Source organism: Galleria mellonella, unplaced genomic scaffold, assembly GCF_026898425.1.
Source record: "Galleria mellonella isolate WM207_F2 unplaced genomic scaffold, CSIRO_AGI_GalMel_v1 utg139, whole genome shotgun sequence".
Classification (NCBI taxonomy): Eukaryota; Metazoa; Arthropoda; class Insecta; order Lepidoptera; family Pyralidae; genus Galleria; species Galleria mellonella.
This window is the reverse complement of record NW_026441995.1, coordinates 8515654-8804011: the sequence shown is the minus strand read 5'-3', so window position 1 is coordinate 8804011 and position 288358 is coordinate 8515654. Positions and strand designations below refer to the sequence as shown.

Here is a 288358-nt window from a genome sequence, read left to right as displayed (position 1 = left end):
TATTTTTTGTCTCGGTCATTACACATATTTCCATCATGCTATTAAGATAATAAAATAGACATCCTTTCTTTAGTAATCATTATACTAGATAGAGCCTTGGCAGATATATCGTCATATGGGTACATGCACACATACATGGTAAATACGACTCGTGTTTATACAACCAAGCAACCGTGCTTGCATAGCTGTGTTTCCGTTTGAAGGGGCACATTAGTTCTCATAAATAATAACGCATGGATATCACAATATAACCATTACACTGTCACCTACAGATATGAAGAGCATTCATAACTGTAGGTGATGGTCAACACTTTCTATCAAGTGAGCCGTCGGTATAATCTATTTATAATCTAGCCGTCCTCGGCCATCCTAAGTCATATGCAGGGATCAAAAGATAAGTGCACTGAGAAATAATAAAACAGTAAGTTGAGAACGATGGCAATTACGTCCTTTACATTCAATTAATAGACAGCTTAATTGTACGTTATAAAAAAAACTAAATTCTCTAAATAAATTTATCTTTTTCTAATTACGTAGAACAGATATTATTATTACACAATAAATTAAAACTAACCTTTTAGAATTGTAGTTGTGAATGTGTCTTCCTTTCAACCAGTCCCAGTATTTCCATATCAATACAACAAATGTTATATTTTCTCTAGCGACTCCATACCTTTCGTTCTTAAATAAAATTGCACCTAATTTAGAAGTCTTCCAATTCTGAAAACAATAATTATAAATATATTGAAAAATAATAACAATTATAAATAAATTAATAAAATTAATCAAGACATTTCTTCCGTATAACATTTACTAAAACAAAATCTTTAAACCTATAAAAAACGATAATATTAAGATATCTTACGTATATATAATTCTTAAATTGGTGTCTGCAACTTAAATTATAAATTAATGAACTAATCCATGACATATCTATAGCATGAACATAATAAGTCCTGACAAACTTAACCATAAAGTGCCGAGTTGAAATTAAGTACTTTTTGATATTTAAAACTTAATAAACTACATTAATGACTTTATATTGTTAGTAAAATACATAATAGATACATATATTTAGTTAATATCTAATTACTAAAATATATATGAGAAAAATAATAATAAATTAAAAATAATATTTTAATTTTGTGTAATTTGAAATTACAAGCAGGCTAATATAAAAAATGGTAAGTATCGCCAATAGACGTAAACAACATCATGGACATCACAAAATACATTATGACGCCCATAGTATTTCTGATACGTTTTTAATACTGAGGACCTAGAAGGCGTTATGCCTGAGTGCTTTGTAATTGCATTGCAATTATCTCAGCTTCCAAACCCAAACAACTATGCAAATGCAGGTGTTTCGTATTAGAACACGAGTGACACAAAGGTAAAATAATAAACAAATTAATAAGTTGTTCAATTATTTAAAATACAATACCTTTACCTACTTATCAAGTAAATAATGAGTAACCCATTAATTAATCAGCTAAATCTGTGTCATCAACTTTAATCACAAGTCTAGAAATGTAAAATAGAATAATATTTTTTTTATTATAAAGAAAAAACTTACCGCTCTTTTTTTATAATAATTACTCACAGTCACATTATGCTTGAAAGTATGTTGACTACTTAAAAAATACTTAGCTTCTGTTTCACTTTGTAGAACATCATGAATGTTTTGTGCCGTGCTACTATGGGACACCAAATACTCGGACACAATTAAGAACATACATATAATTATACACATTAACAAAACTTTTTGAAAATATCTACTACTGAAATTGCTATAATAAGCCATAACTTTAACTGTTTCTTCTAAGTTTATTTTAATTTATATGACAAATTAATAATATAATTTCTTTGGCACTTTTATACATTGTACAATTATCTATAAAGGTAGGTACCTCATTTTTTATTTCTCACGTTCCATAACCGATAACCCGCCATATTTATACAACATAAACACACTCACATTTCTAAGCTATTAAATAAATGACGGTTTTGATAAGAACGTAAATCAAAAATAATGCAAAATGACACTTATTTTGTCCATGTTACAATTTATGTTAAATTTTTTTAAAGATCATATAATAAATTTCGACATTGAAATTAATATTTTTTGTACACTAAAAGTAACACATTAGAAAATTATTATTCTTACTGATTCGTCAAGCGTCCGTGAATATTTACAACTCGAGTATATTACTTGCTATTACTATCTGAAAGGTTTTCATCGTGAACTGGACAGTACAATACAAAAATACCTGTATTACAATGATTGTGTCCATGTGACATACACAGTGACTACATGTAGATATGTATGTAGCGATAATATCTTCATTGTTTCCGAAATATAAACCTACCTCGGTAATTACGAATGAACAATGTTCAGAATTCAATTTACTGATATGTATCAATTTTCGTCACCAGTCGTTTCGAAACTAATCTAAATACTGGAAATGCGTTATTGATATGTATTATAACGATATCTATAAATTTAGATGTAGATGTAGATACCTGGGTTACTGATAAGTCTTCAATGAGTGGTTATTTTTTTATGGTATACCTACGCGATAAGAAGCTATACGCTATCGTTTTATGTTAGCTATTTATCACCATGATGTTTATAGTGATGTAGTACTGAGATGGATTTAATAGTTTGTTGATTCTTTTAGAGAGATTGTTTATTATATATTTATAGTTTTTATTTATATTTACATTTATGACGAATTATAAGTAAGTAATTACAAAAATAGCTTAGATTATTTAGATAGTATATCGTATAGTAGATCGTACATGTATACGTGATAGGGTTATCAGATTAGTAATTATTACTTTAAATTAAGGTAAATAATACATATACACTCTTTATTAGTTTTGTATGAAATATTGTTTTGACAGTTTATGTACAAAATTAAAAATAATATTCAAATTGTCTAATATGGAAAAAAAATAACTTTTGATTAAAATGCAGATTTTTATTTAAAATAAATAAAAATACATTCACGGCATTTACAATACAAATTTTATATAATACGAATTTTCTCTTTATAACAATTCCAATTTTTCTGTAAAATTAATTGATTTAATAGATTCTACGGTCTTCTTTGGAATCACTCTTCATAATAAAACTCAATGGGGTTTTCATATTTAAAACCTTATAACTAAATTAAGTTCTGCGGCGTATGCTGTATGCAGGGTTAAACAGTACCTATACTAATTATGAGACTGCCAGATTAGTTTATTTTAGTTACTTTCATAGTATACTGTCCTATGGAATATTATTATGAGGTAAAGCAGCCGACATACAAACCATATTTGTATTACGAATACAATTTATTCTATGGAAAGTCGTGCATCATTAGGAGAAAAATTTAAAGAAGCAAATATTTTCACCGTAACTTTACAGTACATATACGTAAACATTTTGTATATACACAGGAATTTATTAATTTATTTATTCATTAGTACAAATATGTGTACATGGCGGACTTAATGCTAATAGCATTCTCTCCCAGTCAACCATAGGGAAGTGTCAGAATACTCGAATGCGGTACTACTAATTATTGATATACATACATACTAAAATTACATATATAAACGAATAAATATATATGAATAACAAATATACTTACACATATATGATATATACTATATTATACACGAATTTGGGAATAATATAAAGCAGGAATCTTCAACTTTAAAAACAGCGATCTGATTAATCTTAATACTAGATACCGGGTAAGGGATTGTTAGCAATAGTTTGACAGTCCCATTGCTAGCAATATGCCCTATCAGGTCAACCTCCACGTGATTCCCCCTGGAAACCATCGTGAACAATTCACGTTGAATTCATCACGATGAGCTAACTGACCTGTTTCATCCTCGTCTATTATACTATTAAACTCCCACGAGGCGACAAATAAATAAACAAATAACTACAAACAAGTATTTCACGTTAATAAGTGAATTCAAGTAATAACAAGTGAACGTCTAGTCATTTCAACGTTAACTAACCATTTAATGCTATATAACTTCGGCATTTCTCTGCTTCGGATGTAAAGTAATGCCCATGAGTCCCAGTTGTTATAATAAGATAATAGTCGTTAGCCAAGTTGAAGGCTTTCGAACCTCTTGAAAATTTTGTCATTGTGGTTTGCTCCTAACTATCGTCTCCTTATGGTTACTGACCTTGCGAGTATGCAAAGACAATTTATGATCATTAGATTTAAAAATATATTCTCCATACTTTATTATCCTATTTACATATTTGTTATTCAAGAACAAACGTACATTAATGTATATACTTATTATTACTTATTTTAGAGGCAGACTGTGCAAAAGTCGTCTGTTTGGGTACCTCTATCCCATTCGTATTTGCATGGCTGTGTTTAGGTTTGAAGGGTGGGATATGGCGTAAATTTACAGGGTACAGAGAAATAGCACCTGAGTCCTGAGAAATATCAACGCATGAGGAGTATCATGGGCGAAACAGCATACTCTGTTATGTCCATGACACTGCTCATGTCTATACGCGCGACGCGATGGTTACCACTTTCCATCAGGTGGGCCGTCAGCTTCTTTGCCATTCTAAGTTAAAAAAAAACTTTTTTATATATTGAAATAAAATATTAAACCAGCCTAATAAAAGTACCAAAGTTGTACTAATCTGACGGTATACTGGTAGTAAACATAATAAGGTTATGTTATAAAAACTAGTTTCAATACCTATAAAAATATATATATTAAATATTAAGAATATGTTTATACTGTATAGTACACAGTACAATTTTATCTGTTCCTATACTTGCTTTGCGGAGAATATTTTCCATAAATGTCCACTCTTATACTTTGCTGAAGCTATTTCAAATATCTTCTTCGACGCTCTACATTTGATTTAGTAAGAATTATAACAAAATAAAAAAATTGCCGTGTGGTCGCCAGCATAGAATGGGCCACCCCTTCCTTTCCCGTGTGTGCCCTAAGAGACAACTAAAGAAACTTAAGATTCAAGGGACGGGCAATAGCTTTCCTCTTAAAACATCACCAATGAACGTGTAACTGCGGAGAAGGAAAAGGAATTGTTAACAATGGAGTTGGGCAACCCCATTGCTAGCAATACGCCCTATATATTAGGTCGACCTCCACGTGGTTCCCCCTGAAAACCATCGTGAACAATTCTTGTTGAATCCATCACGATGGGCAAACTGACCTGCTTCATCCTCATCTATTATCCTTTACTGGCGCCCCGCCGGTGTATACCGATAGCACGGGTGGGGTTACCATTTTATTATCACCCATTAAAAAAAAGAACGCCTAACTGCAGTTGCGAACGCGCCTGCCCAATTTGGCAACTACTGACAAAATCTACCTTATGGGATAAGCCTATGTTCAGCAGTGGACAGTTAACAGCTGATATGATGATAATAAAATCAAAAGTTAAAACTCAGATGGACATACTCATAAGTGCTTATATCGTAGAAACATATAGGTACTATCCTCAATCTATGACCTAGATAGACTAAACAAGTTGTTTTGAATTGCAGGTTTCTTTTAGTAAAATAAAAACTGTTTTTTTACTTAAAGATTGTTGCAAAACTTTTGGCGAAATTCTAAGAACAAGGAATTACATAGAAGGAATGGTAAAATAAAAACTATGAATCATATGATTACCTTCTTTTTACTTATGCAAATATAATTAGTAAAAAGAGGACGAAAGATATAACACCAGTTGCTATTTTTGTAAATTTATAGTAGGTTACTGTATAGTAAGTACAGATGGGCAAAGCACCGGGTTTAAACCCGGTGCTTTGGTAAAAACCCAATAAACACCCATAAACTCCCATAATCACCCAAAAAAATAGGTTTTTACGTATTTTTTTGAAAATATGTAAGTAATACCAATAAATTATTTTTATAAATTGCCAGGTAACCAAAAAGTCGTATGTTTTTGTGCGAATTACGATCATAATCTTTACGATCGTACATTAAAAAATAGACAAATAATAGTATGAGTACGATTTAAATCGTATATCTGTCAACCCTGCTAGCAAGACAGCGACAAAATCACGTTGCATAACAATGTAGCCCAAGCTTATATCTTATGAAATATACGGAAGAGATACGGACTTAGAAAAAACAGAAATGTTGTTCTTTGTGGAAGTCATTGATGAAATTCTATGTATTTTAGCCCGCAAACTTTCTTCAAACAAAAACAGCGCCATCTAGTATCGAGTTCTGTAATTATCTCTTTGTTTATGGATTTGAAGTAAGACCGCCACGCATGCAATACATTATGACTGGGGATTCCCCTATTCGTCGACGCTGAATATGAGGCGACGACAATCACTGTCAAACGTGTTCACTATTACTCTGACTCTGGTAACGTGACTTCCTGGTAACGTGTTAGGTAGGAAAAGCAGTAAAAAAGTGCATATTAAGGGAGCAGATTTGAAATAATATTTATACTTAACAAGAAATAATTAAAGGTAAGTGGATTTTTGAATGATACAATTATATCATGATCACTTAACAATTTTAACTTAAAATTAGATGTAATTACAAGCTTTTATTTAGCTTGCGTTATGTAAATAAAAGTATGTAGGTATGTTCGTATGTTGATGCAATTATCCTCAATCCTCAACCGACTGGGATAAAATTTTCCATACACGTTTATTTTGGATGATAGTGCATAGTTAGCTGAGAGTCGTCATTGGATAATAATGGTGGATAGCCTAAGATGTGTACTAGATATTTATTTTTAACATAATATGCGTAAGTACCTAATCGAATTAAAGAAGTTGCTGAGAAAAATACAGAACAATACGATAATAAACTAGCGTCTGCGTTTAATCCTCCGAGGAGATGTAATTTTACAAAGGTTTTTTGTATTTATTTTATTATTTTTTTAATAAATTTATTGTAAATAACAAGAAATAATCATTGTAAAAAAATAGGCACTCTATTGTTGAATTTTCGTCAGACCAACTAATCATCGTTCATTTTTTTAGGTTCAATGGGGAGACCTAAAGATTTACGCATATGGGAGCACTACCGTACTTTACCAAACAAGTCTGTTTCTTGCAAGCTTTGTAATAAGGTCTACAAATTCAGTAATGCTGCCAAAATGCTTCAACATCTTATCACTTGTCCAAAATCTCCAGAAACATTAAAAGACTCTATGAAACTTATAAAAGATAGCTCGTCCAAAACCAAAATGTCTGGACTGTCAGAGATAGAGACAAATGATTCTTTTATAAGCCCCTCGTCGTCTGCTAACACTACAATAAATGCTGAGTTTCAAGACACCGATGATCATATAAAAACAGAATTAGCGAGAGCTATATTTGTAACAGGGACGCCATTATCGATGGTGCAACATCCTTTATGGATACAATTTTTCGAAAAATTGCAACCAAAATTTAAAATACCTTCACGTAAAGCTTTAGCGACAAAATACTTAGATAAAATATATAGAGAAATGCGTTTTGAGTTAAATGAGGAACTAAATGCTTGTAGTTACTTACACCTTCAGTGCGATGGCTGGTCTAATTTAAGAAATGAAGGAATAATAAACTTTCTTATATCAAAACCTCAACCTGCATACGTTAAAAGTTTGAATACAGAAAGTAATCCTCACACTAGTGAATACCTTAGCCAAGAAGTTGAAAAAGTAATGAAAGTGTATGGAGCAAATAAGTTTCTTGTACTTATTGACGATAACGCTAGAAATATACAAAAGGCATTCGAATTAACAAAACTCAAATATCCACATGTTGTTCCTCTCGGTTGCTGTGCACATATCCTTAACTTGTTGTGCCAAGATATTGTAAAGATACAAGAAGTAACTGTGTTTATTATGCAAGCCATAAATATAATAAAAACTGTTAAAAGGAGTCAACGATTAAGTTCCTTGTTGATAAAATCAAGGCAGGGTTAAGATTCTACACAAACACTAAAATTGCCTTGTGCTACAAGATGGGGAAGTCATGTTACTTCGTTAAAAAGTTTGAAAGCAAATAAGATAGCTTTGCAAATATTAACAGTTAGAGAAGATGTGGTAATTTCAAGAGATATTAAAGATTTAATTCTAAGTGATGATTTCTGGACGAAGACAGGGGAATGTATAAGTATTTTGGAACCAGTCACTGAAAGCATATTTTACTTAGAGAGCGACCAGAATCGTTTGCATCGCACATACATTACATTTAGAGATGTACAAGCTAAGATACGTTTTGCATTAAATGAGATTTCGACATTGAGCGAAGAAAGCAAACAGCAGATTCTAACATCAGTATCTTCAAGATGCAATATGGTAATGAGGCCAATACATTTTGCAGCATATATTCTAGACCCCAGGACTCTAGGAGTCGAACTTACTCAAGAGGAAGAACTTAAGGGTATGGAGTTTATCTACAATTTAAGCCAACACTTAAGTTTGTCAAATGTAATGGCAGATTTGGCGTGTTATAAAGCTAAAGAAAACTTTTGGGCCAGAGGATTTGTATGGAGCTCATTAGATAGCAGTGAGCCCCTAATATGGTGGAAAGGTATTTGTGGTTCCACTGAGTTAAGCAAAGTAGCGATTCGTATTCTATCAGCTCCCTGTACTTCGGCAGCCACTGAGCGTTCCTTTAGTATCCAAGGCTACATACATAATAACAAAAGAAATCGACTTACAACTGAAAGAACTGAAAAAATTTCATTCATTTGTTATAACTGGAATCTTAAACATAAAGCTGAATGCGAGGACATTCAGTTTAATGAAGAAAATACCTTAGAAGCTTTCATTGAGCAAGTAAATGAACATAACAGTTTAGACGAAATAGAGCCTATCGAACCTATACAATTCATCGCTTGTAATAACTCTGAATCTGACAGTGATTGACTGTAGTTTTACATTTTACTTTCATCTCTTTCTTAATAAACTCAAAATCAAATTAAAAGTTTTTTATTCTGTAGGCTGCATAATAATATTGTCTATGTCCAGTATAGTGGACGTCTTGCGGCTGAGATGACGATGATGAAGTACAAAATCATAAACACCCAAAAATTTGGGTGTTTATGGGGTTTAAACCCAATAAACCCAAAACACCCGGTTTTTACCCACCAGACTTTAAACCCACCCAGGTGGATTGCCCATCTCTAATAGTAAGGCGACTAAATATTTTTTGTTCAAAAAGAGTAAACTTTGCAAGTATTTCATAGATGAAAAAAAAGAAGAAAAAACGATAAAAACTTTATTTTGTTTTAAAATCATATTTTTTTCGAATTGGATTTTTTTTTTGCTAAATGAAGATTTTCATCATCTGATGATATCTATCTTTTCATACACTAACCTGCTATGAATTGACAAGAATAGCAACCGATGGTGTATGTCATCTTCTTTTATTTGCATAAGAAGAAAGGAGGCAACCATATGATTTACAGTTTTTTTTTTATCATTCCTTCTATGTAATTCCTTGTTCTTAGGCGAAATTTTTAGCAAATACATTCTGTGGCATATCGTAATGACAGCAGATAAAGAAGTCTTTCTCAAAATGATAGAATGACAGTATGACATTAAATTTTTTTTTTTTTTTTTTCTTTTTTTGTGGCGTTCACATTAAATTTGACAATGACAATGAAGTTTCTACTTGTACGGGAAAATTATATCTGTTGTTTAATTTCTAATATTTTCCATTACGCAGTAACTACAGCTTTTACATTTTTAATAAATTTAAATATATACTAAAAAATTAATTTAACCAATAAACAATAGAGAAAAAACAAACGGTACGAAAATTATTTAAAACACTGTTACCTATTTCCCAGCTGAAAGTACAGTAAGTACTAGATTAGCATCTATATAAGCACCTATATCTTCTTTTTATTCATTTTAATACTAATCAGTATTAAAATATAGATCAATCGGATTTCTATTTTCTAGTATACATACAATTATTTTAATATAATTATATATACATAATTACTTACCGTAAGTCTTATGTTTTTATTTGAATGTGATGAAAGATATAGCTACATTTCAATTAATGTAACTTGTATAAGTTAATGTAAAAATTACAAATAGCTTCAAAACAATAATGTTAAATTAGATAATCAAAGCAAAGAAATAATATTATTTAATACTACTAAGTTATTAGTAGTACATTTAGTTGTATTATGTACCAACTGTTACCAGTGACTGTGGTCATTGATCTACTTAAATATTACCTTATAACCATCTTCATCCAATATAGTATATATTTCTAACTTTCATAGTTACTGTTTAAGCCTTTAAAGCGCTAGGATGTAACAAAAAAAACAAACTTACTTTCACATTTATTAATAATGATGTATGAAAATAGATTTTTATATTATTGCATCATAAATAATTTTAAAATCCTTGTTTACTATTTTTAATGGTTGCAATATGACTCATTTACATTTAAGTAGGTATATAATATACAAAGATAATTATGAGACTATCATAATTATTTATGACTCAAGTGACTAAAGATGAGTGGTGCTGCTTAGACCTTTGAAAAGTTATTAAGTATTTAGAACTAGATTGTTTGAAATTTATAACCCTGCACTATGTGATTTGCTAACCACATCAGTTTAATGTAAAAAATGTTAAAAAAAAATATGGATTCATTTAATATAGATTGAATAAGACCAATACTTAATATATTTAGGTGAAAATGATGCATGAATTTTTCTTTTTTCATCTTGTTTATTAGAGTATTAATAGAAGTATTCTTCTTTCAATAAATTTCCAGAGAATGGAGCAAACATCTTCAGAAGTGCAACCTAGTGGCTTGCTCTTAACTCCACAAATGGCCTTTGCACCAGAAGTAAATACTGATGGGGAGCTCGTAGAAACCATGCCCAGTCTCTCACCAGTACAAATTCAACAAGAATATTATGAAAACCTGGCCGATTGTGATTGGGTCAAGTGAGTATTACCCTTTCATACTTCAGTCTTTGATAAGTTAAACAAATCTCATGACATCTTAACAGATCTAAATGTGAAATGTTTACTTTACAAAATTATATCTCTAATATTGGAAATCAATATTAATATTGTATTCCGGTTTACTAATTTTGTCATGTTATCTTGTTAACTTATTACCTGAATAATTGTCACATAATTACATTGTGTTGCATTCTTAACATTTTCAGTTATGAAAAAACAAACAGAAACTACTTGTTGCAAAATATAGCTTTTGCATTATTTGGAGGACCAAGCAGTGAAGGTGAATTGGAGGAACTACACAGCAATCAATCGGTACATCTAGAGGGATACACGTCAAGACAAAGAGAAAGAGTTATGAAAGTGTATAATAAAATATCTGAACAGAGTAAGCATTGTTGTAATATACAGAAAGTGGGAATACCCTCGCTCCTAGGATTCACTTATTGTGCACCCCTCGACTATTAAGTTCTCTTAGTAGCCTCTTATGACAGGAAAAGAAGGGTCATTGTATGCCAGGACCGCACAGCATATTAGAGAAAGATACTTTTTGTTAAATAAATTTTTATTGCTACAGGTTAGAGGTTAAAAAAATATTATGTTTAAATACATTGGCATTACCTGTTGATGCAAATTTTATTTTGACTGCATATTTATTTACTCATATACATTGTTCTTTTTTTAAATACTTTATATAAGCTTGAAACTTTTTTAACTATTCTTCTGACTCATATACATGAGTAATTGACATGAAGATCATAAGGTAATCTGTATGTCAGAAAATAATCTGTTACAATACCAACTTAAGTAAGAATATGCTTTAATTTCAGGTAAATATTCACGAAACGATGAAGATATAGTAATGTCCGTCCTGTTGATAGTGTGTGCGAAACCAAAACCACTGAAATTTTATCAGATAGAACCATCTAATTATTGGGTCGATTTGCATCAGAGGACTGATATTGACATTTGGTGTACACCCGTGTTTAGAATAAGGAAATGTATTCCTACCACAGTTGGTGGTAAGTATAAAAAATAAATTATTATTATTATTACCCTTTATTCATATTATTACAATTACATTATGATATGTCTAATAGTTATTGTACAAGCAAGAACTATTAGACATATAACTAATAATTAATTAACTGTAATTGCTAATGAGCAAGTAAATTATGAAATCTACTTGCTCCTTAGCAAAGGTCTCTTCTGATCTTTTTTTTTTAATCTTGGTTGATTCTAGTCCACTATTCTTTCTACTATTTGGATAATTTCAGCTTCCCATCTCTTTTTTAATACATTTTTCTTCTGCGCGCATTGTCTGTCCAGCCCATATAGCCTTACGCCATTTTTGCAAGTTAATGGAAAAAAAAAAAATCATTTTTTATTCAACTGCTAATGTTTTTTTATGTTTCCAAATAGATATAAAAAAATTGTGTCCTTAATTATTGTAATAATAAATTTGGGTGCATATTATTATAATATTGTTAATGATGCTTCAAGTTACAAAAATAACTTGAATTATTATTCTCCTCATGATTTACTAAAAAAGAAAATATGAGAACAACTATTGGAATTGTAAGAAGAAAAGAGACTAAATGCAAAGCGGAAGGCACTCTCACTTCTTCCACGACACATTCGGAAGTCCGGAAAGAGCATTTAGACAGAAGCAAAATACCAATTTTATTGTATGATAAAATTATATTATAATACAAGTTTCATTGTTGCAGCTAAATGTTGCAAAGTTTATATAGATGATAATGGAAGAGTATACCATGATTGGGAATCTTATCTAATAAACAATACACAACCAAAATGTGTACTTATCGTGCCCGAAAATGGTGAATACAATGGAACTATTATTGAAGTAAGTAAATTTATTTAATTGTAGCTTAACAAAGCGCCAATTAAATTTGAAAAGACATAAGTAGCTTAACTTTTACAAGAGCAATCTATCAATTAATATTTAATCTTATTAATAGCATTGTACCTCTCAAAAAAACAATGGAATACAGTAATTTCCATTGTTCATTGAAATTGCACATTTTGATTTAATAAAGCAGTAAAAGCGGGTTGGGATATGGTGTCAATATGATTTTTCTTGTTTTGTTGCGAATTTGTATTAGTAAAATGAAAGTACATGAAAAAGGGGCCGTAACATGTTTCAGTCAAACAAATGTAGAATTAGATATTGACTACAATATATGTTAAATAATCGTAAAATCGTACATAACACAATATTATAACACAAATATTTACGACAATAAATAGATAACCTCTTAATTGCAAAGGTAACAAAATGTTTGTACAATTAATAACTTTTATGTTATATGTCCTACTTAATATATTTTGTATTTAGAATAAATTAGTTATTTTTATATTGTCCTACTACAGGGGGAGAAAGCATTTGCAGTGAGACTGACAGTCGTACCTTCCCCTACACTTGGCTTGAAGGCACGAGTGCTCAGCTCAGCAGATACTGCTAGTACTGTAGCCTCGATTGGTGCCCTTGGAGTTCTGGGCGTAGCCGCATTCACTCCAGTGGGGCCTGTAGTTCTAGCGAGTGCTGCCGTGGCATCAGTCGCCACCGGTGTATACGGTCTGGTGCGATCATCCTTGCATCTAAGAGATAGAAGTGTTCACGAACAGGTAAGCAGATTTGTCTATTTAAAAAATGTATTAACCAAATAAGAATATACTGTAAAAAGCGGACATAATACTAATAGCATTCTTCCTCCTTAGTCTATCGTCTATTAGTAAAAAAGGTAGTCATGTCAGTTAACGTCGTTGCCACCAGCTAGTAAGTAATATATATAAGTAATCTATAACCTTCCCATTGGTAGGGAACCAAGACTCAAACTTGACTGCAGATCTCGCAACCTCCATAAGGGCCAAGTCTACTGTATATCTTTCCATAAATTACTAGTGAACCCTGCATGTGATGTTATGCCCCTTACTCCAACTACTGGACTAAATTGTTTATCTGGTTATTCAGTTAATCTCTTAAGATTGGCGTGAACAAATATTGTGATACGGGATTTTTATAACATATATTCATATGAATGTTCTGTATTATCAGTATTCTACTTTGTATACTGTGACAAGAAATTGAATATTCAACCAAGAGGATGCTTCACCTAACAATTGACTGGTGGGGAAAGAGAGATTGTTAGTAATGAGAAGACTAATTTTCATCACTAACAATATAGGCCGTCTGGTTGACCTCCTTACGATCCCCACTGAAACCATCGTGGTTAGTTACTACTGAATTCGTCACCATAGACCATCTGATTTAATTTCATCCTCCATTGGTGCCCCGCTATGGTATACCGTTACCATAGACGGGTGCACCATTTTATACTTTAAAAAGAAAAACAGTTGACTAACTGTTTTTACACACTCATTGTTTGTCTATTTGTTTTTTTTTTTTTTTTATGGATGAAAATGAAATTGCGCTATCGGGGAACGCTGCCGGTGTACCAGTGAGGGATGATAAGTGAAGATGAAGCAAGTCAGTTGGCCCATCGTGATGCAATGATTAAAAATTAACCACGATGATTTCTAAATAGAACCGCGTGGAAATCGGCCTGTTAGGTTATATTGCTAGTAATGGGTCTGTTCTCACTAGTAACAATTCCTGCTTCACATCTAGTTTATGTTGCCATTGTTCTTTATACATGTGTTTGTATACAGACTATCAGTCCGACGGACGCGGAGGCACGTGGCAGCTGGCTGAACATAGCGGCCTCGAGCGTAGGGCTTGCTGCCGGCGCCGCCTCCAATCTACTCTCACGCTCTGCTGCCGCCGGCACGAATCTCACCAAAGTACAGTAATTCATACATTTTTTTTTTGTGACTTAAAATGGTAAACAAACTGGTTGTTCATTTGATATTAAGTGGTCGCTGTCGCCTATAGACATGAACTAGTTGCTAACTAATTGTTACTTGCATACTAGTGTTTAACTGATTGGAATAAATAATATCCTTTGTCTTTCTTAATCTCAAACAATGGTATGTGTTTTTTTTTTTACTTTTTATTTTATAACAATTTGTTGACCGAACGACAGAAATACATGTATTCCTACCATGGTATTCATCTACGGCATAGTTTATGATAGCCACAGTGCTTTTCATGTCTTTAAGCGACAGATACCGCTATACATTAAGTGGGTTGACAATACTACAGAAGAATAACATCTAAATCCTCAGGAATGGTAACGCATGGGTGGTATCATGGGCGAAACAGTATACTCTGTTATGTCCATGGTACTGCTCATGTCTATAGGCGACGGTTACCACTTTCCATCAGGTAGGCCGTCAGCTTGTTTGCCATTCAAAGTTGTATAAAAAAAAAATATGCTCATGTTATTAAATCTCATTGCTTACTTTTATATCTTCAATTCCAGACTGGACAAGCCCTTGCGGTATCTGTGGAAGTTCTTCGACATGCGAACTTGGTCACTGGCGGTGCTGGAGTCGTTAACAGTCTCGTGTATATAATTTTGAAGGTATAGAACTAATTTTCACCGATTTAAACAAGTGCATTTTGGTCCGCAAATAAAAAACCATGTTTGTTCGGCCAAAAAAAAAATTACTTTAAAAAATATGTTGTTAACATCATTGAAGATGATGATTACATTATTATCATTAGATTATAACGATAACCCATACTTCCAAATCTGTTCAGGTGTTTAGAAGTTATGATAGAATAAAGCAACTCATCATCCTACCCTTATCCCAATTAGTATTTGGGGTCGGCGTAATATACTTTTATCCATATAACAAAAAGATTTGGCTTAGTTTTACGACCGACCGCCTGCCTGACGTCAACCGTCTTTGGGAACTCTCATATACATTAATCCTGAAAATATTACATTCCTTTTTTGAGTTTTTTTTTTTCTATACAACTTAGAATGGCAAACAAGCTGACGGCCCACCTAATGGAAAGTGGTAACCGTCGCCTATAGACATGGGCAGTACCATGGACAGTACAGAGTATACTGTTTCGCCCATGATACCCCCCATGCGTTGCCATTCCTGAGGACTCAGGTGTTATTCCTCTGTACCCAGTAAATTCACGCCATATCCCACCCTTCAAACTGAAACACAGCCATGCGAACACAACTGCTTCACGGTTGAAACACGAATAGGACAGAGGTACCCAAGCAATCAACTTTTGTACAAAGTCTCCCTCTGGTAGGTGAGTTGTGTGATAAAGAAAAAAATATTACATATTTGACAATTTATTACATAATTGCAAATTGATATGGAAATATTATTTAAATATGAAAATTATATTTAAATAATATTTACCAAGCGAGTGGAAATGTCAAGACGGAATTTGAACCCGCACCTTGTACACCGCACCAGGGCCAGCGCAATTTAATAAAAAAATCTCTCCTCCCGACTTTTAATAGATGATTCGCTTGAAACGGCTGGGCCTTTTTTGATTTTTTTATCATTTGTACAAGCCAATTAAGGCTTTTAAGAAATAAAGAAAGAAGTGGAAGTTTGACAAGACTTATCGCTTTACTTATGATATAAATTATTATATATATACTTTTTACAGTATCGAAAACATGGCGAGAAACCGACAAAATTGGAACTATTCCAATTCACTGCTGCGACCCTGTTCTTCTGTAATGCTGTAATGTCCAATCGCACTGCACAAAATATTATCGAGGAGGCTCAAGCCACTACTATTAATAACTATAGAGCCACATTGCGGAGCAATAGGCACAGGTATGATGATTAACAAACTTACCTTTTCCAATAATATTTGTTTTTTGGAATTTTTGAAACTTTTTGAATTAAAAAATCACATAAGTTATGACAAACTTCATATCTGACAAAATAATAGTAATTATACTGATAGAATAAATACTTTAAAAACAACGAAAAATTTATGTTGTGAAAAGTTTGTCCACATGACTTCATAACAATTAGTTGCGCCAATATGTTGTGAAGAGATAACAAACAAACTCACAAGAATTTTCTTTAAAAAGTTTTCTTACAAAATATGTATGTGTATATATATAATATATCTATCTATACCACACCAAGTACCTTACGGGGTAGGCAGAGATATATTTAAAATCTAAAATATATTACAGGAAAATATTCGACAAACTAAGTGCTGAATCTAGGAGAGTTCAAGGCAATATCCAAGGGAATACCGAAGTTATCAGAGGTATAAAGAACATTGTAGATAAAGATCAATATTTCGCAGACGTACTGAGAATTAACAAAGATGTTAATGAATATAAACTAAGGATTTCGATGACAGCTGATGGAAACGTAAATTTGAATTCTCAACACAAATTTCATCCCTCAGAATTAGCTAACATAGCTCCAGAGGAGAGGACTCAATTATTTAGCACTCTAGGTCCAGCTGTCGTCGATTCTGCTAATGTGCCTACACGTTTCATGTCTTCGACGACCGCTATCAGACCGTCTATTGATGGTGAAGAAGAGCGTAACATACTGGTAGGTATCCATCCAGGAGAAGTGTTACGTATCGGCTCGTTACTAGTGCGAGTTAGTGCATCCGGTGCGGAAAATGTCGCTCTGCTTCTAGAAAATCTCAGTCAAGATGTGTACGCCAATTTGATGACTGTCACATTCAATATGCTATCACAATTGCTGCCAGAAGAGATAGCAAAATTAAGATTACTTAGTCCAGATGAAGATCTGATCGTTCAAATAGTGAAATTTGTCTTTAACTATATGAAACATGAAAGACCTCTAGGAGACGCTTGTCGGGAAACTGACAATGGAATCTTTATAGTGCTAAAAGAGTTCTTCCAAGATGGAGTTGTTCGCCAAGACACCATACTAATACTGAAGAACTGCCTCATGGAATGGATTGAAGAAGAAATAGATAAAAGACGTGTACTTTATCCTAGTAAGAATCAAATTATTTGTTCCATTTGCCAAGGTGTAAGGTTTGCATAATATTATCTAATTCTCATCATAATACAAGATTCAATTAACGGCCATTAGGGGTAGAGCGAAAAATTAATACAAGCTTTGTTATTTAAAGTACTATCGATTGCTATAGGTATTTATTATAAATATTATAATACATTTAAATTCCATCAATATCTATAACATTATCGATTAGAAAGTAGAACAAGGCACTATAGATTATGCCTGCATTTTTCAAATACAAAGGCTCTATTTTATATTATTAAATTATGTGTTGATCCGTATATAATGAATCGACATACAAGCAAACTAGGTATATATGGCAGCAAAAAATAAAGATGTTAAAAAATACATTCACTTAAAAATTACTTAAAAAAAATCATAAAAAAATATATTTCTAATTAATATATCAACTCGCTACTTAACTACCAATGTAAGCGTTATAATTTATATGTGGTATTTACAATTCTATTAAATTAATTATTATCTATGAATCACATACGTCATAAATGTATTGTGCCTAATATTATAAATCAATGTCCAATAAAATATAATGCTATTATCTCACAAAAACGAAGGTATAGATAAAAATTACATTGAAATCAATACATATCAATTTCGCTAAAATATACACATTATAAATCTATACTATATTTGTATACAATAAGACACTTTAGCGTTAATACTGCCCTATTACTTAGGGGCCATCCATTCATTACATTACGGGAGAAAAGGGATCGACAATGTGATATTGTGTAATAAGGAATGAGAGGAGTCATAAATTTCGTGACCATCTGTATCTTACATTTATAAACTAATTTCGGAACTGCTATCTTAATTTAATAATTTTTAGATGTAAAGTTCCAAAATATGTGCCGTCATAGCTGTGACAAGCACGAGGGAGAGGAAATGTTAAATTCGCGTGTTGTAATTTATGGGTAGCCCCTTATCTATAATAACAAGATATAGATATGTAAATATCTACCTGTGTACCTATATTTGTCTGCGTTATCAACGTAAAAAATAGTCTATATCTTTGTCCATCCCAAACACAATAACAATAGGTTGACTTGTTGATCCGTCAAGCAACATTTTCATATTGATAATATAAATAGAGATGCTCTCACTGTATTTAGGATTGTCACATATAATTGGTTATTCTATTATAATTATTTTGTTTAATTCCACTACCATTAGTATGTGTGTCAATGCAACAACCATCCAACACGCGACGATTGACCATCATTTTCTTCTTCATCTTCTGTGGTAACAGAATTAAACAAAAAAATTCTAATCAAATAACCAGTAATATGAACTTCCACAATATAACACTTAACAGCAAAATGTTACATATAAATTGAAAAAATATATATTGACTATATTTTCTAAAAATATACAAAAGTTAATCTTTGTAGGTACTCACCAAAGAAATATCTGAGGAACTCTCTCACTAATAGTAGTAATAATGTACACTGTATAAATTCTTAGAAACTAATTTAGTGTAGTCTTGAATTTATTAACTTATTGTCTTTGTCATTACTGACAATTTTTTTCCATTTCATCCGGAAATTTGTTTCATGAGGCGTATAGCGCTTTGCATAACAGCATCTCACCTTGCATGAAAACGAGATAAGTGGCATCCTTTTAATGTTCTATAAAATGGATAAGTTAGTATGAGAAGCTCTAATTTTTGTTATTTATTGAATCATGTTTCTTTAGGCGAAATATCCAGTTTCACTGATAGAACATTATTTCAAAGGAATCCTAATTATTCCGATTTCACTCGATATATTTTATATCGATTTTCAATTTGTTCACTATATTTATTTATTTCTTTGTATTACTTAGATATTATAATTTAGTACCTAAACAAAAATTCAGTGATACAGTGAACTATACTGTGATATTTAAAAATAAAACTTTATACAAAAGATTGCAATTAGATATTTATTATTAATATTATTTGTGATATATCAACCTTTTATAGTATAACAAACGCTGTGCCTTGTTTATCTCAAAATTAATTGGTATTCCTAATTATTGTAAATACATTAAATATGTTTTATATTCATATTACATATTATAAGCACGTAAAAGTATCCTAATTATTAAAAACACAACATTAAAATGTAATGCTTTGTGAAATAAACTATCAATCATGTTTCGTTATTCATATTTCATTTTGCCTCTTGTTTACCATGTTATAAGTACCTGCCTAAATATAGATAAATATCCTATTCGATCTATCCAAATATAAGCAATTTTTTTAGTTTAAAAACATGAATCAATTTGTATTTAAGGTAAATAAATATATATCTTTGTAATCCAACAAGATGTAAATTAGGATTATTGTTGAAAATTATGTACATTTTTAACGTATATTTTAAATGCATCCGTTCCGAAAGGACTTACCGTGACACGATAAATAGTACCTACGCGGCGAGTTGCACAACGTGGTTACAGCAGGACTAAAATGAACGGCGTCTACTGGCAGCCCGCGTAGTTTCATTGTCCACCCTCACATCGTCACTATTACTGTCTATATCCACCCTTCAATAGAACAAAAGCCAGTGATTAAAACGCTCAAGACATGCTATAATTTGTTTAAACGCATTCTGGATACCGTGAGTACGTAAGTAGTAATATAAAATACATACGTCAACAACAAAATTTTATATTATTTAAAACGTAGACAGTAAATTACCGTTAATATTATATATGGTACAAGCAGTGTTGCTAAATACAATCTGCTAAAATTAGATATTATTTGTACTAGGATTTAAATTATTAAATAATACGCGCAGTGTTCTTTTTAAGGGTACATTAGAGTAATGAAAATATATCAATATATCAAAATTATCAATCAAGGACGTGATTTCACATCAAACATGGAAGACAGACAATAACGGTGTTGCTATATTTCTTTAAAAAAAATTAACTTTAGCAATTTGATCCTAATTAACCCATATTTAAAAAAGGAATGGCATATATCTAATCACACATAAATAAATGTAATTAGGTATTATATGTAAAGAGATATTATACTCTTATGTTTTAATATCGTTAAGAAAAAATTCAAATTACTCAAATGCCACTAAATGTTTCGAAAATTTGCTAGGTTCTTTACTGAAGTTCTATTAGGTCTGTTAATATTGCCAAATTATCATAATTTAATAGTATTACAAGAAACATATTCTTTCTTTACCGGTAGCTTAAAATAACCTAAAATAGTTAATGATTTTAGTAGAGATTGCTTAAATAAATTGCTACCCAGTGATAGTCAAGTTGAAATTGTAAGTTAATCGCAACTTCCTATTTAAAGAGTGTTCGAAATCACTCAATCCAAATAGGTACGACGTTATTGAAAAACTATTTAAAAATTTATATAAGTACCTACTAATAATACAAATAACTTTAGAAAATAATTATCTTATTATTTCCAAAAGTTTCATTATCGTCGTGAAATAGATTTATACTCGGCAGTTTATTCAGAAGAATTTTGAAATGAAAACCAAAATAAAAATTTAGAGGTATTCTCAACTAAAACCACAGATAATTTAGAACATTCAATACTTTAAAATGGCAACACTTTTCCTAATACTTGGTAAGTCCCGTCGTCATTCTTTGTTCACATTTATATTTATATCACAAAACAGTTCACAAGGTACCATTATGAAAGTGGTGCTGTTGCGACACAAACTATATTAACCGTGCTCAAGATAAGTTATGTATTTTATAATAAGTTTTAAAGCATCCATCTTCAGCAGGTAAGATGTATTTATATCCATATTGTTTTTTGTATCACCATTGCTATTCATAGTTACATAACCTAGATAGGTACATGAAGATAAAACCTACGACGCTATTTAAGTAAATGTCTATTTACCTAGCCATTATATATTTAGATAATTAAATAATTTTTAGATTTACATATTAAGAAAAAAGCAGGTGGCTTAGAATCATTTCTTATGACAGTGTATGAGAGAAATCTATGTTTAGCTCTGGACAGATAATGGCTGGGAGGATAATGAAAAGTCAATAAATGGCATATTATGAGTATAGAAGCAAATAAATTAGTATACTTACTACATAAATATATGCATTATACATAAGTCTCTATACAATTTTTACTTATTCTAAAATATATGAGTAGTAGTGCGTAACTCCAATATACAACGCTTCGTGCCGTAATGTAGGTACATAACGGACGTATAAACTTAAAGGACTGACGTAAGCCCCTAAATCTGTCTTATAATGTTATTATATTATGTAGAATAAATAGATTTTCCTAGTTTTAATATAATTATGAATACATATACTTACATATCTAGTGCATAAGTACTGTACACAAGTAAAATTTACAATTACGGACTATGATTTTGAAAAAAAATCCTTATATTTATCATTGAATTGTCGGTGTTCAGTGGAAATATGCAGTTTGTATAAGTGCGTACAGACTACTAGAGTTCAGACACAACACTTGATTACATTCGTATAGTAGGTAAGTGACTCGTCTGAGATTACGTCGTCGCTTTATTTTACAGCGCGAATAAGTCCACCATCTTAAAAAATATATTTATAAGCGTCTATTATTTGTAACTATATTTACGTCATCGCTTCTGAATCTACTTTTACAATTCTTTTTACAATTGTTAGGGTTTCCTTCTACATTGATTCCATACTTTAATTTTCTTACGATTGCAAATGTCATTTATCTTTGCGAAGCATAAAACTGTTCGTTGTAAAATAAAATTTAATTATATTACCTACGACAAATCTCGTCTATATGGTCTTATATATATATATATATATATATATAAGACCATATAGGTAGGTATATAGGTAGTATAATATCATATTTATATTACTATCATAAGGAAGGATTGTTTTTGTTTGTAATGGTTAAACTCAAAAACTATTCAAATTATTTCATTAAATTTTTTCACCTATAGAAAGCAACATACATAAGTATATTCTTTCAGATAAAAAAAAAATCTAAATCGCTTTAAAACTTGCTGAATTAACGTCAAAGGAAAGAAAGTAACAAGCAAAAAAAAATTCAACCGAATTGAGAACCTCCTGCTTTTTGAAGTTAGTTAAAAAGAACTAATATGGGTATATTATATATATATTCTGTGACTATACATCCATAACTATTAATATATATCATCTGTGGTTATATATATATATATATATATATATATATATATATATATATATATATATATATATATATATATATATATATATATATATATATATATATATATATATATATTTATCATATTTTTCACACCAGTAACCCGAAATTAGCAGAAAACGACTAAATAGGAAAAATTAAAATGTTTATAATCCTACACCTTTTTCTTTTCAAAATCCAAATAAAATTAATTTTGGAACCAGCAACCCCAAATTAATCAAAAACGATAGATACCCATATCGATAAAATAAATATTTTCGACACCTGCCATATTTTTTCAATGCGCAAAATCGTCAGTTTTTGCAACCCTATCCGCCTGACCTTATAGTGTATATCTAAGCGGCAGGATCTTGTGCTATTGCACGATTTATTCCACAATTATATACTAATTTTGATGATTCATTCTGGAATGTAATCTTAAGACGTTTAAATTGGTTGACAAAATTTGCAAACTTAAACCTAACTCTCTTATTCATAAAAATGTAACATAATATATATAGTAATATAATATCTATTCGGGACATTGTTGAATTATTTAATATGGAAGACTAGAATGTTTTTTGCCGTTTTTAAATATTTTTGTCCTAATATATTTATTCTATACCATCGGTAAATTCTAAGTTTTACTTACAGCTAACAAATTCTATTTCATCCTGTATACCTAAATTTCTATTTTGAATAAATAGTTATATGTCATAATAATCTATATATGCAATATGATAAGCAATAATAATGATATTATTAAAGTGGGAGAGTATGAGTATAAATGACTAACATAAGAAGTTTAGAGCCCGAATCGCAGACATGCGTTCGTTCCCGTAAGCAAACGGCAAACAAATCTGTGGATGGGTACATTTTTTCTATCCACGCATGCACGTTTTGCGAAAAAGTGTTCGTTTTGAACAAAATAGCAGCCGAAAATTGATGGTTGATATAAAAGGTTTCTAGTATTAATATGGTGGTCAATCTACGAGTGTTGGCAGTCAAATACATACTAATGGTGGCGGAAATAAACAAAATAATTCTAATAAAACAACGAGTGATACGGATTTCTGCAAAATAACACCCTAGTTCGTAAAAAAAATAAAACTGTACTTTTGAATAACTACCCTCAAAAAATAAAGCAGTGAGAATTGGTAGTGCAATAAGTTTCTTAAATATTTTTGTTATTTTATAATATTTTTATACTTTAATGTTTATAAATAATATTAAATATATACAAGAATAAACATTGATAGTGTTTTATTTATTGCTGTTTTGAGAACATGTTATCTTAGTTTTTAATGATATTTTCTTTCTTATGTTCGCCCGACAAAGGCGCTGGATTATACTCGAAAAATTTTGCTATAAAATACCTGTGAAAAAAATGAAATTGTTTTAATTTCTATTTTACATTCACAATATTATTAAACATGTTAAACGACATAAATCGGTGGCGTAATTATTATATAGATGATATTCATATATATAAAAATTATTTATATATTGTTAAAAGTTTATAAACACACATTATATTTTAATGTAATAACTAATACATATAATATAATCACAGCAGCTCATGATCAAGGATCACGAATTGACTCCAAAACTAGTCGAGCCTTCTCTGTCTAATTATACGTAAATTAAACCAGTGGTTATTACATTAAAATTATATATACGGATGTGCATTGGTGGATTTACTAATAAAATTGTATTATTTATATAGAAAATGTGTCATTTGAGAACGACTGGACTGATTTGGTTATTTTTCGATGTCATAGAATAGTTCGAATTTTAGAATTAAAAAAGAAAATTATATTTATTTTCTTTTGCGGATAGACAAAGAAACAATTTATATTGTACATAGTCTTCTATTATGAATGAAAATGTGTCGGAATTAATTCCAGTACCTACTGATTTCAATCGTGACAAACCTAATATTGTATTAATCTTAGTACTAGTGAACTCATTATACATATTTTAAAACGAATAATGCGGCTGAATGACTCATTACATCACATCGAAATGTTTAAATTTAGAAGACAGCGTCGTATGTATGTTTCATTTTGGTTATTTTTCAAAATACCCGAGCTTTATGTATAAATAATCACCAATTAATCACTTGGTTCACAACATATACAAATTATATTTTGCATGGCAACAAGTAATTTATTGCACCGCAATTATAAATGGCGAGAAAAACTTAATCGTTACAAATAGAATATGATAGTTATATAGAAGCAGAATACAAGTAAATTGAAAAGAGAATCTCCTTCTTTTGCGAATTTAGAAATCATTTAAATAATAAAAATTAATTACCAGACAAGTATCTCTATGGTTACAAGAACAGTTGCACCAGCGGTTTGTGCAGCAACTTTAGCGGGATCCGCGGAACTGCGCAAAGCAGCAGCTAACATAGCGTCACCCGCGTCTGAAGCCGCTTCCAGTGCTGCCACCAACAGTGCTGGTGCTGCTAACCAGCGGGCCCCGCGCCTCCACCACGACTGCTACGTTACCATAACAATTTTATTTAGCAAATTATTTATTAAAGGTCAGAGGAAATCCTGAAAAGCTGTGGATGAACTGTGTGGAAGAAGTTACGGCCAGAAAAGTAGTGATAGTGGAAATAACTCTAAATAAAAAAGAATGGAAGAGAAAAATATATTACCCCGACTGTAAAGAAGCAATTAGGATAACACTAGGATGATAGATGATGATGGTTTTTATATGCAACATTAAAAAATAAAAGGCTGAAAATTCACCTCATAGAAAGACGTAACTGTCGCCTATAAACTTGAAAGTATTGTAAATATCACAGAATATATATAAAATAACCGTATCGTATCATTGAGAAACAGTTTTTTCTCGTCTCGTAACATATCTCCTTTAACCGAAAACTTCGAACGTAACGTAAAAAGTACTTATTGAGCCGACGTAGTCTAATCAATTATAGAGAGAACCTTCTCTTTTTGCTTGATTGCAAAAAGACCTATTTCTAAAATTTTTATTTAATATTACAGCCAAATCTTTATTCAAAGGACTAAGTTTCTAATAGATTTAAGTCAAAATGTTTATAAATTTAGTTTATGATAATCCATAAAACAATAATTTCGCGAAATTATCTAATTAAAATATTAGATCAAGAAACAAGTTTAGAGAAGGAGCGTATCATAATCTACCCCATTGTTCCTGTGTCCCTATGTCTGTCTTACATGAGAAACTGTCTCTAATAAAGTAACAAATATAAATAATTAAATGTAATATCAAATTACAAGAACATGAATTGCTAGTATTTGCTAACTAAGTAAATATCACTGTTACATAATTTGTAAAGTTACCTTAGACATAACAGCAACCAGGAGTAGTAACGAAGTTACGGCTGTCACAAACGAACTAAGTTTACTATACCCCATAACGAGTCGAATAGTGGGCTTCGTAATTCTAAAAGAAGTTATAACGACACAGAAATAATATACTTACTAATATATCTACAACTATATATAAAATTAAAGGTCATAATATGCGTCCATTCTTTCTGCTTATCCCATTTAATTACTGGAGTGAAAGGATTCTTATAATTAGGTATATTGAAATTAATAGACTTGGACTTAGGTGTTATTCCTCTGTACCCTGTAAATTCACGCCCACCCTTCAAACCGAAACACAGCCATGCAAACACAACTACTTTACGGTTGAAACACGAATGGGACAATGGTACCCAAGCAATCGACTTTTGTACAAAGTATATTATTGTTATTGTTGTCCCTCTGGTATATTGTTGTTAGTAATAATGTTAGTAATTATGAAGCAAAATTTTTATATCAATAGATTCGATATTCGTATATTTACACACACTAATAATGATCATTCCAGTTTATAAAACGAACTTACTTTTTGAAAATTTGTTTGAATCAAACTATTTTAGGTTGTGCCTACATAACTTTTGAGTGGTTTCTGATAATACAATATCCTAATTTGAAAAAAAAAAGACAATATGATTTTGTAACACATCATTGATTATGATCATCTGATAAGATATTGGTGGTTAGTGATTTAATATTATATATATATATATATATATATATATATATATATATATATATATATATATATATATATATATATATATATATATATATATATATATATATATATATATATATATATATATATATATATATATATATATATATATATATATTCTATATTCTATATATATATATATATATATGACAGCACAAGCTCTATTTATTTCAATCTGAATAGAGCTGTTATCCAGTGTTATTTATTTATAACTTTTTATAAAGCAATAAAACAATACCTTCGTACGAAGCTAACGTTGCTAAGCTTCTGTGCCACATCATTGTCTTCTAATTCCAGTTCGACCGGCTGTGAAGCAAACGCACAAGCTGACATGGACACACCTAGGAGTGCCACCAGAAGCGCGCGGAGCTTCATGCGTACAACATCAGGAGAGTCATTATTTAAGAGCTTCGACTGCCAATGAAAGTTATTACAGTCAAATACAACCAAAAACTTGACTAGGTTTAAGTGATGACTACAAACAGTCCTATTTGTGCTAATTTTAATATAAATTTGTAGGTTAGTTCAATTTAATCTGTTAGGTTTAAACTCTCAGTCAGCATCAATTGTCGTGTTATCTTACACCTAATGAATCAGTGAGGTAGCAGTCTATACCTTGCCATTTTTGAATAGAGATAAACAGATAGAGAACATGGTGATTTATTTACTGATTATCTAACACTGTTGAAAATAGGGTGTCCTCTATCTAGATAGACTGATGATATTAAGAAGGAAGTCAAAAGTGAATTATGAAAATCGTATTGATAAGGTGAAAGGCATTGAAAAAGCATTGATGGTGATGAATATAAAAAACAACTATTCACAAACCGTATTCGCGTGATTCTCATGTTTCAGTCGAAGTTGATCCAACAAATTAATACTTTCAGCCTCCATCCTCCTTTAGAAGTTATAAGATTTCTTCATTATATTAGTTGTAGGTAAAATTCCATGAGTATCACACGAAATACCACGTTGGGTGATATAAATAATTAATATGTAAATAATAATTACGTCATCATACTAAATTAATAAGCAAATTATTATAGAGACAGGTGTCAATTCTATTTATTTTTAATTGAACCATTCCTATATCCAGCCAGTTGTTTTGTCTTCAATTGTTATTGTCGTGAATGTTTTGTGTAAATGAAACTGGAATTGTATTCTGTAACATAACCAGCTACTCTCAATATCGATAGTAGGTGTATTTTTTAATGGATAATAATGAAATTGTAACCCCGCCTGCGCTAACATTATACGCTGGCAAAGCACCAGAGAAGGATAATAGGTGAGGATGGAAACACTGGTCAGTTAGCCCGTTGTGATGAATACACAAAAAATTCAGCACAATAATTTCCAGGGGAAATCATGTACCACCACCACCACCTCATAGCGTATATTGCTAGCAATGGAACAGGTAATCCATACTACTTACAATACCGTCCCCCACCAGTAGGTATATTACGAGATATTGTCTACAGATGAAAGTTATTACTTTCGTGGGTGGATGGACCGTTGGTTTATTTACCATTGCAAATTGTTAAAAAATATATAATTTCATAAAAAAAATTAATTTATTATATATTAATTAACAAATTTAATTCCTTAAAACCAGAGGAGTTTTAGTACAAGCCTATTTTTATGTAGTGCCATTGGTACAGATACAGCTTGTACATCTTTTCGAGAATATTATTTTTATTTAGATTTTGGTAATTTTTTTTCTACAAAAAAGGAAAAATTTCTCTTTTTTTTGCAAAATGTTTAGGTACGTGATTCACTGTTCATCACAAAGCTTAACTGTTAGAGAACTAGAGTTACTAACATGAAGTCTGCCTTTTGTACCATATTTTCTTTTTGTTAATAAAATATTTAAATAAATTAAATATATAAATTATTAGTTGACAACAGACACCCCCCTTAATATATATATATATATATATATATATATATATATATATATATATATATATATATATATATATATATATATATATATATATATATATATATATATATATATATATATATAAATAAAAGTTTTTTTTTCTACTACTTAGAATGGCAAACAAGCTGACGGTCCACCTGATGAGAAGTGGTACCGTCGCCTATACCGTTTCGCCCATGATACCGCCCATGATTACGCATGGGGATGCGTTGCCATTCCTGAGGAAATTTACTGTTCTTTTTTCTGCTAGTAATTAAAGTTGATATTTACTGTTTGATGTTTACGAGGGATGGGAAGTGTGACAGAGATATTGAGAGGAGAGTAAAAGCGGGAAACAGTGTTAACGGTGCACTGCTCTCGATTATGTCAAGTAAAAATGTATCGAGCAAAGCTCGCCTTGCTATAATTCAAGGAGGGATCGTGGGTATGGCAGAAGAAGCATGAAAGTAAGATAAATGCTGTACAGATGAGAGCTGAGAAGTATGTGTGGTATTACTTTAAAAGATAGAGTAAGAAACAGTGTGATTAGAGAGAAGTGTTTCGATGTAGTGACAAAAATTGAAAAAGGAATGTTGCGTTGGTTTGGTCATTTGGAGAGGATGGATGAAAGAAGAATTACGAATGAGATTTATCGAGCAAGAATGAATGGAGATGTCGGTAGGGGCCGCCCTAGACGGACGTATGTCGACCAAATAGGCGACGTGCTGAAGAAGGGCCAAATTAAAAGTACCCGTAACCGACGAGCGTGTATGACAAGATTGATGAATGTGGAAGAAGCGAAAGAGGTTTGTTTGAATCGAAGCATTTGGCGTTCCATTGTTTCTGCCTACCCTAATGGGAGACAGGCGTGACAGATATGTATGTATGTATGTATTTACTGTAAAAGTAAATTATAGATTCATTAATAGAACTATACAGTACCGTAGTAAAAATATGAGATTTACTATATCTGGTAGATGCATACTCTAAGGGATGTAGAATATAGACTTAGTATAATGTCCCTAAGATTGAAAAGGACATAGGCTACTTTTTATCCCGATCAGAAACATATCGCGAACACGTGAACGCAATCGCCGTAAAAGCAATAAAATATATATAATAAAAAAAAATTTGAAAAGGTTATGCAGTATTAGAGAATCCAGAATATAATGGGCCACTTCTTCTTTTCCGTGTATCTCGTAAGAAGTGACCGAGGAACTTAATGATCAAGGGACGAGAAGCAGCGTCCTTCTTAAAACATCACGAAAACTTAACTGCGGTTTCCGATCCGCCTGCCAACCGTGGCAATTATTGGCAAAACCTCCCTTTTGAAAAGGCTCATAGACTTAGTAGTCCCATTAGGGAGGTCTATGTTCAACAGTAGACAGTTAATGTCTGATGTAATAATAATTCTAATGAAACTTGTTTCAAATAAAAGATTAACGAAAATATAATATTTTTATTTGAAGTTTGGAAGTCCATTAGCCATTACATATTTTGAAATCACTTATTTCTTTACTTTTTTTCTTACTCCCAGTAAAGCCGCAACCGGTGGTTTTCAGGTGAAAGTAGTGATTTGTTAAGCTATTAAGGCAATAAAAGCAGTCAAACATAAACCCTCGTGGACCTACAAAAGATATCTCTAGATTAAGTTTTCATGTACGCTCTATAAATGTTGAACATTGAGTCAATAAAGTTTTTTTTTTTTTAAATAATACAACAATTTATAATAACAATAGTATCATTACAAAGAACAACTAATGAAGCTAAAGCTACTAATAAATAACAGGCTTTTATTATTTTAATAAAATACAATACAAACAATTTCAATTGTTGTTTCAAATGGAAATTGTATTGTATTTTAAAAAACTTTAAAAAGAAAGGCAAATTTAAATAAAAACTTATAGTAAATAAATGTTATTGCAATACATATCGTTGTTAAACGTGTTAGCACATTGTGCCAATAATGTATCTTGAATTACATACTTAGGGTGCATTCTATGACATGCAGCGGAAATCAAATATCCCAAAAATGGATGGTAACGAGACGTAGCTGCTATAAATGTGCCTTCAGGATCAATAGAGAGGATACAAGTTAGTCCTTCATTACAATAGACTTTAGATTCCGAATTACTTTCCGAAGAAGATTGAGCTAAATTATGACGTATTTGCTCTGGAGGGATATTATTATATAAAGGTCCAATACTGTCCGAAAGTAATGAAATATCGTAAATGAGAACAAGTTTGGGTACTTCTGACATATTTTGTGATATTTTATGTGAGTTATTTGATCCGTTTTCATAATTTACACTCGATTTAGTAAAATTTATACGCTCCGTTTCATCTCTGAAATATTTTTTGGACTTGTTACGTATATTGTACTGTACTATAGTCGTATTGTTTAATATATTTTTCATTGTGCTAATAAAATCAGTCGATGAATACGTATTTAAACCACTTGTATTTACAATTGCTGCACTCATGTTATTACCAGTATCATTTTTAATATTATTTTTATTGTTCATAACATCACGTTTATTTCTATGTGTTCGTACAAGTGATGTATTGAGTTCAGACTCATTTTCAGTGCTGAAAGTGCTAAATGGTAGTGTTGCATTAAAAAATGCGCGAGTATCATTCAAAATTTGATTAATTAAGCCACAAAACATTGAGAAAAATTCATATTCCTCTTCTCTTTTTACGTAATTGAGAGAACTTTTATATTCTTCAGGATTAATACCATCATTGTGCTGTTGTAAAATAGCGGAAATTCTTCGATCAATTCCCTGACGCCTATTATATTTAGAATTAAACGTCGCTAAATCTAAGGCGATTCCCGAATTTTGCCAAATCGAGAAAACTCTTGCATAAAATGGTAAGTAAGAAACTGGTATGTTTCTCCATTTATGTTTCAAAGGCGTCATCGCCATATACTTACTCATAGACATAACGGTAATATTCACATTCTTATATCTTTTTTGAAAATCTCGCAATCCTTGAAGGTTTAATTTATCGAACTTGTAAGAATAGTCCGGACTTGGATAATATATTTTACTAAAAAATTTAGAACGCCTGCAAAAAGCACTTTGAAAAGAGTCATCTAATAGAAAAAATACATTAAAATGAAGAATTGGATATTGAGTCGCCATGTCAGCTAAGTATTTCGAGTACAGTAGAAATGGTACAAAGCTATTGAATTGGACAATGTGATGGTAGTACACTTGGTTACTGGGCTTCATAGTCTCATTACACTTAAGTATCACGACAGGATGTCTTCGGATTGATCCCAAACTGACAGCATACATCGCGAAGAAAGATATTCCTAATAAAATACCAGTAATCCACAAGGCCGAGACGAACTCTGTAACATATCAGATATTTTTATATAATCATAGTCATTGGAATGTAATTTAGATAAATCTAATGTTTGGGACAAGTGAAAAAATAATACGTAAAACAAAAATGAGCAGGCATCAGGGACACCACTCATTAATGGCGCGTATATGAAACACCAAAATATTACTCTGTTTAGAACAATTTTGCAATCTTCAGACAAAATATACATCAAGTCGACTATTGTAAAAGAAAGAAAATCGATGTTTTAAGATCGGTCTTGTCTTTACCTCAATCTTTACATAAATATATACACCCGAAAAAAGTAAAACTAGTCGAGTGAAAACTAATAATTAACAATATTGTCTTATGTGTAATATCTAACCGGGCCATCGATCGAGCCACTGGCGTTTGGAGGAGCGAGTGGCATTCCATCCCGGAGCAACTATAATTGGAGGCGTTTGATTTATAGTACCATCACCTCCACCGTCCACCTTCAATAAAGGAAACTGCTCGTCGTGCTTTGCCTGTGGAGCATGCTCCACCATCTTACGTGCCTATGCATAATTTCAATTAACCATTAAAAGCGAATTTTTCAGAATTGGGTCGCGCCTCCTTCGGAGATGCAGAAACTATTAAAAAGAGGTGCGAGACATACGTGATATTAATAGTTGAAATATGTAGCATTTTATTGCATAACTAATTATTTTCCGTAATTTGACTTGTATAAATCAGTATACAAAGTATCCAATGTGTTAATTGTGTTGAGGCGATTAAGGGAACTGAATGGTTCAGAGATAGGCAGCAGTGTATCTTTTAAAATATCACCATAACCCTAACTGCGATTGACCAAGTAACTATTGGCAAATCCCTCCTTATGGAGAGGCCTATGTTTAGCAGTGGATAGTTAACGGCTAATATGATGATGATGATAATAGTCTGTTAACTTAAGATACAACCTAGCCGTTTAAGTGTGATTACATAACGAAGATACAAATATCCGAACATTTTTACAAACTTTTACGTCTATATAAGTAAAAATCAATTGTCAAGACAAAGTTGAATTAAAAACCCATACGGAAAAGTGAAAATTTTTGGGTTACATCTATGCGAAACTGTTGCAGGGAGATAATCATAGTATTAAAAGTGATCTTCACATATTTATTCAAAATGAAATTAAATGCAAAATTAATAGAAATAATAAATAATATCAAAAATATGACACTAAACTGGTATGAATATATAATATGAATTTATAAAGTTTTAAGAGATTATTGTTGAGTATGAATCTCTCACTCTATTCCTTGAAATAATAATGAACTACGAATATATAGCTAATTTAAGAAGTTATAGTCTATAAACAAATTATGTATTTGATTATTTGCATAATAACTTGCGTAAAACCGTAGTTGGCAAAACCTGCGAAGTACACTTTTATCCCTGTATGGGACAAGGGATAAAAAAATTGGTTTATTCATGGTACCTGATTGCATAGAATTTTATAGTAAGCTAATCATAATAATGAACCAGACTATTACTAGTACCAAAATATAGTTTCATATACGTTATATATATATATGTACATATAGCTCTAACTCACCTTTATTATCTGTCTGATTTAATTATAATTTTCTATTATAAAAAAAATTCAATCAACGTCTCTAATATCAACAATGACAAAAATTTGGAAGAATTCTAATTTTAAATTTAATGTCTATTTTTATTTCATAACTTTATAACGTGATAAAAATAATATAAGAACTTTTTTTAAACAATTAATTAGATTAAATCTTAGGATTTCTCCTTCTTTATAGAGCTACCAACACCTGGTAGGTACTATTCTTAATCTATATCTAAAATGAGTCATGGTGTAATAAGAATTATAATAAACTGTATATTTACTAAATATATTGTAATATTATTGTATTATACAGTATCAGGGCTCTATTTTACGTTATTCGGAGAGATCCATACGGGTCACGGAGTGGTGTACTCATTAAAGCTTAGACTGCAAGCACCCCGCTCCAGGCCACTCCTCTGGGTGGCGTTCGAACGGGTGGTCGTGCAAGTCACATTGTGACATGTTATTGTTTATTATTTCCTACATCTACCTACCATACTACAGAAGACACCACATGATGGATTTGAAATGATTGTAGGATAACTTTCTTGTCTAAGATTATTAAAGAAGATAAATAATAACATGTGATTTATCAAAAGAGAAAGTTAAATTGACTTATTCAATTCCCTATAAAGCGCAGTTATTATGCAAAATATTTTTTATACAACTTAGAATGGCGAACAAGCTGACGGCCCACCTAATGGAAAGTGGTAACCGTCGCCTAGTACGGCTTCTTGAGGACGGTGTTATTCCTCTGTACCACTTACCATCAGGTTGGTCGTATGCTTGATAACCACCTCAGTGATATAAAAAACAACCTCAAGTGACATTTAAATATATAGAATTAACAGGTATAAAAATATCTACTAGTTTTTATGAGCAATACCATGGACATAACAGTACACACACATACTGTTTCGCCCATGATACCCCCCATGCGTTGCTATTCTTGAGGACTCAGATGTTATTCCTCTGTACCCTGTAAATTCACGCCATATCCCACCCTTCAAACCGAAACACAGCCATGCAAACACAGCTGCTTCACGGTTGAAACACGAACGAGACAGGGACCCAAGCAATCGACTTTTGTACAAAGTCTCCCTTTGGTAAAATATTTGTTATCTATGAGTCAGCAACGCGCGCGTAATACCCCTGGTATTGCAGACGTTCATACGGTACGGCTACGGTAACCACTTACCATCAGGTGGGCCGTATGCTTGATAACCACCTCAGTGATAAAAAAAAACCTTAAGTGACATTTAAATATATAGAATTAACAGATATAAAAATATCTACTAGTTTTTACCCGCGACTTCCTCGTGACTGGGTGATGTGACGTGATATATTTATTTATTTAACACTTTATTGCACTAAAATTATAGGACGTGTTGAAGAATTTTCGAAAAATATCGTAGTACTAATATATTTGCTGAGGGGGATATGATGTAAAAGTATGCCTGCGTTATCGGTATAAACTGACAGATTACCAACATTGACAGATTACGAATTCAACAAGAATTCATCAGAGTGGTTTCCAAAGAGAACCTCGTGGAGGTCGACCTGATAAGGTATATTGCTAGATTAGTTAGATTGACCTCTCCATTACTAATAATTCCTCTCCCCCTATCGGCATACTCTGGCGAGACAGCAATGACTGATGATGATAGATATGTAAAGATGTCTGTCCATCTAATGAGCCCACATCAACTTACTGCTGGGCATAGGACTCCTACTCATGCTACTTGTAACGGTCCATTTTTGTCTTAAATATTGTAGTTTGACAAATTCATTAGAAATTAACCATGTTGATTTCCAGGCGTTTTTTTTTTTGAAATGGATGATAATGAAATGGTAACCCCACCCGCGCTATCGGTATACACCGGCGGGGCACCAGTGAAGAATGGTAGGTGAGAATGAAGTAGGTCAGTTAGTCCATCGTGACGAACTCAACAAGAATTGTTCACGATGGTTTCCAGGGGGAACCACGTGGAGGTCGATCTAATAAGGTATATTGCTAGCAATGGGGCTGTCAAACTCCATTGCTAACAATCCTTTTCTGATTTCCAGGGGTGACCGCGTGTATGTCGACCGGAAAATCTACTCCTTAATCTAATATCGATATCAATCTAATCTATTGCTAATAACAATTTTACACTGCACTCATGAAACAATAATTAGGAATTAGGTTAGAATTGGGTCGGTCTGTAGTAGTTTACATTAGCAAGTTACACTAATATGCATCTACAAGTAGAACCATTATGTCGTTAGTATTGCAATTCAGAATTTAGTTCAAAAGTAACCAACCTGATAAGGTATATTGTGGGGGCTATTAGTTCCCATCACAAACAATTCTTTCTCATATTGTTATCATATTTATACAAATATGAATTTTAAAATTCAAAGGAATTCTATCTTGGGATCTGCTGCTCACTTCCGTAATCATTTGTATCGAAACTCACTCGACTTTTGCTGAATTGGAACAAACATAAATGACAAGGTCTTTATCACATTAACTCTAATTCAGCAATATTTAATAACAAAGGTAATAGTAAGTCGTCAATACGTGAGACGAATCAGTTGTTGAATCAACATAATTATACCGGAAAGTGTACGTGACAATTTTTCAAACGAAACACGATTTTATATCGCTTAATATCCACACTAATTCTATATTACTTTTATGAAATTAATACTTGACGTGTGCTTTATGCTAATTTTGTATTTGTGATTAAAGGACGTGCTATTAAAGGTACGGTGATTCTTTTCATATATAAAACTATAATATAATGAATATTTGTTACGCATTGTTAGATAGATAATAATAAGTGAAAGAATAAGTCATTTGTGTATATAAAATATTGTGAAGAGTTTAGGTATCGATTCAAATTCAAATTTTTAATTTTTATGTAGTAAAAACTATAGATACCACTGTTTTGTTCACAACAAATTGCACTTATTAATTATAAATCTAGTGTTAATTGGATTTTTTAATCATATATACAGTCTTACAAATTCTATTAATATTACAAATATGATAGTTTTTATAGATGTTTGGATGTTTGTAACTCAAATACACTTAAATGACTGAACTGATTTAAATGAAATGTGGTACATAGGTAAGTTATTCACGTAGCTAAGATCACTAAAAACAACTAAGAGAGAAAAAATACAGCAATTAGAAATTCGAAAATTTGCGTATGGTCCTAGTAGGTGTGGAATTTATATTATCATAATAATAATTATAAATCTTTAGTTTATGTTTGATATCAAAACCATGTAAAAAAAACTGTAAAAAGAACTAATTTTTCGTTACACGTTATATAAGAAATTACTTCTGTGATTTAGATATATGAATTGAGGATAGTACTTGCTTAGATAGTATATGTCACCATTTAATTCCATTAATTAGAGAAGCCATAAATAAAGACTATACTTTACCTAATATATAATAATTAATTATATACGCCTATACTAATTTATTACATACTTTCAATAAAATATATTTTTTAATGAAATTTTAAGGTGTTTCTATATTAAATTAAAGAGCTAGTTGAATATGAATGTTCTCTATCATACTTGTGAATTACAAATAGGTTAATTATTTAACAACATATTTTAAAACTTTGAACCGATTTCAAAAAGAAGGAAGTTGTATTTTTTTTATGTTTGTTACCTCATAATTCCATCGGTTATAAACTAACTTGGACTTTTTTTTATCTGAAAGGATGTATTTACCTATTGGCCCCATAGAAATCAAAATCAGTTCAGTAGTTTTGTTTTTAATTCAAAATAACTTATTTTATCATAATTGACGTCGGTTTTATGAGACACCATCTTTTTTTATACTCAGTCATTTATTTTAATGCCTAATTACTTAAAAAAGTTTTAATTTTTTTTTATAAAATTTCCAATCACATATGATACGAGAATTATATGATATAATTTATGAACTCCTTTATTTTATGGAAATATATTAAAATTAAGAAATAAAAATCAAATCAACATGACATTGAGTACAAAAAATATTAGACTTCAAAAAAAATCCTGAGTAGACAATAATTTTAGGTAGCTATTCAATTATTAAGTAATTTATATATTTTTAATCAGTGTAATACAAGAGTTGTGACCCATAAATAACATAATAGTATTAACTTACTATTTATTTTCTCTATAATCAGTGATTCTATGGCCAAGTATGACTGACGCTTATCGGGAACAACGTCCTTTGTTAGGCGAAACCTTTGTCGATGAAGATCACTACAGTCCACAATATCCACGACGATTTCGACCCGTGGTGCTGAAGAATCGAACTAAGAGTAAATTGAGAGGGGCAGTTTCAATCTTCAAACGGTGGCCAAGTGAGTTATTTTTAATCGAATTATCATTATCACCATATCAGCTGTTAATTGTCCACTTATGAACAGAGGTCGTCCCCTCATGAGAGATTTTGCTAATAGTTGCCACGCTTGGCAGGCGAGTTGGCAATCGCAGTTAGATTTTGGTAATGTTTAAAGAGGGACGCTGCTGCTCATTCCTTGACCATTTATTCCTTTAGTCGTCTCTTACGATACCCGCGAAAAAGAAAGGGGTGACCTGTTCTATGCCGAGACCACACGGCGAATCGAATTATAATAACTTTTATTTTCTATGACTTAGGATATAAAATATTTCATCTTTTAAACTTTTAAAGTGCTTTATAAAATCTATTATAATATATTATAATGGGCTCTTACTGATTTCTCATAATATTATCAGAATATAAAGAACTACTTATGAAGACTTCTTATATATTCTTCTTATATATAGATATTATAATGTTTTAATTTATAATGATAACAATGAACAGTTAAATTTATTTGAGTTAAATTGCAATGAAAATTGAATGAAATAATGGCACAGATAGCTTTACCTCAAAATTGACTTCGAAAAATTAAAACTTACACTGTAGTCTGATTATTGACTTAATGTAATAAAATTAATTTAAATTACATCGAATAGACGCCAAATGGATTTTAGTAAAATTTGATCCGAATTCTATTGCGCTAAACGCCTTAATTTTGTGATTTCCATAACAGTACTATTTAGACTAAAAAAAAAGACTTTTTTGCTCATTTGTGCATACGCTAGCGCTATTTTCCGCTAATGCAATTTTCTTTAGCATATATAAATAGTGTTAGCCGTGTGGTCCTGGCATAGAATGGGCTACCTCTACCCGTTACTACTATAAAAGACGACTAAGGGAAATTATATCCGAGGGATAGGCAGCAGCGTCCTTCTCGAAACATCACCAAAAGTCTAACTGCAGTTGCCAACCAAGCCGTGGCAACTACTTGTAAATACTCTCAATCCCCAAAGGCAACCACCAAAAAGAAACGGCTATGAGTTCCTGACTGCTTCGTTATTCCTTACCAAGATAGCGGTCATGGTAACGGTGCTGCCGGAGTCGCTATGAATCTCAAGCAGAGAGTCGACTACCAATAAAAACGGCTGGACCTGGCAACATATAATGTACGAACTTTAAGGACCGATGAGATAATTCCGAAGCTTAAAGAAGAAGATATTATAAGATAATCTGAAGTCGGAAAACAAGGGAAGGATACGATGATCCTTGAAACCGGTAACTAGTTCTACCACCGGGAGGGCCAACGTCTATACCATGGTGGTATCGGGTTTATCGTTCGCAAGTTCCTTGTTAATAATGTCTTCAGGATCGAGAGTGTGTCGGCAAAGGTGGTATACCTGGTACTCAGAATTATCAATAAGTATTCGCTGAAGGTTATATAGGTATATGCATCGACATACACCATCGCCCGTAGCAATAACTTCAAATTACTTAGCGGGTAATGGAGAATTTGTGCTCGGAATTTCTTTGCGTGACAGAATTCGAAATGAGGATCGCTGCAAAAAAATAAAAAGTGACCGACATAGCCCGAAGGATAAATAAGCTGAAGTGACAATGGTTTGGTCACATATCTCAAAAAACCAATAACTAACAGGAAAGAAAGATTCTTGAGTGGCGACCCCGTATGTGTAAATGCAGTGTAGAACGACTCTCCACTAGATTTAATGATGACCTCAAGTGCATTGCAGGAAGTCAGTGAATGTGGGTGGCTCAGGACCGTTCCTTATGGCAGTCTATGGGGGAGACTTATGTTCAATAGTGGGCAAATAATGGCTGAGATAATGATTAAACAATACATCCAAACTATATAATTTTAATTAATTAATTTTAAAGCATTTTTTTATTTTCAATAATCTGAGTTCCTACTATAATTAAAATTATTTTATGAAGAAATAATTAATGTTTGTTACAGGTTATTGGTCTACTGCTTTTGTATATTGGTGGATCGGATTAGGGATGATTGTGATCACTACTTTCATTATATATAACGGATTTGTGGCCTTTGCGTTACTACCACCGGAACATATTTCCAGTCTAATGCCTAAGCCCATAACAAACAACAATGTAATAAAGACAACATCTAATAAAGATTCAATATTACTTGATGTATTTATGCACGTATTAATTGATTCACATGATAATATGGACTTTAAAACATATCTACCATATATTGAGATAATATCTAATAAATATTATAAATATAATTATCATCTTGTCATAATTTTCAATGATACTAACAATAGTGTCCTTAGTGCTGAAGAAAATAATGATATGGCACTAAACTTACTTTGGGATGAGACTCTTATTAAACCTAACTTATATAGAAATAATATTTTAATTGAATATACAACTTTATCAAAATATATGAACAATTCGCCTCTAAGAAAGTATTGGAGAAATATACCATCACAATTTATTGAGTTTTTAATTAGAGCTCTATCGATTTGGGAGAAGGGAGGTATAGCTTTCAATCCAACAGTGTTGACGCCTCAAACTCCGCATTCTATTTACATTGAAAAAATATATAATATACTTATGAAATATGAGAGTAAACTCTTAAATAATAATACAACTCCATTAAAGAAATATAATGAAGGAAATAAATACCAAGAAAAAATAAAAAGTAAAGTCAACAATATTCAAGATATTATCCATATATTAGAACTTGATAATAATTCAGAGACTAATAATAAAAATAATATTGATGAAAGTAGTAAATACTCTAATATGGTACAAATAGATACAAAGAATAATACTAATGTACTGAATAACAATGACTTCAAAAATGTATCTGATAAATATGAAACTTTGACAATGGCTGAATCTAAAACTGACTTAACAAATATTAAAACATATCATAAACAAAACAGCACTGATATTACCTCAAGTCTTTTGCCACTATTTCTTAAATTCTTATTCAATGACCTACCAATTAATAATACCAAAGAAAATTATTCAGATACATCTAAGAAAGTAATAACGAGAAATCGCAAAAGTGTGTTAATGTATGATGATAAAAAACAAAATGTTATTGATAATTATATACCAATGATTATACCCACCAGAAATAAAAATAACAATGTAGTCAATATAACAGATGTCAATGAAATTCCTAAAAATAACGCAGAAGAATTAACAATTGATTTAAAAGGAAATATAATTGCAACAAAAATACCTTGTCATGCTTTCTTAGGAACTATATTTAATAACATCAGTCACCAAAACAAGGACAAAACGATTACGGATTTTTTAATACAAGAATTGATTTTGTTTTGTAAAGGACTTTTATCAAAATGTAACGGTATTGATATTATTTTACTATAATTTAGCTGGTTTCTTATATTTATTGTTATTTAATTTGATGATAGAACATTAATGATATATATTTTGTTGATTTTTATTGTAAATATCGAATTATAGGTTATGAAATTAACAACAAGTTTTAATTGTAATAATTTATTCACAATATCTACCTTAAATCTTAAAATTATAAAAGTCGTGCTCAAAATATTGTGAGTATTTTTGTACAATATTTTGTTCACAAGTTATATGGCGAATTTTTGTTGTCATACCTTTAAGTAATATTGTAGTGAAGACTAGATGTAATAGTAAATTATGTTAAGATTTAATAAATTCTAAAATATATATTTTAATGAGATTCTTTAAAATCTTTTTCTCTATTATGGGTTCTAAAATGATAAGTTTTTGTATTTTAATAAATTACCCATAATCCATTATATTAGATTATACACTAAAGAAAATACTTATAAAATTATTGTATTGACTCAAATCGAGTAAATCAAGTTTCACGGGTCAATATTGCACATGTAAAATAGCATTTTTTTTTTCTTCAAATTGCAATGTTTCTTCTCTCATATGGAATTTCCCATCTATTATTCCAATCATTTGAAGAAGACTTGCAATCCTTTAAATTGGCCTTCTTCTCACATCTTTTACTAATAGTCCAATAATAATATCCTTCAGGACACTGATGCACGTATCCTCTCAATTTACCTGTTTTCATTATTTGACATTTAAGAAAAGCTGGTGAACATTCTATGTTTTTCTCAAATGAATAATAGCCAATATTAGGACATGATAATTTTCCTCTGCTAGCTATAATCTGTAAAAAGAAAAAGTATAAAAATTACACCTTTCATTGACAAAAACATATAACATAATTAGAATAGTTTATCCTTACCGGTTCTTTATAATAAAAGTTTAAACGTTTTATTCTTCGTTGTTGAGCTATTTCTCCGTCACATTTATCATCAGTCTTATTTTCTTCGATACACTGTATTTGATTTTCGTCATAAATAGTATTGTTCGGACAAGTAAATACAGCAATTTTTAATTCATGTGTGTCGTCGTCTTCGGTGCATTGGTAAAACATATTACAGTACTTAGGATGTCTTTTGAATGATGTTGGACAAACATATAAGTACTGATCATCGTCAGTTTCGGGGCATTTATTTGGAGAACTTGAGGTTTCTTCCGTTGTTGAACTTTCATTAGTACTGCTATCTGTTTGCTCTGTAGTAGTAGATTGTTGTTCAAAAGTTGTCTGTTCTGTACTTACTGCATTATCCGTAGTAGTTGATTCTGTTGTACTAGATTGTTGTGTTGTTGTATCTTCTGTATTCATTATTTGTTGGGAAGTACTTTCTTGGATTGTGGTAAGTTCGGTAGTAGTCTGTTCGCTAGTTGTAGATTGATCAGTTGTTCCTTCATTTGTAGATGTCGTTTGTTCTGATATAGTTGTCTCTTGAGTTGTTGTATATTCTGTTGTGGTTGTTTGTTGGGACGTCATTTGGTCAGTAGTAGTAGACTGTTGAGTTGTTGTTTGTTCAGTTGTTGTTAATTGTTGGGATGTTGTTTGATCGGTAGTAGACTGCTGAGTTGTTGTTTTTTCAGTTGTTGTTTGTTCAGTTGTTTCTTGTTCAGTTGTGGTTGATTGTTTAGATGTTGTTTGATCTGTAGTAGTTGATTCCTGAGTTGTTACATCTACTGTAGTTGACTTTTGAGTTGTTATTTTTTCTGTTGTTGTAGATTGTAGAGTAGTTTGCTCACTGCTAGAAATAGAGGAGTCGCTTGTCATTTCTTCACTACTAGTAGATAATTCTGTCGTATGATCTGTTGTGAACACTTGCGTAGACTCTTCTACGTTTGTTGTAGTAACTTCTTTTTGTGTAGTTGATTCTCCACTATTTTCACTTTGTGACTGTAGTCCATTACAAATGCGTGGAGGGTATACTGATTCTTCGTAATTACATGTTTCAAGTTGAGGATCCCATATTGTACCATCACCACAATCAAAATGGTACACTGAAAAACGCTTTCCATCTCCATCCCAGTCAACACATCTATAAAACTTCTTACAATCATTGGGGTTGGCATAATATCCAGCTTTTTCACAAGTAATATTTTGATTTATAGGTGATTTAGTAGAACTTTCCTGTGTGCAGTTGGAATTATTTTGTTGTGGACTTTCCGAAGTACTTGTGCTTGTGCTTTGGGATGATAATGTAGAAGATGACATGCTATTAGATGAATCAGTTGTTGAAGTATTATTTTCTTTTTCTTTGCAAGAAGGATTTGTTACATCTTGGGGATGATTACAAGTTAATATGTCCTGATCCCATACAGTGCCTTCACCACAAGTGTAATCGTATTTCGTGTATCCACCTTTTTCATTTTCAACACATCTATAAAACTTTGAACAATCTTGAGAATCACCGAAGTAGCCATCTGTTTCACATTTGTCCTTATTACTTGGTTTAGAACTTTCTGTAGTATTATTGTAATTTGTGTTTTCTGTAGTTTGAGATGAATCTTCATCCATCATTGGTTTATCTTGAGAAGGACCTTGATTTGAATTTTTACAACTTTTAACCTCCTGTATATGATTACAAGTCTGAAGATCTGAATCCCATGCAGTACCTTCTCCACATTTAAAATCATATCTTATATAGCCACCATTTCCGTTATCAACGCATCGGTAAAAATATTTACAATCATTTTTATTTGAATAAAAGCCTTCAGATGAACAATTTCCACTATCAGATAGTGATCCATTGGAATCATTATATGAATATTCGTCGTCTTGTTTGTCTGGTTTATACGCAGAGTTAGATTTTTCCGTTGTTGTTAACTGTTGTATACCATCCACGTATGTTGTTTGCTTTGTTGTTGTGGTTTGTTTATTACTGGAGATACAATTTTCAGAATCTTCATCATGATCACAAGCTTGTATATCTTGGACCCAAACTGTACCTTCAGCACAAGAAAACTCGTATTTAGTATAGCCTCCTCTGCCATTATCTACACAACGATAAAATTTCTTACAATTTGTAGAATCTCCAAAGAAACCTTCTGACATACATTGATCATTTTGATTACCAGGGGAGGAGTCTAGTTCTATATTTTCTGTAGACTGACTATGTTCAAAAGGTCTGGAAGTAGTATCAGTATTGTAATTACTTTCTGTTGAAGGTTTGTTGCTTTGTGTCGATTCAGCGACATCCTTATTTGAACATGTGTAGTTTGATAATTCATGGTTACATGATTGTATTTTTTGATCCCACATAGTTCCTTCTCCACACGAAAAATCATATTTGTTATAACCACCTTTGCCGTCATTTACACATCGATAAAACATTTTACAGTTATTAGAATTACTGTAAAATCCTTCAGCTTTACATATATTAGTAATTGTTTCTGAAGGATAACCCTGTTGCATACTTTCGGTCATAATATTTTCTGTAGATGTAGAATTTATTATATTGTTTTCTATATTCACTTCGTTATTATTAAATATACTGGAATCGTTACCATTTGTATTACAACCACTATTTTGTGAGTCATGATTACAAGCCTGTATTTTACTATCCCAAATAGTACCATCACCACAGGTAAACTCATATTTAATATATCCTCCACTTCCATTATCTACACACCTGTAGAATATTTTACAGTTATTTTCGTCACCGATAAAACCTTCTTGAGAACACACATTAGGTGAGTTTGGCTTTATGGTAGTTGTTGTTGTTGTTTCTAATTGTGGAGAATTTAAGTCGTTTTGCATTTCTATACTTTCCGTTACTATTTTCTCCGAGGAAGTTTCTAAATTTTCAGTAGTAATATCAATTTTACAAGAACTTTTATGGTTACAATTATTTATTGCAGGATCCCATACAGTGCCTTCTCCGCAAGTAAATTCATATTTAATATATCCTCCATTATTGTTATCAACACATCTATAAAACTTTTTACAATCATTGGAATCACCAAAAAATCCTTCTTTTGAACAGGTGTCATTATTAGATTTGATGGGCTTACGAGTTGTAGTATATTGAATATTTTCTGTTGTTTTATCGGATATATTATCATTATATATAGGATAACTATTATTTATTTCTTCCTCATTTAAAGGCTTTGGCTTTGCAGTAGTATGTGGAATATTCTCAGTTTTTCCACAACTTTCTACTGCCCAAGCATGATTACATGCTTCTATATTAGAATCCCATACAGTACCCTCCCCACATGTAAAATCATAACGTATATAATTTCCATTGCCATCATCTACACATCTATAGAACTTTTTACAGTCATTTTTGTCGCTCATAAATCCATTAGATGAACATTCATTTCCGTTAGTCGTAGGTTGTTCTGAAGTTATAATTGTAGTAATAGACGTTGAAGATATAGGTTTGTTGTTTTGAGATTCATAACCTACATCGTAGTAATCAGTATTATGTTGATTAGGTGAAGTTGAATGAATATGTGATATAGATGTTATAGAATCCATTGCTGTTGTTGTTTCTACTTTATTTATGTTATTTATATCACTTCCACCACATTTCTCAACTGCCCAACCATGATTGCATGCTTCGATTTTCGAATCCCATACAGTACCTTGTCCGCAAGAGAACTCATAACGTATATATCCTCCTTGGCCATTATCTACACATCTATAGAACTTTTTGCAATCATTTTCATCTCCAATAAATCCACTAGCTATACAATTATTACCTATATTATTGTTAGTTGTTGTAGATGTCGACGTAAAATATGTAAAATTATTCGTCTCCGATGAACTAGGGTAAAGATGCTGACTACCATATCCTATATTTTCAACTTCATTTGTTATTAATTCTGTAGGTGAAATAGAAGTCTGTGAAAATTTTGTAGTGCGTTCAGTAGTGGTACTTTCTTTCAGTGTACTTTTTGTGTTTTCAAATATTGTTGTATAATTTACATTATTTTCTGTACTCATGTTTTCTAAAGAAACTTTACTTCCACATTCTTCAACTGCCCATGCATGATTACAACCTTCTATCTTAGGATCCCATACAGTTCCTTCACCACACGAAAACTCGTGTTTTGAATAACTCCCTTTTCCATTATCAATGCATCTATAAAATTTTGTACAATCATTACGATCTCCTATAAATCCGGTTTTAGTACATTCCTGGGAAGTGGATATGCTAGTGACTTTAGTTTTCATTGTTGCATAATCCTGATAACCATTTTGCAGGAAAGATAAAGTAGTATGTTTGGATTGATTTGTGTCGACTTTTTGGATAGTCTTTTTTGCTTTACTTATTACAGGTGTTACAGGAGTTGATTTTACTGGTTGAAATTTGCTTATATTTGAATTAACTGTTTCTGTCACTCTTAAACCAAAATTGTTACTATTATTTTTTTCTATAATATTTTGTTCATTTTTTATCTTTTCATATGGCGTATTAAATATGTAATTTATATCGTTGAAATTTTTATCAGAATTTCCACGTCCACATCGTCGCCTCTTAACAGCCCATGCATGATTACAAGCTTGTATATCATCATCCCAAATAGTAGACTCACTACATAAAAATTCATATTTTATAAATCCGCCTCTTAAATTATTTACACATCTATAAAATTTTCGACAGTTTTCACTATCACCAATAAATCCAGTAGAATTGCATATCTGATTATTTTGTAATTTTGGCGGTTGAGTTATTAATGTAGGTCTATGATTTTTAGTACTAAAATGAGGATATAGTGTAGATATTTCCATATAATGCTTGGTTGAATTCCTTCTATTTGTTAGTATCTTTTGACTTTTTGTAGTATAAATCTTTGAGGCTGCGGTAGTATGTGAATATAAATTATTATGCTTTGTCGATACTATTGATGGATATTTTGTAGTAGATAATTTTATAGGTACAAAGTTTTTGGTAGTCAATAAAACAGAAATGGTATCATCTTTAATTCTCTCTGTATATATAGGTTGTTTAGTACTAATCGGGGAAGGGACTTCCTGATGTATATCATCAATTTCATTTTCAAATGTCGGTGCAGTTGTTAAAATGGCTTTACCTCCACATTGACTTCGCTTTGTATTTTGAGGATGATTACATATTTCTGTATCTGGATCATATACAGTTCCCGGTGCACATTGAAACTGAAACGTAAAATTGATCATCCTCAATAACTAATAATTTAATATTACAACGAAATACAATATTAATGTCCTTAATACATGTTAACCGTCTGTTTTTATCTATTGCTATGTAAATCTACTTAATGATACAAATAAACGAATATGTATCCATGGTACTGCTCATGTCTATAGGCGACGGTTACCACTTTCCATAAGGTGGGCCGTCAGCTTGTTTGCCATTCTAATTTGTATTAAAAAAAACTAAGTTGAAAATGAATTGAAAGTTTCTATATCAATACTTAGATTTTCTTTTCCATATGTTTTCTAAAGGTTATATTAAGTGAAATAAGTTAAAAAGATACATCTCTACCATTTTTGTATTCTTATACTTGTATTATTTTGGTATTTGCTCTTGCAAATAATAGGTAAGTAACATTATAAAAACCACTTCACACGATAAAATTTCTGGTAGTAATGGACCCAGCATGGGAGTAAATCCTATGAATTATCAGAATAACATACACAATTGTCAAAATTGCAACAGAATTGACGACATAATGTCAAATACTCTTGAACTAAAAACCTCTTTTTTTAAAAGTTATTTAAAAAGCTGTATTTTACTTCTCGTACGAGAGTGGCACCCTCTAGTGCCAAAAGTTTCAAGCGGTCTTCGATATATGTAAAAATCTCTAACGTGACTTGTAACACGATGGCTTTATGTATTTTCCGTTTTTGTTTCCGTCCGAAGAAAAAACCAGTGGCTGCCATTTTTTAAATGATCCAAATTTAAATTAAAAATTTAGAGTTTTGTGCTAGTATTCGATTTTGAAACCCTCAAACAATAAACAAGCGTTATTTGGTTGGATTTTGATCAATATAATAAATACAACGGTTATCTGTAGTTTTATTAATCGAAATACAAAATGCTGAATTTTTCTGCAAGCTATTAACTTATTTTAAAGGTCATCAAGGTCACATTCCTGTCATATTCAGTATAAGTATCATGATAAATAATCATCAGTAACCTGTACAGTTCATAGAACTTGAGAATTAAAAATACTAGGTAAATATATTTAAATTAATTTTAGAAAGAAAATTAATTCCTCTTGTCATTTTTGCTATATTAGTTAAACATTATTACATACTCGTATTTAAATATCTTTTGCTACTCACCCGAAATACTGTATATTTGCCCCTTCCAGCTTCCAAGCAACGGTAAAAAACTGTGCAATCGGACGGGTCAGCCTGAAAACCCTCTTTATGACACGCTACTAACTCGGGTTTTATCCTAGGATAGAGCTTCACCACTCGTCTATTAGATCGTGGTTCACGAAACTCTTCAGTTACTGAAATATACAAATATAAACATGATTTAATATAAAAAAAAATGCATATGAAACCGTCTTGTACTATAGTTATAGGATACTGGTACCTTTTTTATAAATTCTTTTGAATTATTTACATCATATTACTAATATAATATAATATACTATTCAAAACAAAATACAGACCACTTGTTTATTTTGCTATCTGAGCTGATTTATTAATTTTGAAGCATAGTAAAGTAGCTAATTCCTTAATGTCGTATTACTTTATATGTTTTTAAATATTTTTAAGAGTAGCTGGCATAATTGTTAAAGCAGATAGCATTTGTTTGTTTTATAATTACTTCCACACATTTCGAGATACAATTTATTTTATTAATCCTAAAGGTTCTGTGGTAAATATTTAAACTATTGTGTGAATTAACATTTCGAAAAAAAATCGAGGATTTGGAGACGAATTCCATATGAATTATAAACAGCAACTTAGACCGTTAACATTAGTCTAAAAAGGCTATTCGTAACGTTTTGTAGCTCTGATAAGTAATCTAGAAAAATAAAAAAATAGAGAGTATACAGAAGACGGAAATCAGGCAAAGTTGGCAACCAGTGTACAAGAAGCGATTAATGCTTTACAAATCGCAAATCCGGCCCCATATGGAGTATTGCTGTCACTTATGGGCGGGAGCACCTAGATACCAGCTTGAACCCTTCGACTCAGTGCAACGACGAGCTATGAGAATTGTCGATGATCCCATGCTTGCAAACGGTATTGAACCCTTAAGTCTTAGGAGAGATTTTGCCTCACTCTGCGTGTTCTACCGCTTATACAACGGATTGTGCTCAGAGGAATTATTCAATATGATGCCTACGGCCACTTTCTATCATCGTACGGCTCGCCATCGACAGGGAGTTCACCCTCATACCTTACAGCCTAAATGGTCGCGTACAACGCAGTTTCAGAGATGCTTTCTCCCACGAACGCTCTGGTTATGGAATGAGCTCCCTGTCGAGGTTTTCCCGAGAGACTACAGCATGGGGTTCTTCAAAAGGGGGTAAAGAGGTTTCTTCAGGGTCGGCAACGCGCGCGTAATACCTCTGGTATTGCAGGCGTTCATAGGCTACGGTAACCGCTTACCATCAGGTGGGCCGTATGCTTGTTTGCCACCTCAGTGGTATAAAAAAAAAAAAAAGAAGACTGCTATCTACGCTTAATTGCGCGCAAAAAGTGCCTCATCGTCGCCGGATTTTTACAAAGTCAGATTACGGAAACTCGCATTAGTAACCAAGCTGTCAGGTACCAGTTATCCAAAGATCAATCCTCCAGAAGACGCATAGTATAGACTCTCTAGACAAGTGGTCGTCATGCAAAACTATTGCTCCAAATCTTTGATGCCTCAACAGCAAAAAAAGTCATCAGAGCCTAGTTCGTCCGACGCCGGTACCTCCCTTGAACCTCAGCAACTCTAGACACTAGAGTCTATTCTAAATGGAGAGTCACCAGTATTTTAAGAAGTTCTGTTAGGAGTAAAGATAACTAGTTTCTTACAGATAAACCACAGAAAATGAATAGAAGTAGGTATCAATAATCTTAAATAAATAAATATGTCAAACTTACCATTATTATTGTCTTTGCTTCCTTCGGTAGCCAATAAAATAAACAAAAAGAGCAAACAATGGCTTATAGTATGCAATTCCATATTTAATAAACTCTATTTCTGATTTAGAAATACTTCTATAATATACACATTGTTCCGCCCTCGCTCCCTGTACCTGTAACAAATTTATTTAATGAAGTAAACTGGTTTATGTAATCTATAAATAATATGTAACATTTTAATTAGTACCTCTACATATGTTTTATTTGGATCGACATAAAAATGTATATATTTTTATACTACTATGGTGGCAAACAAGCATACAGCCCGTCTGATGGTAAACGGAGTTACTGTAGCCTTAAGGTGCCTGTGTAACATCAGGGATATCCCTGATGTTACACAGGCACCACGCACGCGTTGCCGACCCTTAAAAACCTTAACACGCCCTTTTGAAGAACCCGATGTACTATATATGTACATAATAGTGTGGTAAATGAGGTCAAGATCGTGTAAGCAAACAAAATAAGCCTATTTGGAAACTACGATCTTGGCAAAGATAGACAACAAAGCTGTACAATGCGACGTGATAAGATTATCTAGATAACGCTCAATACAGGCAAAGCAAATTCATTAGGCAAAAGTAACACTTCGTGTAGTGACTGAGTAAGAATGCAGATATGACCACTCCCAGGTTGTCATAAAAGAAGAATACTCGTAGAATCAATACAATATATGTACGTATATAGTCGTATGCAGAAGATCAGGTAGACCTCCATGTGGTGCCCATGAAAACCATCGTGCTGAATTCCAGGTATATTCATCACGATGGGCTAACTGACCTGTCATTTTGTTCTCACCTATCATCCCTCACTAGTTCCACGCAAGCGTATACTGTTAGCGCAGGCGAGGTTACCATTTCATTATCATCTTTAAAAAAAATATATCATCACCGCTTTTGGTTTTTTACCAATTAATGCTTACCGTCCTAACGATAGCCGTTTGTACAGAAAATTACTTTTGTATATAGTGCAGCACAATACATTAAACAATAAATTAATTTAATGCCATGAATGTAGTGTAGGTCAAGAGCAGCTTTGGTCAATGTTATTGGCCTCAATTGGCCTTCATAATTACGTAAGTGAAAACGTTTTTGTTCACGTTTATCGTAATACTAGCAAGTATTACTGACTTCACACGGGTAAATTGGTAAGTTCTCTATTTTTTTAACAATATATAGCCTATGTTACTCACTACTAACGTAGCTTTTTATCAGTGAAAGAATTTTTAAAATATATCAGGTACTTTTAAGTTTATCCATCACAAACAAAAAAATATTTCTTATAATAATTTTATTATAATAATAAGTTTATATTTATATGATATAGCAACCATAATTATTATGTTCCTCCTTACATTTTAATACTGCTATGGATACTTCGAAAAATATAGGTTCATATTCAAGAACTATTTTACCATAAGTTATGGAACTAAAAATATAGTTACGAGGCAGATGCACCGATGATATCGGGCTGCTTACTTTATTTATAGGTCTGTCTTAACACCATTTTTAAAACCATTGCATGCTGCTATATAACTCAAATGGGTACTGGTCTGAGCTTGTTATTTTGTTACTAAGAATAGACTTCCATAAATAATGGGAACAGAAAATTCTCTTTGCTTGTTATTCGTTCCACTTACTATATAGGTACGTACATTCTTTTTAATTTAAATTAGTCTATATTATGAAATATGACAAATATTTTAAAAGTGTGTAAGCAACTGTTGTTTCTGTTGTACAAGCAAAACTTGTATCTAAAAATAAAAGCCGTTATAATCGATTCTGTTATTTGTAGTCTCAGTTAAATTATTAGTATACTGTACCAAGCGTTGCTTCTGCTGGTTAAGCATTACTACAAGCAAAACTGGGAGAAAGGGATTGTTAGTAATGGTGTCTAACAGCCAGATCATTAGCAATATACCCTTTCAGGTTAACCATCGGAATCGGAATCTTTCAGGAAACCATCGTGGTTAATACTAATAGAATTCATCACAATGGGTTAACTGACCTATTTTCTTCCTCACCTCTCTTATCTCACCTTTCATCTCTCACTGGTACCCCGCCAACATATACCGATAGCGCAGGCGTGGTTACCACTCCATTTTCTTCCATGAAAAAAAAAAACTGGCAGAACTCCCCTTATAGGGAAAGCCTATGTTCAGCAGTGAACAGTTAATGGCCGATATAATAATAAAACATTGATTTTTTACTTCTTCATAATTAGGTATCATCTTAGTATACAGAGTATAATAAAATTGCGACTAGACGATATTTGCACATGGCAAATTTTTGAGAAAAATTAATATACACAATAGGGCTCTTAATAAGAGCAACAGAAACCAAAACAATATTTTTTATAAATTTTGTCTATCTGTCTGTATGTTGTTCCGGAATCACACAAAGTCTACGACACCAAATCGAATGTATTTTCACATTTCTATTCACCATTAAATTAGACATTTAAAATCTAGTATATATTTTTTCGTGATACGTTATTTAGAAGTGGTATATTTATTTGATTTCCCTGCTTCTGAAATACACAAGTGCAAAGTTAACAATATATAGCCTATGTCTATATATGACCTATATATAGTTAGAAACCTAGTAAACATATATTCCCATATGAATAGAATAGAAAAAATAAAGATGTAAACACTATGCAAATCTCAACGTACCTACGTTATATTTCTATAAGTAACAAACTCAAGACCCTAAAACTTACTACTGATATATACATTCTAATAATGTCTTTGGATTGGTATTTTAAATTAGGTTATTATTGCATATTGTGTTATTTATGCCTTAATATGCCTTTATTGAACTACTTTTAAAAATTATTATTTCATTAAAAGAATACTGAATTATATTGTAGACCACTAAACAATTACTGTATAAATTAGTACATGATTTATAAATGAATAAGTATACTCTATAATTTCTATTTTATATTTAATATATAACTGTTTGATGTACTCATAATTCAGAGACAGTTATATATTTACATTTTACTAGCTTTTACCCACTACTTACCATCATGATTTTAGAAGTAGGAAATCCAATAAAATAAACTAGTTCTAGATAGAATATCAAGAGATAATATACACCAGATCAGAGATAAGTTAAATTCTCAGGAACATATCTGTGAAAACTGTGATGCCAGAATAAACATACAAATAGACAGACGGACGTACAAAATTTCTCAAAATTATCAGACCCCACATATAAATTTTTCTTAAATATCTCCCGTGTCACATAAAAACATATCAACTACGGCTTTTTAGGTACAAAATAGGCAGAATATTTTGTCTATGAACCGAGAAACAAATTGTTTTCGAGAGACAATCACATAATTATTCTGACCCTTCGTTGTTCGCGTGACAATGTAGTTAGTGGGTATTATTATGTATGGCCTGGCAAAAACTCACAGATGATATCTAAACCAATGGTTATGTACTTACCTACTTGAAACTATAATAATGGAAAATACCTATATATACTTGCCTACGTATGTTATCTGGTTTATTTTAAAATTAACTACAAGACTTAAAAATTGTATTGTAGATTATATATTTGTACCGATTTGTAAATTTATTTTAAAACAAACCAATTTTTGTGAAGCATTGAATTATAAATGTGCTCGGTTATTTAATTGAGATGACTTTCAATTGTAATTTGTGGAACAATGTTTCTACACACCAGGCCGTATTCAGAAGCTTATTGCTCAAAGAGCTATGGAGAAAACTATGCTCGGAGTTTTTTGCGTGATGAGGAGTGAAAATATTCACAAAAAAACCAATGTAACTGACATAGTACCAAAGATACTGGTAAGTATGCTGAAGTGACAATGGGCTGATCACATAATTAAAAGAACTGACAACCGATGGGGAAGAAAGGTTCCTGAGTGGTGACCCCATACAGGCAACACACAGTGTAGGGCGATCCCCCACTAGATAAAGCGACAACCTCAAATGCATTGCAGGAAGTCAGTGGATGTAAGTGGCTGGGATCATTCTTTATGGCAGTCTATGGGAAAGACCTATGTTCATCAGTGGACAGTTAACGGCTAATAAAATAATGATGGCTTGTAATTTTGTATACTTTTGTGTGCTATAAAGTCAATTTATTCACATAATTGTGTTTACGTGTATCTTAACTGCTACGTGACTAAATCCGCTTTACTAATCGGACTCCGTAACAATGATTATAAGCAATTTCTATATAAAATACTTAATCCACAACATTTACACACAATTAATTGTTATTAGAAACGTTATAACACAAATAAATATTGATCCATAAAAAAAGAATAAATTTAAAAACATCGACATCAATCGTATCAAACCTTTAATTATTTAGTTTAGTTAAAAATAAAAGTTATAATTATTTTCAAAATCAAACTACTGAATAGATTTTAATGTATTTTCTTTGGAACTAATCTGAAATTATTGTGAAAAATGTTTTCAAATAGAAAACAAATCAAAGTGGTTCATAAATGATAAAAGTTCATAAAAAATACAACTAAATTGGGAACCTCTTCTTTTTATTAAAGTCAGTTAATAATTAATTATATATATATATATATATATATATATATATATATATATATATATATATATATATAATTATATAAGGCATAACATACTAATCAAACTTATCATTCTTAAGTCACCTTACGTAGTATAGTTAATAACTATACTCACTTTATAAATGAGTGTGCTTACTAACTAGTTTACCAAAAGCTATAAATAATAATGGGTAAGTTAACTGCAACAGTCATCAAGGTTCATCATAACATTCACGGTGAAGGCATCCCAACAAATTCAATGAAACCTCGAGCATTTTACTAAAGGTCACAAGTGAATAACCAGGCAACCTCGAAGAAAAAAATCAACACCCTGTGGTTCATCGACACTAATAATTACATATCCAAGTTACAAATAAGATATAACAAGCGTGCTGAACGAGTTTACGTGTATTATCTTGAATATATCGTCCTTGCTACTACAAACCATTTTGTAGTACATATTATATGAAAAAATAAACCGGTACATCCAATGAAAATATCCTTCAAAGACCACACGAGGGTGAATATATTATTATAATGAAATATATAGAATATGTTAAAGCTTAGGTCTATATATTTTTCTTTACAACATATAATTTTATTAATATATTTATATGTATATTTTTATATATTTATAAAATTATTCCATATGATATTTATTATTATATCAATTTATATAACCAATAAACTTGTCTAATGTATGTTTTATTATACAATAAAGATATAAATAAATTTATCATTCTTATATATATATATATATATATATATATATATATATATATATATATATATATATATATCGATATATCCAAGTTACAAATAAGCTCACGATAATATATTATATATATAATATTATCCCTGATGGGGTAGTCGAGAGGTATTGCTTAACTGTTGCCGTTGTGGTGAACATAACAATAAACATGCTCACGTTTCCCCAAACATATTTTTGTAATCCCCAATCATACTTATGTATTAGGGATAACTCTACCACCGTAATTCCGATTATTTTATTTGTCAACGATGTGTTGTCTCTCACAAAAAACTAGTCGAAAACATAAATTTATAAACGAAGTTTTTAATGTTAACCAAATTCGAACTCAGGAACTTAACCTTAATCTTCATATTTTATAATTACTTATTCACCGTGTAACAAACGTCACAAACAATTAATACAATTATTATTTTTAAATGATAAGAAATTGCTAAATACTTTCATTTAATAAGAAAAGTGTATAGGGAGCATTTTAGTACTACCAAACAGCACTCTCGTTTTCTTATTAGAAATATCAGTACACGAAGTCCTTTTACTTTTCACTCGTAGAGAGTAAAATTGGTAATACATTCAGTATAAACCTTGATGGTGAGATAATGTCCTTACCACTTATTCAGAAGGCTTTACAAAACTGGTTCGAAGATTCCCTTTCCAGCTGCTGTGGTCAGAACTGCATTCTTGTGGCTACCCATCTGATGAATCCTAATATGTACGCTATGAATAAATTGATACTACAAACCACTGATGCATAGGATATTGATAAAAAAAATTATAGAATATCTTTGCATTATTTCCTTTCTAGCTCTTAGTATCTATATTTATTATTTTTTGGTAAGTAACAGGTTCTAGTATAATATATAAATTTATACCTGTTTAATATCTAAAAACTTCTATTATTTGGAATATTTTTAACTTAACATATTTTTATTAACCTGTTTTTTTTTACCTGTAAAATCGTATTTTCTTTAATATATGCTACTTATATTATTTTTTACTTATCTATATTTTAAGCTAGCTGTTACATTGTTGTATAGGATTATATTATCTGTGTTTGAAGCATATATGACTCATAGGTAGAATAACTTACATTATAAAATGTAACAAAATATATTTATTACAATCTTATACCTGGTATTTCATATACGTAATGTATACTTCTAATTGTATATTAATGATTAAGCATTGGCAATGCATATACACTCGTATAAACATGACAAGAACGAACAAATAGGACAAAATAGCATCAAATCTTTAAAATGCTAATAATGTTTTACAAACATGTTACAATGCAAATTTTTATTAAGTGTAAAAAGTATCTTATCTAAATAGTCATGTTGTAAGTTACATTGAGATAATTTGCGGTGGTCCTGTTGATAACTTGCGGTGTATACCTGCACGCATCATCGCCTACTGGTACTCGTATAGTTCCTTCGCTTTTTTTATCTATTTTAAGCATTCATTTTTTATAGACTGTAGAATAGTAATGTTCATATTATGAAAATTTTTGACTAATGAAATCCATACAATGTAATTTTATATGCAGGTAATAAGGGTGAGTAATATATAGCAATATCTATATATTTTGGTTACAATATCTATATATTTCATTTACAATGTCTATATACTGGCTAACGAATATTAAAAGTCTGCTATCCAAAAAATAATATTGAATAACAGACTTATAACATATTCGAAAATAGATATTCGATTGATATGGGCGATATGGAAATGCGTGAGAATCTTTTTCCTGCCATCAATGTCTAGAGGAATTTAATATATAAATATCGGACCTGTATCCGTATTTTTTTTAATCAGTGATAATGAATGCTTACGCTATCAGTATACTCAGTATACGCTGGCGGGGTACCGGTGATATACGATAGGTGAAGACGAAGGCAGGTTAGTTAGCCCATCGTGAAAAAATCATAAAGTATTGACTACAATGGTTTCTAAAAAAGGTCGACCTGACAAGGTGTATTGTTAGCAATGGGCTGTTAGAATCCATTACTAACAATCCCTAATCCCTATCCCCCGGTATCCATATTATCCATGCCTAGCAAGTGATATTTAATTGTTATATTTTTACATGTTTTTGTTAGACTTGCTTACTAGCCGTGTATTCCCGGCATAAAATGGGCAATTTTCTTTCACGTAAAAGTTCTTTCGTAAGAGACGACTAAGGGAATTTAATAGTCGAGAGATGGACAACAGCTTCTGTCTTTAAATATCACAAAAGCCTAACTGTGATTAGCAACCCGCCTGCCAAGCGTTGCAACTATTGGCAAAGTCCCTTTAAGGAGGAGGCTTATATTCTGCAGTAGACAGTTACCGGCTGTTATGATGATGATGATGATGATGATTAAACTTGCTTCAGTATGTAAATTTTTCCATTCAAATCACATGCTGGTGTCTGATTGTGATGAAAATTGGCATACATATTTACATATGTATGCCAATGTATGATATGAACTTACGTGCTATCGCTGGTCTGTTGATAAAGGCGGAAAGTGGCTATAGGAATTCGTGAAACTATCCGTGGCAACGCATAGGGGGTATCATGGACGTAACAGTATACTCTTTTAAGTCCATGGTACTGTTCATGACTATAGGCGGTAGTTACTACTTTCCATCAGATGGACCGTCAGCTTGTTTGCCATTCTAAGTTGGATAAAAAAACTAAACTAAGCATGATAAGTTTATGATTGTGCTCGTTTGATTTATATATTTATTTATTTAAACTTTAATGCACAGTAAAATTCTATGTACATTTGGCGAACTTAACAACTTAAGACCTTAACGGTGTTCTCTACCAGTCAACCATTGGGCAAACCGAGAAATATGTAGGCGGTGTATTATTGAATACAGGAAAAATAAAGCAATACTTGATATATTCATATATCAAGTATTGCTTTATATATAAATATTACTATATATACATATATATGGTATGATATTTTTATAAAGGCTATAAAAGCTAATTTTGATAAATGTATTAAAACTTAATTTTTTAATCCCAAACAGCTCAATTAATCTACGAGTTTTAAAAAAAGAATACTAATTGCCCCTACGCTGACATTCTTAAGGAGTCTTTATTGCCCTCACATCCTGTGATTTCACTGCCATATTCCATGCAAACACAGCTATTTGGTAGCAGAAACTTATCAACTCCAACATACCATATTATTTATCAAATATTTTTCTTTTTATAGCCTACTTACACCTGTAAATTCTTATAGCTTTAAGACTTTTCAAATTTAAGTCCATGTAAAATATTTATAATATTTTTCTATCAAATTTCATGAACGAAGAATTAACATTTTGTTAATTTGTCTCTTATATTTACACTTAGATAATAGGTTTATTACTTGCTATTAATATCATTCCACAAATGAACTTCTCACTTAATACTAGCTATGCTCCGCAGCCTTGCCCGTGGTTGTATCATGATATTGAATAGCTTATAACATCTCCTCTATAAAATAACCTGTCAAATGCAAAAATAAATTTTCGAATTCGACTGATACTTCCGAAGATTAGTGCGTTCAAATAAACAAACTTTTCCGTTTTATATATTAATACTGATTCGGTCAAGAGACAACAAGGTATACTCAACGAAACTAATAACAAGTTCATAGCCAAGGTTAACATTGTAGTTAACATTACATCTTGTTAATAATATTTAATTGTAATAATACCTAGGCAATTATCATAACAGAGCCTACTGACACATGACGCATCTGTATATGTATAATTATATTATTATTGTATAAGTATCTATGAATATTCATTTACAATTGATTTAACCTATGTATTCGTAATAGTAATTACCAAGGTATAAATGAAATAGTAAGTGTTGTATATCAGCACAGTCTTACTATTTTTATCATCATCATCATCATTTCAGCCATTGTCCGTCCACTGCTGGACATACGCATCGACTGCCATAAAGAACGATTCTGAACTACCTACATCCACTAACTCGCTGCTATGCATGGGTCGTCACTCCATCTAGTGGGGGGTCGACTTACACTGTGTTTGCCCGTACGGGGACGCCTCTTAAAAAACTTTCTTCCCATCGGTTGTCGGTTCTTCGAACTATGTGACCAGCCCATTGCCACTTAAGCTTGCTTATCCTTCAGGCTATGTGGGTTACTTTAGTTCTTTTGTGGATATCCTCGTTTCAGATTCTATCACGCAAGAAACTCCAAGCATAGCCTTATCCATCCTTACTATTTTATAACACAATATTATTAACGTGCGAATATTTTTGTTTATAATCTATATTTTATTCTAAGGACTGAGGTATTATGCCTCCGTACCCTGTAATTTCACTCTCATACTTCAAAATGAATGCTATCAAAACTAAGACATCTCTCGGTATCCTGAGAGAGAATTTTTTTTATATCATCGTTTTTTTCATTATTTCCATATCATTAGTTACCTATTAATCCCTCGCCCTGACCCACAATTCTATCAGTTAGGTACTAGGATAACATAATTGAAGTGTTACTTAATTTTCCCATATAATCACGATCTTTATGTACGCTTGACGTTGGCGTGAGCAAAGTATTACCTGATGACGTCACAGAGGTATATAAAAAATATTCGTACAGTAGAAGATTCTACTGCATGATAGCTACCTACGTTCACTTGTTCTTTAATCAAAATACTTTGTGGATACGTGGATAATTCGTTCTTACCCGGCCAGAAGCCAGTAAATTTAAACAACTGTAAGTTCGTGACTCTAAGTTTGTTTTTTTAGTACACAATTAAGCGCATATAAGTAAAAAAAAAATGGATATTCAAGTCAATATGATGTACCTGTATGTAATTTGTAACTTCATTACAAAGTTATTTCCATACATAAATGATAATAGCGATGTCATTCGTATATTCGTATATATATAGACTATATAGTCTAAAGCAGTTCAAGGGAGTCAGAAGATCATAGCTAAAAATTATCTACCTATCTCTATCTCAATCGTATAGTAAAATAACCCTTGTGTTCATTTGTGCAAGCGTAAGGTAACCTAATGAAATACCTAAATACTGCAGCATGCATTGATACCTTGCTTACACAAATATAGTACAACTATGCGGTTGCTATCAAAATGTATGTTTTTGGATTTATTGTAAAATTTAACAAAACTAAATATATTTTTCGTAGGATGGAGGAATTTGAAATACTATAGGTTATATTATTAATTATGTTAATAATGCTATTACCTAATCTAGGTTAATATAAAAGATCTTATAGCGTCTCCAAAAAGGTAAAAGTTCTCCAATGTTCTATCATTGTATATGTTACACTATATCCCTATCAATTATTAAATGATTTCTCATGTATCTTCATTCTTTTAGTAGATAAGAATAATTCTAATGCTTCAGACTAAGTACTTAGCCATTAACTTATCTATAAATATAACTTAGAATGAAAATTAAAAACTGTTTTCAAGCTTGAATTGTTGCTTAGAAAAATTTAAATTAAACCCATCCTTTGCGTTAGATCGACCTTTATGCAGGTTAGAAACAATCGTGATTAATTCCTGTTGAATTTATCATGATTCATCCTAAACTGTTACGTTCACTGCTCCACCAGCGTATACCGATAACGCAGATAGGATTACCATATCATTATCATTCTATTAAAAACTTATTTCATTCCATTTTATTTTGTCTATATGTTGCGTCGTGAACAATTTACTATAATGGTTTGTGCACAATAAATCAATCCGACACAAATCGTTTAGTTTAGCAACGCGTCACGGGCTACAGCTTTTGCAGATTTTATCTATGCCATCCGGTGATTCTGTGGCTTATCATTGCGCAAGTGATATCTTCACTAGTCGACTTTCTTATTGTTCCGTTTTAATTACATGGAGCTAGCTATTTACGAATTTGGTTCAATGGCAACATGTGATTAAGATAGGTCAACCTTTGAATACTACGTGCTTATTATACTATCAAGTAGATAAATAGAATCATATGCAGATCAACGAATCAATTTACGTAGTTATTTACACAATTGTACTATCAATAAAAGTTTTATTATGAATGTCCAAGATATTACATTGATTGTATTATGTATATATTTTAGCATTATTTGACGTGAATATATAAAAATAATATCTTGCGATATTACTTTTCATTACACAAATAATAATGAAGGATTTATCGAAATTCGGCCTTTAAGGGTAAAAAATTAGGGATGAAAGTTTTTATAAAAAATATTATCTGATTTACTTGAAATTTATCATAAATCTCTAACATTTCAGTATTTCTCAAAATTTATGCCCTAATTTTGTTAAATAAGAGATGATGCCATCTTTCAATCTACGTTTCTTTGCTGAAATAGTTCAATTTCGACAATATAATACTCCCTTCGTAGGTTTCTAACGATTTAGATTTCAGTCCGTACATAAAAAATAAAAAGACAACACTACAATAGTTAAAACAGATTTATTAGACGTTTAAAGTTATATTAATAAAGGGGTTAAATAATTGTGTTCTACTTTCTACTTCGTATACGAATACTATTATTAAAAAGGCAAAAGTTTATGGAGATGTGTATTTGTTACTCAATCCTACTAACCGGCTGAACGGATTTCAATGAAATTTCTCACACGAGTAGATTATGTCTTAAGATATAGAATAATTTATATGTTGATTTACGTTGGTAAACCCGTGAAAAACAGCTATTATACAATTACAATTTGTACATGTATTGTGCACGTAACGAACCAACAACTATAAGAAAATGAGACAATGTATCTAACCGCTACAACACTACAGCAGACAACTAAAATCATTTATACATATTATAGATATATTTAATAGTAATAAACGCAAATAGCAGAGTACCAATTGTATAATGTTAGATCATAATACAATAGACTGGAAGATATCAAGACCACCCATCGAAAACCTGCTGCAATTATTTAAAACTATATAGATTAAAAAAGTCTCAAGGTTGGCATTCCCTTAAAAACGTAACACAGTGCATGGTTGTAATTACATATCGTAAATTTTAATAACTTTATATTTCCACAAAATTGGTTAGTAATTAATACACAATGAAATTAAATGCACTCTGATTTTCTTTTCATTTTTTAGTCTCCAATTATGCATTTTTATAACATATTTTAATACGAGTATATCACATTTTCATTTAAATGCAGTAGCAGTTATTTTTATAAAAAAAAGAACCGTTTCATAACTAACGCTTTAACAAGTTAATAAGCGAGTAATTAAATAGCAATATCACTATATTTCTTTTCACTAATTGCCAGTCACAAAATAATATTACGGGCATGCCACTATGACTGTAATTATGTTGTAACTACATCTATGTGAAATGTAAAATTAAGCTACATCGTAAATTTTATAATAGCAAATTTATTTTAATTGGTTAACTAAAAAATCTTACGGTAAAAAGCCATTGACCCATGGAACTTCGCACATTTGAGCAATAAAATCATAATGACGAACTATTATGAAATTATCTAAACATAAACAAATTAAACCTAGTAGACAATACGAATTGTAACTTTAACCTATATAATTAAATATATTTGCTCACTATTAGAATCTTTGTTCAAACTATTACCGTTGTAGTAAATGTAACATTTACATTTAACTAACCAAATGAGGAAAAATAGAAAGAAAGAGGAACGGGCATTTTTTAAAATCCGATACTAAGCAATCTGAATCTGATTATTATTATTTCACTGTTATATTATTATTTTTTCATAAATAATGTATTTTAAAATTCTTATTATAAGTGCGTTTCTAGCTTAAAATTGATCTAACATGATCCTGTATATGATACCATAATAATCTATTTACACGTTACTTCATCATGTTCTAAAAAAGACGTATACATACTCATGATCCTCTGATATAGACATAGCACGCTCGTACCAATTGTCAGACAAAGAGCTGCTTGATAGCTGTTATATTACCTAATTAAGCCAAAGACAAAAAACGGTTATTGTTGCAGTGTTGCCATATAAACAAAACATCCTCATTCAGTGTTTTATATCGATAGTAATCTAAGTATAATTACGCTTTTGGGATTACAAGCATGGGTTCACTGACCGTGTCCTGGAGCAAACAAAGAGTACCTACTCGTATTATATCATACAATGACGCGCAGTAATTGGTCTGTATGTACTTGCTTCGCAGACTTTAATGTCCCGAGGAGTCGCTTCTCAAGTAGTATTACTGGTAATTAGGGGATTCAGCCCGCATAGTAGGGACCTTTTTTCACATAACCAGACTCGTTTTACTTGTTCAAGTTGCTTACCCATATTGGATAAATTGTAAGAACACAAAATAAAGAAGACAAAAACAAATAAAGAAACTCAAGTAACACTAGTGTAATCTGACTATGTAATCTAGATAATAAGTAGCAGTCATTCGTAACACGCAAATTGAGTAACGACTGAATGTAAAAAGAAACCAGTAAATTATAATTTTATTTAAAGAATTTTGCATTATGTATATTAAAATATGTCTCTCATTATAAAACAGCAAAACTACGATAGAAAGACATAATATAAGGATTCGGAAAAATTGTATTTTGTATAATAATATATATAACAACAGATAGATATTGGAATTCGATGAATATTATAAATGTGAAAGCATGTAAAAATTTTGTATGTTTGGACGTTTGTTACTCAATCACGCTTAAGTGGCTGGACAGATTTGAATGAAATATGATACAAGAATAATTTATATCCTAAATACTTTACCGTGCGGTCTTGGTATAGAATAAGCCACCCCTTCCTTTCCCGTAGGTGTTGTACTATTACAACTATTAAAATTACTATTGCCTGTGCAACGAAGAGAACTTAATAGTCGAGGGATGGACAGCAGCATGCCTCTTAGAATATTCTAACTAAGCTTAACTGTGGTTGCCAATCCACCTGCCAAGCATGGCAACTACTGACAAAACCCCCCTTTTGGGAGAGGCGTTTGTTCAGCAGTGGACAACAAACAGCTGATATGATGAACATAATAATGATGTTTCGTATAAGTACAAAAAAAAAATTACTAGCTATTATCGTTGCCGGGTGATTCTTGAATAACAATATCCTATCAACTAATAATCCAATATGTTCTTATGGCGTGATACTGACCATTTGTACACGATATATCGATATCAATCTTGATGACATGCGACGAATTTGGCAACGAACGGACACGATTTTAAACGGCATTCGTATTTTGGCGTCAACAAACACGGTTTATTTATTGGTTTAGATTAAGATAAAAACTTATATACATTTATGCACAACGAAGGCCTTAAACTTTCGATATCAGAAAGCGCCATCCTTACAGGAGGAACAAACGATCCAGGATAATTATGGCCTATGTCCCAAATTTTATTCCACTAAATCCATTCAACAGTTTAGACATCCAAACATCAAAGGTGTTTTACAACCTTCCACATTTGTAATAATTGTAAGGAATACTACATACATAAAAATTTGTCGTGTGGTCTCAGCATATTATGAGGCACATCTTCCTACACCATGGGTGTCATAAGAAGCGGCTAGGAAACTTCGTGATCAAGAAATGATCAGCAGCGTTCCCCTTAAAACATCACTAAAGCCTAACTGTAGTTACCTACACACTTGCCAAGTATGGCAAAACCCTTTTTTATAGCAGTGGACATTTAAGGGTTGATATGATGATAATAATGACATGGCCTTTTGTAGTTAAGTTTTGTCTTAGAGGTCTTACTTTATTAAGATATACCAACCCTGTCGTATCCGAATTTACAAATAAAACGTTAGAAAATCCTGTACACAAAAAATAATCTAGTTCTAATAAACACGATTCGGTTTTTAAACGCATAATGGACAGAATTCGGTTACGGAAACTGAATTTTTATGCTTATGTGGGTTAAAATTGTTATGCGGAACGGTTTTTGCGAGTAGAGCACATGTTGAGCTTGATCTTTGAATCAATAATTGCATGTAGCATTGTTGTATTATAGATAACCTTAATAACTTAATTAAATATTTTTATCTATGTCAAGTTTATCTATTTATATATTCTCCAGAAAAAAACTACAGAGACAAATAGATACCTACATATATAATCAGTATGAAGTAAACTCCGCTCTTACTATTAAAAAAATGCCATTTTTTTTTATTTTACAGTTATGTTATGTTCATTGACAGAAATAAAAAGCAGCCCATATTCTTCTTCACCTCTTGTAGTACGTTCTCGTTACCAAGAGGTAACGAGAACGATAGGAGGCCTATGTTCATCAGTGGATAGTTACGTACTGATATGATGTTTTATTTTATTAGTATCACCTAATGTGTGTAAAATAGATTCCGAACAACAGTACTATGTAGTAAAACGTAGACAATGTTTACGTATAAAATAAGAGAAATGCTAATATTGCTACGTGTGATCTGAATAACACTATTACTTATTGACTATCATCAAATACTAAGAAAATATTGTAGATGCTGATGCTCCAACCATTGCCCATTCCCAATGATATAATTAAATATTGCTAGAGTTCTGCTTTTATTGAATACATATTACTATCTAAACTATATATATTATAAACATAAAATATTTTACTGAACTAGATGTCATTTTGCGAAACTCCATATTACTTGTTAGTTGATTAAAATTATTTTTATTAATAGTACCAGAAATAAACAAAATAGTTCTAATCAACTAACCAATAGAAAATATCTTATGTTTGTGATAGATAAACTCAAAAAATACTTAGCCGTTTGATTATGGGATTAATTAATAAGTACTTATTATAAATTGTATATGTTACTAATTATACCCCACGGTTTCCCCCGTGATTGTGTCGTGATGTTAAGCCAAGTTAATTCAAGATATGAATCATCAAAAACAAAATTATTTTTTCAAATTCTATAAAATCATTTTGCTTTATTATATTAACATATATTTAAAGGAAACCCTATATTATAACAGACTTCTTAATTTTTTACAAGTTTTAGACGAGTATCCATATAAAAGACATAAACGAGCTTTACTAGCTTGTAATTTAAATTTGTTTTTATTCAATTTAAAATAAAATTTGTCTTAGCACCGAATTCAATAATTTCATAACTTTTTCTTCTAGTCTTGTAATTAAGGTGTTTTTAATTATATCCAGTAGTTCGAAATTTCTGTTTGCACTTTCAGAAACACTTAATTTGTTTTAACCGGTATAAAAAAAAAAGTATTTATTGAAATTTCGTTATCATATCGCCATTATGTCTGTAGTATTTTGCTTACAGATACACATTGAAAGGCCTAAAATAAAACGGTACATTGTTGGCATTGAACTTGTAAACTGAACCTACTTGGCTTACCCGCCAAATATGCCACACCTTACCTTTCTCATGTTGTGTCATCGTGACTGTAGGCTCTTTTGTTTCAGAGGATTATAAAAAACTATAATTTTTAATACCTTAGACGGAAACATGTTACAAACTAAATATACAGGAAATATGTGGACTAAAAAAATATATCACGCATTATGCGCTTATTATTTCTGATTTATTAATAGCTCATATTATAACAGAGTATATCTCTATATAATGTCCTGACTGACTCATCACTGAAACTGTTAATGATATAAAAACAAAATTTGCATAGTAAATTCTTTATATTGGAGAACTTTATATATCGCAAATCTCTAAAGAAACAAAAAGAGATTTTGGTATTTATTAAAAATAATTTAACATAGTAAGATTGATTAGTTGAATTTCTATATATTTGTGACAATGTTAATATTTTAATAATTAAACTAAAGTTTTAAATGAAATAATGTTTTGATATGTTATTAATGAAATTTATAATTTTGTTCAACAATATGAACAATAAAAGTAATAAAGGAATCAATAAATTATTTACAAATATCGATTTGGAATTTCAAATGATGATGAAAAAATGATCCATCAAATGTGTCATAGTATATTTTGTGGTATTCATGATGCTGTTCATGTCCGTAGACATCGTTTACTACTTTCCATCAGTTGGGCCGTTAGCTTGTTTGTTATTTTAAGTTTCACAAAAAAATACATCACGTTATATACAAAATATACGAAAAACTGAAAATTAAACTGATAGTCAACCTCTTCCTTTTGAAGTCGGTTAAAATTTTAATAAATATCAATGTCAGTAGTTGCCGTGTAAGTCCCGGCATAGAATAGGCCTTTCCTTTCCCATGGGTGTCGTGAGAGGCGATTAAGGAAGTTTATAGTGGAGAGATGGGCAGCAACATCCCTCTTAAACCATCACCAAAAGTAAAACTGCAGTTGCCACCCCGCCTGCCAAGCATAGCAACTACAGGCCAAACCGCCCTTATGGAGGAGGCTATGTTCAGCAGTCGACAATTAACGATTAATACAACAATTATAAGTAGACATATTATGCAGCAGCATCTAGTCCCAAAAGAAGCAACGGGTACTAAACAACTAATAGAGACGTACTTCTTTTTAAATATATACATATTACAAGCCCAATACTTTATTAATATTATGTATCGTGCAAGAATCGAATCCGTGACCATCAAAAGTTGAAGCAATGTATTATTAAACCACTACACTATCAAGCATGTCAAAATTTGTATACATAAGTATACATTTTTCCATTATTCGGCGTACAAATATTATCATCATAACAATAACATACTCGCAAGAATGATTGATATAACCATTCGACCCGATCAACAATTTTAGACACTACAATTGTATACAGCTCTACTTCTAACGGACAAGCAAGTAACATGGAATATCTTCATAGTGATACACCCACCGTGTTGTAGATTAACCGATAACAACTAAGGTGTAATTTAAATCATCGTAGCAATGAATAGCAACCAATTTGCATAAGCTAGGTGCGTCACAAAACGCTGACTTGTGGTCAGATAAATTCGCTTTGGATAGATAACTTGGGATCTTGTAAAAAAAACAATATAGATGAGTATTACGTCTTGTTGTACTATAATAAATGATCGGTAAAACATCAAATTAGTATGTAATTTTTTTTTTTTTTAACTTTTGTTGTTTAATATTCAAATACTATTCTTATATATAATAAACGAAAATATCTACATAAGGATTATTAACAAGCATAATTAAAATCACTTTACGTCCGTATTAACGCCGTAATAATTATTATACTTACATTACTACTGCGTGCTAAATGCAATAAAATAAAACATTTAAAAAGTATGTGCTTCCCAAAATGCAGCCTAATCGTAAAAAGCAATCTCTTACAGGCAACCATATTAATTAAATCCCAATTGAAGTAAGTTCTTTTCGGGACAAAATCTTGATTAAATTTAAATTAAAGGTTTCTGTTGTAATTAATATCTAACGACTAGATAGGAATTTTAGGAAAAAATATCTATCATTAGGTATGACATATAAAAAAATGTCTACAATAAATCACAAAATTTTATTGTTATTTTGATAGATTGTAATCTATTGAGTGCAAAGTTATTAAATTCCAGTACAGCGATTCCTAATGTGGGTTCCGCGGAACCTAGGAGTACGAAAAAAAGTAAGCAAGGTTCCGTGAAATTATTTATACGGTTTAAAAATTTCATTCTTCACGTTAACAATTAAAAGTGTGCTATACTTGTGTCTATACTTTTAAAATATTTGTAATAAAAGTTTTTATTTTTTTTTTAATTAAAGTGTTTTTGACTTGTAATCATTTAATATGGAGTTCCATAAAATAAAAGGTGTTTGGTGGGCGTTCGGTTATCTTTAAAGTTTAGGAATCCCTGTTCTAATAAGTAAAGAATCAATAATAAATAGAACCAAAGGTACTCTAATTGTAATCTGTTATAAACAAACACAATGTAGTTCTGTTCTCATAAGGTTTAACATAATCTTAAATTCGTTGCAAGGAGTGGATATTCAGATGAATTAGGACTGTATTTTATGACAATGTAATACAAATACAAGAGAGTTGTCAACCGACCAACGAGTAGGTAAAATTGATGACAAATACTCCTGAAATAAATTTTAAGTATGTTCAACTCTGTATCAACTAGACACCATATTGATAATTGATTAAGTGCCATACCAATTTCTGGTTTGTAAATAAATTGTTCAGTGTCTATGTTTATTTAGTCAACTTATATAAAATGCTTTTTTTTAGATAGACAACAATAATGCAATTTACACTCCCTAAATATATATTTACAAGGCTAAATAGAAGTAGTGTTGATGAACTTATTGTATTATGTCATTGCCCTCATACATTACTCATAGTATATTATGTCAATCGTATTTTTCATAAAGATTAGACAGAAATTTGTATCATATACCTACTATATAGTAACTTAGAGCAATCCCATAATACAAATCCAACGACAACCTATTTATTAAAATCCATAAAGCCATTTTATGCTTGATGCGTTATAACATGATGTGAATAAATAACATATGAATTTTCAATAAGACATTTGACTGTGACTTACTTCTTTTATAGTAAAAACTGCCAAAGACATAACTTCCCTTTCTTAAATAGTAGAATAAAATCTATATAGATATCTAATTAGTTCCTTCAATTATTTTTAAAATAAATAATTTTTTTATAAAAAAATCTACAATGTTTTTTTCTAAGATATATAGTTCTTCATAAAGATAAAGCCACCTTTATTTTTGACATTAAAGGATGACACCTGTTTACATTACAAGTAGTATATGGTATACCATATACTACTTGTAATTGTAAAGCAACATACATATTAATGGACTGTGTAAAAGATGATACGGCCAGAATGGGAGTGAATGCAAAAATGACTGCAAAAAGAAGAGAATGAAATAATAAACCCTTAGAGTAAAACATATTACGCTGACCCCAAATAACAATTGTGATAAGCATAGGAAGATAACGATGATACAATGAAAACATTTAAAATCTCCTTCTTTTTAAGTCACTTAACGAGTGTTTAAGTTATTTTAATTTATAAAATCCAGGCGGACAATGTTCACCAATGCAAGCTAGAAATATATCCACCATTAATTATAAACAGATATGGTGTTATATTTCTTATGGTACTATTGCCTCTCAATAGGTTGTAAGTTTTAAATATATGTAAGGCTCAAGCATTGCGAATGGGAATTCGAACAGGTTTGCCGATAATATCAGGGTTGTTAAATTTGATTGTTAAAAATTATATATATATATATATAGTCTCTAAATATAATAATAATATTTCTACTGTGCTATAAGTTTTAATATAAAATTACTATCAATATAAAATTATTTTACACATACATCTATTTACAACTTGAAAAATAAACTTTACTAGCTGCGGTATAAATAATCAACTAATTTGTATTAAACCAAAAGTTATTTGGTAAGGAGTAACAAATTTTTTATAAAATTCAGCCAGTTATGTACTATCGCAGAATAAAAATATATAAAAAGATTATTATTTTCTAATTAATTATCTTTATTATTCACAAATACAAATATATTTTAGATTAATAAAAATTTTAAACTATACAAGCAGTATAAAAACCAATCTTTATTATGAAGGTGCATAATAAAAATGAATTTTAAAAAGCATTAAGACAACCCTGTTTGCAATAATGTTTCTTGCGTAGTTGACGATATGCAATAATATTTATAATAGTCTTGAAGTAAGAATACCATAAGTTAAAAAATACAAAACTTTACTCGATTATATTTTCCATCGCATCAATAAAATAGTACATGAGAAGCATATCTACTTGAAACAGTCTCTATAAATATAAAGCTTAGACGAAAGTAATTTAATTTTGCCTTTTTTATTATATTTATTTATTTCTTATTTATTTAATTTCTATATAAAAACAAATACCATTTTTGAACAATTTTGAAACTCGTTCAACTCTATTATCTACACCTATCTGTTAATAAAACTCACCAAAGGGTAGTTAGATACATTTTAAAAGTACGTAGTTTTGGTTAACTTATTCATATCCTTATTTAAATGAAAAATTTTGTTCACGACAATAATCGACAAGTGATTACACATTAACAGAGTTCGTAAACTCAAACTTTGATTGCAATTTATAGTATCACCCTTTCCGTGTTACTCGTTAAATTTATTATTGCCAGTGACTTTAATATTGATTGGTAAATATCAAAGTAAATATAGTCAACATGAGGATGCATACATAATTATTAAATTAACATACATACTGATTTTGAACTTTTAAGATGTTAATCCAGTTTTGACGTTAATCTTTTGAGCGTTGCAAAAATCTAGATATATTCATTATTTTTATATGCACTCAGTCCCTATTATGTTTTATGTGAATATAGTATGTTTCATATGAATTTGATAGTCATGTAATAAATAATTAAATAAAGACATTCACATTATTTTAAGAATTAATCATGCGTGTTCTCCTGTATTATGTCATTAATTGATATAAAAACAAATATGTTTATTAGTACGATGTTTAATAATACTATTAGTTCTATTAGACATCAGATTGGTACGTCATAAATGACTTAGAAATTTCAATAAAGCGGTTTTTTTTTTATTAGTTAATAAATAATCGCTTATCATCATGCGCAATGTATTAAGTATATATACATTGCGCATGATGATAAGCCGGCGTCGGCGTAAATATAAGAAAAGAGAACCGGATCCTTATTATAAGTTACAGATTACAGTAAATTAAGCGACGCATATCAGAATGTTCATTAAGAAAAAAATTAAGTACTTAAATTTCGTTATTTCTAGAATTTAATATATTTTTACATTTCGTCTGCTCCTGCTGGATATTGTAGAGCTCCGACTATCTCTTACTAGCATCTTTATAATAATATTAGCAAACCCTCTATTATTTTGAACATTACTACCACCTACTGGGTTTATTTTTTCTTATCGGAATACACATTATATTATTATAAGTTGAGTGATTTCGGATAATAATAAAAAATAATATATATAATATAATATATACTTATATATAATAAAATATTGGCATGAAATTGTAAATCAACGTACTTTTTATTTTGATATTTGTATCGGTTAAAAACAAAATAATAATGTAACGACAAATCCTATAAGATGCTTAAGTCACCCAACTCAGAAAAATCCAAAAAGACCATCAAAATATACAAGTATATACTCGTATAGGTTCAAGCACGTACCTGCGTAGGATTATATGTAAGTAATTCAAATCTTGATTTCTCATCTTATTTCGTTTTGCCAGATGACTATAAAACAATTAACTAATATCATAGATTATTAAATTTGATGTCTATTCTTAGACTTGGGTGTGTTATAAAAATTCCATGTATAAGTTTTAATCCCCGCAATTAAGTTTTTAAATAAACGATATACTCGTATTTACAAACAACCACATACAGTTACGATTATTTAAGATCTGGATTTCCGCTTTATTTTCTTTAAAACATTTTATCGTTTGAAATGAGATTTTTTTTTATACCACGATGATAAATAAATTCATAATTTACTTTTATATTACTGGAAATAACAAACAAGGTAGCAGCACACCATTTCCTATAAAGGCTAATGCCTAACATATCTTACAGAATATACCGTAGTGAACCAATACATGAAGGATACCATGGTACCCAAGGTATCCTTCATACTATATACACTAACTACTTAGAGTGACTATTACTGATTTTACGTACACATTTTACCCCCATAGCAATCGGTAACACTGTAGAACCTATACCTAACTCTGCCAATAGTTTTAAAGACTAAACATGGAAATTAATTAAGAACTGATACCTAATAACACGAATAGCCAATATTTTTAAGGTATTTTTTATTACTTAGCACGAAAGAAAAATAATAATTCTATCTGCAATACGAAGACATTAGAAGATGAATATATTATATAATATAAAAACGTACACTCCATGTTTTTCTTATCTATAGGTATGTTTAATAAAAATTAAAAATCTATTATCTTCTACAGTCTTCGTATTGTAAGATTCATTCGAAATAAACACATATATATTTCGAATGAATGTTTCAAAGTATACTTTGTATTATTGGTTGCTTAGCTAATTTATAAGTAGTTTTTGTATATTTTTTATTATAATACTTTACTAAAAAAAATATATTTAATGATTGATGATACCGTGCCTATAGTTGTTATATTTGATATTACCTTGATACTTAAATGTAGAAGATACACGTTAATTTAACCGCTACGCTACAATTAGCGTATAAATTATTACGTTCATTGAGACAAATGCAAAAAATATTTAATAGCTCCAAACACATAGTTAGACTTAAATAAAAAATAAAATGAAGGCTATCATTCAGCGCATCAATATTATCCAACCCAATGGAGTATAATTTATCCTAATTTACCATACAGTAGCTTACATGCCAGTGAAAAAGCCCAGCAAAATTCACATAAAAATAACTATAGATATAAATATATAATGATATTTAAATAATTATTTTAAACTCATAGCCCTCCTCTTCGTACAGTTTTTTTAATAAAATATAATGTTTGATTCTCGCTGATAATGTAACTTTTTCCGGCGAAAGAATATTTAAAATCGCTTAAATAGTTTTTAAAACTATCCATTAAAAACAAACATACAAAATAAAAAAACACCGTTTTTATAATCAAAATTTTATAATCTAAACTATTTTCTTTATAATCTTAAATAGTTCAAATAATTCAAATTTAGAAAACTGAATAATTTACATCATCACATTAGTGCCAAGCAGCAAGCACATAATATAGGTCATGACTCAATTGAATAAAATAAGATTCTATTCACAATTTAAATTGAAAACCTGGTTACTAAAAACAATATTTTAACTCCTACTTTATTAAAGGTGGCATAATTTATTTATGTTCATGTATTAACTAAATGTTTATAAATGTCTAGATTACATAATTATCTAATGGCATGAAAACACAACTTGTAAATCATGAAAAATTATGAATTACAAGTTCATCAACATCATTTTTAAGTACTTCTGTACTTCGAAAAATGAGTTCGTTCAATTTTAATGTATGTGGGTGGTAGTATTTTGGGAAGTTGGAATAATAATTGAAATCCTTTCCTCACGTTTGAATAAATGAATACTGATCATGAAACAGTTTTTATTTTTTTATTTCATTTATGATTGTAATTTAAGTGTTCGAAAATTGCATGTGAAACTTAAATATAAATTTCTTATATGTATATGTTATCATAAATTTATATGTTTCATTACCACTTTAATCGTTATGTTATTAACATTAAGTATAACTTATATATGTAGGTTTAAAAATATTTTTTTAATAACTAAGCCTAAGAAATACAGATACTTAAATTTTATTAAATCAAAAGACACAGGTACCTATTTTCTATAATTTTATCGTATGTAATATATAAATAAAATTATTAATAAAATTTTTATATATTTATTTTAATATTAGCTAAGTAGGTACGTAAGGCATTATGTTTAACTTGTTACTTTAAATTTTATATGCGTAAAAAACATGATTTCAGACTATAAGTAATAAACCCACAATAAGTAATATATTTTATTTATATTTTCATTTAAAAATATAAAACGTAAAATTGACGTTATACTTCACTTACCTACAATAATGAAAAATAAATCAAAATTTCCAGATCACTTCCACTTTTTTTTTTATTCAAATTAATATTCCAAATACAGATTAAGTAATTTTAGGACCAATCTATGGAAGCAAAGTTCCTCGCGGTCGCGCTCGTTCGAAAATGGCGGGAGATTTTTCGCATAGGGGCTGCGATGCGTATGTCCTTGCGAGGTGGACAAGGTCTCAGCGTGCTTACTTATGGACGCGCAACGCGACTCCTTCGCCTCTTATAGCCTCTTGTGAGTAGAAACATTTTCGCTGTAACGGATTCAATACAGTATTTATCGTCCTGATTGCAGGATATTTCTGAGAGAGTATTCTATAATCTTTGAATTTTATAACTTTTTTAATTTTTCATTCGCTTGATAACATGATGATTTTCAAATAACATATATAGATATTAAGTACTAATTTAATTCCATGTGCACGTGATGCATATTGTCAACGAAACCTAATTATTATAATATTATAAAATTAAATAAACTATGTCCCTATACCCAGAAAATAGTAAAAACTTTTATATAAAGAGTTCCAATTATAAGCTCAATCTATAAGAAAATTATAACACAACTCGTTTACTTATCACATTGTTAATATTAAAGATATTACAACTATTGCATGTATTTTCTCATCGGATAAGCATTTTTTTTTAAGTTCGTCATTTATGTTCCCCCAAATGCCGCCCCCTTAATATTAATTTAAATTTAAATTAAGTTTTAACAGTAAACTGTTGACAAATAATATTAAAAAAGATACTTATTAATTTTTTCGCATTTGAAATAAATAACGGTGTTCGGTCACCGTTTTAATGGAATTATTCTCAAAATGACAACAAGAGAGGTGATGGGCAGGGGCTTTTATAAATAAGTATATTCAAAAGCAACATTTAATGTATATTAACATGGACGAAAGTAAGATTTTCGTGCCAAACGAGCTATCAAGCAATTGAAAATCACATCGTTATGAAAAAATAGACATTTTTTATCAACAAGTCTGGCCTGATGGATATATATATATATATATATATATATATATATATATATATATATATATATATATATATATATATATATATATATATATATATATATATATGTGTGTGTGTATATATGAATATACGAAAACAGATGTCTATCCACTCTTTGCTTTGGGATTTTACAGTTCTGAGATCGGCAAAAATTTCACGAAGCCATTCTTGCCGAGTTTTACGAGAGAAACTTTAGATTTTTCCTCGACGCGCTGCTCTTCAACGGAAGCGGTTATGTTTGTGGGGGTTTTTCGTTAAGAAGGGTAACTTCACAGATGGCGTGACAAGCCAGTTCGCACCGCACGACGGTCAGACCAGAACTGAAGCATTGTTAGGGACATAAGGAAGGGGTCCATGCGCTTACCTGGCCTCCCCACTCCTCTTTCTCGCATTCCAGAACACTTTTATTACGAACTTTCCGGACAGACCTCGTATATAGGTATTAATAACTAATTTAATTCAATGTGCACGTGATGCATATTATCAACGAAACCTAATTATTATATATATTATAAAATTACCTATATATATATATATATATATATATATATATATATATATATATAGATATATATATATATACCCAGAACATAGTAGAAACTTTTATTATTTTATTATATATTATATTATAAGCTCAATCTATAAGAAAATTATAACACAACTCGTTTACTTATCACATTGTTTATATTAAAGATTTTACAACTATTGCATGTATTTTATCGGATAAGCATTTTTATTAAGTTCGTACAACACCTTAAGTATTTTCTTAGGTCTCACATCTGCCCTCTTAATATTAAATTAAATGTTAACAGTAAACTGTTGGCAAATAATAATAAAAAAGATATTTATTAATTTTTTCGCATTTGAAATAAATAACTGTCTCCCACGGTCTCCGTTTTAGCGCGCAATTATTCTCATGATGACAAAGTTTGAGTTGATACTCTGCGTTGCTTTTATAAATAAGTATATTCAAAAGCAACATTTAATGTATATTAACATGTAATAAAGGTAAGATTTAGAGGAATAAACTACTATCAAGCAATTGAAAATCACGACTCCTTATGAAAAATAGCACAATGGAAAATACTTGAACAGCACCATAAATAAATATATATATATATATATATATATATATATTAAAAGCAAGTAAACACAAATTCAAACTATTATTACCTGTAATATTTTAGAACCAATTTAATTGTAACCTTCTTTTCTCATATTATCAAAAAACAGAGACACATTTACATTTACTTATTTTTTTTTTAAATAATAAGTAAATGTAAAATATATGTAACATTTCATTTCTCTGGTTTTTGATAATACGAGAAAAAACAGGTTTCAATTAAATTGGTTCTAAAATATTATATTATTACCATAATAGTTTGATTATATATACACACACATATATATATATATATATATATATATATATATATATATATATATATATATATATATATATATATATATATATATTTACTCATTCTTTCCAATAAAAATAAAAAAAACTGTAGAGCATTTAATTAAAAACCAGTCAAGTGTGTGTTGTAATAGTCGGCAGAAGAGATTGTGTGGTAATTAGCATGCCAGTTAACATTTGTGGAACGTTTTTTAATTAGTATATCCAATAGAAATAAATGTCTCTCATGTTAACATACTTAAGCTTTTAATATGATAGCTGATAATAAAAACGATTCTATACTTCATTTAATATTAAAAATAATAACTACTAATAAAATGGCTTTGTGATTTAATTTATGTTTTAAATAATGTAATAAATATAATTAACTCATGCCATATTGCAAAGAATCTCAGGCAAAAAATATATTTTTTTGCATTCAAGAAAGTAATATTTATGACATAATTTGTAAAAATATAATATAAATCTTGTACGAAAAAAAGATGTGATGAATAGAAAATTAAGTATATAACAGAGTGAGCTGAGTTAATTAATATCTTTATCCACAGGTTTGAGTTCGATTCTAACCGATAATAGAAAATTCGTTTCACATTAAAAAAAAAACAAAACTGCTAATTACTTGGATGGGTTGTAAATAAGTGTAAAATCACTATGTAATAAACTATTATTTATCTAGCCGTTTCCTATATGAATCAAATACAATATATCCCATGTATTATACCAGTATATCAAATTTGATTCGAATTTAGTAGTCTGAATGTAATTGAGTAACAAACATACAAACATCTAGTCGTATTGGAAACATTATATCCCATAAAAAAGGGCGTAAATTATGTATACTTGCATTTCTAATAAATGTAATACAAGCATATTTCTTCAGAATTTCAATATAGGTAATGTATTTTTTTTTTATGTTTGTTAAAGGTTTAGAAACAGATTTGATGGAACTTTGATACAAATCTATTTTGAGCCAAATTAAATAAAAAAGTATAAAAAAAATACAAAAACAAGATGTGGATAATTTTACCATCGCAAATATATTCTGTCACACCGTAAGATAAAGATACACTCAAATAAAAATAAGTTGTATTAATTCGGCTTTAACTTGACACGAACTTCACGAAAAGATTTAACGTTTATCGAAAGAACCGTTAAGTACCGAACCGATATTTTGGTTCCCAAAATGCATTTGTTATAAAAAAAAAGTGACATTATTTCCCTTAATTGTGGGTGATTTGTTATTCATACACGACTCTTGTGTTATCTTGTATCAAATGTTTATCATTTTTATATCCCCCGGGAGTGGCCTAACTGTTTAAAGATATATATACTAACTGTCGAATTCGTATATTATTTGTGAGTCGTATATCTACCGACAAGCCCTTTCTTGGCATCTTGAAACATAAACTACGTCTTTTTACTTTAAAATTTATAAAATTTAAATTTTTTTTTTTTTTTATTTGTATTAAAGCACAATCAATAGTTGTTCTAAAAAATAATTTTAATTCACTTAGTACCTATTGCTGTCTTTTTTTATGCAACCTAGAAACTGATAAGAAGCGGTAACCGTCTCCTATAGACATGAACAGTACCATGGACATAACAGAGGATAGGTACTGTTTCACCCATGATACCCTTCATGCGTTGCCATTCTTGAGGAGTAAGGTTTTATGTCTCTGTACCCTGTAAAATCATTGCCATATCCCACCCTTCAAACCGAAACACAGCCCCACAAACATAACCGCTTTACGATACAAACACGAATGGGACAGAGGAAAAATACTAAAGAATTGCGCTTAATAAAGTAAAAGTCGCAATAATTTGAACTTCATTTAAAGGTTTTTTAGGAACTTCTTTTTGCTTTCCACTTACTCGAACCTGCAATATCCCCAGCTATCCAAGCTCTTAAATTAAGTATATTCTATTCTGCATCTAACAATCAAATGGTGCATAAGTAGGTATAGAGCACACAAGTAATTTTTGCAGACAGATCAGTGTTAAGTCTGCATGTACTAGATACATCATTATTTATCTGCATTCCAAACTTTTGTTCGCTAACAATTTAAGAATATAACTAAAAAGAAACTTTGTGAGAGATCCATCGATTTTTTCTTTTTTAAAATAAATGTCAGTAGTCCAAAGAATAGTCATCGTTTACATTAAAAGTGAATATCGTGACTTATTTAGGTAACAATTCGTCAAAAGTCAAAAACACATTGTTTGTGTTTCCGTGTCGCGAATGTGTTGCACATAGTAAGCAAGTCAGCAACCTTGACTTAGTGTAATAAATACCTAACATTCGATTTAGAGGTGAATGATCTGAATTTAATTACATTTCGTTGATTTTGTTTAACATTATCATCTTACCAATGCGCTGGCTTGGTACAGTATTATATTAAACTCTTGTAATATTCCTTGCTAATGTTAATAATTCGCGAAGTGAGTTTGATTGTTAATTTGTTTGTTGGGTCTCGGCGCCTTAAGCCGTGGTTAACTGCTCAACCAATTCTCGTAAAATTTTGCATACCTGACAAATATAGACTTTTATCCCCAACACACATAACCCGATTACGCGGCCGAAATCGCAATTATAACCTGGTTTTATTACATTAATTCATAACTGACATAATATTAAAAAAATTAATAATACAAATACACTGTATATTAAATCTTTTGATGTATTCTGTATAAATTATCTACAATAAAGATTTTGCAATACAAATACAATACACTGCATATTAGTGCAAATAGTTTCAAGAACTTCTAATTTATAACCTTTTAATTCCATAAGCGCTGTTAGGTAAGTTTTACTGCACTTACAAGATAAAATACAACATAGATACCGATATTGTCCACTAAGCTATTTTATAGTTGGCAATTTTATAGGAACCTCTCCTGCATTGTGGAGCGTGACCTTCTGATACAGGTGATAACACTTACTAGAAGTTCACAACAACGATCTTAGTATTGTATCAATTTTGTTACGAAATAAATATTTTTTCATTTTCATTTCATTGTAGCTCTAAGCTGGCGGAGATCCCTAGGGGAATGATTGATGATATGAACTTCACCTCATCTAGTCAACCAGCCAGTCGACCTATAGGGGTAGTTTGGATATTATCCTAAAGGCATATTGCTAGCAATGAGATCTCTAACCCCCATTACAAACAATTCCCCCTCCCCTTAAATAATTTGAAATAAAACTTGAAGACGCCTATGTTTCCGTGTTATTTAGTATCAAATATGTCACAGTAAATGAAAGGGGAGACTTATGTTCAGCAGAGGACAGTGATGATGAAGATGGCGTCAACATATTTATTTTCATTCTAAGTTGCATAAAAAATATCAGTAATTTACTAATGGAGTCATTATGACTAAGGTGAAGAGATCCGTCATGAAGCTTTTACATTTCGATTATTCACGTTTCCGTGCAAATGGTCGTTTATGGCTTGTCAAACTGATGACCGATGTGTGTCTGTCTCACGACTCTTCATTCCGTTATCCTGGACTACCTATACCTACTGCAGATGACTTAATTTATACGTAGAAATTAAAACGTAGATATTGTACATCTTTATAGCTATGTCTAATTATGATTAATTAATAATTAAGTTATTTAGCTGTATTTAGTCATATGGTATATAGTTGTCTACTTAAAAATCTATAAACGTTTCATAAATATATTATATATAAGTAGTAAAATCAAAATCATTTAAGATTATATCCCACAAAAGAACCGACTTTAATTATAGCAAATTAATTTGTTTGTTTTAAAAACTAAACTTCGGAACTGTTGATAAAATTTCTATGGGACTGATCTGTTAATATAAAGATCCCTCGGGTAAGAAAAGAATTTTCCAAATCAGCTTAAAACTGACGGAGTTATGAGGTAACAAACATTAAAAAAAATACAACCGAATTAAGAACCTTCTTCTTTTTTAAGTCAGTTAAAAAGGAAAAAAACCATTTTTATTATATCTATCATAGATAGATATCATTACAAAACCCATTAATTAAGTCCTATCGGGCACCACTTCTCTCCCTAAGGAGAATATTAGCTAGCCACTTACTACTCGTATTACCACGATGGTCACGTACGTCTTAGTGTGCATAATGTAAACTCTGAGGCGAAGGGATTGTTAGTAATACGGACAACCAGTCTCGGAGTAAGCACTCGGTACGTACATATCCATTATCAAATGCTTAGGATGTTGTGCTTTGTCCTCTTAGTTAATACATCTTAGAGATACTCATATAGATACTTACACAGATATATATAATTTTATTTATTTATTTATTTCAGACAACTTGAGTCCATTCTTTGTTGGTAAGTGTACCAAAAAACTATGTATAATACTTAATTGCTAATAAAGATCTAGTCTTCTCGGCAAGAATTCTAACGAGAGGACTATTTAAATTATTTTCAAACATGTTCAGAATACTGTTGCCACCTTGGCGTATTCTATGTATTTAAGAACGAAGCTGTCTTTTTACGATATATGTTAGGATATTAAGGAGTAAAAGGATGTTACAAAGAACTCATTCATTTAAATATTTTTTTCATTCATTTTCATTTAAGAGTTTCCTCTTGTCGGTGCAACTAATTCATGCATCTTCCTCCAGCCAGCTCTATCCCAGGCCATATCCTTTATATCCCTATACGACATGACGCTTAGTGTTTCCTTTATCTGTCCCATGTAGTTAATCCTCGGTCTTCCTCTTCCTCTTTTGCCCTCTATCTTTCCTTCTATTATTCTCTTAAAAAAATCGTCATGTCGTATAAGGTGGCCCAGCATTTTGCCTCAATATTTTTTATACAACTAAAAATGGCAAACAAACTGACGGCATTCCTGATAGAATAGAATAACGGTCGCCTTAATGTATACAGCACTACGAATATCACAGTATATCCGTGGTACCTCAAGTGTAATTTCTCAACTCTGTAATTTCCCTATCAGATTATCTTACCTACAAAAAGTACATATAACTACCTAAATATGAAAAATATGTAATGAAAATTACATTGAAACTGATACACATCCATAGAACCTGAATTTTATTTGTTCCAATTTACCGCAATAATGTAAAAGAAATCATGACTGTGTGCCTATCAGTGGGATTAAAAAATGTCACGCAATGACAAAGTTCTTGTAAGTCATGAGCTAAGTTATTAAACCCATTTACTGTGACAGGTATTAAAGCATACACGCTTCTTTACTTACACTTATTTTCTATTTATTGAAATTTTATTTGAGCTATTTTTCTCTGTTCCCTGTCTAAATAATTTACTTAATTTTACCTGAGTATTATTTCGTGAATTAATATTTTTTTTATAAAGGATGCAACTTAGATACTAAGACAACATTCAATCATGACCTGGCGGTATTTTAACTAATTCGATTAACAAGACGTCGGTAATTGTGAATTTGGATTTGGAAGTCCTTAAATATATAACTTTGTGCATAGTTACTATTTAAATTGTCAACTATGAGCAACTCTCCTTTGATATAAAATACCTACAAACCTAAAAACTGAATGACCGAAACTTTAATATTTCTACGCCAAGAAATAAACGCAACTGTTATGATACGTATAACCACTATATTAGTAAGAACATTTTGGACAAATAATTTATATTAAAATATTCTAGCATTTTATATTTAGCAAAAACTTCCAGATCTATTGTTAATTGTCAAAATTAATAATATTACATCGTACATCGTGTACGTGTTTTTTTTTTCTTTATTAAACAACGTAATTAACGATCTAGTCACTATATCGTTACATTAGATTCTAGCTAATCTAATAAATACAACTAAACATAATATAACGGTACATTTAGTTTCTAAATCGATCTACAGACACAGCATCAATACTTGCTGATCGCTCACAATTTTTTATTAGATAAAACATATATATCAAAAATTAAGATTATTAACATTTGCATATTTAAAGGGGCTCAGTTGAGCCTTATTCACCCCAAAATCGTTTAGTACCCACCCCACGATATAAGCTGAGCTTTTAACGATGTACAAAACATGTCTAGTAGATATGCACCTTTTTTAATGGGCTAGCCCAGAATTTATATAATAATGAATTAATTACGCAACAATAGTATTGCTTTTTCTATAAAGATTTTGGTTATATTAGTCCTTGTTCTCAGGTATTCTAAAACAAAAAATATCTATAAATACAGAATACAACTGCGCCACCTATCAGACGATGGTTGATACTTATTTGATGCGGACCGTCTACAGATTCACAATAAATTATATGATCCTAATCAAATAATATTGGCAACACTGTGAAATATCATTAAAAATAAAAGACAATTCCGTTTCCGTTTAAACGTCAACGCCAAATTTGTCAATTTTTGTTATAATTTACTGATTTTGTTACCGATAGAAAATAAATACGAACGATTAAAATTCTAAAATTTAGTATTTATCGTAGACTACACCTATTTCAAGATGCCACGAGGTAAATTCTTTGTTCACATGTTATAATTTTTTTCTCAATGTCGTCCAATGTTATGGGAATGTGCTTTGTAATACATTATATTTACAATTTATATCATAATCATAGTGACGTGTAAAATACCAAACTATTTATAGTCCAATATTAAATCTTAAAAATTACCAGTACTAAATTATCGATAATTTTACTTTATGTCCCCCGCCCCTATTCATAACCTGTTGAAATAACGTTTGTGTTTGTATTATAGGTAAATACACTAACCACAAAGGACGCAACCGAAAGTTCACCAGTCCAGAAGAGTTAGAAGAACAACGGAAACAAGAAGAACTGAAAAAAAAGTACGACATTTAAATATAATTAAATAAAATGACCAACTGAAAAAATACCCCTTACACTCCAGTCGTAAAATAAATTTTACTACATGAATTATAAATTCTATTTTCAGTATTGTGATAAGAATAATATTTCTTATATAAATGCACCTGTTTCGAACCTTTGTAATAATTGTATGTAATTACTCTACTTGTTACACTAGGAAATGTTTCAAGGTTTTTGTATTGAAAATCTTTCAGATGGAGAAAAGAACATGGAGGTGATAGTTCAAGTGAAGAAGAATCAGCTGAAGAAAAGTCTGGGTCTGGTAGTGAAGAGAGTGACTCAGAGGATGATGTAAGTTTCATTATTAGCATATTAAATATTTTTAATCCCAGTTGTAAAGTAAAAAGTGATTTATAATAGAATTTCAAGACAATTTGTATTTGCAGTTACATAAATGTTAATGAACATATGACTTTTTTTTTTTTTCAATACTTTTAATGTAATGTAAATTGGACTCTGTTCCGAGCTTAGCCTCTCATTTGACCGTTGTGTGTATGAGTCGTAGCTAGTGAAGCCAGCTCAGCTCCACCCAGAAACACAGAAGCTTCCTGGGATCTTCACAGGCCTCATGGAACGACCTCATTGTTCTGAGGATTTCAAAACATTGAAAAACCACAGCTTCACATTCCAGAATTACATGAACAGCTATTTCTTCACTGTTAAAAGAGTCTTGACACAGAGAGCTGTCATTTACCCCATAGATCGAGATGCATTAGTTGGATAGCAGCTAGGGCTACTTCCAGCCATATGTGCAGATGTAAGGGTGTTATGTTGAGAGCCAACCCCTGTTGCTGTTGTAGTTATTTTCATACAGCCACTAACAGAAGAACAAGCCAGTGTCTAGAAACTTTTTAGAAAGCTACATTGAAAACACAATTTTACATTGTGCTGTCGATAATGTTTTTCTTCAAAAATACTTTTATCATCTTTCAATATCATAATATTATATTTGTCCAGAGGCATTAAACCTTTTTGCAAAGTTTAATTACTAATTTCATCTTCTACATAAATAGACTAATTTTTTCTTGTGTTTGTTAAAGTGGATGCAGTAGAAGATAGTGAGCTTGATTGGGTATTTATATTATCAGTTCTGGGCATTTTGCATCAGTAGGTTTAACGTTTTCATCAGTCATTGTATTGTTAAATCTTAGAATAGGAACATTCACACAGACTAGGTTGTACTTCACCTTACAAAAAAAAAAGCAAATTGATAATTCCCTTTTCAGAAGTATTTGGTTTAAAGCATATATTTGCTATTCCATAATTCAAACTGTACATTTTGTTATGATCATATTTGCTTGTCCACACTGTAATAATATCACTTAAAAACTTCTCCAGTTAAGATAAGAACTAATGACCTTAAATGGCTAACAATAATTTTATTTTCAACTTACAGTTCACCCAAACTCAATATACAGGTGATTTGTTTCTTCCAAAATAATAACAGAATCTCAACAATCGAAATGATTTTGTACATAAACATTTCTTATTGTACTTTTATATAAATCCAAAGTATATAAATTTTATTACAATGTTTTTATATTCAAATACAGATATACTAGTAAATATATTTTTTATTATTATAAAAAAATGCTTGATAGCTACCTTCTAGTGTCTACTTCTCTTTATATCAACATTGTTTTACATGATAATTTTAATTTTGTGTTTTTTTTACTGCTTTATGTTAAATTTGTTGAATAGACACAGTTTAATAATTAAAAGTATTATTAACTTATATTACTAACTAAATAATTTTTGTTGTTTTCAGGCACCTGTAAAAGCAAAGGGTGTTTCAGGCCTCATCGAAGTAGAAAATCCTAACCGTGTAGTAAAGAAAAATAAAAAATTATCTAATCTGGATAATTTAGGAGAAGGCGAGAAACCTCAGTTATCAAGGTTAGATCTTTTTAATATTAAAATAATGTATTCAAATATGGCACAATCTATATCTTTTACACAGATGACATTGGTACACATGAAAATGTATGTCTAGTACTCGTGTCAGTAGTATCATAGTAGTGTGTAGCATTTTTTTTGTTTGTATTCTAAGCATGGAGAGGGAATTCACTCCATTCACATAGATCTGCTAAGAAAGGAAAGTAGATTTTGATTTAAAATAAAGTCCGAAGCTCATTTAAATGAGATTTATTTTTACATCTCACTTCTTTTGTTATATGAGAATGCTGGATAGTTGAGAAAAAAAGTAATGAAAAGACACCTACTTATGCTTACACATTATCCATACTAATTTCTGCCTACATATAGGCAATGTATATCATTTCATATCATATATATCATATCATTTCATATCAGAATATCATTTCATATATATAATTTCTATATTCAATATTCCCTGTAACAAAAAAAGATAGTTGTGTGAGCACAGATAATATAATCCAATATATGAGAGAGGGCAACACCCTTTGTTGTCCAGAGTTTACAAAAACTTACAAGTTCATCTTACTATATTATTCCTTATATACATACTATATGCACATTTATATTTTTTTCATTTATTTAAAAAAAGTTTCAAAGCGGTTTTTATGTCTTTTCATGTAAAGCTTCTTTATTTGATTTTATATGTATTTCTGTTTAGAGTTTATCTAATTGGACTAAGCATATTATAACTATATCAACAGACGTGAGCGTGAAGAAATAGAACGTCAGCGGGCCGCTGCTGCGTATCAGAAAGCACACGCGGAAGGCAAAACAGAGCAGGCGCGAGCAGACTTGGCGCGATTAGCTATCATCCGACAACAACGGGAAGAAGCCGCGAAGCGTCGAGAAGCCGAGAAAAAAGCCAAGGAGGAAACTCCTAAAAAACGGTTTGTATTTATAAATATTTTTTCTAGTTTCATTGTAACGGATATTTAACCTCCCTATTGGGGGCACTCATGCCCAAAACTCACAAAGCGTTTATTTTTAGCAAATACTAACTTTTTGTCTACCTCTAGATTGCATATGTAGATAAAACATACGCCAATTAGACCTTTAAGAACACAACAGTGGAAACTGCATTCCATTTAGTTCAGCAGTTTTTTGTGATGCGGAAATAAATATACTATTATTAAGACCCTTTACATAATTTTTTTCTAAAATATCTCTCAATGACAGATATCGTCATATTCGGACTTTTAATTCGATGCAGTTCCAGTGTTGCAGGTTATTGCTGTATTATTATTTTTTTATTTATAGGCATAAATAAAAAAAATATCGAAATAGGTAGATTTTTTCTTATTTTGTTTTTGTTGTAATAAAATAGTAATAGTTATATATTACTTATTGAATTATAACTTAATATGTTTACGCTAGTAAAAAATATTGGTTTTTAAATAAATGAAGCCATCACTACTAAGTGTGGTAACATTATTTTTGAAAGTGACATTAGCTTATGTCAGTTTACTGTATCAAATTAAAAGTCTGACAATCGTTACCATTTTATTCATCATAACCTTTAACTGTACTGCTGAACATAAGCTTCCCCGTGGAGAGTTTTACCAGTAATTGCCACGCTTGGCAGGCGGATTGGCAACTGCAGTCAGACTTAGAGACACTCACGGGAAAGGAAGGCGTGGACTATTCTCTGCTGAGACCACACGACCCAACAATTTTATTAAATAAGTAAAATTCTTAATAATTAATTTATCTTTATTTGCAGGTAAACAATGTCCTGTTAATAGACTGCAAGCATATTGTTTTTGCTGTTAACATGCTCATACTCAGGCTAGGTCAAGCTTTCAAAATCACAGTTAGAATTAAGAATTCTCGTTTTCTTTAAATTCATGCATAAGGAATTGTCAGTTGATATTGTCGCATAATAAACTTAATAAATATTTAAAATAAAATCAGTTTTGAAATGCTTTCCTGGCGGTGATTATACATGTGTGAAATTCGATGTAAAAGTTTTTTTTTTTTTATTTTAAATCTTTTTTCGTTCAATCAAATACATGCATTAAACTGTCTTAATGGTATCGACTTATATTTTAAAAGATTGCAATTTATATTGTATGTTTTAAATAATCAACATAAATTTAGATAGAAGGTTAAATTGCCATAACTTGAAGATTATTGAATTCTGAGTGGTTGAATGTTCTAAAATGGTATTAAAGTAAGTATTCTTTTGCATTGAAGTGAGCGAGTAACAGAGAGTCAATTTGTTTAAAAAGTAGACTTTTATATATTCTTTTTAATCATATGTAGACAATTAATTAAAATGCACGAGATTCTGTTATAGATTAATCATCTGGGGGAATTGTACTATAATTCTCACGATCTAACATTTACCGATAATTTGCCATAGGTAGTAACCAAAAATTTTATAAATATCTCTGGTTTATTTTTTTAATAATAATTCACTTATCTGTGGCAATTGTCAATGTGTACATGTGAATTTAATTGATTTTTTTAATGTCAACATCTTTGTTTTATTATTAACACTTATTTCTCATAATTAGAAAGTTCATTTATATGTTGTAATGAAATTAAATAATTATACTATATATATAATATAAGTATTTATTTAACAAATATAAAAAGGGTATATTGAATTTATATTTTCAATTCCACCAGAATGTACCTAAGTAAATGAATTTTATGTATGTATTTTGCTTAGGTCTAATTGTTAGATAGTCTCACTAGGCAATTTTTATATGCAAACATGTATCTGTAAAAATAAAAGTTGAAAATGATATTTTATTTTATTCATCTCATTAATTTAATTTTAATTATGCATATCCTGTAATTATATTTGTATATATGTATGTGTATTACTACTTCTACGTCGATAATCTTCCGAAAACTTCATCCGAACTTTTGGTAATAACACATGCTGCTAAGTAACAGTGAAGGGTGATCAATGAAACGAGGGCCCATTTTTAGCAAATAAACAGTAGTTTTTTTTTTTTTATAAAATGTAATGGATTGGTAAGCCTGCCTGCGCTAACGGTATACGCTGGCGAGATACCAGTGAGGACTGATAAGTGAGAATGAAAAAGCAAGTTAGCTCATCGTTATGAATATACCAGAATTTCAACACGATGATTTCCAGCGGAGACCGTGTGGAGAACGACCTGACAGGATATATTGCTAGCAATGGTACTGGTAGCACGCTCAGTTCTGAGTTGTGGTGTGACAATTCAACAAAATGGTATTGTGATAATTATTGGTGAATATTGTGCTAAATAATGACGTGGAAATTTTCACGCACGACTTAACTTTTTGACCTGACAAATTTAAATGAGTAGTTAATTTATTAAAAAAAAATATTAATTTACTTTTTAATTATTGAAATATGATTAGGTTCCAACAAAAAATAATACTTTTATTTTAATATAATCCAAAGTATAATTCCTAATCATTTCGATACAACTCTGTCACTCCAAAATTTTAAAGATTATACAAGATGATAATAATACGCCCTATTCTGATATCTTCGTCATAAACCAAGTTCGCCTTATTTTAGGCATCCCTGAAATGGGGAAAATAATATAGAACATAGAAAAATTTTAAACCCCTGGTCTGTAGGTAGGTTACCTATATTAAAATCATAAATTCTGTGCTCTTTAGTCGCTGTCAACGAACAAAATTTTGTGTCGTGCATAAGGCGAATGTGCCGGGTGATGACCTATAGTATTATAATATAATAGTGTAATATTTGCAAAATTATTTTCCGTGGATATAGTTGATTTAAAAAAAACACTAATAACAAAGAACAAACACATAGTCATAAATCTCGTTCATTTGTTTTTTTTGTTTCTATTTCTCTAAAAGTATGAGGTTTTTAGTTCTCAAACATTTTTTTTATTCATTTTCGTCAGATTAATATATTTTTTTATATATTTAATATTAATATTTTTTTTTTCATGGTTAAAAACTTTAGTTCTCAACCAATAAATAACCTTCAAGAGAAAAAAACCCTTAAGAATTTTGAGGAAGTCTATTTAGTACCTACAAAATCTGGTACTTATAGACTTCCTCAAGATGTGTGTGATAATAATGTACAGATATATATATATATATATTTTTAAAGTATTATATTAGTTCGATTTCCATCGTTAGTAGGTATTGTTTGTTATTTTACGAATTCATTTGGTACTCTTCATTTGCATCCATCGAATAATTGCTTTTGCTGAATTGGGACTGTGTATTGGTTGACATATAGTAATAGTTAACATATATATTGTGGTTATCTTATTGATATTAATCCATTTTGTTTTACTGTACTGTTATGAACTCCACTACTATTTTACATAACGGCATACAATATAATTGAATATATAAATTAATTACCTAATGTTCAATGAATTTTATTCATAAGATGCGACGTCGAGGTTAAGGTTGTGCTACGATAGTCTCCACAAATTCTCACTTAGCCGTTTTTATCATATAATCATTGCTTATTTGACAGTTTTTATGTTATGATCAACTTCAGTTAATATTCCTATATTCATGAGGCAGTTCAATTTTGTTTCCTTATTCTTCATCATCGAGAACTTTATAGCTCACGGAGAAAGACATTAAATTTACTCCATAACATCTTTGTACTGAGCGTTTAATGTACATTTACAATTTACGGTCATCATATTTTAAATATTGATACTTTGAATTGCTATGGTTCATTTATTGCATATATTTATGCATTCCTTAGTTTCTTCAGTCGTAAGTATAATCTGCTGATCTTCATATAACAGCTGTTAAAATATTATTTGTACTTAACTGCAATCTCTGCAAATGTTATGTTTAGCTGAATATGAATGTATCTAATCAATGTTTCTCCAATTTTGTAAAATGGCGACATTCATCAGGGCTTATATGTTTTTAATTATGACGATCACATTTATTTGGTTTAACCTTGTAAGCAAGGGGGAAGGGATTGTTAATAATGGAGAGGGTAGTCCTCGTTGCTATCAATATATCCTATCAGATCAACCTCCATGCGGTTCCTCTCGAAAACTCATAATTTATCGTTGAATTCGTCACGGTGGGCTAACTGACCTAGTTCTTTATCATTACTCATCCTTTTTCATCCTCACTGGTCCCCCGCCAGTGTATACCGATAGCGTAGGCTGGACTACCATTTCATTACCATCCATTAAAAAAATATCGTAAGCACTACTTGCCCTAATTTCCTCACTCTGAGCTAGCTCATGTGATTAGTCGACTACAAACATTTAAATAAAGGTTATTTAGTGATACCATTACAATGACTTCCTATGAGGTTCAGCTATTTTTGCTTTAGGTCGATAAAAAATCAATAAAGGATATTGCTAAGCGAGCTTATAGTTGCCGCTCTAATAATGTCTCGTTATAGACGTAGTTGTTACTTAACCCCTTTAATCTATTTGCATAGCGCTCCATTAATTCACTGTCCTGTCCATACAATTCCAGAACTCGGAGAATGCACGGTACCGGGTTCTGTTTGTGCGATACAGGTCCAATAGTTCTAATTTGAAAATATCGTATCTGATCCAAAATTAGGTACAAATAATTTTTTTTATTTGACGAAAGACTTCCAGTGGTAATCCTATAAGCAAGTCTTTTTAACGTCTATTTTTGTCTTCATTCAAAATTTGGTACTTGATTTTGTGGTTGAAGGGTTAAATTTATCGCATTTGTAATTACTGAATTATTATTATCATTCGGTGATTAATTACCGATAAATTTATAAATTTGTTGATACTTGATGTAATGGAAACGGGTGTATAAGGCGTACACACCCATCCAGGACTGGCCACGTACATGTTACGTTGGTGTTGCAAATAGTTATATTATATGCGTTAAGCGTTCAAAGCGTCAGGCATTGCAACTACAGTAACTGTTGAAATTATTCTGTGTCCATTTTATTTACTTTGATCGCCACATTATAATAAAAATTAAATATTTTTGACAACGAAATTATGGTCGCTATGTTAGTCTTTGATAGATACGCCATTTAATAAGTGCTTTAGTGTGGTCTTACATCTAAAAAAAAAAACAGGTTTCTTGACATTATTTTTTATCGACCAAGTTAATAAAACTACTGCAAATATACTAGTCAAATATATGATTTTTTATCCATAAACTTTAGGATCTGTCAAGTGCTTGTGTCTTAGGCATATATCAATAAGGGTTTACTACCTTTGCATTATTTGTCTATGATATCATTTATCTAATAACATGAAACGTCTTACGAAAATATTCTGGTATGGAACACATTCCATAACCTGAGCATACGCTAGAAAAAACTTAAGTCACTTGTAATTTGTAATCTATTTTCAATTTTACAATTTTTATAAAATAAATATAATATATCTAACTAAATATATTATAATTTATTTTGTAAAAGTTAGGAACCCTAATTGCATTAAAAATTGGCGTTCATTCAACCATAAATGTTGACGGCAAGATAGCGGTAAGCATGATAACATCTCAGTTACTGCGTTTACCGACGTCAACCTACGTCCAGCGGCTATCTACCCCTCCTACCCTTATCAGTCACCAATTTCGCTTCACCCTTGTAAGGACGAAGGTATAATAAAATTTCGAAGCGTAGGTACTTATTTTAGTTCGAATATTTCCATAGAAAAATTATGACGATCTGGAACCCAGGAAGAATTAGTTCTTCTAAAAATTTATATATGTATTTTATATTTAATTAACAAAATAAAATTATTTCATAATAATAAAAACTATCCTACCTAAATATTATTGCTCCATAAAAAAAATTTTACTCATGATAAAATTGCGTACGTATAGACAACATCGCTTGACGATGAGATGTTTTATCGTTACGATTAAAGTATTTTAATTAACCAGACATAATCATATATCCAAATGCAGATATTTTTGCTCCATAACAAACAAGATATTGCTCCAACAAAACATAAAAAGCAAAATTGATATAAAAGCAACACGATAACGAAAAAATTCAAAATCTGATGATGAGCAATATAACTAGTTTGGCCATAAGTACTGTTACATAAAAGCTTTTTTTTTTTTACTTTTTAATTATTTTGAAGTTGGAAAACGTTTATTATTTTAAAAACTTCTTTTAATTTCACACCACTCACATATTTTTTCGTGTTCATTATCAAATTACAATATAGAATGGGGTGTTAAAGAAATTAGGATTTTAGAACTACAAAGGTTGTTAATGCTGTTAAAGCCAGAAAAAAAAAATCACGATTGAAGAATACCTACTACAATAAGCAAAATGATAAAGCGTACACTCACAGTTCTAAAGAAGCTGTTCAAGTAGTCAGAAATATACAACGTTGTCATCATCCTGCGTCAGTGATGGTTTGGTGGGGCGTGTCTTATTAAGGAGTCACAAAACTACATTTGTGTGAAAAAAGAGTGAAAACTTCAGCCAGAGTGTATCAAGATACAGTCTTGGATCCTGTTATAAAACCTCTCAGCAATACACTTTTTAAAAATATACCACGGACTTTCCAGCAGGACTCTGCACCTGGTCACAATTCACGTACTACCCAAGCCTGGCTTGAAACCAACGTTCCGGATTTTATAAGAGCTGAAGACTGGCACCCGTCTAGCCTAGACCTCAACCCTTTAGACTTCAAATTATGGTTAAATTTAGAGGGTATGGCCTGCTCTAAACGACACGGTGACATTAAGTCTCTTAAAAAACTTTTAAGCAAGCAGTGGCGAAATTTCCCTTGGAAACAGTGCATTACTCCATAGATTCAAGGCCAGACAGATTAAAGACCAGGCAGATAAAACCCAAAGGTAGCCATTTCGAATAGAATATTTTTCTATTTTTTGCTGAGACTTTAATAGATATGTAGGTATACATTTTAATAATATTACATTAGTTCATAAAAAAATGCATTTTCGTTTGTAACAGAACTTATGACTAAACTATGTAGAATAAAAAATCCAGACAAAAGAAGAACTTTTTGGAAATCTTTCCAAACACTTACCCATCACTCATGTTATGTAACTGTAGACATATGTTTAATCTTATCTAGTTTGAATTAAGTAGATATCTCTAGTGAATATTCAAATGCGCGGCTAACCCAGCGCAATTTACTTATCGTCCGGTAGACGCGATTTAGATAGTCGGTGCCTACATACCTACCCATCGGCAGTGCTTTGTTATTGCTGGAAATCAGAACACATCCCCAAGGATACGAGCTTGGGAAATTGCTGTTTACCGTGTCGAAAAATATTTCCATAATCGAGTAAATTTCTTTGTCTTCAAGCTTTGTTAGATAATTCTATTTTTATGAAGTGAAAATGAAATAGTAATCCCGCCTGCGCTATTAATATATGCCGGTATAAAATCTGTGAATTATGAAAGGTCAGGATAAAATTAGGTTAATTAGCTTATCGCATCGTTACGAATTTACTAGGAATTAATCACAGTATTTTAAATCACAGTATTGTAAATCGACCTGAGATTGGCATGGGTTGTTAGTCCCCATTACAAACTATGTCATTGTTTCATTGGTTATTAATTTTTACCAGTTATTATTGTCATATTATTAATACCAAGAAAGTTACTACGTAAAATTTCAAGCTATACTGCAGTTAGGCTTAAATTTACATAATAGCATAGGTATCTAGTTAAAAATTCCACAATTTTCTAGATAATTTTTTCATAATCATTTAATATTAACTTGCGGTGTGACTACGTGGCCGAAAATCAGAATTGCGTCGGAGGCTACCGTAAAGGCAGTAAATTCTCATTACCGCTCGCCCTCTGTTCGCGGCGTTCCGAGCACCGTCAAACTATGCTAATTTAACATACACCTCCCTCGCCGACTGGACTCCGATGATGTTATTAAATACCTGATATCTACATGCTGAAGAATACTTATAATAATTTAAAAAAATATTCTTATATTTTTAAGGTGTTTTGACAATGAATATCTACCATTTATCTGCTATGTGTCGTGAATATTTAAGCTTGCATTTAGAACCTTTTCTACCTATAACTTGGAATGCCAAATTAAAGGCATATTTTATAAAAAGTAATAGGATTCAGTCATATTGGCACCTAAACAGTCCTCTTGGAAACCATTATGGTTAATTCGTAAAAGCGGATTCGCCACCATGAAAGAAATGACTTTATCCTCGTCATTTTATCATCCAGTAGTGCCCCGTCACTGTACATCATTAGTATAGGCGGGTGTACCATTACATATTTACCATCTTCATCCATAATAACAAAAAAGTATAAAAGTATAGATACCTACATATTTATCCATATTCACTATAAACAAATTTATTTTAATTTGTATGCATTTTGAATCATTTGAATAGTAAACATTATTCTTTTCTTTAGGTTATAAATAGAGCATTGAGCCTCAAAAACAGGTCACTTTTTTGACAATCAGCTGACTCGTTTTTTTATGAATGTTGTATATACTTACGCACACAATGTATATTGATGCATCTATATTTATTTAATAAATAAAATGAGTTTTTGCACATTAAAAAGGTGCAGAATATATAAGACAAAATAAATATAGAAATTATAAAGAAAAGAATCACTCATAACCATTTATCACACAAAATTGTATAAAAAGTTCTCTATCTATATAATCTAAGTTTTTTTTCTTACTAACACTTGTATTTGTAAATATTTATATTTTCTCGTGTAAATGAATTGTAGTTTTTTTTTTTTATAGAACATAAATATTAAAAAAAATATAAATAGTTACAAATTGTATATTCAACAATTTACAAAATATCGAAAAAGAAAATCATTAAATAGCACTTGACTTAGGTACTTATTTATAATTGTACTTTTGAATAAATAATAAAGTTTAGATAGGATCTAAGTTTCTCGTCTTACAATAAATAATAGATAAATTAAATGGCGGAGAGAGCGCAGCCAAATGAAATTAAAACTTTCCGGTGGGTTCCACCTAAATCACACCAAACTGATTTATATTTCACGCACCATCCGCCGGTATCCTGCTATCTGAGCAAAATTCAGCCATCTTCAACCTCAGTTCGTTAACTGCACACGACAGTACCTAAGTAAATATTTATAAAAAAAATTAAACATAATAAATATTATTATCCAATATACCTACTACCTACATATAAATCAAATTGGCAAAATGGACTCATAAATGTTAATATCTATCAGGTAAGCATAATAATTACCACAAACCGGCCGTGTGTCCCGGCATATAATAACCCACCCTTTCCTTTCCAGTGGGTGTCGTAAGAGGTAACTAAGGGACGGCAAAGGATGAACAACAGCGTCTCTCTTAAAACATCTCTAAAACCTAACTGTGGCAAATGTGGCAACTACTAGAAAATCTCTCCAAGGAGAAGGCGTATATTTAGCAGTGGACGGTTAAGGGATGATATGATGAAGCATAATAATTACCCAAAAAGAACCTACATTTGCTACTTATGGAATTCAATAATAGATTTGTTCCATCTAGATTTCAATAGAATTGCAATTTCACGTTTCAATCCCATGATGAGGTAATTGAATCTCAATCTATTTTCGTAACGTTTCGGTTAATTTGATAGCAGCTTACTATCTTAATAGAAGTCAAACTCACTTTGAATGTGTACAAATACACAAAAGCATGTTTGTTCCTCACAAACTACATGTAGAACAACTACAACTCATTGAAGTTAGGAACTTCGTACCATAGACTTAGTATAACGTACTATTACTATTGGCACAGATAATATAATACTATCTATTAGTATTACGAACTATTTGGAAATATTTACTTGCTAACATTCTTCATTAATTTTTATTGAAATATAGTTTATATAGTTACTTAATATAGTTTTAGATGAATGGTTACCTATCGCATAAAATCGAAATTAATTCACACATTCAATAATGAATAAATCTCATTAATTATTTTCTTGTCTAAAGAACAACAAAATATTTAAATTTAATACAAGTAGGTATAAGACTAATGTGGGACTAGGTACGTACCCCCATATTAATCTCATAATTAAAAGAATTGCAACATACATACTTTGCAATTCTTTTAATTAAGAAAATAATCAGAGAAACTGTTTCCCAAAGTAATAGTAAGTAATATACTCTAATGTGGAATCTTCTCGTTTTTGAGATCAGTTGAAAACTATTTGACCTACTTACCAAGCTAAAATTTGGTAGATCCCAACATTCCTACGGAAGTGGTTTAACGGGTTTCACGCGAGCAAAACAGCGAGAAATAGCTAGTTATTATCCTTACTATTATTATCATCAATTATCAAAGTTGGTTTGTTTGTTTGTTTGATTCATTCTTTGTTTGTTACATCTTGGCGCCTTAACACTTAACCAATCGTAATGAAATTTGATATACAAGTAATATTTATATAAGTAAAAATCTATTGCTGATTGTATGTAAGCGCTTCACTTTAGAATAGTTGCATCAATTATTTTTAGCTAATAATTTTTTTGTTTTTGTTATTGTAACAATAAGGTTTGTATCCAAAAATAAAATATATTTAAATAAAAAAACGTCGGATGGCAAAGTAAAAATTTGGGCTCATTTTCTTCATTAATACATTCGTGTGAAACTGGGGCGGGAGCTAGTTTGGAATAAAGAAAAATATAGGCTATTTTTTATTCCAGTTACTCAATATTATTTAATCACGTGGACAAAGTTGCAACAAAACAACAAAGTTGCAAGTAAAAACTAATAATAAGATTTTTTTTTATACAAGTAAACTTAATAGAAGCATTTTTGAATAGTAATTTTATATAATTCTACCGCTAATTTAGAATGCAATTTCGGCTAAGAAGAACGAACACAAAACTCAACTGTTGCTTTTTTCAACAAATTTATTTTAACAATTATAAATTTGTATCAATAAAGACTAGCAAATAGCACAATAATTATTCAAATTATAATTATTAATCAAGTCCGTTAGTGTAAATATTATACTGAATTACATGCCAAACAAAATATATTCAGATATGATGTCAAAATTAATTCGTAATATAAATAGTATTTATTATCTCCTGCTTGACCATTTAGATCCAGGCACGTTGTTTTGTAAGTAATCGTTTAATGTGAAATAGGTCTTATACGTTATTTTTATCGTAATAAAACTTTTTGAACAATAGGCTATAATAATCTGATAAATATTAGAAATATAGATATTATACTAATATATGATTATGTGTTTTAATTTTTTTTTTTTTTTTTTAATAATAATAATAATAATAATTTATTTCAAAATAAATGTTACATTTTAAATATAGGTAAAACTCTGCTCCCTAAATAGGTAAATCCTGTACTTTAGGATAAGCAGTGCTCTTCCCTATATGGCACAATGACATAAAATTATACAAATAAAGAAACAATACAAGTTAAGGTACTAATACGGTAATAATTTAATTTGCCCAAAATAATATTTTGTAAATGAAATCTTGACTGTGTAATATATGTATGGAATGGATGAGTTATTTTAAAATGGCAGTCATAACCTAACATACTACTAATAACAAATCCTCAGTTTCATCATATGTCTTACTTAATAGCCTTTTTTAATTATATCATGACAGAAGATATCGCCTTCTGGAATAGTATTATTTATTGTCTCAACGTGTTTGTTTAGTAGACACAATATTTGTAAGTGGATAAAGCAATTCAAGTAAAATCTGAAAGGTTTGAATATAAAGAGAAGGTTAAGTCACTTATGTAAATGTGAAAACTTTCCAACTCCAACTCGCATTGCCCTTCAGCTATAAGTAGGTACCTAGAAGACGTTATGGCAGAGACTGCGGGTAATATTAATGTGATTTATTGTGTTTTAATATGTAGATCACTGGTTATAAAACTTTTTATTTATAACTGATAAAAGCCCTAGTGTTCACTTGGCTGGAAGACCTGGATCTGTTTGACATCATTTAGAAGGTTTAGTATTCGGATGTAGAACATTAATATGCACAATAATATTATGTATGTACCATGTTTAGGTACCATATATCTATATAAATATCTCCAGACCTTTAGTGCAAGGAACAGCCTATAATAAGCCTAAAAAAGTTTGATAATTTTAATGAGGAGTCGTTAAATTCTGCGCAGGCAATGAACAAAATTTCTTTTTGTATAAATCATACTTGTACATTTCCTATATTTTATAACATTAAATGTTTTATTAAGATCCAACTAAAAGCTATGCTAAGAATTATCTCTTATCAGACAAAAGCGGAATTTTTTTGAGGTCCTAGACACTAAGGCGTTTCTTAAACAACTGTCATAATCTATCGGGTGGGGAGTCTAATTTCAGTAGTTCGCTAAGAGCTCTCCACGAGTGTTTTCAGCACTCAAAACCGATGAAGTTGTAAAAGCGGCTAACAATATTACAATAGTTTGAAAAAAAAATTATAATACTTTATTCTTCGTAATTGTCTTGCAAATAATAAAATATCAAACTCATCACAACTTCAATTTGTTTTTAATCCAAGTTCTATTTTCAAATTCTCATCACATAATTTGTTTTATTTGTATTCGTTCGTCGGAAACAAACAGTGCCAGCTCGCTTATACAACGGCCATTAGCGGTGCCGTGGCGGGAGTCAATAAATCATTTCTCGGCATCTCTTGTCGATTCCATTCAATAGCGATTTATTCACGTTGGTAAGCTCTTCAAGTATGAGTAGGCAATAATATAATGCGCCTTGAAAAACTGCCAGTAATTTTCCCTTGTGGATGAAGATATTATCAGTCGTATTTGATTGTGTATTTAACTATCTCCCACTATTCATTTCTTCACGCTTTATATGAACTAATCGGGTTTATATGGGAAAATTCCTAATAATATTTTTATTATAGAGTTAGACTATCAGTAACATTATTTAAATTAGGAAGTATTTTTTAATAACGCTTGCGGTTTCGGCTCGACCATGATTAGCCAGTCTGTCGGAAAACGCTACACATGTCCGGCATACGATGATACACTGGATTTTATTTTACTTCCATATGCATAATTTGAATATTCATAGCCATTAAAATAAATGTTTACCTTCATATAGTAACGGTAAATCAAGCATTTTATTCTAATCAATTTATGAATGTATGACTTTTAAAAATTGTCTGTTATTTTAAGCAAATTGGTAAATTAGGTGATATCCAAGTGGAAAGATTACTGTACTGAAAGATTATCCCCAAACGTTAAGTTTATTACAGATTTCTTATTATCCTTAGTAGAATATTAATAGAATTGGAAAAAAAGGATTGTTAGTAACGGGGTCAAAAAGCCCTTTTGCTAGCACAATACACTATAAGGTCTAACTCCATGCGATTTCCCCTGAAAATCATCACGGTTATTTCTTATTGAATTCGTCAGATTGGACCAACTAACTCACTTTCATCGGGGAGAAAAGATTATTAGTAATGGGGAGGTTAGTCCCTATTGCTATCAACATACCCTATTAAATCGACCTCCACGTGGTCCCCCTAAAACGAAAAACTATCGTAATTAATTCCAAATGTATTCATTACAATTGGCTAACTGACCTGCCCTTCATTCCTCATTTATCACCCCTCACTGGTGCCCTGCCAGCGCATACCGTTAGCACAGGTGGGGTTGCCATTCCATTATCATTCACTGAAAAAAAAATTATCAATGCTCCCTGCTGATGAAAACATAATTATTAAAAAAAAACCTCAACAAATCCATGACATATTATAAAATATACAATAAAAAATAAGTATTCATTTTAGAATTAGAATCCGGAAATAAATTTAACCTCATTAAGTAAGCCCATTTTTTTTTTGTTGAAAAATAAAACTGTTTACGTGAAATGTTCTGAAAATGCGATTGTACAAATCCGTCCCGTTCTAAATGTAAATCGAAGTCCTCGTGGATTCCGTAACAATGGTTCTCTGTAATTATATTGTAAAGCAATTCATTCCCAACGCTCCACAATGTTGCAAAATTGAAAATCGGACTGTAATAAAGAGTCTGGCGTATTGGTCATACTGAAAACGTGCTTACATATATAATTAACATTATGTGGAACAGATGTTTTTTTTATATATTTAGTAATATAATAAGTAAAAAAGTATTTTTTTTTTTGTTCTTTGTCATTTAGCGCTTTTTCGTGCGTATGGCCCCGGCATAAAATACGCCACCCCTTTCTTTTCTTACGTGTTGTAAGAGGCGACTAAAGAAACTTAATTGCCGAGGGATGGGCAGTAGCGTCCCTCTTAAAACATCTCCGAAGCCTAACTGCGGTTGCCAAACCGCCTGCTAAGGGTGGCAGCTACTAGTAAAACTCTCCTTATGGGGAAAGCAATGGACAGTCAACGGTGTCAGCCGTTAATGATGACTACTTACAGGAGGAGACGCTTAATTAGTATTGTAAGTTAATTTGTATATTCAATAGGGTTAATATTTTAATTTGATAGTTTTGCTAAATGACTGTTTTATGGACTATTGTAAAGTAAATGTATAATATTTTTTTTTTTAGAAATTTAGTTCATATTGGTCCTTAGAGTAAAGACTTCGTTGTGATATCAAATTGAAATTTCAATTTTAAAATTAGGTTGTGAGTAGTGCTACAGAATTGACCTCATTGTTTATAATAATATTATTATATTCTTTATTGCACTTATAAATTACATCGACATGAAAGTTACAAATACTGTAAGCAAGGGTAGACTTATCTCTGAAAGAAATCTCTTCCAGCCAACCCAATACAATGAAAAAGGATGTAGTTAACGGCCAGCTAAATGCACGGATGCTGTAAGAACGACTTAGATAATGAATACATATAATACATACAAGTAATAAATAAATAAATGAATAATAACTATACATTATAATAATATTATTAATGATCTATATTCTAAACTGCTTTCTCATAAATGACCATTCGAAGATAATAAAACTCACCTAAGAACTTTGTCTTGGTATTTACAATTTCAATATTATTATTTTAATTTTTTTTTTTATTAAATTACAATAAAATTATAATATATTATGTTTCTATAGACGAAAAATGTGTATAATGTTTCAGCATTATTTCTTCCAGAGAAATCGTTGGTATACTAGAACACAATTCAATTAATTCCTTACAAGGGAGGCCGGATCCACTAAAGTTTATTTTAGTTAACGTACCTATCGAAACGTCTAAGCCCGATTATTGATACGGGTGATTGATGTACGGCCTATACCCATCTATTTTCAACTCAACCTTTCACACAACCTCAGTATGTTATTGTGTATGTATGTATATAGTATGTGTACTATACAGAATATTGTTCACAAAAGTCATTTGTGATATCTTGCTTGCATTTTAATTTAATCCATTCTAATATAACCTATGAAAATGAGTTATTTGTTTTTATCTCTTGTTGCATACTTACTCGTATATGGTTCGATACATTGTGATGAAATTTGGTATACCTCTAGTATATATAATGAAAAAGAATATGCTACTTTTTTTTATAATATACGACTGCCCAAAACAGAAGTGTAATATTTTCAATGTTCATGTATATATGTTAGGTTCTTTATTCTATAGAACAGAGTTGGATCGTTAAAATCCTTACATCGTTCCGAGTGACACTGACTATAAACTTTGACAGGGAAGTTGTATTTTTGTTTTAATTATTGTCCAGATCAAACAATGTATTCTGCTATCGCGTGAATAAAACCTGATAATTTTATAAAGAGTTCGATTATTGTACTTGGTAAATGTCCTATCAATTTATAGTGAAAAATTTAGGAAATAAAAGAACTTTCCTGAATGTTATAACTTAAAATAAATTATGTTTTTAACCTTTCTTACTAAATCGATCATCTGACCGAATTATTTGTATGGAGAATTAAAATAATACCTATAATTATTAATATATGAGCTGAATGGTTGCAAAAGTTATTCGATTTTACGAATATCTACTAACGCCAGATTTCGCCAAAGATCTAAAAACTTGCACATTGTGCATTTAAAATAACTAAACTTCTTCTTCTTCTTCTTCTTTTAAACGATTGCAAAAATTCTTACCATTTAAGACAAGGCTTACTTTGGCACAAGCTCTACTGTTATCTCTTCTTGATTATGCCGACATATCCTACCTTGATGCAACTGAAGAGCTTTTAAACAAATTAGAGAGATTATTTGTGTATACGTTTCATATATGGTCTGCGTAAATATGATCATGTCTCCGCTTATAGAACAAAATTGAATTGGCTGCCAATTCGAAGGCGTCGAGACTTTCATATAATGTCGTTTTTATATTCCGTTCTATATAACCCTACTTTTCCCTCCTATCTTCGTGAACGTTTTGATTTTCTAGTTCCCCATGACGTGTCCTCCCGTTCGACGAAATCTCTTATCCTCAAACTCCCTTCACACTCATCTACGCGCTATAGTGGATCTTTTACCGTCCATGCTGCTAGATTGTGGAATTCTCTTCCCATATCTATCCGTGAGAGTCAATCCCTAAATATTTTTAAGAGTAGACTTAAAGAGCATCTTCTATCTCTATGAACATATATTTATTTATCTATATATGTAGGTATATTGTATGTATATGTGTATGTATATGTAGGTTTATGTATATGTATGTGTATGATGTAGGTATATATTTATGTATATGTATGTGTGTATTTGTACTATATAATATAATCTAATTAATTTAATTTTGGCTATTTAAAAATTGTACACTGCTGTATCCGCTGACATTGATGCTCCTTTCCACTTGGGTTTGCTGGAAGAAAACTATCAGAGTTAAGCTCGCCTTTGTACTTTTGTTTACCTCTGTCATATTTTTATAACTAATGTGTACAATAAAGTATTAAATAAATAAATAAATAAATAAATGTAAAAAAGTGAAATAGGATTATAATAATTATGAAGTAATGTATTGATATTAGTAGATTTTAGAATTATCTCATTTATACTAGGAATAAAATTTAAGTAAGATAATTATATGAAAGAACCATCTAAAAATAAAAAGTGTCTAATGTTTATAACACATTGAGAATATTTGTAAATAGCGAAAGTTTTAAAATACCTTTAAAATAATATTTTCGTATATTTATGCAAATTAAAATGATTACCATAGGCATTTTAAATACGAAAGAAAATAATACCTACTTCACAAAATCTCAGTAGAAACTGATAATTGTGCATGTTACAACCACAAAAACAACAAAATGGTTTCACTAATTTCTTTATTTATCTTATATTACAAATAACGTTATGTACAGCATATAATATTACACTATTGTTACAATCTATTAACAGTGACGTTATGTTACAATTATTTAGGACACAATAACATAATGTTCATGAGTAACGTGACATTTTTTCAAATTGTTCTTCACTTGTTCTTCAAATAACAACTGAATATAAAACTTCAGTAATTATTAGTGTTAATATTTAAGTAATGTTTAATACAGATTCGTTAAGAGTGCACTAAGTAGATAGGATATTTACAAGCAATTTATCTAAGTATAAGTTAAAAATGTTACTAACTTAAATATTTGCTTGAACCCATAAATAACAATAAAACAGTTAACAAAACTAAACAAAAAAAATGTGATGTATTAAACAAGTCGTACCTACTTATCTACTGAAATTATAATGAGAAATCATTAAAGCAAAAAAGTAGGTAATATTGGAAGTTCACTTAAGTATTCAAAAATTATAACTTATAAGAAGCAAAACATGAAATAAACAGTTTGAAACTTTTAAATCTGAAACTACTTATATACAGAATTATTAAACAATCATTGGCACTATCCATATAAATTAATAGTAACATAATATTATGTGTATATTGTAGGTACATACATTACGGCCAAGGTTTTGGTTTAAATAATAAATCGTTCGTTGCTCGCATTTCTCATAAACTCGTATTTATTGCTAAATTTGTATTAACGTATATACACGGCACATATTTTGTTAATTTAATACTAAAGCAAATGTAACTCATGCGTCAGTGCTTTATAATATTTACACAAAACTTATCTACAATAAAATAAGGTACTTGAAATGATTATATTTTTAGAAAATATAAATATACAAGAAGCAAGTTAAATATTTACAAAATTTCTATTTGTTATGAACATTTTTTTATTTCAATTATTCATTTTGGATGTCTAAAAGAATTGGGGTTGATTTGTTAAACTGTCGCTTTGCTACTAATTTTTTATTTATAATTAACAAATAAGTGTTTATTTAGAACATAAAATTTAGGATTATACATTTGAATCAGTTTTCAACCGTTTAATTGTAACGAACGCACATTTATAATATTAATATCTGTGTTTAAGTAATTTTAAAGTTTGTTATCTTTTACTAATACTTCTTGCTTCTTGTATATTAAACTTCTCTAATTACATTTAAATGAGAATTATTACTTCAGAGTACAACTAGGTACCTCTACAATCACTTTTCATTTTTAATTCACACCTAGAAACATCGTTCCTGGTTGTTGCACGAATCACAGGGCTTTACCGTTATACGATCGAACTTATTATACTAGTGAAAACTTAATTCGTTATAAGTGCGCCAGTATATCGATTTCGGAGGGTGGTTGTATGTGAGTGTCGTTGAGAGCGGTAGATCCTGACACTGTAACTATTACTGGCTGCGCGTCAGTGTGGACAATTGTCACTAAATGTTCGTCCGGATCTTTCTCTTGTTCTGAAGGTTTCGGTAATGATTGTATGCTGTCATCAGCATACTTTAGGTCGAGGGGAGCGATGGAGGGTAGCGTGTTAGTGACGGCGGCAGGCGGATCAGCGCGAGGGGCTCGGTAGGACGGCGGACCGCTGTATTCGGAGCCACACCAGGTAATACCCGATGCTCCTCTGTGGAGAATAAAAACAGAAATTATTAGTTCAACCATTTTTAAATATTTTGTAAAAAACTTATTTATAAATCCGATATACTTCCATTTAAAAAAGTAAGATTATTGATCATCATTTTTAATAATTTTCTACTACTTACTAAATATAGGTAAAATCTCATATAATATTACAAAAACTGCATCTGAATCAAAAATTTTAGGAAATATATAATTTGACTTTCTCTATTACCTGACTAGACTGGCTGCATTTGATCTATATGTTGGGGGTGGGGAGATCGCTGGCGCACTTCTGTCTAAAAGAAGTAACCTGAAAATGAAATAAATTGATTAATGAAAATAATTCACAAATGGTAAATAAAATAATTACAAAATGTTAATTTTACTAAAAGTAAGAGACACGAAATGAAAGACTGGCTCAATTTTTTATATTCGTTTCTACCTGATATGTAATGTATAATTTCCATAAATTAAATATATAATATAGGTGAAAACGTTTCATTTCTCGTGCTTCTTAAATGAGGGCGCAAAGTTTTAGCGACCACTTTTTAAAATGTCGACCGACATAGGTTATTACTTATTCTATAATACACTAGATATCATTCTTATTCTTTATAATCTTAGTTTCTAATGTTATAAATATTTGAGTTCATCTTTTTATTTGTTACGTCATTTTTATCTACAATATATTTATTATTCAGAGCCAATACTCTCCAAAGTCAAGATAGTAAGATATATCTCTAATTTCGTTTATTCACTTTTCCAACAACTTTTCCATCATAATCCACGTCATGTCCGTATTTCCCGTCTTTGTTGTGTATTTATTTCTTTCAAAGGTACACTTTTTTTAATAATCTTTTTTTTTTCTTTCACTTTTAAACTAGCATGCTAGACTCGTGAGTCTTAGTATGCTGACTATAACTTATATTCATTTTTTATACTACCGGATATTACAAACAAGCTCAGAGTAACTGTCGCCTATAGACAGGAATAACATCATAAATATCACAGAACATACAGCCCATTATAGCACCCTTCGCGCGTTGCCGTCCCTGAGGAATATTATAGTATTATGCCTCTTATACAGAGATTGCATTAGATTGAAACAACAACACGCGATTTGCTGATTCACGGCAGAAATAAACCTAGTCAGTCGAATCACATGCTGTATCACCAATACTCTGCCCTAATATTAGTAATCTATGCTACTTTTTAAGCGTGTTCCGAAAAGAAGATTCATCTGCCTATTTTTATGACTTTATTACACGATTACATTAGGGGAAGAAGGGATTGTTAGTAATGGAAACTAATGGCCCTATTGCTAGCAATATATCCTATCAAGTCGACCTCAACGCGCCTTCCCCCTATAAACCATACTGGGTAATTCTTGTGAAAATTATCACGATGGTCTAACTAACATATTTTTCCTCACCTATTATCATCACCCTCATTGGTGCCCCGTTAGCGTATACCGACAGCGCAGACGGGGTGACCATTCTTATTATCATCGATTAAAAAAAATCACAATTACATCACCATTTATTAATCGATTTTTTATAAATAGCTTTTGCAATCTATAAACTCTTATATTGATCTCGTGTTAATTTTGTGATGATTGAAACCGCCAGTTTACTGAACAAAATCCTGTTTCTCGAGCAAAATTTATTACTAGAACCTCGATTCCGCGTTCTACATTCAAATATTGTCAGTCTAGCCTTTAGACACGCGCTTGCGCGTTCTAAATTCAAATAATGTCATTCTAATATCACAACTAAATCGTTATTTTTTTCAGAGCAAAATTAATATTTTTATTTTGTAGTATTTAGTTAAAAATTCATTACACAACCAAAAACTATTAACATATTAGTTACGTAAATTTAGTTCCTATTTTTAATGTAAAATCAAATATTCACTAAATAAATCTGTTTAAAAAGACGACCTCGATAACTTTGTTCATATTACTGGTTGTGGATTCAATCCCTGCATAATATAAAAATGTATATACATGAGTGTATCATACATGTATTTAAAAAAAAAACATGTTTATCAATTCCTAGTAGTTATAGTACAAACTGTGCTCAGTTTGAGACTAGATAGAGTTGTGTGTGTCCTAGGATATTTATTGAATAGATATACCTGAGCCTATACTCTTGCATAGAAGCTTGGTAAGTAGGCGGAGGTGGCCTGTAATGAAACTCCGGATACAGCATAGCCGCATATGGATGGTGGGGTCTGGCGTAGCTGGGGGGCAGTCGCGGCACCAGGCGGCGACACGAGGCTCGCCTTAACCCGAGCAATGCGCAAGGAGCGTCACGTGCACCCAATCGCCATGCTAGACCTGCCGCTGTTACCAGCACCACACCTATACCTGAAAAATAAAAATTATAAGATTTTCAATAATATTTAAAATAAATTACTTAAATAAATAACTTTTAGTTCCAACATTCACCATTAATATCCCATCGTCATCATCATCATCATCATATCAGCCCTTAAGTGTCCACAGCTGAACATAAGTCTCCCCCTTGGGGAGTTATGCCAGTAGTTGCCACGCTTGGCAGGCGGATTGGCCACCGCAGTCAGGCTTTGAAGATGTTTTAAGAGGAACGCTGATGCCCAACCCTCACCTTCCCTTAGTCGCCTCTTACGACACCAACTGGAAAGGAAGGGATGGTCCATTCTATGCCGGGACCACACGGCAACCCAATGAATATATCTTATATTATCAAACAAAAAAAAATCATAGACGTATCAAATTTGTTAATATACGAAACTATTTATGCAGTTTTCTCTACAACTTAGAAAGGTTAACAAGTCGGTAACCGTCGCCTATAGACATGAACGTTACTATGGACATAATTGCGTCGTCCATGATACCCTTTATGCCTTGCCATTGCTGAGAACTAAGATGCTATGCCCCATTTTTCTGTAATTTCGCTGCCATATCCTATCCTTCAAACTGAAAGAAAACCATGCAAACACAATAGCTTCATTGAAAAAACACGAATGGGACAGAGTTACTCAAGCAGACTACTTTTGTACACAACTGTAAAATTATATTTTGTATAAAAAAATATAATTTTACAGTTTTAGATACAGAGAGAAAGTGCAATTATTAGCACCCTTTTAAGATTTTTAAAATAAATAAATAAATGAAAGATCGAGTATAATAAATATTTTGAATTTTTCATGTCAATATAGAAGACTATAAAATTATAATTGAGTTAAGGACTAAATCATCTAATTTAGTTTTTTAATCATGTAAAATTGTTATTTAGTAAATAAATTAGTTTTTTAAAGACTCTTGTCTCTTGTGTCTAATAAGTTTTTCAACCCATATTTCTTTGTAAATAATGTTTAATAATACTGGTAGAATTTTATATTTTAAACATTATATATGTAATTGACACTATTAAATACACCTTTATTTATTTATTTATTTATTTACACTTTATTGCACCAAGTAAAAGGAGAAATAACAAATACAGTAAATATTAATGAGAAGTATACAAAAGGCGGCCTTTCGCTAAGCAATCTCTTCCAGACAACCTTTGGGTAGAGGACATTGAGAAAAAGACAAAGAGTAGGTGGCGCACTATTATATAAATATTATCATATACAAACAAATATAGATACATACATACATATATACACATACATATATAATATATACACAATTAAATATATACATAACATACATACATACACACACATACATATATAATATATACACAATTAAATATATACATAACATACACATACTTAACAGTATACATACAACAGAAAAAAATGACGAAGGAAAACGAAGAGAGAACACAGGAAAATAGTACTAAAGTGAGAGGTAGTAAGATTTAACAGAGGTTTTGAAGCTAGTAAGTGTTTGAGCGCACCGAATATTATGATATCCATAGTGCCTGATAAAGAATAAAAGGGAGAAGAATGAGTAGGAAATTTAAGTCGGAGGTTATTGACACTGCGTAAAGTATGATCATTAGCCTCACTGAGAAACAAGAATCGGTCTTTTAGATAATCAGGAGCAGCAGGATTAAAAAGGATTGTGTAAAGCGAAAACGGATAGAGAGCCACTTGAGTTGAGTACGATTGAGAAATGTGATCATATTTGCGAAGACCAAATATGAAGCGGATACATAAATTTTGGAGACGCTGCTTGTTTAATTGCTCTTCGGTGAGGTCTAAATAACATGAGTCGGCATAATCAAGAATGGGTAGGAGTAAGGTGTGTGCGAGCGCAATTTTGGTGTTAACTGGGAGGAAATTACGTAGTCTATTTAAGGCAAAAGTTGCAGCAAACATTTTTTTACTGACCTCCGAGATTTGTGGAGACCATGACAAAGTGTTATCAAAAATAATGCCAAGATTTTTTACTTTTTTCTGGTAATCTATCATAACCCCATCAAAAACCACAGGCGGAAGACTGGTCGAGGAAATTTTGGCAATACGTATGGTACTCCCAATAATAATGGCTTGTGTCTTCAAGGGGTTTATAACAAGACCATGAGATTTACTGAGATATACGTTCCAGATCGGCAACAGTAGATATTGCTAAAGAGATATCAACTAGAGGGGCTAAAGAGTAAATCTTAAATCATCTGCAGAGAGATTGAAGTTTCTTGTCTGCAACAACATTATTTGTCCCTAACGCTAATGAAAATCCAATTAATTCTGCTCCAAAACTCATTTGAAGTTTAATTGAAAACTTCGAGGGCGGACTCGACTTTGTGAATGATGTAATGAAATTTTGGACAGACTTGTTATTGTCATATGCATAGCGAATACCCAATGAGCTACCCCGCAGTTTCACGGTTAATTACGGCCATCTGTTACGTCCAACAAAGCTATTTCAGCTGGGTTTATGAATATTAGAACGCAGATATATTTTTTTTTATATATATAATAGCGCGATTTAGAGGTCGCAACGGTCGCCTACTTCGTTTCGTAGTGTTCACTAAATCCGATAACGTTAATCAACTATAAAAACCGGTCAGTTTCGAGTCGACTTCACATGTCGATCATTCCATACATAAATATATATGACATAAAATGATCCTTATTGCATTATGTAAAGTGTACTTCAATTAATAATTATTATTGTTATTACAATTCGTAATTTCTTATTTTAAACCATAATTGTGGTTTAAAACTGGACCGCTTTACTTTATATTTGGAGGTATTTTAATAATTTCTCAAAAACAGTAGTGGTTAGAAACATTATTTTATTTTTCCTGTAATATTCACATATATCTTTATAAACTGTGATTATTTCAGATTTTTTGCTTCAGAAACATCGGAGATGAGTTTTCGTCTTTTTTTTTCACATTTTTGACCATAACTAAAAAACTACGCAGCATAAAAATATATAAAAATTTACTAATAAAGCCCGTTCATATGATATCCCAATTTTGATACATTAGTTTTGAAATTTGGATTATCCATTTTGGACTCCATAACAAAGAAAACAAAAATGTTTTTTTCAATTATATTTATTGCAATATATGCGGGCCAATAATATATAAAACTATTCCAAATTTTAAAACTACAGCATTAATATTTGTTCAGATATATCGCTATGACATACGGACGAAGTCATACTATAAGGGTTTCTTTGTACCTTTTTGATACGGAACCTTAAAAAATGATTAAACATGAAATGATTTGCGAAGTGTTGTGGTCAAAATCCTTCTTTGAGAGGTTTGATATTCAATGAGCAGCATACAAAAGGAATATTGTTTTAAAGTACCCAATCTATTCTAAAATATTTCTCAGTAAAGTTTCTTTTTTTTTGCAATCACTCAATAATTACTTACCGAATATATTTCATATTTTAATATTTTTAAAATTTTACTTAGTTGCAGTGTAATTTGATTGCTATATTATATATTAATTATAATAGTAAAATTATCCAAAATATTTTCATCTTCTTCAAAACAATACCCACATATACATAATCATTTATTAAAAATACAATGCAGACACATCAAAAAACGACAAACACAAAATTATATGGTACATCGTAAGTGTTCAGTAATTACTACGCATATGTTTTCAATATAAGTCGACTCTATTCTAAGAACAATAGGCAATAACTCACCTATCATAAGGAGTAACAACGTGAGCGGTGCTCTCGGGTGTGGTCTGAGGGCCCCGAGTACAGCACCAGCGGCGACCAGGCACGCTCCAACGACTCCCAGGAAGAGCACACACAGCCTGAGGGGTGGTCGGCCGCAGCATGACTTGGGGGCGTTCCCTTCGCCCTCCGAACATGCGTAGGCTGCCCCTCGACCCGATCTGTAACAAACATAAAGGTCATATTATAAAATTTATTTCATAAATACTTTTCTTCCTATCATTTTACTTTACATAAATACCACTCATTTTAATCGTTCTATTAGTATGGAACAAACGGAGAAAATTCCATCGGTTACAAAAAAAATCAGCTAATTTAGAACTAGTGAAGATATCGTATTATTCAAAATAGAAAAAAATAATCATATTAATATGAAAAGTTAAATTGTGAAGATATGTTTTTAAAGATTTAGTTTCTTAATTAAAAATATAAAGAAATCTAAAGTACTCGTATAATTTATATGGCCTACATGTTAATAACTTTTTAATCAGATTTAATCTGAAATATGAGTTTTAGAGATAATTTACAAAGGAACAAAGCAAACGTTAATGAAATAAGTAAATAGTTGTTATGAATCGCATCTTGTATTAATGCTATGAACACATAGAATGAATATTCTTAATTGATGCCGTCAAAGCAGCCAGTTACCACTAATAAGCTATTAAACTAATAATACAACTTATAAGCCAATTATGACTGCCAGTAACCATTTACCAAAAATCGATCGAGGATTATTTATATCACATAGGAATGGAACGAAAATTGAACCCTATTATATTTTTACAATATTATTTAAAAGTATAATGTTATTATCGCTCTAAGGGGAACAAGTCTAACCCAATTCAGAATTAACGTCGTACAGGCTATAGCGGACTCTATTTGAAAATTTTATGATGCTACTTTCTTCGCAGTTTGAGTTTAGAAAAACATTTATGAACGAAAGCAATTGAGCATAACGTTCTACTTGTAATAATGTAATACTTGGTCGTGTCGTTTGCTTCCGCGACGCTTTAGGCATATACCTAATAATCTTAACAACCTCCGTCGAGCTTATTCAAAACGTATCTATATATTTTACGCCATTGCGTCAAGATTTCTGTAGTATATCGTGATGATTTAAATAAAAAATTGAATTTATAAAATCGTACATAATTGTATTCTTACAATAAAACCTAGAGTAAAATAAATTTGCCTAGCTACATAGCGTAATTGGTTGAATAGCCCGGCAATGCTCTGAATCGCAGGCGGCTATCTCATTGCATTATGCATGCCGCTAACACAACTGTGTTTCCACATGATATGAAGCTTACTCCGTCTCTAAATCGTATTATGAGAATGACAAATCATATACTAGGGGTATCATGTAGTTTGCTTAGATTAAAGTTATGATTTAGGCTATATAATTTATACATTATTTTAAATTTCCTGTATTGTCCACAATTTAGTGCTCATTATTTTCCCTTTATTTCTTTACAAATATCCAATCCATTATGGTTATCATCATCTTTAAGTTTACGACTCACAATTAGTCAATTTTGTACAAATATATCATAAAAAAATTGTTATCGAATTTATATATTTATAAATATAATACAACTACTTAATACATAAATCAAGTACTACAAATCGAACTAAAAATTGGCAAAGAAGCAAACTGTAAAAAAGAATAATATAAAATTTCTTAAAAAACAGAAGGTATATCATAGGTACATTTTCCATATATGATTATTCTATTGTTTTCGAAGTTAAACAAAATTAATTGTTTTATGTATGTGAATCTGCATCTAAATAACTTGTAAATATATGCAATGAATTAACAAATCAATGAAAAATTTAATGGCCTTAATTGATATTGTCCCCTCAAAGAAATATTAGAAGAAAGTGTAACAGGCAAGAAAGTGTAGATTATTTGATCGTAGTAAATGCCTATAAATTGAAATGATGCATGTGGGGACCACATAGCATATTACCTTGTTGCCCGCATTGCTTCCCTGCTAATGCTGTTTCTGTGTTCACCCACATATGAACTCGTCTACCTACTTTTTTATTTGCTAGCCGTCTGCTGTGGCATTTTTAATTAATTCTGCTTGAACTAGCTTTTTGTAGCCACCTCTGTGTTCTTCTGTAGTTATCCATATATTACCAACCGAGTATTTTCATTTTCTAAGTAGGTAATTTATTACAAAACAATCTTTTTAATATTTCATACTATATTGACAGAATAGCAAAATTATTTAATAATATTCTTAATACACATTAGAATTATTTAAAATGAAAAAAAGATTTAGTCTTAAAATCGATTCTATTGCAAATAAACATTTACGAAGATATATTTATTAAAATAATACCTCTAATTGAGAAACTCTTTCTTTTAAAAATCTATTAAAGAACTCCAGGAAAACTTTGTCCCCTTTCTAGTTGAAAGAAATATTGTAATACTGGTGGATTAGATAAGTTCCCAGATATCTGAAGAAAAACAATTGAAGCAAATTCATGAAGGTTTCATTTTAACAATCCTCCATGTTGCTCTGGTTTTTAATACTTGTAACACAAAAAGACTGTTTATAGTAAATAAGTAAAAAATAAAACCCAACTACGTAAGTATTCTTCATGCCTTTTAAAAAAAAACTCGTACGTAATATTAACTACATAATAAAGTTAGAGTTGCTAGATCTAATAACCAGACAGTCGGATTAACTAGCCAATTTAGCTGGACATTTGAGTGACAAGGGTGGGCGCCGTTATTAAGTACCTAAGTATTTTTAATAATATTTTGATATAAAATTAAATTAATATTTTTCTGTTCGCAGTATAATAATAAATAGTGCAAATGGATATAATAAGATAAAAGGCTTACAAATGCATAGCGTATATTGAGACAAAAACCTATCAATAACTAAACAAGTAGTGTCTTATTTTTGTATTTAAAAAAAAAGATTATTTCCATTGCGATAAAGTAATAATCGGATCGACACAATACGACAGGAAAGCCAATTACCATATCAAGTGCAAAAATAATTATCAATTGGCCCAGAATTTGCAAAAATATCATGTAGAGTATATACAAAAAATATAAACCAATTAAGAACATTCTCTTTTTTTGAAGTCGTTTAATAATCACTGATTTATACGTGTGTATACGTATCGACAGGATAGGAAATGTGCCTGAATGCACTCCAGTTTGTCGACCCCATATCAACTGACCCCCAACCCAAAGGAAGAGGGTTCTTATGATGTTAATAGCTAATGGCCGACATCGCACACACGGCCACACAAAACGTACACGCTTTTATCTCTGTCACGCTCCACGATCTTTTTGAACCATTCATTTTGTACATTACCGTTCTCATGTAGGTAATTTTGTACTGAGGGCTCTAAGAAAAACACATTAGATAAGTCGTTATTACTATTCAACAGACGTGATTTAATCATAGCGGGCCTTATTACAAAACCTTGTGTTGTTATTGAATAAAGACAGATTACTCCAGCCGCCTCTAATAGACGTATAGAAGTTTTTACACCTAAGATATATTATATAATTATACACTTGAATGTTTCTTGCATAGCCGTATTTAAACCAAAACAAATCTGACACCGAGCAGATAATAGTCACTATTTTTTAGTTACATTGATTAATGCCTCCGTAATTTTGTGTATTTCAGATTCAAAAACGGAATATAGTAATGAAATTACTATAGATACTTTGTACCTTGAGTAAAATTGTTTATACAATATTGGATTTGGGTTTATTAAACTTTTCCATTACGTATCTTGTTTAAAAACAATATTATAATAATATTCTTTCTCATCAGATAAGTTCCATTCTACGTATAATGGAACCGCGCATGATAGCCGTCAGAATGAACGGACACTTTGATAAATTATTATAGGTACAATAACATTTCATCTACTCGGTTCTTTAGTGTTAAAAACACTACAGAAATTTGACGAGTCATCGCCGACCTCGCTTTGGGTTTGAAGAAAAACACGATTTTCGTTTCTACTTCACTGGAGACCTTTCATGAAGTTTTTATCATTCAATGGCCTTTTAAACTTGTAATTTGAACACGACGGCTAATGAATTAAAATTCCATGTATTAAAAATTATTAAAATTTTAGGATACTTTAATAAATATAAAATATATATATCTTTATTTTTTGCTAGAATTCTATGTAAAATTCAATATCGTATGTTATGTATTATGACTAGTCCGTTATGGTTTAATAAAATCTGATACATCAGAACAATCAAGAGAAGGAAAAAATCTTTCCTCTTCTTTGGTCACAAAATATTTAGATTTAAATAAGAAAAATTATTACGTTTACACTGATGGGAAAATTGTTTACAGTAGATATGGTACCTACATTTTAAGCAGGGATAATACTGATTAAAAATATTGTAAAAGTGGTAAAGGATAAATCCGGTCTTGACCTCATAATATAAAAGCAGAGAAAATTTATTTTAATATTTTTGCGATTGAAAAAAATTATGCAACAGGAAAATTTTACCCGCACCTCTTTGCCATACCTGGGTTTACGTTTTTACTAATATCTTTATTATTAACTTTTCTATAAATATTTGTTTCGATTTTGGTTGATAAAATTAATTTAATTACTACTTTTCATGTAGCACACAAAAACAACAGTCGTGTTTTTTGCCCATTCTTCGCAGCTGAAATTACATTCCGAACTGGATAGTATTTTCTATAAAAAATACTATTTAAAAGTACTTATTTTCACTTCAATAAAATTTGTTATTATTATAATATTATCATATTATTACTCTAAATGATATATGTATATATAAATAAATTATATCAATATGTTAATAAAGAAATAGTGTAGTTATTGTTACGAAGCTATACAAATAACTGTAGCACTCAAAACTAATATTCCGGTCATGGGAAAAAACTGAATATTTCTTGTTGACAAATTCAATATAATGAAGAAATAGGTATGTGTACGTTTTTGCCTATATCAATATACTTGTATCTAATATATAATGATATCGCAGCAATAAAATGCAGTGAGAGCAATACAACGTAAAAGCGATGCCATCTGGTCTGGTGATCGCGCGATAAGCTGGGGATGGGATGCTATGAGTCACACGTTATGCCTCGATAATGATACGAGGCACGCGATACGAAGCTGTTTCCACGACATTTAGCTTGATATTATTAGCACTTCGGTACATCCGTGTCCAATCGCATAACAAAATGCATTCTAGGAACGTTCTACGGTAGAATTAGATCAAATGAGATAGAGCTTGTTCTTATACATACATATACCTCCATAAATTTGGAGGAATTTAATATGAAACGCGTTAAAAGTGTCTAATAATGTTTATTTCCCTAAACATTGTTTTATTAAGCCAATAACAGTTATTAAACAATTGTATTTATTAAAATATAATATAGTTCATATTAAATATATTATATAATTAAAGGTACTTATTATCGTTTAATGTAAAGAGGGCCTTATTCCTAATTTAGACCTAACATACTGAGACCGGATAACATAGATTAACATCGTCTTGTCGTCACCACAATATCATCTCTCGACCCACACAGAAGCTTTTACCCGAGTATCAACTGAGTACGTGCATATTAAACCTACATCACATCTCAAAAGCCTCCAAGCGTGAAATTTATGTCATTAATAAGAGCTGCGAGGGTTAATTAGCTGATTTATGTGGGCCATATTGCGCACTCCGGCGCACGCGTTATTATGATCCTGCCATTGACAATTTAATAGGCCATCGGTAGGGTTGTCATAAACTATACCTAGTCGGTCATATACAGGGTCATTGATAGCACCATTTCACATTATGAGGTTGGATATGTTAAACCATCGGCGTAGAGGGAGAACTTAATAATTTTTTTTTTTTTTGTAATATCGAGATAATCGCGAATTTTTCTTACAGTTAGTTATTAATCACAAATTAAAATAGGAAATATACAATAAATCGTGATTGTCTAAAAATTATAAAAATAAAACTACTTAGTTCTCGATTTAAATTGAAGCACTTAGATAATATGTTTTTGTTTTGATTTCATTCATGATGCATTTTTTTACATTTATAGTACATATTATAAATGTAAAAATTAGTAACTGTTTGGATAATTTTAATCAATCAATTAATGTGAAAAATTTACACATGAACTGTATCCGGAATTAACTCACATTTTGTTAGAACATTAAAACAAATACATTCAAATGTCCCGCGCCCTCCCTTTCCATTCAACCTGTCAGCGAACGCGACCAATCAGGGATGCCCAAAATGACAACATTCGAGAAATAAAACAAAAATCATCGATGGCGTCCGTTTCGCGCGTTCAGAATAAAATAATCATAATTAATGTGCTTCAGTGAGGCATTCATCTAAGTTTGTGGTAAAAGTGAATCTAGGACGATCGACAACCCGTACACTTGTGGGCAACTCCAGGCAGATTACAACAAGAATATTCCGTAAGTCCTTACCTTTCTACATCTTGTCTGTACTTGTTCACTTGTGCCGGTATTTTACAGCAGTAATAAAGCCCTATTATAAGTTTCTACAGTCCACTTAAATCAATTTTCATACCACATTTTATCCTAATTCACCTGAGAATAATCAATCAATAATATTTTTTAAAGAAGTGTTCTACTAGTAAAAGAGGAGGCACTTTCTATTATTTTTCCACCTACTCGTATGTTTCTTAGGGAAACATGGTCCCTGTCACTGGTAGAACGCCCCCTTAAAAGGATGATCATGATTTTAATTTCACCATTTATTTATTTATCCATTGATAGAGAAATAGAAAAATCTATGATTGATATTTATTTATGTGTCTCTCTGTAACGAAAATGTCTAAATATAACAATTTATATTAATTTACTACACATTTGGACGAAATATAAAAATTTTAGGATATAATCACCATTGTATTATTGAAATTTCTGTCATATCATTTCGTTTATATACCCACTTGTAACTTTGTTCGTATAAGTGTCAAAAAGAAAAGTTATATGCTAAGTTCCATTGTTTTATTATCCACTTAAATCAACTTTTTGTAATAAAATGTACGAGTATGAACTTCATTTTATAGTCATATCATACCATTAACTGTCCACTTCTGAACATAAGCCTTCATTTCCCATAAGGGGAGCTTTGCCAGTAGTTGTCACGCTTGACAGCCGAGTTAGCAACCGTAATTATATTTTGGTGATATTTTGAAAGGGACGCTGCTGCCCATACCTTTACCATAAGTTCATTTTATCGTGTAACATATATAAATTTTAATTCATGAGTCTTAAGAATATATATTTTTTGTACAATTTATAATGGCAAGTATTCTGACGGCCTACCTAACGAAAAGTGTTAATGTATGTGGGAAGCCTACGTTTATATCTGACATGATGAGAATACCTTGAGAGATACGAAGTTAGTTATATATATTTCGTAGGCGGCCCTTCCTGTGCTTAATCTACAAAATGCATAGTTAATATGAACTAAGTGATGCCATATCGTTTTAGTCAGCCAGCCAGTCTGTAACCTAACTTCCGGTCTCGGTGGGCGCGGCTTTGCAGTTTGTAGTCGACAGTGAGAAGTTCTACGTAGTTCTGTTATTTACGATAGCCTAGATAGATAGAATGAGATTATAATAACTGAGTAAATAGTTTTAGGCAAGTAGACAATTTTTTCTAGAAGGAAAATACTCACCACAAATTACAACGCGTGTTAATGAAATGCATGTTGTTTACATAACATGAATTACCCAATTCTGAGCACAGATGTATCCTCTTAAGGACACTCCTTACCAATATTATAAATTTGAAAATAGGTTTATTTACTTAAATGTTATCTCTTGGGGTATTTACAGTGCAAAGAGTTGTCATGAAATTGGGTAAACAAATCCCGGTTAATCAATACATCCGGGCCATACAGACGAAATCGTGGGTGTAAACTAGTATCTATTATTATTATCCAATATAGTAGCTAGGTAGTAGCAATAATGGTTTATTTAGTTTTTTTTTTTTTTTTTTGGGATGATTACCTTCATCGTTGCATTCTTTCCACCACATAAATATAAATGAAAAAAAAATAAATATTTATTATAATCAAATTTTTTCATTACACCAATAAAAAGATTGGTTTATAATATAAATCTGATAAAATGAACGCCAAATTGTCGTTAAATAACAAAATGAGCATCGATTTTTAGTGACTAGTAATACGTGCTCAACTCCAAGTCCATTAAGCCCTATTCGATAAGTCCTTTTATGTGGGAGACGACACACGCCAAATGGTTTAATTCCTCTTAACAATATCTACATAGAACACTTGATGTCGAATATCTGATGAAACTTGGTTTGGAATTAAGCTAGAGGGCTTTTCATTAACACTTCCAGGAAGCTAAATGTCAATCAAACTTCTTTGATAACACGCGAAGGAACAGGTTTGAATATTTTATTAAGTTTCGAGTAATTCTATGACAGAGATCTACAGAAATATGAATGAGAATATGTATGTGAGCCAACGACTCGCACTTAGTACTAGTATTCTATACTTAGTGTTAGTGTTTTTCTAGCATAAGCCTTTTTTCTTATATAGGTAATTTTATCGCTCAAAATGAAACAAAATAATAAAGATTTATACAGTTCGCCCAATACTTGACAAACTCTCTTAGTTTTGCAATATTTTAAATACACTATTGAGACTTAACACGATGAAAAATTACATACAAATAGTACATAAATGAAAATCAGGGGATTTTCATTGCTGACGTTTCAAATTGAAAATTAACTATTTGCAATATTTTTAAATATTTCAAACACTAGATTAAAATTAGTATTACACAGTGTCATTGTTGACTATGGATAATTTGAATAAGCTAGACTTATTTTTACCAAACAGAAATTTTATGAGAAAATATATTGTTAATATAAACGTTCAGAAATTACATGCGAATAATTCTTAGGGAAAAAAACAGTACACTTATAATTAAAACACTGAAAGCTAACTTGGCATTGCTACTAACTACTAACAGTAATAGATAACACAACATCACGATTGTCATACTGATTTTCACACGGTTAGGCCTTCAATAATGAAGGGCACTTTTTGTTCTGTAAACGCATACGCAGTATGGTAAATGTCAATACACATTCATTGAACTAGGAAGGGGAAGTAGAAGATCACGATTCCAGAGCAACAGACTTTCAGTTCGCACGCGTGTTCGCACTATTAGTGATAAGTGACAAGACATTGTTCGCTGTCATATAATTTGTAGAAGATGCTAATTTAACAGGCGTCACTAAGGTGGCTACATTATGAAGCCTATATACGTACCCATAAGTATGGAATAATTACATAGGATTTTAAACTAGCAGAACCAATGTCTATATCAGAAATATATTCTTCTTTCTTTTCTTTATTGATAAGTTTAAATTCTTTTGTCTTTAAAATATATAAATCTCGTTTCCAGTCAGTATTTTTGTCTCTAAAAAGTCATATTCATGAAGGTCCTTGATAACAAAAGATGGATCGTGGTGTTATTGTATCAATTTTTATACAGAAAAATGGATTGAAATAGAAGTAAAATGGAATTATCGATTTCAATTGATTGAAGTAAATCACGTCGTATATAATATTAATGCATATTAAGTATTTTGTAAGAAATTTGGATATGTTATAATTCTTACTGTTTTTGTGTGTACTATGCACAGAAAGATTTAAAATTTCCTTTATATAATTATGCTCTATGTAAGGTTAGTTGAATATTATTTAACGTAGAAACAAAAAATTATATTATTTAATTCTATTTTAGTTTTTCGGATATCTTTTTCTATATCTAATGATGAAAATACTAATGAAATGGTTACTTAATAAATAAATATTGCTTATTCAATGTCAATAAACTACCCGGTAAGTTTTATCACGACCTCATTTAAATCCCAAGCTGAGACTGAAGTTTAATTAAAACTGTTTGACAAATACAAATAAGCATTTAAAACATCTTTACGAATATACCTACTAATAATAATTTTAAAATAATGTTATAACTTTAATATCCGTCAGTATTTCTTAAGTCACAAAAATAAAAATAAACATTTATTTAACCAATCAACAGTGACTGTTGCTCATATACACAATTATTGGTACACATTCATATTCATTTTCATACAAGTAAATGCTAATGATGCTAACACAAATACTAATTACTTTACAGATAATAAATGTTAATTGCTGTTTTAAGTACTGATTTGCCGGAAACGGTTCAGGTATTAAAAATTTTTAACTGGTTTTTACCATAATTTCTCTCATGTGAATTTCAATCATAAATTATACTATGGGGGTATATTACCGCATGGATTAAAACATTATTGTCAGATTAGAACAATTATTCACAACCAACTTCCAATTTTCATGTCAGTATATAAAAATGCCACTCCTTCCTTCCTGTGGGTGTCGTAAAAGGCGACTAAGGGGATTCAGTGGTCAAGGGATGGACAACAGCATCCCTCTTAGAACGTCATTAAACCCTAAATGCAGTTGCCAACCCGCCTGCCAAGCATGGCAACTGCTAGCAAAACTCCTCAAGGGAGAGGCTTATGTTCAATAGTGAACAGTTAACGGCTGTTATGATGATGATGATGTAAAAAAAGAATTACTGAGTTGCATGATTTTAAGTCAAATCATTTTTATATATTTTCTCGTTGGAATAAAACTTTTACTCGCAATGACAAGTATTTCGTCTAAATGTTAATTCAAATATTTAATTAAAATGGTTGAATACATAAAAGATGAAAACTCAAGCGTTTCTCAAGCAAATAATCAATAAAAATGTTTATACTCGCGATACAGTGAAATTAAATAAACTCAAGATATTGATATTCCGGCAAAGTTTTCCCTTTTGGTGGATCTGTAAATAAAATACAGTACATAATAGGAACCAATATTTTTGAAACATAATACGGTACCTATGTATATATATGTATAGGTGAATGAATCCCAATTTGTGTAGAAAATCTTGCAATACCTATACAAAATATTGTCGTAATTTTTATGCTACTAGCGATTATTTCGGCGTTTCATATAACGAATAATTTTTATCGTAACATAGTATGAGTAATAAAATAGTATGAATAACTATTTAAACATCATATAACAATAATTATATTATTCTCAGTAGATTCTTATATCACAGATTAAATAAATAGGTATTATCATTTTTATCAATGTGGTAATTTCTTGTAATTGTGTGTACCTATAATAAGTTTACTACTGTAATCTTTTGGAAGAAACAATAAAGAGTATCTATCTATCTATCATCTTATCGTTAACATTGGATAAATATTCACAAAAACTCTTAAACAATCATAACCAACAATTACTCACACTTAAGAACGTTACTCACAATTTGTTGTAATAAAAGTTAATATATTAGTAACAACAGGTGGATTTTTCAGTAATTTGATACGATATTAGACTGTGATAATTATTATTTACAAAACCGTTTATATCCGTTAAATATTTTATTTCTTTACTGCTGAAATATAAAAAGATATGACTTTTTTAAGAACCCGTGTCTTTATGCACATATACTTACCTAAATTCCAAATAGCTGGAATAAAGCCGCAATTTCCTTGTTTATTGATGCGTATACCTATAATTTGTCCGGGAAACGTCGGTTGTGTGGCGGTGTAATGACACGTCTATGACAATGTCACGTGAAAATCCCGTGAAAATAAATTGGGAGAAGCGATAAGCGCCCCTTTGACGAGCCCTGTCTTCGGATTAGGGCGTGAAAAATGATAGCCTACACGGTCGCTGAAGGGTGCCGTGCGTTTTGTAAAATGGGATAATAAGACCATACAAGGGTATCTTTTAAAATTCACATTGTCTATACTGTAACAAAATCGCAAAGATCAAAAATCTTTACTTTCTTAAATCAATCATTATTAAAATTGGCTGATTAAAAATAACTGAATAGATTTAAATACAATTTTATAATGTGTTAATTTAACCTAGAAACTGTTGTTTTAATGGAATTAGCGAAACGAATTGTGATTTGCATCCATTCTTTAAAAATGTGTAGAACATAGAAATCTTTGTTTAATTAATAATCGTGCTAACAAAAAAATTGTCCTAAACGTAATATGGTTTATGTATCTAAAAATCACGTTATGTAACTTCATCAAATCGTATTTAAGTACATATGTAACTAAAATTATATTCACTTAAAATTGTGAAAATGTGTAACACATTTATACTTTGCTCCATGTTTTTCTAAAAACAACAGACAGTCCGCGATAGAACAACAATAAAATGTACGGGACGCATCGTAGGTATAGTACACATTTTTTATTTTGCTTTTTGCGTCGGCCCGGACGGCCTAAATAAAAATACAAAGCTTACTAAATCAAATCGTACCGTGAATTTTGGACGAAATCCCACATAACCAATGAGAATATATAGAGCTCGTGACACATGTCAAAATTTGAACCCACGTTTTTAGACCTTAAATGAAGTGCGATAAATCTTTCTTTATTTGTGTATAATTACAATCTTTTTAATTTGTTTTGTTCGTATTATAATTTTGTCATTCCATCCGTGCCATCTATTAGATTTATTCTGAAAAGATTTGTTAGGATTTGACTGAGTTAAAAACTAGCATATCCCTAACTTCTTTCATAATTCGACAATATGGTACATATCATGTTATATGATATTTTATAATGAAGCTGAGAGGTGATTGTAAAAAGTTTGTAGTAAAAAAAATAACTTCTCATAAATAAATAATCTTAAACTTAACATCTTTTTGTCTAGGTATTAAATTTTAGAAGGGTTTCTTTAAATTCCCATGGTAGTAAGAGATAATGGCCTGTATCAATAGTAGTAAAGCGACAACACAAATCACAAAATCTGAAACATAGTTACTTACATATAGCGTACTTTTCTTGGTATAAATGTTGACTTCAAATAACAGTTACGTAATTTAATGATCTTTAGTGTACGACGTAATCTGATTTTGGTATTTAACATTTAAGGATAGAAGCAGAGCACCGTCTATAATAATCATTAATACGCTTCGAAGTAAACAATCACATGTAAACATCCTGCGACTAATACAACTAGAACTTACATTACAACACTGAAGGAAACCAGATGTGCTACTTTATCTATTGTTTACAAGATATTTTAACCAACAAGAATGTTTCGAATTCGTTGGTCAAACTTAGTGGAAAACTATGTGGCCCGGTTAGGTTGGTCGATTGATCGATTACCTCTGTCACTCCCTTGTAAATTTGATTTATTTTGTAACACATATATTATTCTATACGTTGTAATTGATAAGAGATCTACGAAATGCCTGTACAGATATTTCATAGTTGGAAACATTATTTATCATAAATAAACTACTTATTAAACTTATAAATAACAATAATTTATTATTATAGTGATTTATTATTTTCACTTGAGTAGCTAACGTATACATTAGCTCTTTATAAAAAGAAAAAATAGATATTATTTTAACCAAACCGAGTCACGGAAATGTTAACAATGTAATGTTAAGTGTTACATTTACCACACCAACAATTAAAAAATGCTTCGAAGATTATAGACTACAATTGTGACGATATTTTAATTTGTCATCATTTTACATAAATTAATAAAAACTATACTTCTAAAACATAAAAGTCAACATTTGCATAATATAACATAATGTAAATATTAAATTTAATAAAATAATTTCAGAAATCCAGTTGTGTGTAGGTTCCTACTTACTCTAAAGACAAAATATCATCGCCATCCATATAAATACATTAAATGTGAAAATTATCTGCCTTATATTACTCGTATAGAAATGAAAAGAGTGAAAAATTGTAGAAGGGTAAGGAAAAACCCAAGAATAGATAAATCCCTGTAACCAATATGACCACAACATAAATGTCACAAGGTCAAATTGGGTAAGAGCCAGTCTCTTGTCTACATATAGAATGTAGTGGAAAGGGTACAGCAATCCAAAACCTAGCGATTCGTGAAACTGAACGACTTTCTACAAGACTTTTTTATCCGGGCAAAATATTTTTTGAATTTATGCATGTATACCCGGATTATTGACACGTAGTGTTAACGTGTATACATATATATGTAGTTTTTAGGTATAACTGTTATATATAATGTAGTAATAAAGATGTTGTTAAATTCTTTATAACTATGATAGTATTCTAGACTAGAAGACAAAAATATAAAATTCAAAATTATGATTCGCAAAAAATTAGCAATTTCAATACTAACAAGTTGGTTAGGAATTAGCGAATGTTATACGTAACGAATAAAAAAATATGGACAAAATTTAATTTCGCAAAATTTTTACAAACATATTTAACTATCAGAATTTTGTGATTTTGTCAAGTTCTATTTTATCGTCATTGTCATCATTTCAGCCGTTATCTGTCCATTGCTGAACATAGGCCTCCTCCAAAGACTACCTTAAGGACCGGTCCTGAGCTACCTGCATTGAGTGACTTTCTACTCCGTTTACTCGTATGGGACTGTCACTCAAAACCTTTCTTGCTCATTGGTTGTAAAAAAATATTAAAAAAAATATTTATATATATATATATATCAAATTATATATATATATATATATATATATATATATATATATATATATATATATATATATATATAATACTTTTTTTCATCATCGTCATGGTACAAAAAAAAAAAAGATAACAACATTACTAAATTACTTACAAATATATACCTAGACATTTCATTGTCCGCCTTAATAACTAACCATTAACCATTTTAAATACTGAAATCTATTTTGAAATCTATTTTCTGTATTAATTAGTTCTTAATTTAATATCGGTATCGATTAAGTAAACGCTTATTGATTATGCGTAATTTACGACGCGCCGCTACAAAATTGTTCCCCAAATGTTTATGTAAATTAAATATTCAAAGTTCTGTTAACAGAAAGCCGATAAAGCTTCATTCCTTATAGGAAACTTTACATGGATAAAGTCTGATTCTTTATTCATTCATAGCGATTTCCATAGGAAACAGGGTGAAACGCATTTGAATTTCTTATGGGAAATATTCTCTATTGATACGAATATTTGTTTTCTGCTCAATTCAGCGCTCTCAAATCACTGGGGATACATTTACAAACAAGTGTTTGGTTTACGAGTTCACCTTATTTTTAGTAAAATGTACCGTCACGAATAAAAATATTACGAGATTTTTTTATGTTTTTATTATGTTTATTTTTTTATACAATTTGGCATGGCAAACAAACTGATGACCCGTTTTATAGTACACAGAATAAAATGTGATGCTCGTGGTATCTCTCATATGTTAATAATCCTGTGAACCAAGGTGATATGTTTTCGTACCCTGTACTCGTAATTTCAAACACAGTCATGCAAGCACAGATATTAGATGGAAGAGGCACTACTGAAACAAATATACCCAAGCAGACAAATTTGCCTACCTCTGCTCTTTATTTTTAATACTTTATTATTACGCCCTTATTTATAAAAACTAAAACGTCCTACAAACCTATTTCAATTATTAAAGTTATTTGTCACTATTTTTTAAATAAAAAAATTAGCGCAATAGAAAAAGACACTTCAGTAGCTACGAGTAAAATAGGTTTACAAGAGGTTTGACTTTTTTATAAATAAAGAAGTATTTGATATGGAGAAAGATCATCATTATCATCATAACCGCAATTAACTGTCTACTGTTCAACATAGACGTCCCCCATCAAACGGGGTCTTGCCAGTAGTTGCCATGCTTGGCAGGCGGGTTGGCAACCGCAGAAACGTTGATGCCCATGTCTCAACTATTAAGACCCCTTACTCGCCTCTTACGACATTTACGGGAAAGGAAGGGGTGGCCCATTTTAAACCGGGACCACGGCAATAGAGAAGAATATCTAAGTTCAATCAATATATCGACTTTATCACGTGGAAAAGCCGTGAATTAAAACTAGTCTTTAACACATTAAGCAAACTGAAGTTTGTTTTTTCTATACAAAAAAATTGTTTATAATCCAACGTCCAGTACGAAAATGAACGATACTTTTATGCTGATCCATAATATTTTTAATGAGAGCTGCCTACGATTTACTTGAAAGCAAAGCGGGATAAAATATTATTTGAAACAGATAATAAAAAGGTCTTGACCTACTTTTCATTTCCATTTCAGAAGGCATAACTACCTATAAGGCGAAATTAAATACATACCAGTCAAAATCTTAACCCTCCTTTTTGCTCGGCTGTAGTCTTATAAAAATACTGATTTTCTTTGCTCGATATAAATTTATAAATTTTACTTTGGATAATAACCAAATGTAAGATGTATATATTAGTATAAGCGTAACATCTATACAAATATCGTTGACTAAACTAAAATTATGGCTACATTCTGCAGCTCCAAATAGAAGCTCGATATGTGAACATTTATCTTGTTCAGGTAAATTATCTATAGCGTGCTTTCCTTTGTAAATTTAGATATGTCGTACCCGAGGGTTATCTATTCAGCTTTACAATTTGATGTTTTTGTTAACACACAGCTGCCATAGAAGTAAACCAGATGTCCCACGCACTTACAAAAACGCTGGCACGTATTGTTTACCCTCCCTCTATATGTAACGCCAGCTAATACTGTAAGGTGAAACATTCAATTACACGTATTACGTCACAGTTTTTTTTTTTATTTCTGTTGCAATTATTTATTTTAAATTAATTAAATTAAATTTGACATTTTCTTATAAACCGTGGTCTAAAATTTTAACTCAATAATAATGTAAAATCAGACCAACCACTATTTTATAATAATAATTGATTATATAATAGATCGGAAAATATCACTAATAAAAAAAATAACTTTTTTAACTGTTCACTCATGAATCAGGGTGAAACGGAAGAATTCAAGATACCTATTTTACGTTATTAAGATATTTCGATAATTTTATATCGTTGCGAAGAAAACTCGTTTTTACCCGAAAAGATGTAGTTGGAAAAACAAAAAAAAAACTTAGAGGATACATCGTGTTCGAGGATCAAAATGTATTGATATTTTTGACTCGTGTTTTGTGGGAAAATCGTTTACTTTCCCTAGTAGAACACTGAATACCATCCTATAAACACATAAAGTTACACAGTCGTATTAAGAACATGAATACAAATGATTGTATTGTGCGAAGATCGAACCCTCCAACCATTGTAAGATGAGGCAATGTGTTAATTAAACCACTACATCACCAAGGTCGTTATGAAGTCATAGATTACCTTAATATCTTTTACTTGTGGTGCCTGTCCAGACAACTCGTACGAGGTAATCCTTAAATATTCACCTCCATATATTAATTTCTCATCTTATAAATCAAACATTAACGACAATAATTATACCAAATTAGTATATAAATAATATAGTATAATATAGCAATGAAGCAAAAAAAATATGCACTGTATCAAATGTACTAGCAAAGTTGTAGATAGTTATACTTCAAATAATTGCGTAATATTTTTATTTATAATATTTTTGTAAATAAAAAAAAACTAAACGAGCGTACAGAAAAATAAATACACATACTTAGCTATATAAAAATTAATTTAACAAGTCTCACAGCAAACCGTTGGATAAGACAATAAATCCATTTGAATCTCGAATTTCGACGTCTTCGAATTTCTCACCTGAAACGAATTTATTTGAGAAAACATCGCCCCAAGTAATTTCAGTAGAACGCAAGCGTCGTCGACTGTCCGGATATTCGTGGCTCTCAATTCAATTTGGCATAACGCTTGGGGTGATGAAAAATTTCCCTTTCAAATTATGAAGTTGATACCGTTGTCACGTGCCTCATCAATTTAATTACGTTGACATTTATATATTTTACTGTCTTTGTAATTTATAATTCTAGTGATGTAATGTATATTAATGAAGGAGTTACGCTTTATTGATTTAATATTTATTTTTCTTTTTCGTGTTAATCGTTCAGGGATCAAATTTTATTACACTGCAATCTCACTACGCTATTAAATTATACAAATATTTTAAATACTAAATCATCATAAATACTCAATTTAAAGACAAAGAACATATATTTATGAACAATGTGTGTTAAGTTAAAACAGTTGCATTTAACTGTATATACCATGTATGTAGTGTCAAATGACAATTCAAATTCATCATCATTATATTAGTCTTTATGTAACTTTCCATTTCTGAACACAGACCTATCCTATAGGGAGGGATTTTGTCAGTAGTTACCACGTTTGACAGGCAGGTTGGTAACTACAGTTACGCTTTAGTGATGTTTTAAGAGGCGCTGCTGCCCATCCCCCAGCATTTAATACGCTTAGTCGCCTCCTATTACAACCACGAGAAAGGAAGGAATGGTCCATTCTATGCTGAGACCATACGACATTGCAAGGAATTCCAATTTCATTGCAATAATTTGTACCCTGAACTATCGACATAAAGGAGATCAAAAAGAATCAACATACATGTAGGTACTTATACAGAAGTCGAGATGAAAGAAATAATGTAATTTTAATAATAATATCTCAATTATTTCGCCGTTCAGAGAACCGGGAATAATCTGTGACAGATTAATGTTGAATCGCAGACTGTGTGAATGGATATAGAATCTGGAATTCCACAGAGCTTCGATGACGAGACTAATTGGCACGATACAATTCAATGATCATTGTAGCAAATGATCTTGATTGAAGCACAAAAGAATATTTTTCTAGTTCTGTTGTTAAGTAAACTCTATATATATATATATATATATATATATATATATATATATATATATATATATATATATATATATATATATATATATATATATATATATATATATATATATTATGGTTATACGTATATTATTATGGTTTGTTGAAAAATGGTCGAGTAAAGAATTCTAGCGAATTATTACTATAATATACAGGTACTTGAGTCTGGAATTTTATACCCAGTTTTCCTTCTTTTACGCTGTTACATTGTACTTGGTTTCCGTGCGACATAAATAAAATGTGCAAAAGCTTATTTAAAATATTGTGAAATATTTAAAATTATACAAATAATTATACATAATTTAAGTTCGTTTAAAATGAAAATTAAATATTAAGTTTAATTAATTATAGTTTTAATATTAAAATACACAATTATAAGGAAATAAAACGTAAAATATAAATATAGATATTATATAAATAATAAATGCAAATATTATCTGATAATAAATACTTCTTATCTTTTTAATAAATCTATAATGTATATAAGTTGTCTATGATGATATAAAGATAAATCTAAAATTTATTATTTAACTATTTGCTACATGCTTATCGGTTTCATGTATCTACAGCAAGAAACCATGATTGATATTTTCCTGTCGATAAATCGGTCTGCTTCATAACTATTACTAAGTTAATTCTATTTTGGTGAAATCTAAAAGCACTAAGACAATAAAATAATGGAAAATACTGTTGAGAAGGAATGTCTTACTAATGATTTTACATAAATGGGATTGTCTTAATAGAGAAAGACATTTAATAATGCATTGCTTGAAAGTTCGTTAAAGTGTCAAATTGAGAAAAAGGCGTATAATTTTCAATTAAACATTTTAACTTTTTAACAATTTATATTTAATACACAAATAGACTATATCTAATATGCAGGATTAATAAATCATGCAAAATAAATATTATTAATTCAATGACAAAAGTGCCAGCAAAGTAATGTTCTTAATAATACAAAAACTATTAAAACAGATTACTTAAATTTCTTTTTTTTTTATTTCTAGAAATAAAAAAAAACATTATAAAAAGAAACAAGTATACAAATTTCTAGCAGGTAGTAAATCTAAAATTTACAATAATTATAATCATTATTTAACTTCAAATAAACTCAGCCAAATCGAAGTCAATCATAAGGCCGTATGGCTGAGTACAATTACACATGCAGCTGCGTAGCTGAACCGATCACAATAAATCTATCATCTCTAACAAACCTATATCAACCGCCTCTTTTTAGAACTCCATTTAAAATACGAGCTCCGAGTGGAGAGCCTCAACAAAACGAAAACGGCGAACTGGGGATTATCGGTATGCTATTAATCATCCACTAGGTATCGACGTCTCGTGCGGCTTCGATCCTGTTATAGCGGGGATTACACGCCTACACCCGTCTTCTAATTATTTTGAGAATCACCCCGATATTTTTCTTCCTAAAAAACATTACCTACGACAGTACGAATATTTATGGCTTCTGCAACTTATTTGGTACAATATATTATTGTTTGATTGTAAAACTTTGTGGCAAAAAGATGTTTTGGCATAAAAAAAGTATTCAGTTATAAATATTTTTAAGTTGAAATTATTTAAAGCTATCTGTGCCCGCAACTTAGTCGGTAGAACTTAGGTAAAGTTCCTAAGTAAGTCCTTTATCAATCAAAGTATAGTTAATGCATAAACTATTATGTAATTTATATAACATACAAAGCGTCATCATCATCATCATATCAAGCTTCAACTGTCCACTGCTAAAACATAAGCCTTCCCCTTCGGGATTGCCAGTAGTTTCCACGCTTGGTAGGCATGTTGGAAAACGGCAATTAGGCTTTGGAGATGTTTTAAGAGGAACACTGCTGCCCATCCCTCGCCTTCCCTTAGTTGCCTCTTACGACAGCTTCGGATTAGAAAGATAATAGAAGGCCTATTCGACGCCGGGACCACACGGCCATGCAAAGTGTAAATTTATCAAATTATCTATTAAAGAACACGAAATCTTAACTTTAAAAATTTATGTATGTTAATATTATTACATCATTAAGAGCGTAACGAGTACGCGTGATAAAGAGGAATTAATTAATAATGTACATAAGCATTTGGCCAGTAAACAGAACATTAGGAGTTATATAGCGCTCGGAACGAAACAAAACTCATATAAAAGTGAGCCACCATTAGGGTCTATTAAGGTTGTCACTTTACAAAACTTGTGTATATTCATTTAATATTTTAGAAAAAAAAAATATTGTATTAATTACCGGGGTATTATTATTGATTAAATCAAAATTTATACATAAATACGGTGGCACTTATGTATTAATTTCCAGCATCAAAAGATGGAATTTTCCACTAAATCATTTCCCTACTACATTAATATCACAAGAAATGTCAATAATGTAGGGAATAACTACGTTCAGAAACATACAATAAATACTATCCTAAGCATTCAAAAAAATATGTGAATTTATTAAAAAATAATAAAAATTTTCCCCCAAATAATAGATCAACGATATATTCTAGCATTTGTACGTATATATTCTTACTATAGATACACGGACACTAAAGATTACTAAATAATTTAAAGTAACACATCAACGTAAACGTAGTATAAAATGACAAATGTAATCTCTGCTTTTAAAGAAAACTTAAAATCCGATTTTTGTACAGTTTGTCGAATAATGTATTTAATGAAGATCGAAAGGTAAAATGAGTTTTTTTCTTTTTTTTATAATAAATTCAGTATATCTAGCTACATACTTAAACAATTGAGCGTGTATAACTTACGTCTTTAAAATAATGTTTCAGAAATTTCAAGTAGGCAACCCTTAAACATTAGTAACGTGCCGCAATACTTCCATGGCTCCATTAGTAAACCGCATTAGATTTAGAATGGTGGTAAATGGAGTCAAAATTTTACACTCACCTGAGCTTCACGACTTCTATGAAATTTTCTCCTATTTTGGTTATTAAAAATTTAAATGTTATCCATATACCATTTAATTTTTGTAAACTAAAAATTATAAATTATTTACTGTAATGGCAACGTTGTTTTGACTAAGACGACTAAGAAACCAAAGCACAATACAATTCATAGAAAGTAAATCTATACTTATAATAAATCTGTAGAGAGGTCAATTCTGTACATGAAAATAACTATCAGAGAGTGATGAGTGATCGATACTGATGTCAAAAATGCAATCAGTAAAATTTTTGTCTGTCTGTCTGTATGTTCGTTATAGAAACAAAAACTACTCGACGGATTTTAACGAAACTTGGTACAATTATTCTTAATACTCCTGAACAGGTTATAGTATACTTTTCATCACGTTACGGTCAATAGAAGCAGAGCAGTGAAGGGAAATGTTGGGAAAACGGTAGAAGTCACTCCATTTTTAAGCTTCCGTCCCATATGCAGTCTTAATGGCCACTTTTTAAAATGTAAAAATGTCCACCCGTGCGAAGCCGGGACTGACCGCTAGTTCACAATAAAATCCTGGAAGCCATCTTACCAACGTGATAACAGTAGGTCAATAACCGTTCTGTTATTCTTTCTTTAGTTCTGCTATTGGGAAAAACCCCCGTCCAGAAGTAAGATGTTAATATATATACATAAAAACATTTTTTCAATCTATGCAAAAGACTATTGTAAATGTAAACAAATGCATTCCAGAAATAATACTACAAACAATCTTTATTTTCTTAACTAATATTATAAATGTAAAAGTGAGTTTGTTTGTTTTTTTTTTTTTTTTTTTGACGCATTGACAGAACCAGTTATCATGAGATTTAATATGCACTTAGTATTTGGAATGGAGAAGAACATAAGACTTCTTTTGATCCCAATCAATTAATATCAGTCAATAAGGTCACGTAAACAAAGTCATGAGTAAAAACTAGTACTACATAAAAGTACAAAGAATGTATAAACATAATAAAGTAGGCTGCCCATCAAACCCTCGAGGTCGATAGAACATCCTGTAGACTAACCAACGAGGGCAGCACTTCCCGACACCTGGTCACGGATGTCCCCTCACCACCCAATAATCACTCGAAAGGTGTGTTTAATTTAATAGTAGAATGTACCATCCAAAATAGGTCAGTATTGTCAAGATACACGTAAACTCATAGTCATTAATACGAATTTAGTGATTATCTAAAACTTTGTATAAAGAGGATTTTTTTTAATTAATTTTATAAATTTATTTTTAAAATCAATTTTAAAACTTCTTTCATCTACGACTACATTGTCAGCGAATAAAAAATACTAAATAATCTTCTACCTATCTTGTCGTATGAACCCAGAGAGCCAAAAAATTCAAAGATATATTTTCTAAAATTTTACGTAAAATTAAGATTATAAGATATTTATTTAAAAAAAACCGACTTCAATCTTGGCAATATTTAGTATGAAGCCAACTGAGAATGACAAAACTAATTGTTTCATTTAATATAATCATCAAAATGAATTCACAAATTAACGAAGATATCATGGCATGACATAACAATAGAATTGAGTAGTGTTCAATATTCAAACTCGTATAATAATATGACTTGTTTCTCATTCAATATTATTATAAACAGGTGATTCTATTCAGATTAGAGTAAACAAAGATGTCTTTTACATGTGCCATATGTTTGACACTTGGCCCAGCGTGGTCCTCACAAAGACAAAAGTAGCCTTCGCTGCACGCTGGGACGCTGACGGAGGTGACGCTCTTGACACCGATATGCTATTATTGTTCATGTAATATTAGTAACATTGTCCACCATCGATTTATGGAAGGAACACAGGCGTCACGCTGCCGGCCCGTCTCGGTTTAATGGACAACGCGGGAAGCTCTTTACAATGATCTTGATAAATTGTGCACGTTTGTTAAACTCCTTTGTTACGTTCGACATATTGTGTTCTTTTTGACACTTCGAATATTTGTGTGATCTGTGCCCATCATACATTATGGAATACTCGGTATCTACTCTCTGAATATATAGCCGTGTATAATATTTCCAAAGTTTTGATATAATATTATGATATATATATATATATATATATATATATATATATATATATATATATATATATATATATATATATATATATATATATATATATATATATTTCAAGAGTAAAAATAATTTTAATTTGTAATCCCTTGTCCCTCGTACGTATTTGGTATACGCTGACGGGATACCAGTGATGGACGTTGGATTAGTTGGCTCATCATGGCGAATTAACTAGGAATTAACCTTGATGTTTTCCAAAAGAATTGCGTAAAGATCGACCTAAATATATAGATAAAATATTAAGGCGTCGAGAAAGATAATGTTGCTATTTTTCGTACCTAGACTATAATAATTTTGTAGACTCTATAATTATGTCTTGTTAAGAGAAAATGCTTATTTCGATAAATTTTATGCCAATATTTCAAATACCATTAAAACATCTACTAAATTAAGTTAATAATTATTAAGATGTTTATCTTGATTTTATGTTAAAGCGCCAATCATTCAAATGGCTAGTAACATAAAAAAGGTTCCTAATATTATAAATGTGAAAGTTGGTTTGATTATTTATTTTACATAGATTCTCGGCCGTAAAGCCGTTAAACTGCTTTAAAAATTTAGTATATACATAGTAATTGGGATCATGAAGGACATAGGTTACTTTTTATCTCGGTCAATCAACATATATATACCACTCACGCGGAAGAGGTGTATGATAATTAAGATACTTATTTTTTTATAAACTTTAAGCATCAAAAATTAATAAATACAATCAAATACTTGCACACTATATTAAATATTGTCATTATTTATTATATATTTTAGGCAGTATTATCTTATTATATGAAATATATTATTATCTAAAATTATTAAATTACCTAATACGAGTAACAACGTGACCGTTTACCATCATACGAGCTATATGCTTATTTGTAACCTTTGTGGTATAAAAAGGTTCATAGGTTATAATATTCAACTGTCAAACATATAAAAAAGTCCACAAATTATACAATAATTTTTTTCTGCAGATTCCAATTCCATTTTTAAAAGTTTATATAGCAATTTTTCTCGCCTGTAACTTTTATGAAGGCCACAGATTCCACGCGCGCCATTGACAATGATCTTGATATTTTTTCTAAGACTTTTTGTTATACATTTTATCAGACTATGTTTTTGTTCTAACAAAAACGTAAATTCATTTCTTACAAATACATATAATAATGTTATTAGGACTGATTTATCTACTCGTATTTACACACACCTATATACTTTTTAAATTTTGTCTATTTGCCGACTAAGCAATAAGCACTCCGCAATCACACGATTTTTACTATTATCTCTTTAAATATCGAACTTCAAATCTGATATTTGTTTTATTTTAATACGCTATCTAGAAGTATTTTATTAAAGGCTTTTCTCACTTTCAGACTCACGTGCCCGAAGTCGCTGATAAAATCTAGTTGCAAATAAACTTATTATCTAAGCTTTTTATAATTATTATAATAGTTATATATAATTGTTATGATATTTCTATAAATTCAAAAGTTATAAATAACTTGTAAAACTTCTTGTTATTTAATTAAAATTTAAAAACATACTTAGAGTATGTGTTAACAATCATTAAAGTTACGAGTACGTGTACCTAAACGGTAATTTTAAAATAAAATGTATTTTCCCTGTTTATAGTTCAAACAATAACAGTACTACAGTGTTATAATAATGTGACTTTATAAATATACAATTAATCATTAACGTAATTAACGGAATAAATAATTAGGTTATACATATTATGTAGATTTTACCGCATTATATGTATTTATTTTCCTTTTACTAAAAAGTAGAACGTTCTGGATTAACTTAAATTGTATACTTATGAATTCTGAATATATTTTAATAATTCTGATGATAATGATTATTTAAATATTGTTCACGAAAAAAGATTACTTTGATCGTGACGATATTAATTACTTAGGATCGATACGAGAGCAATCCTATCAACTTCAAAAACTATTATTAAAATCGATTCTAAATTCATAAACCTATAAACACATAACATACAAAATATATACCACCTAATTAAGAATCTCAGGGGGAAGGATTGTTAGTAACGGGGACACTAATCTCCATTGCTGGCAATATAGGTCAGGTTGACCTCCGCCCAATTCCCCTGGAAACCAACATGGTTAATTCCTAACGAATTCACTATGACGGGTCAAAAACCTGATTCATTCTCATCATTTTATCTTCCACTAGTGCCTGCCCTGTCAGCGGTTACCTATAGCGCAGGCAAAGATACCATTCCATCTTCATAAAAAAAAAATTACAAGCTTCCTTCTTTAGCATGAATAAAAAAAAATTATGCTAAATTACGAGTACTTTTGTACTCATGATGATAAATATATAACAAATAATTTACTTGACCACGCACGATTCTGTTGTATACGTTATTGGTCTAAATGGTATTTTTTGTTTCATATAAAAACATGCTCATAAATAATTATGCCTATACAAACACTCAGCTACAGGATAATAATAGAACATTATGTACCTACTTACAATCAGTATTATGATTTATATATTTAGATAATGTATTGTTTAAGTTAAAATTTATATTGAAATAATTATAAAGCTTACCATAATACCTACAACTAGGAATTAGGGAAACAATGTTGTTATTAACAATAATTGTTATCATAAAAGCGTTTCTGTTTATACAATATTTCTAATACTTAAATATAGCATACAATATATTGGTTTGTATTACGAAATTAATTATAATTTCTATATAAATCATTGTTAACAATCAAAGATAATTAGATAGAAGCAAACTGTCGAGAGACTACAGCATGGGGTTCTTCAAAAAAGGGGTAAAGAGGTTTCTGCAGGGTCGGTAATGCCCCTGATATTGCAAGCGTTTATAGGCTACGGATAGTATTATATTATCTGTGACTACAGTAACTGCTTACCATCAGACGGGCCATATGCTTTTTTGCCACCTCAGCGATATAGAAAAAAAGAAAAGAGCATTAATTTAAATTGTGTTTTTTTATTGTATTTTTTTTTTTATTTATGTATCCTTACGTTATTATAAATAGTTAAACAAATCCTTATCTAATATCATTCATACTCATATTTTTTAATATATGTTTTTATTTTTTTAATATAAGCTTAATAGGTCTTCTAATGTCATAAGAGCGTGTGACTCAGTATACAGGTTCAGTTTTCTCAAATCATAATTATGGCCAGTCAACAGTGAGTAGACAACTTGTTACAACTTAAGCCGTGCGAACGACGCGACCTTGCTTTTATGATCCAAGTCGAGGACTTTTTGTACTGTTTTTCCTTGTAATCCCTTGTACTCTACATTTATAATAACTGCACGTGATAATTATTTTATTAGACATTGTTGATTAGTCTTTTTATGCGACTCCAAACAAAAGGTTCTCAATTTGACGGTAATTATTGTATGCTACTCGATATCTTTGCAAACTCTAAATCATTTTTTAATTTATTTTTTTGAAGTGAGAAGGTCTATTTCCTTGTTAGTCACATATTAATTTTACCATATTTAAGGGAAACAAAGGTTGATTGAAAGGAAGGTCTTTTTTCCGCGATATTTAAAATTCTTGTACATCTCATGTAGTGACTATATGAAGTCGATGCCAAGCCAAATAGATATACGATTAGGCTACTCCCTACAATCGAACATATAACCTCCTCCTTTCTAAAAGTTAGTTTCAAATCGCTCCAAATAGCTTTCACCCCAATATATAAATATAATGTCTGGACACTGAGGTAATATTTTTTTTATGAAACTTAAAACAGCAAAAAAATAACGCCCCATCTTATGAAAAATGATAACCGTCGCCTATAGATATGAACAGAGCATTATGAGCAACATTGATGCCTATGTTATTTATAAAACTGATATCCTTACATACGTACTTAGTAGTTAAATTAATGTTCTCGATGACATGCCCTTATGTAGTCTCAGTCAGCTGGTCATTTAATTGCAATATCAATTAAAACTATTTAACACGCATGTTGTGCAGTTTTAACTTTGACCTAGCAAAGTCCGAATCCGGCTAATGAATTCACACACGCACCCAAATTGACCTTGTCCTGGGATCTATTAGCACGCAATAAACATAACGTACTCAGACCACGATACATGATTTAAATGCCTATAAATATCGCTAAACATACTCCACAATGTCTGGAAAATCTCAAATTAATATTATGTTCTCCTAATAGTTTACTACATGAGGAGTTACTCTCAATATCTAAAGGTTATGCAATTCTGTCTAGATCTGTCTAGACTCTAGACCAACGACTCTCAACTATTTTTGGCGACAGACCTCTTTCGAAATATTAATTAAATTAATCCGTTTTCAATCGACTTCAAAAAAAGGAGGAGGTTTTCAATTCGGTTGTTTTTTTTTTATGTTTGTTACTTTAGAACTCCATCACTTGTTAATAAATTTTTGAAAGTTCTTTATCTGAAAAAAAAAAAGATATGCTTTCAAATTGGTCCCATAGATATATTATCTAAATCGATTTCGTAATTTAGTTTTTATATAAAAAATAATTTTGCCATGATTAAAGTCGCTGTTATTTTTTGTGGAACAGAGTAGTAGTGATTTATACAGAAAAAGTATTGTTTATACTTCACTACATAGAAAAAGTGTAAGCGATTTGAATTAAGAGCAAGACCATAGTATATAAAGAAAAACCTTTTGATTTGTGTAAAAAAATTACTTCAAACTAATACATTGTTCAAAATCGTTAAATTCTTCATAATATGTACGTATATTTATAATCTAATTTATGATTTTAAACATCCAAATGACTTTACAAAGTTTCATATTTATAAGTAAAATTCACTAATGAATATTAATCGAGTAAAATTTTATGTTTAAGCGCTCAATGGATTGAAAGCACAATTTCTCTCAGATCATAAACACGGGTATCTCGAATATCAGTGAATGTAAGTTTGATAAGGACATTGCTAAAAATCTACATTTATCGGCTATTCAGAAAAGCGGTCAGTTTGTATCCCCAAACGCCATTAAATGTCAGTCCGAAATCTCATAAAATTTATGTTCGCACATGACATCGTAAATGCAGTTGGTAGGTAGGTATAGAGAAATAAACCAACTCTATAAAATTCGGGTGAAAGGAAATTTCTCTGGCGCAATTTTATACGAAGCTGTAGAGTGTTCTCCGTGAATCTCCTTTATTCACTTTGATTCGAAAAATCTGGGAAATATAAATGATAATAAAATATATTTTACTCTTTCATTTCAAAATTTTAAACAAAACAGTCGGTAACCTTTGGGATCATAATCGCTACTTGTATCTACGAATTGTGAAATGTATAAGGATTTTTAATAGTTATTTCTTCATATTACGATATGATCTAGTATATTACAAATAATATTTTCCTTCATGTTTTATAATATTACTTAATGTGTATTAAGTAAAAAAAGTTTAAAAAATAACGGTTAATACATATATAATAGTTATTGCCATTTTTCAATATAAACAATCTACATTTTAATTTATTTGTTATGTACTACTTCAAACAATAATAAAAGGAAAAAATACCAATGCAGATATGAAATAAATAAATCATTACTCATTTTCATAAAGGCCTATAAAATGTATGAACATCCCATCTAAAAATATTATATTTAGTGTGTTGTGTAGTTGACAAAATAGATTTTATGGGTTTTTTTTTAGTTTGCGTTACGAAAGATTAGCCTCATTGGACGTGACTTCATATAAAATTAAAGAAGCAATAGCTAAATGAGGCGATCTTATTAGATTACTCAATCCGAGTATATGGTACAAAGGTAAACGTATCCGAACGTGGTTTAGTATTATTACGAGAGTATCCAAATGTTGCGACAGGATCGTGACTCGAACGCGTGCGCCAATGGCGACGTTGCTACACTGATAGACCTAGGCTTTGTGCCTAGATACTTTGGTTTCATTTAAATGTTTCGTGTACAGTTACAAAATTAATCCATGCGTAAATATACCTATCAGGTGATGAATACATTAATGTTAATGCCAGTGTAAATGTCAAAAAGAACTTTGTAACTTTCAAAGACAGGACAGTGAAAGATTAAAAATGAAAATGGAACAAAAATAAATTTAAAATTTCTTTAAAACCTGTCAAATTAAGGACTTTCGTTTCATAGCAGCTATTTAACGAGTCGAATCCAACCAAATGATGCATATTTGTAAACACCACAGACACCAATTGTGATTTCACACTCAATCATTGCATCATGTATGTACTAGCAATTGACAAATACGACATATGCTTATGTGGCCCTAATTATAGGTTACGATTACACTAGTGACAATAATTCCATTGATTACAGGAAGTTATTAAACTGTAATTGCTTTGAATTTAACCACATGGTAAATTAATAATTTTCTAAAGTTTTTAAATTATATTGATTATACGAGACATGGCATGGCATGTATTATGGCAGTAAAAAAAAATCATTCTATAAATAAATTTATAAACAAATGAAACGATGTTAAATATGTATTTTTATATTTCGTGAAGAGGGTCAGAAATGATACAAAGTTTATGCTTCGACGAAGTGATATATGTAACACGTAATAAATTTGATCCTTACATATTTATTTACAAATTTTAATTTTTTATAGGCATAAACGGCATAAAATACAATATATTATATCTATTAAATATAAATACGAAAATGCTCATTAAATTTTAATCTACGAGTAATACAATAATTTAACATATTATAAAATCAGTAATTATAAAATACGGGATGATTAATAAGATGATAGGACAAAATTTTGTAGATATTATACATAGATAATGTATGACACGCATAAAAACAAAATTATTTTTTTTTACTTGATAAAATATATTTTCACCTAAAGTGTATTTTTAATGGAAACTGAATGATTTTAGAAAAAAATAAATTGTAGTGTTGTCTAATTAACTGCAAAGTCATCTAGATCAAAACCTGTTCGCTTTCTAAATTCCTTATTTCAATATATTTACGTATATAAAATAAACGATCGATATATCGATTTAAATCTGTATGTGTTTGTGTGTGTGTTGCGATTCCACTGTATTTTTTTTTTTAGGGAAATTATCTGTTGAGATAAAACTACAAGAAACTCAACAGTAATTACCTTTACTAATCTCAATGTAATATAATCAATCTTATATGTATTAATTTGAATCAGTTATATCCAAAATAAAATGACCATTTCATTGTATATATAAAAGGTCCTGCATGATCAACTAAGACCAAGCACGTTTGTCGTTAAATAATCGTTTTTTGTGTGTAAATATCCGATATACAATATTGGCAAAGGTATTCTATACTTGTGAAGTAGACTGTAACTCGTGGACAACTGCTTACGTAACTGACAGACGGATCAAATCGGAGTTAATGTTTCTTACACGCTCTTCTAATAATCTTACAAACGTCCAAAGATGAAAAGAAATAGTCGTTTATAATGTCGATGTGTGTTAATGTGCTGCGATACAAAACACAAATGCCAGCTTCAGTTATCCAAAGCAATTTAATTCTGGAAACGTGGGCGTCATGAATTATATACGACCATGAAACATTTCTATGATAAAATCTTCAACCAGTACGGTACGTAATATATATTATTTAACATAGGTTATGGAACAACAATATGAATACAAGAATTTAAAATAAATTCATTTTGAAACAATCTTTCAGCGCATTGCTAAAATTAATCAAAATTGTATTTACAATGAACATGTAGGTAATTACAATCAACGTGATACTTGCATAATGTTCTTTATTGATATTGTTTCTTTAATAGATTCATCAGTAAACACCATTGAATATAGTTGACAATTGACACGTTTCATTCAAGAATATAAACACAGGCCACTCCGTCGACCTTAACCTATTACTAACATAGTTGTACACATCCACATCGGGATAGGAACATCAGTAGAATTCTAATGAGATTGCAATTACAAATGCAGGGCAAGGTTCGTATTCATATGCATTATACCTGAAAATCGTTAATAGATTCCAAGTATTAATTATTGCTTAATAACAATGGCAATTGGAATGTTTCGTGTCACATTTACGTGTTGACATTGATTTACAATCACAAGGTGGGGTGCAACGACCCTTTAATAGAATTAATTGAAATTCAATAATAAATAAATGTATATATAAATTTATGTATTATGTCTGATGACGAAATATTTCACCAATCCTGTATATTCCTATAATATCGAATCTACAATACACCAAGCCAAGTTAAGGAAAAATTTAAAATAAAACCATAGACTAATAAACCACTTGGCTAGTATGATAAAAGTAAACTACTTAATGACGTCCTCTTATAATGAGGTTTATGCCCAATAGTTAGAGAACATTTATAAGTATACCTATACATATAATAACATTATATAGATTTGTACTTACAAACATAAATAATATTATGAACTTAACGTTAGTGTTATCGTTGAAGTATATATTTATTTTCGTAAATTTATGTACCTAGCGATTAAAAGAGTAAAATTAAAGTTCATTTTCATTGCAAATAAGATTAACAATAATGGTTCATATCAAATAAATGAACACGTTTGTCTATATATTTGATATGAACCAAAATCAACAACCTATGAATGTGTGAAATTTTGTTATAAACACGAAAACTAACATTAATGTACTTGGATACAGTTTATTTTAGACTTTAATTAAGTTTACTTTATTTATGTTCCACTCAATGTTTGCTTAAGGATCGTGCCTTCGAACGTGTGACGTCGACATGGCAACCTTCAAAATATAATAAGCTTGAAACAACAAGACGAAGTTAACGCTTAGGTATGTAACTTAGGAATCGAAATTGACATCATTATATATACAATTTTAGGAATATTATATAAACTATATACTATGTAGTATCTACCTTTCTGTATATATACTAATTACATTTTCTCATATTAATTATTTCAGACGTCTAGTACTAATCTCATCTGCTTTTAAACAAGTATAAAGAACGGGCCAGTCCATCAGTTTGATCTTAGACGCAATTGAATTGGTATAAAATCAAAATCCCATTGAATAGTAGTTAAATTTAAAAAAAAAGGTATATAAAATGTACTCACAACTGTATTTCCTAATAGGTAATCAAATCAGGTACCTACTATGTTGTCATATGTAAATAAGTCAATATTTATTTACTTACAGAACTCCAAACTTATATACATAGAACAACACCAATCTATAGTATATGTGGTACTATATGTGGTGTGTCAATCGCTTTACCTGTAACAAATATAACACATTTGTTATTATACATCGTATAAAAAGTATACAAAATAACACGCAATAACATACGTACATATATTTAATTTATTCATAGCATAACCATAATAAATTTAATTTAATACAACTACTACCACTCTATATTAGGAGTAATGATGAATTAGGTAACATTACACTCAGCTTTTATAGCAAGTAAAATATTATTATTAAAAATTGATAAACATTTTATTTATTTAAACAACTTTATTGCCAAAATAATATATGGTACAAAAGGTGAACTTAATGCTAGTAGCATTCTCTACCGGTCAACCTTTAGGACGAACAGTGAATCACGATATGCAATACTTCATTATTGGGATAGGTAAAGAAAATAACAACTAATAATGTATACCTATACAAAATAAATCACATTTACATAAATAACATTATATTATAATACTTCTTATATGCAAATTCTAAGATACAGGTGACATGTCATATTTATTATATGCAAATATTGTTAATTTTTAATTATAATAAGTGTGCTTATATATATTTATTCAAAATAGCCAAATATAAAAATTGAAAGGTGAACGAAAGATGTCAGAGTATCAAGATATAACAAACAAATTTAATCACTATTATAATGTCATGTCATTTAAAAAAATCCAAGTTAAAACCGTTTTAAAAAGCACAATGAAATTTATTCATATTATATAAAAAATTTAATCTAAAAATATATTAATATTATCTACATATGTCTATCGTAAATTCGTGATAACATAAAACGTATTTCCAATTTTTCTAAAATAACGATATTATATTGTATATATTAGGTATATTATTGATATAAATCTAATAAAATTCTGTCGCTTAACATAGTTGTTTAAAATAATCTATAAATATTAAAGAATAGTGTTATACCCATACCCAGCTGTAAGATGTTAATATGCTGCTATATAAAATATTATAAAGGGGGAAGATTAGATTTTTTAATTTGTAATGCATAAAATAAAAAATATTTAATCATTTTTAAAAAATTCTTTCATCTATGGAAATCTACATTATCAACGATGGGCGACGATCAACGATAATAAGATGGGCTATATATATATGATAAATATTAAAAAAAAATTCTAGCTATCTAACAAAGCCGATCGCTAGTATCAAATAATTAAAGATTTCATAATGCTAGTAAATATAATATAGATGAAAATCGATCGGATTGTAATTAATTGGATCTACTAGTTAATTCAATACAACTGATGGTATGTACCAGAATCGTACCATTACAAACATAGTACAATTTTAATTAAGTTCCGGGTTTGTAGCACACGCATTCTTAAACCCAACCTACTGTGCCTATCAGTTTTTTAACCAATTACATTAATAATTAAAGGTTGTGTCTCACAAAATAAACCAATCTCAATTGTAACAAAACCAGTTATTTTCGTCTAAAAGCTAAACTACTGAACAATTTTTTAAAAAATTTCTATAAAACCAATCTGTAAGTATATACTTTCAGATAAAAAAATATTTTCCAAATCGGTTTAAAACTGACGGAGTTACGAGGTAACAATCATAAAAAAATACAACCGAATTCAGGACATTCTTCTTTTTGAAGATCATATTAGAGTTCCTTATCCTTATATACATAAAGAAAAAATACGGATATGTTGTGTATATGCTATACACATATACTATTGTATATAAAAGAGCTATTTCATGTTTTTAGAGATCTGTTTTTTATATAAATATGTATCAAATATATTATATGTATACGTTATCCAATATCTTTGTCAATACTGAACGTATCATATAATTCTTTCACAATCGATAGTGTTACAATTATACAATATTAATAAAATTAAGACCTGATATTATATATAATACATAAATAATTATAACCATATATTTCTAATAGTGCCAGCGTCTTCGTCTGTGTGATTCAGTCGTTATATTATAGACCGAGATAAAAAACCTTCTTCATAGCAAATACTACAATACGCAAATTCACTTTCACATAGTAATATTAGTAAAAAATATAGTCAGAATTAATTCTGGAACTGTGTACTCTATATATCCTTTGTGTGTATAAATTATATGTGTATTTTTTAAACTAATTTTATATATTATTATGCACAGCACGTGCATGCTCAATGTGTTAGGCACTACAACGAAGCGATTTGAATGATAAATCGACGTATTTAATTTGTGCGGGCTTGATTGACTTCGATACGTAGGTTACATGTAAAACATTACATATACTTGTAAATGTAAATAGAGCCTATTAATTATCTTTGAATGACTCCTAAAAAGAGGTTCTTTGGTCAACAGACTTAATTTTTATGACTATATTATGCGATAAAGTTGCCCTTTTGGAATCGATTTTCATAGTTCTTTTTAAGATCGGTAGGGTTTGCTGTCGTATTAGTTCCATTTTCATTTTGAAACATTTGTAACTGCTGTTTTTCTTTGCGGAGCAAAATTTGTGCTTGTTGCGAAGTAAAATCTACTTATAGACAACCAATTACACTTCCTAAAGTATGTATTTTCAGTGTACAAATAATATTTTTAAAGAATTTTACACATGTAATAGTCAAAAACAAAATATTTAAATTAAGAACTATTACCTAGTAAAACAGGCAATAATTTAAATAAAGAATTCTGATATCTGATTCAACGTTTTTATCAGCGTGCAAGTATTTACGACCGAAGCGGTTTTAGCAGAACATAATATAATACTTGTTAATTACTATTTAGTTACCTATTAGAGAATATCATGATGTAGTGATTCAATATCCCGGCTCAAAATATCACAATATCCTGTATTTAAATCTAGCCAATTACCCCCTTTACAAACCGAATTTATCCAAGAGACGTTTACCGCCTGCTATATTGGTTTGGCAAAATCGGTACTTTGTTAATGCAAATTCCTCTATCCTGTATTCCTAATACAAGATTATAGTTGTTAAACAGATTCATTATTTTATGTAGTTATTATGCTAAGTAATTTCTTTTCTTAGAAATATATTTATATTTATAAAATTATGTAAAATCAAAAACACATAATTTATTATTTTTAATAACTCGAAAAATTCTGTTTGTATGATAAAATAGATTTTTTTTTTATGATATGACAGAAGTTACAAAATATAAATTAACAAGGAATCTCATCCAAAAATAAACATAGCTTTAATTGTTTTAGTAACTAGAGCAAACATTCAGTAAGCAACTTGTATTAAAAAGTATGCAGCGAGATTTAATTAAAAACACACGAAAACGCTAGTTCAAGGACTCATACCGAAACCACCGCACACAGTTACATACTACATCTAAATTAAACTCTACGTGAAGTGTGTTAAAAAAGATTCCAGGGAACGGTCAGTCAACTGCTGGCTGCTGTGTTGTTTTTATGCAATACAATAGTTTGAACAAATATAAAAAAAAATACGTAAATACAAATATAGTTTCAAAAGTTACTTAAAAAAATTTTTTTTATATGTACTTTACTAATAGCACGCCACTTAAAAATAGCTCATTTTGTCGAAGTATTTCAATGGAAACATTATCTAGACTAGGTGTCTTAATAAATAAATACCTTTAGCGCATCATAACATTTCATTTTAGGATTCAGGTCAAGTATGAGTCAAATAAAGAGTAAACAGAAAGCAATTAATTATTAGAACAAGTCTCTAGTATACTTTGAATTATGACTCGAGCTGTTTTCATAATACCTAATATTACTACAAGATTTAATAATTAAAAGTATTGCAATTTAAAATATAATTAATATAGTAAAAAATAATTCATTCACCACAAAATAAATAAAAAACTAACATGGGAGTAAACCCTAAGGATTACAAAATAAATTATCAAAATCGACACAAAAGTCAAGATCTTGCAAACGAAAAACGACTATCTAATTGTTAACTTGTCCCGTTTTCCAGTCGCATAAAACTATGATAGTTTAATAACAAAAAAAAAACTACAGCTAGTTTTAAGGTACAACAATAAACGTGAGCAAATGATTAAGAGTTTGTTACCTTTTCTGAGTTTTTAGAAATCGACCTAGTCTAATAAATGGCCTTTATAAAATATAATAGAATTGTAACAAGCTTGCGCATTTGAGGAAAGCAAAAGAAACCTCGAAGTCGTGATAATAAATCATACGCATATTGGTACATCTATTATTATAGATAGTATACAGATTAACCATTGAATATAGACCTAAACAATACTATAAAACTATGACGATATCTATAATACATTTCTTGTATAGACCAATCCAGAGAACTAATGTATAATGCCTCTTACGATATAATGCAAACTCCTTAGTTATTTTGTAGATTTTATTTATATTGTATTTTTTACTATATATACTTTTTGTTTTTACATTGTCACTTTGCTCTTCATCGCTTTCATAATCTGTCTTTCGTAGTTTTCTTTATTATAGTTATTTTCCTATAAACACATTGTTTAATTACACAAAATACATCAATATACCATAATATCGCCCACACGATATATGAAGTACACACGTATTGTTGCTTCATAGAATATATAAATTTATTGATAAAAACTAAAACCTTAGTAGGTTGAAAATGGAGTTTGTAGTCAAACTCCATTTTAGGTATTGAACTGTTTTGTCCCTTTTTTTTAAAAGTAAGAGGTAAAAATTTTAAAAACCTTATTATGATAGCGAGATACTTATCCAGGTTCCGAGCTTGGGCTCTAGAGTAATCTTCAATCTTTCGTTTCGTGTAGTTTAATCAATTACTGGTAGATATAGATACCTAAGTCATTACCATTACACAATGAAGTCGAGGCCTTCTCAAGGGAAATCTTATGCCTCCTTACAAACCGCAAAGGCATAAATGAAAACTTAGTGAGCCAGTAGGTGCAAAAACTTACGAATTTTCATAGTATCTCTCCAACCAGTCTACTAAAAAATTTATTGCTACAATAATTCCATATAAATTTGAAGTTTTATACATATACCATGTACATATATAGCATATCTATATTTCTTTACTGGTTTACTATATACACTAATTACAGATAAACACGGTTGCTAGTACTAAAGAATAATATTAAAGACACAATACTTATTAAAATAGGTTTTTTTTTTTTTTAAATTATCAAAAAATCGTAGGTAATACTAGTATTTTATATATTTTAAAAACAACTTATTGTGAAATGTTACTTCCAGGTACGTTGCCACTTTGAACACAAAAGCATAGCACACACAATTTCATACAGTAATCCTTATGTAGATCCCGTACAAGTTTACGTAAATCAAATCAACGATGCCACTAGAATCGTAATAGGCTGTAAAACTAGGTCGTGTTTCGCATTCGTGGCGAATCCACTTCGCTCCGGAGTGTAGGTACTGTCTCAATGTTTCGTGACCATCCAGGTCCTTCCGCTTGCATGAACTATTGCTCACTTTTGTTCCGTTTATACTGAACCAGTAATTTCATATCTTCATATATAAAAATCCCATGTCAATATATTCGTTTAAGCTTATTTCTAAAACCGCTGAATAGAAATTTAAGAAATTTTATGAATTTGTAGGTATTGTTGATAAGAAAAATGGAATTGTAGGTGGTAATAAGAAGTAAATAAACGTTTGCTAGGTTAGCGAGTATATCTATAATTAAATTATAAAAAATAATAATACAAAACCATTATATTTAATATAGGTGTTGTTACATAGTTAGTAGTAATATGTATAATAAGATGAAACCCAGTGATTCATCAAACTGAAAAACCTGTCCCAAGAAATCTTATCGAAGACTAAGTTTAACTTTATACTACATCCTATATATTTTTTATCTACTACACGTAGTACACGTATGTAAATAAATACACGAGTATGATAGGGGGAAAAGGGATTGTTAATAATGGGTTCTAACAGCCCCATTGCTAGCAATATACCCTATCAGGTCGACCTCCACGCGGTTCCCTTTGGAAAACATAGTGGTTAATTCTTGTTGAATTCTTCACGATGGGGTGACTGACCTGCCTTTATCCTCACCTGTTATCACTCACTGATGCCCCGCCAGTGAAATTAAAAAAAATATAAAACCAATAAACACCATATAAAATACCTAAGAGATCTCTTATGTATATTTAAATATCGAAGGTTAAGAATTTGTTGTATCGATACATTTCTTGTAAGCATGAAAAAAACACTTTAAAACCTTTAACAAACAATAGATAGCGTTGTTGGTATTAATATTCAGTCAACAGAATATTATTAAAGTTTATCTACATTTTCCTATTTTAAATATTTACTTGTCACAGTATCAACTAACTAAACAATTTCAAAAGGACTATCGGTTCTAGATTACATTGACCAATGTTTACTTAGGACGTGTCAAAGTTGCCACATCTGGGTCAGGCCAGTCACAAAAGGCACGAAAGTGTCGGATAAACCTTACATTGTCAAAGAACACCAAAGAAAATACTGTCCCTTTCATTTATTGTTAACTAAACAACTGTAAGAAGTAAATGTAGCACTGATGTTTTACAAAGTAATGTATCTATAATGTACGTCGTATCTATTATTTATAGCCTCCTCTAGCTGTTTTGTGCAAAAAAATTTAAAAAGAATGAATGGAGTAATTAATTAATTAATTTTATAATTAGAAAGTATGTGAAAAATTTCATTAAATTCTATTCAGCTGTTTAAACCCAATGAAGCACCAAACATCTAATTATCTTTATAAACTCTTACTTTTTCAAATATTAATAGAACGACCATCATCATCATTATTTCAATCTTCTATTACCCTTCCCCATAGAGACATTGTCGCTCAAATACCTAGCAATTGAGATACTGATTGATAATAATATCTAATAATAAATTTCAATTCCACAACAATTTTACATTACGTACAAAGTTATGAAATACGAAATCGAAAACTAACCTCAAAGTTCGGACGAATCTGACACAATCGGTACGATGCATTACCGTTAGCGATATTGATAGTTAAACCGATTTTTATCGATTACTTGCAGTTGCGCTTGCATCAATAAAGTTGATCGATTATAGCTTTCGAAATAGTATAAATGTTATTATTCTATACAAATTTCAAGGTGAAAATGTTAAATAAATCACTCGTAGACGCATCTGTAAGGTATAATTTTATATGTATAGAAAGCATCGTGTGAAAACCAGCATGATTGTGTGACAATTGCATGCTGTTTGAAACATCAAAGCACAAAATTTAACGGAAGTGTCAAATAAAATAATATCTTCAATGCTTGCATTATTTGAATTTATCTTGATATGATTATATTAATTATAAGAACTTGCATTATAGGAAAAACATGTTTTTGGAAACAGATATTTTGATTTTGAAGATAACAAATTATTTATTTATTATATTCAGATTAAAGATACGATAAAATATGACCTGTCCTCATAATAAAATATCTTCCGCGATCGTGATTCATTGTTCATTCCTTGTTGACTTTGTTGTCAAAAGTTGACTGGTACAAATTATTCTGTGCCAATTATTTATTAAAATACTTTTGTACATTCTCTTTTATTACAGATATCAGGTTGCTACGAAAATGAGAAGATATCATACACAGGCAGACTTCTCCCATGAAAAACTGTCTTCTTATCAATCATAAGATTCCATATTTCTATATGGTTAATAAAGTTATTTAAATAAATAAAAGGAAAAAATAAATAAATTTTACAGTACAAACTTACACTTACTTACAGTAGTAAATACTGCAGTAACTGAACGAAAATAATAAATTTGAATAGTGAAATGAAATCTCAGCTCTTTAAAACATTTCCATAGCACATTCGAGTCGAACCAGTTAGTACAACTAAGACAAGGAAGAGTAGATACAGCACGACAAAACAATACACGCTCCATTGTACTGCAATGTATTGCATGACTTGTAGATGGGGTACTTATTGTACAGCTGTTCCATAGTTGCGCCGACGTTCTCTTGTCCACGATAATAATTGAGAGTTGCAAATAAGTCCTGGACTTTTGTTTGCCCTTGTTATTGTAAATTATAAAATATGGAAAGTACATATTAATAACTTCAAAGAAAAAATGTATAATATGTAAGATAATGTATGTAGAAATGTATCTGGAACAAATGCTATTAAATGCAACTATTTCTTTCTTGCATCCTTTTTAGTCTTCGAAAATTTTATTTTATCTTTGAAGTCCTAAAATGAATGTCAAGAACTTAGTCTGCATCCCTCAAAACGTTGAATAAACAACCTTCTTTATACTGTGGTCAAATCAAAGTGAAAACAAAATTGAACATAAATTTTATAATTAATTTTAAATTGAAATCCTTACCTACAGCTGCAAATGTCCGGTTGCCCACCAATAGAAAATAAACTCATTCGAAAACTTGTTAAACATATAAAAAAATATATGTAAAAACAGTTACTTCCGGTATAGATCCTACAAATCCCAGCATAGAATGCGTCATCATTCCCTTCCTGTGGGTGTCGTAAGAGACGACTAAGGGAACCTAATGGTTGAGAAATGGACAGCAGCTTACCTCTAAAAACATCATTAAAACCAAACTCTGGTTGCCAACACTCCTGCCAAGCGTGGTAATTTTTTTTTTTCTAGGTAATACAGTTTCCCTAAATATTAAGAGCCAATTACACTTCTCCATCGAGATACCAAGTGTAATGGTGAATTTACAATTTATTTATTTGGTTTTAAGTTTTAATTTTTCTGTTTTTATGTGGATAAATATTATAATTTTATGATATGCGGAGTGAATTATATTGATAACCTTAAATGACACATAGGGTTTAACCTGATGCATAATTATACTATTATATTCATTATTGACAAATACGGGCATAAGCTCCCCCCTCCCCTCCCAATTGTAAACTGCCATAAGGAACGGCCCCTTTCCTTATGAGTCTATGGGGGTGGCCTATATTCAGTAGTGAACAAATAACGGCTGATGTGATTATCATATCAGCCGTTAATCATCGTCATCCACATCATCAGATGATAATATCTAGAAGTAACTACGTATGTTTTTAGTCTACAGCAATGTTGTAGGCAAATCCTATTATAAAACTACAATTATTTTCCTACTCAGTGTGGCTTTGTTATATATACCTGTACCATTTAACGTCAAAACAAGCAATGTGAACAACAACTTTGGATGTGGTTTGGTCCAACCACCATTGCCATAATCTAAGCAAATCGACTGACATATTTACCATATCACAATGTAAAAGTTGACAAATGTCAGACTAGACGTGCGTGTGATATGACCTAGATGTGGTCAAGGATGTTACACGTCTAAATATTGCATAAAAGATAAATAGTTGAATGTATTACATTTTAACGCAAGCGTCTGCAATAAACCGCATAAATATGTGCATAAAATAAAGACTGTCTCACGAACTAAGATTAACTACGGACTGAATATAAGGAAGTACCAAAGAGCTTAGCCGGTATAACGGGTACCAAAGTAAGAAAGTCAGCGAACCGACATTGATTTGATGCTTGCAGGTGCATACTAAAGACTTGACCTGGATTCACTTGTCTGCACATTATTAAGCTCAAATCAGTCTATATATAGTAGATATTTTAACTTACAACGTTATTAATGAACTCATATGAATAAGAATGTATCAAACGGCTAAAAATCAGTACAAAAGTAAAAGCTCGAATGAGCCCCGGGCTTAAGACAACAGTGGATTTGAAAGTTAGGAATTATGCCAAATTAAAAGGAGCTAAGGGAGGTATGTTTGAATTGTATCAAAAGATGTTTTGTTAACAATTATTGTTTGATATCATCGATTATCTGCTGTATATTTTGAAACACCATTTATATGGTATTTTTAAAGTAATATGAACCTATCCGAATCAATCTGTATATCGCATTAATCTATAGAGACCACGTCAATATATAATCTGTTACAAAATTAAACATTAGTTGCTGAACTCCCGATCCTACGAACCAATAATTCCTAATATTGGAATAAATATAATCCTAACATTATTCCTTACTCATATAGATAATAATAATTATTCTTCTTAATAAGATCATACTTAGATATTAATTTAAGCCTTTATATTATAATGTGAACAACTGGATCACGGAAACTTAAAGTAATTTATGCAATAAATTGAAAGTTACCTATTAATAGCACTGCTGAAGAATATTTAGCACATCGGCATAACATTATATCATCTATCATTATATTATTACCATTATTTCTACTTTTAAAATTACAAATAATACATTGAAGTTGCGTATTTGAATTCATTTGCTTTATAAGCTTAAAAAATCCTTATTAAATTAAATACATATATACATAGTAAATGGGATGTAGAAGGACATAGGCCACTTATTATTCCTCATGATTAATCAACATTATGCAGCCTCAAAGACGAAGTCGCAAGAAAAAAAAATGTAATAATATATAGCCTTAATAACAGTTAGGCTTCTGAGCTGGAATAATATAACAGAAAAAAAATCAAAAACATGTTTATTTGGTACCTATTCATTTCTTCTCCTTATTTATTTATACTTTATTGTACACAAAGATTACATTGTTATAATTTATTTTAAATAAAGTTGTACAACAGGCGAGCTTGACTCTTTCTCCTTTTTATTTTTAAACACAAAATTAACATAGACTTAATTATGTATTATATACTCAATGTGTTAACCTCGAAGCATCGCCATGACACATTTTCCGAGTAGGGGCAAAGACTAGATTGATCACGATTTGCTGGTACAACGACTATATAAAGAAAATTGATTCTGATAATGTTAAATCACGTTGCACTTATTAGGTATCCATATGTTTTAGATATTAAGGTTTTAAATACCAATGAAAGCGATACATACCTACATATATTCATATGTAAAACTTACAATAAAGAATTAAGTATGAATACATTAGGTGTATAGAATTCAAACCTGATAACACACTGGCAATAATATTTATAATCTACGCCATTACTACCAACTTAACTAATTTATTTATTTGTTACAAGTTACTATAACAGTTTGCAAACAGAATATCCTTACTAATCCATATCTAATTATTATTATTTTAAAATAATAAATATGGAAGTTTGTTTGTTTTCCGTAACTTCTTACCGCCTTAACAGTGTAATTAATCCCTATGAAATTTGATACACACGTACCATCACATCATACGGGAGGAGCTAAATGTAACTTTTAGTCCTGGCTAGTAAACATATCCCGGTCACGAAGGCGAAGTATCGAGTGTAAGCTAGTTATAAATAAATTCTCAGCGGTTACATAGAATTATTGAGCGTTAATTTTTTTTTTTATTAATTTTCTAATAAATTGTTATTTGGTTCATTTTCTTAATTACAATTAATTGTAAAATATGATTGTAGCAAAATAAAATAAAATAATTTATCTAATATGCATAACACATATGTAATTGAGTATAAGAAAAGGCTTTTAACAAAATTAAATTGTTTTTGTCCTTGCAAAAGAATAAGAGTTATAAATTTCTCCAAGGAGATTTTAGGGCAACTTCGGACTGTTGAATGAAGCCGAGCTCCCTGTTAATTACTTTGTATCCAGTTAACGAAGTGCTAACTCGTAATATGTATGCAAGTCGTTCCAGTTCGTTTAATAAATTGACTTATAATATCTTCATCCTTATTTTACGTGTTCTTACAAGGAAATCGAAGGAAACGAGATTTTTGAAAAACGAATACATTATTTTTAAAGCATTATTTTGTCTTGTTTCTTTTCGAATTCAAATTTAAATCATCTTTATTAAAATAGACTTATTTACATGCTATTTTAAGTCGTCATTTTTTATAAATGCTTTGTTTATACGTATCTTTAATTGAATTACTAATGTATACAAGAACTCCACTCACTATTAGCACTAATAAGTAAATTATTTAAAAATTGTTAATAAAAAAATCTAAGTACAAATCAATTGCCGACTATTGTACATTAGTCCATTAGATCAATACAAAATAATACAAAAGTAAAATATTATTTAGGTATATCGTCACATTTTCTCGTCGTTTTATCTACTCTTAAAAATCTATGATATGCAAGCCTTTACTATGGCTACATTCATACCTACTGCATAACAAAATTAAGATCATTAATAATAAATAAAGTAGGAAATAAAAATATATTCAAAGATCCTTTTTTTCAATTTCTTGTTGTTGCTTATAACTTACTGTAATATTTATTATTTCTTCGAAATGTTTTTAATCGGTACAGTATATTACAAAAGAGCGATTAAGTTAAGTTAAACGTGGCACTTACCCTGATTATTCTATTAGCCAAAATGGTCGGTGTCAAAAGTATGTAGGGCTGTCACTTGCGTGTTCAATTAAACTTCACGAGGAGTTGAAATTTTCCCATTGTTCAAACGGGTAGCAATTTATCATACACGTTGGTTACAAAGTTTGTACACATCATACCCTATTGGGAATGTAAATAAAACAATAGTCCAGGCGTCCGGGGCATCTGCGGTAGATGATGTTTTACTATTTTCTATTATACGTGTTGTATCTATACTAATATAATAAATGTGGTATGGTAAAGTAATTATATCTGTCTGTGTTTCTGTTACCTTTTCACACCTAAACCAATTAACCAATTTTAATTAATTTTTATACGAGTAGAGGTACATAAATTGGACCTTGGAGAAAAGATAAGCTACTTTTTGTCCAATAAAATAAAATTAAACTTAGTATAGGAATCGAATAATTTCTCGAATGTTTTATTATAGTTGTACTTTTGCTAACAAATAAGGAATATATTGATATGGTATATGATTATTAGGAAAATAGTTGTATTCTTTCACAGAAAAGATGTTATAATAAATACCTAACCAGTTTCGAAATTTAGGACATTTTCAACGATTAATTTTACACTAATTTTCCCTCATGCGATTAATTGAAGACTTTAATTAATTTCCAGTCATCCTTTCCCACTTTATCGTACAAATGTTTTTTTAATAAAATAATGTGCATAGAAAGTTCCACCAAGTGACGACAATTAAAATAGTAAAGAATATTTATGCATTTTTTAATAGATAACTCGAAGTTCCTACTAATTCTATACAGGCGATGTCGCGGGCATCAACTAATTATACTATATACATTTTTAATCAACTATATATAAACAAAAATTTTTTCTAAGTCTTTTTTGTTTATATATTACATGTTATACACCGTACTATGATACGCAAACGATGGACACTTGTCTGTTAAAGAGAAAAAGTCGGATTTGGTATAGATACCGGAATCATGGATACGGAATCAGCACATAAAGATCTATTTTCATTTGTTCTCCGACAAACTACATAACAAAATATATAACCTGATATTTTATGCATTAAAATAAACTCAGAATTTTTTTTCTAAAAATCAAACTCTCCATTTATTAAATCGGTCAAAACATGTCATTCTAACAGCTGTCATGCGCTGTCACAGAACAAACATGTTATTTTAATAAAGTATTGCGAAATACTATTCATATTTGTGTCAAAGAAGAAATTTGTTTACATAAGTAAATTTCTATTGAGGAACCCTGTGCAATGGACAACGGGGGTTGATCTGTATATGTTATGATGCACCATTAGTTCTGCGGTTCAGACCGTCAATATCGTAATCCAGTCGGGCTGGTACATTGTACTTTTTGCCTCTCATATGTATTATAGCATACGTTTCTATAATTTATTATTGATGAGAAAAACCGTTCTTCGAGGATTGTCCACCGTAAATAGAATTCCATTTCTAGTCAAATTAATAAAGGAACTTTTCCAAAGTGGTTTGCATTAAATGTTCTATTTATGTCTTTAAACAGTATAATATACAGTAGTCTCTTAATATTATAGCTACTACACATAATCCTACTAATTCGGATTTTTTTAATTAACTAAAAGGAATTGGCAGATTTCTAGCCTAAAGAATAGAAAATTCATGATGGCCACGATTCAATACCGTAAACGCTTAGTTATTTATATAAGTGATTGAAAGTGCACCTAAGACGAACTATTTAATTCCGTGTAATCCGAATGCTTATAACTGGCCAATAAGTATTGTAAAGTCGTAACTAGTGTTATATTTACCTACTTAAGCTGTAGGGAAATAAAACGGTTGTACACATACTGAAGTAACAACTAATCCGCCTAACAAAATATTAATCATAAAAGTAACAACGTACGTAATTAACACATTTCAGGAATTAATGTTCCAGTATATTACGTAAATCCATAAAACTCTTTCCTAATGACCAATAAAAGTGCGTGATATTCTTAACGAAATCAGAACGTTTAGGAGCATTTACTTTAGTAATTTTATTTTGTTTACTAATTGGCCTTATATGGACTTTGTACTTGAAGAAAATACCTGTCTCATATGTACTCGTATTATCTACTGCTATAACTTCTTCATTCAAATCTATTTAGTCGTTTAAAAGTGATTAATAATCATCCAAATCATATGTAATCTCCTTATTTGTCAGAAGAAGAAAAATGCCTACTTTTATAAACTTTCACAAATTACATTATTATTAAACGATTTTGTAAAATATTACACGATATTTTCGTAAAATCTTAACCAATTATGATTTTTTTGCAGCCAATAATGAAAATATAATTTACTAAAACTTAAAATATAGAAAAACATAATAATTATATGAAGTCAATTAAGTATATACGAATATAAAACAATATACGAGTAGGATGTGACTACAACTTTTATTGAGTAAAGGAAAGCAAAGCAACACATGTGCTACCAACATTCAATTACTTAACACTATACGCGTGCTCTTTATTCATTCAAAAATAGGATTTAATTTGGAACAACATAATTTACGAGTACGGACCTGATAAAGTACAGTATCCATAAATTAAGAGAGTGGTGCGGACACGCTTACTGTATCTTTTTAGATGGCGCCATAATGGCGTCATCTATAAATATTCGGTTGTTAGTCCGCACGTTTTTAGATTATAATTTAGTAACAGTTTGTATTCAGTAACAACTTCCTGAACAAGCTTCACGTCACAGGTCAAAAGTTTGGTGCACATCCATTAGGATCCCAAAATCTAAAGTTATTAAATTGAAACTTTACATTATCCATATGGTAAACAACGAACTCGTTAGACGTAGGCTTTAGTGATTTATATTAATAGTATATATAATAATATATAACAATAGTTAATACATTTTAGCTTATCTCTACCTCCAGCTAGCAGATGTAGCTTTTTTAAATATTACTGTTAGCGCATTTCATTCTTTGTTTTAAAATGAAAAAGATAACTTGAAAAAAAAAGGATAATTTAATAACTAAAAAATAAACGTTTTAGAGACTTTTATGAATAAAAAGGTTAAAGTAATAACCGTTTTTAATTTATTATGAAATTGTGGCGACGATGATTTCTCGTTTTTTCTCGTTCAAATATAAGTAGATTAAAAACTTATTTCATACCGTAATCACCGTTTAACTGTACACAAATGTATTCCTCTTACTTAATCTTTTACCACGAACTTATTCAGATGTAATCAAAGAATTATCAAATCTACCGTAACCGTGGACAATGGGCCGCATTGTAAATGGGCAATCGGACTTGTCATTACCTTCCTATTACAAACGTTTAACGATGCAAGGAAGGCAATGAACCGTGTACTAAGATAAGTATTACAGTAATGACTACCACAATTATAATCCGCTATATATCTGTCCAGCTATATAGTACTTAATCTTAGCCCGTGCCTCTCACAATAGACATTATTTAAATTATAGTTATATTTATGTGTTTGTTTTAAAGTTATATTTTTAAGGTTCCATATCAAAAAGGTGCAAAGTAACACTTATAGTTCGAATTTGTTTGCCCGTCCATACGTCTGTCTGTCAAAAAAATGTATTTCAGCATCTACGAGTACAAATGTCGTCGATTTAAAATTTTAAATTGTTTTAATTATCGTTGTAATGTATCGTTACCTACAAATATCACAAAATGAATAATTGAAAAAATATTTTTATCTATACCTATAATCTCTACTATAAAATTCGTTCATGTTAATCTCCGAAAGTACTCAATTAATATTGATGAAACTTTGTAAATTAGAATTAAGATGGTTATATTCCAATAAGATGCTTAAAATGGGCCCGGTAAGTTATGGTATAGGACAGTACAACGTTTGCTGAATCATCTATTTGTAATATAATAATAACAGTATATGTAAATAATATATAACTCGCAGCAACACGGAACCCTTATGACAGAAATTTTATTTACCCTTTTGTACTAACTAGCATATGACCCAGTTAATTGTAAGCAATTATTACCGTAATCTACAACCAGAGCCGCGTCACTTCGAACATAATTTTTTGTTTTTAAAACTTATGCAACCAATCTATTTGAAAGTTTTATACTATAAAGTAGCTATATCTGTTATTATTCCTACTGACATCGATATTTTGGATGGAAACATATTAAAAATAGTTGTACAACTTTTAAATATTCATTTATTTTATTACACTGATACTCAACATAAAGGCAATGCCGTCTCTTAAAATATAACATAGTAATTACTTACTCTATGTCTGTAATATCAATCATTTACCATTTCAAACTCAAACTTTATCGTTATATTAACATTTACATGTTAACACTGGGTGCATAAAGAATAATCAACATATTATGTTAAATGTAATTGTGATATTAAAAATAGAAACATAAAATGTGGAACGCGTGAGATAGTACTCAGTAGCGAAGCGAAATGTTTAGATAATAATTAAATTGCTTTTAATTAGGTACCTGTGTTTGTTTATGAATTTATATTTTATTGTTACACTGTATAAAGATATTTTTTATTATTTTTTTTTATACGAAACAAAATGTTTTAAAATGACGGTAACTTTAATACCAAAATAATTATTTTATGTAAATAATTTTATAAAAGTACTTTTAAGGTATATACAATGTGTTAATAAAAGTATTATGTATGAACATGGACGGTTTTCAGTGTAGAAAAAGTTTCAGAAAGAGATAGTTGGATTATATATAAGATAACATGGCCAAAATGGAGTGAATAGCGAGATGACCGCAAATAGAGATGTTGAAGAAGACAACATAATATTATGTCGACTCCAGAAAGTCCTCCGAAAGGGGCAGGAAGAAAGAGACTTTATCAAACACATTATCTTCCGTCAAACTATGACAGAATTGAATTTCAAATATATATTTATCTCTATATACATCTGCATTAACATAGTTATGAATCTAATATAGATAAGACATACTAATTCTATACATTTGTTAATGTAATAGTCCCCAGCCACGAAGTAAGTAAAAAGTTTACGGTAAAAAAATCTATAAGAATGTCTGATTACAATACGTCTCTAGCAGGGTCGTGGGACTAGATTAGTTTCGGCGGTACGTCTTTTTTTTCTGTTTTACACTCGCGCTAATCGAGTTTAGTATAGTATGGTGCATTCTTTAGTGCTGACAGGTTGAAGCGAGAAAACATCTTTACAAAAAGGTATCTATCAACATTAGAGCACGAGATATATTTGTACTTACTTTTTATACAACTTGAAATAGCTGACGGCCCACTTAATGGAAAGTGATAACCATCGCCTGTATAAAATTAACAGCACCATGGACACCATAGAATATACTGTGACGCCCATGCCCCTTTAAAATCGAAAAAGAATCACACAAGCATAGCTGCATGAATAAAGATACCAATAATTAATATTTAATTAAAAAATAATACTAATCAGTTTTAATAATGGGGATAAACATATTCACGTTGGAACCGTGTTAAATTTTAATTAAAACGAGTATCAATGATTTTATAATTATAATTAATTGTCATTATGGAATAGTGACAAATAATCCAAAAATACTCGCACGTGATGTTATTAATATCTGTGCTTCTTTAAAATTGTATTTCAAACAAAAAGAAACTTTCTAATAGGCGACATAAGAGTTGATGGGCTTAAATGACAGACCTCCATTTCAGTTCCCAAGGTACTTAGCTCAAAGGTGGTGCGAGGGAAATAGAGCATCCCTGCATTAGAGTGCACTCCATTAAAACCACATGTGCTAGACATCACCGTCAGCCAGTGGTTCTCAAAATAGTAATTAGCTAAGATTTATTATTAGCAATGTATTCTTTTAAAAGCTTACAGCTTTTATTGACACATTGACTAATCTCAAACAACAAGGTTAATCTGTATTGGACAAGTGATTGTAAATTGATATTAAGGTTTTTGTTCTTCAAAGGCTCTTTCAAAGTTCAATTACCAAAATAAAAAAATAAAAATAACAGTATTAATATATGGTACATAAGTACTGAATTATCTATAGCTACCTCAAAAATATATTTAATAAATAAACTCACGAATGGTAAATTGTTATATATACTATGTAAATTAATTTATTACTATTGTGAAAATATAGATGTTATTGCACAATTATATTAATTTTGAATTACAATAATGTTTTGAATCCAAAAATAAATTAAATTAATAATTAGTCAAAGTAATATTTATGATCCATACCCGACCCAAAGGTTCTCATAACGCATAATAATAGTAAACTAACAAATTCCTTAAATAAACATTATATAGACAGCAAGTTAATAATAAATAAAAATTGTTCACTTAACTCATAATCTGACGCTTACAAATTTTAGTAATGTCTCCGTATATATTTCCCGGCGGGTTGACATTATAAAAATCTCAGTCATTTTGATTAAAAATGTTGTGGACAGACTGGTTATTTCATTAGAGAGAAGGGATGCGATATTTCACTCCGTCTTAATGAATTCAGCTTGCGACCCGATTATGTCACAATAAAGAATTAACCATCATACGTCATCTCTCGTTAAAATCAAAATAAAACATTGTAATATTATTTTTTAATTCAGTGATTTTGTGGGGAAATAATTATTTATTAATTAACTATTTAGAACAAACGAGACACGAATAAAACCGTCATTGCCTTATTATGGACATAAGAAATTACTATTTTAGTATATCTTTAGTAATCTGGAATGTTTTAGGTCCATTAATAATTTTTAACCAATTATCATTATCGGTCAACTTTTACTAGTTTGAAAAACAACAGTAGCCTGCCTTCGTTCAAGGTGTAACCAACACGAATACTTAGCAGAATGCCCAAATTGAGTATTATGTCTATTACAATGTCAACAATAGACAAAACTTCTCTGAAGGGATTACGATAATTTTTTTATACATGTCGGTATTGAAAAAGGTATTCACCTCGGTCATTACATTCATTGTCGACTGCTGAAAATAACTATAGACTTAGTTGCTTATTAGTATGAATGCAAAAGAGAGTCTATCTGATTACACGTTCCCACGGTTAAATTACTAAGCCGCTTTGTTAGTTTGACTTGTCTACGAGACAGTATAAAATCCAAAGATGATCATAGAATACTTAACTCATTGAACATTCAAACATGGGTCAAATATCTTCTATATGCTCTTTTATTTTGTACATTAATAATTTAATTAATACAAAAAATATAGGTGGACGTGTAGGCCCTACTGTAAAGTAAATATACTTCTATCTATTTTATGTATAATAAATAAAAGGCATATAAATATTCGAGAGATGAAGATGGGCATCAACGTATTTTATCAAGAGAGATAAGCACAATAAATGGCAAAAGTTCAATACAAAACGAAAATATATGGGAGGTATATACTGAATTATTAAGCAAAAACATAGACTGAAAAAAACGTCTATATCAACACATCTGATTAATGCACAACCATATTTTTTGGGTGCAAATAAAAAAGTTTACACACATGTTCTTTATACAACTTAAATGTATACTAAGAACATAATTCTCAAAATGACCAAGGAAATAGCTGAAAACTGCTGGTTCATCAACTAATATATATCAAATACATATTTATGATAGTTTTGATTCAATACATTAACATATTTATAATAATTTCAATTTCATAATGATAAAAACAAATTTCATCTATAATAGGTACACTTAACATAATATTTGCAATAAATTCACCTTCACTTCATAGTGCGTTGGCGGATCTATAAGCACTAGAGCTACGCAACTGCTGGCATACTTGTGCGTTCCTCTGCTAGTCGAATTAGAAATGTTTAAGGCAAACACGTTTTAGACAAACATGCGATCAGAACTTTGAGATGCCGTGGCAGTGATAATTTGTTTGCGCTGTAGAACCGCTCTTGTTTATACGACGTTCCATAATATTTATACTTGAAGATCAACTCACGATTTATCTCACAGCTATATGCTGCTCAAAATGTCATTAGTATAAATCTGAATTGAGTTTAACAGTTGTGCCAACTGATAAATAACTATATGAGTTTAAAAAAAATAATTATATTTTCGGATGAAGTGCTGTAAATCATAATTACATAAATACTTGTATATAGATCTAAACAAGTTAACAATTTGTTTTTACGTATAAAATTACAGTTATTTTTTTTTTGTATTTTGTATAAAATCGTTTCTATTTATTTTTAGTGTATAAATAATTTGCTATAAATAAAAATCAAGTCATTATTTTCTACTACTATATATAAATCATAAACACGAGAAAACTGCTTTCGGGAGACATCAAAGGATCTCAATAAAACTCACTTATTTGTACAGTTGCTTAGGCGGGACACATCTGTTTGTAATAAAATACTCAAAAACAAACATGATTTGTCGTCATCTATCATTTTGTGAGTTAGAGTCCTTTTTTGAATGGCACACCCTCTTATTAATTAATATATGAGGATGAGACACAAATAGTATAACTAAAATATAAATAATAATAATACGTATATAAATAAAACAAATAAAAGTAGCAACTCTTCGAATATTGTAAGGTGTTCTTATAAGGCATAAACCTCGTTAATAGACAACTTGTTTATGTCTAATAAGTATAATAAACAATAAAGACATTGTAATTTAACAGAAAAAAAAACAAAACCATTTCTTTGTTTGTTTTGTTTGTAAAATCATAAATTATAAGATACAGAGTTCTTAATAAAAGATTCTTAATAAATATAATTTCGAATTAATCCCATAAAAATATATTCTTTCGGTCAATGTGTTAATGTTTGATAAATTGGCGGAGACAAAAAATAATTAATCAATCAATCAATTACTTTATTTGCTGAATATAAATTTTACAAAGATACAATATCAGAATGATGCACAACATATCTAGATATCCTGTGTCACTCTATTAGGTAAAGAATTCACTAAAAAATAACAATAATTTCTATAGAGATCTATATCATCTTGATTATAAATCTCCATACTTATATAAGAATATAAAGTCAAGCGAATGGAATCCTTGTTACCTTATTAGATATAAACCCCTTTATTCATTAAAACGTCAAACCTCTTATAAACCTACTTTAGCTATTGAAATGTTTTGTCTTTCTTTTTTGCGCTAATTTCTCAAATTGAAAGACAATGATAAAATACTCTAATACTTAAAATAAGTTTGTATGACGTTTTAGTTTCTTCCACTGAGGAGGTAGAACTACAGTTATAAACAACATTTTTTTTTGTTTCACGACTTAAATGAAATCCATAATTCTTCCTTCATAAAACAAAATTATAAATATTCAAATGACACGTGTTTATTATCTATTCTAATATTAAAATGATGAAAAATTTAATATTTTTTTTAATTCTTTCACCTTTAGAAAGCTATATTATCAGCCAGCAATATAGGCTATATATCATATCCCTACGAAAATTACAATAATTATATTATTGTAATTTTCGTATCAATTCCAAAGTATCAAGAATTTGCCTATTAAAGCTGCCTATTTAATTGAATTCTAATATACTTCACGATATGTGGGCATATCAAGTGTTATTAAATTCTTTACGATATGTAATAGTCGATAAAAATTCCATTGACTATTCAATTATTTTACATATTAGAGAGTAAGTTTAAAATAGCAATTATATTTTCTGTCACTGGTATACTGTTTAACTTACAAACAATGCCAATGCTGTAGCAATAAAATTATAAACTGCCACAGTGTAATTATAATGGTAAGTGTTGACTATGTAGCAATATACTCATATTTATTATTACATTATTACATACCTTACATTTCTTTTTCAAATAGCGAATGAAAGATGATGTGGCAGTCATTTGAACAACTTGCGACTTACGGTTACTTAACAAGACTTCGCTAAAATTATAATATAAATACTAGATGATGCTAGAATTGAGACTTGTAGTTTTTGTTGATTATTTTGTAATTAAAGATAATTTGAGGCAAAATTTTCAAATTAGCGATTGGTTTTATTAATTTTTTACCGATATAGTAATAATTTATCATGATTTTTGTCTTTATTCTCTTGCACAGAACACCTTTGTAAAAAAACAAATACTAGAAAACATAGCGATTACGTGGATTATAATTTATTCAGGAAAAGATCGCATATTATCTATCACTTCACATTCATATATAATAATAAAAGCCATTTGCCAGTTTAGGAATTTAATTTTAAATTATCTTTAATTACAAAATGATCATCAAAAACCACAAGTCTCAATTCCAGCGCCATCTAATATTTCTTATCTAATTTTGTTTAGTGACCAACAATCAGTAATATGACAGTAGCATTGACAGAAAATTCAATTACTCTCCTCTTATTACGTACGCTGGCACAGTACTAATTACTAATAATATATGAAAATGAAGCTGACTTCATTCTAAATAGTAAATTGACCGCTATAGTTTGCAGGAAGGACCAGGTGGAGATCGACCTGACACAATTAGACTAACGCTGAAAAACAAAGGATGAAAGATGATGTATGTTACAAGTACTTTAAAATATTAAACATTGAATAACCTTTAGCAGCAGGCTAATCATCAAGTGAAATTACAAAAGGTATGATTATCTTACGTTTATAATCACTTCTTACTTCTGTTTAATGATATAGAACTGTTAGTTGTTAGTGATTGCAGTAAATGAACCAAGACCCAATTCTCTGTCATCCCGTCAGCAAGTACCTATATCATCTGTTTACTTACAACAAAGTGGTAAAGTTTTGTGTAATTTACTTGGAAAAGTGCCTTTGTATTTGCCTAGTTCTATTGTGTATATATTCTATTATGAAAGAGCATGTATATGTGTGGCTGTATTTCTAGTATTGCTAGCGCCGTTATATGTTTGGCTGTATCGAACTAACTGCGTATGTTTCTCTGTGCATTTTCTACCGTTTATCATGGGGAGTCTCTGAAGAATTGTTCGGATTGATACCTGCTGCAGATTTTCACCATCGTACAACGTTAAAATTTCATCCCAACCATCTGGACAAGTCCTAGTATTTCAAATAATAATCGGCGATTTTTATAGATCATTCATATCCGAGAACAACATGATCCACTTATTGTCAAGTAAATCGCTACCTTATTTGTCAAATTGAAAAAAAAATTCCAATATTCACGTTGTGTTTAATACCTGAGACCATTCAGATCTTTCAAAGCTGTAAAGAGAAAGCCGATGTCGTAAGCAGTTCCATTGTTGGAACATGAGCTCTTTGAACTTTAGACGTTTGTTATGTTCATTAATCTACCACGCAAGCTTACTATACGGAATAGAAATGGGTGTGATTGATACATTCGAACATTCGAGCCGCCGTCTTAACTATTTTTGTTTAACAACAACAACCATGACTAACTGCTTATTGCTCTTTAATGTACAAAAATACGAGTATCTTTCATATGGATTAGCAAATGCAGGTCCACTCTCCAAATTGCTTAACCTTGAACAACATGAAGCGGCAAAGCAGTAAGAAATTAATTTCTCATAATGCTCATAATATCTTTAGAGCTATGCGGAAACTTGTATTGTATTGTATTGTAAAAATCTTTAAAAAAATTAAATACTAGTAAATGATTTATATACAATGGTGTTTAATACCATGAGATCTCATTCAGTCATCCTTTCAAAGAAAACTGTAGAATGTATAAGGGTAATAACCAATGTTAAAGATAAACTAAATAATCCATTGATATATAACACAATAAAAACAGCTCTATATGAACTTTAAATAATAAAAGTAAATTAATAATAATATAACATTAATAAATAAACTTATACACATACACATACATATATACTATACACACATAGATAATGGGTATGATATATATATATACATACATACACAACATATATACACTCCTACATACACATATTTTAAATACATATATTCACAATTGGCTCAATGAAGAATTTTCAAAATAAAATTTTATGATACAAAAATACGACTGTATCTTTCATATGGATTACAGTAAATGACATGGCATAGCTTTGACTCTCCACAAGGCAAATCTTGAACAACATGATTACTGCATCTCAGGCGAACATCAATTTCGAAATTTGAATTTCTCATAATGCTCATTAAAATCTATTGAAAAGAGCTATACGAAAATTTCTTATAAAGATAATATATATTTTTTCCTTTTATTATTCCATTCTTTGTGAATCAGTTGATTTATTCAGATGGTCGATGTGCTGAGAACTCGAATTCGAGGCGGCTTGGTAAAATATTAACGAGCCACTTGAACCTCACAGGCAGCGGCCTAACTGCCGATAAAAGATTTAACAGGTTCTCCGGTAAAGACATCAAAAACGAACCCGCCACTCATCAATTTAGGTTAAGAACCCTACCATTATGACTACTTCTACATAGAAGAAATTACCTAAATAAATTATATCAGAAAAATTGGACATTGTGAATATTTAATGATCACGGTAGAAATATATCAGATAAAGTTCCTCTTAGATGAAAGTGTTCGAAAATACATAAGAAACACATTACCAGTAGAAAAACCAGATAGTTTTTTCATAGTTCGTATTCTACTTGATACTTATCGAGGCCACAAAAAGAAAAACGCTTTTACCGCAAGTAGCTTTTTTCCTATACAGTTTTTGTATTGTAGAGGCAAAAATTTATCTTGAACAAACGGCCAAGAGCCCGGATAAAACATCTAATAAACAAAGAGAATCGAGTCCTTAAAAGCAAAATTCCAAAAAGCACTCTCTGAGAAAAATAAGTTCGAACGGCACCCTTCTATTGCATAAATCTAAAAGCAGTCTCTAATTGAATATTCTCTTTGCGTAATGCCATCTTATTTCACCCTTTAAAATAAAATAAAGCCTGAAAGCGAAACATGTAAATTTTGCCGTGTCTGGGCACGAGACCGCCCGGCGGGACTAGCACAGATTTTTTTACCAGTCAAGGTAAAGGAGGAAAGTTGGCTCGTATTTTCCGCTAAAAGTTCCCTATTGCAATGCTCGTCGGAAAATACTTTTGTGACTTACAGAGCGAGTTATAAAAGAATGGCGTATTGTGTGGACTCGGCCCGGCACCAACAAATCATTACAATTGCTGCCCGAACAATTGGGTCGGCAAATGTTATACAGTGTAATGGACTGTATTAATATCACGATAATTCCTTGAACGTGAAAAGTACATACGTACAAAACAGATGTTTAGATATTTTCACGGACACGAACGCAATATTAAAACAAAAAATATTCACACTGAAATTCGTTCCATTACAGTGTCGAGACAGTTATCCAAAAGGCCTGGGACATTTTTCTTCGTTTTAATTCAACTTGCGACTTCTAAAATTACAATTTCACGGTTTCTAGCCAACAAATTGTTTCGCGTGATCGACCCCCGATTAGATGACGACTATGAGAGCTATCGGTTTAAACTTATATCACTACAAAATACCGTAATTAGAAATTAGTAACAGATGTTCGCGCTATTCATTCAGATTAAATAAAATTATGAAGAGTTTTACGCAAAAAGCCAATCAAAATTATATTGTCAATAATAATTAGTTAATAAATAAAATGCATTCTTGAGTTATATATGATATACAAAATATATACCTATTATATATGCGGATTAGGTGGTATTTTAATATTTTTAATTAAACATATATTATTACCTTTTGCATATGTTATTCAATATGACCTGAGCAACAATGAGTTGTTCTGCTCCAAACAGCCGAAACTACTGCACTGTACAAAGCACACGATCATAAAATAAGTATAGACTATTAATCTGATACCGTTACAATAATAATAACTATGATACCACGGGCATTAAATGTTTGCTCATGTAATGGACTCGAGCTATCAAACACAGCCGGAAACATTATAGCAGCTTATTGAATAGAATCTGTTGGCAAATATTGCTTCACTTACGTAAACATATGAGTACAGTATGTACGAGATTTATCTATAATTGTAAAGCAAAATGCCAGATTTATATATAACGACGCCAAAATAAGGACATCCAAAATGTCTTATGCTTACACACTTTCACATTTATAAAACTAATAGGATTACACAAAAAGAGAATGTTACGTGGTTCGATGATTCGATCTCGATAAATAATATCAACTACACAGACGCAAGTAATCAATGCCAATTTTATTTTTAACCTACTACCTACACTTTAGATGTAATAAAATAATATCAGTGTAACAATCAAACAGGAAAAACGCTCGTTGCTCAACAAAATCATAGAGGCTTAGATTTCAATCATCACAGAGCCAACATAACACAGTAATTTGATACAGTTGCAACAATGAAGTTGGCTTCCGATGTTATTTAAACAGCTGTTGATTTTAAAACATTGTATCCAACAAACACATAGAATTTAACCGCTGTTTGCTTTATTGAAACTGGATCAGAGATACAATATAATTCGATTACATTTAATAATAGAAATGCATAGAATTATGTAAGTGGTTTGATACTGTACATTCTCGAGTAAAATAGAGTTTCGAGTAAATAACACAATTTTCTTTATAACATCTAACAAATCTGTCAGAAGTCAGAACACTTCGAAATACGACATGACGAAACTTTTCACGCACCGATTTCGCACGCAATCTGTTGAACTTTCTCGTATCGATCTAAAGTAGAAGTAAACCACAACTCTTTGATAAATTGCGTACGGTTGCGTGTCATCAAAGACTTTTCATCGCTTTTCCTTCATCGTTTTCAAAGTAAGCTGTGAAGGTATAAAACATGTGGTGTACAAGCGTGGTGAAGGTAGGCGAACCATTTACAAGTCGGCGGGGCAAATTGGATCCCCAGGGATTTACTAACGCCTTAACGCGAACGTTTCGTGCACTGAGCCGTTCATGTTGGCGTATAAAATATTCAATATCTGCGCTGAATGTATTTATAAGATAGTAGGATAGTTATATCAAGAGAATGTTTGTCATTACGAAGAAACTTCACGTAATGTTGGCGTTTATTTATTTATATATTTTATTTATATTTTACTTTATAAATTATAATTAGTAACTCATAAAATTATGGCATTTTTTATAACTCTATTACGGACTTATATTGTTTTATAAATAATCTAAACAGATTACTATGGAAGATGTAAAGTTTTAAACATTTGTATAAAATATTTTTACCCTATTTTCTCGATATAAGTGTCATCAAATTGGACGGCCTTTTCAATTCCGCTCAGATATCAACTTTCGTTAGCACTTCTTTTATCTAGGTATTGTAATACCATGCAAACAGTTGGATTGCCAAATATCACGCAAAACCAACAGTAGGAACGCTAACGCCAACATAGATTAAAGTGATAACTATCTAAAACAGTTACCAACAGGAACTGTTGCAATTTTAAGCGTAATTACTCTCCTAACATTTTCTATTTTAGAACACAAAATTAAAACTTTAGAACTGTCCGAGGCACAGTACAATTGGTCGAAATACAAATATAACTGAAAATTTAAATTAAAACTACGGATAGCATGCTCTAAAGTATTCCTCGGGATTTCATGTACACCGTGACTAAGTGTAAAGTTTATTTAAACAAATTTACATTTCTTTGGATAATGGAATGTCACATCATTTATATACTTACAGAGTAAGTGAAAAATTGTTAAATTTTAACAGTTTTTCACTTACTCTACTGTATTGCATTACTATACTGTATTGCATCATTTATAATTAAACCTATAATTTGATTAAAAAAAATGATAATGAAATGAATGAAAATGTGACCAAGTAGATAATAAATTCAATCATAAGACAGTCTGCTGATATGTAATAACAAATCAAAAATAGTTTTTATTAATTAAATGTTTCAATTTGTTACCATTTTTTTTAAGAGAGTGTTTGTATATAATTTTAACATAACTTGATTCTTTTTTATATATAAAAGTTCTATTAAAATTCAAAAGAGTTGAACGTTCTTATATACGAGTATATAATATCTAATAATGCACATGTCACTACATCACGCAGGTCTAAAGTAGTTATTATAAAGACGTACATATACTTGCAAACAAATTCTTCTCCCACACAATCACAGATTCTATTGGTACGTATAGTACTATTAAAATATTATAATAATTGCGATTGTTTTTTTGTTTTTGGTTGTCGAAAACTTAATAAAGCATATTCAATAAACAAATAAGCTATTATGATCGATCACCTTATCTAATAAATGAAAAATATTTCTAAGTTATCTGATATGTATTTAAACAATCCTTTGTTAGAGACCTTTGTCTCAGTTCAGTTGTGCGTATCGCAGGTATACGGGCAAGTAATTGGTCCCGCCTCCCGCAGGGCACGCATTTCGAATCCCTAACGCGAGTCCGGATTGCTTTAATGACGCACATGTGGGAAGCTTTTTGTGCCATCCTCAGCTCCTAACTGATTAGGTACCGTAAAAAAATAAAGGGACTCACAGTTTTAACGGTTTTTATCGATAAACTCTCAGCGGGGAGCAAAACTTTTCTATCGTATGAAAAGTATTCTTTACCAGAGAGCCCGCATTTCCAAACGATTTGCCCGTGACACGAATCTGCGGAGAGTCAGCAAAATGGAACGCATCTTGTGCTATGTAAAGGCGAAATGCTTTGTTATTTATTATTCACTCGATGAAAACTGGAAAGTGGAATAAACCATCACCTTGTACGTGACTCGACTAGTACGCGCTACATATATCTCTTTATGGAAATGACTTATGCTTTTTTTTTGTACTGATAACTGTTTTTGGCGTTTCGTTTTACGTACGATTGCACATGTAGCGCCATACTATTTATTCTATGAAAGTTGTGTACATCTTTGATTAACCTAAAATTTTTATACCTTGGTGTGTGTGAACAGAAATCTCGTCATTCGTCGATGGTGTGTGCGATTGAAGTTATAAATTTGTTTCCGCCGAGTAAAATGTACTTTTACTACATAACATAAATATTATTATTTTATAAAAAACTATTTTTATAGCAATTATATTAGTAGACCAGACCATATTAGCGTGTACTTTCTAACCATTCATGACTTTAAAACTCAGTAAATATATAAGATGGTCAATATAACAAAAATATAAAGGTTGTCGCATTAAAATATAGCGACAGAAGCAATTGCTAAAATTTAAAAAAAAACCATCATGTGTCACTTTATTGTAATATATTTTTTAGAACAAATTATATCAACGTAAAATATCCCGTAATAATATAGACAGTATTACCGAAAGTTAAAAAATATTAGATAAAATACGAAACCCTCAAACGAATTGTGAGTGGTCGGTATGCCTTTACTTTTATCTTTAAGGATCAGGCCAATTGACCTATTCTTTTAATCTCCTTCGTATTTGTAATGGATTACTCGATTAATTTAGATAACACCTTCTTGCGCGTATTTTTCCTTAGGTTTGCCTAACGTAAACCCCACAAATTAACAATTGTTAATTAACATTTACTATCACATTTGGTATTATTATTGGGTATCTATTAGGCAAATTAATGGGTACATTAACCGTTAAATACTAATAAATATGTTTACACAGATGGGCATTCCAATTACATGAAACTGGTTAGTTTATTGTATATGTGTTTAATAAAATTTCTCGCTAATCTCGCAGTTTTCTTTTTCTAAATTATAATTAAATGTATTTACCTATATTTTATATTTTATTCTGTTGATCTGTTTGTGTGATTAAATAACAGACACACAAACATCTAATCTTACACATTTATGATATTAAAAGTCTTATGACATCTAACATTATTAAAAGAAATTAAATATAAAACATGAAATGCCAAACATAAAGATTGCAATAAAATTTATTAAAGCTCTTTCATGAGCTTGAATAAGATACACAACAAGGGTATCATGGGCGAAACAGAGTATACTGTTTCGCCCATGATACTCTCATAATCTTTTTAAATATTATTTATATTATAATATACATATTTATATTATAAATTTATTTAAAACGATTCAATGCCTATGAACTAACATTTCATATACTTTCCAATAGTGTTTATTCATTTATACATTATATATAGTATATACACTACCTATAAAATATGTCACAATCTCATAAAACATATATAAAACAATGCTATAAAGAATATTTTACAAAATACTTTATTATTTAAATTGCAATATTAATTTACAAGTCATGAACGATATTTTTGAGTCGGTTGGGTGGATTTAATATTTAAAAACACGACATACCGTATAATTTACCCTATGAATTATTAAAAGGAATAAATTAAAAATAAAGCTAATAAAAAATGTCAGTTACATACCTTTTACAGATATGCAAGAAATATATAGTATATTTTATTTCTTATCTATGATTGTATACCTACACAAAATTTATTTAATTAAAATGCATATACTTACATAATTATCTAAAAAACTGTATGATGGATACATACCTGAAACAAAAAAGAAACTTTAAATTTTTCGCAGCCATAATAATGTAATCTACATACACAATATAAAATATCGTATTTATTGTAAACTAAACACGATTTCCTCTAACTGTAAATGTGCGTATAGCTAAGAGGTTTGTTATAGGATTTTAACTTTGTCGCTTCTTACGACATTTCAAAAATTAAAAGAAGCTGCGACTTTATAAAAAATTAACACAACAGTATCAAATGAAAAGTTGAAACAAATATATAATTCGACGTAGAAATATACAAGTATTGGGAGAAATAGAGGCTTAGACTGGCCTATAAGCAAATAAATATGAGACCGCATAACGTCTAAAAAATTAACACAACAGTATCAAATGAAAAGTTGAAACAAATATATAATTCGACGTAGAAATATATATAATAATAAATCATTTTACTATAATATAAATATGCAACACTCACTTTATGATTATATTGTAAAAAATATTCTTATCATTCTACCCTCATATACACGAAACTTTACTGTACTTACATTTAGTTTACCGTATCGATTATTTAGATAGTACTTTTTAGTTTTCTCACGGTTCAAAACGAACCGTATCTCACGCCATGGCCGATGATAGACTTTAAAACCGCTGCATTGATATTAAAAAGGTAATACTCTACACAGCAAAGGTCAATAAATTAGTAAAATAACAAAAAAATATACATAAAAGGTGACTATGACTTAATTTAATAATATATTATTTCTCTAAACAATTATTATCAATGTAGCAAACATTATCCCGTTTTTCCGAAGAGATTATATTGATAATATGTTTTCTTTATCCTTTGAAACTTTAGAAGTACTTACATTTCTTATATACAATCGATTATTAAAACTAGAAATGAATGTACATTTTTTTTCTCACTCTTCAAATACGTAAACCGTATCTTCCACCAACATGCCACCGATGATAGACTTTAAAACCATCTTTGAAATTAAAAAACGTAATTAATAATAATAATAATAATAAAGCTCTATAAATATATATACAACAAAAAATATATTTTTTCTTAATAACTAATTGTTAGTGACTATTTCTTCGATTTAATAATAATTATTTCTTGGGTAAATAATTATTATCAACTCTCTGTTTCTGCCTATCATTAACCAGTTTTTCCTGTATATTCTTTATTATATCATCAGTCCACCGTCTTATTGGTCTAAATCTTATTCTTTTCTTATATACTAATCAGTTTGTGAGTATTAATTTTAACTAAGCAAATGAATGTTACATTTTTTGTCTGATTTTTTCATTTTTGATTTTAGTTTTTTCTTAATCCTAATATTCCACCATAGCAATTTTTTGTTAATTCTATCTAAAAATTCTATCTTTTATTTATATTTTATTTTATTCTATCTTCTATTTTTATTTTTAATCTAAATTCTATCTTTTATTCTATTATGATTCTTGTTTCTTAACGTTGGTCATATAAAACTAAATTAACCTTTTCATACGTCGTCTTATATCCACCTTATTTATCCATCTTAAAGACCCATATATTGATATTTATATTCGATATCTCTGTAATAATAAACTAAGCATTTTCTCTCTTTCATTAAATTGTATTGAAACAGAATTTTAACAAACCTTAGTTTTGTTGAAATTATAATAGACAATTGAATCAAATTAGTGACAAATTTATTAATCGATTTTGATTTTTACGATTCGATTCTATTCGACATCAGCAGACTATTTAACGATCGGATCGATTATTCGCTTGTTAATTTTATTTAATAAGTTCTATTGAAACAGACAATAAATACCTACCAATTTTTACTGGTTATAAAATTATCCCAGCTCCAATTTCTTTTTTTTTTTACCCCATAATCGCTCTAGTGAACAAGTGCGACATCTGGTTGGTGTACAACGACCTCAGTACCGGTTCGGTTGAGTCTCAATGCAGCCCATGCGTCCGCGCATTATCTTCCCGACCCGCAATGTAATGTTATGCACGCTCTGATTCTATTGTTTACGTGAGTAATGCAGAATTCGCTATAGCGGTAAATAAGTCATTTCAGACCGTTTAATATTAAAATTCTTTAATATCGAAAATTAATATGTCACGAACTACGCTAATAATATTATTGTCTGTTATATATATTACATATATCTAATTATAAGGTATTAAAGGAGATATTGACTGACTATAATATGGTTATATGTTACTATTCTGAATTTTAAATATGTAGGTAACGCGTTTTCTTACTAAGAAAGAATTTATGAAAATTCTCACTGACAGCAATTATTGATTTCCGAACGAGTGAAACCGAGAGATATAACTAGTAATATTTAAATTAAAAACTAAATTAATTGCAATGCTTTAATATACATAACAACAAATATATTATTAGTATATTTTAATAAAAAGGAATAGAGTTTTTTTTTTATTATCATCTAACAAAAAAATATATTTATTGCATTTTTTTTAACAAAATACACTAACTATATCATTCGGTTTTGTACACTTGAATTATTATATGGACCACTCTTTGGCTCTATCTGAGTAGAAAATTTAATTCAAATCATTTTCTCCATAAATTCTTATGCAAAGATACAATCATGGAAATTTTCATATCTATAATAAGTATTACTAGGGAGGAAGGGATAGTTAGTAATGCGGACTATCACTCTCATTGCTAGTAATATACCCTGTCAGGTTGAACTTCCTGTGGTACCCCTGAAAATCGGAATGCAGAATTCCAGGTATATTCATCACGGTAGCTAACTGACCTGCCTTTCCATTCTCATCTCCCACTGGTGCCCTGCCAGCGTATACCGTTAGCGCTGGCGAGGATACCATTCCATTGTCATCAATTAAAAAAATAGGTATTAGTAGAATAAAAAGTCCTATGGAGATAAAGCCAGGTAAAATAAATGTAAGCGCTAATAGTAAGTACCGGTGTATTCGAAATGGTCTGTCTAGCGACGCGTGATCGTTCCAAAGACTTGGTCCATGCTATTCACCAGTATTACGAAATCAGCTGAGAAAAGTATTTACATAATATTACAAATACATTTCTTGTTATATCACATAATTGCGAATGAATATAATATACTATTCATTTACATGTACACAATACATGATTTTAGTTCTAGTCAGGCCCAGCCCATGAAGTTGTTATAGAAATGTTAATTTCTGCTCGATTAAGTATTAAGATTTGTAATAAGTAATTATTTTTTTAATACTATAACTATATAAATATTAATAATAAAAATCTGTTACGGAAAATAATTTGTGTATGTTAGAAATACAAATAACTTTAAATTATTTGTTTAACATTAGATGAAGAATATTTTATAAATCGATGGTCCAAGATACATTTAGGTATATAAAGTAAGGTCGTCTTTGGCATAAAAATTACACCTACGTGTTATTATTGACTCCTTGAGTAAAGTAATAAAAGCAAAAACATACGCATCAGTTACGAACAAAGGCCAATCATTTAGGTAGGCATTATTAAAATGAAAGGAACGCCAGAAACCTTGTTTTCATCGGTTTCTCACGACACATTGAACAGAGTTTAAAATTTTCTGTCTTTTTCGCACGCTGAATTCTTAAGTAATGGTGTGAAAAAGAAAGATGTATGATGTTAAGATATTATTATGCAGGATTGTGTAGGTCATACATATTCGAACAGGTTAAAACTGTAGAATTGAGTTCAAGATATCTCAATCAAAAACAACTATGCAGAAAAACTAAGGAGTCTAAAAACCCTCACTTACAGTAACTATTTTAGATATTATTTGACAAAATAAATCGACTTTATTCATGACAACTAACACGGGAGTAAACCTAAAATATATATGTAATGAGAATCTCTTCCTAATTACTTAAAAGATGAAAAAGTTTAAAGTCTAAAGCATTCTGTTATGACTATGACCCCAAATATTGTTGTCCTTAAGCAGTTACATCTAACAATAAGACTTTAAAACTTCACAAAACAGTTATTGACGATAAGTAATTTCGCCTTGTCCTCAAAAGAGCCTTGAGTGGACTATAATACAACTCGAGTACTTACATTCTCAGTAACGATGGGAATCCAACCATCCGTAAGCTATGCGGAGGCTGTAAAATCATTTGAACATTGCTTGTGTCAGGTAGAGGAACATTGTGTGGACACAATAACTTTCGAGGGTTAGCTGGGATACAATAATGCATATCGACAGAACTGATACAAATCGAATTTTGTGGAAGGTTCGACCGGCCCAAATATTATTGACATTGTAGATACTTTGCTAGTGTGGAATAAAAGATACTCAATTAATAAATGTACCTAGTCCTTTATGGAAAAATAATAATCTATCAAAATAGATACTGTTATATACAAAAATAAACCTAATTACTACCAAGAATAAAAATATTCACTTTTATATTGTATTATCATAAAAGTACTTAAGTACAAAGACAAAGCACAACCAGAATAATAATTGTAACATACGTAAATAGTTATTAGTCATACCTATTCTAATCAATTGAAATAACGACATCAATGTATATTATTATCTAGGTCAGTAACCTGAACACGACAAACTGATAGATACTAATAGTGAAATGAAATTGTGTACAACTAATCGAATATATGTGCAACAATGTAATTCGATACAAAATTTTCCCTTGAATAACGTTTTTGTTACGACGTGTATTCAAAGCTAGTGACAAGACGCATTTCAAAAGCAGGTAGAGACTAGAGACCCGAACGTCTAACCACACACGTGTTCGTAAAAGCGATAAATCAGAGCTGCAGACATACAATGTCACTCACTATGTAGGTAGTGTACGTATTTATATTACCTACCGTACAATAGAATAGAAAGCCTACATAAATAAGTATGGAATCAAGGTATTAACATTATTTTATAGTGCTAATATGTATATATGTATATATTGAGGAAACAAAATCAATAATGTGATTAATATTTACTGGAATGGAACACAAGTATTTTTTTATACCACTGTGGTGGCAAACAAGCATACGGCCCATCTGACTGTAAGCAGTTTAATGTAATCTATGAAGACCTGCAATACCTGGGGCATTACGTGCACGTTGCCAACCCTGAAAAAACCTCTTTTTCCCTGTTTTGAAAAACCCAATGCTATAATCTCTTGGAAAAATCTCGACAAAAGCACAGTCCATAACCTAAGTATAGGTGGTCGCATACAGCTCGGCTTCAAAGACGAGACATCCGAGCTGTAGCGACCATCTAGACCCTAAGGTATGAGGATGAACTCATTAGCCGTGGGCATCATCATCATCATCATATAAACAAGGTTTGAATGAGTATGAAAGATTGTGTGCATGAGAGATGTACGACGACACAGTATTCTTTAATCCCACACACACATATATATATATAATTTTATTTGAAGTGCATATTTTATTTAATAAGACCATTAAGGATACAGAAGGTCCTTCGAGTCGGATATAAACCAGCGACCAATGAGTCCACGAACCCACGCTCTTATAAAATAAAATAATGTTTCTTCCTAATTTAAATTATTATTTATTGTTCTGCATCTTAAAGGGTAATACCATTTATATGATAAGACCATTTTATTGACCGTCGATTCTCGAGCAACATTTATATCAAGTACTAATATTCCCGATATCATAGATATGCTTAGCTATGACTTAACGTGACTTATAATTGATGAAAAATTAAAAACATCTTACATTTGTTTATATTTTGCTTTACTATAATATTATAAGCAAAAAATTTAGTGTTCCCCTAAATTTTGTAAATTAGAAAGATTCTTATATAAATGTCAATTCTTCTAATCGTATCATTAGTCGGAAATTATTTTCTGGCAAAAATATAACATTAGCAACGTCTAATCATAGTCATTATTACGGAATAAAGTTAATACTTACTATCGATAGAAAAATAGGAATTATTTTAATATTAAGGAACATTCAAACATCGATAGAGCGGTATATTAATAGCAATAATGCATAGACAAGTAAGAATGGGTAAGGGTGAGAAGTATGTTAAAATCATCTATTTATATATATGATTACTTTACCATATATATACATGAGGAAGAAAGAGATAGCAAGTCAGACGTCTCATTGTTGATGTATGAAAATAGTACGTAAACTGTTTCTATATATTCTCTAGCCACAACGATCACCAATAACTACATATAAAATCTAAAAAAAATAATACCGCATGTTGACTAACATGTAACAAGAGCAAACATATTTTGATAGTAATAATATACAAGAAAGATGTTAAGCAAGAGAGCGCTTAGCTAAGTGAGAATTTTAATAATGTTTTAGTAAAAATAATTTTTGAGACACTGACTATAGATGGGAAATCTAATTATCAATTAAAATCTAGTTAATCTACAAAAGAGCTTATAATATATATATTCGAGGGGGAAAGGGATTGTTAGCAATGGAGTTTGACAGCCCCATTGCTAGCAATATGCCTTATTAGGTCGATCTCCACGTGGTTCCCCCTGGAAACCATCGTGAAACATTCTTGTTGAATTCGTCACGATGGGCTAACTGACCTGCTTCATCCTCACCTATCATCCTTCACTGGTGCCCCGCCGGTGTATACCGATAGCGCGGGTGGGGTTACCATTTTATTATTACCTATTAAGAAATATATATATACTCGTATATGCGTATTTTCATACAGTATATACGTACATATATACTTTACTATTACCGAAGCTCTTTTTATTCAAAAATTAAAAGTATTAAATAGGTTTAACTTTAAAGTTAATAAAGGATAACTTGTAGTACCATTTAATCTTCACCTAACATCAATACTGAGTCATCGTTAAGGCCCTTTGTTATCGTTTCACAAACCAGTTCTACTCAAAAAAATGATGCGCCAAGCTGACCTGCGCTGGCGCAAGTTCACATAGACGTATTACGATACATTAGTGTGAGTGAACGCTTTGCTTGTGTTCGTTATTTTGTAGTTTATAGGCTACATCGTACTTTTGCGTGTGTGTGTGTACGAACCTGTATGTGAAACGAGTATTAACCTGTTCTATGTAGTTGAATGAAGAGTGGCTCAAGAGGTAAACTACTTTCTACCAGTCGATCCACAAGAGACACATGATTTTACTATATTTACAGAACACTACTATAAAACTTTTAATTTTGGCGTCATCAATAAGGATAAAAATTACATTAGTACAGTCGCGATGATAAAATGTTATATTGTACCATAATAGCTTTTATCCACAACTATTTGGGCGCATAGAAGTTATATCTTGTAACAATATTTAATCATTTTATATGATGCCTATGTTCAGCAATGAACAAAATTATGACCAAAATGATGTTAAATAAAATAATTGTTTTCCATAGACCCTCCGTTCATTGTGTAAAATATCCAAATATAAATTTCATCAAAGTCAGTTTGCCATCGAAGCATGCTCTTTCACATAATTAATTAATCCTATCTATATATACATGATATTTGTTTTCTATTCCTCAAATTAAGTAAAAACTTTATTACCTTATTTTGACTAACTCTATTAATAAATTGTTTAACCATCATTCGGTTCTCTTATCTATATTTACCCTTAATTTGACCACATATGAACATCATCGCTGTATAATATTATAGGAAATAATAGTTCTACAAGTCTATCTATACATATAAAATTTGTTCCTCACAAAATCCAAGTTTGTTGAAGGGATAAATATACCTACTAACGTATTTCCTGTCCCGGAAATTTGTCCCTTGGATCGTAACAAGGTTTGATCACATTCAACCTGGAAAAATGACGGTGCGCGAACCCTATCCGACGAAGACACAATTCGTACTTGCCTCTTTTTAATGGACCTTTTTAGTTCCCTGAGGATTACATTATCCAATTTACTGTAAAAAAGTTAAACAAAACCTAATTAATATAAATTATTACAAACCAAGATATTATCAAACACAAAACAATGGGTTATGTATGTAATATCATTTATACAAGAACTTAATATGTTGATACTCATGATCATCTCAGCCGTTAACTTAACGTTAACTAGTTGCCACACTTCACAAGCGGATGGGCAACCCCAGTTAGGCTTTAGGGATGTTTTAAAAGGGATACTTCTGCTGCCCATCCTTCGATCATTAAGTCCCCTTAGTCCCTCGAGAAAGAAAAGAGTGACTATTTCTATGCCTCCACCACACAGCATTCTATACCTACACATATACATATATTTATTTTTAGAATCTTTTTTATAAAAAAAGATGCACCGAGATTGATTCCTAAATATTAAAAAAATAGATTATTTATTTATAAAAGAGTTAAGATTTGTGGCCATCTGTGAAAAAATACAATTCGACGAAATTTTATGAACTTTTTATTAATTGAATTATGTGTTTAAACTTCTACAATTGCATTACCATGCAAAACAGATTATACTAGATTAATTTTTTATATATACCAATCACGAGACCTTGATATTCAATGATTTCATCAAAATAACCTCGCTGCAATTTTTCGAATGTACATAACTTCTTTGTGTCACCTAAAAACAATTTTATTATTCTTATGTTCACAATAGTATCATCTAATCCGAACTTTGGTTCATTAGTCTCTTAAAGATCCTGTTTAATACCGAATAGAATTATATTAGATATACATATGTAGTTATGTAAATATTCATTGAAGGTGGATGGGTTATTATCATTATTAACGGAACACTGAGAAGTAGGTATCTTTAATGTTTTGTATATATTTTTAGGTAGTATTTCAAATTATGTTGCAGACTAGTTAGTATCCACAATAGAATTTAGATCATGAAATTTATATAAGACAATTAATTACCTATGTATTTGTACATAATAAATAAATCCTAATGAATTTTAAGTAATTTATCATTACAACATTGAAACAAACAACAAGAAACAACAACTGAACTGAATATTTCCAAATTTCAGTCCAAATCTACATTAATTACGTTATCAGTATAAATGTACAATTTTCCTATAAGGTTAATAAAATACAACAGTCAATCCGTTGTAGATATATAAATCGAACTCTGTCCAGATTAATGTTTTGCAAGAGTTATATTTAATTAGGATTTGATTAATTTGGACATTGATGTTTCGGATTGGATGGAGGGTAGCAACACAACAGAGGCAGTCCGCACCATTAAGATCTATTGAAACGTAATAATAGCACGGCATTACATAGGGGATATTGACTGTTGAGCGTCTGTACTATACAAAGTCAAATAATAGATTTAAGAGTAGGTATATAAATTATTTGAGATAGATCGATTTATTTCTTTGTCTAAATGACATAATAACATAATTGTCTCTATTAATAAAAAAGATAATATTTTAATATAAAACACCATATCTATCATCACGCTATGTTTCTTGCGAGGTAGGTAGGCAGGGATAACCCAGTATGAAAGGTCTTTATACTTCCATATATCTCGTGCTTAATTCACTATGACATTTATATTTTTTTTTCATGCAACATAGAATGGCAAACAAGCTGTCAGCCCACCAGATAGAAAACGTTAACCGTTGCCTATAGTATAAATACTACTATGAACATAATAGAGTATACTGTTTTGCTCACGATACCCCCATGCGTTGCCAATCCTGAGGACTAAGGTGTTATGCTTCTGTAACCTGTAAATTCACTGCCATATCTCTTCAAACCGAAACACAGGCGTGCAATCACAACTGCTTTACGGTTGAAACACGAATGGAACAGAGGTACCAAAGCAAATAACTTGTACAACGTCTCCCTCTAAACATACATATATGCCAGTTCCGAACCCTGATTCCTCCATCAGATATTAATCTCATTCCTATTTGATCACTATGGTTAGTCTATAACTCCCCCCGCTATAAAATACAGAAAGCATTATCTTATTGTAATCATAAACTTAACTGTTACTTTTCTCAAATTTTGACAGTTTATTACTGCCATATTTTGTTTTATATAGCCTATAATAATTTAGTAGGTATGTCAATGCAATTAAGACGAAACTAATGGAAATCCATAAAGCCGTTAGTTATGTTGCACCAAAGATCAATTGATCAATAGAATAATACATATATACGTATATAGACGTACTCGTGTATTTATCGTATGCGTATATATATAATACATACGAGTATATATATAATACATATACCTAAAAATATTTCTTTATAACTTTTGTTTCTAAAATAAACCTTTTCCTTGCATGTCGTCATATTAGCCATCGTATCGCTATTGAACATGGGCCTCCTCCAAAAGGGGGGTTTTGCCAGTAATTACCACGCTTGGCAGGTGAATTGACAACCGCAATTACGATTTGGTGACATTGTAAGGGGGACTCTACTGCTCATCTCTACCATAAGCTCCTTTAATCGCCTCTTACGACACCCACGGGAAAGGAAAGCGTGGTCTATTCTATGCTGGGACCACACGGAAATTCGCATGTATTACTTATTAAACACCGCATAACTATTACAGTATCTACTATACAACATTATAACATCACATTTGCATGCACACGAATGATGTGAATCATTTTGAATAAAAATTGCTTATTTTTTATTGCGTGAAAAGAAACAATCGAAAGTTAAGTAACGGTGCTTACATGGTGCATGTGCAGTACTCATTAACATCAAATAATTATTCAGTGTCAAAGCCATCGTACACAAAATATTACCGGTCAAGTGCGAGTTGGACTTACCACTGAAGGTTTTGTACATAAATAAATTTATTAATAAGTTTTTCTCTCTTAGATGAATTTATATATTTATTATAAATATTTAGAATCTTTTCTCCTTATTGTGGAGGAAGCAAAAGAGGCTTGTTTGAATCGAGGTATTTGGTGTTTCATTGTTTCTGCCTACCTTAATAGAAAACAGGCGTGACAGATATGTATGTCTATATAAATCTATTTTTCCTGTAATATTTATAAACTTTGGAGATAAGGGTAGGGGTGTTATTTTTAAATAAAAAGGAGGGGGGAAGGAGGATAAATCTAAATTCGATTGCGGAACTAGGTATCAGTTAAACAGACTTATTAAAGCTGTTCATTAAATTCTAAATTTAAATACACGTGACCTTATTTGAGGTCAACAAAAATTAATTAATTCGTAACGTAATGTATTTGATGAACTGAACAACATTAAATTGACTTCTCTATACATATATATAAGACATGATTAATAGGTATTGTTGTTGATCTACGTTTACAATTAATAAATTTAATTACAAATATCAGAAAAAATATTTATTATATTGCCGGTAAATCCTTTTCCTTATTTGTCCTTACAAAGGTACCCTTTGGTATCTTTTTAAAAAGGAATTTATCCTTCCTTAAGATCGAAGGTATAAGGCCACCCACACACTAAACCATTGTGATTAATTCCTTATGAATTCATCGCACCTGTCTGTCACCAACTGGCGGGGTACCAATGAGTGATCACTAATACCACGTCAGTATATACCAATAGCATAAGCGGAGTTACCATTCCATTTTCATCATTAATAAATTCCATCATAATTAGTTTATTAATTTACCTATGTCATGAAAACTAAGCAGATATATTGTATCATTTCTACAAAACACTACAAAAATCTTTAGAAACCTAATCTATCCTCTAAATACATATTTTAATTATTGTCGTTAACTAGCTGTCCGCCCCAGATTTGCACGGGTGTATTAATAAAAAAAACTGAAACTAAATACTTATTAAATTTTTCATACGGCTTTTCAAACATTTTCTTTTATATAGACTTTGAAGTGACAATATAAAACAAAACAAGAAAATAATTTGCCAAATACCGTTATGAAGTGATGCCCTTATATACATTCCGCAACTGATAATATAAAGATTACTGTTACCCGCAACTTGGTCCGTGAAACCGGGGTATGTACTTACCAGGATAAAAAGTAGCCTAAATCCTTCTCCACACAAACTCAGTGTCACATTTATAACATTAGTAAGGATTTGCTTAAAATTCAATTAATATCTCATTATCTATATACACACAAAACAAAAATAATTGTTAAAATCTGTCCACAATTGATGGAGAAATCGGTGAGCATACATAACAAAAATTCGATAGAAAATAAAACCTCCTCCTTCTTTTAAATCGGTTAAAAATATTGGCACATCGCAACAATATCATTGATAGTATTATGTACTAACACTCAACAATATTGTGAAATTCTCTTCGCAACAAAAGTCTATAGTAACTACTGTTTAAATAATAATGGTCATGTAGACAATAGACGTAATTTAGAATCCACGAACATCCCCTATAATAATACAGTCCTTACAATTAATATGGATGTATATCACACAACATACAATACCATATTTTATAAGGGTGGTATTGTTTAGTGTGCGGTATTGTAGTCACCATCGGTTCGAAATCCCACGGTATATTTATAAGTATTTTATATCAACCATTAGCTATACCGTAATAACCTGTAACGTTCTAGTACTGGGTATAAATCTCTCCCAAGGAGAGAATGGATTCCAACCTTCTATTATCATATTGATCAGATGGTTATGCAGGATGTCGTGTAGTTTTTCCTCTTTTGTACTATTGTTTTGTATTTTACTCCATTAGTTCGCAATTATCTTAGTTATTATAATTTAGCTTAGTTATTATAGGTAATGACTAATTGTGTTCCTAATCCATCACTACATAGAAGATTATGGTTATAGTTATATGATAAAAAGATCCCATATTTACTTATAATGATTTGAGTTACTGTATTCATAACTGGCTGTGAATTCTAAACAGAGGATTAACTATAAAATCTATTGATCCGTATGAATGGCAACAACCTTTGTTCTTATACGAGTACTTCTCTTGTTTCGATGGTTAAGATGGGTATAACAATAGCTAGCTCATTCGTCATACTCGTGAACGAGTACTACTATAGGCACTAATCTGTTCGAGAATACTAAGATAACTATATTGAGTTATTATAACCATTCAAATTTAATGATAAAATTTAAAAGTGTATAACTATTGTTTATTGGTATGGAGTTCTCAACAAATAACAACATTCCGAACTCAGCGATAAAATCATAAAAGAATGACAATTTAAAGTACATATAATCATGTTTATTTGAATAAAAATCACTTATATAGATATACTATTTCTATTTTATAATCCACTAATTTAAACCCCCATCAACATTCACAATTGAATTAAATTAGATTTATGATAACTGTCACCGCACACCCCCTTTATTATCTGTATACGGAGGGTTGACACACAATATGATTCAGATGGGCTCGGTCACAATCCCTGAGGATTGTCAATAATCACGTACCTAGACCTAATCATCACGCAGCATTCCCACACTATTACATTGCATATTGAAATCATATGTACGAGTATACTTGTATGTTAGAGTCATAAATACTAATACAGGGTATATTTTTTGCCACCTTTTCGCAACTTGAATTTAAAATATTTAAGATATAATATAATATAATAAATAGTATAAACTTTACAAAGATTTTAATAATCTTTGATGTTGAGATACTGACAGCTTTAGAAATAAATTTATTTGTGATACTGTATTTAAAATATAAATGTGCAAGTTTGTGTATTTATTACTCAATATGTAATAAATATACAAACTTTGCAATACTCTCGGTATATAGCAAGTAATATATTCACTTATTGATAATTCTATTAAGCATAAACAATATCACATAGCGAATGAACAATAATATTATAATATATATTTGTAATTAATCTTTTTAAATAATACTCACTCGTATATATAAATGCCAAAATTAAGAAAAATTTCTCAAGTAGTGATGATGAAAAAACTAATTTTTAGCTATGAAAAGTGAAAGAAATTATGTTAAAAATACTTACAATCCTAAAAACAAACAATATTACAGGTATTATAGTAGTGCGCCGCACCTAAAACTGTGCCTAGAGGCTAGACTGTAGCTAGTGGATTATGTCGGGGTCACCGACGTAAATGGATACAACTGTAAGCTGTTGTGATATTGTGAAATAAGACATAACCGCATTACATGTATAGATTCTTCGACGATAAGTACGAAACAGACTCATAATTTTGAATTATTATTGTGCTATACTATTTATACTTAAAAGTTTTTATATTCTTTAATTTCAGTTATTGCAGTTGTAATATTTCGTTATGATGCATGCCAATATAAACCTGCAGAGTCGAATTATTAATTTTTAATATTATTAGATTCTCTTCTTCTCTTTTACTCTTTCCACTCGTTCCACTTAATGTCTCTTTTCTAAATTTATATTATTGTTTAATGTTAATTTCATAAATATACTACTGCATATTTTTACATGTGTTTGTATGTTATTATGTTGCACATAATAACAGACATTAACTGTCCACTGCTAAACGTAAGCCCACCCGTAAGGGGGGTTTTTCCAGTAGTTGCTACATTTGGCGGGCGAGCTGATAACCACAGTTAGACTTTGACGATGCTTTAGGAGGAACACTGCTGCCTGTCGTTCAACCATTAGGTTTCCTTAGTCGCCTCTTATGACACCCACGTGAAAGGAAAGGGTGGCCTATACGCATGTGATATTCACCTGTAATTCTTAGTACAATATTGTAAGACACCAATATTTTTCTAAAGAGTTTGAATTTACCATTCTATACAATAAATTAAAACAATTATAAAACAACATTACTAGCCACATAACAATTAGATATTATATTACTATAACTATAATATTTCATCATAGAAACAAATTGCAAAAGTTGAGTGGTGACTGGACAAGCACAAGCTATTAAAGAGATATATAGTTACAGAAATTTAAACTTAATTATAATAGACGCAAGTGCTATATTAATAGAAAAAGTAGAAGTGATTTCAAAGTGCCTTTATTCGTACACGCGCGCAAGTTAGCCCCCGCTAGGTCACTACAAAATGTCAGCAAGCCGGATTCGTTTCATTATCGTATTGTTTGAAGTGCCTTTAAAGTTTTCAAAGATATCAAATACATAGTTTTGTATTCAATCGATACTCACACAATGCAGTTTATAGTTCTTGCTGGTTTTATTTGAATCATTTATATATCTACATATTAATAACACAGTGTAAAATGTTGATATTATTCAGACTATTTATTTTTATAGTCCTACTACTTCTAGTATCACCTTGAATCACCATATTTATCTTATATGTCACTTTTCTTAATATTCCAAAATATATACACATATTTATCGATAGTAATTTTCAAACAGAAACAATGGTTGAAAAAAATGTAACCAAAAAATCTTTTTACTATATATTACATGTGTGTTCTATAATGTACAAAATCTTTTAGGCATTAACGTACTGCTATGTCGGGTGAAATATTTGTTTTAAGTTGTACTAATTAAGTTTAATCATAACTTATCTCACGAACCACATCGGACAGATTCAGATAACGACGCCAACAATCTGTATGATGCTGGTGCTGTACCGGTTTTTATTCTATGTAAATAATTAACAACAAAAGCGGTATTAATTAGGTACAATGCAACAAAGAAATATATATTTTCTCATATATAGATGATGACCCTGTTTTAATTTATTGTAAGTTTTAACATATTATAATACGAGTATGTATTATTGTATGTTTTTAAGCGCCTTACAAAAAAAGTAGGTCCTCCGTTTATTTAAATTTTGGTTCGTGGACATGTTTCGCGATTACCTCGTCCATTCTGAATGAATTTTCACAATTAATTAATTACAAAATTTTCACAATTTTGTAATTACTTATTAGGTTTATATCCATAAATTTCGAAACAAAATATTTATACCTGTTCTTTATATCCTTGAGGACTGTAGGGTATTTGCTAAAACTCTAGAAATAAAAATATAAAAACTCACCTAACTCACTCATTTTATAGTGGCCGTAAAAATTCAGAGCTCTCGTGTCCATTAGAGCAGGACAGTTTTGTACGATGGCGATGGTGTGTGATTTTATGTGACCCATCATTACCGTCAGTTTACATAATGACCTTAGCGAATGACGACCAAAGATATATAGTTTTGTCGCATCATGAAACATTAAGAGAACTTAGAACGGTAGCATTTCTTGTCTTTTCATAATGGTTTGACCACTTTGTTTGTTAAGTGCTAAATATATGTATGCTGATTGATGCTTCTTTTGAAATCCGTGTCACGGACCCTTTAAGTTTTGTTAACTTAAATAACATTAAGGAAAGTGTTTTAATGTATTATTGTGTAATGTAAAACGGATCAGTTGCCATTATAAAAATAAATGATACTAAAAGCAATCATTAGGTACCTGTTACGTATATCTAGCATCACTATTCAGATCAGCTCTCTGCTTGTATAACCGGTACGTCTTTGTTCGTTACAATGACCATAAAAATTGAACTGCAAAATTGTATAAGCACAAATTTAAGTAAAGATTATTATTAATTGCAATCATTATTTGAATAACAGATCGAAAGATAGAGTTATGACATAATATATTTTAAAGGCTAAAGAAATCAGTATAAACGTGGAGATTACAGTTCGCCCGTATTCAGTGTATGGTAAAAACTAAAGAAATTTTAAATTACTTATAAATACAGAATTTTGTTTGGAAATTATTGCAATTAATGAATAATTAAAGCTTTTATTAAAATTACATGACTGGAATAGTTGACTTTAAATCATATGTTTCCTAAAATCTCAGTAAGCGGTAATGACTTCTAAGTATTATATTAATAAAAACAAATATTGTGTCGTTCGAGGAGGCTTTATATTCAAATCTATTATGGTTTATAGGTATAATACTTAATAATGTATTTAAAAATAATAATACCATCCCAAATGATACACAATCGAAATTAAAAATAGTAATTACTATCATATATGTATTATTATTTTAGCTAAGTTAACTTTCATTCATTGTATAATAATAATAATGAGCATTCCATACAGGTCACAAACAAAATTTACAAACTATTCCATTAGTAAAATCGATTTATAGTCACAAAGCAGTGACTAAGCACAGTAACTCGCCTTGGCCATTGAAGGCAGTATAGCCACATTTCGACACCTGACACTTTCACCGCTCTGCTAGATCACGACAGCTGGCACTTACCTACATAATATACCTATATAATATTGAATCCTAACCATATACATACCTAGGAGTAAATTTTACAATTGCTATTTTCATCCAACTTTAAAAAGGTGTATAACCGGCTTAATTTTTTTATATTTACGTTTTACATTCATTTATATTTGTAACATGTAATGTTACGAAATATCTTAATCTGAATCTGTTTTGTTTGCTAATACTTTTTTCAATAATATTTTTCTGCAGATCTGCTACTAATTTTATCAATTTTAAGTCGATCTTTTTTGCGTAACAAAATCTTAATTTTTAAGTACTATTTTTTTATGCGCGATTTCGTCCGCATAAAAAATTTCATAGTGATTACTTAAATTGTAGATGCGCTAAAAGAAAACAAACACAGTTACTTTCACATTTATAACACCTAAATTATGCTTATTTACGAGAGCTCATATAGATAAATCGATGTCTACTGCTCTTTTTAGATCATTTTTACTACCTCTAGGCAAAAAGGACACCGGGAGCATTTTAAATATCTCATACATACGAGTACTTATAAAGAAATATAATACTTATACTACTTATATAATACTTATATAATAAATATACTGTCTTTTGTTATGCCGTGTGGTCCCGACGTAGAATAAGCCACTCCTTTTCTTCCTGTGGTTGTCGTGGGAGCCGTGTAAGGGAACTTAATGGTGGAAAGATAGTCAGCAGCATCTCTTTTAAAACATCACCAAAGCCCAAACCAACTGCGGTTGCCAACTTACTTGCCAAATGCGACAACTACCGGCAAAACTTATTTATTACTTATTACTTATGGGGAAGGCCGCAGTGGATAATTAACGACTAATATAATAATAGTTCTTTGTTACTTTAACATTAATAGCTACTAACAATTCCTAAGATTTTTGTAACCTGCACGATACTAAATCTTTATACTTTCAAACTTTATACTTTCAAGATTTGTAACAAACTGTTTTTACTTTTAAAGCAAGAGCTTTTGAACACAACACATTCAAAGGAGCGCATTCGTCTTTCATTGCTTTAAAATTGGGGTTATTCTAGGAGGACGGAATTTTTTACGTTTTATTAAAAGTAAATATACAGTATATTTCAATATTAGATTTAAATATGCTTAAGTTCTTAAAATAATCTGTCTATAAATTACTCGTATTATAGGTTTGTTAATTAACTAATGAGTGCCATATAATCACATCAATCAACCAAACCAAATCTGGTTCTCAAACTAGGATAGATACATCTTCAAATTAATTAAACAAATATTTATTATAGCTACAACTATTAATAACATAAAGGACGCTAAAAAGATCACAAGGTATATTTTTAATCCGATATTTATTTTGAGACTCATGAAGAGAGACCAATTTTTTCAATAATCATTAAGCTACTTCCAAGGCATCTGTTATTTTGTTAACAAATAAATAAATAAAAATACCTACTAAGCATATGCAATTTTAAATTCAATTATAAATGATAACATATAAAAATCACGTAACATATTACAACTAACATAAAATATGGAAATATTTAATATGTAATAGATATAGGAGAAACCCTATATGAATATACAGAAATACACCGTGTGTTGAATACTTTGCTTCTCCAACATTAAAATTTCAAGCAACGGTATATTATTACATACGAGGCTTATACATTTTTTATCAGTAGGACCTTTGTGATTGGCTACGCTCACCGCATTTATATAACATTGCAGCGTTGTATACCATTAAAAAATATTTTAGAATACATCTAAATCCAGATTTTGCTACTATATCTAATAGTTCTTATTAATAATAGTAAATTATTTTTTACGGAATTACTTTAGCAAAAAATATTTTACTCTAATTTTTTTTCATTTTTTATCTGTGATTTCGTTTTTGTATTTTTGATGCATAGTTTATTATACCTATTTGGTGATTTCCATGATTAAAGAACCTATTTCAAGATTTAATTAAAATTAATCTGTCAAGTTTATTAATTTTGTTGCAAACATTCGGTCTCCATTATGAAACTCTTGTCCGTACCCTTTATACCTTACAACCAACTACATATATGCCCCAAGAAATACCCTTTAGGGTACGTGAAATCCACTTTCCATTCCTTTTCTTTTCAGAAACCCTAACCTTAATAATTCAGAATTTATGTTAACATTTCATAAAGAATACCTACATAAATACGATGGCTACAAAATCACCATAAAATGCAATATTACGTCCCATTTTCACACAACTTTACCCCGATCAGGTATAATTGAACGTATATTTTCTATTAACAAGCTGCAGCTATTATTAGTTTTAAATTGCCTGATATAATCTCAACAAAAAAATTCTTCTTAACTGACAATAATTTATTGATATACCCGTATAACAAATTTAAATAAATTCAGTATAATGACTATTAAGTGAGTATAAGTAGTACCTAACGCGTAAATGCAGAGTATGTATTTAATATATGTGCATGTAGAAGTGTAATGTACTTCACGCGACTATTTGTGGTCACGTTTATGATTTTTGTAATAGAGTCACTTTTTAATCTATGTTGACATTCTGTGGACAGCGTTTGTACATCTGTTAATTAATGATGCTGTTTTTAAATGAATGTATTATGTAAAATATTTTTCATGAATGTGATCTATATTCATATTGACTAAAAGAACGTTTTAGTAATGTTTGCTTATTTAAAGTTTCTTATCACAATACAAAACGAACCTTGTATATCGGAAATATTTAAATATTTTAAAATAGGTTTACCGCACTAACCTTCTAATATCTTCTTAATATTTAAATTTATTAAAGCAAATTCTAATTGCTATAATATTTGAGCAACATAGACTCAAACAGTGTAAAAATGGCTTACTTCAGCTAACAGTAAATACTGCACTAGCAAATTGGATTGCTTTAGTTCTAAACCTGGCCTAAGTCAAAACGACTACTCTTTATTTACGATAGATAATATATAATTAATTCGTATTACTTACAGCACACAAACATCATAAAATATAGATACATACGCAAAAGAAGAAATACCAGTCAAGTATCTTAAAAACATTCTTTTAAAATTTTAATAAAATTCTAAACAATAAATAAAAAAAATCTCTCCACGCCAAGTCATTTACGAGATAGACAGAGAAAACCGAGTGCCAGCTCCTATACTTACAAACATTTCTTGGTCCCTACACATTCATAATTTCTTAAATAGATTTTTTATTTTTATTTAGACGGAAAATTGTTTATAATCAGTTTATAAGTTCAGTTAAATATAACAAAGCTTATTTATTATAAACTCACTATAGATAGAGAGATAACAGTGCACTTATGGTAATATGTAAACAAATTTTATTGAAAACGTTCACAGCGTAGCGAAGTCTAAGTCAATCCACTTCCAGATACGAGTTTAGTTTCCAATATAGAAGATTTTCTGGCGGCTTTGGCGCTAGTCCCGAGCCATTAGGATGTTGGCACAGTGCCAACAACGATCGAGGTGCAGGTATTTGTAAGCAACATTCAAGGAAGTGTGGAATCTGGGAATAGAACTGAATGAGCGCTCTTTATAATTAATGATAGTGATTATCTCTTATGAAAATATACGGTTATAAACTAGCATCAAATTCCGCGGCTTTGCCCGCGCTATCTTCGTCCACGTAGGGAGTTTAAAAACTTACTATATTTATATCTATGCGCAAAATTTGACATTTTTAGTCTCTAGTAGTTTCTATGCATTGATAATTACACTATTTCTCTTTTAAGATATCTGTAAATACCTATTATAAATTTAGCATCTACTTCCAAATTCAAATTACAATTTTATGATTTGTTCACAAAATAGTGAAAGTCGCAAAATTTTATCGTTAAATTTTCTATCAAACCAGTCTGGTAGAATTCGGTGTTTACTATCCGTATAAGTAAATTTCCCTAGCGCTAACAAATGTATAATGCACGCTAATAAATTGTTTCGCAAAATATTTACAGTCGTGCTTATAACCAAAACATGTTTTTGGCAACTAATTTATTTGAAAATAATGTCTTAAAATACACGATTAACTATGTTACTAGTTGGCATATTGTATATTATGTAGTTGAGAATGCTATATCTATACATAATATTAGCTTGTTCATTTAGAACACTAGAGCATAAGCACAATGTATACGGATGCGCGGCGACGTCAGAGGCATAGTTCTCACTGTGGGTGCGCGTACGCTGATTTCGCAAACCAGTGATATTGACCGACAAACCACCTTTGGAGGACACCACTGTTTACTGCTCAACAGTGAATGTCTCTTGCGCCATTATAATAGTTATTGTAAAATTTGAATTAGCTGCAGTAATGTCAAAAAACTATTATGTTAGCATTAGCATCTTTACAATTACAAAACTTTTGCGAATGTTAAGTACAGCCATTCGTTGCAATAACGAAGTAGGCAATATTTCTATTAGCAATATTCTAATCGAAATTAGAATATTACGTATGTATCGACTGTTTCTTTAGAATGGTGTCGTATACTTCAATAATGTAATTTAAAAGTAATCTTATCAAAATCAACCTTACTACATTGACATAAGACTTGCTTTAATAGATTACCACATGAATAGCAGTTGTTGCTTTCACCATAAGTGAGGCCTTTATTTGTCTCCTCCTTTTCAGTTTCCTTGTCGTAAACCGCGTCCTACTAATTTATTTGAATCGTTGTAATAACCCATTAACGTTTCACCATGTTAGCTACCATGTACGCACGACCATGCCAGCAAATGCGTTAAGTACTACGAGTATAAAGTTTTATTTCAAGTAGTTCTTCTCTTATAGTGATCTCCATCCGACACATGAAGGTAATGTTATTCATAGGTATGAATTTAATAATATATTTGAATTAATAATGGGGATTAGCGACTCTATTACTAGCAATATACCCTATCAGAACGACCTCCTCGCGATTCCTCTTGGAAACCATCTTGATTAATTCATTAGTGAATTTGTCACGATGGGTTAAATGACCTGCTTCATCTTCACCTATCATCCTTCACTGGTGCCCCGCCAGTGTATACCGATAGCGTAGTCGGGGTAACCGTTCCACTATCATACATTAAAAAAAAAAACACTTAGAACCAATCTTTCTTTTTCTAAAACTATAATAGTAGTAATTCTATAAGAAAATATATCTACAGACATTGTTCGATATACTCGAACAACACAGATGAATGTTCTCAAAGAAGGTCTAAATTTGTTTTGTAAATACCATTTCCTGTCCATTCCACGATACATTCAATAACATACCACTTCAAAGCGGAGGTTTACGATGAGAGAGAATGCCTTGATGCTAAATAAAAAAAATCCAAAACACGTCTAAACCTATGAATGTGTCTCGGATTTTTTTTTCTTACATTAAATGTTTGTAAGTAATAGCATACTTGCTATGCTACTAACACTTTACTGTAAACCCGTTGTGAGGCCTTTAGGAAAACTAATTAATTTTTTTATTTACAGTTTTAATTCTTGATTTACGTATCAATAAATTAGATTTCGAAAGATATTAAAAAAGACACTTTTAGTGTGTTTTTCGTTTACGAAAGGAATTTCTCGTAATACGTACTTTACAGAATTTTCTCAAAACTCATGAAATATCCATTTACTAATAATAACGACACCAAAATAAACCAAACTAATTCGCGCTGGCACCCAACATATGACAGATTGCGTATTTATTTTGGTAAAAACTATAAATCTGTCCCATTCGTATTTCTACCGTGAAGCAGTTGTGTTTGCATGGCTGTGTTTCGGTTTGAAGGGTGGGATATGGCGTGAATTTACAGGGTACAGAGGAACAACACCTGAGTCCTCAGGAATGGCAACGCATGGGGGTATCATGGGCGAAACAGTATACTCTGTTATGTCCATAGTACTGCTCATATCTATAGGCGACGGTTACCACTTTGGCCGTCAGCTTGTTTGCTGACATAGTTTAGTTTCAGAAAAAAACCCATACCTACAAATAAGTAGGTATTGAAATTTAAATCGATTTTTTATTAAAGATATTAACATGTAAAGTTATTGTAGGGTCTCACAAGATGGTTAGCCATATGGTCACATGGTCAAATCGCTTCTGCGACAACGTACTACTATCGACCTACACGGATCTTGTTTTTATGTAGGACACGGCAGTGCGGAACACTGTTCATGTAGAAAAGCGATTTCATTATCAATTCTTTATGATACAGTAGATGTAGTATTAATTTTTTTTTATAATTATTTCAATTATTTTAGAATTGTATCAAGATAGTTTTACTCATCCCAAAATCAGTGTGTCACATAACTCCTAAGGAATCTAGAATAATAAAACAAGAACTTAAAAGCTTCATATTATGCAAATAGATTCTAAATAGACTTTTCTAGTTGGTAAGTTTCAATTCAATTTATTCATATGCACTGTTAATAAAAATATTCAATACGGTGTAATACACCATGTTGAATATTTTTTATGTTATAATTTGTATAACACAAAAACATCATAAAGGAATTTTTCAATACACAAAAAAAGAAAGAAGGAATGAAATAATAAATAATAATTGTCTAAAAATAATAAAATTAACAAATATCATTGGTATAGTATATACAATATATCCATGTAAAAATATAAAAAATTAGAGAAAGCGACACTTCACTTAGTGACAGAATTAATGAACTTTTAATTACTTGAAAAGTATTAAATAAGTACAATATTAGTAAATAATCATACGACCAACCTGATAGTAATTCTACGTAAATAACAGCTTATGTTTCGACAGTGCGTTTCTACATAATTAAAGATTGTGTCCCATAAAAAACGGATTTCAAATGTGGCAAAACCAATTATTTTGGTCTAAAATTTGAACAACTGAACCGATTTTAATAAACTTTCATCGAGACCAATTTGTAAGTATTTCCTTTCGAATAAAAAAAAATCTAAACCAGTTTAGAACTGATGAAGTTATGAGGTAACAAATATAAAAAGCGCAACCGAATTGCGAACCTCGCTTCTTTTTGAAGTGGGTTGAAAAATAAAGCCCCCCACCCCCCTTCTTTTCGAACTCACTTAAACAAACTTTCATGTTTGATCAAAAGACATTGGATTTTACTTTCATATGTAACCCACACTCCAATAATCTTTAGTAATCTTAGTGAAGAATGAATATAACTAGCAAATACAAACCTTAGCGAAACATAAATTTAATACTACCCACATACAATTTAACGGATCGTAAGAAATTCAATATTGTAAACCGTGAGTACTGTAGTTAAAACAGGTTTCTAGTTACCACATGGTGGAAAGTGGTCAGTGGGCTGTACAACTTAGTTACACGTAAAAAACCTCTATAACTAGTTTGTTTCTCTTCTAGTACCACATTATAGCATGTGCAATCCCAAATCAACTGTATTTAGCAAAAAAATACACTAAACAGACATCTATCAGAGCACTCTTACCTACCATGCTGTCTATCTGTTTGATTGAAAGCCTCGAAAGTTCATGTTAATATCATGATATTATCATCAGCTGTTGCTTGCGGTTTCTCCTGCGAGTAACCTGTTTTCTTGTATTTCCTTGGTAATTTCGAAAACCAAAACAAATTACCAATTCCATATATATCCAGCATCAACAGAATTTCCAATGTACTTATATAATTGATGATTTTATAAACCAAGTCTTAATTGTCGTAACGATTCATGTTTACGGAATTTAAATTCAATTATATATATTATGGTTTTCCTAATTATATAACATATAATAAACAATAATAAAAATTCGTACCTATGAATTCACGATATGGAAAAAAAACTATTTGTAAATACAAATACATAAATTCGCCGTTAATTGTTACTGTCTGTTTATCTACACTCAAAATACTGAAGTATAATTACAAAGAACTAATAATACAAGCACATTTTGTTCAATATAATGAACTTCTAATTCAATACATAACATAAAATACGTAGCTATGGGATGTACAAACGTTCTTCATTAATATAAGACATTTCCAGAAAATTCGAGCTTAGAAATTAATCAATGTATAAGAGCCACCAATGAATGCGGGATATTTAATTAATTAATTAATGTTTACCAGTAATAGGAATATCAAAGCTAAAATTGGTTTTCATACAATGCGTAATATTGATTATAAATTAATATCACATGTCTAAATATATAAATAACGGGAACAAATACCCGTAGTAATTGATTATTATTAATAAGAAAAAATAGTTACCTTTTTCAATCTTACTAATTTATAATCTTATACAAAAAAAATGTAATACCTTCTCATTCATAATTTAATTAATTTTCTTTCTCATTATTAAAATTATTTTTAATAAAAAAAAGGTGCAACTTTATCATCGGGAGCTGAGGTGGTCAAATTAATTATTTTTTTCTATTTATGAAGCGGCATCGTTGCGTTACACGACCTTGCCGTATAAATATGTAAGACAATCAGCTTATATAACGAGGCCATCCGATGTACAACGTAACTGTAGCGTGACCAAAATCATTTCAATTACATCTGATATGTTACACTTCTATTATATATAATATTATAGAAGAGCAACCCAGGAGAACTTCTCCGGATATAATTTTTTGCTTTTACTGCTTTTCTTTATCGTTAAGACACAAATTTAGCCTAATAATTTGTTGTTAAATTTTTTTTTTTATTTTTTATACAACTTAGAATAGTAAACAAGCTGACGGCCCACCTGATGGGAAATGGACATAACAGAGTATACTGTTTCGCCCATGATACTCCTCATGCGTTGCCATTGCTGAGGACTCAGGTGTTATTCCTCTGTACCTCGTAAATTCACTGCCATGCCCCACCCTTCACACCGAAACACAATCATGCAAACACAACTGTTTCACTGTAGAAACACGAACGGGACAGCGGTACCGAAACAAACAACATTATTGATAACAATTACAAAATGGAATTTCTAAAATTAAATATTCCTTTTATTCTTTTAAATATGAATATTATGAAAATATCATTGCAAATTTTATATAGCCCACCGATTATATCAAAAGTGTGTATTAGCTAATTAATAACGATACTGTTCATCTCAATTTAATCTTTAACTGTTAGGTAATCCAGACTAAAAACATTAAAAAAAGATTAGATACAATTTAAATATACCTTATAGAAGATAGCCTAGGTTCTTCGTATACAACTGACGTAGCAAACAAGCATACGACTCACCTGAAGGTAAGCGGTTATCGCAACCTATGAACGTCTACAATACCAGAGACATTACGCGCGCGTTACTGACTCTGAAGATTTAACCTCTTTATCCCTTTTTTAAAGAACCTCATGCTGTAGTATCTTGGAAAAACCTTAACAAGAAGCTGAGTAGGTACTGTATATAGACTTATACCAGTTGAAATAACGATTCATAAGTGAAAAGTTACTTAAAATTCAGATAAGCCTTAGTATTTACTTGTAACAAAACATCGTCCAATAAGTTACAGTTACAACTGGATATAATTGATCGATAGTTACGGGATTGAGGATAAAATTAATATTACTAAATCAAATTGCAAAGTATATTAATGATATTCAATGGTAGATACGTATCAAAGATCCGAGTAACGAACATTAGAAAAAACCTAATTATGGCCGTAAAGCATAGCGGAATTACAAACAAGATAAAAAACTTGTTACAAAATACCATAGTGAACATTATCCATTTTCAAATGACAACAACAACTGAAATAATGCATAAAGGTAAAACTATTAGTAATTCTAAAAACATGTCAATCTCTTTGGCGAACGTATGTTAAGACATGTTAAAAATCTTCTCTTTTGTTATTTTTTTCTTCTATATTCAAACCTGATAGTCGCGTGTTCTGCATTTAAACTTATTAGCTATATTTGAGTTGAATAACAATTTATTTTAAATTTTTATTGATTCGGTAGAACATTTCTATTCGACGAAATGCCTAAATCGTACAAGCATTTACTAATAATTATGTACTTAGTGATTTAGTACTAGTAGTGTCAGTGCCTTTAGTACAGTACAACACAGTTAATTCTAGGTCTAATAAAGTCATGCTTCTTTGTTATCATTCGTAAACAAAATTCCTATGAACAATGATTTTAATCTGATGAAAGAAGATTTTTAATCTTTCTTATACCTATTTTCATTGTTTATTACTTTGTCTGCGATTAAAAGTATCTCTCTAATCAATCCATTCAAGTTTTGGAAGTTACCTAACTCAATTTATGTTGTAGGGCCATTACAGCATGAGAATATTACTACTGCTATATGAACGTCAAGTATAATTGTCTAAATTGAATAATTAAGTACCAGCCCACAAAAGACTTCAACGAATACGAAGCACTTGAAAAAATACCTTACGAACCTATTAGAAGATGTTTCTTTGTGCTTGTATGTTATGAAATATGTACAACACAATACCGTTTGTGTTACTCTATGTTGGCGAATAGACATCTTATTAACTGTGGCGCGAGACGCCTTTCTCCTAATTCGCGAATGCTGGTATGACCGACTAACAGCACAGCGCAACCGTTTAAACGTCAATCGGTGCATAAACTGTAAGTATGACGGTATTATAATTATGTTAAATTGTTTGAGTTTTATATATATGTTTGTGACAAATGCGCACCTGAGTGGAATCGGCTGAAAAGGGAAACGGTGAGTAGGCGGATGTGGTGCTATGATGGGCCCTGGAGGCGGATGCACTGGTACCGGCAAGGGCACTGGCACCGGGTGCGCCTGCGGTGGCAACGTGCTGTACGGCGGCGGCGGTATACTCTCCAGCAGCTCGGGCACTCGCGGCGCCCGCGCACGCCGAGTCCGCCGCCGCCGCGTCGGCTCTTCTGTCTGGCACTCTGCGGTAGCTACACTCCTTTCTCTCTCCGTCTGCACGGCACTGTTCACATTACAACCGGATGAGGCATCCTGCACCTGCACTATGTTGACGTTCACACTGGACACATTTTGTCGGCTCGGCTCGCCCGGAACGCGCACAGAGACCGAGTCCGATTTACGCAGCGGGGCGGGCGCCGGCACTGGCAGCCGCATCTCGTGGCGGAGAGTAATCGCGCGATACGACGCGCGCGCATGACGACCGCCGCTTGGCGACTGGGGCGCGCATGATGCCGCGGCCCCCGCGCCGAAACCGTCGCTCGCCAGGGCTCCATCGGTGCGAGAGCGCGAGAGGGGCGGCGAGCGGCACTCGTACGGCTGCCACAAAAGCGAAGAGAGGGCCTCGGCAGCGGACAGCGGCGGCGGTGGCGCACTCAGCCAACCTGCACCGCTCATCTCGTGACCACGCTCCGCTGTCGAGCCAGCGCCGTCACCCGCCACCCGCCACCGCTTGCGCCTGCAAAGTCCACAAACAAAAATTTTATCAAAAATCAAAACTAACTTTGGTTTCTTAATACTTAATATTGTTAGTTAATTTCCTCAAGTACAGATTTTAAAAATTTCGAAATATTCCCGCTTTAGACAATAAACATACGTGTTAATTATTCATATCAAATTGTTTGAAGAACTTCATTAAGGCTTAGAAGACTCAAGGATATATCATATAATACAAAATTCCAACAAATACCTGACACTGACAATAACTCAAAATTTCATCTCTTACAAAAAATGTTCTACAAAATATCAGCCCCATCAATATTATTTCACCAATTTCTTTCAATCCTCTCAACTACTCGTATAATATTAATAGGATAACCAAATCAATCTGCTATTCTATTTTCCATAACACTATCGAAATTCTATATATTAGTATACTTCGACATATTTATCTGTTTACAATTACCGTCATAAGTACTTTCAGTACATTCATGCTAGGAAAGTATTACGGAACAATGCAAAAGAACAATTATCTTGGAAATTTCATCATTCCGTGTGCTTTTTCGTTGCGTAAGTTTGGATTCACTGTAATTACAACGACTACATATTTATTTCGTATTTTTTCTTTCACAGTCATGTTAATACCACAATACTTAGACACATTGGTAACATAACTTATACCTTATAAACTGTTATGTAAACTTGACTACTATTACTTCCTAACCACTATTATTTTTAGTAATACTTTAGATGTTATATCATCGAATGTTATATAGTTTTTAATACTGCTTATAAACTTGTGAACAAATGTGTTATGGTCAATGACCGGAAACTCCTTTTCACCTAGATTTGGTTAGCCAATTCTTTGGACTATCAAAAATTATTCAATTTCAATACATAACATGATTTTTCTTAATTTCATTCTAAGTTGTATAAAAAAAGTTTCATCATATATGTTTGCCATTGATCTATTGTTCATATTATATATTTATATATATATATATATATATATATATATATATATATATATATATATATATATATATATATATATATATATATATATATATATATATATATATATATATACTTTTTAGAGAGAATTTAAATCTTTTTCAAGCAGATCTGTCTAGTACAAACTTGAACAGTGTATTACGCGTTTCCAAAAACGAATTCCTATCATAATCTTACAACACGAGTAAACAAGCTACAGCGAAGCTACAAATAATACTGAAACGCTCTGAATATGTGTTAAAAACAGGGAACACTACCAATTTACCATATATTTAATTATTTTTATTAAAACCAAAAACCACCAAAAACATAAACTGACATGGTTTAAATAACGCTGTACACCGTCACTATACTGAACTATCCATTTGTTATTTTTTACACTTCATAGAAATAAAGCAATGATAATAATAAATAATAAAGCAATTTCTTAGTCATTAACTTCGCCATGGCTAAATATTAAAAGTTAAAACAGCAATTTTACAGGCCTATTTGACTAATCTTCTCGTTGATGTCACGTTAGTTATTTGAGTTTACCAATGCGTTAAAAGCGAACACAGTTCAGTTGCTTCATCGGTCGATGTTAATCAACAAGTTTAATGAACATTGAGCCTACCTGTAAAGATCCTATTAAATTCGATCCATTTGTTTCTTTACGTGATGATTTCACACGCCAATGGTTTGGTACATAAAACGACATGTAAATAGGTTTTTGTTTACAAACTTTTATTTAATTTATAATATTTTAAATTGGTTCACGCCAACTCTTACAAGCTAAATAACAACCAATTCCTCCTAACCTTTTTTTTTAATTTTGCATACACCTTTAGTTCTGTTGACAATACATATCGTAACATTTTCAAAATGGCCGCCACCACAAATTGACGAATAATTCGTCAATCCTATGTATACAAAATGAAAAATTCTAAGAGTAAGTAATGATAGAATAATTAAGATTATTTAAAATGGGAACAGCCTCAAGACGACTTATTACGTTATAAAATTAATAGAAGAATAAAATTAATAGGTAAAAGTTAGCTTTTAAAAATGTTTTTAAAATAAATAGAATTAATTATTAATAATAATTAGATTTAAAGTAGATAAATATTTATTTAACTAGTTCAAAAATTATAATCTCTCTATATGAATATAATATTTCAATTACTTAAAGAAATCACTGAACTGCACTGACGAGTAATTATTTTCAACTTTAAATATTATTTTCTATTGTAACTACCAGTACAGTATTATATTATCTATAGTTAGAACTAAGTTAGTCAAAGCATGTAACATTATTTGTTAATTTGTGTTTTTCCTGTCAGTGATTTTAAAATCTTCTGAGGATATAAATATCTTAAACCGTAAACCCATTTTGAAATTTTGAGTACCCTTTTTGAGATCCCTTATCAAAGATAATAAAACAAAATACCACACCATAAGGATCTCTTTGTATTATTAACTCTAAAAAAACAAACATTGTTGATTATATATATTATACATAGCTTGCACCACCGATAACATGGAGTTAAAATAATAAGACATTCTTAATTTTTTAACCTCGATATACTTTTTAATTACTATTTAAAATTGTAGTACCTGAGTAAGACACGCTCTCTTTTAATTAATAAAGGGCGGTGTCTATTAAGGGAAATCTGCCAAGAAGAACATTTATTGCAAAGTTTGTGTAGAACTTTTAACTTCAACGTATTTAACTTACAGCTGTTTTTCTAAATTAAACAATTAATTATTTAATCAAGAGCAACATAGAGCTGTTCTCAGCAGCGCAACTTTCTCCATTTATCAGGACCTAAAGCATTTACATAAGGCTCTATTATCTTTCTTTCTTTACCCCTTTTGTAAAATACAATACTGATCTATATTATTAATTTTTCCGTAACATTTACAATATAAATAATAAAATAAATATACATTTCATAACTACAAATATGTAATTATACATTACTTTTGTAAATACCATATATATACTATACTTCCTCTATATTTCTTCGCTCATAAACAATTTTTAAAGATTATATGGTATGTTTATATTGAATATTTTTCTGTTCTTGAAAAATTCTACGATCGAATAATTACCAAAGTGTATTTGTAAATTTTTTTAAATAGTCTATTCAATTTGATCTTAACTGCTTATACCCAAAATGTGTTTTGAAAACCGTATTTATTTTTATTTGCCATCATCAGATCATCATAACAGCCGTTAACTATCCACTGTTGAACATAGGTCTCTCCCTTGGGGATTTTGATAATAGTAGCCACGCTTGGCAGGCAGATTGGCAACCGCAGTTAGGCTCCCTTGACCATTAAGTTTACTTAGTTGCCTCTTACGACCCACGGAGAAGAAAGGGGTGGCCTATTCTATGCTGACACCACATAATTCACGACACGCAATTGCCATATTCAACAATATATATAATACTAGCTTTTACTCGCGACTTCGTTCCTGTCACCGGTATATGTTTAGTAACTGGAATAAGTCCATATCCTTTTCCATCCCATAAAGTATATGAATACAAAATTTCACAGTGATTGGTTAAGTTGTTAAAGTGATAAAAGGTAACAAACAAACAAATGCACTTTTCCATTTATAATATTAAAAAGGATTCCTTTCAATTTATTAAAAGTTTTTTTCTGGATTAACAGGCTTCGATAAACGTGAATATTCACCCACCAAACTTAATATTCTGTAAAGCCCCATAGCGGTAAGCTTTAGAAAGCATGAAAACTTTATGAAATTTTAATAAAGGCGTCGTTACAAGTTGAGTTGGTAATCCTTAATGTTGGTCAGATGTAGTATCCAACCCATTATTTTATTTGAATAGTCAACTTTATATCTCTTAGGATGAGGAAATTTTTTGTTAAGTCTAAAACAACCTGGAAAGAATATGACTGTGTATTTTAAACATTAATATAGTTGACTGACAGTATCGTATACCATTAATAATTATAAAGGGAAAATTTATTGTTTATAAAGAACTTCTTTTTTACTTAAAAATGGTAATTTATACAGCATACCTGATATTGATTAGATAGAGATATCCAGCAAATATTGCTATATAACTAAATATTTCTGACTCGGCAGTTATACTTGGCACGAATAATGCAATCGGGTTCGCGTCCTGTTAGAACCAACAAAAAGTTATATTTTTCAGGCTAATATGTAATTAAAATGTTTTTGGATATTGACTTAGAATCATCTATAGTTCATTTTAGAGTCAAAATAACTCTTTTATTTTACATTATCACCACAACAAGATAAATAGACAAAGGTTTGGTTCCTCTATTCTTGCTATTTAAAACTAGCTTATGGCTATCTTTAAAACAATTTACCCAAATTCATCGTCATATCAGCCCTTAACTGTCCACTGCTGAACCCCCCTTTGGGGGGTTTGCCAGTAGTTGCCACACTTGGCAGATTTGGCACACTTGGCAGCAGACTGGCAACGGCATCAATACTTTAGAGATGTTTTAAGAGGGACCCTGCTGCCCAAACCTCGCCTTCGCTTAGTCGCCTCTTACGACACTACGGTAAAATAAGGAATGGTCTATTCTTTGTCAGGACCACAGGGCTATTACCCAAATTACTTCCCATAAAAAAAAAGATTATTTATTTTATATAGTCAAAGTGAATAAAAATATTTGTAAACATTAATTTATTATACCATAAATTTGCATTTTAAATACAGTTATAAAACACTTATTAAAGTTAAATTTTAGGTTTTTTAAGCTTTATATAAAGCTTCAAATTAATCACAGATTACAATTAGTTAAAATTTTATTATACAAAAAATATAATAAAAACATTAAGCGAGTGGTCTCAACTTTAAATTCATTTCGATAAATCTCAAAGTTTTCAAAAACAATAGCATCGCGAATATTGCTTGTACCTACATTATTTACATGAACAAATTCAACAGTAATCGAAATATAAACATTGTAAGTCCAACCTCGAAACTCATAAAAGGAGATATCGTGGTTACGTCAGCCAATATCTCAGGGAGATCAGCCGCTAGGAGGCGCCAACGACTGATCTACGGTGAAACCGTTCTCAAGCGTCAAGACACTTTCTCCAAGGCCGCGCCGGCGCCGCGGCTTCCACCGCCGACCTCACAGTATAATGATACGCAAACAAACACGGATATTGTTATATCATGTTCTATTATGATGTGCCTTAATAATCATAACTTTCATTGTGAGTGACACTTAAAATTGCGCTAGTAAATCATTCTTCATAATATTATTCTGACGGCAACTCGTTGCATTAGCCACTATAATATATTTTATACAAGATTATTAATAATGCTTACAACACTTTTATAAGAATACATTTATTATATTCTCTCATTAACTAGATATGATACTATTATATTTAATTTAAACTTATTACATAGTAGGTTCTTTATTCCTCTTATATTTATTTTCACAGTTAGTACTACCTGTTCAGGCTCAATTAATAATTTAACCAATTAACATTCGTAGTAATTAATTTCTAGAATAATAAGAATACATTGCTATAATTATTTTTTATTTACACTCTACTATCGTACGGCTCGCCATTGACAGAGAGTTCAACCTCATACCCTAGAGTCTAGCTGGTCGCGTGCAACGCGGTTTCGGAGATGTTTTCTCTCACAAATACTCAGGTTATGGAATGAGCTCCCTGCCGAGGTTTTCCCAAAGGACGAACGCATGGGGTTCTTCAAAATAAAGTGTTATATACGGGATAAAGTGGTTTCTTCAGGGTCGGCAACGCGCGCGTAATACACCTAGTATCGCCGACGTTAATAGGCTACGGTAACCACTTACTATCAGATGGGCCGTATGCATGTTTGCCACCTTAGTGGTATAAAAAAAAATCAAAATGATTAGAGAATTATTGAAAGATCTAGAACTGTCATACTCTAAAATAGTAGAATTTTATAGAAGCAAATTGTGTGGTTTGTCATAACTATATCGCGATTTCGTTTTACACACAATGATTCGGTACAGTACAAGTTTCTAAAATATCGCCACAAAGTACCAACCAATGACCACGATTCGGTTAGATGCTACGCTTTCTCTGAAGGTCGAACGGCCTCTGTGACCGTAAACCGCTAACGCTGCCCTGTGACTCGCTATAATAAATATCAGACGCATTTCACTTTGATTCAAAACTTTGACACGGCGTCAGATTATATCTGCTGACACAAAAAAAATATATACATTACCTACATTATATCAAACTAAACTTTGTTTAGACAAACTTAAAAAAAAACTAACAAAAAAATCCTAAAAATAATACTAAAAAAGAAAATTGTCTTTTGAAATTAACAAAAAAGTGAAATTGACTTTGTTACCTGTTCGCGCTTTAATGGCTTAACCAATAACTACGTAATTTAGTATATAAGTACTGTATGGGATAAAAAAGGACATAGGCTAATATTTATCCTAGTACATCAATAAATGTATCCTGCAAGTAGTAGATAAAAAATTAACGGTATCTCGAATCTAGTTAATTTCTATTTTATTTCTTTCTCGACTTTATTATAACAAAATACATGACTGTAATATTTTACATACAATTTATACGCTCACTCATCTAACAGATAATCGCATTTGATGTTGTCAATTTTCAATCATCAGATTCTGTTTTTAATCCTCTTCCTGTCTGAATTGTAAATCGAAATTCAAACTCTGTTATTAATTAATTAAATTATCAGTTAACCAAGAGATGGGTTCATTTGCAATTAATTTTGTTTGGTCACCGATGCAACATAGTCCACGTTAACGAATTATCGAGCGATTTATCAAGCGACCGCGACTGTCGTTTGTGCAATCCATTTTCATATGTGACTTTTAAGATCACCATTCAACACTTTAACCCCAACGATTTTTCACAAACTTCCTACTATTACATAAGCGAGAGCCTTTCAAACCCAGCTGGATAGCAAACATGAGAAGCAATATTATTAAAAGGTTTGACCGATATAAATTTAGAAATTACGTCCAAAATATACCAACTTCTATACATACTAAACTATTCATGCTATAGAATGACACACTTTATTTGCATGTTTCTTTTTTATTGCTTTTACGTTCCGTGTTTCGAATTACCTTTATTATCATCATTATTTCATCCATTGCTTTTAGACTGCTAATCTTAAGGCTCATAGATTGCCATAAAAAATGATCTTGAAGTGTTGTATCCTTTGGTTCTCTCCTACATATCTAATATTGTTGATCCAAGAATAAAAATCATGGGTAGCTAATATAAATAATGACCTTTAAAGGTCAATATACTCAGAACTCAAAATAGATACTCATGAAAATAACTTGCCTACGGAAGACGTTTAAAATTAGTTTTATAAAAGAATTGGTTATCTACATATTCAAAAGTAAAATACTGATCTTTTTCATTAAAAATCAAAGGCGAACCTTATACCAGCCGTAATTTACAAACAATCTGGTAAATTACTTTGACCTGTTTGCCATAGAGCTTGTATAAAGCAGTCCATCATCAAGTTAACGTAAACGCATTTTGGACGACATAGAAAATGCGCTCCCTTTGTGATACAAAATAACAATGGCAATGCGGCGGAACTCGAAATAAAAATGAAAGTGGATTCGCTTGTTATTTTTATAAACCCGACAATCTTGTTTCATTCTGTTCCGTTCTCATTAGCATACGGTGTCAAGCTCGTAGTGGCCAAGAGTCACTCCACGATTCTACGACGGAATTACTACGGAACTCTTAACGCGATTTACGAGAATAAGCCGTCGTGAAAGATCTCGTAAAGCTTCTGAAAACTAAATTAAGTTATACTTCTTCGATCCTTAACTTTTGTCGAGTTTATTACTCAATATCATTTCCTCCGCTTGGAGTTAACGTTTAGTTTGCAATGATCTTTATAGGTACATTGTAATAGATTTCAAATTTTATATTTTTAATTAAACAAATATACATATTATGATAATAATCATATTCTAACATATAATAATAACAATATTTTATATTATATTATTATTAGATATTTTATTTCTATAATAGGGATTCCTGTCGCCATCTTATCTTCACTTCAGCCGTCAATTAAGACGACTCCGTGCCGTTTACCTACTATTAAACCTAAGTTCAATAGACAGCTATAAAGAACAGTCCTAAACATAAACCACCCGCTTCCACTGAAGTCCTGCAACACACTTAAAATCATTCCTCTCTCTTATAAGGGGCTATGCTACACTACATTTACTTATACGGAATCGTGACACTAGAACGTTTCTTTCAAATCAATTATCGAATATTCAAGATATATAAACGACCTATTGTCATTTCAGCTTTTTTAATAGGCACTATACTAAACTTTTAAAATAGTATTGGCCTTGAACTATATTAAAATAAATATTAAGGCGAAACTAGTATAAAATCATAAAGTAACCAAATGTTGTTCATTGATCTTTATATTGTTTATATATTTTATGTAACTACAGCAAAATCTATTTGGAGCGTGATGTGATATTATATAAGTACCTATATGTAGACAGACAAATACTCTTCATTGTTCCATCCAAAAGATTACATTAAATAGCAGAAACAAAAGTAACATGAGAAAAATCACACAGCGTACATATGTATCCTCTATCCTATAATACACTTATTTAAGAATTACCCAAGCATCCCGGTCTAAGGTAAGAGTATTATGCTACTAAATCTGTTTTATTTTTACGAAATAATCTACACGATCAAAACGATAGTTCAATCAAACCACAACACGTTTCGGAACATCTCTGTAATGAGTAAGAAAACAGTGAAATGACCGCGAGCGGATTACATGATCCAATGGACCGTTCGATATATTATGTTTTTCTACTTTCTGCCGCCTAACGAGCCCTTATTCAAGATAAAAGATAAATCCATGGAGCTAAGATAAATCAATGTGCCAACGTACAACTTCGACCGTAGTTGTATTTAATATCTAACTAAAATAATCTTTATATCACTTTATACAGCATTTGGATTTATTTTCAACATTTCACTTAATTTTTTTTTTAATTAACATAAAGTTGTTGAATTAATATAAATAGCATTTTAATTTTGTAATAATAATATTTTTTTAATACTGATTATCACTTTCAATTTGATATCGATCGATATTTTGATAAATTGCATATCAGCTCCCTATAATATGGTTGAACATAACGATGGCTGGCTTATTTGTCATACTCGTGAACGGGTGCTTCTAGTAGGAATTGATCTGTTCAAGAATACTGTGATTGTTTGCAGTTTTTTATTTTCTTTCTTTTTATCAATACGAAGTTTATGATAGTCATTTTAACCATTCATATTTTTTGTTGTAAACTAATTTTTATTTGAAAAAAAAAAGCAACAGCTGTGTTTCTCGCTTTTTCTTCTCAGCTGAAATTACTTTTCGATCTAAGCGGCGCCATAAAAAAAATATTATTAAAAATGCTTATTATTAAGTTTCTTTGAATAAATTTTTTTTATTATGAATGTTACAACATGGTCGAAATAATATGCTATTAATAATTGTTATTAACCATTAGGGTCGCTATACTAAATTCAATTTAAATGAAACAACTACTTAAATTAACATATTCTGTATAACATACATAACAATCAGAAATCGATTTAATATTAAGTTATAATTTGTTACTATTTATAGGTAATAAAGTGTGTTCTTTCCATTCTTATCAAATCACATATCAGATGTATGTAGGTAACCAAAGCCGTAGCTTTCTACTCTTGACATTACTGCGTTCAATTATGTATGACCCTCATATTTCACGTATAGTGATGCCGCAGATTTAGTTATACTCACATATGTATGTGTAAACAATCATATATGGGCGAACATTATTTCATTAGCACAAGTAAGCTTTGCCGTCTGGATTTAGGATGATGCATGTTCGCGTGACCAGATTCAATTACTGTAAATTGATTATCATCTGTCTGAGCCGTGAACTAATCTGGTAGCGCTGATAAGAGGTCCAGTGATTAATAACACACATAGGTATGTAATATTATGTGCAGATCGATTCTGCAGCTTACACATTTGATACTGAAGGAAGAACATGATATAAATTTATATATACATATATATCCACCTATTTCGTCTGTGTGGTGTTAGGATGGAGTATGAATACAGAATGCCATGACTCCTTTTCATCCCCAGAGTCTCGTAAAAAGCGATTAAGGAAACGAAACATATTACAGCAGTGTAAGAGAAAGGAAACTCAGAACCCTATACTAATCAGTTTGACCATCTGTTTTAGGGAGAAATCCTTGTCCAGCAGTGAGGTTTTAAATGCTTATTAAGGTAAGATATATATTTATCTACAGACGTATCGTTCGAAATACGTATCTCGCTCTCACGTGAATATTTTAAGAAATCAATTTTTGGGAGTTTTCTAAGAAGGTACTCAATATTTCATTTTTGTAAACCCATCTATATCAGTCATTTACAGACAAGTATTTTTTTATATATTTATATAACATACATTCAATAATCTCTAAAATATCATGTAATGTAAATAAATAAAAGATGTTAATCGAATTCAGTATGCACGTTTCGTGCATTATTAATATTCATAGACAAATATTTTATAAAATGTAAATTTAACCTAAATAAACTTCTATGTTAAAAACATTTAACATCCTGCACGTATGTTATTTGTTCTAATTCAGACATATATTATGAATGTACCGCATTATTACTACTAAAGAATGAATGTTTTTTACCCAACAGACGCTGATAAAGTGTGTTTAATGGAATAATATGGTTGGTGTAGGTAACTATGTAATAGGAGAAGTAAATTTTTCCCTTCATCTTATCACAGCTAAATTACACCAAACAAAGTTTATTTTCGCACGTTACCTACGCAGGTTTATTTCCTGCAAACCCGGATTGGCGGTAGACTTTGGTTACATGATTTATTCGTGGCTTTGTGAAAAAAATCTGTATTACCTGTCCACCTAAAGCTCGAGGGTTCAATAAAACCCCAGTCGCCAACAAGTGAAGCCATCAACCACAGGCCGGGGTGCATAAATAATTTAGCCGGGCAATCCGCCGCTTGTTTGCATGCGGATTATCATATTAAAAGGATATCAGGGTCGACGAACAACGCCGATAGCAATGCAAACAATATCATGCAACATTTATAAAGACAAACAATAGCCCAAGTGACTGAAACGGTTGTCGGTTGCGCTCTAACCGTTTAATACAAATTTATGAGCATAATAATATTATTTAATTTTCGTCCATTACATTCTTCTTCACTGTAAATACGAAATCTATTTCACAGATGTACAAAACACTAACTAAAATATAAATACGGTGTGTACTTATAGATTTTTTATTGTAATTATCAAATAATAAGACTTAAATATTATGTTGTTGGTGCTTTAGGTAATTTCCTTTCTTTTATAAGTAATCTACATATATCCGTTAATTAAAAAATAAAAATTTTAGGTACTAAATATTTACTTATAGACATTACCTAGATACTAGGATTTAACCAGTAGATATACCTCAGAGTTTCAAAGGGTTTTGAAATAAAATAGACCTGTTTAATAAAATTTTAACTTTATTTAGATTTACTTTATGATTATGATAAAAAAAGTACGTAAATATAAAATTTAAACACATTACGTAAACTTTGTAATTCACATTAACAAAAATATATGGTTTCAACGTCGAATGTAATGCGAAAATGGAAGCGCTTTCCTTCATACTAATGAAGAGTTCAAGCTCGCTCACGAAATTTATTTGTTTTTGAAGTCAAAACAAAGTTCGCACACAGAATTCTGAAATAACTGTCAGTCATGTAAACAATTCCATTCTCCTTTCTAAAATACAATCCCATTTATTACGAAATTTATAATAATTTAATGTAAATATTTAGTCTTTGACATCAATCGTTCTTAAAAACTGAATACTATTAAAAATCATCTAAAGTAGTCACTATAGTAAAGTTAACTCTATATAACTATTGACTATAGCGTATATGCCTAGAACGAAATTCCATAGGGATTTACGACTCCATCCCTGATCAGTAGCCTTTCCTACAAAAACTACTGAAACTCGAGTTACGTATGATGTGGATAAAAAGAATTTATACGAATCCAAACCAACAACGTCACATTATTAGATTTCAGATGGTTTCTTGCAAAATAATTATTATTATAAAACATGCATGTTAAATTTTATAAATAAGTATAGATACGTTTATTTTTAGAAGAGTTACTTTTTCATCATAAGAAATATGTTTTCAACAGATCTGAGCACATGAATGGATATTACTTTAACATTACCTAGTATTACTTATTACTAATACTAGATAATGTTTATGTCTTATTTTTATGGCTATGACTTGGTTATGGAGGAGCGTGACCTTCTGATACAGGTGATAACACTTACTAGGTCACAAAAACTATCTTAGTATTGTATTAATTTTGTTACGAAATAAATATTTTTTCATTTTTACTTTTAATTTTCATCTGAGCGCATATATATATATATATATATATATATATATATATATATATATATATATATATATATATATATATATATATATATATATATATATATATATATATATATATATATATATATATATATATCTAAATAGTTGCCTGCATGTAAGAACATCGTGTGCCAGATTATTTGACTATGAGTATCAGGCTTTTCTTTCCTACATAAATGAAATATTGAAAAAAGTTCACAGGATTGGCAAAAATAACATTACTAATAGAATAATATTTTTAAATTTATTTGGTATCCAAGATTTGTTATTAATAAACAGCTTTTTGTTACATCAAGTAGTTTACTTATTTATGACACGCTTAGCTTTAATATTACAAACTGACTTATATACGTCTATATTTAATTTACTAAAATTTTAATATATTCCTAATAAAAATCCATATATCCTTTACCATTTTACTAGATTTAAAGTGATATCACTGAATAAGGAATATTATTACCATATTGTTATATCACTAAATTTTCTTAGGAAACAGACTAACCTAGTAGATTGGAATATCGTTACCTTCTGTAATTTCGTGGTTTCCCAATTTTCCAATGGTAAATTTCTGGAAATCCATAATAACCTCATTTTCCTGAGTCGTGTATATATAAATATACAACGTGAAGATCAACGATGATGAAAAGAGGTCTCAAACGCTTCAGTGACATCAATCTTTTCTAAATGAATATCTCAAACGGTTGCCGATCTGATAGCTGGCTCGTGATTTTATCCATAGCCTTTGTAATAAACGATACTGATCATTCTCTTTGGCGACCTAAATTTAAAGATTTTTTTTTATATATATATTGTACGTATATTATCTACCTATCTGCAGTGCATATTGATAGTTCTACCTATGTAATTTAAGATTTGATTCCTAGAAAACAAAATTAATTACAACGAAATTTTTATAGAACAAACAAGGTAAAAACAGTTTTCGGAATTAACTCTATAACAAAATTATGAAGAGTATCTGTTTACTGTATTTAAGAAAAGTATATTATTAAACATTTTATCCTACTAACAAAAGGACCGATAACAAAACTTGTGTTTTATTATAATATAGGAATAATTTATACATAATATTAATATAATTACTTATAAATCTAAACTATATAAATATAATATTTTCAAGACTAAATCCAAAATATATATAAGGCACTTAAAGCAACGTTAATGTAATATAGGTACCAAATTGTACTAGTACATTACTTAAATATCATAATAAAAACGTTATAATTATTTTTATTGAAGTAAACTAAAAACTGTAATATACCTTTATAATACATTAGTAACTGAGTGCCTAATAAATATTATATTTCGTAAATATATGACTGTAATAAAATGTTAAAAACGAGTGCCTTGTATATGAGGCGGCAAAAAATTGCTTACAGTAATATTCTAGGCGTTACTATAAAACACAACAGAACATAAAGTGAATATATACGTATACATTGTTATTGTCATTAAGTTTTAGATACTTTTAAAAGACATATACATAAATAATAATTTACAAGAAATAAATTATTAAAAAGAATAGCCTACTTGTTTAATTAATATTAATTATAAAAATTTATTTATTTCTAAAAATTTTATCTATTCAAGCAAATAAACAGAAATTACAAATTTCATAATTACAATTTGAAATACGAGTAAGAATGGATAGGAATATAACTAAATGTCCAAGATAAATAGTCTATTCCTAATTAGTCTAAGAGACGGACACGCCTCCAGAACAATCATGACACACATTATCCCCACTGTAACCAAAGTTTGTACAACACAGTTCATTGTATCATTGCGTTTACTGCTGTAAACCATGTTGATTGACAAGGAAGAACCTCATATGCCTAAGCCTTAATTTTATCTACTCAGGTTTTGCTGTGGCTTTAAGTAAAATCTATCCTGAGACCTCTCTTTAAAAGTTGATACAAAGTCATGTCATATATTTTTTTTAATGGATGATAATGGAATGGTGCTCTTGCCTGCGCTAACGGTATATGCGGACAGGGCACCAGTGAGGGATGATAGGTGAGAATGAAAAAGTAGGTCAGTTAGCTAATCGTGATGAATATATCTGGAATTCAACACGATGCTTTTCCAGGGAAAACCGTGTCGAGATCAACTTGACAGGATATATTGGAATGGGACTGGTAATTCGCATTTCTAGTAATCCCTTCCCCCCGTCGTGTCATATTATCGGGATAAACACGAGCAGCATGAACGACGATGACGAGAGAATTTCAATCGGAAACTGTCTGTCGAGATACTGGCCTTCAGCAGCATTTAGTAAATATAAAATCACTTCATAAACAGATGTTATTCATACATCTATTCGTCTATTCTTAAATAAGCTCTTTTATAAAGATAATGTATTCTATTTGATGGAATTGATGTTGCATGCTATTCAGTGGGCACAGAACGGGCATGATGCAGCTTTATATATCGGTATAGAACAGTGTTCGACCGATTATCCTAAGCCAACGAAGGAAAACTTTTTTTAATCTTATAATTAATATAACAAGGAAGAAAAGGATAGAAGTATCTCGTTCGTTGACTGCAAAATAAATTTAAAACATTAATAAAGCCGTAGAAAAGACTTATTAAGTGTAACAGACTACCTTACTGCAATGGTCCACTTTAGACTTGCTCCTACCAAGCTCGGTATAATATGAGCGGGTTATTATACCTAATATTGTCGTAGCAGGTATCAGATTAAAAGAAAATTCAATTTAACAGGAGCAATGTAATAATTTTCCCAACACAACATTTATTATATATACTCCAACGTTATCTCTCCCGACCATCTTTTCTATCCTAGACATTGATATGTGAAGTCAAGATATATTGCTTTTTATTATACTGTCAACAATACAGTCGGTACAAGTTTTTAACAGTCGTCAATAATAGGCTCACCTATTAATCTAACTGGCTTTACCGAATAAAATCCACCTTCGTGCTAATAAACTACCTAGATGTAAGGATGTTTGCAGAGCAAACTCAGCAAACTGTGATCAAGTGGTCCGCAGTCCATACGTAGTGAGAACGAAGCTCCCTGCATTCTCAATTGCTTCTACAAGTTCCGAACTATCGACATTTCGTAGAGGTATATTGTTCAAGAATGAATCGACTAGACCAGTCAATTAAAATTCTACTTATTAATTCTACAAATATTACAAACATGAATGTTTGTAAATATGATTGGATGAACTCAATTATACTTAGAAGGTTGAACTGATTTTAATAGAATCTCATACATGGGTATTTGTATCCTAACCTAATACAAAGTATACATACAATTACGCAAGCAATGTCGCGGGATCCTGTTAATATATTATAAATGTGAAAGTACGTAAAAATATTTGTATTAAGTATTTTTTATTTAATTATAATTAAACTAATATTAAAGTAAGGATTTTCATATCTATTCCTTTATTATTTTAGGAATGGTAACCTTGCCTGCGCTGTCGGTAAACGCTGGCAAGGCACCATTGAGAGATGATGGGTGAGGATGAAAGCAGATCAATTAGCCCATCGCATGAATTTCACAACAATTCATAGTAATGAAGCTATTAAACGCTATTACTAATAATACCGCTCCCCTCTTCCATTATTTGGTCAACCACTCATTTAGTTTGGAGAAGGTTATTGGCTAATTTTTATCCCAATCATTAAACATATCCCGGTCACGCGGAGGAAGTCACGGGTAAAAGCTAGTTATATTAAAATTGTCAAAGACATAATCTTTTCTAAAACCAAAACTTCACAATTAAATAAATAACTTCACAAGTCAGCTCTATTACATCTCTGTTAGCACTTCCTCCTATTACCCTCATTTTAAGTCACCCTCATTCGGAATGAACACGCTCCAACTAGACTTTAACCGAGTTAGTGGACCAAACTATTGTTTTATAGTTACATATATTCAAGAACTACGTTCTGATTGAATTTCTATTCTAATTGATTAATCTAATTTGAAAATGTTGAATTTTTAACTTACTTTCTAAAGAAGGAGTTTCTCACTTCCTCTGCAAGATTTGTGATGTTACATGTTATATGTTGTATATGTTACATGATTACTTCGCCAATTCTGAATCGAAGTCTGTGTATTTTATTTATACTTTTCTTATATCACGTCTGTCTAGTAATATCAAGTTCAAAAATGATTTAATTACCTTCTCCTAGATATATGATAATGTACAATCTAAACATCAAGATAACCCAGGTATCAAAATTTACCTAAATGATCGTATAAATTCCCGTCTCTTATAAACCATAAACGCTGCAACGTAAAAGTTGATAATGTATGTACATTACCAATTCTTTCTTTTAAGGATCAGGTATTAAAATACATGGGCTCGTAGTCATACATCTCTTAAGATATTATATTCAAATATTCTTCAGTGTAACGGTAAGCAAATCCCGATCCCAGCTTCCTGTATCACCGGAATATGATTATTTCAAGGCCAATTTTATAAGCCGAAATATTTCTTTGTTCTCAGTGAATACTGTAGGATTTGAGATTTTATAGTACCAACTACACACAGTTACTACTCGACAGAAAGATTGGCAACTTCGATGCATCCTGTATTCATCTGAGCCACTTCTCTTTAATTTAATTACAAACTGCTTCCCTTATGTTTGATTCCTAGAGTGCTATAAACATACAAAAAGTAGTCAGTTATACATATACGTAGTATAATTGACTACCTTACTGATATAGCGATTTAACACACTACTAATATTAGCCAGTTCGATTCCCGTTCTTACAATAGGTATAGTAGTATATATACTTATGTCCTGTAGATACGATACAAATATTTATCTTATATCAAATATGTATCGTATTGCTTTGATTTGATCTGCATATTTTCTACTGCAAGGATGACCTATACCAAATTTTAGGATGATAGAAAAAACAATATACAAAGTTACATTCGTAGTTATAATACTATAAAAGCGAGATAATTATGAAAAAAAATCACTGCATTATTGGCTGAACAGTCTGCTGTTGAGTAGGTAGTCAGCACAGTACAATTTAGCTAATTTATTCCCGTGTACTTGGGGCACAAAAAGTTTCCCTCGTTAAGCGAAGAGACAACTGTACTAAATCACGAAGGAACTTCACTCGTATCTGCAACGCGATTACCATCTCCAAATTACAGGCAAGGGTACTTCGAAATGGTAGCATATCTTCACAGTAAGCATATTTACTCATATATCACTGAACTAAAACATGTTCAAAACAAAACTATATCTTCCATGTGTATTGTGTTTTTTACGCTATTTTGATGGCCCTTCTATTCCGTCGTATATATATAGATATGAATACCACCAAATATACACAGAATACTTCATAATATCCATATCTCATGCATCGCCATTCTTTAGGACTCTATCCAATGTTATCCCTGTAATGTAATATAATTTCATATCCCTTCAAACTGAAATACAGATATGCTACTACAGCTACTTCATGACCGAAGCATGGACGATACAGAGGTTCCCATATAGACGACATAAATAAAAAAAGAACTTTATAATTGTATATATATCAATTGTATATACATTATATACATATCACATTTTTTTTATATCAATGCCAGAATCTTTCACTGACATTCAATGACAAAGCCAAGATGCAATCTAAGACTACCCATTAAAAACACCACAAAAAATAGAATATATTTAGCCAATTTATGCTCTAATTTCTAATCATTCAGTGATTTTTGACTCTCCACGTAAGCCGAAAAATTAATTTGAAAAAACATATGTAATTTGTTCAAACACAAAATATCATAAGAAACGACTAAGAGAAATAAGATACTCGTACCAATAATATAATAGAATAAAAACACAGCCCTCATGACGAATTGGTTGAACAGATAAAACACCATGAAATATCAAATGTACTGACATTTATAATATTGTTAGGGATACAAGTGTAGTTGAAGGTTTGCTATCGAAAAACATGAAGACGCCTTAGTAATTACGCTTTATTTTTGTGTAAATCGAGGAACCTACATACATCGTCCATCTATGACTGTAGATAGTTCCTTAATACAAAATTATAAGAAATTCATAAACGGACCTATATTTCATAATATCTAATTATTAGATAAATTTCATTGTGTGTTTTATTTCAGAAATGTAAAAAACATAGATATTTTGTGTTTTTTAAATAGAAGGTTTTTATCCTAAGCGAAGTAAGTACTTCCAATATTCCGATCCAAAAGGAACTTTGCAGGTACAACTCAAATTATCCGTCGAATCAAATTTATTTGGAGTAAGACTTCAATACAATAAACCGTAAACATAATTCAATCAAACTGTATATATACTATACTAATCAACTTAATCCAATAAATTTCATAGTAGAAAACATTCAAACTTACGGCTGAAACTTCATAGTAGACCCTCTGAAGTCACAATAGATTAAAAGCAGGTAAAATTGATATTTATTTTGATAAACAATGGAAGGAATATTTTTATCTCAGCATGACTAAATGGATTACTCTGAATTTCCTGAACTTCCATCTGAATATGTAGATATAACAAATGTGTCACCTAATAAAAAGTAATATAATCTAAAGGGTTTTGCTAAACTACCCCGTTTCTTTCTAAATCTAACCTACCCCAATTGAGTTTCGGGAACTTCGACTTTTATGTACATAAAATACTAACTTTTACCTTATACTTCGTTTACCCCATTTCACTTTCTTATGTAACTTGTAATGACAAATAAACTGAGGGCTAACTAAGAGAAATAAGCTAACTAAAACAGTACCTTACGTATACCTACTGTGAAAATTCGCAGAATACACTGTGAAGCTCATGATACCTCTCTTAGGTTGCCATCATTCACATGAATTTCGGAGTTCTGAATGATAACAGTTGTTGTGAAAGTAATCTAAATAAGACAGTAAATATAGTGCAATAATAAATATGTGCTTATTTTTATAATAATAAAATTCTTGATTTTCACGATCGGCTATTGCTTTAAAGTCTCTTTTGAGCTTGTAATGTGGGGGCTATAATAAGCTGACTATATTTAAAATGTTTTTCACTATACTCCACTATTTGAATCCCTTAAAGGTATAACAATAGGTATTCGGTATTCCAATAAGATCCCCTAGCTGAATACCTTTACACTTTACACAATAGAGTGATCCTTTGGGATTCTTAGTCAATTTTGAAATACCATCTGTTTATCCTTGTTTGCTCAGTTATATATAGGCACTTCTTACAAGAAACGCCACATTACCAGCTTCTTCCGTTAGACCGCATTCAAAGTCGGGTGGCTCAAATTATTGATAGTCAGCGCCTTACTGTCCGACTCGACTCACTGAAACTGCGCAGAGATGTTGCATCTCTGTGCATCTTCTACTGAATTTATCATGGGGAGGGTTCTGAGGAATTGTTCGGATTGATACCTGCTGCTGATTTTCACCACCGTACAACCCGCCATAAACTCTAGTTTCATCCCAACCATCTGGACGAGTGGCGGTCTTCCACTGTGCGTTTTTCAAGGCACTTTCTTCCACCCATAACCACTCTTTGTAATCAACTTCCAGCAGCAGTATTTCCGAACCGATACGACATCATAGCCTTCAAGAAAAGAGCGTATTCCTTTTTAAAAGGCCGACAGCACACCTGCAATGCCGTTGGTGTTGTGGGTGATCATGGGTGGCGGTAGTCACTTACCATCAGATGAGCCGCATGCTCGTTTGCCCCCTGTGTTGTAAAAAAAAACGATATAGAAACTCTGCTCTCAACAGAACAGTAAACATATCAACCGCCAACTGTCCACTGCTGAATATGCTTCAATAAAGACCATTTTGTAACATATATTTTTGTGTAAGGGACCCCCGGAATTAGGGTTCAAGTCGCACCTGACCGGTTTTTCAAGAAACATATATACTTTTATGAACCGAAACAAATAACTATTATCATTAAACAACTAAACTTATCTTTATAAAAAGGTTCAAAAGATCTTATGACATCAAGCTTTGAATATACATGATTAAATATAGGTAACCATACCTATATCTTTTTAATAATTCGATTCAATTTTATCTCAAACTAGTATTTTGTATTCACTTTGCGTTGCTGTATCATATTAAAAATACGATCATCTGCTATAACAAAGTTATATTTAAACAAATTATTTTGAAAAAATAATAATTTCCATAAAACAAAACTATAACAAAGTGCTTTCACTTCAACTGCAAGGAATTCACAATGCAGATACGTGGTTTGTGAAAAAGACGAATAATGAATGAACAGTAAATTGTAACAGACGTTGGCCACTGATTAATTCTACGACACGAACAGCCTTCATTTCTGTTTCCTCTCCCAATGACCAGTTAAATATATTTAATATATAACCGCATTGAATTATAATATACATACACTTTTATTAGTCCATACAAATATTAATATATGTGAAGGTTAGTCTGTTTGTTTCTTCTTGATGTTTAATTTTCAAAGCATTCTTATGAAATTTGACATTAGTACACACTTTTATACTATACTATATATATACTATACTTTTATACTATATATTATATACTACTATTTACTTTTAGCTATATTGGCTACATTTATCCTGGTAATGCGGAGAACTCTCGAGGGCAGCTAGTCATCATATCAGATACAAATAGACGCATACGTAGCAACACTGACAGTTCGAAACATAACCATAAAACGGCATTGTTAGTCTAAAAACTTTTAATTTTATAGAACCAAATATTTATTTTGTGTATTTCATCGCAATTAAAATCACTATTTTTTGCGGTGTAAGAGTTATTTGTTTACAAAACCAATGTTAATTTATGTCATATATATAATTAATGTAGTCGGCCAGAAGAAATATTAGAACTTTAACAATCATCAAATTTAAATCTGTAAATATGTTGGGCCTTATTTTAACTAAGCCTGAAGTTAACACAAACAAGCACGCACTCAATAACTATGTTATATTTATGCTACATCGCTATATGTAATTTTATTCAATCGTACCATTATAAATGCTGTAATTTTGATTTATTATTTTGTAATTTTATTCAGTAGTGCCATTAAATAAGTAAAATCTTTATTAATAAATACAGGGTTGCACTGTTACATATTTTCCCCCATTATAACCTTCTGTCCTGGTATGGACACGTGATGTGTAGGGATGAGGATGATATTTTTAGAAAGGTATTAAGAAGGCCAGAGCAAAACCTAAAAATACAGGGGTGTACTATGTAAAAGAATATATAGCCAGAATGGGAGTGAATAATAATTGGGGTAAAGGTAGGGAGATGATGCCATTATAAATGTTATTTAGTATTCTTAGACCAAACAAATATAATCCATTCATGCATTTCAAATGGCAAGAAATGAAATTATTTATTTAAAAACTTTAAAAATACCTAATGCATTTGTTTCTACTACGCGTATATTTACTTCTTGTACTTTTTTGTTGTTTATTAAAACTTTAAAGTGAATGTTTCATTCTCTTTTTACCAGCATAAATCAAAACAGCATTCTTGATAGCTATGAATGAAGAAGTCTCACCATCGTATTTCCGTCAAATACTGTTCTTTGTGCAGCATCTCTATTTTTATAGCTCTTGAAAGCTATAGTCCAAAGTCGTAAAATTACGTTCTATTGTTATGACTGGCTGCTGCACTTTATTATGTCTACATTTTTTATATACATATATTTTGACTAGTTTATTGAAGCACAAAAAGTACTGTATATTGAAATAAAAAATTTCTTCAGTAGATTTCATTTATGTAATTAACGAAGTAACATCACAAGTTACGACACAAAGTAATAAATAATAGTTATTACACAGAATAAAAAATTGAAAAATGTTAACCAGGCTCAACATAGTAATAATTATTAATAAATTATCACTCCGCCCTCTTTCTCAATATACAACTTGTACTTCATATATGTATATGTATATTCTGTAACACACTGCAAAACAATATTAACCATTGTAATAATAATTTTGTTTACTGGAAAAAAAGTGTTTAAAGACCATTGTAACATGATTCTATTATCTATTTTTCCAGACCAATTCTCTCAAATAAGAAACCGAATAAGCAACGAAATACAATACAATTAATTGGATTTGGGAACAGAGGACGGTCAGACTACTAGTAGCTTGATGAATGATCACAGTTGATAAATTAAAGGAGAATATTCTCTTTGTATTCAATCCGACTTTGTTTAAAGATTTCTCTAAATAGAAGACAAAAAACTACACTTTTTTTAACTACATTTTCACGTCGATTTGTTCTATTTTTGGGCTTCAGCGTATAAAGCAAAGGGAAAAAACATAAATATGCATTGAATTCTTACTAGTTATCTCCTGGATCTTCGTCCACGCTTAATCTGTTGTCTCTCATCCTCGTATTTCTAAAACCCTTTTTAAAATCGTTTAAATAGGCTTTACTTAAATATTTAACTTAAAACTTGACCGACTAGATCCTTTCTTAATTTGTAGACTCTACAAAAATTCTAATTTCCGCTACATATGTTAGTATTTAAATGAAACAACAAATATCCCTTGACTACGTATTGATCTACTGAGGAATAAACAATTTTATCATGTTTGATACCAATTTATCCTATTTCTAAATTATGACTACCTATTTCATTAAAACGAGAAAAAGTAACCATATATAAATAATATACACTTACATAATACTAGCTAATCCAAAAAATATTGTTTTGCATCCTACCACCATCTACCGGGTCTATTTTTTGTAAAGTTGCAGTAAATAACACATATTCATTAAAACTGAAAGGGCGGTCACGGGATTTTTATATATTACGATAATAAAACTTTTTTGAGGATATAATTATTTTGTCCACTAATCTGAGTTATTTCAAGATCCATGCCAATGCCATAATACCGAATAAGAACAAACTTTCCCACTTTTCGGCTAGCTATAAATCTAATCTATCTACATCTTCATCTCATCCGTTTCCGCTCGTTCCCGTGAGAATTTCCTACGTCACATAAGGAACATATGTGCGAAATTTCAAATTTATAGGCCTCATTGTTCTCGAGATTTGTGATTACTTAAATAGATTAATAAGTTGAATTAATATTACTTTTCATATATTATATTCCAGAGAATGAATAAAAAAAAAATGTAAATATTCAATTTTAAAGTAGTCTATTTTCGTTCTTACCCATTTTATTTTTACCGTTTCCATACCGACGGTTACGTATCTTAAATGTAGTACCTTGGTAGTGCTAATAATTTAAATTGATTGCACGTGATTTAAACTCATGATAAACCGCAATTGTAATATATAAAAAATAAGTGATTTACGATGTTCTTTTACAATTTTAGAAAAAATTGAAATTGCAAACTGACTATAAGTATACTTAAGTGGATACCTATTTCACATTTAATATTTACATTACTTGATAAAATATTTTACTAAATTGTTATCAAAGGGAACTGGTTTCTACGCTCTAATTCGCTTGGGTTCCTATAACAAACGGAAGTCAAAGGTAATTAAAGCATATAAAATTTGAACCATTATGAAAATACGAAGACTGCTTACAAAAGACCTTCATATTTTTATATTATGATAAATAATTATTCTGCTTCCCCAACAATATAATGTTTTAGATGCATTATAATTTGTAAACAGAATAATTGTTTTTTTATTTCTAAATTTTTAACTTAATAAAATATTTATTTTATATTTTAAAATATCCATATTCTTACCCAAATGTATTTTTTAATCGTAAATAAAGGAATTGACTTTTTTACTGATAATAAATAATAATCTAATAATGTTTTGTGATCATATATAAAATATTTTATCTACTTAATTCCACTGTTTCTATCATAAAATATATTTATATCTTATGATAATGTTCATATTTTAAAACTAGTCATGTATATAGATCATAAAAATATTTCACAATAAGGAACTGTGAACTGAATTTCTTTTAAATAGGACTCTACAATCATTATTCTTCATCAGTCACAACACAAACATTGAATTATATTGATGCCTACTTAATTTTATTTCAGTACGAAGATTCTTAACAAGTTGGTCGTTAAACTAAACAACTTAATAAAAATCACAAACTTTGCTACGATATCAATAAAATTACACTTTGAAAAAGAAAAGGTAGAGACAGTAGCTAACAATCAAGTCTAAATTAGAGACTGCTAACGTTTGAATCCAAGCGCGCCTACAAATCCCTACAAATGCGGCTTTATTTCGTCCCGTCGCACCAATCAGAGCAATTAAAGAACAATAAAAAGAAAAAAACGTTCCCCATCCCCAACCACGTGAGGGGAGAAAGGGAGGCGACCGAGGGAACAGTAATTGTTCGTCAATAGAAGAATTCCATAAAATCCATAGACACTTCTCGATTGAGTTAATAAAGAAAATTTTGTGCATTAACCATGTTTTCTTCTTTTAAAACTAACTGTATCGCAGTATTAAAATACTTAACTTATTTACTTATGATATTAAATCATATTATTAAAACCAAACGTGGCTTGAATGTGCTCCCCGTATATTCTAATATATGGCATAAAATTTTTGATTACAGGTTACTTTTTTTTCAACGCAATTCTTATATGATTACGTATATCTTATAGTTTTATCAGAACTATTTTTTTTTAATTAAATTAAAATTAAATAGTATCAAATGATAACACTTTGAAGTAAGTTTTAAAATACGCAATAAAAACTACTATTAGGAATCTGACGAAATTATCTGACGACTCACAGAAACATATAATACCATCCATATTATTCCATCTGTCATATTGCCGAAAAAATAACTTTCCAAAAAATGTATTACGAGCTATTAGATAATTCTTTATATATTATTTGCACTATCCCGGTTATATTCAAGTAAAAGTAATCTTCTGTATTATATAAACAGAAGACTGCTTTTCTAATGTTCAAACAATTTCAGTAGGTATCTATCCGAAGAGTATATAAACATTGCCGCTAATTATGCAAATGATTGTGGACAAAACGTTCAAGCAAAGAACAACAAAAAATAAACATTTTCCGTATTAGTCTACTTCGTATTTGTTTATTGAATGTGTGTACATTAGAATTATTGGGAGATTCTCCAACCTCTTTACTTTCAAAATACTTTTGTTTACACAAAAAATACGTCTACATACTCGTAATGATTTGCATTTTGTTTTCTATACAAATGTACGAATAAGATATATTAAATAAGCGCTATTTATGTATAAAGGTATGTTGACATCATCCATGCAGTATTATATTATCTGTATCCATGCTAAACTTCAGTATTAGTACATTACGAATATAAAATGACAATAAACTGTAGGGAAATACGGTGTAAATTGTAAATAAACATTGGTATAGTACATTGATAACATCTGGTTTCGAACGTGCCCCTGAATAAAAAAGAACGACTAATCGAGCGTAGAATGGTGCTCCGAAAAAAACAAAGCATTTCTCCTTTGCCTGAGCAGTCGGAGAGAAAATAAACTCCGGCCCCAAGACACTTTAACCCCGGCTTGCTTTTTGGTACAAATGAAGTGGAGCCTCTGAATTACGCCGAAAATGTTGCTGCAGGATTAAATAGCTACAAAATGTCGGGTTCGCCGCGCTCTTTTGATATATCTACAGAGATAGTACTGGCAATACCAAACTTAGTGTTTACTAAATCAACACTAAGCAAGTATTAAAATATCAACGATTGCAGCACAGATTTTTTTTTATACAACTTAGAATAGCAAACAAGCTTTTGGCCCACCTGATAGAAACTGATAACCATCGCCTATAGACATGAGCAGTACCATGGACATAACAGAGCATACTGTTTCGCCCATGATACCTTCCATGCGTTGCCATTCCTGAGGACTCATTTGTTATTCCTCTGTACCCTGTAAATTCACGCCATATCCCACCTTTCAAACCGAAACACAGTCATGCAAACACAACTGCTTTACGGTTGAAACACGAATGGGTCAGAGGTACCCAAGCAAACGACTTTTGTACAAAGTCTCCCTCTGGTAATTTATATTTTATTTTAAATTATATGTAAATAATTCTACGATCAAATGCAGATTAGATAATTTATTTTTATTTTAATTATAATAATACCACACAAATGCACAAATTTTTTAAAGCTATTTTTGCCAACTACATATATAAAAAATGAAATTAGGACATGTCTTCCAATAATGTGTTCCAGTATATATACACATATATATATAAATGTATACGTATAGCAAAATACGTATCTACAAGTAAGTATATGATTATTTATATTTGGTTATTAAATATGCAAACAACTAAATAGCTATTAAGTACATGTAAAGTACGAAAATAATATAATAGAGATAAATAAAAGCAGTGTCACACCAGGATAAGAAAACAAGATAACATTTTCTATACAAAAAGGCATAATACCTATACGTATTGGTTGTACAAATTACAAGGAGATTTATCAGCGTCCAATCTAAAGGCAATTCAACGCACAAGACAAAACGTCCTGATGTATATGGCTGTCAGGGTAGTAACGGATTGTGCTGATAGTGACGTGAAGGGCTGCATGGTTAGGGCGGAACTACTGTTGGTGAATGTCAGTATAGATCTTTATCCAAAATCCACGTTACTGAAAATCTTTCCAAATAGAATATATTATATACAAATTTTTCATTACTTAAAAACAAATTTTATTTTTTCATACAATTATATAATTTGGTAATAGTTTTTATATGTACAAATGCGCAGATAATTAATCTAGATCAGTAATACTAAAACTTTGTTTTATACTACTATTAATTTACATAATAACATTACTAAATCCTCTTTTAAATAGTTTGTAAAAGTAGTTTCTTATTCTTCGCAGCAAAATGGTAGCTTCAATCATCACAAATTAATATGGAACCAAAACCAAAACGAAAACAAATCCTCCAGATTGCAAAAATTATTGTAAACATTATTTCGAAAATTGATAATAAAATCGCGTAATGTAGACACAACAACAAGTAAAAAAACTTGCCTCTAATCATTTTAAATCGTTTGAAAAGTTAATCGTGTTTCCTTGTCTTACAAGTGTTTGAATTAATCAGTTTAAGTAACTCCGAAAAAAAGTTTTCCTAGTTCCTGAGAAAATGTAATTTCTATATTTTAATTACTTTACGTAAATAAAAATCTTTATAATCATTAAATCATTTAAATTTCGTTAGCTAGTTCCTGAGAAAATGTAATTTCTATATTTTAATTACTTTACGTAAATAAAAATCTTTATAATCATTAAATCATTTAAATTTCGTTTCATTAGCATTTAATTATATTTTGCCTTCTATAACTTCTTTCAACAACATTTTATCAAGCAAAATATTTGGCAAACAAGTAAACAAATGTGGTTTATTAATTAATACAGGGAATGGTTCCATTTTACAAACGCTTCTATAGTAATCAACTTGAGAACAAAGTCGAGTGAAAGACTTTCAAATTAAGCTCTGCTTCATATCCTGGTATTGAGTGGAATACGTTGTTATTGACAGTTAATAAATCAATTCAAATAAGATTGATAATCCCAAAAAACCAATGCCACCTTTTACAATAAGTACTCATATGTGACAATTTGAATTTAAATCGAGATATCCTTATATCCAACTAGAACTCATAATACTGAATAATATTTAACATCTGAGAAGTTAATTTTAATATTTATCAACATATATATATACATATATACATACGAGTAATATCTCCAATTTCTGTATAATTAATATTTCGCTTCTAATCTCGTGACAATACTTATTTTTAATGGATTGGTAAAAAAAATAGAAAAATACTGGCAGTGTACATTGTTGCAAAGGCGAGCCAAGCCTTCCTCGCCTACTCTGCATACCGCATCGCTTTCAAGATGTTAATCGTCGCCTTTCAAACATACGCAGACAAATTTAATTAAACACGCTTTTACACTGTATAGAATGTTCCATTATTAATTAGACGAGCGCTTCACGTAGAATAAGTATAAAAGCCTGCAATAGCTTTTATTAAACAAAATATAATATCACACAGCAGAAAACCTACTGGTATTGAATGAATATATATATATACATACAAATAAAAGATATCAGCAATATTATGATTAGGCTATATTAAGTAGGATTATGATTGTTATATAAAGTCTTTATGTATTTTTTAATGAGCCGCTTTCCCATTTTACTAACATGTAAATAAAATTTGAAAGTTAATATTTCAGGATTAATAAAATAAATTCTATTTAGACTAAAAAATATGTTACTATGCTACTTGTAACCACAATCTCAAAAAAAATAATTAATAGTAGCAATAAAATCAGTCAGAGTTTAGAAACAAAAATCAAAATATTTATATATTTATAAATTTTTAAAATAAAAATAAGTTAGACTTAATTGGAGACTAAAATCTTAATTAAGACATCCTTGTTCTATAACTCCACACACTGTCTCTTTCTTACTATCACCTCTTTCATAAACAACATATGTTCAAACTTAGAAACAGAAATTTCTATCACGCCTATTCTATGACGTCCCCTCTGCCCGAAGTTCGGATCAGAAGTCTGATTACTTGGGGCGCAAAAACATTAAAAATATCTTTAAGCAGGTAATTGAAATGTCACTCGTGTATTACGAGAGGCAGAGAAACCCTTAGAGTATATGAGATCTGCAAAACGTCAAACTGTCGGAAACGTTGTTTTTGGTGAGTGGCGACTACGCACTGGGAATCGATATTCGCTATAGTCCAGCTAATGGTTTTGTACAAATAATTTTGTTCGTTTCGTCAAAGAAATTCTATTTATTTTATGTTCTTGATTGCAACAGGAAAAAACATTTTGTATTTTTATTTGTCTTTACTGTTGACTTAAATATTTATACAAAAAATAACAACTATTAGTACCAACATAACGGTTACCTATTAATAAAACTAATATAATTCCAAATATTTTTTATAGCTTTGAACGAAAAGAAAATAAAATTCCAATGCAGAAATTTTCAAGGCTCATTTAACAGACCCCGTGCACAGGACAGAGATTAACGTGCTCTCTGCTTCGTTAATAAATTTTCGACTTATCAAATCCAAAGCCTGACATCGCACTCAATCGCTTTCAAAATAGAGCCTTACTAAGAGTAAATCATACTTATCATTGGGAATGTAAACAACGTCTTATGTACCTTTTTAATTTTTAAGTAAGTTTCAAAGAATAAAGATTAATTTTTTCGCAATGACTCATATTCCATCACCAATTCAGAAACGATTTTTACAATTCTTTTTACAACAATATACTTTATTCCCATTAGGGTGTAAATTGAAAGTGCTGTTTTTCTTCACCGAATAGAAAACTTCTTGTTTCGAATCGAAATATATATACAAATATATATTTCGATTCGAAATAAGAAGTTTTCTATTACGGCATAGGCAATGTTTACAATATAATTTAACTACATCTCAACATTAATCTCTGCGTTCATGATTGAAGCCGCTATTATTTATTATTATTATTTTATGACGCAATATATGTAATAGAACTAAAACTCAATTATTTTGTTTAAAATTTCTAGCAAAGTCACACCAAACAATTCACTGCTCCATTATGAGCAAACAAAAAATATTTTACGAAATTCTAAATGCAAAGAAAGGCATTATAAGACCGATGGAAACTTGTTTTGGTGCGGCAATAAGCCGTAGCTCCGATTGTTCCGCTTGACTCGGACGCCGAACAGAAAAAACCAATTATAAGAAAATCTTACGACAATATCAAAGTATAACTTGTCAAAAGTTCCCACAATAGGGTCGCCTCGTCTCAAATGTTTGATCATTGTTGCTACAGCAGAACACAACAATTAAATTTATCCTTATTGATTCAAAATTTTGTTCACTGTCATTATTATCATTTACATTTGTCTCGAAGAATGCTGTGGTGGATTTGTATATTTATTATTAGAGATGCAAACCTACTATTATTATAAATGTAAAAAAGTAGTAAAGATGATTTGAGGTTTGTTACTTTGTTACATTTAAATGCTTATACAGATTTCAATAAAATTTTATATACGAATAGATCCCCTATTCCTTCACACTAATCTCTTTCCTCTAGTAGCAAGTTACAAGAAAGTAAAAAGTCTAAAATCAGTTATCATGAAAATGTACCTAATAGTCAAGATTGATTGATCAATAAATGAATAGCATTTTCTACTTAAAAATTACATATATTTATTTTTACGACAAACACGACAACAATTATTTTATGGAGTAAACTGAGATATTCTTAGATTCTATATCTTTCGATAACAAGAATTCATAATGATAAATTTAAAATAAAAAGTGATATAAAAAAAATTCCGATATTTAAAAATACTTTTCTACCTTGAAATATCAATAATTATCTTTTTGAAAAGAATTTAATATGTTATACTAAAAAGGGATTGAAACCTGTCACACAAAGCACTTCCCTGCTTACAACCTTAAACGAATTACTTACCTTCCGCACTCGCTGCGTATCTACATTACTCCGCGTAAAATTCCGATGAGATTCAAAAGTCCAATTTATTTGAAGAAGCAATTAACTGTACGCAATATTATTAAATACTGCACGGGACTGTAACCTGTCGCACTTTCCTGCCTACACTCTTAAACGAATTACACATCTACAGCCCTCGCCTCATGATATAAGGACATATTGGAGAAAAAAGAAAAACGATTTCTTTGTTCAGCTGAATCGTGTGTCTTTTGAATTTTCGCCGACTTGGTATCCCTTGATCATTAAGTGTGCTTGTTATATGGCGTTTTCGTATCCTTTGTGACGTAGATTGACACACGTATAATTTAGTGCGATCGATATATGTCCCTATATAGGTAAATGTTATCTTACTTTAATTTTTTTCTATTTTTAACTAGCTCTAATCATCGGCTTTGTCCGATAGGTATGTGTTAATCCAACATAATATAATATGTGCGAGGGGAGACACTGCGACGTTAGCAACATACGCACTCTAAAGAAGGCTTCCGGATGAAGTCAAAACAATTGTCGGAAACAATAAACATAGTACGTTCATAAAATTTCCATATAACATAATACTTTTTAAAAATAACAATGGAATATATAAAAATTTCATTAAAGTCATTCAGTCAATTAAACGCGATTGAGGAAAAAACGTCTACAAACTTTATTAAACTGTTATAATATTAATATGCAATATTACAATGTAATATCTATTATTACAATGTAATGTACGGTAAATAAGTAAAATTAACAAATAAAATATAGAAAATGTTAATTTATAAATATAAAATACTAGTGATTATTGACATTTGCTGGAACTCTGAACATACATTGATATTATAATAAGAAGACTTGTACTCTTCCGCCATTTCCTTTCCTTGAATTAATTGGATGCAATTGATGAAAAAAAAAGAAAATAAACCCTTCAAAATTCCTTGTAAGGCACAACCGATCAGATATTTATTGTAACAAATTGTAGAAAGGTACAAATGTTTATGTAATAATACCAATTTCCTAGTAACTTTACACATTCTGGGTAGAAACTGTTATGCTGTCATCAACTTTGAAATATGCTGTATTGTCAATAACATTTTGAGAGTTAAACAGCAACGCGTTGATACAACTTTGTTTATAAAGTTTAAACAAAAGTTCACCTTGAATACGTGACTGTGGACTAATCCTCAGGAGTAACAACGTATGAGGGTTGGTTACGCCAACTCATTATGTAATTTTGTTATGCCTATTTTATATATCTATATGTGATGAATACTACAGTCCAGTAATAGAACACGAATGTAATCGTTTTTATCCCCAAGATATAAAGAAAGCAAACTAAGCGAACAAAGTACAATACACCAGTACAAGTGAAGGAAAACTCGAAATAATAGTCTTTTCCAAACGTTTTGTCCCGAGTAGTCGCTAATAGTAGGCTTTATCCTTTTCTTATAGCTGTTAATGGGTTGTGAAACCAACCCTATCAGCTTTTTACAACTGTCGGTAAGTAATCATGCACACAGATACACCTTTCGCACATTTTAATTCTTATCAATATTAAATCGCTTATGGATATAAACCAACAGCAATTAAATAGACCAGAGGGAGACTTTGTACATAAGTCGTTTGCTTAAACGTTTTGTTTTGTTGGCTTAGTTTTGTTTTGGTTTCAAGGATGGGATATGGCAGTCATTTTACAGGGTACACAGGAATAATACCTGAGTCCTCAGGAATGGCAACGCATGGGGAGTATAATGGGCAAAATAGTATACCCTGTTATGTCCATGATGATTACCACTTTCAATCAGGTGAGCCGTCAGCTTGTATGCCATTCTAAGTTGCATAAAAAAATATATATTGGACTATTTTCCGTGCATTTCCCGTTACATATGTGAATGATAGCGACACATCTGTTGTATGTATACATTACGAGAAGTTCACGCGTCAATAAAGGAGCTATTTTACTCACTCATATGGAGTCAATCTCCATCAAATAGCAATATACCAAAACAATTTTTTTGGCTTTTATAGTATATAGCTCGCAATCACTGATCTTTATTTGTGTTTATCTGATGCAATAAACTTTACATAATTAATATACAGACTTTTGACCCTTACAACAGTAAGTAGCCTATAGATATTATCTGACATTCTTAACTGTAAATGTAACGAAGAACAATACGTAATCAGTACAAAATTTGGGATCAAAGTGATATTAAGTAATAAATTCGGTGCGGCGAACGCTCTAAACGCTTTCGAATTACCAAGCGTCGTAATGGGCAAACTTAATATTCAGGAAGGGACCGCCCGCCCTGGCCGCGTTCATGCGGGCACGCGGATACGCAAGCCAGCTTCGCTACATTTTATCCTTCTGTCACAAACTGTTTCCGTTTTTAACTATTAGCGTTGTAATCCCAAATGACATGATTTATGAGAAACAAGTTCTAAATTGTTTCTCTTCAAAATACTTTATGCTGATATTTTAATACTCAAACCAAGGGGGAAAGGATTGTTAGTAATGGGGACTAATGCCCTCATTCCTAACAAGCCCTGTCAGGTCGACCCACACGCGGTTCCCCCTGGAAACCATCGTGAACAATTTTTGTTGAATTCGTCACAGTGGGCTATCTGACCTACTTCATCCTCACCTATCAACTCTCACTGGCGCCCCGCCAATGTATACCGATAATGCGTTCGGGGTTACCATTCCATTATAAACCATTAAAAAATATACTCAAACCACTGAGGCCCAATATATGTAATTTTGACTAAGGTTTAAGTTATATTTCCAACGTCTATTGTACTGTCACGCATAACATTTCTTTCTTCTTTATTTCTTGTCTCTTTAACTGATGTGTATACAGTTTTTGCAGTAATAATATTATAAATGAAGTAAATAGAGGACCACCATGTTTTATATCTTTTTTAACTAATTTATTCATATAGAACATCTTTTTTTAGATATGATAGTACAGCAATGTGGCTTTTATTTATCTACATTCCCTTTTTCTAGATATGCCAAATTAAAAAAAACTTAAAAGATTTTAAAAAGTTTGTCTCGTCGAACATCATTATAAATATTGTACTTGTAAACAAATTCCCTTATATAATAATCCGATAAGCAAGATGAAAAGATATTCTCTACAATTAACATTAAATGTTTTAGCTGAGTTAAATTTCTAAGTAAGATTGAATTTATGAGATCTAGATACCGGTTAATGATTTTGTACAGATTCAAATATTAATTGATGTCTGAGTCTTTAATACTTAAATAGAAACAAAGAGTTATATGACGATAAATGCGTAAATTTTCCTATTTTAAGAATATCGCTGTGGCAAATTGATATTATTTAAATTCCTGAACTCTTAACAATGCCCGGGGTTTGACTCATGTGGTGTCATATTTTTCCAATAACTTGAAATTTTCGAAATTTTTTTTATAGCAAATGCTTATGTTATAAAATAATGCAAAGAATATTCTTTTAAGACATTTTACAAACTATATATGCATTGAACAATATAAATAAATTTATGTTTCTAATTTCAGATTTCTGCTTAGTAGTTTTGATAGTGCTAATATCAAACAAACACTTTTATAAGCATAGATGACTTCCATCGTAAATATCTATGAATTATTAAAATTTTCTTATTTACGTGCAGAAAGATTGTAATGATGATCATTTAATTTTTTCCATATAAAATTATAATCCAAAATTTAATAAATTACAAATACAAGAATCGTTCTTTGTGGTGTAGATAAGCTATAAGAACATAGATTATTATATACTAATGATCTGGCCTAACTTCGCACGGGAGATAGATTTTTTTAAAATAATATATAGCCTATATTACTCGCTAATAATATAGCATTCTATAGGTGAAAAAAGTTTTAAAATTAGTTAGGTAGCTTTTTAATTTATCCATTACAAAGCAATAATCAAATCTTTTTTTTTTATAATGTTAGCATAGATTAGCTAACTAGTTATATCCCGTGGCATTTTCTACATGAATTATTATAGAAGCTATCTATGTATATAAATTAAAGATATGGTCTATCTGTAAATCAAATTCGTATACCCATTTGAGCTTGTATTTGTGACAAAAATCCAAAATACTTTGCAAACTTTCACATTTATAATATGAGTATAATATTCTCTGTTATACTTAAGATGAACGAAATTTAACATGCCTACATTTCGCCGAATATATGAAAACACAACTTAGCAAAGGGCGAACTTACCGTCATCATTCGGATTAATTGGATTTTTTAATCGTCGGATAGTCAAATATATTTAAATTCATAGTGTTTTAAAGTTATAAATCGTGGTAATACATCACCGGGTCAAATAAAATCGGTCAATAATATTAAATTAAAAAGTATTAAAATAAAAAGTGAAATCAATCAAATCATCTTAAAATTTATAATAAATGCAATTCCTCTCTAAATTTTGTGAAGAATTGATAAAATACCACTATCTAACAATAAAACAGAATACCGTAACCAGTGCTACGCCATGCGCCACTACGTACAGCTACGATCATCAAACGAACGATATTTCCATTGCATTCGTATTATTCGCCTATAGAACCATTCTCTTTTCCAATTCTCCGCTATTTTACATTATTTCCCTTTTCTGACTAACGAATCGAATGGTTTGTCGTATTTCTGTTGTTCGATCAATCAATACGAGGCATTGTATGCTAAGTAAATAGTAATGCACAGGTAATAATATAAGTAGGTACTATATGGAGTAATACTTTTTCATTTTAATTATATGACTACTAGGATTCGTTTGTTACTTCTTAATTGAATAATAAATTATCAAAATTAAGAAATGAATAGTTTATTATTGTCAGTACATTTTCGAAAGGTCCTATATTCAATTATTATAACAATATACATTTAAACAATTATTTTATTCATTTTTATATTTTATTTAACTGTTATTAAAACTTTCATATTACGAAAATCATACGATGGAAAATAATGAAATATATTGTCTACAAAAAAAAATATTTTTAATGCTTTAAAATTAAAGTCATAAAAAAAAACATTAAACAAAAACTTTCTAAAAAATGTGTAAGGTGCACATGCTACCTACTTAATATATCAATGAAATATACAGGTCGCTTTCGCATCTGCGTCTCCGTTTAATTTCGCACAAGTTCACAATATTAATGTTAATTATTAATTACAACGCAAACAATTATCCCACCCCTTAATTTGGAGACCACGAGGCGGCAGTCTCAAATTATTGCGCTAAATACGCGGCCCAATTTATCTTGAATCTCGTCAGGATCGGAGAATTTAAATTTAAATGTAAATGTTGTTGGAGGGCGCCCTCTCTAATTGCGATTTGCGTCCGTCCGTTGTCAAACTTGTCCTATTTGAAGTCCGATGCGGGATTTGCACATCACAGTACATTTCCGTGTTTTTTTTTTTTTTATAATATAGGTAGCAAAATGTTATAAGTATCTTTTATAATTGACTTCAGTTTTGTTTGTGTTATTTTTTAAACTACATAAGTATGTCCGTTAAACATATCTTTTACATCTTTATTTACATAAAGAACCTTTACAGGTACTTGGCGTTTTTTACCACACACAACTTTAGAATACATACAACTAAATATAATAATAGTAATTTGTGACATCATCAAACCACTGCGCTCTAGAGCATCTGGAAAGTGTAATTTTGTATAAGAATTTCGGAAATTTCCACGGTAAACTATACATGTGAAAATATCGCGTATTTCCATTAAGTATATTAATAACTGATATGCGTATACTTTGCATTCATGAAGAAGAGATATAGCATCTGCTTCTACCTGCTTTTAATTTATTTAAATAAGAGGAGGTTGAGAACCTTCCTCTTTATCAAGCGTATTTTTTTATATTGTTTTCTCAGAACTCTATCATTTGTAAACTAATTTTAAAAATCTTTTTTTGTTTGATTTTTTTGTTGATTCTTTGAATTCGTGTAGTAGAATTTAATCTAAATCGACACAATAATTTGATTTTTAAATCGAAATAAATGATTTTGTCACGACTGAAGTGCTATTTTTTTTAAGTCAAGTAAAGTGCACTCAATAATGATTACTGAAATAACGCGTATACGCAGCAATATCCAAATGTGTCTCATATGTTTAACATGTATTTTATAACTCAATTTCATAATGAACAATATTACATAAATAAGTGGGTTCAAGATGTAACTGTCTCTGTTTTCTTTTCCAAAAGACAATTGTATCTAACTCCCCGTACTAGTTATAAAGCTTACTTCTAGTTAAAATTCGTTGCAAACTTCGAAGCGAAGCAATCCAAGCGGCAAATCTGCTTAATTGCTACCGGAACTCTGTGGACCCTTGTAACTGACACTGCAGAATTTGGATCATCTTATATTCAAGGTAAATATACCTATATAGAGAGAAGAATCTAAAACTGAGCCTATAGATACAGGTTTCATTTTCGACTAATTTATTTATTAATTTGTATGTACACCAACACATAAAGCATACGTTCAACATTTTTAATCTTATTAACAAAGGGTAAAGTCGACAGCGAAAATTTCTATTTTTGTTTTGTTTTTTAACCACTTACCGTATATTTTTTTATGAACTGTCAAAATGAAATGGGCCAAAAATATGGCCATTTTCTAGTATCTACAAAAGGTATAGTGTACTGAAGCTCTTAATGAATCTGAATAACAGTTTCAGCTAAAGCAAATTTATTTTATTATAAATTAAACGTATTCTGTATTTTCAATTTCCCTATCGAAACTCACAAGAGTAATTTACAGTTCGTTAAAAATAATCTAATATTCAAAACTCCAATTCTTGTATACGAAGTATTTAAAAAAAAAACTTTTAACGAACCCCCTAAATTGAATCAGAACGCCTCTAGGTATCTAATTAAAAAGTCTACCAGATTATTTGGTTCATTTATCATTCTTCCCTCTTACCTCTAGTTATATGAATTAGGTATATATACTTACTTATTTCAGTCATTCCAAATTTCAGCAAACCATAGTTTTCCATTCAAGTTTGACGTTAATTATTAACGAACTTTTGCTACTTCACTTATAACTCAGTGGCCGCAATAATAGCCGTCACGTTTCATTTATTTTTTCATAAATATTCCCACCCGCGTTTTTGCTCAATGAACTATGTAAGCAGGCTTGACATTTCCCGATCGTACTTCGATTAAGCTCACGTAACGCGGCTCACCCTCGCGACGTTCAGACCCAAACTGCCTGCTTTTCCAGTAAGCAACACATGATTTTCTGAAACAACCCCCTCGCATATCTCGGTCGAGAGTGCAAAACCTTCACACAGTGACACAGGGCGCAACATAATAGCAGTTCGTTAGCATAACTCAACTTGAGGCATCCGGTTTACCGTAAGTAAATAATTGGGGTTATTAAATATTTTCTGTCATTTACATGAAATATGAGATATTAAAATCTTTTGTTTATGGACATAGGAATGCGATATTCTATAATAAGTATACGCAATGTATTTAATCTTAAAACAGGAAAGGTATGTCTTTTGTAAATATTACCAACATATTCATATATAACGTGTACTAAAACACCTTTTCATGTTCATAACTTTCATTAAAAATTGCCTATATTATTTAAATTGTAACCCACGTAGTTAGTTTTATCTATTTTATATATACCTATGAATATAATCCCAGACGGGGTGGTCCAAATCTCATTCCAAGATTCTATAGAAACTATTTTAAGCTGACCTAGTTTCTTTTAAAGATCTCCCAAGTTAAATTTTTAATGATATTTCAACTACTTTTAAAGCCAGTTGAATAATAATATTCAACGTAATCGTATAATTAAGTAAATTTTGAAATTATGAGGTAGTTTTAAGTAAGAACCTTAACGGAGTGGTAAAAACAACTTTTTAATTAACATCTTTTCCAAAGCAAGCATTTTTTACAATGTAGTAGGTCTGTGGAATCGCTAATTATAAAACCAGGGAATCGTATGCCCCATATTCCATAGACCTAATAATCTACCTTTATATTGCATTAATGGTTCACACAATAAAAACTTCCTCTTTGTAAGCGAATGAACAACTTGCAATTTATTCTCATCTTGTTAAAGTTCCAAGAAAAATTTAAATTGGCACTGTAATATTTTTTAATATAAATTTTTGTAGAGTGTAACGACAATTTTAGTTAAAACTAGCTATTCAAAGTATCCTATGCGTTAAATTAGGATATAACTTACCGATGTACTAAATTCATTTTGTTCAGTAGTTTTTGCGTCAAAGAGTGACAAACATCTATCCATAATAGAAGTAGAACTAGCTGTTCGCCCCAACCACGCAAGGATGGATATACTATTTTTTTTTTACTTTTCCGTACTATTTTTTTAACATTTTCTTTCATACAAACCCTATCCTAACAAAAATGTAGCCATTCTGAAGTGATAGGCTTAGGTACATACGGTCGACAATTGATCTTTATTTAGATAGATACATATTATGATATTTTGAAAAAACTTACTTTTAATCGTGACTTAATTAATGTCAAACTAACACAAGAATAAACATTACTGATTACAAAAAAAATCATGCAACATGAAGTTAAACGATCACATATACAGACCACTTGACAGAAAGTGGGAACCGTCACCTATAAACATGAACAGCATTATGGACATCTAGAGAACTATTCATATATATAAACATGAAAATTATTAAAGATGTTTGAGTGTTTGTTACTCAATCACTCTTAAACGGTAAAACCGATTTGATTGGATTTGATACATAGATAGTTTATAAATTTACATACGAGTATGATATTTTATATAATGAATCACGCCGGCGAAATCGTGAGAAAGAGATTTTATAGAGTAATTACACAAGCTTTACATCTTCAGAACACACTGAGTAAATAAATTTACTAATTTGTATTTGGAATTATAGAATGTATTCAAATCACGCGGTAGATAGTACCACGGCTAAGTAAATTGTGTACGTGCTTGGCCCAGAGCCGAATGGGTCGACCACAAACTATGCATACCACAGTATAACCTCTCCTACAGCTAACATTATACAAATGCTAAATGAATTTTTCATGATGGTATGAAAAACTATTATCCTACACCTAATTCGAAAAATACACATATTTGTTCACAAGAGCGAATTAATTTTTGTCTTTTCATTAAAGAACATCGCAACTTGTGATTCCCAGTAGTAGAAAAACGAGGAAATCGACCTGACCCTACATTGCCAGTATGGGTCGCTAATCTCCATTACTAAAAATCTCTTTTCCCGATTCCCAACAGTATATTATAATTCTGTATCTCCGACTTTTCCTAGAAATTATAAAATAAATTAAATTATAAAACTATAAATTAGAGTATAAAATATCAATATCAACATCAACAAAGTAAACAAAATAACTAATAACAGGAAGCATTGTATTTAAAATAGGAGGCTCAAAATGTTTTGTTGTTTTTTAATTCTAATTATTAAATATATTTAGTTTCAATAAATTTCACTGGTGAAGTAATAAACCCTATATAGTAATAGCTATACAATACAGTGATTCTTCATAACCAGCCCCTAGGAATTATATAAGTATCAAGGTCGAATAGAATACTTAAGCTTATACGAAACAAATAACAGAATGATACATCAAAATTATCTCGCAACTTTTACTACATACCCGGGGCGAACTTGTACGAGGTGTACATGAACATGACAAAAGTTCAGTAAAGTTTAGCACCAAATAGGTAGCTGTACGCTAACGAGCGCAGTTTACTAAACTGTAGTTTCCTTTATGACTCACTGTCAGCAGCCTTCTTGCGACAGTGAGCCTTCGCAAATAAGAGTTGTCTACCTCTTATGGTATTTACATCTCGTTTTGAAGTTTATAGAGCAACTTATGGTCATTGTAACAAAACTATCGATATATGTGTTATAAGTATTTGACGTTTATATCTATTAAAAATTATAATAGAAACTAAATAGTTTAATTTATTTGCAGCGGCACGAAAACATCACTACACTATTTATTTCATTCAGAATTAATTGACCTCTTCATTTTATTTATTTCATAAACACTAAAAATACTCAATAAAACACTAAAAATAACAATAAAAACTATATAAAGGGGCACCCCTTTGTATAGTTTTTATTTATGCAATCCTAAAACTTATTTGTTGCAAAAGAGCCTCTTAGTAAAAAAAAAGTCCGATTGGGTTTCAAAATATTATAAATATAGTTAAACTTGTTTTTACAAACAGATTTTTAAAATTGTTGTTAATGGATCATTGAACTTAATCTTAACATATTTAAAGCAAAAAAATATAAGTTAATTTCTTATAAAATGATATTTATTTTATAATAAACTGACATACCATAAATAACCAAGCCCATAAAAAATTTTATTAAAATAAATGAATTTATTTTCATTTAAGCAAAAACCATCAAAATTCAATCTAATGTTTGAAGTAATCAAATCAGTTTACTGCTTCTTCATATAAAATTAAAAATATCGAATCTTAACTAAAAAAATATTTCAGTAATTCTATTGATATAATAGAAGAAAACTCATTAATGAAAACACTCAGAATGAGTGCTCGAGTGACGTTATTAACGCAGACAATAATGGTTGCAAAGCTTTGGGTATGAAAATAAAGTTTTCAGTTTTGTCGTGGCGATGTTCCATTTTATTATAAGAAAACGCGGAGAGACAACGTTTCTCTTTATTGCGAGACATTTCATCAAGATTATATTTTTCTTTCGAACAATGTCCCTTGATGTCCCAGCACTTCAATGAACGCTATCAATTCTAAAGACAAGAAGACACGACATCGCAGCGGACTGAAATCTTTAATATATTTTCTTCTTTAATGGATTCATTTATTTATATATTCAATTTAAAGTGCCACAATTGCCACCTAAATTACAAATATTAAGTGCATTTTATAAACAAGTAGATTTAATTAAATAATACACTAAAACACATAACCATCGGGCATATTTTATTTATATAATTTAATATGGATAATATAAATATTATTGCAATAATATTAGTTTACATTGTAGTTATATCAGTCGTTAACTGTCTGTTGCTGAACATAGGTTTTCCCTATAAGGGGAGTTTTATCAGTAGTTGCCACACTCGGCAAGCGGGTTGACGATCGGTTTGGTGATGTTTTAAGAGGGACGCTGCTGCCCATTCCTCGACCATTGACTTCTCTTAGTCGCATCTTACGATACCCAAGGAAAAGGAAGGGGTAGCCCATTTTATGCCAAGACTACAAGGGGGGGATTTTTAATAATGCGGACTACCAATCTCATTGCTAGCAATATACCCTGTTAGGTTGACCTCCATGTGGTCCCTTCTAGAAACCATCGTGCTGAATCCCAGGTGTAATAATCACGACGGACTAACTGACCTGCGTTTTCATTCTCACCTGTCATGCCTCACTGGTGCTCCGCCAGTGTTATATTATAGTATTAGCGCGAGCAAGGTTGCCATTCTATTATCATCCTTTGTATATATTATTATTTATAATATCAACAATATCAGAAGTTCACTTTGTAATCACGTATAATTGTGTGTTTTGGTATCTTTGCGGGAAAGTAAGAGGTGACCCATTCTATGCCGTGTGGACCCGGCATAGAATGATCTGTGTGTATGTGTGTGTATTAATCAAGGTGAAATAGTTTATTGAACTACTATACAATATCTTCTATCATATTATTATAGCATACTATACGATGCATTTATATGTGTATATTTATAATACTATCTACTTAAATTTATTATTTCAATAATTTGTTTAGCAAATATACTTAATGAATTAAAAGGCCACTGAAAGCTCTACTTCACAAGCTGTGTGGAAGCTATAAACAACGAAAACAAGTTTTAGACAAGTTTGAATATATTGTGGGTACGATTTTGTCAACAGGAAAATGGCGGACCCCGCTGTCGCTTTTGGATATTTATGACTGCGACTCCACTAATTTTTGCATCCTTTCGTGCCAGCGCCGGACTAACAGATACTGAAGTTTAAATATTATATATATATATATATATATATATATATATATATATATATATATATATATATATATATATATATATATATATTATATTATCTTATCTTTATGTAAGTAAAATTAAGTTATACTTATATTTATACGAGAAAAAATTCATAAATCAATATTAGCTTAACGTTTAGAGTAAACTTCTTAAGGTAAGTTTCCTCTCACGAATACTGTCACTAAATCTCTTAATAGTATGTGCTGTTGTGTGTTTTAGGTTTATACACCCTTTTACTTATATAGAAACCAAAACCATTATTTTAAATATCATATTTTTTAAGTTATAATAACTTAAAAAATATGTGTGATAAGTATGACAAATGACTTCGTAAATTGTATACTTAATATTTTTTATCGAAAGTCACGTATTATATTAGAAAAGTTACTGAAAACAAAAGTTACTTGTAGTACTAAAGTCTAAAACTCAATAAGCAGATATTAATTTATGGGGTGTATGTACATTATGTTTGTTTGAGTCTGCATCTCATTCTCGCCATCACAGTTTCAGCTCGTAATATAAATAATTTAAATCATTTACTACAACAAAGTCACGGGCCCGGGATATATTGATTGAGATAAAAATGGGGAGAAAGGGATTCTTAGTAGTGGGGTCTAACTGCCCCATTACTAGCAATAAACCCTATCAGGTCGAACTCCACGTGGTTCCCCCCTGGAAACCATCGTGGTTACCTGCTTTCATTGTCACCTATCATCCCTCACTGACTGACCTGCTTTCATCGTCACCTATTATCCACCACTGGTGCCCTGCCAACGTATACGTTAAGCGCAGGCAGAGTGACCATTTCATTATCACTCATTAAAAAAATCTATTAAAATAGAGGAGAAAGATATTATATCATATATGCTAAATTTCATAACAATTGGTTGAGTCGCTCAAATGCCAAAAGGTAACAAACACTTTAAAATTTACCTTCAATATTAAAAGGGGCTTAATACTTTTATGCAACTTGTTAGCTTGTTTCCTATTTGAAAACAAGCTAATGGAGTAGTTCGTTTTAAACTTTCGTGTTATTTACGCATATTTATATTTTAAATAAAATCTGGTAGAAATTGGTAACCATTACCTCTAAGCATTACCTATACACAAGATTTTTTTCTAAATTGCACTTTAATGAAGTGCCAACAGAAAAACCGAAAAACACTATTGTGTACTGTGTTTTTCTTATCTATAATCTAATACCTCTAAAATATCAATTTCGCTAAATATATACGTAATATCACGAGTAAATTATACAGACCCGAAATAAAGTCTTCACAGTACCTATTTCCAAGTTCATAGCTAGAACCTCAGGCATTTATTTTATATTGTCTTCTGTTTTCTTTCGTCTCGGCAAAATTGAATTCTTCAACATCTCTCAATTGTTAATAAAAAGTATATTAAAATCTGTAAACTTACGTAGACAAAAAGAAACACAAGCGTCTGCATAATCTTATAAAGTAAATTCCCTGCTATTTATTTTTGAAAATATGGAAGCCTTCCGTATATTGTAGATTCATCTCCCACACAAAACAAATGTATTTATTAATTAGTTTTTTATCTGTATAATATATAAGTATTTAAAAAAAATATTCACTGTTTACAAGTTTATTGAGTGAACCCATAACACCAATGTACATATTATGTTAAACAGAAAAAAAAAATATAAAACACAATAAATATATAAGATAGTCAGTATAATAAAGATATGAAGGTTGTCGCTTTAAAACATAGTGACAAAAATAAGAGATCAAATTAAAAAATAATAACACTTACAACCTCCATTTAGTTTAAAATCAAATGACGCTATATTGACGCCAAACATACCTAATATTTTATATCCATTTAATCAATTAAAAATAAAAAAATCTTTGGTACTACATCTAACAACATAGTACACGTGACCTTTTCATTTTCAAAATGACGCTAACGACTATAAGGGATCAAAGCAAGAAAAGTTAAACTGGAATCTACATTTTCTTCTTATAAAAAAACACCCATGTCCAGCAATTGATTAGTAAGATAAAATTAATTAACTGATTTTATATAAAGTTCTTAGATTCCAATAACCGTCAACTATTGCTAACTTATGCTACAGCTAGCACAAGTTAGCAATTTATAGTGATAGAAGCATCGTTCAAAAACAATCACACGGTCGAATACACGTTAATAACCTTCCTCCTGTACAGTTCAATTCCCAAATGTAACCAAGCTGAAATAGCTTACCACCTGGACTTTCTAACTACTCTTAACTGCAGCTTGAGTTTAATCGAGCTTGAATGTTACAGTTGGATGTGGCATTCAAAATATGATCATTGGAGAATGTGATTGAATTGATATTTTGAGATTTTATAATGTACAGTTTAAAAAAAAAAACTTTATTTTTTATACATGCGTATATCAAATTAACAAAAACAACTAGATATTCACTTCAACTAGATAAAACAAATTTATTGCTTGCTTGCTTAATTTATGCTTTACTAGTGTTTACTTACAATATAAATATTAATATATAGGTAAAATTTTAAACAACTTCAGCCTATTGATAATTTTTTATATTAATGAAAATATACCCCATTACAAACTATGTAAATTCATACATACTCGTACCAACAGGAACGCGTTTGTACTATTTCCAAGCATTTTACACAAAGACCAATTACGACGTTAGATTTAGTACGTGGCTTGGTACTCGGTTCAGTGGTAAATTTACGCCAGCTGCGATACGAGAAGTAATGGATAGAGCCACCGCACGTGCATTTTGAATATTTGCCTCTTGCTCGGTCATAGTTTTACAACAAAATAGTAGGTACTTTTCTTGCCAAACTTTAGACATTATATACAAACAAATCGGCCCAGGTATATTAGAAAACTTTAGAATTTTTTTTAAACTGAATGTTACTTACAGTCAGTTAAAAGTATACTTTATTTGTAAATTAGTAATTTTATTGTTATATCCATAGTACCATCGCTTCATTTCAATAATTGCACCAATTTTTCAAACATGGAAGTTTATAGGATTATTTTTTACCTCTTATCACAAGTAAATGGGTGAATGGTTTTTTTTATGTAACTTGAAATGGAAATGAAGCTAACGAGCGTTTGATGGTAAACTATTACCGAAGCCTTTGGATGCCTATAATACCAAGGGTATCATGTGCGTGTTGCCAATTCTGTAAAAAACTTAATTCAACCATTTTAAAGACCCTCGTATTCTAGTCTTTAATGAAATTTGATATACAGATGGATAGAGTCGTAAATTAACACACATCCTTACTAATATCATAAATGTGAAAGTGATGTTGTTCATTTGTTACCTCTTAGTATTTTAATGGCTTAATCGACCTCTATAAAATTATTTATACACGTACTATAAGAGTTAACTTTATCATATGGTCGTGGCAACTACTGGCAAAACCCCCCAATAGCAAACACCATACATTGCAAGGAATCAGTGGATGCAGGTAGCTCAGGACCGTTCCTTCTAGCGATCTATGGAGGAGGCCTATGTCCAGCAGCGGCAAGACAATGGCTGAAATGGTAATGATGATATAAGAGTTAACGAAGGACATAGGCTACTTTTATCACACATACCTCTATCACGCAGACAAAGTCGCGGGTAAAAGCTAGTAAGATAATATATTTTTAATAAGGATGGTAAATGTACAAGTTACAGCTAATAAATAGCTAATATTTTTATTTATAACGACGATGAGATTAGGAAATACAAAATATTACAATTAACTCATACAGAAACAAATTTACCTTTTGTTACATAATTATTTATTAGTAGTCTCGAGGCTCCCAACTTGTTTTTTCGTTACGTTTGTACAAAACGTAGTAGGAGTTATTATATTTTGTTCTAATATTAAGTTTAAAAGGTATTCCTACGCCTAAGTAAGGGCAAAGTTCAGTGAACCTTGCACTGAAGGCCTTTTGTTCGTGAATTCATGAAAGGCAGAATAGTCAGCCTGCCTACTTAGACTACCTTTTGCTTTTTATGGCCTCGTAGAATGTTATTGTTATACTTTTACCATAGTCTGTATTCTTTATACAATTGAACCATAATTACAGACATAAATCTATAACAATCCCGAATTGTAACAATATTTGCCAATCTAATTTATAACAATATGCAGCCATTACTATTATACGGTAGAAGTATAACACGACAGGTGTTATACTTGTATAATATAATAATTGTTATAATTTGTTATAATGTGTCATCATCTTCTTGGCGTTATCCGAGTTATTTGGGATAGGCGTAATATGATTTTTTTCCTATTACCCGAGATTATAGCTTTTGGTTTTATGATTAAATGCCTGTCTGATATCAATTCTTCTTGTTCTTGCTTTTGTTGGTGGTATATGTCACCTATGAAGGAAAAGATTGAGAATCAAGAGAAAAGGTGGACACTGCAGTTGTGGAGGCGATACTAGCCACATAACTTGCAACGAATCGGAAGACTAGGGTCTCATACCCGTGTGCCCTTACTTTTTTATTTCTAATTTATTTATTTATATATAATTATTATGTCTCCTTAGTCATTATAATACATATTCTGCATGATTTTAAATAAAAAGTATTTTGTGTGTTAATCTACGATATCCTATATTTGTGTATATTTGTACATTTCATTTAAATCTTTTCAGTTGTTTATGCATCTTTGAATAACGAGTAACTAAAAATTCAAATATAATTATTGTTCTCCTTTATAATCTTAGTAGGATAATAAAAAGCGAGAATTGAAAATTATCATTTTGATGTACAAAATTCGACCTGCCAAGCTAATTTGCGCCGATACCCGCCAACAACATCGCGTGCGCTACATGATGGATATATTTATCCCACATAGGTAATGTATTATTCATATAAGCGTAATAAATCACATTTGTACACCCCCAGTAGCTTTGAGATTATCCCCTCCTCAAAACTCAGAGTTCATTATACAAAATTTAGGTGCATAATTTTGTCCCCCTCCTCGCAATCGTACAATTTGAAACCTACGTAGGTACGTTTTGGTAACCATCTTTTTATTAAATATTTTATTGTTATTCAAAATAACTTATGACATGATTCTCTCCAAATTAACAAATAAAATGGAAACTTCAGTATTTAGTGATTATTTTGTTATATTTACCTAAATATATGTGACTAGCTGAATCCCGTAGCTTTTCTGCTTAAATCAGGAACATAAATGACCACAATATATACCGATTAGTCCCACTTTATACTTAATTTCATAATTTATTCAACTATTAAAATTATTTCGCATTATTGTACATATGTATACTTGTACTAATATCGAAGTTTTTTGCAGTAGAAGTTACAACCGTTGGATTAATATAAAGTTAACAAGTGCGGCGACATGAACGTGTGAACACAAAACTTTGAACAAATTCTTACAAGGGAAAACAATAAAATCACGGAACGGTACGCTGGCAACGGGCGAAATTGTCTGTGCTCTCGTGTGCAATAAATCTGATGGTAAGCCGACCAGAGCTAGATACTTCCGATAGTTCCACTTTGATCTTATATGGCGATATTTTTCAACCACAGAGAATGAAATCCTTTTTTTGATAAATTTAATTTTGAACATTTTTAAGTACCTACTATTTTTATTCTACCACCCAATTCAATTCCAATTGAAAAGTATGAACAATAAACTTAGTTGTTGCTTCTTTTTATACAAAAGTTCAGAAATTATTATTTTATATGAATCTTAACTAATTAACGCTAACAGTAAAATAATAAATAAAAACCTTTTAAAAGTATTAAATTCAAAAATCCTTAAAGGGGAACAATAAAATTTTGAGTTTTCAAAATAGTTTAGTTTAGACTTATTCAAAATGTAGCAAATGTTCTTTATTCATATCACACGTATTACAATAATGAGATTGTAAGTAATGAACAATGTAATGTTCGCCCTCACGCGTCCACCCATCGCTGAAACCATCGCTGTTAATTCCTAATATATTTATCAAAATGCACCAACTGACCTGATTTTATCCTCACCTTATTCACTGATATCCTCCTATCGAATACTAATAATGTAAGTGGGGTTGTGATTAAATTTTCATGCATTAAAACAAATCACTGGTACATAAAGCCAACGCACGCTCATGAATTGTAAAAACTCTATGTATGCTACATAATTAAGAATTAAGCCATTTATTTGTATTATTAATATAATAACTGGCCGTATTTATTTTACGCCGGCCTAAAATCCCAGCAGTAATGTATTTCAATTCCCGCTTCATTTTACCAAAACCAATTTCCTACCACACTCAATTTAACTGACGCTATATAACAAAATATAATACAATATTGCAGTCATCCTGTTAGTGTACCCAAACGGCCTATGTTTATGCAAATATTGGCGAGAGATCTTTAAAGGACAGCTTACGTCGCCGCGTCGTAATGAAAATATATCTGAAATGCGTGCCGTCATTTCCTTCCAGTAAATTGCGGGAGAAGAAAACCAAACAAATGCCCTTGCCGCGAAAATGGGTCGCTTTCCAATTGACAACGCATGATTAATGGTTTCCTAACTTCGCATAAATCACGCCGATGTTGTGGTATCAAATCTAAAGATACCTATTAGGGGATGAGGAGAGTATCTGTATCACGTAATACATAGTACCAATAACATAGAGAGTATTCGATGCTAATAAAACTGACAGCCTAAATAATAGTACATATAAGTCTTATAGCTACTTATTGGGTATGCAATGCAAAGTGTTTTTTATGGATGAAAATTTAATGATAACTGCGCCTGCTTTATTAGTTTACGCTGGCCGGAGTACTAATGAAAGACAATAGATGAAGATAAAGCCAGATCAGTTGACCCATCGTAATTAATTCTCTAGAAATTAATGGAGATAGTTTTTTGGAGAGCACTGCGTATAGGTTGATCTGACATGTTTTGCCCACACTTAACAATGGAGCCACTCAATAGCTTATATTAACATTTTTTAACAATCTCTCACTATTAACAAACCTTATTATGTCCTCATCTGAGATAACAGGCCTCCCCCATAAAGGGGTTTTGCCAGAAGTTGCCACGTTTGGCACGAGAGTTAGCAACTACACTTAAGCCTTGATGATGTTTTAAGAGAGATGCTACTCCCCATTCTTCGACCATTAAGTTTCCTTAGTCACCTCTTACGACGCATATGGAAAAAAGGGGTGGCCTATTTTATGCTGGAACCACACGGTATATGTATCTTGGAGCATAATACAGGTGAATATCAATTTTTCCGCATTTTCTACACCAAGTATATCTAAATTCAGGGTCACAGAAGCCTAATCTACCATCGTTTTTCAGAAATGTTTATCATATTTGAATTTAATCTAAATTTTAAATTAACGCAAATTCATTCAAAATCGAATACAATAACTGACTTCTTTCTAAATCTGTATAATAAATCATGATGCTTTCGTAATTAAATTGGATATATCTTAGAAATAAGTATTTGGAAACTACAAAAAATAAAACTAACATATTTTATTTCAAATAGAGCAGCCCCTATTATGTTAGTACGCACTCACCAACTATGTTCATAAATTATATTATTTCTAACTTAATACTTTACTTCCTTAAAACATTCCTCATGCTGATAATTAACAAGCAGTTAGCAAAAATTATCTCTCTTCTAATCATTTTTAGGATACTGTTCAGACTTCCAATCAATTATTATGTCTTTTTAGGTATAAAAATATAAAAAGCAAAAAAATGAAAAGTATAAAGCACAAAAATCATCTGTACTGATATATCAAACCTATCAAACGTACTATAGTAGCTGAAGAACCTAACTTAGACCCTGATTGTGTCATTATTTTGAACTCATATCATAGACCTATTGGGCAAAGTTACTTATTATCGTCATATCATCATATTAGCCGTTAACTGTCCACTGCTGAACATAGACCCCCACCATAAGGGTTTTTTTTATTATGTTTATGATTAATAAAGGACTGTAGCTACTTAGCCAATAAAGACCCATCATTACCTAATTTCTATTCTTGTTGCCATACTAACTGCATCCCAGTCTTTTAAAATTAAACAAATGAAAAATTAAATTAGGTATTTTCTTAATTTAATATATAACGCAGGTGCGTTATATGTATATCAAATAAGTATTACTCTCCGTCTATTGTTCAGCTAAAAGGCATATATTATATTCAGATTTCAATATACCGTCATGGTTAAAATGGGACACAGGAACATAAAATCGTTACCTCTGTCTTGTTATTGGATTGATGCGAGCTACAAAGGCCCAATTACGAGGGGATGGCACGAACTACAAGGTCAATTGACAATGTGCCCAGTTGAATGACTCATGAGGATTTATATTATATACCTATATTTATTTTAAAAACGATAATTTAATTATATAGGACTTTTCTACCGTTTATTCACGTCAAACTGTTACCCGCTTCGTGTTCGTTCGTGCGTGATCTATGTTTTAGCTGAATAGTTAATGAATTAAGCTTTACAACCCGACACAAACATACTCGTAGGTATACCTAACTATATATATATATATATATATATATATAACAAAAATCAAATGCCGAATGTATGTAAGCACATCACATGAGAACGGCTACACCTATTTAGCTATTTTTTTTTGTTGTGTTTGTAATGAATACAACAAAAAAGTTCGAAAACGTCTGAAAATCATATGAAAAAGTGAAAATTTTGAGTTAAAAATGTATAGATTAAGTAATCAGTGAGTAAAAGGGAAGATTTGGTCTAATTTTCTTCATTAGTATACCCTTGAGAAGCCAAGACGGGCAATTAAAAAATTATACTCGTATTAATATAGCTTTCAATGGCCACCACATTCAGCATATAATATATAGTTCGAAATCGACCTCTACTAAACTAAAAGTAAATTGTGAGCAAAATAAAACTGCTAGCATAACCAACTCATGTATATAATCAACTATCTAAGTAGATCTCCAGAGACACGAGGGTTCGCTGATTATCTTGAAGGGTTTCTACTCAAGGACAACCTTGGCGAATATATCTTTAAGAAACCGAAGAATATTCTTTGCAATGTGGCACACCTAGACATGTTCTAAATATCTATCCCCTTATTTATAAAAAACTGTAAGAATAGAATAGAATAGAAAATCATTTATTCAAATAAACTTACATTCAAGCACTTTTGAAAAGTCATTACATTTTTTTAATTTACGATTTGTAACGTATTACAAACCCATTTCAATTATTAGAGTGCGTTGTCTGTCTTTCAAATAAGGAAATTAGCGCAAAAGAAAAAAATAAAAGTAAAATAATTTTATGAAAGCTTTGATCATAAAAATATAGAAAACGATACAATTGAAACTATCCAATCTTTAATAAATACACTCGTTATATTTTATTTTATTATAAAAGTTATGTTCATTTTTAACGATATGCAGACATTAATATAATATATGTACAACGGGAATTTTATGAAGTTACTGTTTTTTTTTACTTCTCGTTATACATATATATAGAAATACACTTGTATTTCTATATTCATATCGGATAACAGGAATAGTATAGGTGAATTTTCCCAGGAGAAAAATGGCTTGATTAAAGCGAAAATCTATGGAATACCTAATGCTACTATGATTGACTGTTTGTAATATATACTACTAGTGCATAATAATACTACTAGTATATAATTTATTTAATAAATTACATATTAGATATAGTAAAGTGACATAGGTAAATTATAGGTAGATACTAAATGTTACAATCTATACGAAATATACATTATATTGTAAGAAAATATAATGAAGATACAGAATAGCAGTTTACATTTAGTACAAATATAATTGCTACTAAATCCAATTTAGTACACAAGCAGACCATATCAAAGATTAACATAATTTGTATCAGTATATATTAAAATATATATTAAATTAGGTAAATGTAATACTAGCTTTTGTCCACTATTTTCTACGCGTGGACTTTATAAATAGGATAACCAATAAAATAGAACACATCTAGTGGGGTAAAAAAACATACTAGATTTTAATTAGACCTTCAGAACTCAACTATAAAAACCGCATTCAATTTCATGCAATAGTTTTTACATGATGACGGAACAAACATGCAGACAAACAGACAAAATTCCTTAAAAAATATTATTTTCACTTCTATTAGCCTTATATTATTAAACCCCTCATATCAATTTATTTATTTACTATATATATTAGTAAAGTTTTTCAACTCCACATTCAAAATGGTTTATGTAACTGACCATTTTTAATATAATCTCATTAAAATATTTATACATATAACTTATAAACTAACTATGAGTATAACTACATAGAGACATTGCATCTCTATGCATCTTTAATCGAATGGCTTATAGAGAATATTCTAAGAAATTATTCGGATTGATACCTGCTACTGAATGTCACCATTGTATAACCAACTACAAACTAAAATTCCATCCTAACCATCCGAATGAGTAGCGATCTACTACCGTGCGTTTTTGAAATCACTTTCTTTCATGCAAAACCACGCTTTGAAATGAACTTTTAGCAGCAGTATTTCTGAACCGACTTGACGTTGTAGCTAACCTTCAAGAAAAAAGCATATTTCTTTTTAAAAAACTAACAGCACACCTGCAACTTCTTCAATGTTGCGGGTGCTCATGATCGGCGGTAATCATGATGACGGCATCAGATGAGCCTGCTCCTTTGTCTCCTGTCTTTTTAAAAATAAATATAATTCTACAAGTAAATTTTATCGACTCTCCGATATAATATTAATATGTATCATCATATCAGCGGTTAATTGTTCACTGCTGAACATAGACCTCCCCCAAAAAGAGGAGTTTTCTTAGTGGTTTTCACGCTTGTCAGACGAGTTGGTAACCGCAGTTAAACTTCAGTGCTGTTTTAAGAGGGACGCTGCTACCCATACTTTGACCAATAAGTTCCCTTAGTCGCCTCTTAGGACACTCACGAGAAAGAAAGGGGTAATCCATTCTATGCCCGGATCACACGGCAATATAATATATAATAGCATATTAATATGTACATATGAGACGAAATACGCAAACAGGTAATTGCGAAAACAATAACGAAAAATAATTCAGAATTGGCAACAGAGGTGAAAGACTTTTATTCTATCGTTCTATCCAAATATAGGAAATGTTAATAAATAAATAACTCTACATAGTTCGCGACCTGCTATGTACAATCGCTGTTTTTATGATCATTTACTCCACAAGACCCGACTATAACAGCGTTACGGCTCACCTCCATTGTCCATTGTGCCATCAAAGAATTCATTCATTTGTGCGAAATGAAGACGATTCTATATATACATGTATATTATACGCTTATTGTTTGTTTGATGAAACATTAAATATAATACAATGTTGATTTTATATAAGTATCAAGCATTATCGAGATGGCAATATGAATTGTTTCACTGAAGATCTTCAATTCGTGACAGTGTGGCAACAAACTTGTCATTTAGAGACTTTATTACAAAGTCTACTAGAATGAGACTTTGTACAAAAGTCGTTTGTTGGGCACCTCTGTTCCATTCGTGTTTCAACCGTGAAGCAGTTACATCGCATTGTGTTTCGATTTGAAGGATGAGATATGATAGTGAATTTATAGGGTACAGAGGAATAACATCTGAGTCCCCAGGAATGGCAACGCATAGGGTGTATCATGGGCGAAACAGTATATTCTGTTATGTCCATAATACTGCTCATGTCTGTAAGCGATCACTTTCCATCTGATGGGCCGTCAGTTTGTTTGCCATTCTAAGTTGTTTAAAAAAATCTATAAAATCTATGTATATCTATCTATATCTATAAAATTTAAATTACTATAAAAGTTACTTTTTAGAATTATATTTTAGAATCGGTTTTTTTATAAAAAAATGTATATAGTGATTTTATCAAAGTCTAAATCAATCTGACAATTACACTCACGTCTCGTTGTCTCACGATCAAATGGTTGTTGAAAGTATTGCCCCTTAATGGGTTAGGTTTTAACATTTTTTCTATGGTTTTATTCACGTATTACAAACTGTACTATTACGCACGAAGTATAAAATATAATTATTGAAATGAAATTTTGTGTTGTACCTACTGACTTTCTCTTAACAATAATTCAATCATACTGAAACTAGTTGATTGAATTAATATAAACAAAATTAGGAGGGAGACCACACCTGATGGTGAGAGGCAACGAATACTACTCAGATTAATGTTAAAATTTTGTTTATGATCTTAAACGAGTAACTATTGAGGTTATTAAATAAACAGTAAAGGAGAAATAAAAAACATTTAGATGGAACATTGAGCGTTATCCGACCATTGACTGATGTATTTTTTTTTATTCTGCATGGAATTCTAAATATTTAATAATATAATAAATTTAAATAAATACAAGAATGGTTTATATAATAAATGACACTAATTATAAGATTAATATAATTTTATACCTTTCAAAATTTACGTCATTTCCAAAAAAATATTTTTATCGAAGCATTTCTTATAAAAGACTCCCTAGACGTTAATAATATAAATCAATATGTAAGTAGGTTTGTTTGTCAAACATGCTCCCATGTGGAAATAATTTTATTTTCGGGGACAAAAATCTATCCTCTAAAATCAAATTATTCCCACGGATAACAAAAAATCTTTATCTCTGTAACGGTATATCAGATCAACATGAAAAAACGGCTACCTTATAATCAATATTTATACACATATTGCAGTAATATTTATATACCAATACAATAACAATATTGTGCAAGCTATAGCCTAACAAATGGTACGTGACTAATAACAACCACGGCCTCTTTCAATTATGCATCAGATAACGTGATTAATCTTATCCTATAATTGAACTCGCAGTGGTTACTATGAGTGAAACTAACTACACACATTAGTTGCATAGATACACCACTTTCTGTTTTCTATAAATCAGCAGTAATAACTAGAATAACATAATAATAATAGAATAAAATTATTGATAGTAACGCTTAAAAATTCTCCTGTCATAATTTTCACAATAAATTATAAATATAAGTTAGATATTAATTTATTGGTTATTATTATTTTAATTGTATTATTTAAATGTAGTTGTGTTTAAGTAATACAATTCGTCTATATAATTGTAACTCCAATTTAATATGGGTAAAACTGAACCCAAAATCATAATTTTTAAAATATTTGTACCTATATAGTGTTTATTTGTTATCATGTCAAGTGAAACTGTAAATATTTACTTATCGTTAAAAGTAATGTCAGTAGGTTACCTATTCTTCTGTTTTGCACAAATACCCATATCTGATAGTGGTGACCGCGGGCACAAGGCCAGACCGGGTCAATTACTAATCAACTCAGAGACAACCGATCTTTCCAAGCGACTAATGACCAATTACTTCAATTAACTCATGACTATCTTGCTCACAAAATTTTTATTCGCCGGTATTGCAATTAATTATTTATAAAAACTTTAGTTAATTAAAAATATTGACAACAAAAAGATCCATTACTTGTTTCTTTGTATTCTTAATTAAAAAATATGTATTAATCTGAAATAGATTGCAATATGACAGCTCTTTGAAAGGAAAATAGTAATCATCATATTGATCATCAAGCATGATGAATTAAATATCACAGAAGACATTGTGACCTATAGTACTCCATTCGCAGTCCTATACTTGAGACTGATTTAATAATAACTTATTTAGGCTTAACATAAACTTTATTTTAAGTATTATTTCTTTCGCACTCGAGTATTATGCTTAGTACCTTAATCGCTTCTAGCAAGATTCTCTAGATGAAAACCAAAACACAGTAGATAGAAACCGGCCTAGAGCACATCAATGAATGTCATATCGGAGTATCATGATATAAGAAGGGTGGCTGTTTCCTGTTTGATTTACCTACTGTCAATGAAATCAATTCAACTACAAGCACGTAGAAACCAGCTAACCTTCTATTCATCCTTAGTGATAGCACAGAGTTTGTCTACAGCTATTTTTTATTTTTGTTTTTGTTATTTTGTCTTTTGAAGATACTCTCATATGAGTAGGCTTCTCGTAATACTATTTGAATTTAGAAATTCTATTTTGATTTCTAACTGCAATCGTACTTGAAAATTATTTTAAATTACTTTGTATTATGAAATTATTATTTAAACACTGCAGAGTCTCAGTAACTAACATGTGCATTGTTAGCAGTACTTATTATCACCTCTCTTTGAGTGCTCAACTCTGTATGTTGTGGCTTGGCCATTACGTGCCCCACATTGTTAAGTTCACTTTGTCCCTTGCAGTGCGAAATGTGTATTATTTAGGTTACCCACTATATTTCACTTCTCTCCATATTAAATATCATTAATACATAGTAAAAATAACTTATATAACAATAATAATTCATATAGGTACAACTAAGTACTCTAAACTTTTTAATCATCAATCACCACATCAGTTGCGAAGGAACCCGCACAAACCAAACCAGTCGTAATCGTCATAAACCTGAGCCCCACTATACTCTTTAGACAGCACGCGCCAGTCACCGTCAGAACGCCTCTGCATACGATCGTGCGACGCGCGCGCAACTCATCACCTTTCAAATTCGAACGAATTCAGTGACGTGACGTAAAGTGTTGTGACGAATCGGGACGGAATACTGATATCATTCATGTTACAAATTAATACACAATAACCTATCACGGTTACGTGCAGTGAAGTCATGTGAACACAGTGCGTTACTGGTGCGCTGCACGGCGTTTACCTTTTTATGGTAAGGTAGTAGTGGTACTACATTATTTTATGGGTTCTTCGACATTACATACAATAAAGCATACAAATGTTTTACGCAATTACTTTTTTTTATGTACTTATATTTCTCTACATATATTAAATAAGCTTTACAATCTTAATAGAATAAAGTTAAAGTAATCAATTATTATATACTGTTACTTCCGCAATTATATCTATATTCATAAAGTAACGAACGAAAACAGCACAAACGTTAAGCAAATATCGTTCCGTACGCAATGCATATTGATGCAGACCACATAACAGCTCCTTACAAAGCTAAGGCGTAACAATATGTTGCGACACTTCCTGTTACAAGAAACAACATCACTAAAATGCTTTCTAAGAATTATTTTCACGATTTTCCTCGGACAATACGATAAACACTTACAATGTACTTTGCTAATCTTTATCAAATCGATTTAATTATTGCATAGATCAATCCATCGTTATGATTCCACTTGGGATCAAATTAATATTCTTAGTTATGCATTGCGGTATTGCCTATAGAAACAAGGGCACATATGTTTTCAAGCAATTGTAATACGTCAAGTAAATATGTTATATGTGAGCCATGACCTTGTTGATTAACGTTTACTTTTGACATAATTCTCAGTGAAAAAAATATCTAGATACAACTGTTTAATTGTATCATTAAACATCTGTAAAATGCCAAGTTATATAAAATCAGTTTACGAATATACAAAATTACGTAGAAATTTTGGCAGACAACCTTTATTTCAGGATGTTTCTGCACAAATGATAGACTCTATTAACCCGAATATAGCTTACCAAAAAGATTACATACTCAGGAATCCAGTGAATCGTGAAGTGCAAGCTACATTGCCACAATCACAAAATGAGATAAATACAAAAACACTGGTAATTCGTGAGCAAGGTATAAATCATACAGAAGGTGGCTGGCCACGCGAAGTTCACCTGTATAATGAAGAACATTTGATTCGACACCGACGTCGAGTTATGCACGAAGATAACTATATACACGCGATTAAGAAACTTGCTCCGATGATGGAACACTACGTTGATCAAAATAATGCTATCAATATATATGAAACATACTTTGATGACATGCAATCACAAGTTGCTGTCGAAAAGTATAATGTTCGCGTCGCTAATGTGTTTCGAGATTCTTACAAGCGGCCTATTTCATGCTTATCTTGGACAAATGAAAAGATACCTAAACTAGCAGTATCTTATTCCGATAAAACATGTACCTTAAATTCAGAAATTTATAGGAATAATGACTGTTACTTATGGGATATTTGCAAACAAACTGAACCATTCTCTAAATTGCAACCAGATGGACCCTGTTGGCAATTGGCGTGTTCCCCTATTCATCCGGAATTACTTATAGGTGGTCTGGCAAATGGAGTCGTAAATGTATTTGATATTAGAGAAAGTGCTAATGCTATATCCAGAAGCACAATATATAACTCTCATCGGGGACCTATTACAGCATTACTTTTTACGCACTCTCGTACCAATACAGAATTTTTTACCGGATCCCCCGATGGTCAATGTTTATGGTGGGATTTTAGAAATCTATCAAAACCATTGGATCACTTACCAATGTCTGTTAAAATCCCAGTTGGACAAGAACCTAACTTGAGCAATGCTGAAGGTGTAAGTTCTTTAGAATTTGATCACGCCCTACCAACTAAATTTCTCTGTGGGACAGAATCAGGGCTAGTAATTAACGTCAATCGCATGGGTAGAAGTCACTCTGAAATCTTAACATCATATTGGAATACACATTCTGGTCCTGTCCGTGCAGTACATCGTAGTCCATGTACAATTAGAATGTTTTTAACTTGTGGTGATTGGACCGTGCGTGTATGGAGTGAAGAAGTTCGCACTGCACCGATAATTGTAACTAAACCATATAATAATCAAGTTACTGATGCTTCTTGGACACCCTTGAGGTTTTCGAGTTATATGGCTATTTGTGAAGGTGGCAATTTTTACTACTGGGATTTCCTTCGTAAGTATCGAGAGCCTGTGGCTACTCTTAAAGTCTCCAAGTATCAACTTACAAGACTTACCTGTCATAGTGAGGGTAAATCAGTAGCAATTGGAGATATAAATGGATCAGTATTCTTGGTACAGTTATCGGAAAATATGGTTATACCTGGTAATCACGATAAGCAACTTATGTCTCAGACATATGAACGTGAAACTCGACGCGAACATATTCTTGACGCGCGTTTAAAAGAAATTCGTTTAAAAATTCGCGCAGAAGAAGAAACTCCCACTACTATGACAATGCCCGATGAGAGTTCTAATGAAGAAAATTTAATACAAATTACAGAACAACAATATTTTAAAATTGTAAAAGATGAGCTACATCAATTGGTAACAAAAACAACACCAAGTAATGAATCTATTTCACAATTTTAGTTTCAACAATTCTATCTTATTATTTTAATTAATTAAAATTTATGCAAACATAGTGAAGTATTTATTATTAGGAATAACCAACTTCAAACTTCACAAAATTTGCATAAGCACAAAACATAAAATGTGTAACATACAAACTAAAAATGAATGAATTAATTAAATATATATAAATTTTTAAACTAAATAAGTACCTTTTGAACTCATATATTTCTAATCATTATACTGCCACTGACATTTTTGAGCACAAATAATATAATTCTATCTTAGGACCACTACAATGGTTAAAAATCTTTTAAATATTTTATTTTATTTTTATATTTAACTGAAGCACATCTGTCTTCCACATTTGTATCTACAATTATGAGTAAATAAGGATATACACTTCAATAATGTTAATCGTGTAAATTCACATTCATCACTTTATAGTAGGTTCAACTGTTCTAAACATTTGAAGGTACAAACCGGATGTTTTGTGTAGTCGAAACACCCGCATCTTTTCCCTAAGATCCGACTAGTCAGCAGGAGTCGTACCCGACGATTTATCTAACAAAACGACAAGTATATTGTGACCTCTCTTTTTAAACTTCATTACTTCTCTATAATATATTCGACGTACTTATAAGAAGGGCGAAGAGGGTCTTATTAGAGTGGCTACGTAAATTACTAGTGCCCATGAGTTGCGTGAATACAAAAGTGCGTCACTAGCAACTTTCACCGCGAGTTGCTACGACCAGAGTCGTGAGCGCATAGACCGTCATGCGACAGCCTCGTTTTCATTCCTGGTTTCAAATTACTATTTCCATGTACTTAAATACAAAGTAACACTTTGTTAATATGTACATAGAATACTTGCAACTTCGTCTACATAAACTTTGTAAATATCCCACGTTAACACACTAAGATAAACAGTACCTACTACATGTTAGTCCAAAATATTTTGCACAATGGGTATGCTGAATATTCAAATCACGTTCATCCTTTTTCCGTAATAGGTACCGATGTTAAATAATTTATAAAATAGATGTATAACTTTAGTTATGTATTTTATGCTATTGGTAGATCATGACAATAAAATCTAAAAGAAATAAGATCAATAGAGTCTGGAGCAACTCAATTTCCAAACTGAGTTGCATATGACACTTCTGATTTATTGGCAACGCAGGAGTACTACTTCTGACTAAAAACATCTTGGAGATTACACTAACGATTTATTCTTTATACAAAACTATAATCACATTATAAAAGTAAGAGTGCAGCTCTGTATAACTTATTTAGTAACTACTATTACTTGGACTGTGGTATAACTCTACCACTCTCTCCCCTTCTCCAGTACCGACTTACCCTTTCTTCGTAATTTAAACATAGGCGATCGAAAAAGGAATGCATTTCCACTTGCGCGCATAAAAATATCATCTATTTATATAATAATAGCTTTAGACAGTGTATAGTGTTTATTATAAATTATCCATTCATTCATCACAACCTATCCATTGTCCACTACGGAGTATAACTCTCTCTCATCATGCGCCACAAAGTAAGATACAACATAACTTGCATCCAGCAAATCTTTATAACACTCTTGAGATCATCACTCCATTTCGTTATGGTGTAATTAAACCAGACAGTAATATAAGAAGGCAACAAACCTATTACTAATATGAAATTGTACCTTAGAAACATAAACTGTGATGAAGAAGAACTGTGCATGTGAAAATCGATGACATTAATTAAAATTTATTTTGTTGTTTTAAATATCAATCACTGTAAAAATGAAAATAATAACATAATTACAACGTACATATGAAAATGAAAATAATTATCCTAATTAACTAGCATATGTACTTTGTACAATGAAATGCACTGATTAATTTGTAGAACGAAATTGTAGTAAGAATAATTCAAATACGTAAAACAATACAAAAAGATTCATCAAGGCAGAAAATTACGAGTAGATAGCCTAAAATTTCACTGAATTCTGCAGGTATAAGATTTTTAATGTATTTATTGAAATGTGATCGAAAATATAATACAAAGCACCTCAATTGTCTGTTAGTAAAATTTTCAATTATGAGTATATTATACTTAAGATAAAAATTATTAAAAATAATAAAATGTTATGTACCTAGGTATAATTTGCTTAATATCTTAATGTATAGCAAGTGACAATTGATGACCAAGTATCAAAATTACCAAAGATGAATATCACAATTAGTATTTTTATAGGCTTTTATTTTGTACCTACCTAGAAGAAAGAGAAAGTTGTAACTGTGTAACTGGTTCCTAACAGAGCGCCCGAGCCATACAGAACCCTATTCATAAATTATTTTATCAAATTTGGTATATATATATAAGAAATTATTTTGTTTTTTTTTTCATCCTAATGATATAAACAGGCTCTAGTGAAAGTACTACTATTTTCATAGTTATTTATCGTTCTTCACATTCTATTAATCGCTCATCCATTACTCATTTATAAAAATTTCATAGAAATTTTTAATGTTTATTTAATTATTTATTTTTTTAAATATGGCAAACATCTTTTCTGCGCTAAAATATAGAAAAATTTAAAGACTTTAGAGACTTATTATTTATGCTTTATAAGAAACGGGAATTAACGCCATCATTAGGTAAATTATGATAATTAACCTGAATTACCTCGTTTTGGCTAGGTTATGGCCGTCTCTTGTAAAACATAGAATATGCAGCGCGAAAGTTTAGGTTTATTATATGATTGCAAAATAACGCCTAAACCAATTCGAATATAATTTAATATGTATACGAGAAGAAGAACATAATATAGAATAATCCTAATTTATATTGACGAAGCCGCAGAATATAAATATAATATACATACTTTTAAATAGGTATCTCGGTTAACAACATTCATTATACTTTCTTTTTATCATAATTTAACTTTCAATGTCAATTACTATGATGAAATAATGTATATTTCTACATTTGCAATCAACAATAAAGTGCATACGATGTCCATATACAGTTATGCACTTATCATTCACATATTATCAGGTTAATGAGTTTACAAAGCAAACATATGAAACCAGAACGGTACGTGAGAAAAATTAACACACGTATTGGTACTTATCGTATAATTTTAGTTAGATAATTATAAATTGATTAAAAGATTTCATATTTGCCTTTACATAATAATACTAAATAATTTTTTTTCAAATATGGGCAAGATTGGTCTAGTTTTCTCAAATGTAATAATTTATCATAAACATTATTTAACGAATCTTCTGGGTAATTAAAATATATGTCAAATTTTCATTAAATAATAATTTATGTTTCATAAAAAAAATTCGATAGGTAATTTTTTTTCGTCTTCATCAGAAATTTATCCATTACACTTATTCAAATTAAAAAAATCTTGAAATCGAAAATATCGTGTAACATAGTTACACTAACCTCTATTTTTTTCTGTACCACCTCTGGTTTCAATATTTTTTAAATATAATACAGCCCATATTACAAACGAAAAAAACAAATCATTTTCTCTTTAATATACTTAATTAGTTTATAAAATTTTAACAGTAATTATCATGAAAATTGAATATCAATACAGTGTACATATATACACGTACATATATATATATATATATATATATATATATATATATATATATATATATATATATATATATATATATATATATACATACATACGTGAGAGTAGTTTTAACCTATTCATTTTAAGGTAAGTAGTTTATTTATACTATACTAATGGTAAAGTTATGATAATTTAATTTGACGTTCCGTATGTTAGAGAAGGTATTTGTGGCGCAGCAAGTATTCCGAACTTCACAAGTCACAAACTTTGTTCTTACAACCTCAGTTTTGCTACTACTTTATTCCCAAGCTTTCCAACACAATAACTTTAAAAAGACTACGATAACGTCCTGGGAAAAGTTAGAGTAGATGTTTAACACACGAATATGTCAAATAAGACTTAAGAGGACTTTCCTCCATGTCGTTTCAGAACGATCATTGTTTAAAAAATAAATATTTCGATATCTTATATACAGACCATGGGTACCTATCACAGAGTACTTTGTAAATTGCACAATACCGTTCATACTTATGGGCGACTGTTAACAGTTTTCATCAAGCCTTTAAGTTTTTTGCTATGCTTATTAACATAAAAAATCCGAAGCAAGAAACATCTGGGTATGTGATTAGTCAATTTCCCTATAAATAACTTAAATTTAAACTAACACAAAGGTACATACCTCAAGTAGATGTATTTTTATTAATTATAATTATACATTAATTATAATTATACCTTTTCAATATTTCATGATCGAACATTCGTCCCGATTAAAGATGAAACTCTCAACATGCAATTCATGTATCTACTTGATTTTTCAAATATCTGCTTTCCTAAGTATTATTAAATTCCTATATTTTTTATTCATACATGTAAGAACCTACTTACATGTATGAATTCAAAATAATCTCTTTATAGTTACTTCAGTTATTAGTTAATTATTTATTATTCAAAAATATAATAAACTTATTTTTTTTACAAAAAATATCAAATAATTTGTGCTTAGTACCTAATTTGTACTTGCCATAGAGTAATATATCGTATGTAACAAATTAATTACCATAAATTTACTAAAGCCGACATAAACTAATAAAATCATTCCTCATTAAAATGCCTGACATTAATTTCAGAATTACAACAACAGGTGTCACCATTTTATTAATAATCAATGAGTTGTTTTCTATATATAACTAAGCACCAAGTCATAGTCAGTCAGTATGTCACTCTAATTAAAAGAAACTCAAACACGAGCATTGTTCGTTCAACAAACATGCGTGTATATGTGGGTGTAAAAACCTCGGCGGTTATCGAATGCCAATGTCAACTAATTTGCAAACCCGTCAATACTGTTATGTCGGACTTGAGACCGCTGGACGAGACAATTTGACCCACATCAGCAGTAAACGTGTAAATTGTTCTGATAAAAGGTTTGCAATTTTAAAATTTAATAAACTGGCCTACCGCCCTGATTTCGTCTGGGTTTTTAACTATTGTCATGATAGTTAAGTTTAAAAGTACATAACTCCTTAAGGCATTAGAAAATCATTCTTTTTTAAACGCTTTGATGACAGAATGTTAACTTTTTTCTACTATTAATTTTATTCAAAAGTTTTTATAATAATAATAAAATCTGTATCAAAATTAATTGTATACAGTTTTTAAAAACTACCTACACGACAAACAGCCAGAACAACTTGGTTATAATCTGTCTAGTGATATGAATGCAAAACGAAAAAACAAAAGTTTCGCTTCGCTGATTTTGTGACGCAACTATGATGTTTATAATGTAGGTTATGGACGTAAACTAAAATTATAATTATTTTATTTCATATGTTGATAATCCCTAATTTGCATAGTTGCATATATTAATGTTTCTTCAGATTAATTTCTTGGTTATATTTTATTTTCGAAATAATACAGTAGCCGGTTTTCGCTACGCCATTCGTATATGCTTAAACACTGACTTCAGTCCTAATGAAATTAGTATAAATTTAAAATTAATAAAGAATATTCAAAAACAATTCTCAAACTAAAACAATTATAACAAATTAATTCGCATTGTGAAACTCTTTTTGAATTATTACCAGTAACTATTATAAAAACATAAAGTTCACTTAGAATGAGATACATATATATAATTATTACGTATTCGACTATCCAACACGATCTCAGTACATGTTTTTATTACATTTTATATTTAATGTTTAATTATTCATCTTGCACATTGAGTTATACGTCTGCCTACGTATGTTTACCATCAAACTATACTTTAACGGAACATATATTATTATAACTACTAAAGATTTATCTATATCATCATTCATATTATGTATTATATAATAACGATAGAAACAAAAATAAATTTTAATTGAAACTAGCTATCCGCCCCGACTTCGCACGAGTGTACTAAATTTTTAACTTTTCGATACAATTTTCCAAACATTTTCTTTCATTCCAACAATATCCTGACAATTACAAATACAACAAAAACAGAATTAGCCAATTAGACGCAGCTGTAATCAATAATCAGCAATCGTTTACATACGTAAACGTATTGCTTCAGAACAGGAGATAATAATAATCGATTTTTATTTTATATAGAGTAATTATAAATCTTTACTTATATTATATATAAAAATAAAAACTTCAATTTTAACATAATTAATATGTTCTATTGTATTACATCCTAAAAGAACAGTTTACAATTGGCGAAGTATATACAAAAGAGATAGAATCGTTAGACTCTATCTGTTACATGTCGATCGGATCGAAAACCCCTATGAAATATATTAATTACATACCTACTCGTGTGCATATTGCGTGTTTTATTAAGTGTTATTAAGTCACGGTATTTTGCTATCACTGCCTATCAATCGCTGTTTCTACCTTATAGTTAGCTGCTAGAAAATGCCATAAGGCATTGAACTCGCCAAATGTATACGTATTACAGTAGTTAAGCTATGTAATAGTAAAATAGAAGATTTTTATTAATATTATAAATGTGAAAGTGACTTTATTTGTTGGTTATCTCTTGGCGCCTTAACGATTCAACCAATTATTATGCAATTTATTATGCACACTATTGAGATAGAGATGCTCATAAGCCATTTTATTCCAGCCAGTCAATATATCTTTGTTACGTGAAAGTCGCGGATAAAAACTAGTAAATAAATGAAACATGAAAAACATATTCCAATAATTATTGAGTGATTGAAAAATTTCAAAGCAGGCAGAACTCGAACGTGCAAATTCTACACTAAGCTGGAGCAGTGCTCTTACCAGCTCAGCTACCTATTCATCGGATACCTAATTGATGATCAGCGCCTTACTATCCGACTTGGTCCAATGAAACTGCGAAAAGATGTTGCATCATAGGTTCTAAGGAATTGTCCGGATTAATACCTACTATTCAATTTCACTATTACACAACCAGCCAGCAAACTAAATTTCCATCCCAACCATCTGGATGAGTGGCGATCTTCCGCAGTGTATTTTTCAAAGCATTTTTTCACACATAACCACTCTTTAGAATCAATTTCCCGCAGCAGTATTTCCAAACTGATACGGCATCGTAACCTTCAACAAAAAAGTATATTCCTTTTTAAAAGACCAGCAGAACTCCTGCAATTCTTACAGTGTGCGGGTCATAGGCGATAGTAATCATATACCATCAGGTGAGCATGCGGCTCGTTTACTACTTATTATAAAAAAACCTGTCCGAAATCAATTCATAAGCAGTAAATAAGCGATAATTATTGGAAAATTATTTTCGTATTTCTGTATCAATTTGCAATTATGTAATAAAATGCCAAATATCTTATTATAAATAAAAATGTATAAATAAATAAATTTTTAAACAGTGACACAATGGGCACCACTGTGCGATGAGCCGCTTGCCATTGGTGACGCTCGCTCTGCTGGTGACAGCATGCACGGCGGCTGCGCAGCTCCGACCAGCCGACGCATCCACAGCTGATAACGACACACGTGAGTGAGTCCAGTGATCTTTATAACTTTTGCTTTTTTATGCTTACGATAATAGAAAGACAAACAAGATAACGTTCAGCTGGTGAAAAATGCTAATTGTCTTTTTTTTTACACGATTAAAATTGAAATATACACGACTCCGGCACTCCTCATTGGTACCCCACCAGCGAATACCAATAGCGAGATTACCATTTCATTATAATCTATTAAAAAAATCCGTTAGCACTACCTACAAATGCAAGCGGGGTATCAGTGTATGAATATGATAGATTAGGATACAGTCAGATCAGTTGGTATTATATATATTGCTAGCAAAGCAAACCCTTTTACTATTCCTTGCATGGAATGCAAGAATGTTAACCGTAACCTATATGGAGGAAAAGGGATTGTTAGTAATGGAGACTGAGAATCTCATTGTTAGCAATATACCCAACCAGGTCGACCTCCTTGTGGTTCTCCCTGGAAACTATCATGGTTAATTCCTGATGAATTCATCATGATGGGCTAACTGACCTGTTTTCATTCTCATCTATCACCCTTCACTGGTGCTCCGCCAGCGTATCCCGTTAGCGCAGGTCACCGTCACCTATAAACAACACTACCAATTCACAAAATATACTACGACGCTCATAGATTAACTTTGATTATTCCTGAGCACTAAAGTAATGACTCCGTATCCGTATTTCGTAATTTCACTTCACCTAGTAGAGACACTTGGCAACAGAGACATGTAAAAATTAGTTATTAGTCATAATATTTTATCTGGCAAAGTGTTCTGTAATGTAAGCTTTAATATGATTTTACGCCTCTTAAATTGCTTAGTTTTATTCCTAACAAATTACATTATTTACGGCCTCGACAGTAATGTACAATTATTGCCAAGTCTTACGATAGCTAAGAAAAACATATGTACTAGTATTAAAAGCGTTCATACTGTTAGTGTCTATATTTCGAAGTTTATTTCCACAAAAAGAAAATCAAATCCCTTTCAATTAATAGCTAAAGTTATCAAAATGAGTTCAAAATTAGCGAATATAATTATTATAAAGTAACATAGACACAAAAAATAAAAACGAATTAAAGACCTAATCTCTAACAAATTTTCGTGGAAAAGTTTCTCTAATTTATTTTTGTTTCTTCAAAAACTACTTAATTTTTATTATTTTATATGAAACATGTTATAATAATACTTCAATTAATTAATAACTATGTTTACTGTCAAACCAACTATCTCTTATTTCACATTTTTTACATTTCGAGTATAAGAGAGACAAAGTTAAAGAGGAGGCCTATATCTGAAGACGGACGCAATAAAGACTGCTATAAATAGATACGCGAATAATCTATTCACCAAAAGAAATACATTCAGAATTATTAAATATTTTAACTCAAAAATGTTATGTTATGTTAAACTGTTATGTTATAATTAAAATTATAAACAAAGATATTTCAATACTGTGTATTTATACACTACGTAAGTATAATGTTAAACAATCTGACGCCATTCTCACTCGATGCAGACTGCTGACCTATGCATAAATGTTCATGCCTCGTGATACTCATAAAGGTCAAATAATGAATACCATACCTACATAAATAATACTAAATATTATTTCGTAACTAGTAACAAATTAAGTAGACATTATAGATTAACTTACTTTCAAAAATAAAGCATAGCATTTTTTTGTACTATATAAGGCTCTAAGTATACAATACGTGTACATTGTTTAAATGTCTAAAATATAAAGTACACTATAGTCATGGTTTAAGCACATTGAAGCTATGTTGTTTAGAACTAGGTTATTTTATTATTGATTACTATTATTATTTCGTTTAAATATAAAATTCAAATAACCACATTGAGATTAAGCAAGTACCTACAAGTACATAGGTAAGTGCTGAGTTTTTTGTTTCTTCAGATTTATGAGCGACCATCTTAAAATGTTATAATATAGCTATCAGAACCTTGCAGTAACATTATTAGATCGTATATCATCTACCTGAAGATGACGTCAAGAGTCTCTATAACCAACGTTACATTTATTCATTAAAATGGACGAAACGCGGGAAATATCCAAGTGTGTAGGTTCACACAAAAGCGTATTTTAGGAGAAGGGAGGGGGATGGGCCATACCCGCCCCAGAATTTTCCAGGGGCCCATGTCTAAGACTACATATACGCCTTTTTTTAAAAGGTCTACGCCCCTCTCCCCCCCATCCTCCCTCTCTGGAAATTAATCTTAAATATGGCAACGTATAGTATGTACTTCATATGAAACCTCACATGATAATACATAAAATCTCTTATTTGCTATCGGACTAAGACCACGATTGACATTTCAAATACATATAATTTCATGTGTAAATATAGTAGATATGATATGCCACCTTTTTATAAAAGAATGTTTTGACTTATTCCAGTAATATAAAAACAATGATAAACTTTTGCTCAACAATTACACGATAAACAGGCCATTACTTATTAACGTATATTATCATCATAAAGCGAGTATTAGTTATAATGTTGCAATTAGTCCACAAAGTATACTGGTTTCATAATAACTGAACCATTTCTTACATTATATGTTTATGCAAGTGCCAACATTTACTATTATAATACGTACGTAAATTTACTACTTGCAAAGTGTCACAGATTTATTATGTAAATATATTTTTTTATTTAATACTAGCTATTTCCCGCGGCGATGCCCGCATGAATCAGTGTATAAAGTATCCTATGAGTTAAAATATAATATAACCTACCTTCATAAAGTTTCAGCCAATTCAACTGATCTGTTATTTTATAACATTCTATATGTGATTCTTTAGATTGGTATAACTTTTTTTATTTATGAACCAATTGAAATAAAACAAACACTGAATGTTAAGTGGAGCAAACCGCAAAGCATTAGTGAAAACCGCATTCATATGGGTTAAGTCGTTTTTAAGATTAGCGCGCACAAACGTACTAAGAAATGGTTTTACCAAAAATTCTAAAAATCTTTTGGGTTCTATTGCGTTCATAAAGCCCTCTTATAATATTTTTTCTTATATATCTTCCATGTACAGACAGCGACCAGTTACGGTTTTATTATATATATTGATTGATTGACTAGATACCATTTTTTTTTTAAATTCATATAACCAATATTTAGATGATGCTGAATAGCAAAAGTATATTTATTTAATTTAGAATAGTTTTAACTGTTTACAATTGTGTAATGTATTTTAAAAATAATTAATTTGACAAACCAAAATATTATTTACATTATAAGCAAGTAGAATTGATTACAGATGTTTTATTTTTAATTTTTAATAAATGATATAAAGATAAGAGGAGCGCCGACTATATACAATGATATAAATAAATACTCTTACTCCTATAATATTTAAGTATTCTGTCTCTATATAAATCTGTAGTTACCTTCAGTTTTGCATTCTATTAGTGGTAGCTATTTTTATTATATTAACAGATAATGTAATATTAAGTCATAAATAATATAAATTTTTTTATCAATATAAAATATCTATTAATAACTAATTAAAACAATAGGACACTATTTTTAATATATATCTAAAAATAAAAATCATCTTGTGTTATATATATATATATATATATATATATATATATATCGCGTAATATATAATAATATATATCTATATATAAATAATAATTATCTATGTTTTATATATATATATATATATATATATATATTCCAATACATATATAATATATATAATTTAATGTATGTAATAGTATTCCTAAAAAACTGACGGCATTACTTGGCCAAGACGCATAATTTTAACCACCTAAAGCATTCGCACGCTAGGCGCGGTGTAGCCTTTCCCTCTGCGAAGGTATAAGCAATTATCATAGCTAATTCTGCCCAATTGACTATGTATGAAGACCTGTGACGAATCATTTAATCATCATTTAAATAATCAAATCTATTTTTGTTGCAACCTTTTATATAACTTTATACAACTAATTCGTTTATCGATCCCAAACTTTAATTTTGTTCTTATTTCTCTCTCCGTCCGTCTTTCCAGCACAAAATAGTAGACTTATATTGCTTGTATTGCTACCATTTCTTTTGCGAAAGCTTAGATTCGTGAACCCATTTATATAAAGGCAATCGAGTTAATGTGAACAAAATACAGTGACCATTCAATCGTATAATCCCGTTAATTTAACTGCACCACTCTAATCGCATATTGCTCGCACTTTCCCTTTGAAAGTATCGAACAATACACTAAGTCAACAGCGAAGTTACAAATTATTTTAAAAGTCATCATAAACATAGCATTACAAAATATTTACCACACACACATATAGTATAATGGAAATGCAGGTTGTTGCTCAAGTAATATCGCTTCGCTACATGAAAGAACATAATTTTCAATTAAGAATATATAATCAAGCAATTTCTCTACTATTTTTAACGCTTATATGCGTAGGTGTCCTACACATATAACATCACCTCAATTAACTGATACTGGCTAAAACCGATCGAGTACCGAGAACTTTATTTATACGCATTTAGCTAAACTTATTTTAAGTTACATGAAACTCAATATAACACAGTTTAGTAGAATTACATTGATGCAATTTTATAAAAAAGACTGGAATTTCCCCAAACAAAATCAATATGATATTTTTACGTAATCTATGATGAAATCAGAGCGTGGGAGTAGTGAAATTTATCATTCACCATTTGCCACTTTTAAACTTTGTATACGAAATTCGAATAAACGTGCATCGCCATGCATATATTACGCCCAAACACAGAACATTAGCATAGAAATTCCAATACGGGTTTCGAGTTGGGTATTGAGGAATCCGAAACAATGAAATGATTTGAGTCAAATTTTGGACTTCACCATATCAAGCCAATTGTTTGTAACTTCAATATGTAATATTTATAATTATGATCATATATGAACTTAACCATAACCCTAATTTCCAACGTGGGAAGCTTGACCTGAAGAATTTCGTAATTATAATACAAATAAGAACCTAAAGCATTATCACTTTCACACTTCACTGTAGCAATAATTATTGTTATTATCACTTACGACAAATTACGCAGACGAAGAATAGTCCTAGTCCTAATAGCAGTAAATTTTAACCGTTAAAATAATCACCTTTTCTAAGTCTGTCGTTTGCGCTGGTCTATATAGGTATCAGATTTAGGAAGCGAAATATATAAATAACAAGTTATCTCTCATAAAACGTAAATTCTTTCGTAACTTTTTTCTCAAGGATTTTAGAAATTTCTATTTATTGTATAAAGAAAAACATCAAAGAATTTTTTTATTTGTATTTTCAGGATGTGGCACAGAATGTGTGAGATGTGCTGCGGACGGATGTGTAAAATGCGCCCGGCTGCTCATATGGCCGGGGGGTACTTGCACTCACGACTGCCCGTCAGGTACTCGCGAGTCCTGGGCACACGATGATCACCTCATGGGCCGTGTCTGTTATCCTTCACATACATATAACGAGGTCAGTAAATGTTTGTAAAGGTAGCACCTAACAGTATGACGATAGGTTTTATGTTTAATCTGATCGAAGGATATTGATTAATCTTTTTAAAAAATAGCCCATGTCCTTTTCCATCCCAAATACCTTTTACAACTATAAGTTGAGTTGTTATGGTGCCTAGAAGTAATAAATAAATAAACTTAACATCCTTATATAGATAAATATTTGTTGACTTTAAAGAACATTTTAAACAATTTCTTGAACTTTGGATGTGCGAATAAGATAAAGTCTTTATTTTTATTTTTGCACTATATGTATTATTATAAAAATGTAAAACGACATCCCATCATGTGTTTTTACAGTCTTGGAGTTCTCAAAAAACGTGTGAGAAACCAACTAATAAGTCGACATAGCGGGATCAAGCAGTGAGTTAGGTTCATCTAGCTATGGGTTGATCTTGTTCATGGATTGTCCATCAAATCTTGCTTCTGCAGACATTTATTATACCATAACATGTAAAGCTCTTATAAAAAAAAATGTCATGAACAACACGGGTTACAAAGTTTTATTTCGATCGCTAATTTAATGTGTTTAAAATTATCAAATATCTGTAAATCTGCACTTAAACCTATTGTCACATAGTTTGATTAACAGAATAAGTCGACTGTCAATAAAACCAATAATTTGGTAGCAAATCAGTCGACATTTAAAGATGACCAATTATTAATGTCAGAAAAAACACCTATCTATTTGATTATACAAGAAAAGTCTTTTATGTTTCCAAATTTAAATTTAATGATAGGCACACAAGTTTGTTAGCAGAACATCAACACCTGACTCAGTGAATGTGTTTTTAATAGCATTATAAGTATATAATGAAATGTTAATAACGCTTATAATGGTGAGGAAGAAGAGCCTTATATTATTTGTTGTACGGCATTGTTTGAAACCTTTCTCGCTAATGTGTTTTGCCCTATACCTACGTATCATATATCTTAGTTACAGGCATTCATTACAAAGCAAATTTTGCCAAGAGCTGCAGGAGCAGGCATGTACTAACATGTAATATTGAAGTTAAAAGTTTCGTTTTACCAAAAAAAAGACTTGTCGATTGTAAATCGTTTGCATCTGTACAGAAGTGCACTCTTTGCACATGAGTACAGGAGTGGGAACTCCTGTTTTCGCCGTGAAGCAATTGTGCTTGCATGGCTGTATGTGTATTTCAGTTTGAAGGAACCCATAACATACTAGTCCTTAAGAATGGCAATGTATGAGGGATACCATGGGCATAATAGTATATTCTAGCTGTGGTATCCATGGTGATTTTCAAGTCTACAAGCGACGGTTACCACTTTCTATCAGACGGGCCGTCAGCTTGTTCGCTATTCTAAGTAACATAAAAAAAAAACATATATTCAAGAGTTATTTATTGACCCTTATGTAAACTAAAATATTCTATACTTTCCAGTAACGTAACCGATCCGAGATATCAATTCTCTTATAAAATATTCCATTTCCTTAGTAATCAATGTTAGTGTATATATTATAACTTACGAGTATTAAGTAATAAAAATAGTAATGTATTATATAACTATAGTATCTAATCATTCTGTAGAATTCAGATGAAACTACTTACCATTCATACCAAGCCCTCGACGCTCGTGTAGGTGCTATACAAACTCTATACGCTCTATCTAAAATTAAATTTAGTGAAGCTTGTGCCACCTTACTACAGAGTAATTATAAAAACAGATATTCAAAGCTAGCAGTGGAGGTAGCACATCAAAGTTAAAACAAGCCGCTTTTTAGATTAAAAGCGCGACCAGGCGCGACCCTAATGCCTTTGTTACGCAACCCGATGCGGATGGAGCAACCCAGTAGTCATTAAAAATCAGTAATCTGTGCAACATATTAGATGATCAATTGAAGTGCATTTTATGAATTTAATCAATACAAGCTGTTGATCTATAACTGAATTTCAAATATTCTTGAGTCCTAATATAGTTGAATTCGAAATGACATATATTATAAAATCAGCAATCGTATTGCTGATTTTATAATATACCCCAAGAAACTACAAATAGTAGATTGGCAAACAATTTTTCAGCTCACTCTTTCTAAGATCAACAATATTAGATAATATAAATATTATATAAATAATAATAATAATATTTTTAAGGTAGATGTAAATTGCTTGTATTTGACCTATACAGACGAATGTATCGTTTAAGTAAGTGCCTATTACCAGTAATGAAATATTATTATGTATAAAAGTGTCGTCAGCGATTTCACTAAATATCATTTATAAATTACCTATATTTATCAAAATTTCTGATACAACATAAAAATACCATAATGTAACAGTTATTAGAAAAGATTTAAACAGAATTTACTTGAACACAAGTCTAACTTATTTTCATTGTTACATTCATGTATAATCATATGTGATTACATTTTTGTTTTGACATTTCAAAATATTGTATACCATATTAAATAATTAACTATATACTTAAATCTTTTCAATTATTATCTTCTTCTCTTGAAATTCTCTCAAATTAAGCGGCGGAAGTTAGTGACGACGTGTAATGTTTATTTGGTATTCAGGTGTTAGTTGGCGGTGCATGCGGCGCTGTGGTGTGCGTAGCACTGATAGCTGCGGGTGCCGCGTACGCACGCTGCAGGAACACCCGCTCTCACCCACGCCCTCTGCCGGCATCGCACCACGACGATGACACGCGGCTCAGGGAGTTTCACAAGCAACTCGACTGCTTGCGAGTAAGTAATTAGAATAGAGAAATCGGTTTCGAATCACTTTAGTCTGACAGTCTGAATAGCATAACCAGTAGGTAGAGTATCATGTGACTTAAGGTGACAATTAGCTCTATGGTACTAATCATAGACATACTGTAGGCGACAGTTGCATACATTTCAAATACCGCTATATAGAATTTCTTATATAAACTTGTAAATGAACATTCATTCATTTTTCAAATTTTAAAGCTCTTATAAAAATATACATCTACATATAATAAAAGAGCAAAGTTTTTAATATAAATGTATTTAGACGCTTTAAAATTTCCTTGCACATCCACGACACCGTTGCGGAAAATTAAAAGTGCCTCCATAATAAATTTTGTCAAAACACTGGTATTTTAAAGTCATCAACTTTTAATACTCATTCATCCACCTACTTATAAGTTAAATATTGTATAACTATATATAACAATTATAACAAACTCTGAAGATAGTTATTTTCTCTCCAATTATTAGGAATTTATACCGCGTGAAACATGCAAGATAATGGTTGCGTATTGTTTAGAGAGCAAGCTTACACGGTCGTGCCATAGTCTCACTTTCGAAACTCGTGCAATGCGAGCAGTGAGATTGATTTCTTGTACATGCACTGTCAATAATAACGCATAAATTAAACGCACGTTTGTAGAAATTTACGGTCTTACAAAGACGGTTAAAAACAATATTTGTTTTAAACAATATTAAACATAATTTAAAATACAACCTGTTATTTTGTTTTACAAAGTTAACTTCAGAACCGATTTTGATAAAATTAGTTTAATAAAACATATATTAGATAAAAAAAATCACTTTTTTAAATTAGTTTATGTTATAAGGTAAGAAACAAAAAAAATACCTAATTTCCTCCTTTAATGGTGTGATAATGTTTATTTTTGGTATTTTATATGCTAAATCGATATATTATCGTAATAAAATTTACTATTTTTAACATCTTTAATAAGACAGATTTTCTTTTGTTCAGACTAGAAGAGATATTAGACTCCCTTTTATAGTAAAGCTTCTAAATATGTATTTAACAACTATCACAATTTTATCTTTTATGTAGTAGGAACGAATATTTTTTCCCCCAATTTTAAACAGTAGCAACAAAGTTGATAGTAGATATATCCAATAAAAAGTGATATCGTATATATATATATATATATATATATATATATATATATATATATATATATATATATATATCTAAATGATCGCGTAAATTTCCGTAACTTTATATATATATATATATATAGTTAAAATAAATCATTATAAATATCACAGAAATATATCCAACTACCTACATTTCGATACAGTGCCTCCATTGAGTACTGAAATATTATCTTTTGTTAGAAATCGTATTGTGGTTATCTTATAGCCTGCAGACTATGAACTTCATACGTATTTTCTGTCCTTTATAATAGAACACATCGTATTGCATATATGTCCGTGAAAATACCACTGTGTTTTCACAGATCCTCACACAAAAAAAGAGTGTTAATTTCTGTGAACAAAATTCTCTCATTTGTACAAGCCTTATAAATTGTATCACATATACGAGCAACTAAAACACTATAACCTCTCTGTAATATAAAAATTACACCAAATGCACGCCAAGAATTCTTGATACCCCTCATGTCCTTGTCTATAAATATAACAAACTCAGATATCGCTGTTTCACCGTACAATTAAGTAAAACAATTAATACTGTGATTAATAAGAATGGGCTCTGTTGTTGTTGTTGTAAAATCTTTAATGTATATAATTAACATTAGATACATAAAAATGATTTAATAAACAACGGACGGACTTATTGCGTAGAGGGATCTCTTACAATTAACCTTTGAGAAGCTAAAAAAACTACAGAGTTATATTTGTTATAGTCAACTTCTTAGCAAAATCATATTAGATTTTTATTAAAAAAATACATATTACATAAATTGTTAATGTTTATTTTCCAGCCTCATGCCTACACATTGCTGGCTATACTGAACCATACGCGTAACCAAGTGCGCGAACTTTACCAGTTAGGCAATAACGATGCTGCGATGGCTTACAGGTATTTTACTATAATACATTGATTATTAAATATTAATTAGTATTAACATCATCTTCCTCTAAATGGTTTTCATAAACAATAGCATCAATTAACAAAGATCTCTACATTTTACTGATTCTACGTAACTTCATACATCGGAGAAGTCAAGCTACAGACTTTTATTGATTCGTCCGTGCAATTCTGATAAAACACGCCAAGCTTTGTACTTTATCCAATATCCCACCTCATCTTGACAATAATTTGGGACATAGATGGACCAAATCTAAGATTTAAATTTATTTTACTCAAACCAAAATTCCATCTATGAACGTAAAGCAATATTCTGTTACTACTTATATAATGCGCCCCGAGAGTTTGCCATATATGGTGGCTTTAAATGTTCTTTTTTATCATTTTATTTCTACGAATCTGTTCTAACTTACTTTTCATCGATGTATCATGTATGTAACTTAGAGATATTTGGCACTTGATATTCTCTACCTATCCCACAAAATACTTGGTGCAAAGTTACACAGTTATACAGAACAAATAAGTGTGAAGAAACCATAACTAAGCTCTTTATAGCTAAACAACTGCATCAACGTTCAAAGCGTCAATATAGACATTGCAAGCGGCTGTTTGTTAGTATAATCGTTTAACTACTAACGTCTAATAATAGTTTCCGTTGCAGCTGCGTTCTAAGCGACCTGGCCAAGCTACTGATTCTACTGAACAAGCAACAGGTACCCGTGGTGCCGGATGAGTGGCCACGTCTCGCCAGTTGGGCTGAACGGTAACACACACACAAACTATTTGAACTTTCCATTAGTGTGATAAAATATAACAATGTTTATTTAAAGCCGAGATTGACTTCTGTGTATTTTAAAGCTTTTTTTATCCAGTCATATGTTGAAAAAAATAGTACCTAATTGTAAATAAATAACCAACGACTTCAATGAACGACGTTTACGTTTAGATTTTAAAAATTGAAACGTTTATTTATAAATAGATTATATTTCATAACAAGCCGAGACAAAACTAAACCAAGACAGAAATGTGCCCTATCGAATGCAAAAAAATCACCTATCAAAATTAATTCCTAATAGGCGACATAATCGTGAAGCATGTTTACAAAAAAATCCAGACGAATAAAGAAGTTCCTCCTTCTGAAAATAACTTAAAAATATTAGTTATTTAAGGTGACGAACTCTTAAAATACGGTCAAAAATAAATGAAATAGGTAATACATAGTTATATCCAGCTAGTTTAAAACCCAGGATAGTCTGTACTAAATAAAAACCTGTCAATGAACTACTAAACTTCTACGCGCACAGAATTGACCTAAATGAATCACAATAGGCGATCAACCTGCTTATATTATAGACCCATTACTTTAATCGGATAAAACTACTTACTAGCTTCTTGAAGGTCTGTTTATTTGGAACAATTTTTTCTACTTACAATGAATATATTAAATTATTACGCGATATTTTGATCAATTATGCACCGATTTCAATTTTGATTATTTTGCAATCGACAATGTTTCTCCTAACATATGTTATTCCGATACTCATTTTGTCAAGACCTTTTTAAGTAACAATAATTAAAATCAATTACAGAGTTTAATTTGTGTACTACCGTCTTATCTATAACGCATTGTTGGTGGTATCACGAACAGTACCTCTATTCTGTGATGTATTTCTAAATATGATATTGATCATCTATATAAGCGAAACTGTCCAATTCTATTATATAACGTATCAGATTGTTATCGCTTTCAATTACTATAATTTCAACTTATACATCAATCACTAATTAAAATAGGATTGAATGGGTTATATTATCTATAGCGAAATATTATGGCCATATGTCGCGGCAGAGTGTACTCTGTTATCTGAACTATAATCCATCAACTCTGCAATACTATTAAAAAAAAAATTTTTTTTTTTTCAGAATCCTGAAACGGTACAGCCGTATCGATTTAGGTCAGCCACAACAGGAAGGACAATTGGTGAATTTCCTCACAGCGCCGCCGAGTCAAGCCTCCGACTCCGAAGGTACACAGCAATCGTTCTCTACATTCAAACCTCCATCGTACTCGCCTACATCATACCACAGCAACATTGATAAAGAAACGGATAGTCAGTGTGAGTGGAGCGATGTGGGACGACCGCCAAGCTATACCCAGATTGAGAGAGAAAGAGAAGCGATAGTCCTCTCTGACCCCTGGGAGAGGCGACCGATTGTCAGAAGAGAGAGTATATGGCTAGAAGACGAGCTATTCGAAATGACGAGGCGACCTCAAGATGAACTTACTACCGAATTATAAGGTATTCATTCCTCAAATAACAAGTACAAAGACTTTCTAGATATTAAGTTTTCTTTTATTACCAACCTACCTAGCCAAGACGCAAATAAATTCTTTGGTATAATTTTCCGACAGTGTTACACATGAAAAGAACACAAAGCCAGATGTTGCTATTTCGTTCTTTGTCATATACGCGGTAGCAATAACGTGTCTATCGATATATTATTTTGTTACTTGTCTAGGAGGGCAAATGGTCTTTTTTTATAAAATCTTGTAGCTATATGTGTCATCAAGTTCAATTAATTAATATTAAAACCTCTTACTTATTCTATTGTACCTATATATTTATAAATTTGAGTGTATACATATAACGACTGAAATAAAAACAGTAGAACGCCAATTTAATTTTAACACAAGATGTAGTGTTCATAATTGTTATAAGCTAAGGCTGTTGTAAAAATATATGATAATGATAAAAACGATTTAAAAAATCGGAGTCTACTCGTTGAGTGTGAAGAGTCGATTGTGTTTTTTTTTTTTAAGTACAATTATTTGCTTCTGGCTAGGATATATATCGTAGTCAAAATATTTCAGTGCACCAAAAATAGCGATATAGTAAGAATATAGCTAATTCACCAGATAATCTATATTCATTTTAACTTTACAACTTGGGATCTTGTTGTCATACACCTGCATACTACGAGTATGACTGACATTAATGGTGCTATTACACAATATTAAAATGAAATATCTTCTTAATTGTAATTTGATAACTGTAATATACATTACGCAATTCGATTTAAAGTGATTCGAATTATTTTAATTATACCATTCCGTACCTGTAACAATAATATACAACTTTATGTAGATAATATTTAATAAAATTTTATTTAGTTAACGTCAATATTATAACAATGCTGTTTATAAATAACATATCTATATTAACAGATGATATTATATACCTATACTCATGGACTTCAATTCCCATTATCTTACTACTTTATTTTTACATAATTTCTGATTATTGGATTATTATTCATAATTTCAATTAACGTCGATTTAAAGACATTGGAGAAAATGGGAATTGTCTTCAGAAAATTAAACCAAAGTAGAAATTAAGTTAGATGTCTAGTCCTGTTTGTATAGTGATTAGTACCTACCTACCTGTTTTGTTTCAATTCAATATTGTTTTGTAACAACATGTTCTAAAAATAATAGGTACTTATATTTTAGAAATTTATGTATCTCAAATTACACTTATTTATTTATAAACTAGCTTTTATCCGCTACTTAGTCCGCGCTACTTAGTCTGAATATATCTATTGGTCAGGATAAAAAGCACCCTAAGTCCTTCACCCTATATAAACCGTGTATACCAAAATTGATTAACTAACAAACTCACTTTCATATTTATATATACCTATTATTAATTGTAAAGATAAGCTGCCAGATTTTTTTATGCAACTTAGAACTTTTAATTTTACATAATAAAACAAATCTGGGCAAAAGCTAAAACCAGTCTTAAATAAAATGTTTGCATCTTTATTTCTATAAAGATACCAACTCAGCCTACTAATATTTTCATATTATTATATAAAGACCGATCAGTCAAAAATAATTTTTCTACCAGAACTGTTTTTTTTTTTTTAAATTGTGTACCATATTTCATATAATATCCATTTCTATATTAAAATAACCTAAGACCTAATATTAGATATAATGTAAATGTCAAATATTCTTCACATTTAATTTTGTACAACGAAACGTATATAAATATTTATGTAAATGTTACTTACTAAAATATCTTTATTTATATGTAGGCAGTTAGGATAATTTATTTGTTAATTAAATACTTATTATTTTGTAAGTAATTAAAATGTATTGAATAAAGATGTTTATATAGTTTGTTTTATGAATATTTTATTAATTAGAAATTACCTGAATTCACAAATTTTTATACGCGACTTGGTACTGTTCTGATCCTTCTCCATACTAAAAACTACATGTTATTTTTAATTTCATAAAACTGACTAACAAACAAACTCCCTTTCACATATTATATCATATATAAGTCAGGATCAACATATCATTTCAATTGAGCATCCATTATATCAAAGAATTCATGTTTTATTAAATGTTTCATTAAAAATTATCAAGGGGAGGTCCGGTAGGCCTTACCCACCCCAAAATTAACTGACCTACTACTAACTACTAGACAAAACAGTCTTAATTACGCCATTGCTTAAAATAAAAAGATAACACTTAATTTTAGAGTTACTTCTATATGACAAAAATCAACGCAAATATTATATGCCTTAGAACATGTGCAGAGATATAGTAGTGAAATTACAGAATTCAGAGATATAATACCTTTGTCATCAAGAATAACAGTACCTCATGTGAATCACCAACATACCTTAGACGACGATTATTACTTTTCATCAGGTGTTATACTACTATTGCCTACTTATACAGCAATTACAGACTTAATCTAAGTGTG

At 30.6% G+C, this 288358-nt stretch overlaps 9 protein-coding genes and 1 long non-coding RNA gene across 22 annotated transcripts in view; 5 read left to right on the top strand and 5 right to left on the bottom strand.

The window, feature by feature from the left end:
- The window catches only part of LOC113511678 (4-galactosyl-N-acetylglucosaminide 3-alpha-L-fucosyltransferase 9-like), a 4741-nt gene extending 2358 nt beyond the window's left edge, over window positions 1-2383 (bottom strand). Inside the window, exons 1-2 of one of the 3 annotated variants that reach the window (XM_052903465.1) lie at window positions 2271-2383; window positions 575-720 (exon numbers count right to left, since the gene is read on the bottom strand). In XM_052903465.1, coding sequence (XP_052759425.1) covers window positions 575-720; window positions 2271-2294 — 170 coding nt within the window. In that variant the 5' untranslated portion in view covers window positions 2295-2383. The other 2 variants (XM_026895364.3, XM_031909337.2) reach the window with 2 other exon arrangements.
- A 7246-nt stretch (window positions 2384-9629) lies between these two features.
- Window positions 9630-20056, top strand: LOC113510766 (uncharacterized). 2 transcript variants are annotated; one of them, XM_026894304.3, is made up of 10 exons: window positions 9630-9830; window positions 10767-10942; window positions 11170-11348; window positions 11791-11982; window positions 12691-12827; window positions 13355-13609; window positions 14654-14785; window positions 15367-15468; window positions 16530-16702; window positions 17074-20056. In XM_026894304.3, exons 2-10 carry the CDS (start codon window positions 10770-10772, stop codon window positions 17912-17914), a joined length of 2184 nt encoding a protein of 727 aa, XP_026750105.1. In that variant the 5' UTR covers window positions 9630-9830; window positions 10767-10769; the 3' UTR covers window positions 17915-20056. The 2 variants fall into 2 exon arrangements, with proteins under 2 accessions (XP_026750105.1, XP_026750113.1); XM_026894312.3 differs by lacking the exon at window positions 9630-9830 and adding an exon at window positions 10539-10682.
- LOC128202625 (uncharacterized) lies at window positions 18573-21225 on the bottom strand. Its single transcript, XR_008253891.1, has 2 exons — window positions 20592-21225; window positions 18573-20437 (listed from the first exon to the last, which is right to left on the bottom strand). It is a non-coding gene; the product is annotated as an uncharacterized LOC128202625 (long non-coding RNA).
- A 302-nt stretch (window positions 21226-21527) lies between these two features.
- LOC113513583 (putative uncharacterized protein DDB_G0282133) lies at window positions 21528-42026 on the top strand. 8 transcript variants are annotated; one of them, XM_052903593.1, is made up of 6 exons: window positions 27534-27668; window positions 31061-31348; window positions 31802-31945; window positions 33003-33048; window positions 38203-38382; window positions 40339-42026. In XM_052903593.1, exons 3-6 carry the CDS (start codon window positions 31943-31945, stop codon window positions 41748-41750), a joined length of 1641 nt encoding a protein of 546 aa, XP_052759553.1. In that variant the 5' UTR covers window positions 27534-27668; window positions 31061-31348; window positions 31802-31942; the 3' UTR covers window positions 41751-42026. The 8 variants fall into 8 exon arrangements, with proteins under 8 accessions (XP_026753377.2, XP_052759555.1, XP_052759553.1 ...); XM_031909357.2 differs by having other exon boundaries at window positions 31061-31675; XM_052903594.1 differs by lacking the exon at window positions 31061-31348 and having other exon boundaries at window positions 27538-27668.
- Window positions 24315-28110, bottom strand: LOC113511714 (uncharacterized). 3 transcript variants are annotated; one of them, XM_031909365.2, is made up of 5 exons: window positions 27978-28110; window positions 27388-27455; window positions 26405-26507; window positions 25386-25573; window positions 24315-24442 (listed from the first exon to the last, which is right to left on the bottom strand). In XM_031909365.2, the coding sequence occupies exons 1-5, from the start codon at window positions 28041-28043 to the stop codon at window positions 24361-24363; spliced, it is 507 nt and encodes a 168-aa protein (XP_031765225.1). In that variant the 5' UTR covers window positions 28044-28110; the 3' UTR covers window positions 24315-24360. The 3 variants fall into 3 exon arrangements, with proteins under 3 accessions (XP_031765225.1, XP_026751223.1, XP_052759558.1); XM_026895422.3 differs by having other exon boundaries at window positions 27388-27563; window positions 27978-28108; XM_052903598.1 differs by having other exon boundaries at window positions 25386-25570; window positions 27388-27563; window positions 27978-28108.
- An 84-nt stretch (window positions 42027-42110) lies between the features above and the next one.
- Window positions 42111-76005, bottom strand: LOC113513572 (serine-rich adhesin for platelets). Its single transcript, XM_052903412.1, has 6 exons — window positions 75770-76005; window positions 50797-50951; window positions 49030-49202; window positions 47171-47877; window positions 42628-47101; window positions 42111-42549 (listed from the first exon to the last, which is right to left on the bottom strand). Exons 2-6 carry the CDS (start codon window positions 50876-50878, stop codon window positions 42277-42279), a joined length of 5709 nt encoding a protein of 1902 aa, XP_052759372.1. The 5' UTR covers window positions 50879-50951; window positions 75770-76005; the 3' UTR covers window positions 42111-42276.
- Window positions 76006-84558: 8553 nt separating this feature from the next.
- On the top strand, window positions 84559-89779 carry LOC113511926 (28 kDa heat- and acid-stable phosphoprotein-like). Its single transcript, XM_026895656.3, has 6 exons — window positions 84559-84716; window positions 84961-85051; window positions 85286-85382; window positions 86860-86987; window positions 87731-87916; window positions 88750-89779. Exons 1-6 carry the CDS (start codon window positions 84707-84709, stop codon window positions 88751-88753), a joined length of 516 nt encoding a protein of 171 aa, XP_026751457.1. The 5' UTR covers window positions 84559-84706; the 3' UTR covers window positions 88754-89779.
- A 15418-nt stretch (window positions 89780-105197) lies between these two features.
- LOC113513562 (uncharacterized) lies at window positions 105198-243617 on the bottom strand. The gene is made up of 6 exons (XM_031909318.2): window positions 243375-243617; window positions 204605-205324; window positions 112964-113160; window positions 108991-109222; window positions 107087-107164; window positions 105198-106858 (listed from the first exon to the last, which is right to left on the bottom strand). Exons 2-6 carry the CDS (start codon window positions 205261-205263, stop codon window positions 106546-106548), a joined length of 1479 nt encoding a protein of 492 aa, XP_031765178.1. The 5' UTR covers window positions 205264-205324; window positions 243375-243617; the 3' UTR covers window positions 105198-106545.
- A 19386-nt stretch (window positions 243618-263003) lies between these two features.
- LOC113513542 (uncharacterized) lies at window positions 263004-287770 on the top strand. The gene is made up of 7 exons (XM_052903470.1): window positions 263004-263248; window positions 273109-273235; window positions 278565-278740; window positions 281324-281494; window positions 283474-283571; window positions 284242-284343; window positions 285504-287770. The coding sequence occupies exons 2-7, from the start codon at window positions 273133-273135 to the stop codon at window positions 285877-285879; spliced, it is 1026 nt and encodes a 341-aa protein (XP_052759430.1). The 5' UTR covers window positions 263004-263248; window positions 273109-273132; the 3' UTR covers window positions 285880-287770.
- Window positions 263889-266008, top strand: LOC113513552 (dynein intermediate chain 3, ciliary-like). Its single transcript, XM_026897545.3, has one exon. The coding sequence runs from the start codon at window positions 263935-263937 to the stop codon at window positions 265681-265683; it is 1749 nt and encodes a 582-aa protein (XP_026753346.2). The 5' UTR covers window positions 263889-263934; the 3' UTR covers window positions 265684-266008.
- Window positions 287771-288358: the final 588 nt, after the last annotated feature.

Excerpts from the sequence above, each read along its gene's own strand:
- LOC113510766 (XM_026894304.3), top strand. The coding sequence starts at position 10,770 with ATGGAGCAAACATCTTCAGAAGTGCAACCTAGTGGCTTGCTCTTAACT. Across the intron at positions 11,349-11,790 it reads TAATAAAATATCTGAACAGA|GTAAATATTCACGAAACGAT; the intron begins GTAAGCATTGTT and ends CTTTAATTTCAG. Across the intron at positions 11,983-12,690 it reads TATTCCTACCACAGTTGGTG|CTAAATGTTGCAAAGTTTAT; the intron begins GTAAGTATAAAA and ends TCATTGTTGCAG.
- LOC113511714 (XM_026895422.3), bottom strand. The coding sequence starts at position 28,043 with ATGGAGGCTGAAAGTATTAATTTGTTGGATCAACTTCGACTGAAACAT. Across the intron at positions 27,564-27,977 it reads ATGAGAATCACGCGAATACG|TCGAAGCTCTTAAATAATGA; the intron begins GTTTGTGAATAG and ends TTTCATTGGCAG. Across the intron at positions 26,508-27,387 it reads AACGTTAGCTTCGTACGAAG|AATTACGAAGCCCACTATTC; the intron begins GTATTGTTTTAT and ends AACTTCTTTTAG.
- LOC113513583 (XM_052903593.1), top strand. Across the intron at positions 33,049-38,202 it reads GCAGAAACTATTAAAAAGAG|TGATTCTATGGCCAAGTATG; the intron begins GTGCGAGACATA and ends CTCTATAATCAG. Across the intron at positions 38,383-40,338 it reads AATCTTCAAACGGTGGCCAA|GTTATTGGTCTACTGCTTTT; the intron begins GTGAGTTATTTT and ends TGTTTGTTACAG.
- LOC113513572 (XM_052903412.1), bottom strand. The coding sequence starts at position 50,878 with ATGGAATTGCATACTATAAGCCATTGTTTGCTCTTTTTGTTTATTTTA. Across the intron at positions 47,878-49,029 it reads GCAAATATACAGTATTTCGG|TTTCAATGTGCACCGGGAAC; the intron begins GTGAGTAGCAAA and ends TTTACGTTTCAG. Across the intron at positions 42,550-42,627 it reads ACTTTTATTATAAAGAACCG|ATTATAGCTAGCAGAGGAAA; the intron begins GTAAGGATAAAC and ends TTCTTTTTACAG.
- LOC113511926 (XM_026895656.3), top strand. Across the intron at positions 85,052-85,285 it reads CAAGAAGAACTGAAAAAAAA|ATGGAGAAAAGAACATGGAG; the intron begins GTACGACATTTA and ends AAAATCTTTCAG. Across the intron at positions 86,988-87,730 it reads GAGAAACCTCAGTTATCAAG|ACGTGAGCGTGAAGAAATAG; the intron begins GTTAGATCTTTT and ends CTATATCAACAG.
- LOC113513562 (XM_031909318.2), bottom strand. The coding sequence starts at position 205,263 with ATGAGCGGTGCAGGTTGGCTGAGTGCGCCACCGCCGCCGCTGTCCGCT. Across the intron at positions 107,165-108,990 it reads ATGCAAGAGTATAGGCTCAG|GTTACTTCTTTTAGACAGAA; the intron begins GTATATCTATTC and ends TTTCATTTTCAG. Across the intron at positions 106,859-107,086 it reads AATGCAGCCAGTCTAGTCAG|AGGAGCATCGGGTATTACCT; the intron begins GTAATAGAGAAA and ends TATTCTCCACAG.
- LOC113513552 (XM_026897545.3), top strand. The coding sequence starts at position 263,935 with ATGCCAAGTTATATAAAATCAGTTTACGAATATACAAAATTACGTAGA.
- LOC113513542 (XM_052903470.1), top strand. The coding sequence starts at position 273,133 with ATGAGCCGCTTGCCATTGGTGACGCTCGCTCTGCTGGTGACAGCATGC. Across the intron at positions 281,495-283,473 it reads AGCAACTCGACTGCTTGCGA|CCTCATGCCTACACATTGCT; the intron begins GTAAGTAATTAG and ends TTTATTTTCCAG. Across the intron at positions 284,344-285,503 it reads CTCGCCAGTTGGGCTGAACG|AATCCTGAAACGGTACAGCC; the intron begins GTAACACACACA and ends TTTTTTTTTCAG.